Raw genomic sequence first — 288,358 nt, 5'->3', positions numbered from 1 at the left:
TTCTATTTTCCCCGCCTACCTAAGTTCTGCCTTATCAAAAGGCCAAGGCAGTTTATTTATTCATTACCCAATGAAGACAACACATAGACAGAAGGAACTCTTACACCAGTTCTTTCACAGGTTCACTCTTGCCTTCATCAATTCCTGCCAATTTAATGGAAGCATTCTCTCCACAAGTTTTCTCACTTTCCTAGACCTAGGTGTCATATTATTAATCTGGGGTCTTGGTGTAAATTGAAAACTGTAAACCTAAAGGTTCACAATGATATTATAGTATAAACCACATGCTGCTACCTGTATTCCAGGTTGGTCATTTGTTACTATAATAAATACATAAAAGAAGAGAGAAGGAAGTATTTTGGCTCTCAGTTTCAGAGATTTCAGTCCATGGTCTTTGCTTTCACAGATTCTGGACCCATGGTGAGGTAGAACATCATGACACACAGTACAGAGCAAAATAGCTCACCTGATGACAGTCTGGAAGCAAAGACGGAGAGGACTTAGAACGGTTTAGATGCAAGACAGACCTCTCAAACATACATCCTCTTCTTCAACTTGCCTCCTTCAACCAGTTCCAACTTCTACCCACCTCTTAACATTGTAATCAGGTTAGAAACACTTCAATGGATTAAGCCACTGATGAAGAGGAAGTCTTATAGTGCAATCAATTCTCAATCATTAGATCCACAGATGAAGACAAACTGTTCAACAAAAGGCCTTTTGGAGGTGTTAAACTTTGTACCAGAACCACAACACATGTTAATCAGTGAAAATACTAATAGAGATGGAATTATGAAAATAAGAGACAGCAATCAGACTAAAGAAAGAGAAAAGGATTGTGTTCTGAAAAGTTTTCCTATTTTCTATTGAGACTTACAACCAGCCCCCACTTGTGATTTCTGTACAATTTTAATTAGGTTTCCAACCTTCTTCCCCAACTTTAAATAATTTTGAGTGAGCTTCTAATATTTGCTACTAAAACATCTGTATCTAAAATGATTTGTCCTAGTCTTTGACACATTGATGGTTCTTATTTTCTCTCTTAAGATGGTTTACTGTATAAAACTCAACACATTATCTGGTTCACAGTTAAACTTCAGTCAGTGCTAACATTACTATTCAGGAAGTGTTTGTATAGTCTCTGCACCCTGTGTCCAATAAATAGGAGAATAGCATTGCTTTGTAAATTGCTCAGGGAATGGGAGACACACAAAATCATAACACAGGACATTTTCACAGTGAAGTCTTAGTCTGTTTTCTGCTTTTATAATTAAATAACACAGACTTTGAGATTATATAATACAGGACTTATTTAGTTCATGGTTCTGGAGATTGGGGACTCTGAGAGTAAAGTGCCTCCTGAGGACTTGCTGATTCTTAAAATGGCAGAAGAGAGCTTATCAAAACTTACCCCAAATGAGTCAGAGTGAGCCTCCTTTTATAAGAAAGCCATGCCTTCAATAAATCATTAATCTATGAATGGAATCTGCTCATAAACTTCAGGCCTTCATCATTCAGTCACTTTGGAAATATCTCCTTTCCAAACACCAGTAATAATTTGGGGATTAAGTTTCCAACACATGACACTAGGGTACACATTTAAATCACAGCAGAAGACAACAAGGGGAAGTTGAAAAATACTGACTGTAACTTGGCACAAAGATTTGGGACAAGGGGACCATCTGTTTGGATAGTCATCTCTCCTGGGAGGTCGCACTCTCCCTAGTTCTCACCCTGTTGACTCGAGTACATATACCACTAAGCAATCCTATCTCTTTTAGCCAGAAATAAACAATACATCCTTGATGAAGGAAAGGCGCAGAGCTGTGGGTAGCCCTCGTGTTTTAGTATTTAGTATCTCAACAATAAGCAGAAGCTGAATTGAGGGCTATTAAAGTAAATTGATAAAAGAGTTAAATTATTTTCATATTAGGAACCCCTATGAATTTTTCAGGATGGCCTCATTATAATTGATTAGGTTCCCTCGAGTTCTTCATCAAGGTTCTTTATTATGTGTGTTTATTTTCAAACCTCCCTGGGAAACCATGATGCAAGTAATAAGAAAAATATTAATATACCTTTGAGTAAACAAACACTAAGCATCTATTTATTGATGAAGCCTCTTCTGTTATTAAAACTGAAGACAAAGAACCTGGAAATGAGAATGTATTTCCCCAGAATTTTGCAGAGGAAGGAGAATTATTAAAAAAAAAAAAAAACACTTCAACAATTCCAAATGCCTCAAAGCAGCAAACAGAACATACTTGAATTATAATGCATGGTGAATGTAACAAGTCTAGGAACATACTGCATGATGCTCCTTATTAGGACACTACGTGGGTGAAGCTGGTGCCTCCCAATCATGCTACTGTATCATCCTGTTATTGCCTTCACTCAGAAATGTTTACTAACTCAAAGCTCCTAAGTACGTCATGTTTATGCTCAAGTCTACCACCCTTTGTGCAGTTATAAGATCTGTATTGTATTTACTTATCGATGCTTAGATGTCTATAGATGCATAACCTACATGGAGATTTATCCCCTTTTAAGAGGAATGCTAAAATGTTGAAGTGAATTGCAAAGCAAGGGCATGGCACAAACTATTGATTTTTCTCAAAACTTCCCTTTGCCAGGGGATTAGTATTGGGATTCTAGATCTCTAGGCAATGTAGTTTATACTCTGAAATTCTGGTCTCTTCCCAAGCCCTCTTCCTCTTCCCTGCCTACTTTTGGTTTTGCCTCTGATGACCCACAGAAACTTTGCACCTTGCAGAAACATTTCCTAAAGGGGACTTTCAGTTTGTACTACCATTCATGTCCTGGAATATGCTGCGGGGAAGGTATAGCTAACAACTATCTGCCTACTGGGGCGTGGCCTCATAGACTATTTACCTGGATGCGGAAACACATTTGGCCCCTTCCTGTCCGCTTTTCTCCCTGGACCCCAGTTTTGCTGTTTTGGTTTGTGTGGATCTCGTCTTTATCCATCGTTTATGTAGAGAATCCTGATTTTTAAATTTTATCTATTAATAAATACCTGTATATATGTTCTGAGCTAGTGTGGGATTCCTCTTTTTAAGCGCCCTATCTCTCCACCTTCGGCAATATCCGACTGTCTACTACTCTCTAGTTTCTGGGATTCCTTTGCTTTTTCTTTTTCTTCTCTGTGACTCATTTGCCAACTAAAGGCCCACTCCAAATGCAGTTATAAATTATCAGTAACATCAAACTTCTGCATGATCTCTGTCTTACACTTAACATCTCCGTTAAAACTCACCAATATCTCATGCTCAAAGCTGAATGAGAAGAGAAAATATAGATGCACAGTTCAAAAGTATAATGAAGATATAAAATCAACTGCTTGATTATATGAAGAAGCCTGAACTGCCTAGGCAAAATTTATGCAAGTATTTTAATCTTGATGAAAATACATGTCAAGAAATCTGAACAGTTTTACTCCAAGATCTGTGAATCCTTGTAATTTCAGAATTAAAATTTCTTTAAGATTTGATCTTTCAGCATGCTGTGATTTATAGATCATTATAGTATGGGGCAGTGAGTAAGTGGTTGGCTTACATTCACTAGGTAATGGCACTGGAGTCATATGTAAGGCATGGAGACTGTGTAGGTGAATCCAGAAAGAGTTGCTGACAGAGATTTGTAAAGACAAGTTGAATAAAGCTGAGATTTAAGACTACATTTTTTTAACTTTAATCTTAAAGGGAAACATTCTCCCACATAATATGAGATAACATCTCGGTCAGAGACTATATTCCTTAGACTTGTTGTTGTATAATCTGAATAAAAATAACATCCCATTTGTAACTGCTGATTTTCAGCACAAATATGCACATTAAATATATTCAGTGACTCTAACAGTCATGCAAAATATAAACTTATGTTATCACTTATATCATTTTATTGTTTATATCCTCTGAATTTTATATTTCTCAGGATAATCATGTGAGTTTTTAATAAGTACTGATACCTTCAAAGATATTCAGATATAACAAATTATAAAATTGGAGTATTATATAGTCAATTAAACTCAATGAACACTTATTTATTTATTTATCTATCTAAGTTTTGTGAGACAGCATTTCCTCTCTATAATTATCCATCTTTTTATTTTTTTCATTGATTTTTATTGAGCCCTACATTTTTCTCTACTCCCCTTCCTGCCTCTCCAATCCTTAATTTTTAAGACAGGCTTTCTCAATGAGCCTGCAGTTATTAACTCACTGGCTGGACAGTGAGTTCCATTGTCCACCTGTCCCTGACCCTCCCATGCTGAGGTCACAGGAGCAGGTCCTAGGGCTTAGATTTTTGATATGGATTCTGGAGATCCAAATTCAGGTCCTCACATTTTGCCAACTGAGTCATCTCCCCCGGCCCGATGAAAACAAGTTTTGAAATAAGAAAGATGGACCTGTAACGATTACACTCTATGATTTTTCTGGTAATTTTGTTTGACATTTGTTTGACTTCGATGTGAAAGTTTAAAAACTGTTCTGTATTTCCGATGCAAAACATGGCTGCTCGTCTCTTCCTACATGAGTCAGCAAGTGGCTAACTAAGTGTCACCAAAGAAGAAGCTACCCTGGCAAAAACTTGACTTCTAACCACTTTTCACAGACTTGAAGCCTGAAAATGTCTCTCTGGAACAAAGGACTTTCTGGGTTAAAAAATAGCAATAAATTTTGGGAAGAAGTGGAAACAGTGAAGCTCTGAGCTACATACGTCTGTTCACAGAACGTCTTCTCATTACACTGGGCCAGTTTCCTATAACTGTTCTCCAAAATCAATTAATTCACCAATTTCTGCTATGAAAAAAAGAAGAAAAAGAAAAGATAGCAGAGACCTATCCTCAATCCTGTTTGTTATATAAAAGCTTGGAGGGCAGAAACAGGCTATTAATAAAGGTTGCAGCTAACAGTGAGTAATTGCAATTAATTAATTAGTTGCACTAAAATGATCCAATATCCACAAACTCCATTCAAAATGATCTTTGTTGATTGATTCTTAGAGGAATGTCATTTAATGAAATGGTTAGATTGCCAGTCAGCATGCTTCTCATAGAAATCCCAGGCAATGTGAGATTGAGAGAGAATCAGCCTCCAAGGTTTTAGGGTATGGACATCAAAGCCTTCCATTTGGCCACTTCATTGTGTGTTTAGAGCTAAAGAACAGGGATGTGTGGCTACAATAAGACATATTAAAATTGGTCAGTTCAAATAAAGCAAAAATTTACCTTGGGTTTCAATGAGCTCTAAGGATCAAAAATGTCGAGGTGCAATGGACACTAACTACACTGGTGTTCAGATGACAGTATCTCCATGGCCGCTGCTAGGAGTCAAAAATATGCTTCCATTTCTGACTGATAAGGAAGAGAGACCTCTAGGTCCACCAGACCACAAGAGCATATGAAAAAGAGAATGAGGTAAACAGTGATAGTAGTGGTGGAAATTTTGGTGAAAGATATCTAACTAGAAAAACAAATTACCAAGAAAAGACAGGATGAACAAGATGCTGATATGGCTAGTCGGCAGTTGGTAGCAATAGTAGCTAGGTGTGGCTGCTGGAAACTCAGATTTGCTCTGTGGTATCATTGTCTCCACCCCCGGATTGTAAGGAGGGATAGCTTCCTCACTGGGTCAAACAAGGAATGAAGATTAAAAAGGGGGACTGGAACACTAAGTAAGTAGTACTTTGTTTCTGTTTTTTAAATCAGGTGAGAATTATATTCTGTGAACAGTTGCAACATCCAAATGATCACTCTGAGTCGTTTTACAGTTAGGCAAATGCTGTAACACACAGAGCCCACATTCAAATCTGAAATCTTACCATGAAAATTGCAAAGACATTGTACAACCATGACTACAGACAGTTACTAAATTCTTTCAGAGCCACAGAATTTCTGATTTCCTTTCAAATACTGTTTGTAGTCCTTACAAACTGAAGGGTCAGTGTCATATGCTCTGTCAGAACATAACAGGGAGTTGAAGGGAGGACACAAGGTTGTGTTCCACCTAGAGTTGCTGCCAATTTACAGAGAAGACTTTGGAATCCTCCCACTTATCCTTTAGATCTCATCTTTTCTGACTCATTTCTTCTTCCCATTTTTATTATTACAATTTGAAACCATTTATGAAACATTTGTGTGGATATAAACTAATAATTTTGATGTCTAGAGTATGTAATCCTCTTCTTCTGGGGAAATTTTGTTACTGAAAAAGTTTGTGGTAATTAAATGAAAATGATTTATGGAACTGCATCATACACATCAATATATAAAGTATGTAATATTACATACTATTTTTTAAAAATATTTTCTTTTTCTTTTTTTAAGATGTATTTATTTATGTATACAACACTCGGCCTCCATGTATGCACACCAGAAGAGGGTGCCAGGTCTTATTACAGATGGTTGTAAGCCACCATGTGGTTGCTGGGAATTGAACTCGGGACCTTTGGAAGAGCAACCAGTGCTCTTAACCACTGAGCCATCTCTCCAGCCCCCCTACATACTATATTTTAAAGAATTATATGGACTATTAAAGTTCAAAGTGTCTATCACTGGGTCACAGCATTGTGGATTCTTCTAAAATGATTTCGCATATCTATATTTTTACTTCTCTTTAAGAAGTATGAATTTTCAGTCCGGTGCTCCAATGTGGGTCTCTGTCTCCTTTCATCGCCTGATGAAGGTTAATATCCAGGAGGATAACTATATGTTTTTCTTTGGGTTCACCTTCTTATTTAGCTTCTCTAGGATCACGAATTATAGGCTCAATGTCCTTTATTTATGGCTAGAAACCAATTATGAGTGAGTACATCCCAAGGTCCAAATGAGGAGCCGAAGGAGAGAGAACACGAGCAAGGAACTCGGGACCACGAGGGGTGCACCCACACACTGAGACAATGGGGATGTTCTATCAGGAACTCACCAAGGCCAGCTGGACTGGGTCTGAAAAAGCATGGGATAAAACCGGACTCACTGAACATAGTGGACAATGAGGGCTGCTGAGAAGTCAAGAACAATGGCACTGGGTTTTGATCCTACTGCATGTACTGGCTTTGTGGGAGCCTAGGCTGTTTGGATGCTCACCTTACTAGACCTGGAAGGAGGTGGGAGGTCCTTGGACTTTCCACAGGGCAGGGAATCCTGACTGCTCTTAGGGCTGCTGAGGGAGGGGGAGTTGATTGGGGGATGGGGAGGGAAATGGGAGGAGGTGGAGGGGAGGAGGCAGAAATCTTAAATAAATAAATAAATAAATAGAAATATGAATTTTATATAATGTATTTAATTATTTATTTTTACAATAAATAAGACATTAGTCAATATTTCTCAAGATAACTTAGAACAGAAAATAAGCATTTGTTTCTATAAATAAACATGACATTATCTACACATAGTTTATATTACTATATTGCATAAAAATAGGCCAATCATTCTAAAACATTAGCAGGTTTTGACCAACTCTTGTTCTCTCTCCACAACCCACAGTAGGTCATGCATTCTTCCACTCTCTGCCTCCTAGCCTCCTTATTTTACTCATCCAAAGCACATTCCAAGTTAACAATCTTTAATTCTTCAACATTTTTACCCATGATTATCTGTTCAGCTAAATATTCACACATTGACAGGCATTGTTTAACACAATAGAATCAATTATATATAGGTCTCTTCATCTTGCTTTTTCCCAGTGAAAAATAAATTGACTGCTACAACTCTGATTTATTATTTTAATTGCCATGTGATATCTCATATTATAATAATATGATCATAATTACAAATGAGCACAGCGTATGGATCATGATTAGTTCAGTTATTCTCCTCTGAAACATCTAGATTGTGTTGCCATTATGAAAAATGTTGGAATCAAATACTTATATGTGAGCCATTACTCATGATTTTCTTTGCTTAGGAAAATGTCCCAGGAATGTAACATTAAATCAAAGGAAATAGGCATTTAAAATTTTAGAATACTAGATTACTTTCCAAAGAAGCAATAACAATTAAGAATGTAATCAATCATTTCTGAAAGTGCCCTCTTTTTGAATTACTTATATCAAAAAACTTTATTCTTTTCATATTTGGTGTAATAATTAAATATGATTTCATATCTGAGAGTCCCACAACTACAAAAACATATTTCATTATTAACTTAATTTTATTTCCAGATTAAATAATTTTAAGATCTTTTCAAGTGCCTATCAGTTATTGCTTCTCAAATGAGTTGCATTTTCTGAGTACTTATTGTTCCTCTCTATCTATGGAGTACTTGCATCTTCTTTTGCAATTTTAAATTATTCTTTGCACACTTTGTATATTAATTTTTTCATTGTTGCTAGTTTACTACAATCTATCATTTGTTTTCCCATTGTATATAATAACTATATAGAAATATATATTTACTGCATAAAAATATATACTACTGTATATATTCTATATAGTTAGCAATTTTTGCAGAAATTTTCATTTTGTTTTAGAAGATTACTAAGGGTTATGTATTGTGAGTATTTTTGATAGTTCCAGTATTAGTCCCCAAGAGAGAACAACAATTAACAGAATCATTTATGCAAGTTGATATTATGCAAGTTTATGCAAGCTGGGAAAAGAAGCATCCTAAGTTATAGAAACACTACTAAGTTATAGTAGTTAACGTAGGGTAGAAGTTGGTCCTCGGGAGAAAGATGGCTGACCCAAGGTCCTAGGCAAACTTTTCTCTGTACAGTATCAAAGCGCAGGGAGAAATAACAACCATCTCATGGAATCATTGAAGTAAAGTATTGGAGCAGTGGGAATGTACGGATATATAGCAGAACACAAAGATACATGGGAGCCTTGTAAAGGAACTGAGATTATAAGGTTTACCTCTGACTTTGTAGTATCAATCTTAAGTGAAGAGATGTTTTATTGAACTGGTTGGGTGCACTTCCCATCTCCTTAAAAAGATCACAGAAAGCTTATCTGCAGGACTGGATTGCTCAACTATTTCTTGTTGCATCTTTTGTGCACTGACAGATGCACTATCTTGAGTACTGGTGGGGAAAGGACTTCTGGTGCAAAGAGACAGCTTGACAAAGTATCTAGTGAACTATCCCAAACAATACCAGATATCCAACTCTTTGAATAAACCAGGAACCACTGCCCACCATCTCTCTACTTATTAAATAATTATATTGGAAACCTAATTTGAGAGAATCATGTTGCCCAGACCTTCAGACAATAGGATGATGGCCCTGTCCACTTCCTGTTGTTCCTTACCTCAGAAGAGCTCATGCCTACTCCCTATCGTATGACCTTCATCCCAGGAAAAAGAGCAGCCATAAACAGATAATACAAGGAAGCAGATACATAGTTATCCAAGATATAATTCAGTTGCCCACTTTGAGCAGTTTAAGTGGCAAAGGCTCAGGAAAGCACAGTATTGGGATTGTCTCCATACCCACAGCTTGGAAAGTAGCTGAGTAACCAATCCTAAGTGGTTTAGCCCTCTACAAAATGTAACCAGGTATCCCTGCTGATCTTTTTAGAATTCCTAGAAGTGATTAGGCAACCTACTCCCAGTAGCTCAGCTTCCTGATGTTCTGAGAAGCAGGGGAAAACAGCTGAAAAACCATGCATCCATCAGTGAAACCCTTAAACGCTGACCTGACAGATGACATATGTTGATCTCTTGGCATACCTACCTTCCATACAACCCTCCCCTCCAGAAGCAGTAGACATGCGGTACTGTACCCAGCTTAGCCAACCAAGATGGTCCCATCCCCTATGAGCCACAGAAACTGACCTGATCCCACAGAAACAAGTGGACGTACCACACAGAATCCAGGGATCTCACTCTGCCTAGAGAATCTTTATTTCAGGTATTGGTGCGATTCAATATTATCTGCCTCTGTGGTCAATAAGGCAAACATTGCCAAATAGCTTATTAATTTCTAGGGATATGCCACTAAATCTCTCATCTGGACTCAAGGCCAACACAGCATATATAAACAAATGCCTAGTCACATAACCTGCAGAAAGTCTCACTAAGAAAGCCACCTTGAAAATTAGGCAAGACAACTCACTCACTAGATGCACAGATACCAACAGGGCAATAAAAGAAGCTTAAATAAGAACACGAGCCTCTGAAGTAGGACATATTCTATTAACTGACACCAAAAGACAAAAGAAGTTGACAAATGTCCTAATGAAGAATTCCAAAGAATGATTTTAAGGAAGCTTAATGAAATATAAGAATATAAATAATTCCTGGTGTGAATGAGAGAATCAACAAAAAAGAGATGATGAAATCACACCATTAAAAATATTTGAGACAAAGAACTTAATACATGTATGTAATTTAAAGTAGAAATGAGAGCTTCTACAGTAAATTAATCGGATGAAAATGAAAGAATTTTGGCATATGTATTATGTAAGGATGAATTCAGAACTTTATGCAGGTAAACAAAGAACTTTATTATTGAACTAAACTCCAGGTCAGAAGAATAACTTCCTGGGTTTGAGATTTGAAATAGGCCTTTGAAATAATCTAGGTAAATTTTTGTCTTTGTGTCTATGCATATATGTGAGTGAGTGAGTGAGTGAGTGAGTGAGTGATGGTGTGTGTGTGTATGTGAGTGTATGTGTGTGTGCAAGTAAGTGTGAGTTCACTTTCCACATTATTCATTAGGTTTAACTCTAAGACTGAGATTGGTAGTAGGCAACAAGCCAGTAAGCCCCTAATTCTGCCCTTAACAGCACAGGGTTAAAAGCTCATTTAAGATGCTGCCTGACTTATAACCTGAGAGCTGAATGAAATATTTTCCTAAGTGGACTAAAAGGTATAATGTCTATGGGATACTTCTCTGACCAGTAAAGACACAAACAGACTGTTAGTGAAAGGATCGAGAAAGATGTACCATGGAAATGGAAGTACGAACAGCGGGTGCAGGAGACTAGTACTCTCAATACTAACTGGAGTTCCCAGCTAGCAGCAAGCCTTCATCCACTCGTTCTTTGTGTCAGATTGCAGCAAAACAGGCTACTCTTTCCAAGGTTAGACAGTGTTTGCTGAGATCAGAAACATCCAAATAAGCGTTGGTATTCCACACCATTAACACGCAACTTTCCCAACATCTGGGTTTGTTTGTAGTTTTGCTGACTGAGCCTCCACTCGCCTCTTCCGTTTTAACACTAGATAGCACTCTGAGGCCGGGCTTGCATCAATTCTTCTGTTGACTTAAACACATATAAAACAGGAGTTTGGTAACCCCAAGTTGGTGATTTGGGGAACACAGTTATAGTCATACACCGTTTCAAATCAGGATCTAATAAAACCTTTTTACTCATTAAGATGAATGCGTGCCCATCATTACTTGGATTGTTTGTTCTGACTCACTTCAAATGTAGATGCTCCTCTCACATTACTTCTGGAGAGCCGTACAACAGCAGGAGTGGCTATGATGATATCAGATAAAACAGACTTTAAATAAAGACTGAGAAGAGGGATTAAGAATGTCAATGTACAATGACAAAGGTTTCAATTTAACGTGAGAAAATGATTGTTAGTATATGTTCACTTAAAGTTGCGGTTTGTATTTATATAAAGCAAGCATTATTAGATTTAAAAAGACAAACTCTAATATAGTAATAGTTTGGTACTTCAATATCTAACTTTCATCTAGACAGATCATTCAGACAAAGAGCAACAAAGGAATAATGAGGTTAAACTATGCTAGAGATCGAATAAACTTAACAGGTATTTGAGAAACATTGAATCCAAAAATAGCTTAAATATATATTATTATCATGAGCATTTGAAGCAGTTGACACCGGAAGCTGACAGAGGAAGACTATGGGTTCAAGACCAATCTAGGCTTCCCAGAAATCCAGTCACAGAAGCATAAACACTTGAAAGCAACCTTCCATTCACTATCAAGAAATAAATTTGGACAGCATACTCTATGTATAATCATAAGGTTTTGTTTTAATCCTTACACTTTAACTATATAAAATGGGCAAATAATATGAAATAAATTATATATTTCTGTCTGTTAATCTTTGGACACAACTATACTCAAGGTTATGAACAATGAAATGTTAGTGTAGAATTGCATGGGGTTGGAAGGTACAATCAAGACCCTATATTATATTTGTGAAAAATAGCCTCAAAGCCACAAGACACTACTATTGCCTCTGTTCACCCATCTTTCACCTTCTAGGGAGCCTTCTCTGCCACCTTATTTAAGAGTAGCATCTTCTGGGTGTGGGAAGAGAGCTCAAGCAGTGTAGTGTTTGCCGAGGAACTCCAGGCATTAGCAACCTGCAGGATGGAAAAGGTATTTCAGTGTCTGTCTTCAGACTTCCTTCCTTCACCACACTTTTTGCCCTGTAACCAGTGTCTCCTATGCTGCCTTGGCTACAGTTTCTGTAGCCTTTCAGAACTCACACCTCTGTTCCCCTCTGTCATTGTTAAAGTATAGCTCCCTGGCTTTGATTACTCAAAGACCTGGCACATTTACTTCTATGCTGATAAAAGCATTGAAGCCCAGATCGCAGTGACTAGCAATAGCTGTACCTCCAGGAAAACAATTTGCATTTAAACAACTTTTGCTGTCTGAGTGCAAGGTGTAAGAGAGGGGCGAATCCTAAGCAGATTCCAGGCTTGATACATTTATAGAGAGCTCCCTCAGGCCAACTCAAGTTGTAGCCATCAGTATTAGTAAAGGACAAAAATTAACAAAAGTTGGCAAGGATGTGAAGAAAGAGAAACTGTGTACTGTAGACAGAAATATAAATTAGTAATCAGAAAGTATTATGAAGTTTCCTCATAAAAACTGCAGATAGAGCAACTGTAAGATCCAGAAAGGTCACTACTTGGTACATATTCAAAAGAGAAGAAATCTGCACTACTATTTCTTATGGTACTGTTCACATTAGTACAACTAATCTCAACAGACTCCATCAATGAATAAACGAATAAAATATGTCTGGCGTCTGGCATATGTATACAACAAACATTATACCTTTTTGTTCAGCCATAAAGGAGTCATAAATCCTGCCATTGCACAGACCTGGAGGACACGAAGAGAAACAAGGCAGATATAGAAAGACAAACCACATGATCTTACTCCCTGGTGGAAACTAGCACTTAATCTCACAGACATTTAAAATGCATTTATGGTGACCATAAACTGGGGAGAGTGAGGGACAAGAAGGAAAAGTCAGTCAACAAGAAGAAGAAGAACCTTATTGAAGGACACTTAAAAGAAATACCACACTAGCTCAGAATTGAGAATAATAGTTTATTTAGGAGTAGACTCACAAATCAATATCCTCTGTTGGAAAGGAGAACAGCAATCAAATCCCACAGCCAGAAAAGAGGCCAGACACATGATTTACATTGGTATAAATAGTATAAAAGGCCACACCTCAGAAAGCAGGTAAGTTACAGACTACTGGCTGTCGGATTTCCTACAGCTCCTTATCCCTATATAGAAGACAGGGTGTGTTCTGCAGTTCTGTGGTGCAAAGGCACGAACATGATGAACAATAATTCACAAATAGAATAAATTAATTTCAATGTATTTGTGTAATCTGGGAGAAATTGAAGCAGTGAATTGATGTTCTAAAGGAATGTGTGTTTTAAGGAGAAGGAATGGTCCCCATAGGTTCATATATTTGGATGATTAGGCTCTAGAGAGTGGTACTATGTGAAAGGAATAGAAGGAATGGGAGGTTTGACATTGTTGGAGTGTGTCACTGGGAGTAGGCTTTGGGCTCTCTCTCTCTCTCTCTCTCTCTCTCTCTCTCTCTCTCTTTCTCTCTCCCTCCCTCCCTTCCTATGGATAAGGATGTAGTTATCAGCTACTGTTTCAGAGACTACCTGCATACTTCCATGCTCTCCATCATGATAATAATGGGTCAAACCTGTGCGATTGTAAGCAAGTTCCCAATTAGGTGCTTTCTCTGATAATAGTTACCAGAGGCTTATGGAGGAGCACAGAGAAAATGAAGCAGTCTGGCCATTATCATCAGGGTTAGGAAGCAGGATGTGGAAAACTCTTGGGTTATGGTAACATATTGCAGGTTATAAGGGCAAGAAACTGAGGGGAAGGAATCTTGTGAACTGGAACAGTCTGGAAGTTTAGAGTAGAGACAGAGTTGAGAAGGGACAAACGCTTAGGAGACTTTGAAATGCATATAGGCACATGTGAATAGGGACCCCAGGAGTCTGTAGGTTGGCATGGGTTTTGATGCATAACCACAGGTACACACCTAGGGAAGTGACACTTCTAGCAGGCAGAAACCAGTTTCAGGGGTCTCTGAGAGCAAACTTTGATCTCTCTGCCAGCAACCCTTCAGGGTGACCCTCCCCCAGCTCCAGCTGGACATAGTCAGTGGGCCTTTCCTTTCGGGGTATTTGGGATTTTTATTTGGATCAAAATGATAGTGTGCAAACAGGCTTGTTAGAATGGGTAGGGAAATTTTTGCTCCTCTAGCAAAATTAAACTCTTGGTATGTTGAGACTATTTCTTTTAGGACATTTTATTTATTTTTTTGCTAAGATTACTGCCAATTAGACCTTATTCCCTTGTCAATGAGATGGCACTGGGTAACAGGATCTTAGCTCATTAAGTCCTGGTCCAACATTAAGTCCTAGTTCTTATTAAGAAAAATCGTAATTCTGTCAGGCAGCATGACCCTGGGTAACAACTACTGGAAAAGATCCCACTCGCCTAATTCAAACATAACTGTGACATTATCTTGGCTGTGTAAACCTCCCACTTGACCAAAACAGCCAAGTATACAGGCTCCTGTCACTGTTTAAACTGTTCCAAGTGTGTCTTGGGGTTATGACCTTAAAGAGATTTAAAGATGATGGAGTGTGTCACATTTAAAGCCTAAGGCCTGCCTGCACAACCAGATTTAAAAAAAAAAAATCTGTTCTGGGCATTTTTGGGGGGTGTTGACCAGAATACAATGCATGCCATTGAAAAGCTTTTCCTTTGTTGCCAAAGTGTTTGGGGTGAATTGTTGGTTGTAGTGAGTGATCCCTTTTGCACCAACCACAAAGAAATGATAAAAATTTGGGGTAATGTTAACACAAGTTCAAGACATACTAATCTAAACTTAAATCATGAGGTAATATATTTAAAATGCTTTTAAAAAGCCTTTGCTTTCTTTGATTAAACTATTTCTGTAAGAAAATCACTATATGTACAATAAAGCACTGAAGTTCATAGCATACAACAATCTTAAATCAGAGCCAAGGTATGTTGGGCAGAGTTGGTATTGGGTGATATAACAGTGTGGACAGTGAGATGAGCACACTCTCAGTATCCAATGTATACATAAACCAAAATAACATTATACTTCATAAATATATACAAATACAATTCACTAACCAAAATATGAATAAACAAGTAAATATCACAGTCCACCAGAAACTGTCCAGTCTGCTTGTATAGTCCAAATCCAACCATATCTATGTGTCTGTCATCTATCTATCTATCTATCTATCTATCTATCTATCTATCTATCTATCTATCATCTATCTATCATCTATCTATCTATCTATCTATCTATCTATCTATCTATCTATCTAATCACAGCATGTCTTCCACATCCTAGCATTCTGTCGTTAGAAATGCCTGAGAATATAAACTTGTCACTTGTGGAATATATATGCACTTAAAATACTATTGATTGCTTCTCTTGGTGCTTTGACCATACCGCTTTTAGTTCAAGCTTCTTTATTTTCCCACCTAACCATAGATATGTATAATGTACAAAAAAGAATCAAGCACTTGCTAATAATAAAATAATAAAGTATTTTATTTTAAAACATTTCTTTGGTATGCACACAACTTTACCATATAGTAAAATTTAAAGCCTATTTCTATACTAACATATATGCTTGCCTAATTTACATGAAAAATTAAGTCTTGAGTCTGTAATACTTTAGCATAAATAACCTCTTCAACTTTTTCAGAATGGATTGATATTTTGTTTTTATATAACTGTCAGTAGTATTTTGAATAACTACATAAAATAAGATGTTAATGGACATTTCAGAAATTGTTGGAAATTCTGCCTTAATCCTAAGCCAAAATTGACTTAACTTTTTCATGAAATCAATTAATTCAGTGTTTCAAACAGAAAATTCTAAATTTAAGCATTTTAACACAAGTTCAAGACATACTAATCTAAACTTAAATCATGAGATAATATATTTAAATTGCATTTAAAAAGTCTTTGCTTTCTTTGATTAAACCATTTCCGTAAGAGAATCACTATACATACAATAAAGCACTGAAGTTCATAGCATACAACAATCTTAAATCAGAGCCAAGGTATGTTGGGCAGGGTTGGTGTTGGGTGATATAAAAGTATGGACAGTGAGATGAGCACATTTTATATGTTTGTAACCAAGGCTTCAGTGAAGTCTGATGCAATACAGGTAAAGGTTGCCAGACACACATGGATTCATTACATGTTGGATTTTGGACTAAGTTTTGTTTGGTTGTTGCATATCAGTAAACCTTTTAGGGGTGACTTTTTTTTTTGAAGCCCCACATTCAATTACATGACCTACTATGAGGTCATGACACACAGTCAAGGAATCATGGATTTAGTTCACAATACCACTTTTCATGGGAGAAGAGGAGAAACTGGTTAAGCACAGGATGCTGTTCCCCTAGAGGAACAGACTGTGAGTGAGTAGGGATGTACTGAAATATGAATCACAAGTGAATCCCATGGACTCTCTAATTCCTCACTATTCTCCATGTACCACAAGGAGTTTAAGGGTAGAAAGAAGAAAAAGATTTTGAAGTATGAACTTTTGACTTGGAAATTACTTCCCAGTATGCTTTGTTCATAGACTTTGTGCTGTAGGAAGAAACAGTTCCATCAGACATTGTAGTACTGTCAACCAAAATTTAGAGACCACTGTAACCACTGATGAAGAGCAATTTATCAGCAAGTGATCCTCAGTAGTAAGTAATGCATGTGTAGAGTTTCAGTGCTCAGAAGGAACAGGACTCTGCTGGCCTTCTGAGGGCAGATGAGGACTAGGACTGTATGGTCGTAGACTCTCACATGCTCCAGGTCTTACAGCCCCTAAGGCTGATGATAATGACCAAATATTTTTCTTGAGTTATGATTACACAGTATGACTTCTTTCTCCCCTACTCCATATAGGCCTATGAAACTCCTAAACCCACCATCTGAATAAATGGACATTACTAATCCTAAAGACACACAGAGAAATATTCCCTAAAGATACATTAGGTTGACCTGGGAGTAGCATAGCTTTTCAATTTAAATATACACATTTCAGAATATGGACATTTTCAAGGCAAGTTAAAGGAAGGGAAATTTTCAAGACAAGATTGTATTCACATAAATATATTAAAATTACTCGAGATATGAGGATCAATAAGGATGGCATCAGTTCAACAGTGAACTGATGAAGGCTGGTGGAATCCTGTCTAAGAAGCTCCCAGGTGCCACGACTGCCACCAGTCTAGGTGCCATGCTTGAGAACAACCTCTCAAGTTAAGTTGTGTCTTAACTTGCTCTTTGGACACTATGGTTCATCAATGTGCAGTTGGTGGGCAGAGGGAGACATCTCAGCTCCTGTAGAAGCAGTTGAGATGGCAGGTGAGGCCACCAAGCCCTTGGTGCTTTTCAGTACAAATGAGGGATTAAAGTGACATGAAGCCACCAACATTTTTCCTGATTCCAGATATGTAGGAGTATCATCTGGCAGCATAGTATCCAGTTTTTGTTCACAGTGACGGCCTGATGAATTGGTTTATCCTGGGCATTGTCTCAGTATTAGTGAGAGAATTGGCAGATGTATCCAAAGAGATCATAGAAGAATTATCTTTATGAGGACCAGGTATTAAATAGTTTTGCATAAGTGAACATATCAGGCCAGGAAAAGGCGTAGCCAGGCAACTGTGATATAGACAGGGATCAGAGTCCTAGTAGCTGTAATGGTTATTGTTGTTGAGAACACAGATAAAACACGACTATCTATTCAAGTGTCAGGTGATGCATTATAGATGAAGATCAGATTCTTTCTGTACATAAGCCCTGAAGAGGAGCTATAGTGAAATGAAAAGTTGCCAAGGATTATGACTGAGAAAGACTAGACAGTGAAGAGTGGTTTGAATCACTGGAAGATGTTTGCAATTGAAAAGTTAGAAGGAAATAGTTGCTCGTATATTTTGGAAATCAGACTGTCTGATATGGAGTTGGTGAAAATCTTTTCTCATTCAGTAGGCTATTTTATCTTGTTGACCATGTCCTTTGCTTTACAGAAGATTTTCAGTTCCAGGAGGTACCGTTTACTAATCATTTCAATGTCTGTGCTACTGGGGTTATATTTAGGAAATGCTCTCCTGTCCAATGCATTCAAGTGTACTTCCCACTTTCTCTTCTGTGAGGTTCAATGTGGTTGGTTTTATATTGAGGTTTTTGATCCATTTGGACTTGAGTTTTGTGCATGGTGATATTGATATTGTTGGAGCAAGGTTGCTTGTTTGTTTCTGACTGCTCAGCCCTCAAATAATCACACAGTAACCATATTATTTAAATCACTGCTTGGCCCATTGGCTCTAGATTTTCATTTGCTAACTCTTACATCTTAATTTAACTCATCTCTTTTAATCTGTCATCACCATGTAGTTGTGGCCTACCAGTAAAGTTTCAGTACATCTGTCTCTGACAGTGGCTTTATGTCCTCTCTCTGACTCTGCCTTCTTCTTCCCAGCATTTAGTTTAGTTTTCCCCATGTAGCTAAGTTCTGCCCTGCTATAGGTCCAAAGCAGTTTCTTTATTTATTAATGGTGATCAGACCATACAGAGGGACATCCCATATCACCTCCCCTTTTCTGTTTAAATAAAAAAGGTTTTAACTTTAACCCAATAAAATTACATATAACAAAACAAGTATCAAGCAAGAATTATAATTATGATATTAATATCTACTTTGTCTTTTATTATAACTAAGGAAAACTATTTTATTATTATCTTCTCTTTTAACTTCATCAAAGACTCCAGAAGGATATAATATTACCGAAGCAAACAGGAAGTGCATTGTAAGCAACTTCCAAAACTCTAGAATTGACACAGATATTTCACTGCCTGGACAGTCACCCAAATTTCTTCTGTAGCATTGGGGCATCCATCTTAAGTCTACAGGCCCATAGTCTCCAGCAGACTTTTCCATAAAGCAGGAAATTTCAAAGACAGTTCCACCTATATTGGCAGTTTGTCAGTTACTTTTTTCTGTGTACTGCAGAATGTCTAGCAGACTCATTATCAGGAAGTCTGAAGGGCCATCTCACCTTTTAGCAAGTTTAGCAGTCTTTTCTCTGTGGGCCCTGCATGTCCAGTTCATTAAGCAGTCCAGGCAAGAGCAGTTTCTTGCCCAAATGGCTAGCAAACTCCGTGAGGAGCCTCTTTGATGTCCATCTTCCTTTTGAAGTAGATTGATGCTGTCTGGAGCGGATGTGTCTCACTGTCATGAAATGTCTTAAGTTCTTAAAACATTTTAAATGACATATTCTGTAGTCTTTGAAAGGTTTGAAGAATACTTATCCATCTGAAATACATCTCTGTTCATCTAGAAAATTTAACTAACATAACTACAAGTTTGATTATAATAGATGACTATCTATTAACCCACATTTTTAATTATACATTACATTTTTAATGACTTGGACAAACAGAATACCTTAATCAAGAGCAGAAATACAAATATAACAAAATTGACCTAAAATTTGTGTCCATAGACCAAGATCCATACCAATGCCAATCTCTATAGCATATCCCCTTTTAAATGTAAAGAAACAATTCTAAACAATATTTGGGAATTTGGGCATAGTTCTCTCCAAATTTCAAAAGATAAACACACTGTATTACAAGAAGTAGAGACCTCCCCATGTCCAATCACACCATACGAGATGACAGAGAAAGGGCATCTAAAGGCACAGCAGATGCAAAACACATTCATGTGTCTCTAGTTCCGTGGCATTGCCTAAATGAGATGGATTCATCAGAGGATGCCCTTCTGGTGTGTCGACACCTAGAACTTCAATTGCATCTCGTTGCTTCTCTGGCTTGGCCCACAGCATGTATACATTTTAAAAATCATATGCAGGACACAAACACTGAGACAGATTACCAGAAAATGGTGATTTTGTTTCTGGATGGTATTACTGCAATGGGTGTTTGTGAAGACATATCCTAGGTCACTAGTATGGCATGGTACTGTGAAAATAAAACTTCTGAAGCAGATGTGAGAAAACCAACATTGGGGAGCGGAGGAGGGAAACTGGTCCAGAGGATGTGCACTCCTCAGAGGAGCTACAGGGGACTGGGTTTTTGGCCAGTTCATTGCTCACTAGAAAGTTAAAAGTGGCTGGAGTAAGACCTTTGCTTCAAGATGAAGGATCTGACTTTGGTGACACAGCCACACTCTGGCTTGGAGCCACAGTTTACAGCCCCCTTTCCAAACACCTGCACTCAAACACAGCATGGAGGTCTGCACCAGGCTCCTGAAACACTGCTGGGAGAGGCTCCTGGATCTTTAACTCACTGCTAAGGGCTGTTGGCCACAGAACCTGTTCCACTCTGCATCCCATTCTAAGGCATTCCCCACGCCTGGACTATTTGCTTGCTTTTCCCGGAGCAGAGAATGAAATCATTAATCAACTCATTAAGCCTGAAGAAAGAGAATGGACTGGAGGTCTTTAGATTGCTAGAGAGGAGTCCGCGAGATGCTTACAGTTGAGGCCCACAGAGTGCGCATGCTCTGTCTTTGTCATCCCGGTTCTGCTAGTAACCACCTCTATATGGCAGGCCGGGATGTGGACCTTGGTGACCGCACTGCTATTAAGTTCTCTATGCAGCGGTGAGTGGCTCTGATCTCAAAGTTGAGGGTTGTGGGCTGCTCTCTGCCAGCCTCAGATGGTAGTTTTTGCCCAGAGTGCAGACCTCAGAGGTCTCAACCTGGATTGGTCGCCCTCTGCCTCCTCCTTCACCGAGATGAGAGAAGGGATAGAGCTCCTATGCTGTCCACACCTCACTCCAGTGGTAACTGCACATCTGCAAACCTGAACTGGCCAGGGCGAGGGGTGACACTGGGCATACAGGGTGCAAAGGATGCAAGTGCAAAGAACCCCACCCCCAGGACCTTCACATGGCTTTAAAGGTTGAAGGACAAGAGTTTCTGGAAAGGTCCTGGATTCTTGTGATGAAGGGAGTGAAGAATTTAGTGAAGTCCCTCAAAAGAGGACTTTGTACTACCCACTACAGCGTCAGCATTGGGGATAAGAAAGTTTAAGGTAGGCTTGTCAAACCTCACTCAGGAAGCCACTTTTACTAGAGAGCAATTAAAAAGAACAGAAAATTTTATTCCGTGTGAGTATATTAGGAAAAGGTATAAAAACTGATTTCCTATAATCCTTCTCCCCAGCCGCTCTTCCTGATACTGACAGGAGGGTCTGGTTTATGTACAGGGCAAGGAGTATGCACAACTAAATAATCCCTGTCAAAGTCGAGGTGTGTTCCAGCCCATCACCTGTCATGTCAGCTCTGGAGCCACTCCTGCAAGGTGGCAACACACTTCAGCCTTTTTTCTCCCCCAGTATGAGAGATTTTGGGGAAGATTTCAGTTTCTTGTGGCCCTTTGTATTGAGAATCTGATATCCAACTTGAGGGGGGCAACAATCTTTTCATAAAATATCTTTATTAGTATTAGTCTTGTTACATTTCAGGAGAACATCTTGTGACTTCACCACTCCAATAGCCACTTTTAATAACACACAAATTGTTCACTGAAACCTTCCTAGTTCACTTGGAAGGAGCAGTGTAAGTTGTACACATTATCATTAAATATTAATATATTAACTTGAGTTAAAACACACATGCAGCCCTGGGATTTGGGTGGTTTTGCCTCCTCGTGGGAGTTGCCTCCTGCTGTGGTTTGGATGTGGTTAGTCTTCCAAGGGTTTCTGTGACGAAAGATTGTCCTCCAATATGGCAATATTATGAGTTGGTCAAACTTTTCAGAAATTAGGCCTATTGGGAAGTTGGGTGATGCCAGAACACCTTTTGTTGGGCTGTCTCTCTTGAATTTATGTGTACACACACACACACACACACACACACACACACACCCCTAAACCGTGGTCTGGCTGTGCTGCCAAAGTTGTGGGCCAGGCTGTTATAGAAGTTCTTCTATGGCAGTGGCTTGTTTTATGTCTTCATAAGTTTTTAACTGTGACATTTTAATCAAGATTGCATTTTTAAATGAAAACTGGGCTTTGCTATTCATTTGTATGTCTTTATATTCTCTGCATGTTATATATATATATCGTTTTTTACCAAAAGACATGAAAGAACTCTAAGAATCTAAAGAAAATAAAAGATTAGTCACTGAGATCAAGTACCCGATCCCAGAGAATAATATTTTAAACAAATTAGTTTCTAATTCATGGAACTTTGGGTTTAAGAATTGTTGATATACTTTTAATTCAATTAAAGCAAACATATAATCGATATTGCTAGCATTAAGGGGAACTGGAGTACTTTTAGTTATGTCTGTTGGATCCTGAAGATCGTAAGATTGCAAGTTTCCTTGAGGTGAGAGAGCACAACACTGTCTGCAGGTTTCTCCATTCCAGACACATCTATTTGTCTTTTAAGGTTTTTGAAAACAAAGAATGTGAAGGCCATCTTTATCTGATAATAAAATTAGAAATGGCAATCTTGGAATAGTTGTGAAAATAAATAAATTAGGTAACTGTATGGAATAAGCATTTTTAAATACGCTTTTCATGTAACTTAAAGTTTTAAAGCTATAAAAGGTAAATGAGCTTCATAATGTTCGAGTGTTTGCTAAGTAAGTGAAATTCAAATTTGCCCTTGATTTCATGAAGGTCATTTTACAAATTTCGACCTCATCTTTTCCCTGTTTGAAGTACGTCCTGCTAAGTTCATTAGTGTTTGTCATATGTATATATCACATGGTCGGTTAGGACTCTGGACGTTGGATAGTCTATCAGTAAGCTTGTCCCTGGAGAAGAGCATGCTTCCTTCCTTTCTTGCAGCCGTTTATCTGTAGATACTCATCCAGGGTTGGGGCCTTCTGAGATTTCCCCCTTCCATCTTGGGATGGCACGTTATGTTATTATTGTGTAGGTCTTGTTTAGGTGGCCATGCTCTTGAGATTCCTTGGCTTGCACTCCCTGTCATATATGAAAGACTCTGTTTGTAGCTATTTCACTAGCTCTTACTTTCCCCATCCCCATCTTCAATGTTCACTAAGACTTAGGTGTAGGGATTGCTTACAGATTTTTCAGTGGAGATGATTAGCTGCTCCATATGCTCCTATTTTTTTGAAAAATAATTATGTACCTTTATATTTTTGAATCATGGAAGGGAGAAACATTGTCAAGGTCAGATCTTGGTTTCTCACCATAAACTCTGGTCTACTAAAAATGCAAAGAAACCCACAGCTGATTTAATAACCTATACTATCTTATAAAATTATGATTATAACATTATAAACAGATCGGTTATTATTAATTAATGTTATCACTGTGATAACTGATCTACTTGTAACTGCAATGATAGACTTTGACTGTTGTACAGGGTCAAACATTGAGAAGCATAAATTCAGATTCTCCATTTCACTTTAACTATACCTAAAGCCTATGAAAATAAAGTAAAACGAAGAATTTGAAGTTAAGATTTCTATGTGAGATTTGACAGCTCACAAACTTAAAACGCAAATTAAATTATTTGTGATCTCTAAGAATCTAATAAATAGTCTAATAATAAAAAGGGGCCATGTTATTGGTCATATCTCCTAACAGGAAACTACAAATGTGTATGGCATCATATGTGAAATCATCTGCTACATCACAATGGAATGTTTTTATTTGGAGGCGTGTATCAGCTGATCACATACTTAGGCAGCATAATGACACAATTAGTAAAATAAATAAATGCATAAAGGTCCAGTGCAGTTTGTTATATTTCTGGATCCAGTCTAAACATTGGTTGGTGCCTCTTACACTGGATCATTACAATCAAAGAAATTGGAGTCAGAGCAGTAAATTGCACAGTATAGGCTCAATCATTAGGTTTTTCACTCTTTCATAGTGATTATCAGCTTCACATAATCGTCAGAAGTGTATCCCTAGTCATTTGATATCTAAATGCCTCCATAGCTAACCCACCATAGCCCAACAAGCTTCCCTAGATTGTACAATTAGATTCAGGTAGCCCAAGAGCTCTAGAGTGCTTATCAGCTAATCAAAGCAACATTTTGTTAGCTGCTGACAAAAAAAAATCTTAAAATAAAAACCAAAATGAATTGATAATGAAAACCAAACCCCACAGCACCAAGGAGTCTCACAATGTGTATCTGGAATTTGTGCTGCATAAAGCCAAGTGCTTTCAAGGTTAGGTTTGTAGCCTAGTGATCACCAGTCTGCATTTTTGGTACTGTTGCAGATTATATTTTATACTATGATCTTCAAGGTGTTTCTTGTTATCTGTCTAATCTTTATAAAGCCAACTGAACCTTTTTAAAGAATGTTAGCTCAGAGCTATGAAGTGGATACTGCCCGTGAGAACGGTAAAATATTTATACCACAGACCTGTTCAGACAAAGCATTTCTTCCTGTTTCTTTATTGTTCAAATGTGGCCTTGCCCAAGCTATTGGCACTCATCCTGTTCCCATCATGTGAGGCCAGAACAAACAAAACCAGGTCGGTTTGATAGTAAGGGATAACCAAAACACAGCCAAAAACTGTTTGATCAGCAACACATTTGAAGAAAAATTTTGATCTGTGGAGGAAAATGTCAAAATCTTTATGCCAGTCATACCACAAGTATTGCTTAACAATGAACACCAGAATGTGCCTGGCAGGGGACTTGTGCTTTTGTTTTCTTGAACACAGTCCAGAATGTATTCCACTGTAGATCTTATACTCAACTCATGGGCACAAATCTTCAACTTGATGGGCATTTATTAGTAGTTATCCCCTTAGAGTAACATCTTATGCCCTTGAAACAGTTTTAGTATTTATAGAAAAAGGAATTATTAGGAATTGGTAAAGTTGATGTCTTATATTCATTAGCACTTTTTTGTGTGAGAAAGATCAGCAAACTATTTATCTGAAAGTCTTGAAAAATGAATGACATGAAAGACAACAGGTTTCTCCACATCCCTGTCATTTGAGTCAAATGGTGAGCCTTGTATAAGGTAGGGCAGTCAGGGATGGCTTATACCATTAAGAAGATCCTATTAGCAGCATCTGCTCTTCTTTCTTCTTTTGGAGTCTTTTGAGTAGCTAATGGTTAACTGGAGGAAGAAAGTCATTTATTTTTCTACCTACCATGCAAGCTAACTTTTCAAGTACTTGACACTGTTTTTCACCTTCATGGTGTCTACCATTGTTATGTTGTTTTCTTCCATTAATAATTAAAGCACTGTTACTTAAGTGTTTGTAATAGACCTAAGATTTAGTACTACAGAAGTGCAGAATTATATTATTTGTATTACTCCTTCCCTGGTTCAGCTCAGATATTATTTCAAAATATTAAATCTGCGACGGTCACAGATTGTGAAAATGATGTTGTCATTCCATGCCATGCAATAAATTTGATGCCAGAAGGCCTTGGTGACTTGTACTTGATATGGTTCTTTGGAAATACATTTATTTTGTCCTTTAATGGACCTGAAAACAAATACAATAAAATTCCTGCATTTCAAAGTGGACGGATTTCAACCTCAGCCTTTTTAAAAGGAGACGCTTCTTTGACGCTGGATAAGAATGAGGCGAAAGCGGGAAACTACACCTGTGTAGTCACGGAATTAAGCAGAGAGGGTAAACAGACGGTGGAACTAAAATACAACTGCAGTAAGTGACACACTTTACATATGGTTTATCTCTATGCATATACATCTGGAATCCGGATGGACCTTGTGACCATGCTTGGGGGTAGAGTCTTTAGAGACACCTTGTTGCTGCTATTTTGAGGAGTGGTTTAATTCATAAAGGACTTGGTTAATATCTCCAGTGAAGGTTATTATAAGGCAGATTTACCCCTTTTGCTTTTTATCTGTGGAACATGCCATTTTTTCTTTGAGTTAATGCCATGTAATATATGAGGACCCATGGGTAATGTCATCAGAACATAGGATGTTGGCCTAGGAAGGCTGATAAGTTCAGAAGTATCCACAGTAGAGGAATGAGGACTTCTGTTCAGACATGAAGTGCACAAATGAAGGAATCTTTAACACATACGTGTATCTTCAGAGCCAGTCCCGGAGTCAGGACAGAGACAGTCCTAGCACTAGATCTTGTAGCCAGGTAGTTCAGTCTATTCTGTGGAGGGAGGCTTACTGAAAATCCTGCTGTCAAAAAAATAAGTTGAAATCTAATGGAGAAAGACACACAACATTAACTCATAGTTTATACACATGTGCATACATATAGATATGCACTCACACACTGGACACACACATGCAAATAAACAAGAGAAAAAGGAAGGAGAAGACTGTTCAGCAGCTAAGAGGGCACCAATGCAATGATTGTGCTTTTTTCTATTTTTATGACCATGTATGAAACCAGAGTTAGGTGCTTTATAAACCCTCTTGTCTCAGTTATTCTATTACAGCTATGGGAAACATACTACAAAAACTGGATTTTTATAAACGCTTCCTTTGTCTTTGTCCTGTACACAGATCTTACTGGAGAGATGACAAATGAGCTGAGAAACTGCACTTAAGAAATAATCACCTGCTACTACCAAGTATTAATAGAATGTCTGTGGTGCTTCAGTGTGAAATGACACCAAAATGCTCATGTATTTGACCATGTAGTCCCCCGCTGGTATAATTTAGTTGGTTGAAGAACCTCTGAGAAGTATAGCCTAACTAGTAAAGAAGGGGAGGTCTCTAAAGTTGTAGCTGTCTTTGGTTCTGGCCATGCACTCTACATTCTGGTTTGCTGCCATCTAAAGCCCCACCTCCACCTGTTCCAAGCTCTGCTGACTGAGCTGCTCCACTACCTCAACTGCCTTCCCATGAAACTGAACCAAAGGAAAACCCCCGTCCCTTAAGTTGTTTCTGCCAGTTAAATTGTCAGAGGAAAATGTATATATGCAACGTTTTCATCATTAAGACAATTGTTTTATCTGATTTTCTTTTATTTTTTTCACATTGAAATTCACTCTGTGTATTTGTTTTGTGGTTGACAGAATTTGGGCTATAGGTCCCAGGTTCACAGTCTTTGTGTTTTGTTTTGCAGCCATCAAAATGACTTTCGTTCATATGCTTTACTTTTGATCTTTCTTTTCCCCATTTTTTCTTTTACTTTTCTCCTTTTATGATTTTTTTTATAATAATTTAAGTATTTTAAACAATCTTTAAAACTAAACAAATTTTGATCACATTCTTTCCTTCCTATAGGTACTTCCATAACTTCTTTCTTCTCCCTACCCAGCAATTTTAAGTTTTTTCTTAAAAAGCAAACAAACACCCAATAAACAAAACACTCAAAACTAGGAAAACAAAATAAAACCATAACCCTAGAAGAAAATCAACACACCAAACTGTAACCAAATGCAACCTTATACACACACACACACAATAAAACAAAAAACAAAAGAACAAACTGTGGAATTTATTATAAGTTGATCAATTACTCCTGAAAATAAGGCTGTCCTGGGTTGATATACGCAGTGTCACTCTATTGGAAAACTTGATTTTTCCCGCACGACAGGTATAAATGACCGTGCAGTTATTAACTTTACCCTACTGGCTAGGTTTCTGTTTATTGTATTTTTTAAATATCACAAGATAAAATATAAAACCGAATCCATCACATCAAATTGGACAAGACAAACGAACAAGGAAAAGAGGCTAAAAGAAGGCAAAGAATCAGAGACCCACTAATTTAGTCGAGAATCCCATGAAAGCACTAGCCTGGGAGCCACTGCATATACACAGAGAGCCAACTGCAGATCTGTGCAGCTCCTGTGGCTGTAGCTTTGCCCTGTGAGTTGCTATGAACTTTTCTCAAATTGATTTTGAGGGCCTTGCTTTTGTGGGTTCCTCAGTCCCCCTGACTCTTACACCTTTTCTGCCTCTTTTTCTGTGGGATTCAATAAACTCTGAGGGAGGGATTTGTTGAAGACATTACACTTAGTACTGAGTGTTCTAGTTCTTTTACTCTTGGCAAAATTTCTGGCTTTAGGGTCTCTATATTTGTTCCCATCTACTGCACAAGTAAGCTTTTTTTGATGATAGCTTAACAAGGCGCTGATCTATGCATAAAATATAGCAAAATATGATTAGTAGTGATTTTTGTCTTATAAAAGTATTATTTTGTTGTCACCAGGTGATGGTGATGCATACCAATAATCCAGCACTCGGGAGGTAGAAATAAGGAGGAGCTCTGTTAGTGTGAGACCAGCTGGGCCTTAGGAGCTAGTTCCAGGACAAGTTCCAGAGCGACAGAGAAATCCTGTATTGAAAATCAAAAAAAAAAAAAAAAAAAAAAAAAAAAAAAAAAAAGAAAAGTATTATTTGTGTTTTATCCTACATCCCTTGACTATCTCAACCCAGGTCTTTTGTCACCCTAGAAGTCTTGGGTATGGGTTCCATCTTGTAGAGTGAAACTTAAGTTAAATCAGTTATTGGTTGGTTACTCCTACAAGGTTTGTACAACCATTGCCCTAGGATATCTTGCAGATGGGACACAGTGTAAATAAAGGGTTTGTAGCTGGCTTGGTGTTTATGTTTCTCTTTTGGGAGTGTGCTCCTCTACCAAAGACAATAGAACATGAAAGTCAAGCTCTATGTAGGCACCAGCTCAACATCTCCATCTTCAATGGGTTATGTAGGAATTGTCCTCAGCAATGGGACCTTAATGTTAGCAACCTATAGTCTTGGCAACAACCTGAGTTGTTAGGAAATTCCATGGGACCCCTTTAGCCAACAGTTCATTTATAACTCAGTCCCAGTATGGGAAGACTTATTTGATGACAAGAGATGGCCAGTTGGGACTGTATCTTCCATTATTGAGCAGTTTCATTTAGTCTGCCTCAATATATATATAATATATATATATTATATATATATACACACATATATATTATACATATAATGTGTGTATTAGGCTGCCTATTATTATATATGTATAGATACATATGAAGTTTTTACTGCATTAAAATCCTATACTACCCTTCAAATTCCTCTTAGTTTTTACTGTCTCTCCTTGTATTTCCTCCTACAATCCCCTTTTCCCTTTCTACTTGATTTTCCCACTCTAGCCCACCATTCATCCATATCTATCTATCCCATTTCTCTTTCCTAAAAATTTCTGGTCCCTCTAGTCCCTTTCTTATATCTAGCCTCTATGGGTCTATGAATTGTAAATTGGCTGCCATTGGCTTGACAGCTAATATCCATATATAAACAAATAATGCTGTATTTGTCTTTCAGAGACTGGAATACCTCACTCAGTATGATTTATTTTCTAGTTCCATCCATTTGTCTCCAAATTTCATGGTGCATTATTTGTTTTATTTAGCTATATTTTTTTCTCCCCTCCTCTCAGTTTCTCCCCATCCCCTTCTAACCTATTCTGTGATCCTTACTCTCCCAATTTATTCAGGATATCTTGTCTCTTTCTACTTCCCATGTAGATTAGATCCATGTATCTCTCTCTTAGGATCCTCTTTATTGTCTAGGCTCTCTGAGTTTGTGAATTATAGGCTGGTTTTTCTTTGCCTTATGTCTAAAAATCACTTACGAGTGAGTAAATATTTTATTTTTCTTTTTGTGTCTGGGATACCTCACTCAATATGATGTTTTCTACATTTATTCATCTGCCTGTAAATTTCAAATGTTATCATTTTTCCCCACTGTGTAGGACTCTATGTGTAAATGTAACACATTTTCTTTATCCATTCTCAGACATCATTTTTAATGGCTGAGTACTACTATTCAATTGTTAACTGTACTGTATTTTATTTATCCATTCTTCTGTTGAGGGAAATGTAGGGGAATGTGGTACAGTAGTGGTATTGGGACATCCTGACTTATCGGGAAGCCAGGATATATTTAGAGCTGCAATAGGACATCTCTGGAGGGGGTAGAGTTGCAATGGGACAGCTCAGCCCTAGAGGAAAGGTGCCCTGACTATTGGGAAGCCAGGATACCTAAAGCTGGGGAGTGGTGATGGATGGTCTCCCTGCAGGATATAGGGATCCTGCTCCTCTCCTGGACAGCTGCTACAGCTGAGCTCTGCTCTGTTCCCTTATGGGAGCATCCTAGCAGAGCTATCTGCTTCTTTTCAGGTCCAAGATGTTTCTTCTGCTAACACTCTGCTAAGGGAAACTCCCTGCAGAAATGTAGCAATATCCTCTGACACCTTGGAAATGTTACTTTTCCTCTGCTGGCCTTGCTCACCCTTTTAAGGAGCATCCCAGCCAGGTTCTTCTGCTCTGTGCTGGAAAATGAAGGTCATCACCCAAGACTCTTTGGAGAAAGAGATTGATTTGGGAAGGAGGAGTCCAAGAGAGATTCTGCCAATGCTACTTAAGGGCAGCTCTCCCCTGAAGGGGTGGAGAGGCTTATATAGAGTTTCTGAGGAGTGGAGTTTTCGCAGGGACATGAGGAATTTTTTTTTTTTTTTTTTTTCCCTGTTCAGGGATTGGTCAGTTTAGCTGATAACAGTCAGAGATGGCTCTAACTTCATGGCCAAACTGTTTTTTTTTCACTGATCTTTTCACTTTTAACTTTTTGACTCTAATCTTAGGACGAGGGCATATTTATCTCACTGGCTCTAATTCTAGGGACAAAGTGTGTTTCTTTGACACTAGTTTCAGAGCCAGGGCATATGTCTTTAATCCTGGATTCAGGGATAAAGATGTTTCTCTCCCTGGCCCAAGCCTCAAACACAGGGTGTGTTTCTTTCACTGACTCTGGGTTCAGAGTCAGGGTGCTCAGTGATTGGTCAGTTTCCTGTCCCAGTTGTCCCTTTTTCACTACAGGAAATCTATTTTTTTTTATTTCTGGCTATTACGAATATAGTAACAATGAACATGTTTGAGCAAGTAAATGTTTCTAGGGCAGAATGAAGAATTCTTGGGTATATGCCCAAAGGTTGTATGGCTGAATCTTGAGACAGATCGAGTTCTGATCTTACTGAGGGAATGTCATACTGCTTTCCATAGCAACTGTATGAGTTGGCAACTCTGTCTCACAATGCAAGAGTGTTCTTTTAGTCTACTTCCTCACCAGCATGTGATGTCACTTGCTAAGTTGCCCTTCACTATTCTGACAGTAGAAAATGTAAGAAAAAGTAAACCAAGTCACTGCCATATAAGAGCTTCTAAAAATGCCCACAAATTTGGTATCATAGCCAGACTATGGTTCAAGTGTGTGTGTGTGTGTGTGTTTGTGTGTGTATGTGTGCGTGTGTGTACATAAACTCAAGAGAGGCACCCTACTTGATAGAAGTGGGGTGCTAGCATCACCCAACTTTCCAATGGGCTTTATCTCTGAAAAGTTTCACCAACACTGTCACATTGCAGGACAATTTTCCATCACATAATCACCTCTTAACACTGCCACATTGGGGGACAATCTTCCATCACAGAAACCCTTGCAAGACTAACCACATTCAAGCCACAATGGGATGCAAAGTCTATTAAAAGTGAAAAGACCCCAAATCCTAGTACTGCAAGTGTATTTTGACTAAAGTAAATGTATTAATATTTGATGAAATGTGAAGACGGATGCTAAGAAGAAATCCCACACTAGCTCAGAATAGAGTATAATAAAGGGTTATTTATTTAGGGATAGACTCACCAATCAACAGTCCTCTGTATGAGTGGAGAACAGGAATAGAATCCAGCAGCTGGAAGAAAGTGCGAAGGCATGGCTTACATGGGCATTTATAGTATAAGAGGCCACGCCCAAGTGGGGAGGTAACTTAAAGGCTACTGGCTGTAGGATATCCTACAGCAGAAATGTGTATGACTTAAATTGCCCCCTTCAAAGTGAACTAGGAAGGTTTCAGTGAACAACGTGTAATTCATTAAAAGTGGCTATTGGGGTGGTGAAGTCACAAGATGCTTTCCAGATTATTTTTAATGTCAAGTCATTGCCACAAAAATAAAAGTGACCAAATTAACAAGCCTGACAGGAATAAAGATATTTGAAGAGATATTGCTTGCCATCCCCTCCCAATTTGGATATCAGATTCTCAAAATAATGGGGCACCCCAAAACTGAAATTTCCCCCTAAATCTCTCATAATAGGGGAAAGAAAAGACCGAAGTTTGTTGCCACCTTGCAGGAGTGGCTCCAGAACTGACATGACAGGTGATGGGCTGGAACACACCTCAACTTTGACAGAGATTATTTAGTTTTGCACACTCTTTGCCCTTTACATAAACTGAATCCTTCTGTCAGTATCAGCAAGATGGACTGGCAATAAGGATTATAGAAATTCGGTATTTATTATTTGTGTTGCCTATACTTCTTGCCTGGCTACAGGCCAATCAGTGTTTATTTAAAATATAATTGACAGAATACAGAATTGTCCCACACCAGTTATAGAAATCAGCTGGCACAACAAGAAACAAAAACATGGAGAACACTTCAGCTAGGGCAACTGCTTTACACAGCTCACCAACCCATTTGTGGATAACCTGGTCACTGTTATAAAGCCTGAATTCAGGTCAGTTAAAGCAGATCCCTACTTTTTCCAGACTCCTGAAATAACCACACAGAAATTGTATTAATTAAATCACTGCATGGCACATTAGTTATAACTTTTTATTGGTTAACTCTTACATATTAATTTAACCTATCTCCATTAATTTGTATATTGCCACATGGCAGTGGCTTAGCAGCAAAGTTTCTGTGTGTGTCTCCCATGGGACTACATAGCTTCTCCCTGACTCTGCCCTTCATTCTCCTAGCATTCAGTTTATATTTCCCCACCTAACTCTGTTCCCCTATAGCTCTGCTATAGACCCAAAGCATTTCTTTTATTAACCAACAATATTCACAGCATACAGAGGGGAATGTCATATCACCTCCCCTTTTCTATTTAAATGAAAAGGAAGATTTAACTTTACCATAGTAAAATTACATATAAGAAAACATACCAAACAAGAATTACAGTTACAATATTTATATTTACTTTATCTTTTATCATAACTAAGGAAAACTAATTATAACTATAAATTCTTTATCTTCATCAAAGACTCCAAAAGGATATACTATTACCTATATAAACAGGAAGTACATTGCAAGCAGCTTCAAAAACTCTAGAAAATGACAGAGACATCTCGTTGCCTTTACAGTCACTCAAAGTTCTTCTATACCGTTGGGGCATCCATCTTCAGCCTACAGGCCCTTAATATCCAGTAGACTTTTCTATGATGCAGGAAATTTCAAAGACAGTTCCGCCTGTATTGGCATTTTGTCAGTCACTTTCTTCTGCATCCTGTAGAATGTCTAGCAAACTCATGAAGCAGAAACCCTGAAGGATGGTCTCACCTTTAGGCAAGTTCAGCAGTCATTTCTCTGTGGGTCTTGCATGTCAAGTTCATCAAGCACTCCAGGCAAGAGCAGTTTCATGCCCAAATGACTAGCAAACTCCACAAGAAGCCTCTTCAATGCCCTTCTTTCTCTTGAAGTAATTGGTGCTCCCAGGAGCAGATGTGTCTCACTGTCATGAAAAATCCTAAGTTCTTATACATTTTAAATGCAATATTCTGTAGTGTTTGAAAGGTTTGAAGAATCCCTATCTGTCTGAAACATCTTTGTACATCTAGAAAATTTAACTAACATGACCACAAGCTTGACTATTATAGATGACTATTAAGCTATATTTTAAATTATACATTACTTTTTAAAATGAGCTGGGCAAACACAGTACCTTAATCAAGAGCAGAAATATACAAATAACAAGATTGGCCTTTAATTTGCATCAATAGACTAAGATCCATACCAAAGCAAATCTTTATAGTGTATCCCCCTTTATTTGTAAGCAAACATTTACAAACAATATTTGGGAATATGGCTGTAGTTTTCTCCAACAGCTTCCTGCTGTTTATTGGGTGAAGTAATTTTTGAGGGGTGTTCAAAGTGATCTTTCAGGGGGGTCTTGGTTCAACAAACCACGTTAGTCTGGAAGCAATTCACAGGTTCTCATCCTCTGTAGAAACAAAAAAGAACCTCTTTTCCAAAGCAACATATCCTTTGACTCAAATTTTGAAGTCAAGATATCTTTAAAGTATATATGTTGGCTACTTAACTTTTTCAGGGTCAAAAAATTTAAAGAAAACACAATAATATACATAATCTAGACACTCTTTGTATATTTCATTTTTAAGTGGCTTATTTTTATTTACTCCTTTTAATCTTTGACTATCTGTATGCTGTCTCTTTAAAGACTTTACCTTTTTTTAAAAACAAGTTACTTTTTTTTATAACTGTCTATCTTCTTTTTCTTCTCTCTCCCATGCCTACGTACATTTATCCAGCATTGTGACCAATGTAGAGGTCTTTTATGTCTGAATTTGTCTTATTGTGTATCTGTAATTCCTCACTGTCCAGGAACATTTTTTAAAATGCTAAGCATGTCTTAAAAACTTAAGCTGCAGCATCACTAGGGTATATACAGCACTGCCTCCTTGCCTGCCAAGTCCAGCATGGTGGAAGCTGTCTGTTCACTACCTCTGAGCCATGCACACTGTCCCAGTTCCAGGTATGCAGTGGGTCTATGTCAAGCCATTAAGCAGTTGTAGCAGTCTGCTCATAAATAGCATTTAAATGCTCGATAGCTGGTCCTCATCACGGTTCATACTGGCAGCATGGCTTAGGAAGCCACAGCCATTTCAAAATGGCACTTTTTTGTTTTGCTTTTTTCTGCTACCACTGAATCAGGAAACCCTTTCTTAAAGGAGCTATGGCATGTAGCCAAGCGAAATGCTGGCTACTAAGAAGCAATGCTTATCTCTGTTCTCTTGTAGTTCTAGAATTCCTGTATAAACTCTTTTGGGTTTTAAGTGGATTTTAGTTGGCTACTTGGGTGTCAATTTGTTGTCACAGGGGTTTGAGAACTTCTGCTTTAGGTGGGTGATGGAGGAGGGTCATCTTTCTATCTGCTGCTTCCATTGGTTAATTAATAAAGAAACTGCCTTGGCCCTTTTGATAGGCCAACCCTTAGGTGGGTGGAGTAGACAGAACAGAATGCTGGGAGAAAGAAGCTGAGTCAGGCAATCGCCATGATTCTCCCACTCCAGACAGACGCAGGTCAAGATCTTTCCTGGTAAGCCACCTTGTGGTGTTACACAGATTATTAGAAATGGGTTAGATCAATATGTAAGAGCTAGCCAATAAGAGGCTAGAACTAATGGGCCAGGCAGTGTTTAAAAGAATAGAGTTTCCATGTAATTATTTTGGGGCATAAGCTAGCTGGCGGCCAGGAGCCGGGCAGCAGGAACGCGGCCCGCAGCTCCTACTACAGGTGGGAACAGAACAATTAAATTATATCAGCTAGTTCTTTTTCTAGCTTTTTATTCTTTACTGGTTCAAAAGGTCTACTATTATATTGGGATCAGGGGCTTCATTTGACAATACATTTTTAAAATTATTTACAATAGGGAATCAGATCCTCCCAGTTCTGCTAGTAGCCATCTCCATATGGCAGGTTAGGATGTGGACCTTGTTGGTGGTGCTACTACTGAATTCTCTACATTGCCATAAGAGGCTCTGATCTCACATTTGAGGGTGGTTGAGCTGCTCCCTGCCAGCCCCAGATTATGGTTCCTTCCCAGAGTGCAGACTTCAGAGGTCTCCACCTGGATTGGCGACCCTCTGCTTCCTCATTCATCAAGATGAAAGAAGGGCTAGAGCATCTTACCCTGTCCACACCCCCACTCCAGTGGTAACTGCATTTCTGCAAAACTGAACTGGCTGAAGGAAGGGGAATGACTCAGGGTATGCAGGGTGCAAAGGATGCAAGTGCAAAGAACACCACCCCCAGGACCTTCACATGGTTTTAAGGGCTGAAGAACAAGTGTAGGGGGGCATGGCCTCTTGTGATAAAGTAAGTGCAGATTTTATTGAAGTCCCTAAAAACAGGACTTTGCTCTATTCTCTACAGTGTTAGGGTTGGGGATAAGAAAGTTTAAGGTAGGCTTGCCAGACCTCAATCAAGAAGCCACTTTTACCAGAGAGCAATTAACATTGAAAAGCAGAGAAAATGTATTCTGTGTGAGTATATTAGGAAAAGGGATTAAAAACTGATTTTCTATAATCCTTATAACCAACCTATCTTCCTGATACTGACAAGAGGGTCAGGTTTTTTTTGTTTGTTTGTTTGTTTTTATTTATTTTATTCTTTTTTAATTAATATTTCCACCTCCTCCCCGTTTCCCATTTCCCTCCCCCTCCTCCCACACATTGCCCCCTCCCCCCACTCCCCTCCCCCTCTCCCCATTCCTCTCCCCCTCCCCCCATTCCATTCCCCTTCCCTCTCAATACTTAAGAGCAGTCCAAATTCCCTGCCCTGCGGGAAGTCCAAGGTCCTCCCACTTCTATCTAGGTCCAGGAAAGTGAACATCCAAATAGGCTAGGTTCCCACAAAGCCAGTTCATGTATTAGGGTCGAAAGCTAGTGCCATTGTCCTTGGCTTCTCATCAGCCTTCATTGTCCGCCATGTTGAGAGAGTCCGGTTTCATCCCATGATTATTCAGTCCCAGTCCAGCTGGCCTTGGTGGGCTCCCAATAGATCAGTTCCACTGTCACAGTGGGTGGGTGCACAGCTTGTGGTCCTTACTTCCTTGCTCATGTTCTCCCTCCTTCTGCTCCTCATTTGGACCTTAAGAGCTCAGTCCGTTGCTCCAAACTGGGTCTCTGTCTCTATCTCGATCCATCGCCAGATGAAGGTTCTAAGGTGATATGTAAGATATTCATCAGTATAGGATAGGGTCATTTCAGGTTCCCTCTCCTCAGTTTCCCAAGGTACCAGCCGGGGACATCTCCCTGGACACCTGCGAGCCCCTCTAGAGTCAAGCCTCTTGCCAACCCTAAGATGGCTCCCTTAATTAGGATATATATTTCTCTGCTCCCGTATCCACCCTTCCTATATCCCAACCATGCCATTCCCCCAAGCTCCCCCCATCCTCCCCTTCTCACGTTTCTCACCCCATTTCCCTTTAGCCCCATGCCACCTCACCCGCAAGTTCCCAGTTTTTGCCTGGCAATCTTGTCTACTTCCAAGAGGGTCAGGTTTATGTAAAAGGCAAAGAATATTCTTAACTAAATAATCCCTGTCAAAGTCGAGGTGTGTTCCAGCCCATCACCAGTTATTGTCAGTTCTGTAGCCACTCCTGCAAGGTGGCAACACACTTCAGCCTTTTCTCTCCCCCAGTATCACAGATTTGGGGGAAATTTAAGTCTCTTGGACCCCATTGTTTTGTGAATCTTATATCCAACCTAGGGGGGATCAAAATCATCTCTTCAAATATCTTCGTTACTGTCAGGCTTGTTAGATTTGGTTATTTTATTTTTTGTGGCAATGACTTAACACAAAAAATAATCTACAAAACTTCTTGTGACTTTACTACCCCCAAATCCACTTTTAATAAATGTCAAATTGTTCATTGAAACCTTCCTCATTTACTCAGAGGGGGAAGTTTAAGTCATACACATGTCATCAAATATTAATACATTAACTTTAGTCCATACACAAATGTACAGTACTGGGACTGGGAGTTTTTGCCTCCTCAGGGGTTTTGCCTCTTGCTGTTGTTTGCATGTGGTTAGTCTTCCAAGCATTTCTGTGATGGAAGAGTGTCCTCCAATGTGACAGTATTAAGTTTATGTACACACACACACACACACACACACACACACACTTAAATCATGGTCTTGCTGAGTTGCCAAAGTTGTGGGCATATTTTAGAAGTTCTTATATGACAGTGGCTTGGCTTAGTTTCTCATAAATTTTCTACTTCTAGATTTTACTCAGGATTGCATTTTAAAATGGAAATTGGGTTTTGCTATTTATTTGTTTGTGTTTATATTTTCTGCATGTTATATGATATTTTCCATGAAAAGACATGAAAGAGCTCTAAAATAATAAAATAAAAGATTAGTCACTAAAATCAAGTATCTGATCACAGAGTATAATAGTTAATCCAAATTGGCCTTTTTCCATGAGACTTTGGGTTTAAGAATTGTTGATATACTTTTAGTCCAATTAAAGCAAGCATATAATTGATATTGTTATGTTAAGAAAAACTCAATTATTTTACTTACATTGGTTGGATCCTGAAGATCATAATATTGCAAATTTCCCTGAGGTGAGAGAAAAACATGTCTGCATTTTTTTCCATCCCAGACACTTCTATTTGTCTTTTAATTTTTTTGAAGAGAAAGAATGTGAAGGCCATCTTTATCTGGTAATAAAATTGGAAATGAGGATCTTGGAATAGTTGTTAAAAATAAGTAAATTAGGTAAATGTAAATGGGATAAACATTTCTAAATAAGCTTTACATTTAAAACTTTACTCAAAGTTTTAAAGCTATTTAAAAATAAATGAGCTTCATAATGCCTTAGTATTTTCCTTTTTAAATTTTTTTATTACTTTATAAATAATACCAATCAAAATTCACACTTCCTCCAGCTTTCCACTTCCTTCCCACTACTCCATACACCCTCTCCCACAACCTCTCCAATACTAAAAGAGGGCAAGGCACCTTGCCTTGTGAGAAGTCCACAGGGCCCTCCCTCCTATATCCAGGCTTAGAAAGGTATAATCTAAAGAGAATAGGATCTCAAAAAGCAAGTACATATAGTAGAGACAAATCCCAGTGCCATTATCATTGGCCCCTCAGTCTGACCCAACTGTCAACCACTTTCAGAGGGTTCAATTTGATCCCATGCTTGTTCATTCCCAGCCCAGCTTGAGCTGATGAGCTCCCATTAGCTCAAGCATACTTTCTCAGTGGATGAACCAACTCCTCGTGGTCCTGACTTCCTTGCTCATATTCTCCCTCCTCTGCTCTTCAACTGGACCTTGGGAACTCAGTTCAGTGCTCCAATGTGGGTCTCTCTCTGTCTCCGTCTATTGCCAGATGAAGATTTTATGGTAATATTCAAGATAATCATCAGTCTGACTATGGGGCAATGCCAGTTCAGGCACCTCTACGCCACTGCCCAGGGTCCTAGCTGGGGTCATCCCCGTGGACTCCTGGGAAACCATCCAGAGCCAAGCCTCTTGCCAACTACAAAATGGCTCCCTCAATAAAGATATCATCTTCCCTGCTCTCAAATCTGTCATTTCTCCATCTCAACCATCCCACTCACCCAAGCTCTTCCCAACCCTCCCCTTCTCCCCTCTCTCTCCCCTTCTAAACTTCCCTCTACTCCCTACACCCCCATGCTCCCAATTTTTGCCTGATGATCTTGTTTGCTTCCAATTTCCAGGAGGATCTATATATGATTTTCTTTGGTTCACCTTATTACTTAACTTCTCTGGGATCATGAACTAAAGGCTTGATGCCCATTGTTTATGGCTAGAATTCACTAATGAGTGAGTACATACCACATTCATATTTTTGTGTCTGGGTTATCTCACTCAGGATAGTGTTTTCTACTTCCATCCATTTGCATGCAAAATTCAAAATGTCATTGTTTCTTACCACTGAGTAGTACTCTAATGTTTAGATGTACCATACTTTCTTTATCCGTTCTTCAGTTAAGGGACATCGAGGTTGTTTTCAGGTTCTGGATATTACAAATAATGCTGCTATTAACATAGTTGAACAAATGCTTTTGCAGTATGATTGGGTATCTTTTACATATATTCCCAAGAGTGGTATTGTTGGATCCTGAGGTAGGTTGACTCCCAATTTTGTGAGAAACTGCCACACTGATTTCCAAAGTGGTTGCACAAGTTTGCATTCCCACCAGCAATGGATGAGTGTTCCCCTTACTCCACATCCTCTCCAGCATAAGCTATTGTTGGTGTTTTTTATTTTAGCCATTTTGACAGGTGTTAGATGGTATCTCAAGATGGTAAGTTGTTCTGATTTGCATTTCCCTGATAGCTAAGGAAGTTGAGCATGACCTTAAGTATCTTTTGGCCATTTGAAATTCTTCTGTTGAGAATTCTCTGTTTAGTTCAGTACCCCATTTTTAAATTGGGTTATTTGGAATTTTAATGTCTAGTTTTTTGAGTTCTTTATATATTTTGAAGATCAGTCCCTTGTCTGATCTTGGGTTGGTGAAGATCTCCCATCAGTAGGTTGCCTTTTTGTCTTAATGACTGTGTCCTTTGCTTTACAGAAGCTTCTCAGTATCAGGAGGTCCCAATTATTTGTTGCTGCTCTTATTGTCTTTGCTACTGGGGTTATATATAGGAAGTGGTGTCCTGTGCTCATGTATTGCAAGTTACTTCCCAATTTCTCATCTATCAGGGTCAGTATGGTTGTAATTATATTGAGGTCCTTAATCTATTTGGACTACAGTTTTGTGCATGGTGATAGTTGTGGATCTATTTTCATTCTTCCACAGGTTGACATCCAGTTATGCCAGCACCATTTGTTAAAGATGTTTTCTCTCTTCCATTGTATAATTTTAGCTTCTTTGTCAAAAACCAGGTGTTCATGGCCTGTGGATTAATATCTGGTCTTCAATTCAATTCCATTGGTCAACGTCTCTGTTTTTATGCCAATATGCCAAGCTGTTTTCATTGCTGTAGCTCTGTAATAGAGCTTGATGTCAGGTATAGTAATGCCTCTAGAAGTTCTTTTATTGTATAGGATTGTTCTGACTATCCTGGGGTTTCTTGTTTTTCTACATAAAGTTGATTATGGTTCTCTCAAAGTCTATGAAGAATTTTGTTTGGATTTTGATGGGGATTGCATTGAATCTCTAGATTACCTTTGGTAGGTTTGCCATTTTTACTATGTTGATCCTACCAATCCAAGTGCATGGGAAATCTTTCCATTTTCTGGTATCCTCTTCAATTTCTTCAAAGTCTTTAAGTTCTTGTCAAATAGGTCTTTCACTTCCTTGGTTAGTGTTACCCCCAAGATACTTTATGCTATTTGTGGATATTGTGAAAGTTGATGTTTCTCTAATTTTCCTCTCAGCTTCTTTATCCTTTGTGTATAGGAGGGCTACTGATTTTTTTTTTAGTTGATCTTGTATTCTGTCATATCACTGAAGGTATTTATCAGTTGTAGAAGTTCTCTGGTAGAGTTTTTGGGGTCACTTATGTACACTAACATATCATTTAAAAAAAAACAAAAGTTTGATTTCTTTCCAATTGGAATCTCCTTGATCTCCTTATGTTCTTCAAGCACTGTGTTGAAGAGATATGGAGAGAGTGAACAGCCTTGTCTTGTTCCTCATTTTAATGGAATCACTGTGAGTTTCTCTCCATTTAATTTGATGTTGGTTTGCTGTATATTGCTTTTGTTATATTTAGGTATGATTCCGTATCCCTAATCTCTCCAATATCTTCATCATAAAGGGGCATTAAATTTTGTCAAATGCTTTTTCAGCATCTAGTGAAATGATCATATGTTTTTTCTTTTAGTTTATTTATATGATGGATTACATGGATAGATTTTCATATGTTGAAGAGCCTGCATCTCTGGGATGAAGCCTACTTGATCATAATGGGTAACGTTTTTTGATGTGTTCTTAGATCTGGTTTTCATTATTTTATTGAGAATTTTTGCATCGATGTCCATGAGTGAGATTGGTCTGTAATTCTCTGTCTTGGTTGAGTCTTTGTGCGGTTTTGGTATCAGGGTAACTGTAGCTTCATAAAAAGAGTTTGGCAATGGCCCTTTTGTTTCTATTATGTGGAACACATTGAGAAGTATAGGTATTAGCTCTTCTTGGAAGTATGGCAGAATTCTGCACTAAAACCATCCAGCCCTGGGCTTTTATTGGTTGGGAGGTTTTTGATGACAGCTTTTATTTCCTCACAACTTATAGGTCTACTTAAATTGATCACCTGTTCTTGATTTAATTTTGGTATATGGTATCTATCTAAAAAGAACCTGTCCATTTCTTTTACATTTTCCAATTTTGTGGAGTACAGGCTTTTGTGGTAAGACCTAATGATTCTCTGAATTTCCTCAGTGTCTGTTGTTATGTCCCTCTTTTCATTTCTGATTTTCTTAATTTGGCTGTTCTCTCTCTGCCTTTTGATTAGGTTGGATATGGGTTTGTTTAATTGAAAAACATTTTCCCAATCCTTTACTCTGAAGTTGTGTCTATCTTTGAGGTTGAGGTGTGTTTCTTGTAAACAGCAGGATGCTGGATCCTGTTTTTGTATCTGTTCTCTTAACCTGTACCTTTTTATAGGTGAGTGGAGTCCATTGATATTAAGCAATGAAAATCATGTTTGCCATTGATTTCATGATGCCCAAGTCACACATTTTGACCTCACCTTTACTCTGTTTGAATTCTTCCTATGTCTCCAATTCATGATCTATTTTTATTATTTTTACATACAAACATACATACACATGCACACATGACTGCACATACACACACACACACATCCTGCTGAATTCATTAGTCTTTCTCCTATGTATATGTCAAATGGTCAACTAGGACTAATCTCTGGACATTTGATAGTCTATCTGGATGCTTACTTCCTTCCTTTCTTGCAACCATTTATCTGTAGCTCTTCATTCAGTGCTGGGGCCTTCTGAGATATCCCCCATCCACCTTGGTATGGCAAGTTGTTTTGTCATTGAAGAGGTCTTGTTTAGGTGAACATGTTCTTGAGATTTCATGGCTGCCACTCCTTGTCATATACAAAGTACTCAGTTTGTAGAATATTTCTGTGACTATAATGATCCCCACCCCATCTTCTGCAATGTTGCATAAGTCTTAGGTGTAGGGGTTGCTTTGCAGATTTTTCAGTGAAGATGGGTGCTCCATGATCAGTTGCTCTCTTATATTTCTGTATTTTCTTAGAAAGATAATTATTTCCTTTATAGTTTTTCTATCACGAAAGAGAAAAACCTTGTGAAGATCTAGATCTGGGTTTTTCATCAAAATTTCTGGTCTATGAAAAATGCAAAGAAACCCACAATTAACCAAATAACCTATATCACCTTATAAGGTTATGATTATATAACCTTATAAATAAACCATTTATTATTAATTATTATTTATTATTAATTAATATTATTGATGTACTGCTTGTAACAGCAATGATAGACTTGCACCAAGAATTGAGACCCATTAATTCAGAAATACCATTTAAGCAGAACTATACATAAAGACTTCAAAATAAAACAAAGAATTTACAGTTAAATTAAGATTTCTATGTGAGATTTCACGGCTCACAAATTTATGTTGATGATCTCTAAGAATCTAGTAAATAGTCTAATAATAAAATGAGGCCGTGTTACTGATCATATCTCCTTACAGAAAACTACAAATGAGTATGGTATCATATATGAAATCATCAGCTACTTCAGCACTTACTTGTTGGACTTTCTTCCTGTACCAGAGTTTCATTTATGTGTTTTAGGCAAGTGCATAACTGTCTTTGCTTAAGGCTGTGTGTAGAAATCAAAGGTTAACATTTGGTTGGCTGAGAAGGTAGGGAACTGAGAACAATGAACAATGGAAATCCCCAAGGTTTCTGAGGATAGCACAGTTCCAGGAGCATGAAGAAAGTTCTAGCTCATTATACTAGATACCACATTGTCCAGATTTCCAGGATCACCTGTTGCTCTAAACCTCCTTATTAAACCATACTATATAGAAAAGAAAATTTCTTAAGAAATAACATCAGAGTGTGCCAGGCAGGGGACTTGTACTTGAGTTTCCTTGAACACAGCCTAGAATGTATTCCAGTGTAGATCTTTATATTCAACTCCTGGGCACTTATCTTTAACTTGATGGTCATTTATTAGTAATTATACTCAGAGTAACATCTTATGCCCTTGATTTTATGTTTAGTTTATATAGAAGCAGGAATTATCAAAGATTAGCAAATTTGATGTTTTATATTCATTATCACATTTTTGTGGGGTGGGGGAAAGATCAGCAAACTATTTAGTTGAAAGTCTTCATAAATGAATGATATGGAAGAAAACGGGTTTCTCCACATCCCTGCCATTTGAGTCAAATGGTGAGACTTGTATATGGTAGGGCAGTCAAAGGTGGCTTATGACATTGAGAAGAACCAAGGGTTAGTCCCTACTCATTAACAACATCTGCTCTTGGTTTCTTCTTTCTTAGCCATTTGAGTAGTCGGTGGATAACTGGAGGAAGAGATACCAGTAATCTGCATTTACCAATTGCTCTATAGCTTACCAGTATATTAAAGTACAGTAGAACGGGCCACTTGTTTAATTTTCAGTTTAAACAGTTTCCAGTTGTGATGACAATGTATTTGTTACTTGAAAGAAATAATTACATTCAAGTCTCTGAAGATATTGCTATACCTGTATGTTCCAATACAGTTGTGGGATTTATTACTGAGATATATAGTGATGTATTTGTGATATAGCTAGGAATGAATGAATAAAAATTGTTGGTTTTCCTACCCACCATGCAAGTTAACTTTGAAAATATTTGATACATTTTTTCACCTTTATAGTCTCTACCATTGTTTTGCTGTTTACTTCCATTAATAATTATAGTACTGTAACTTAAGTATTAATTGACCTAAGATTTGGTACTTCAGAATTGTAACATTATATCAAATTATTTTCATTATCCCTAACCAGGCAAAGCACAGATATTATTTGAAAATATTAAATCTGTGACGGTCACAGATTGTGTAAAGGATGTTACCATTCCATGTAATGTTATCAATTTAAATGCAAAAGACATCAAGGAGTTGTCCTTGAAGTGGACTTTTGAAAAAACTGTTATTCTAACCTTTGAAGGGCATTCAGACACATACTATAAAATTCCTACGTTTAGAAGCGCACAGATTTCCACCTCTGCCTTTTTAAAAGGAGATGCATCTTTAACACTGGATAAGAATGAGACAAAAGAAGGAAACTACACCTGTGAAGTCAAGGAACTAAACAGAGAAGGCAGACATACCGTGGAACTAAAATACCACTGCAGTAAGTGACATACTTTAAATATGGTTTGTCTCTTTGCATATACATCTGGAATCTTGATGGAGCTGATGACCATGCTTGGGGGTAGTCTTCAAGAGACACCTCAATGCTATTTTGAGGAGTGGGCTAATCCCTAAAGTAGTGCATTATTAATTCTGATGCCAGCACCCCATTTGTATCAGGTAGGGTGCCTTTCTTGAGTTTATGTACATGTACACGTTCACACTGGAACCACGGTCTAGCTTTGCTGTCAAAGTTGTGGCCTCTTATAGAAGTTATTATATGGCAGTGACTTTGTTTATGTCTTCATAAGTGTTCTACTGTTACATTTTACTCAAGACTTCATTTTTAAATGATAATCAGGTTTTGCTATTCATTTGTATGTCTTTATGTTCTTGGCATGTTATAAGATATTTTCACCAAAAGATGTGATAGAGCTCTAAGTACCTAAAGAGAATAAAAGATTAGTCACTAAAATCAAGCATCTGATCTCAGAATATAATAATTAATCCAAATTAGTTTTAAATTCATGGGATTTTTTCAATTTAAGATTTGTTGATATAAAATTAGTCCAATTAAAGCAAGCATATAATCGATATTGCTAGTATTAAGAAGAACTTGAGTACTTTCACTTATATTGTTGGATCCTGAAGATCATAAAATTGCAAATTTCCTTGATGAGAGAGAACACAACACTGCAGGTTTCTCTGTTCTAGATACATCTATTTGTCTTTTAAGTTTTCTAAGTAAATGAAAATCAATTTTGCCCTTGTTTTCATGAAGGCTGATTAATATATTTCAACCTCACCTTTTCCCTGTTTGAATTCCTTCTGTATCTCCCCAACTCAAAATCATGTCTTTTTTATTATATTTTTCATACACACACAGACACACACACGCACACACAGACATGCATGCATGCATGCATCCATGCACACTCACACATAAAGCTGAGTTCATTAGTGTTTCTCATATGTATATATCACATGGTCAGTTAGGACTCTGGACATTAGATAGTCTATCAGGAAGCTTGTCCACGGACAAGAGCATCCTTCCTTCCTCTCTTGCAGCCATTTACTTGTAGATCCTCATCCAGGGTTGGATTTTTCTGAGATTTCCCACTTCCACCTCAGGATTTCAAGTTGTATTGTCACCATATTCTTGAGAATTCTTAGGTGCCACTCTCTGTCATATATAAAAGACTTCATTTGTAACCATTCCACTTCCTCTAACAATCCCCAACCTCCTTTTCTGCCATGTTTTCTAAGCCATAGGTGTAGGTGTTGCTTTGCAGAATTTTAATGGAGGTGGGTGCTCCATGTTTCCTACTTTTTTCTGGTTTGCCACTCCAATGGGATTGGCTGGCCTCACATTCATTCCACCATGAATTCCCTGACATGAAAGACTGTGCCACTCTGGAACAGAAAGCCAAAATAAACTTTTCCTCCATTAACTTGCTTTTTCGGGATATTTTATCACAGAAACATGAAAAAAAGTCTTGTGGTATAGCCTCATCTATTCTTATAAAGACAGTTTTTTTATTTATGTTGTAAAACAATAATGAAGAGGAGTTAGTATTCCCAGCTACAGTACAGACAGTGCAACTCTGACATCATAGATAGCCTTCTTCTCACTTTAGAAGAACCCTGCTCACTTGCTCAACAGAATACCAGACTGTCTACCGCCTTTTTTACATCCTTCATCTCAGACACTTGTTCCAGTGCCTTATTGCTCAGTCCTGTATCCTAGATCTTACCTCATCATTGAATCCTTCCCTTTAGCTTGTAGTCATTATTAAAATATTCATAATAAAAGAGAAAAAAGACGTCTAAAATGATTTTTAAAAAATATTGTGCCTCTGTCCCTACTTCAGCTCCTACTTGTTGGAATTTATTACTGTGCCAAAGTTTCATTCATGTGTCCTCTGCAAATGCATATCTTCGTTTGCTTAACACTGTGTGTAGAGGTCAGAGGTTAACCTCACTTTGGCTATTGTTCCTTAGATACTATCCACTTTTTCTCTTCATTTTTTTATTTAAATTTTTTGATTACTTTTGTGTTTTTCTCTAATGAAAAACTCACAGCTTGAAGGGTTTGGGGAATGTAGATGGATATCTATGTTTTTTCCTGGGATTTCCTAACATTGGGGTGGCTGAAAAGCTAGAGAACTGGGAACAGTGAGCAATGGAAATCCCCAAGGTACTGAGGATAGCACAATTCTAGGAGCATGAAGAAGTTCCAGCTCATTATACTAGATGCCACACTGTACAGATTTCTGGTGTGGCTTAGGGAGCCGTTCTTAGATGTTTTCAACTGTTATTTTCTCCTCCGCAATCTCAAAAGGTCACCCACACTTTGCTCCCATCCTCCTCATTTAAACCATGTTATACAGAAAAGCAAATTGCTTAAGAATAAACACCAGATTATGCCAGACAGGGAACTTGTACTTGTATTTTCTCGAACAAAGTCCAGAATGTATTCCAGTGTAAATCCTTACACTCAAATAAAGGGTACTTGTCTTTAACTTGATGGTCATTTATTAGTAATTGTACTCTTAGAGTAACATTGTATGCCCTTGATTTTGTTTTTAGTTTATATAGGAGGAGGAATTATCAAGAATTAGCAAAGTTGATGTCTTATACTCATTAGCACTTTTTTGTGTGGTAGGGGAAAGATTAGCAAACTATTTAGTTGAAAGTCTTGATAAATGAATAATATAGAAGACAACTGGTTTCTCCACATCCCTGCCATTTGAGTCAAATAGTGGGCCTTTTTATATGGTAGTGCAGTCAGGTATGGCTTATGCAATTAAGAAGAACCAAGCGCACGATTGAGCATTCCTTGGATATATACCCAAAAGTAGTATTATTGGGTCTTGAGGAAGGCTGTTTCCTGATTTTCTAAGAAATCACCACAATGACATCCAAAGGAGCTGTAGCAGCTTGCAAGGACATGTGCTCAACTATGTTCATAGCAGCATTGCTTGTCATAACCAGAACCTGGAAACAACCTAAATGCCCCTCAACCAAAGAATGGATAATGAAAATGTGGTACATTTACATAATGTAAATACTACTACACAGTACTACGCAGCAGAAAAAATAACAACATCTTGAATTTTGCAGGCAAATGGATGGAGCTAGAAAACATCATTTGTAGTGAGGTAACCCAGACACAGAAAGACAAGTATCACATGTACTCACTCATAAGTGGTTTTTAAACATAAAGCAAAGAAAACCAGCCCACAAATCGCAATCCCAGAGAATGTAGACAACAATGAGGACACTAAGAGAGACATACATAGATCTAATCTACATGGGAAGTAGAAAAAGACAAGATCTCCTGAATAAATTGGGAGCATGGGGACCTTGGGGGAGGGTTGAACGGGGGAGAGGAGAGGCAGGGAGGGGAGCAGAGAAAAATGTAGAACTCAATACAAAGAAGAAGAAGAAGAAGAAGAAGAAGAAGAAGAAGAAGAAGAAGAAGAAGAAGAAGAAGAAGAAGAAGAAGAAGAAGAAGAAGAACAACAACAACAACAACAACAACAACAACAACAACAACAACCACCACCACCAAGGGGTTGTCTGTACTCATTAGCAGCATCTGCTCTTGGTTTCTTCTTTCTTAGACTTTTGAGTAGTTAGTGGATTATTGGAGGAATAAATAATAGTAATCTACATTTGGCTATTGTTCTGTGGCTTTAAAGAAATATCAAAGTAGGAAAATGCCAGTCAACTGTATGTAATCCTTTTGAGACTTGCATACAAATTGTCTTCTGCTTTCTTTTTGCAATGGGAAATAGCTACGGAGAATACTTTTCCTTGATATACTTTAAACTATTTCATCCAAGTAAGAAGATAGGACGTTATTGATCAGACTTACCAGTATATTAAAGTACAGTTGACCTGGTCACTTATTTAATTTCCAGTTAAAAAATTTTCCAATCATGATGACAATGTATTATTACTTGACAGAAATAGTTACATTTAAGTCTCCAAAGATATTGCTAAACTACTATATTCAAAAACAGTTGTTGTCTTTATTACTAAGATATATAGTGATGTATTCATAATATTGCCAGGAATGAATAAAAAGTTGCTGTATTTTTCTACCCACAGTGACAATTAACTTTGAAAATATTTGATACTGTTTTTCACCTTCATGGTCTTTTACATTGTTATGTTATTTGCTTCCATTAATAACAACAGCACTGTTACTTAAGTATTCGTAATAGAACTAAGATTTGGTATTACAGAATTGCAGATTTATATTAAACTATTTGTATTATCTTTTCTCAGTTTCAGTACAGCTATTATTTAAAAATATTAAATCTGTGATGATCAGAGATTGTGAAAAGGTTGTTACCATTCCATGCTACGTTTCCAATATAAAGGCAAAGGACACCAAAGAGTTATCCTTGAAGTGGAGCTTTGAAAAAACAAGTATTTTAACTTTTGGAGGAGATTCAAACAAATACTCTAAAACTTTTAAGTTTAGAAGCGCACGGATTTCCATACCAGCCCTTTTAAAAGGAAATGCTTCTTTGACGCTGAATAGGAAGGAAGTAAAACTGGGAAGATACACATGTGAAGTCAAGCAGTTAAACAGAGAAGGTAGACACACCGTACAACTAAAAAAGCACCGTGGTAAGTGACACACTCTAAATATGGTTTGTCTCTTTGCACATCCATCTGGAATCTTGAGGAAGCTTGTAACCATGCTTGGGTGCAGAGTCTTCAGGAGACACCTTGATGCTATTTTGAGGAGCGGGTTAAGCCTTGAAAGACTGGATTAATTGTCACCAGTGAAGGTAACTGTAAGGCAGATTCACACCCCTTTATGCTTTTTATCTGTGGAATGTGCATTTCCTCTTTGAGCTAATGTCATGTAATACATGAGGGCCAATAGGTGATGTCATCAGAACAGGTGTGGACACTGGGCTGGGAAGGCAGGTTTGAAGAAGTATCCATGGCAACAGTATGAGGACTTGTGTTTAGATCTCTAGTGCCCAATTAAAAGACAGAATCTGTAACGTATGTGTATTTTCAGAGGCAGTCTAGAAGTCAAGATGGAGAAAGTCTTAGCTTGTAGCCAGGTAGTCCAGTCCATGGGCGGGGAGGGAGGCTTACTGAAAAACCTGGATTTTAGTTGAAAACTAATTGAGAAAGACACACAACATTAACTCATAGTTTATACACATGAGCATACACATAGATATGCACTTACACACTGGACACACACATGCAAATAAACAAGAGGAAAAGGAAGGAGAAGACTGTAAATCAGCTAAGAAGGTACCAGTGCCATGATTGTGGTTTTCTCTGTTTTCATGACCATGTATGAAACCAGAGTTAGGTGCTTTATAAACCCTCTTGCCTCGGTTATTCTGTTATAACAATGGGAAAAAGACTAAGAAAATTGGATTTTTGTAAACACTTCCTTTGTCTATGTCCTGTACACAGATCTTACTGGAGAGATGACAAATGGGCTGAGAAACTACACTTAAGAAATAATCACCTGCTACTACCAAGAATTAATATAATGCCTGTGGTGGTTTAGTGCAAAATGACCATGAGATGCTCATGTATTTGTAGTCCCCCGCTGGTATAATTTAGTTGGTTGCAGAACCTCTGAGAAGTACAGCCTAACTAGTAAAGAAGGGGAGGTCTCTAACATTGTAGCTGTCTTTGGTTCTGGCCATACACTCTGCATTCTGCTTTGCTGCCATCTAAAACCGCACCTCCACCTGCTCCAAGCTCTGCTGACTGAGCTGCTCCACTACCTCAACTGCCTTCCCATGAAACTGAACCAAAGGAAAACCCCCGTCCCTTAAGTTGTTTCTGCCAGTTAAATTGTCAGGAAAATGTATATATGCAACATTTTCATCATTATCTGATTTTCTCTTTTAGTTATTTTCACATTGAAATTCACTCTGTGCATTTGTTTTGTGGTTGTCTGAATTTGGGCTATAGGTCCCAGGCTCATAGACTTTGCATTTTATTTTACCACCATAAAAAAGACTTTCTTTCATACATATGCTTTCCTTTTGCTCTTTCTTTTTTCCCCATTTTTATTCTTATTTTTCTCTCCTTTTTTTAATTTTTACTATATATTTTAGTATTTAAAGTAATATTTAAATCTAAAAATTTTGATCATATTTGTCCCTTCCTCTAGGTCCTTCCAAATCCTCTTCCTAATCCCGACCCAAAAAATTTTAAGTTCTTTCAAAAAAAGAAAAAAAAAACAAAAGCCCAATAAACAAAACACTCAAAACCAAGAAAACAAAACCATAACCAAATGAAAAAATCAAACAAAATACCACCAAACTGTAACAAAATACCTGCTTGTATGCACCCACATACATACATACACCCCTCAAAAAAAAAAAAAGAAAAGAAAAGAACAAACTGTGGAGCCATTATATGTTGGTCAACTACTCCTGAGCATAAGACCTTTCCTGGGTTGATAGACCCAGCATCACTCCATTGGAATACATTGATTTTTTTTCCCACAAGGCAGGCATAAACGACAGTACAGTTATTAACTTCACTCTAGTGGCTGAGTTTTCGTTTATTTTTTCAAAATCACAAAATAAAATATAGTAAGTTAAAACCAAATCTATCACATTGAAGTTGGAGAAGATGAATCACACAGAGGTTTACATTAGTTAACTGTTTGGCCTATTAGCTCAGAATTCTTATTAACTCTTATAACTTATATTAACCCATTATTCTTGTCTATGTTAGTCACATGGCTCAGTACCTTATTTGGCGAGGCAGTCACATCTGTTTCTTCTGTGACTGGGTCACAACTGCTGACCAAGTTTTCCTCTTCCCAGAATTCTCCTGTTCTTATTTCCCTGCCTCTACTTCTTGCATGGTTGTCCCACCTATACTTCCTGTCTGGCTACTGGCCAATCAGCATTTATTTCAAATATAATTAACAGGGAAAGTACAGACCATTGTCTCACAGCAAGAATCTATTTTCAATAATAGAAGGGCCAACTTTGATGTCAATATTTTAGGTATATTATCTATTTTAACAGTCAGTCATCTGCTAAGGGGTAGGTATAGCCAGTATCTTTCCTGGCAGCAGTTAAGAATAGTGACAAGCAGAGGTGCTCCAATGCTCTGGTTACACAAACTGTGAGTCAAAATGGATGTGTGTGGTGAGAGCATGTTTTCTGCAGTTGGTCTACTCTTCTACAGAAAGAGGGTCATGAGAATTGGAAAATAAACTCAAGTTACCAGCTCATTGGACATCCTAAATAAATATGTTATTACATGAGCAAATTATATTTTAAATTTATTTTGCATATAAATGTATATAAATGGTGGCTATAGTTTTTAAATATTTTAATCTTCTATCTGTATAATAAAAATGTATCTGAGACTGTTAATGTCTTTAATTGTAGTAATATTAACTATGATTTTTGTTTCTTTCTCCTTAGGGGCTTCATGGTTCCCTTTAAGAGAATATATTCCCATTATTATTTTTCCATTTCTGACTTCCCTTCTCTTCTGGTCACAATTTGCTATTTTAAGTAAGTATTTATATCTAGTTATCATTTATATTTTAGTAATAAAACTGCTATTTCTACAAGTACCAAAGTGAAGTACTGTGTACTTCAGCTGCATTAGGAAAAGTCAAGTTCTGATAAATAAAAATATGTACATGGTTTGAATAGTAAGATTCTTCATGAATTATATACTGTCTCTGACATATTGCTACTGTTGACTTTGTAAGAAAATATTTTGTTGTGTTTTTTAAAAATTGTTTTTAAGAGAATGCTGTAAATACTGTTTAGACCATCTAAAACTCCTGTAGTACTGGCATATTAACAAATGTAATTTTATTTGGTAAACAGATATTCACAAGCAAAGTTATGTGAAGACAGAATCCAAAGCTCTGGGGCCCAAGAATTCCCCTCATTTCTAGAGTTTGTTATTGGTACTATCATGCCGTGTTGTATCTCCTGAAGCATCCGAGGGGAGCTGTGCTTTGTGATCTTGCTTTGTCAGTCATGGAACTAAATCTATGAGGGTCCAACTCGATGCTCTATTGTGTGTGTGTGTGTGTGTGTGTGTGTGTGTGTAGTTTAGAATTGTCAACACAAGGTGATATAGTGTGAATGTGAATTGTGCCCCATAGACTCATGTATTTGAACTCTTGGTTACCAGTTAAGGCTATTTTTTTGTAGGTTGTGGCACATTTGTTTGGAATGTGGAGCTTACCTGGACAAAGAGGGCTAGGGTCACTGTGATAAGCCAGTCCAACCAACTTACTGGTTCATCTTTGCTCCAGCTCTGTCTAGATGTGAAGAAGTGGTCTCGTGCTCCACTCCCAGTCAATGAGAGCTGTCCCCATAGCCCCCTTTCCCTGACAGGGTGGAGTGTCTCCTCTGTCCACGAGCCAAAATGAGTCTTCCCTCCTGTAAGTTGCTTCATGTCAGGCATAGATAGAAATTTAAACTGTGTTTTTTTTTTTTCTAGGACATACTCATTTTATATGATGAGCTCTAGTTGTATCTATTGACTTTTCTGAAGATGACATAATTCCATTCCTCCTTATGGTTGCATAAGAACTTTATCATATACATAGGTCCCATTTCCCTGTCCATTCATCTGCTAATGGACATGACCTTTGTGACACTGTGATAAACACAGACATGTAAGCACCTCTGTGAAAACTTGATGTAAGGTCTACTAGGTGACCCTACATTTAAGAGAGATGCAGTCGGACTTCCTTGTATGGTGTAGGCTGCTACCTCTATGAGGATCCCCCAAACTCATTTGCCTCCTGGCTGAACTAAGTTACAATCTACTACATTTTTCTCTGCTCCCCTCCCTGCCTCTCCCATCCCCTTCAACCCTTCCCCAAGGTCTCCATGCTCCCAATATACTCAAGAGATGTTGTCTTTTCCTACTTCCCATGTAGATTATATGTATGTATATCTCTCTTAGAGTCCTCATTGTTGTCTAAGTTCTCTGGGATTGTGATTTTGGGGCAGGCTTTCTTTGCTTTATGTTTAAAAACCACTTATGAGTGAGTACATGTGATACTTGTCTTTCTGTGTCTGGGTTACCTCTCTCAAAATGATGTTTTCTAGTTCCATCCATTTTTTCCTGCAAAATTCAGTTGTGTTATTTGGAATTTTGATGTCTAATTTCTTGAGTTCTTTATATATTTTGGAGATCATTCCTTTGTCTTATATGGTGTCGATGAAGATCTTTTCCCATTCAGAAGGCTGCCTTTGTCTTATTGACTGTGTCTTTTGCATTACTGAAAGAAACTTCTCAGTTTCAGGCAATCCCATTTATTTATTGTTGCTCTTAGTGTCTGTATTATATGTAGGAAGTGATCTCCTGTGCTCATAAATTGAAGGTTATTTTCTACTTTCTCTTCTATTGGGTTCAGTGTGATCGGATTTATATTGAGGTCTTTAATCCATTTGGAATTGAGTTTTGTGCGTGGGGATAGATATGGATCTATCTTCATTCTTCTACATTTTGACATCCAGTTATGCCAGCACTACTTGTTGAAGATAATTTTTTCCATTGTATAATTTTAGCTTCTTTGTCAAAAATCAGGTGTTCATAAATGTGTGGATCTGAGTCTTTGATTTGACTCTATTCATCAACCTCTCTGCTTTTATACTACTAACAAGTTGTTCTTCTTACTGTTGCTCTGGAATAGAGCTTGATGTCAGAGATGGTGATGTCTCTGGAAGTTCTTTTATTGTAAAGGATCATTTTGGATATCTTGAAGTTTTTTTGTTTTTCCATATGAAGTTTATTATTTTTCTTTCAAGGTTTTGAAAATTGTGTTGGCATTTTGATGGAGATTGCATTGAATCTATAGATTGCTTTTGGTAGGTTTGTCATTTTTATTATATTGATCCCATCTATCCAAGAACATGGAAGATCTTTCAATTTTCTAGTATCTTCTTCAATTTCTTTCTTTGAAGACTTAAAATTCTTTTTTTTTTTTTGTTTTTTTTGTTTTTTTTTTTTGTTTTTTTTTGTTTTTTTTTTATTATATATTTTTTTTATTCTTTTTTAATTAAAATTTCCAACTGCTCCCCGTTTCCCATTTCCCTCCCCTCCTCCCACACATTGCCCCCTCCCCCCTCTCCCCTCCCCTATCCCCACTCCTCTTCTCCTCCCCCCAGTCCATTCCCCCTCCCTCTCGCTACTGAAGAGCAGTCCAAATTCCCTGCCCTACAGGAAGACCAAGGTCCTCCCACTTCCATCCAGGCCCAGGAAGGTGAGCATCAAAACAGGCTAAGCTCCCACAAAGCCAGTTCATGTATTAGGATCGAAACCTAGTGCCATTGTCCTTGGCTTCTCATCAGCCTTCATTGTCCGCCATGTTCAGAGAGTCCAGTTTCAACCCATGCTTATTCAGTCCCAGTCCAGCTGGCCTTGGAGAGCTCCCAATAGATCAGTTCCACTGTCACTGTGGGTGGGTGCACGCCTCGTGGTCCTGATTTCCTTGCTCATGTTCTCCCTCCTTCTGCTCTTCATTTGGACCTTAAGAGCTCAGACGGTTGATCCAAATTGGGTCTCTGTCTCTCTCTCGATCCATCGCCAGATGAAAGTTCCTGTGCCATTCTCCTTGGCCTCTCGTCAGCTCTCATTGTCCGCCACATTCCGAGAGTCCGGTTTTATCCCATGTTTTTTTCAGTAGCAGTCCAGCTGACCTTGGTGAGCTCCCAATAGATCGGCCCCACTGTCTCAGTGGTTGGGTGCACCCCTCATGGTCCTGACTTCCTTGTTCATGTTCTCTCTCCTTCTGCTCCTCATTATAACCTTGGGAGCTCAATCCGGTGCTCCAGTGTGGGTCTCTGGCTCTATCTCCATCCATCGCTAGATGAAGGTTCTATGGCGATATGCAAGATATTCATCAGTAAGATTATAGGATAGGTTCATTTCAGGTTCCCTATCCTCAGGTGCCCCAATGAACTAACTGGGGACATTGCCCTGGGCATCTGGTAGTCATTCCAAGTTCAAGTCTCTTGTCACCCCTTAGGTGGCTCCCTTACCTAAGGTATGAGTTTCCCTGCTCCCCTATCCAACCTTTCTTTATCCCCATTCACCCCGATTCCCCCAGTTCCCCTCATCCTCTCCTTCACACTTTTCTCTCCCCATCACCCCTCATCCCCATCCCACCCCACCCCCAAGATTCCAATTTTTTGCCCATCAGTCATGACTATTTCCCATAGCTGGGAGGATATCTATATGTTTTCCCTTGGGTTTACCCTCTTGTTTAGCTTCTTTAGGATCACAAATTATAGACTCAGTGGCCCCTATCTATGGCTAGAAACCAATTATGAGTGAGTACATCCCATGTTCTTCTTTTTGGGTCTGGGTTACCTCACTAAGGATCGTATTTTCTATTTCCATCCATTTGCATGCAAAATTCGAGAAGTCATTGTTTTTTACCGCAGAGTAGTACTCTAATGTGTATATATTCCACACTTTCTTCATCCATTCTTCCATTGAAGGGCATCTAGGTTGCTTCCAGGTTCTGGCTATTATAGATTCAATGCAATCCCCATTAAAATCCCATCAAAATTCTTCACAGATCTTGAAAGGACAATAATCAACTTTATATGGAGAAACAAAAAACCCAGGATAGCCAAAACAATCTTATACAATAAAGGAACTTCTGGAGGCATTACCATCCCTGACTTCAAACTCTATTACAGAGCTACAGTAATGAAAACAGCGTGGTACTGGCATAAAAACAGAGAAGTCGACCAATGGAATCGTATAGAAGACCCGGATTTTAACCCACAAACCTATGAACAACTGATTTTTGATAAAGGAGCTAAAAGTATACAATGGAAGAAAGAAAGCATCTTCAACAAATGGTGCTGGCACAATTGGATGTCAACCTGTAGAAGAATGAAAATAGACCCATATCTATCACCATGCACAAAACTCAAGTCCAAATGGATCAAAGACCTCAATATCAATCTGAACACACTGAACCTGATAGAAGAGAAAATGGGAAGTACCCTACAACATATGGGCACTGGAGATCGCTTCCTATGTATAACCCCAGCAGCACAGACATTAAGGACAACATTGAATAAATGGGACCTCCTGAAACTGAGAAGCTTCTGTAAAGCAAAGGACACTGTCATTAAGACAAAAAGGCAGCCTACTGACTGGGAGAAGATCTTCACCAACCCCGCAACAGACAAAGGTCTGATCTCCAAAATATATAAAGAACTCAAGAAACTAGACTTTAAAAGGATAATTAACCCAATTAATAAATGGGGCACTGAACTGAACAGAGAATTCTCAACAGAAGAAGTTAAAATGGCCAAAAGATACTTAAGGTCATGCTCAACCTCCTTAGCGATCAGAGAAATGCAAATCAAAACAACTTTGAGATATCATCTTACACCTGTCAGAATGGCTAAAATCAAAAACACCAAGGATAGCCTTTGCTGGAGAGGTTGTGGAGAAAGGGGTACCCTCATCCATTGCTGGTGGGACTGCAAACTTGTGCAACCACTTTGGAAATCAGTGTGGCGGTTTCTCAGAAAAATTGGGATCAACCTACCCCTGGACCCAGCAATACCACTCTTGGGAATATACCCAAGAGATGCCCTATCATATGACAAAAGCATTTGTCCAACTATGTTCATAGCAGCATTATTTGTAATAGCCAGAACCTGAAGACTTAAAATTCTTGCCAAACAGGTCTTTCACTTCTTTGGTTAGTGTTACCCCCAGATATTTTGTTATTTGTGGCTCTTGTGAAAGTTGATATTTCTCTGATTTCTTCTCAGCTTCTTTATCATTTGTTTATAGGAGGGCTACTGATTTTTTTGAGTTGATCTTTACCCTGCCATATTACTGAAGGTATTCTCATCAGCTGTTGGAGTTCCCTGATAGAGTTTTTGGGGTCACTTATATATACTGTTGTTTCCTCTACAAGTAATGAAAGTTTGACTTCTTCATTTCCATTTTGAATCCCATTGATGTCCTTTTGTTGTCTTATTGCTATAGCCAGAATTTTAAGAACTATGTTGAATTGATATGGAGAGTGGACAGCCTTGTCTTCTGATTTTAGTAGAATCATTTTGAATTTCTCTCCATTTAATTTGATGTTGGCTGTTGGGTTGCTGTATACTGCTTTCATTATCTTTAGATATGTCCCTTGTATCCATGATCTCTCCAAGACCCATGAAGGGTTGTTGGATTTTGTCAAATGCTTTTTCAGCATCTAATGAGATGATTGTATGTTTTTTTTTCAGTATAGTTACATGGTGGATTACATTGATAGATTTTCATATGTTGAACCATCCCTACATCTCTGGGATGAAGTCAACTTGATCATGGTGGATGATGTTTTTGATGTGTTCTTGGATATGGTTTGTAAGTATTTTATTGAGTATTATTGCATCTATGTTCATGAATGAGATTGGTCTGTAATTCTCCTTCTTGGTTAAATAATTGTATAGTTTTAGTATCAGGGAAACTGTAGTCTCATAAAAAGTGTTTGGCCATGTTTCTTCTATTTTTATTATGTGGAACAATTTAAGGAGTATAGATATTAGTTCTTCCTGGAAGTTCTGGTAGAACTCTGCACTGAACCCATCTAACCCTGAGCTTTTTTTTTGTTGAGAGTCTTTTGATGACAGCTTCTATTTCCCTGCAGTTTATAGGTCTATTCAAATTGTTCCCCTGGTCTTGATTTAATTTTGGTATATGGCATCTATACAGAAAAATTTCCATCTCTTTTACACTTTCCAATTTTGTGGAGTACAGGTTTTTGTAATATGACCTAACGATTCTCTGGATTTTCTCAGTGTCTGTTGTTTTGTCCCCCTTTTCATTTCTGATTTCATTAATTTGGATGTTGTCTCTCTGCCTTTTGATTAGTTTGGATAAGGGTTTGTCTATCTTGATGACTTTCTCAAAGAACCAGCTCTTTATCTCATTGATTCATAATATTGTTTTATTTGCTTCTATTTTATTGATTTCATTCCTCAATTTAATTATTTCCCATCTTCTACTCCTCCTGGGTGAGTCTACTTCTTTTTGTTCTAGGGCTTTCAGGTGTGCTGTTAAGTCACTAGTGTGAGCTTTCTCCATTTTCTTTATGTAGGCACTTAGTGCTATAAACTTTCCTCTTAAGCACTGTTTTCAAATTTTCCATACGTCTGGGTATGTTGTGCCTTCATTTTTGTTTTGTCTTTAATTTCTTCCTTTCTTTCTTTCTTTCTTTCTTTCTTTCTTTCTTTCTTTCTTTCTTGACACGGGTGGTTCAATAGTTCACAGTTCAATTTTTATGAGTTTGTGAACTTTCTGAGAGTAGTGTTGTTGTTAAATTCCAATTTTAAATCATGATAATAAGATAAGATACAGAGAGTTTCTCCATTTTTTTGTATTTGTTGAAGTTTGTCTTATTATTGAGTGTCTGGTCAATTTTAGAGAAGGTTCCATGAGGTGCTGAAAAGAAGGTATATTGTGTTGTGTTTGGGTGGAATGTTCTATAGATGTTTGTTAAGTCCATTTGAGTCATGACATCTGTTAGTTCTCTTATTTCTCTGTTAAGTTTCTGTCTGGTTGACCTGTCTATTGGTGAAAGTGGAGTTTTGAAGTCTTATCCTATTAGTGTGTGGAGTTTGATATGAGATTTAAGCTTTAGTAATATTTCTTTTACATATGTGAGGGGACTTTTTGTTTTATCTAGTCGATTTGGTGTTCTGTAAGCTTCTTGTACCTCCATATGGATATCCTTCTTCAGGTTGGGAAAGTTTTCTTCTATGATTTTGTTAAATATATTTTCTCTGTTTTTGAGCTGTAGTTATTCTCCTTCTTCTATACCTATTGTTCTTACGGTTGGTCTTTTTATGGTGTCCAAGTTTTCTGGATGTCTGTGTTAAAAATTTGTTGAATTTAATATTTTCTTTGGCCAATGAATCAATTTCCTCTATAGTATATTCAAACCCTGATATTCTCTCTCCTATCTCTTTTTTTGTTGTTTTATTTTTTATTTTATTCTTTTTTAATTAAAATTTCCTCCTGTCCCTGTTTCCCATTTCCTCCCCCTCCTCCCACACATTGCCCCCTCCCCCCACTCCCCTCCCCCTATCCCCACTCCTTTTCTCCTCCCCCCACTCCATTCCCCCTCCCTCTCTATACTGAAGAGCAGTCCAAATTCCCTGCCCTGCGGGAAGACCAAGGTCCTCCCACTTCTATCTAGGTCCAGGAAGGTGAGCATCCAAACAGGCTACGCTCCCACAAAGCCAGTTCATGTATTAAGATCGAAACCTAGTGCCATTGTCCTTGGCTTCTCATCAGCCTTCATTGTCCGCCATGTTCAGAGAGTCCAGTTTCAACCCATGCTTATTCAGTCCCAGTCCCGCTGGCCTTGATGGGCTCCCAATAGATCAATTCCACTGTCACAGTGGGTGGGTGCACCCCTCGTGGTCCTGACTTCCTTGCTCATGTTCTCCCTCCTTCTGCTCCTCATTTGGACCTTAAGAGTTCAGACCGTTGCTCCAAACTGGGTCTCTGTCTCTATCTCGATCCATCGCCAGATGAAGGTTCTAAGGTGATATGTAAGATATTCATCAGTATAGGATAGGGTCATTTCAGGTTCCCTCTCCTCAGTTGCCCAAGGTACTAGCTGGGGACTTGTCCCTGGACACCTGCGAGCCCCTCTAGAGTCAAGTCTCTTGCCAACCCTAAGATGGCTCCCTTAGTTAGGATATATATTTCTCTGCTCCCGTATCCACCCTTCCTATATCCCAACCATCCCATTCCCCCAAGCTCCTCCCATCCTCCCCTTCTCACGTTTCTCACCCCATTTCCCCTTAGCCCCATGCCACCTCACCCTCAAGTTCCCAGTTTTTGCCCTGCAATCTTGTCTTTCTATACATGCTGATTTTTGTACTGAATGTGAGATACAGATTTTGTTTTGTACTTCTATACATGAGTATCGGGTCCCCCAGAACCATTCAGTGTAGAGTGTCTTTTCTCCAATGTATGTTTCTGTCATAGATGTCAAAAATCAGGTCACTGTGGCTGTGTGTTGTTATTGCCGAATCCTGTATTCTATTTCATTCATCTACAAGTCAGTTTTATTTAACTGCCATGCTATTTTGTTTTACATTGAATCTGAAGTGCAAGTTGAAATCAGCATTGTTCTTTTTGGTGAAGGTTTTTTTTTTTAACTCTCTGATTTCTTTTGTGTTTCTTGTGAATTTAAAAAATATTTTTCTACTACCATGCAGGGGGAAATTATTGGAATTTTGGTGAGAATTGCATTGAATCTGTAGGTTGCCTGTTTTGCAATTAACAAATTTTTCTGTTTAATGTGCATGGAGGCCTTTCCATCACATCACTTCTTTAGTTTCTGTCTTGAGTATCTTAACACTTTCACTATAGGGGTATTTTACATCCCCTGTTAGGTTTGTTCTCGAGGATTCTTTAAGCTGGTAATGGTGAATTTGTTTCCTTTTTTATCAGGAAGTTATTTATTGGCATTCATGCAGGCTACTGATTTTTATGTGATGGTTTTCCATCTTGTTATTTTGTTCAAAGTGTTTATAGGCTCTAACTATATTCTATAGGACGTTGTCTATCATATGTACAGAATTGTGTCACCTGCAAACCGACAGCTTGATTTCTTTCTTTCCTATCTGAAACCTTTTACTTCATTTCTCTTGTCCTCTTTCTCTTGCTAAGACTTCAAGACTAATTCTAGCTAACTAAATAAGAGTGGAGAAAGCAGCCACCCATACCTTGCTCCTGACTTTATGAAAAATGCTTTGAGTTCTCCAGTTAATATAATATTGGCTATATATATATATATATATATATATATATATATAGAGAGAGAGAGAGAGAGAGAGAGAGGCCTATATTATGATGATGTATACTACTTTTAGATTCTCCTTTTTGTTTTGTGTTTCCCTTTTTTATGAAGGGATGTTGGACTTTTACCAAAGTTTTTCTGAATCTATTGGTATATTTACGTAACATAGTCTATGACTCTGTTGATTGACTTGTGCTTGTTAAAGCATAATTGTAACCCTAGAGATTTTGAGATTTGATCATGGTGAATAAACACATTTTTGATGTGCTGTTGAGTTTGTTTTGCTAAAACCAATAATGTAGAAAATTTTGCAGTTTTGTTCATCACTGAGATTGACCTATAAATGTGTCCTTAACTTGTTTTCGTATCAGAATAAACCTGACTCTACAAACTGAGTTTAGTATTCCCCTTCCCTGTCTATTTGATGGGATAATGTAAGTAGTACTGCTGTTATTTCTTTGAAGGTCTATTAGACTCCAAGAGGGAATGTTTTTTGTTGTTTCTCTATGTAAACCTTCCTGGCCTGATACTATATAAACCAGGTTGTCTTTGAACTCACAGAGATCATCAGCCTCTGACTCCAGAGGTTTGAGTTTAAAAGCATATGCCAACACACCCAATTAGCTATAGATCTGTTTAATCTGTTCAAAACATCTTTCAAAAACCTTTTCCTTTTTATCACTAGTTCTCATTTACATCCTGTTGATTTAATTTTGGTAAGTCATGTGTGTCTAGAGATTTACCCATTTCTTTTTGAGATTTTATATTTTTTGAGATATAGATTTCAAAGCACACTTCTGAATTTCATTCATATCTGTAATGTTCCCCTTTCATTTCTAATTTTATGAAATTTCATCTTCTTGCTTTCTTTTCATTAGTTTTACCAAGACTGTCTCAATTTAATTTTTTTCAAAAGCAGCTGATTGTTCAAATGATTTTTCGTTTTTTATTTTCCATTGTATTGGGTTCTTTACATCTTCTAATTTGGGCTGAGCTTGCTCTTATTTTTCTAAGACCCCAAAGTAAATCCATTAGTATTTACTTATATTTTCCCTGCTCTAAGATTTTTGTGCTAATATGGCTCCCTCTTAGAACTGCTTTTGTTGTATTCTCCAGGCTCTAATATGCTGCACTTTCATTACCATTCATTTCTAAGAACTTTGGAATTTCTCCCCTTAAATCCCTCAGTAGTTTAGTCATTATTCAATTCTGTATTATTCTGTCTCCATGAGTTTTTACATCTTCTATAATTCTCCTTGCTGATGATTTCTTGTTTTACTACACTGCTATTAGATAGAATATAAGACATTCAATTTTCTTGTATTAGTTAAGAGCTGCTTTGTGTCCTAAAATAAGGCCTATTTTATAGAGCATTACCTTCTGAACTTCTGAGAACAATGAGTATTCTACAGTCTTTGGGGAGCAAATTCTGTAGATATTTGATTAGTTCATTTGATCTATAATGTCATTTAAGTATGATGTTTCTTAGATGATGTTTGTCTGATGATGGCCAATCTGCTGAGAAAAGTGGGTTACTGTCATCATCCATTATTATCTGTACTTTCCAGCACTGTTAGCTTTATGTAACCAAGCATGTGGGTGTTTAGCACACAAACTTAGAATTGTACTATTTCCCTGATGAACTGTCCCTGTACCGCATGAAGTTGCCTTCTTTATCTATTTTGACTATTTAGCTTAAAGCCTACTTGTCAAATTTTATAATAGGTAAATGTGATTTAATTGGTTTATCTTCCTACTTGTGTATTTGCATTGGTACTTACATGTCTTAGATTAGGTCACTGATTGAATTTAAAAATAAAATAACACATTGCTTTTCAGTATCGAAGTATTTGCAAGATTTAAGTTTTGCTAGGTCCTATTGGAGTTGAGTTTAGTCCCAGGATTTAGTTAGTAGACAGAATCTTTGGGTACTAAATACAGCCTCCAGAACCTCATTGGAAGTATGATATTTAATTTCAGAATCAACTATAATTTCTAATAAACCTTCTAAGAAAATACAATAATAGTAAATTAAAAACAATCACTTCCTTCAACTCCAGTAACTTTTAGAGAATAAGAAACAGAATAGTAAGGGGGTATTGCTAGGATATTATTACTAGATGCAAGACTAGACAGAAAATAACCTGATTAACACTGTGAATTATTATAAAAATAGTAGCAATAAAAATAGATAATGGAAAAGTTAATAGGAGGAGGGGATATCCTAGTTTGCTTTCTACTGCTATGATAAAGCACTCTCACGAAAAGAAACTTGAATAGGAAAAGTTTAATTTCAGCTTACAGCTTACAGTCTATCAGGAAAAATAGGACAAGAACTCAAAGCAGGATCCTGGAGGAAAGAACTGTAGAAGTGTTACCTGCTGGCTTGCTCCCGAAGTTTTTTTTTTTTTTTTTTTTTTTTCTGACTGCTTTCTTATACAGTCCAGGACCACTCCCTTCAGAGAGCTGAGCCATCACAAGTTAATCATTAATTTAAAAAAAAAAAAATCTACGCATAGACTTGCCCACAAGCTTATCTGATGGAGGCATTTTCTCAAGTAAAGATTCCTCTTTCTAGATAATAGCTTGTGTCAAATTGAAAGAAAAGTAACCAGCACAGAGAAGTTGAGATATTGTGAGGTGAGTTGAGTTTAAGATTATTAAATATAACAGTAAGTCATAATCAAGAAGTATGTGAAGAGAGTATGAGAAAGAAAGAAAAAGAGAAGGAGGCAGAAGAGACAAAGTATATGTGTTGTAGATGAAAATATAGGAGAGAGAACACAATAGAATAGACCCAAAAGCAGAATCATCATAAAACCTGACTAAGCAATACTTTTAAAAAACAGAAGCAAAATGAAAATGTATGTATGTATGTTAGATAGTTTTTGTCAATTCTATATAGTCCAGCATCATCTGGGAAGAAAATTTTTGAGTTGAGAAAATGCCTCTGTCAGATTGGGAGGCAAACAAGTCTGTGTGGCATTTTATGACTAGTGATTGATGTGGAAGGGCATAGTCAATTGGGGATGGTAGCGCCCCTGGACAGCTCATCCTGGGTTTCATAAAAAATCAGGTTAATCAAACCATGAAGAGCAAGCCAGTAAGCAACATTCTATCACGGCCTCTGTTTGAGTTGCTTACTGCCTTGGAGTCCTGCCCTAACCTCTCTTCATGATGAACCAGAAGTTATACCTAAACCAATCCCTTTCCTTTCCACGTTGCTTGTGATCATGGAGTTTATTCTAGCAATAGAAAGCAAACTAAGACAGCATACAATCAGGAAGGTTTAAAAGAATATCTACAGGAAATAAAAACACAAATATTGTAACATTAGTTAATATCTATTCTCCTCCATGAGTTGTCTTAGATTCAACACTGGTGGTGTGAGAGTAGGCCACCTACGTCTCTGATTCAAACTTGTTTGGCCAGTATGCAGTGTCTCAGTGGTGTTTGCAAAGTTATCTCTTAGTTTGAGTCATTATCAAAGTATCAAGAGGGGTAAAAGCTCACTTGAGAGTTTACCAACCTTCAGTATGGGGCATCACTTCAAACCCTTGTCGTCCAGCTATCTCCCCTCTTCAACTTGTTCTATGTGTTCCAACTTTTTCTCATGTCTATCCCAACACTTGAGCTACTGATGTGGCCAAACCCAAGCATGTATTTCTTGTGCCAAGTAGATATTCTCAATTCACCAGGACTTGGGATGCATGTGTCAGTGATTTGGGCTTAAGAACACTTGTTCTCCTGAGGTCCACTTCAGACTAGCACGGCCAGTTGTTCACATGACTCTGTTGTTCTCTTAGGCTTCAACTCTTAGTGGACTGAAAGGGTGCTTTGGATTTTGGAACAGAAGCTGCTCACTTTTTTAGTCCTCACAGAGTAGGATATTTATCTGTTCCCTTCCTTTCCCAGACTGATTGGTAGTGGCACAGAGAGACTGGGTGTTTGTCCTAGATAACTGCTTCATGAAACTTGTGAGAATGTAGTCTAGAATTTTGTTGTTGCTGTCTTCTGTAAATGTTTATTTTTCCTTTTAATCACAGGATGACTGAGAGGGGTGGATTCTCCCTCTTCCACAAAACCTTTGTTCAGTGCTCTCAGTAACAATCAGCTATTTCCTCTATAAGTCTATTTTTAAAGTTTTTTTTAATCTGTGAGTGTGTGTGGGAGTCCAAGTCCTGTAAATGGACATAGAAGAATAAGTCCAGTCATCAGTATTCTAGGTCCTCACAAATGGGTACCACATTTGATCCACATCATGAAAAGAAGCTTGACAAGGCGAGTGACGTTCACACAAAAGGAAAGGTAAAAAGAAGTTAGAGAATATACAGAAATATTGACGTTTATGAAGAAGGATGTGAGAAAAGGCTCAACAGTGAAGAACACTTGCAGATCTGCTTCCAGAACTCACATGCTGGCTCACAACCATCTGTAACTCCAGTTCCAGGAAAGGCAATATCCTCTTCTGGACTTTCTGGACTCCTGCATGCATTTAGTGCATATATGCTCAGGCAAGGGTGTGTGTGTGTATGTCTGTGTGTGTGTCTGTGTGTGTGTAATTAATTCATATTTATAAAAAGAAGTCCAATAAAGAGTAAAAGAAAGTGCTGTTAAGCCTGTTGTCTTAGGGAGGGTAGAGGCTCAGAAGTATTAGCCTGTGTTAGGAGAACTCTTTTCTGTGATGAATCCTCTTGAATTCTGGCAGTGTTTATTTCAATATCTTAGTTGTAAGTTCTGGGCATTTTCCTCTATGAGGATTTCACCAGGATATGATTAGCACAATATTTAGTGTTCTTTTTCAAAACGTATTTCCAAAATTTCTCGGTGCTTTACTAATTTTATATTGGATGGGACTTGCTTCTCTGTTTTTTTTTTTTTATATTGCTAAGTAATTAGCTACTGCCATGAGTCTTGTGTGAATCACTACACACTACTGTGTGGTCAATCTGGAATGACTTTGCTTGTTGGGAAACACTAACAATATCAAAAGGCACTTACAGTGGCCTCTAACTGGGGGATATTACTATGTGGAATTTAGGGATTCTGATCAAAGTTCTAATGTAATCATGCATAGAGACACTCCCACAAAAAAGATTAATAGGCTTAATAAACTTAAAAATGCTCCAGTTAAGAAAACTGTTGCAACTTCCTCTATAATAGATAAGAACTAACTTCATCTTCACATTCAATTTGCTATACATATGTACTGTCATGACCCTATCTATCCATTCCTTATGAAAGGTGTGAGTAATCTGATAGGAGCCTTATTCAAGGGTTGCCAATTTCACTGTTTTATCAGTTTGTCTTTGCACCTTATTTACTGCAGAAATACCTTCGTTTCTGATTAAGTTCATGTAATTATTTCTGTCTTTTTTTCAAGTGCAAAAATATAAATCCAACCTTATTAACAAGAAAACGATTGTTTTAGCTACTTCTGGACTATTGCTCACCTTGGTTGTCATTGTTGGAGCCTCTCTGTTTATCCCAGGTAAGATGCACAGGGACTGGGCTGGAATGTGTGCAGCTGATGTGAGGAACATCCCAAAGGGGAGCAAATTGATCCCAAGAGCTGTTAGAACAGATTGTGGAAAATGATGTGGCCTCAAAGAACAGAAGATTTCTCAGGATCTGGACCCCTTATCCTATAATTGCTCTGTGCTCAGCATCATGCTGCCTCATGAAGCTGTGGTGGGAGTGTGGGGCGTGTTCTACTTCCTGCCTCTTGTAACTTCCGGTGTTTGCAGGCAATGCTCAGCTTAGCTTGTGGCAGAGTAGTTCCCTTCTCTATTCTTCCATCATCTGCCTCACCAGATTCTTTGTGTTCAGTTTGTGCTCTCTTCCTCCCTCACAAGGACAGTGCCATAGAAACTGAAGACAATTGCTTAACTCTGTTTAAGATTCTTCCTACCTCTTGTCATAGTTTTGGTGACAGGAAGTTAAGAATGTGTATACGACCACACCATTCAAGCCTCTGTGGAGGCAGGCAGTCTTCACTGGCTGAGATGTGTAAATGGGCATGCCCGTGGGAGTCATGTCTCTCTGAAGTGGTCATTGAGCTGAGAGACAGAAGTGTGAATGGTATATAACAGCAGAGGGCATGTTCCAGGGAGCAAAGGCTAGTACTAAAAGGCAGACCACATAACACCACTGCCTTCTCTTAGGGAGCCTGAGGCACAGGCAGATCTTTAGAACACAGATTTGGCAGCTGTGTTTTCATCCAGGGCTGGTGAGGGCCTGAGGAGCTGATGAACTCAGAAGACGATGTGAAAGAGCAGGTGATTTGGCTTGGGGACAGGCTGAATACTAAGAATGAATGGACAGTGGACATCTAGGGCAAGTTCATCATCTGGAAGATTTAAGTCAGCTAAAGAGTTAAAACTAAATAAAGGCTCTCACATGATGAGACTCTAACATTAAAATTTGTATCAATCATTTGAGTCTGAAGTAATTGAAAAATGTTGACTCACTGTAGATTTAGAAAAAAATATGTTAAACATTTCATACTTTATGACTGCAGAATTCAGGGTAATTCACTTAATAAATTCATTACATTAACTTCCCAAATAGCAGCAACACATAGAAAAATAAATTTTTGTTTGTTAACAGGTAATTATTCAGAAAAGAAAAGCAATGGACTTATTTTCTTGGTTATTCCTTTAGTGATACCTGTATTTCTTCAGTACCATAAGTTTATGCCAGGTAAGCATTTGATGTTTTAGCATGATTTTAACTACCATTTTACTTAAAAGAAAGTCTTTGGGGAAAACCTTCTTTAAAACCTAATTTAAAAATTATGTTCCTTATTTTGAGAATTTACCCACAGGTACAATAAAGTGTGGTTATAACCACCCCCGATTCCTCCTCTAACTGCTCCAATATCCCTCCAGTGTGTCCCCATCTCAGCTTCATGTCTTTTAATTTTAATATGCTAGGACACTAAATCCAGTTAGTGTTACCCATGTATTCATGAATGTGAGGCCATCTACTGGAGTGTGGGAAACCCAGCATTGGCCATATTCTCAAAAAAGAATGGTTCCCCGTTCCCCCAGCAGTAATCAGTGGCCAGCGCACTCCTTAGTAAGGAGTGTAACCTAGAGAACACCACCATCTGTGCCAGAATCTTGACAAGTGTGATCTTCTGCTGGTCTTGCTCAGACGACCAGAGCAGCTGTGAGTTCATGAAAGCAATAGAAGTAGCATGTGCAGTAGACAGCAATTCATGGCGCCCCTTCCTATCACCAGGTTCCAACACTGTTTCAAGCTCTTCCAAAATGTTCTATGACCCTAGTTGATGGTGGTGGTAAGATATTAAGACACCCAATTTAGGGCTGAGTAACCAGTTCTTTACTCTCACCTGACTGTTCCTCAAGGAAGAAAGAAACTTCCTCACAAAGGTAGCAAGCAACACAGATCTACTGGGTATAAAAATGAATCTTTAGAAGGCAATTTGGCAATATGATCATTTAGCAAAATAGCACTAACAGTTTCTACCCTAAGGTCTATGAATTCCAAGGAAGCTTTTGACCAGGATTATACTCCTGCTGAGCAAATCTCAAATCCTATCAGAAAGTGGTTACCCCGTAAAAGCTGTGCCACTATTGCCCAGTAGGTACATGTTGACATTTAAGGTTGGAACTGTAGCGTCTAACTTGTTAAAATCATTGATGACTTTCATACCCTAGACACCTATTTAGCACCTTTTGTTACTATGAAAAGTAGCCAGCGAAGTGAATGTTTTCCATTTATTTTTAATACTGATTTTCATACAATTTCATACAAATACTTTTTAAACTATTTCCAGCCTGGCGGTGGTGGTGCACACTTTTAATTCCAGCATGTGAGAGGCTGAGGCAGGCAGATGTCTGTGAGTTGGAGGCCAGTCACGTCTACAGAGCTAGTTCCAGCACAGGCTCCAAAGCTACAGAGAAACTCTGTCGTGGAAAAACATTCCAAAGCTATTCCTAATGACATCTTCCCATAATGACAGATTCTAACATCTGAGATCTTGAAGGGAGTTTTTGAAAAAAGTGATTTTTATATATGCAGCTAAAGTACCTCCCATGTGACATAATTGAGACCAGAAGTATTTTGAATTACTGTATTTCCAAGTTTAAGATATTTGCATAAAATGTACTGCTTGAACAACTCTACTTAGGGGAACCAACATCGAATAAGCTCCAAAATGGGAAAATTTTTACTATCAGATTTCAAGATTTCATGTCTGGAATATTTGGCCTGCAAAATAACTCAAGATTGCTTTCACATTCTGAACCTCAGGATAGTGAAGTTATAAGCAGATTACAAGTCCACCCCTTTCACACAATTCTCTTCATTAATAAGACTGTTTCTGCAAGATGAGTTTACGAATCAGGACACTAAACAAGGACCTATTTGTGTGTGTGTGTGTGTGTGTGTGTGTGTGTGTGTGTGTGTGTGTGGTGTTTTGAGTTTCATTTGGTTTGGTTTGGTTGTCATTAATGCTGTTGGAAAAATATATCTTAATATGTGTATACAAAACAAACAGTATTTGCTTTTTATAGTTTAAAAGTAAACCATTAACATCTTTTTGATATTATTATTAAAAAGTCACATCTGGGCCAATGAGATGTCACAGCAGGTAAAAGTGTTTGCCACCAAGCCTGACAATCTGAGTTTCATTCCCAGAAATTACATAGTAGAAATAGAGGAGCGATTTCCACATATTGTCCTCTGACTTCCACACACATACCTGCTTCCCCCAACACAAAATAAGTAAATGCTTGTTTTAAAAGTCAGTTTGTGGGTCATAAGGTCTCTCTGGGATTGTTATGCACAAGAAAGGTTCCATTTCACAACCATAGATCCCTGAAAAACATAACAAACAATGTTATATGTGTAATCACCAAGGCTTCCCCAAAGGAATTTTATGTCCGTGTGAAGAAGCCATGCATAATAGTCATTTATAATGTAAGATACACAAATATAGTTTAAGCAGTGCTGTTGTCAAATTTAGAGTTAAAGCTTTTAGTCCTCTTTAGAAGACAATGATAGTCAAAGTCTGCTGAGTGGTGATCTGAAGTCAACACTTATTGTAAAGTGTGACCTCACTGGGAAAATGTTTGCCATATGCAAACTTATACAGCCAGTCCTTGCTTATAGTGCCTTGTTGTTGACTGTACCAAATGCAAGCAGATCATACTGTTTTATCATCATTCTCACCGTGCTTCTGCTTTGCCATTTTCTTTCTTGTAGCTATTGGGAGGACCCTTCATGCCATGATCATATTAACAGTCGTTCAGGCATTGGGCTTTGCACTCGCTCTGTTAGGACTATATTTTTCTGTAAATGGTAAGAGTCATATTTTTCTGAAACTTAATTTAAATTTCTCTTGGACAGAGATCTTAATTTTCTTTTTCTTTATATTAAACTCTGTCTTTTTAAAGATGCCTTGGGCTCACAACAAGGCTCAGTGGGCACTGCAGAGTCTCCATGAATTGTGTCATATACTTTTCATGTATTTCCATATGTAATTCATGCCACATCATCCCCCACTCACCTCAACCAGACTACGTATTTGTTCTAATGGATGAACCACTGCTTAAAGACTATCACCCACAGATTGCACTATGGTTCCCTCTTCCTCTGTGGCCAACACATACGAGATGTATTACTCACTGTGTTTGTCATATAGAACACCTTCACTGATCCAAATCCCTTGTCCCTGCCTATTTCTCTGTACTCACAAATCTCTATAATTTTTCATTATTAAGATTTTTTTTATTTAGAAGCATATCGTGTGTAATCTTTTTCTATATGTTTCTTTCCCCCATGCCTTTTCACAGTTTCATAGTTCACTATTTTTGAGTACAGAACATTTGTGAGGACACACAATATTTTTAATACATTCACCTAAGGAAGATATCTTGCTTTTAGTTTTGTTGTGACTATAATTAGAATTTCTGTAGACAAACATACATATTTTCCTGTGGATGTATAATAGTAACTCCATTTGAATAAATCCTGGATTGTACACTAAGGGAATATTTCATTTTGTAATTGTCTGTATCAAACACCCACAGCATTTTACATCACTGGCACCAATGACATTTCTTCAAATGTTTAGCACTTGTTGGTCAATTATTTTCTTTCTTTTACTATTATATTTCTTCCAGTGGGGATCATGCTTTCAATACCAGTACTAGAATATTGTTGACATGTACCTCATGGCTCTTTGCTAGCTATCCAAATTATCATGACTCAATTCACAGAACTTTAAAAGAAACAAGACTCACACTGTCTGGAGACAGAATTTTCCATGCGTCCTGACTTGCATGTTATGAAAATATAAGTGTTTTTCCTTAACACAATTCAGAATCATTTTATTGGTTGACTTAATGATAGTCAGCACATATACTTAATTTTTATCTCCAACAATAATTTCTATCCTTAAAACTTGATATTATGTATTTCTTTAAGCAGTCCGTATGCATTTATACTAAATAATTTCTTTGTTTTTACAGAGTGTCCACCAAAATATGGTCCCCTTCTAGTCACAGGTTTGTTCATAGTAACTCTGGTAGAATTACTTGGATTAATTTACATGAAATGGTTAGGTAAGTCAACCTTGTTTTGTTATCCACTGTCATAAATTAGAGCTATATAACTTGAGAATACCTTTGTTGCTTTCTCCAATTATAGAGACTAAGGAATGTATTATAGATGTCACGACTATAGGAATTGTTGCAGTGAACATGTAGGTACAGATGTGTTATCACACAACTGTTGCAACTTCAGCTCCTTAAGTAGTAGGATTGCTGAGTCAAAGCATATGATATTTTTACTTATTAACTTGTTGAGATGCCTATGTCTGTTATCATGCAGACTGAAACTGTATGGTGTTATAACATATTTTGACATGAGTTATTGTAAAACTCAATGTTACTTGGGTTATTTGAGATATTATGTGGTTCAGAATGGAATTTGGTGATATTTTTTTCTACATGTAGGAAGAAATTGGAATTTTGATGGGAATGTATTAAATTTATTTATTATTTTGTGTAATATGGACATTTTATAATAAAGATTGTTTCAATTTATGAACATGGAATGTCTTCCCATTTGTTTATGGGGTATTCACTGTTTTTAACTAGGGTATTATTATTTTCATTGAAGAGGTCTTTCACTTCCTGATTTATATTGATTTCTAAACATTTTATTTTCTGGAGATACTTTCTGGAAATGCATTACTTTCTACTCTGGTTGGTTGGTTTTTATTTTCTTTTGTTTTTATTTTGTTTAGAGCAATGCTGTTACTCTATAAAATGATTACAGGGTTTCATATGTGGGTTTTGCATCCTGCAAAATTACAGAGTTTGTTTATTCTAGCAAGTTTTACTGGTATTTGGGTTTTATTTTAAAAAGCTCATCATTTGTTTTTTTCAGAAATAATTTGGTAGCAAGAGTGTGAACCCAATGAGGATGTAGACAAAGGACATGGTTGTAGAGACATATTCCTAGAATTAGAAGCATGTCCCTGCAGAAAGCTTTGAATAAGAGCCACGGAAGAAAGAGAAACAGGGGGCACATCTATTAGTGAATTAGGGAATATCAAAAACTAATCATAACTACAAATGAACTAAGAACTTCAGCTCAACTGGAGACTGGAAAGGGAGATGGTAGAACTTTCAATAGAGGGTACCAAGCTGGAGTCATTATGAGAGGGGGAAATTGAAAGTAAGGTGTCCCAGTTTGGGAAAATGGAAACAGGATGTTATGATGTTACATTTAAACATCATGAATTTGTTAATTTTTTCCTTGTGGTGCTTAAGTTTTAATGTTTGTTCAATGACTTTCAAAAGTGAAAGTGTTTTTTATATTGGCCTACTGATAGAGTGAAAACAAAGTTAGGAATGTCTGAAGTCTTCAGAAATAATCAATGTGGCTTCTATCCTTACATATACATGTGTAAATATATGTATAAGTATGCATGAAGACCTTATTTTGAAAAGAAGTACTGTTTTACACTTTCTCCCTTACCAAAGATAACGGGGTCTGTCGGGGGAAGTACTAGGACGATGACTTTGTCCAGCTGCATACATTCGTCTTTTTGTTTTATTTTCATATTGGAGGCTTTAAATTATTTCTAGTTTTTAAGTAAGTGTATCTATAACAGAAAATGTACACTCATGTTAATAAGATCTTCCTCCAAGGTTGTATATTTAATCATTTCAGTCACATTTTCTAATATTTAAACTGTAAAAATGAAACAATCAATGATTAACCTATTAAGTTTTATTTTGAAAGAATAAATTTAAAAATCTGATATTGTTTTTGAGGATAGTGTTAATCATTCCACAGATTTAGAATATATTCCAGTAACAGCATTTCTCCAAATTTGTTCCCTATAAGTTTTCTTTAGAGCATTTCAATGTATTATAACCATTCCTTTAAAGGAACTCTTTCTTAAAAAGTGAAAACTATAATCTCAACCTAAAGAAAGACAGATACACATTAAACACACTCATGATACTGTGTGTGCAGGAATTTTGTTATCCATATTTACCACTTCCTTGAGTGTTGAAAAGTTCTTTGAAAACTGTGATCTTAACGGCTACCTTTTTTGTACTATATTGGACACTTAGACTATATTTTATGAATAGTGATTATAATGAAAGCCATAATTAATATCATTAGTACATGAAATAGCTTTAACATATTTTACTAAAAAGGCAACATATGTCATGCGTAGCAAACATTCTAAACAAGAAAGCTATGATTTGGAGAAACATTGTGTAATCAATACCAAGTGTATATTCATTAGCAGCCATTTCTAGAGGCTGTCATACAGTGTGTGCTGCTCCAGATGTGAGGCCTGCCCTCAAAGTCGACATTCTAGTGTACATATAATGATGGACCTGTCAAGGCTCTTATGTGCCAAAGTATGTGTGCTTTAAAAGAAAGATCATGGAATTTAAAAGTTCCATTATAGTCTAATTTTTTCCATGACATATTAAGAATTCCCATACTGCTGTACTGTGGTGGCATCGGGTTTAATGTTTTGTGAGAGAAATATTATTTGTACAAAAGTACAATAATTTAATCTCCTCAAATCAAACACTACACTAACTTCTAATTTCTTTACACATTTAAAATTCACAGCATGTCTTTTTTGCTTCTCTTTGACAGACACACTAAGAGATTTGAATGAGACATGAAGGCACGGCACTGGCAGCATTCTTTCTTCCTCATTTTCACATTGTCTCATGGGTCTCAAGGTAATTTCATTGCATATTACTTTTAAATGAAATAGAAAGGATTTTCTTGTGTACATTTATGTGTCTGTATATGAGTAGTTACATGTTCTGATGTCCGTGCATCCCTAAGAGAGGGTCAGAACCCCTTAGAGCTGAGTTACAGGCGGCCCATCTGATGAGGGTGTTCTTGTCAGTGCTCTGGGATCCTCTACAAGAACAGATTTCTAAGGTATCTCTCTAGCTCTGACACTGTATTGTAGGGGAAGCATATGCCGCATCACCATATTTTAAAATTAAAATAAGGGTTGTTTTGGAGAGATAGCTCAGCAGTCAAGAGCACTTAACTATTTTTCCAGAGGACTCAAGTTTAGTCCACATGGTGGCTCAAAGTCATCTATAACTATAATCACAGTTGTGTGGGAAGGTGCTGTCTGATGCTCTGTTCTCTCCTCCTTGGGTACTGTACAAATATGACACATATGCACACATATTCAGGCAAACACTCATATACATAAAAATAATAAAATGTTGCCAAAAATATCAGGGGAAAACATGAAGGCCGCTCCCAATACCCTATGCATTACAACAGCATAGAGGAGCAAAATGCACAGGGTCTATACTAGATGGCAGAAAGGGGTGTTATTAGAAAGAGATATTAACACAAAGATGTATGAGAGGGTTCAGTAAAGAATTTGTTGACATGATCACTCCAGAGTATGGTTAAGGGAAAGGGTCTACTACAGATATATGAAGGAGAATAGAGAGGCATCCGGAAGAGTCAGGAACAAAGACAGAAAGTAGACTGAACATGGCAAAAATACTGGACATTGGATATTGCCAGGGTTATCTGTAATAAAGAGACTATCCAGAAAATGGAGAACAGAATGAAAAGAAAGAATTGTGAGTCTAGCAATGGCAGGCAGAAATCCTTGCCTTTACAAAGAGAACAAATGGATATCTGGGATGAGGGAAACCTTGGGAGGTGAGAAGTCATTATCCTAGGTGGAGACTTTAAGATGTACAATAGGTGCTTGTGATGCTGAGGAAGTCTGGATGCTAGGATGGGTTTTAATATGCAGCCAAGGTATATGTCAGTGAAGAGCCATATGTCCCCTTCTGTCACAGGTAAGGGAAATGACTCCCTTTTGGCAGATGGTAAGTGGTTTCACAAGTTCCTGAGGAATGTTGACTTTTACCTAACTACCAGAAATCCTCCTGAAGTCCAGGTTAAGCTCATTTATGTATATTTGGAATGCCTTTTGGATTTGAGGAACCGAATTGTCTTTTGGACCTGACAGAAGAGGGCAAAATCAGATGGCATCCAACATCTTCCTAAGCAAACTGAGGCAAGGAGAGTAATTTGCAGCACAGAACATGAAGGGCAGGTGGCAATGTCAGAGGAGCATCAGATGGCAATTGACTTGATGACACTGGCCCACCAGGAAACAAAGCCTTGATGGTTAAAACTCAGATAGGCAAGGCCACAAGACCACAGACCCAGAGTGTCTTTTGCTTCTGGTGCGCCATCTTCCTCTGGTATCTGGCATGTTGTGAATGAGCTTGGGGAGATCCCCACTACCCTTAATGCAGCAGTATCATCTTATGGAAATGTCACATACTATTTGGCATTTTTACCTGTGGATTATTATGAAGATGATGTCCTCTTCAGTTGTACTATTTAACTGAAGCAATAATTTTATACAATAAGAGTGTTCATTTAAATAGGATTTTGTTGCTTGTGAGTCTTTAATAAATACAGCAAGGGATGATGATAGAAGTTAGTTTAGTGGAAAATTAACATAGGTAAGGGTAGGATAAAATGTTGCCCCTGCCTCTGATAAAAACAGAGACTATAGAGGAAAAAAAAAACAAGCAAGTGTCACACGTCACACAACTAGAAATCCTTAGTTTCCATTGAGGAGGCACATAGACTGTTGCTTAGGTTAGTGAAAAAAAAAAAAAAAAAAAAAAAAAAAAAAAAAAAAACAGTTGAGACCAAGTAGCCCAGCTAGTCTAAATTCTTTAAATATCAATGTTGGGAGATGTGTTCACAGGTTTTGGAGTACATCACAGCAGAAACAAAAGCTTTGAAAATGACTTAAGATTGAGATGTTTTTGTCAAGTAACTTTGAGGTGAAAACCCCAAGAAAACAATCTAAAGTTTTAGAAAGGCATAGAGTTGAGTGAGAAACTCTTTAAGGTCAGGAAACCACATCCCAATTATTATCAGCTGTTGTGCCTTTTGTGCTAGGATGGTAACCATAGTCACTGATTAATTCCTTGTGCCCATATCTTTCTAATATAAAAAAAATCTGCAGATGTGTGGGTATGCACTCTGAGTATTTAAATAGAGCTTACTGGTTCTTTTTCATATACTAAAGTTTAGATTCGTGATTCTTCTAAGCTTTTTGATACTATTACCTTCTGAGATAAATAATAAAATAATTGTTCCTTTCTTTGTAACCACAATATGCAACCTGCCAACAAAAAGACTGGCTGAGAAAAATACCTTGTTTGCTTACACCCTGTTAATCTATAATAATAAGTCACTTAGATGTAAATTATGTGGGTTCTTTGGTGACAAACATGTTTTTACCTATATTCATTATAATCATTCACTTGGAAAACAGAATGTAACCACATTGTAATTTCTATATTGCCTGAAAGACTTTTGTTGGGGTAAATAAGCCTTAGAGGAAGGATCAAGTCAGAGAATAGAGAATACATAAGAAGAATAAAGAAAAACTCCGAAGGAAACCATCAAGAAGGTAAGTGTCTTTTCTGTTAACTTGTCACATGAAAAAACAAAAATCTTAGTACAGGGACTCCATGGATTCCCTTTGAGCCTTGTACTGATGGAGACTGCCCCCCCCCCAGGCAGCAGTAATAAAGGGCAGGTGAACCTGGAGAACTGAGTGAAATAAATGAAGACACAGATGCCTATAGGTATGAGTTGAGAAGAAAGTTTTTTATGAATATGAGGTAGAGCACATCCAGGGGCACATGAAGGAGTCCAGACTGAACATAGCCAGCATCCTAACCAGGCTGTTTGAGGAGGGGGTGGAGACGAAGAGAGGAGAGAGGAGAGAAGAGAAGAGAACAGGAAAGATCCAGGAGCAGAGCCAGCCGGCAGCCAAGAGAAACAAGAGAGCAAGAGAAAACATAGCCAGAAAGGATGAGATTTTGTGGAAAATCAAAGAAGTTGTGGGGAGGGCACATGAAGCTCAGGGGCAGGGGTTTCAGAGTAGGGGGCAGAGGAGCCAGGACTCTATGAACACGTTTTGGAGCACTATATGACTGCTTTCATATGTTAAATGGGCACCTCAGGCAGAGATTAATAGATGAGACATATGTTCCTTTATGCCAGAGATAAGGAAAATGATTCTTTTTAGCAAGGAAGTGCCAGCTTTTGCCTATATGCCAGACTTTGTGGAAAGGAATTTCTTAAGACATAAGAAGAACAAGCTGAGGATACCCTACAGAGGCCATCCTTTGAAAGACTAAGTCCAACAGGATTTTCTGCACACAAATGATACAATTTGCATGCAAGAAGAAAAATTTGTCTAAGTAGATAGACAAGTACAACTACTTCTCCATACAAGAAAGAGACCACTGGGGAACAGGCAGAATAACAAGAAGGGGATCCCCAAGAAACACCACTGTCTGAGGTCAGCTAATGACCACTGAGCCAAGCACAATGTGCATTCCGTTAATCCCAGCACTCGAGAGTCAGTAACAGGCAAATCTTTATGAGATTGAGGCCAGCCTGGTCTAAAGGGTGAGTTCTAGACCATTCAGGGCTTTATAGTAAGACCCTGACTCAAACACACACACACACACACACACACACACACAGAAGCCCACTGAGTTACAAGGCTCCCACTTGTGAGCTAGCACAATGAATAAAGGCAATTACTATCAAACATGAGTACCTGGATTCAATTTCCAGGTTCCACATGGTTGAAGGAAAGACCAATTTTTACAAGTTGTCCTCTCCTGTCCACACACATGCTGTGGCATGTACATGCATGCATGAGTGGGCACATATACATATAAAACAAAGAAATATAATTTTTTAAAAGCTAATAAGAGTTTATAATAATAAAAACATCATGAAGAAACTTTGGTGAAGGTGATTCCATCTCCTAACCAGAGAACTAAGCCTCAGTTCTCATCAGACAAAGAGAAAGGTTTTTCCATAGCCTCCCATGCCAGTACAGCTTAGGAGGGTTTTCCCACACCCTCCAAGAAGAAGCCTGTAGCCGGAACACCTGAATAACTAGCATGCTTCTATCTTAGGCTTGAAAACCATCTTATAGTAAAGAAAAACTAGGTTCATTCCTGTTTATGATTAAATCTATTTCTCAACAATATGGCTATGCCCCACATGCAACCTTAACTAAAAAAGGTCCCATACTGCCTGATCCAGGAAATGATGCCTTTGTTTCAAATGGTTGTTATGACTACTTGTCTGCTTATGTTCTGCCTCTGTAACCCTACCTATTTGCCTGCCAAATCCCCCATTTGGAAAACCTCTTACCCTTGAGCTATAAACACCTTGTGTTCCCCATAGCCAATGCTGAACTCTTAAGCCCCACATTAGGTGGAGGCAGACCATGTACACAAATAAAAAAGTGTGCTTCAATTAATCTAGCCATGATTTGGGACAGTCAACTTTCTCCTAAAATTTTTGGAATTAATACATCCAACAGTTCAGAGACCAGGGTGAGTAGCCTAGAGGCTAGAGATCTGCTCAACCAAAGTGGTGGCACACTAGGTGGACTAAATAATACTTCCCTTTCTTGGGGATATTGCTTAGTATGAAGGAAAACTGAGAAGCAGCAGTAATCTCGCAAGGCTTTTGTTTCCCTAGGGAGAAAGGTATGAAAGCTGTAGAAACCCAATGTAACAACTTAAATACTCCTTTACAAGAGTATAGAATTGCAGAATTATTCTAAAAGATAAACAGATTAAAACAGAGTGGGCCCTTTTGTTTGTCCTGGCCATTTGGCTAGCTTACACCCGAAGTAACCACATAGAAATTTTATTAATTTAATCACTGCCTGGCCCATTATTTCTAGCCTCTTATTGGCTAACTCTCACATCTTAATTTAACCCATTTCTAATAAGCTGTGTTCACCATGAGGTCATGGCTTATTGGGATAGATTAGCATGTCTGACCTGGCATCTCCATGGTGGCTCTCTGATTCTGCTTTCTTCTTCCCAGAATTCAGTTCTGTCTTCTCTGCCTACCTAAGTTCTGCCCTATCAGGCCAAGCAGATTCTTTATTGATTAACCAATGAAAGCAACACATAAACAGAAGTACCTCCTACACCATTTCCCCTTTTCTTTTTAAACAAGAAGGAAGGCTTTAACTTTAACATAGTAAAATTAATTATAACAAAACAATTATCAAGGAAGAACTACAATTGCTATATTTATATTTACTTTATCTTTTATCATAACTAAGGAAAACTATAATAATAACTACCCATTCTTCAACTTCATCAAAGACTCCAGAAGGATATACTATCACCTAAGTAAACAGGAAGTACATTGTAAGCAACTTCCAAAATTCTAGAAATGACAAAGACATTTCACCACCTGGACAGTCACCCAAAGTTCTTCTGTACCGTTGGGGCAACCATCTTCAGCCTATAGGCCCATAGTATCCAGCAGAATTTTTCATGAAGCTTTAAATTTTAAAGACAGTTCAGTCACTTTCTTCTGTGTCCTGCAGAATGTCTCACAGACTCTTTCAAGAATCAGGAATCCCGAAGGACCATCTCACCTTTAGGCAAGTTCAGCAGTCATCTCTCAGTGGTTTCTTCATGTTCAGTTTATGTAACAGTCCAGGCGAGAGCAGTTTCTTGCACAAATGGCTAACCAACTCCATAAGGAGCCTCCATCTTTCTCAGAAAGTAACTTGGTACTGCCAGAAGCAAACGTGTCTCATTTTCACGAAAAGTCTTAAGTTATTAAAACATTTTAAATGCCATATTCTTTAGTCTTTGAAAGATATGAAGAATGCCTATCTGAAATATGTAGAAGGAACGGCTGGCTGCATCCTGCCACCCAGCTCCTGCACGGATAGCTTATGCCCCAAAATAACCTCACACAAATTGTATTCTTTTAAACACTGCTTGGCCCATTAGCTCTACCTCTTACTGGCTAATTCTCACATATTGATTAACCCATTTCTAATAATCTGTGTAGCACCACAAGATGGTGGCTTATGAAGAAGGATCTTAGTCTTCATCCGTCTTGGAGAGGAGAGCTATAGTGTCTGCCTCACTTCCCTTCTTCCCAGCATTCTGCTCTGTCTACTCTGCCTATCTAAGCTGCTGTCCTATCAAAGGCCAAGGCAGTTTCCTTATTAACCAATGAAAATAACACATAGACAGATGACCTGTCTACATCAGAAATACATCTATGCACATCTAGAAAATCTAACTAACATGACTACAAACTTGACTATTATAGATGATTATCTATTAACCTATATTTCTTAATTATACATTACATTTTAAAATGAGCCACACAATCACAATACCTTAATCAAGATCAGAAATACCTATACACAGGATTACAAAATTGACCTTAAATTTGTTACCATAAATCAAGATTTATGCCAATATAAATTATTAATATCTATATCATATCCCCCTTTAAATGTAGAAGAACATTTACAAACAATAATTGGGAATATGGCCATAGTTTTTTCTCTCCAAACTGCTTTGTGCTGTATGAGCCGCTATTAATCAGATGGAGACACTCATTTTAAAGACTACCCTGGAAACAGGTTTTTATCCTGAATTAGCTCTGGTTTGTACTTCTTACTAATTGTAGAACACAGATCACAAGATGAGTTAAGGTGGTCTTTATTAATTCAGAATCTCCAAATTTCTACCATTTAGGAACCCTAAATTCAACAACTCTCGTCCAGACCAGGATGTTAGATGCTTTCACTCTTCCAAGTGCCATTGGGTCGTCTGCTGTTTTTCTCATCACTGGAATCACCTTATTGTTCTCCGAAGACACTGTTTTCTCCAAGCTAGTGTGGACTTAGGAATTCTTTCAAGTTCCAACTAGGATGCTGGACCAAGGCTAGTTTGCAGCCTTAATTATTACTTTGTAAAAGGTCTAATTCCTTGATTGTAACAGAAAACAATAGAAACTTAAAATCTGCAATAATCTCATTGCATCTCTTTTCCCTCCTGACCTGCACCTTAACCCAGAATCCAGATCATTATTTACAGTCTATAGGTTTCTCAAAACAGAGACACTGATACAGGAAGACATTTATGTGTAAAACAAAGATTCTGTACAGCATAGACTTTTGGCTTATGGTAGAAAGGCCTTTCCATTATGGAAAGTGGGAGCTTTATTTTATTTTGATTTATTTTGCTTTTTTGAATTCTGCTATCCATTTGGAAAACAAAAATAACTAAGTCTTTCTTATGCTTTTTACAATTCACAGATTCTCTTTTTTACAGAACCAAAACAATATATATAACTTCCTGTTTTGTGGGGGAGTTTTTGTTGTTGCTTTTTTTCCTAGTTAGGGTGACTTTACAGATTTGACCTTTCTGCATTTAAGGATAAACTTTCCCTTTAAACTGAGAAGATACGCCGGGCGGTGGTGGCGAACGCCTTTAATCCTAGCACTCGGGAGGCAGAGGCAGGCGGATCTCTGGGAGTTCGAGGCCAACCTGGTTTACAAGAGCTAGTTCTGGGACAGGCACCAAAAGCTACAGAGAAACCTTGTCTCGAAAAACAAAAAAATAAAAAATAAAAGTAAAATTAAATTAAAAAAAAAAAACAAAAAAAACTGAAAAGATACAACAAGGTTCATGTGATTAATACAGAGTGTGGGCTTTATTCCAGGGTACACCATGTCCTCTGTATTAAAGCACCTGCTAGCCCTTCTCCAAGCTCAGTTTGTTTGGTGCTGCTGAAAGTTGCAGTATCTTTGTGAGTTATTTTATTCCAACCACCCATAATTAAAATAAATTAAATTACTTGTTAGGAAATTTTACTAACAAATAAAGGAATACCTTGAAATGCTATAGTCATGAGTCAACTTGAAAGACTTTTGACTTTAAGAACAGAATTGGAACTGAAAGTGAGGCGTACAAAACTGAGATCTAGTTCACTGAAGACACAGGAATCTAAGTGCCAGGTGGCTCAAATGCTAGTAGGCCCTTGACGATCTGTGCAGAGCTCCCAATCAGAGCAGGTGGCCTGGTGTCAGCAGCTCTGCCCCCAGGACCTTGTCCTCATTCCATCATTTCCTTGAGAAGTTCTGGGGTTAACCTGCATTCCATGCCCCTTCCATGGGTTTCTTTGTTGATCTTCACCTGTCACCAACAATTGTCTACCCCAACCCCCAGGAATAGGATTATGGCTAGAGTGGCCCCTGGAGGAGGCATTTCCCCAGTTCTGACCCTGTGGTTTGCACAGTAGGAAGCCTAGTCCACTTGCTTGTTACTGGGCAAAGCAGTAAGAGATAGATGCTCTTTTGTAGTCTAACTTGTTTCAATATGAAACCCCTTGCCTCATTCAGAGATATGTGATATCATAGGCAGTTTAAGAAGGTTAGGTAATTAGAAGTCTGTGTAACAGGGGCCAACAGGAAACACACAAATCATTCAACTACAGTATGAGATCAGAAGGCAGAGCATTCATCTCTTCAACAGACCAGAGGACCCGAACCAGGGGCAAACTGAAACCTGGTTCTCTGTGACCTAATCAAGATTTTAATTGTGTAGTTGATGAGAGAAAAAGCAAACCCAGAAATGTGAGGTGATTGCCAGCTAGTCCAATTCTTTTCTCCCAAATGAGTTTTAGAGTCTCAAACTTTGTACCTGGTTTGTTCGTTCTTAAGTGTTTATACTACAGTGTGTGACAAGAGTTCATAAACGGCAAAATCAAAAAAAAAAAAAAACAAAAAAAACTAAAGCCCCTGTGTAAAGGAAAACCCCAGTGAGATAATGTTTACATTTCTTAGTAATCTTGGCTCCTTTTTCTTACATTTTTTTCTCAAATGAGAGAGATTTTAATAAATGAATGGTTAACAGCAAATTGAACTTGGATGTCTTTGAGACTGGAGAGACGAAGCAGCAGTGAAAGCACTTCCGCTCTTCTCGAGGACTGCAGTCTGGTCCCCAGCACCCACGTTAGACCCAACGACCTCCTCTGGAGTCCGCAGGCTCTCGCATGTGTGCCATACACTCACAGACAAACAGAAGCACACAGAAGAGTAAATCTTTTTTTAAAAGATTTAAAAAAAAATGGATGCACGGTCTCTAGCTGAAGACTCTGATACTATGATTTCCCTGAATAATGTGTAAAGTGTGGGAAGACATTTTCCCGAATGGTGTGTAAAGTGTGGGAAGACATTTTCCCGAATGGTGTGTAAAGTGTGGGAAGACATTTTCCTGAATGGTGTGTTAAGTGTGGAAGATATTTTCCTGAATGGTGTGTAAGGTATAGAGAAACACTTTCCCAAATGGTGTGTAAAGGGTGGAGAAACAGTAAGTTATCAGATTTTTAGGACTGACAGGGTGAAAACAGAAAATCTCTACTGTCAGATTTAAGACATGGACATGTTTCTTAAAAGGAATATTAGCTTATTACAATATATTCCAAAATTTATTTTTACATAAACATTTAAAATTATTCCAGAATATTGCTGTCACATGTTACCTGGTTAGCATTTTCTGACAGGGTTGTGATCAACAGTGAGCTCACTGTTTTAGATTTAGCACAATAGGCTTACTAGCAGCTCACCCAATGACTCCTCAGACCCCTCTCCCTCACATCTCAACACTCTAATTTGGAGTACCATGCTTCTCATGGCGTTGACATTCAGAAGGATCAGCCAACCAGGACCATTGACCCCCTGCCACCTCAAATACAGATTGCATCTCAGATGGAATGAGAAGTCTGATCGATTGAATAGGAGGAAGTGTTCCTGGGGGATTCAGGAAGAATGCTGATTTCAAAAGCACATAGGACAGAAGTGAAGAGAGAGTTCTGAGAACTACTGAGATTTTCTCTAAACCCTGAGAGTCAAATATAAACGTCAAGGCCCATATGCTGAGGATGCCACACAAGACCAGGCCTTGCTCCCTTGGCAGCACTGGAACTCAGAACTGATCTTAAAGCATCCCATGTGAGTGTAGCTGGGTAGAAAGGAAGAACCACCGAGGATGACAGAAAATAGTATTTGTTGTCAGGAGTCACTGTTACACACAGCTGTGAGTTGATGGGTCTGACATGGCTGTAGTGAGATGTACAGGAATGTCAATAGTAGGGGACAAATTGTTTCCAAACTGTCTTCATCCTTGACTTCTATGGCAAGGCTGGGTGTCCCACAGGTGAAGCTGGTGCTGGTCACCTTAAAACCACCCACATGCCTGCAAAGTTGAAGGAGACTGGCAGGAGGTAGGAGGGGAAAAGGTCCAGGGTAGCTGATTACTGATAGCTTGCCTTGGGCCTAGGGTAATATTTTTGAGACTATATATTTACTTTATGCACATAAAATAGAAACTACTCCATTTTTACCCACTTAATCTGTTACAGACTTTTCTTGTGCCCAACTTTAGGCTAGAATCATCCAAAGAACGACATCCTGGAGCGTGCCCCTCCTGCTTAGCTCCACAGCCACAACCCGAAATCAAACAACCTGTCTCACAGACATGGAACACTGCTGTTGTGGTTATAGTGTAGAGTCTACACAGGCAGGTAGCCTACAGGTTCAAAGGGTCTTACTATGGCAATGCCTGCTTCACAGTGCTAGGAGATGTCAATTGTCATCAAGGTATAGGGATGACTCAACCAAAGTAAGATAACTTCAAAAATCATTCTTTATCATGTACCACACTCCATGGATTATAGTCTAAGGGTTTCTTCTATGAGTCCTGTGCATGAAGATACAGAAGAAAGAGTAAACATGCCTTCTTTTCTAGTAATCAAAATTGAATCTTACATCCAATTAGACTTTTTGTGTGAAAGTTTAGAGGAAAGGTCTCGTGACACTGAGAATCAAAAATCCATCCATCATCCAAGGAGCAATGCTATTCCCTTGGATCAGTACATTTTGCTCATCATCTTTTTAGCTGGCTTTTCATGCCACGTAAATATTTGTTTCTTAAGGACTTTCTTCCAGTTGTTGTTTTAGAAAAGAAACTCCTTAGTCTTCTCGAATCTGCAAAACAGAATGGATGTCAGTGTGTTCTATGCAATTCCTGTTACTGAGAAGTTGAACATATGCACATCAGACCCATGTGAGCTCCTTTCAGAGGGACACTGATCTTATTAGCTCTCCTTGGGCTTCCAAGCGAGGCAAGAAATTGAGACAATTATCTGTCTTGCAGAGCTGGTCCTGGTGACTCACCCCAAGGACATGCTCTGTCCCTCTCCATCTCTGCCCCCCCCCCCACATGGGGAAAAGATTCTGCAATCTTCAACAGTTTGCTCCTGACACAATTGCACCAGGAAACCCATTCCCTGCATTGATGGCAGTTGAAGGATTTTAGGCTTTTCTTCTGTGAATGGGGAGCAATTAGTCATCACACTGCCCAGCAAGGTTTTCCTGTTCAGCTCCTGCCAGAAGCAATTTCTACCTCACTTGTTTTATTCATTCTTGGAAACAACCATGACAAGGTTAAAATGCATGGGTGTATTTTGGAGGCCCTGTGACCTCCTGCAGCTGAGTACAATTGGAGCACATAGGAGGTGCCTCCTTAAGCAAATCCTTTATATGGACTTGCTGGGCAGGCTCTGCCCAAGAGACCCTGAATCAGTGGGGTAACACTTCAACTGAGGCCAGCATTCAAGCCACTCTCCTACAGTCATCGAATTGGACCTTAACCTTGAGACAGCTGTTCAGCCATCATTGAGAAATCTCTGATGCTGTCAATGACTCAAGTTTCCCATACTTACATTTGAGCATCTTCCGAGTAGCCAACTTTTAGCCTTTTTCAACAAGGCCGATATATATTATTGGCAATTCTATCTGCTTACCTCGAGGGACTACTAGTAATTCATTTACCAGGATTGAGAAGGCCAGGCATGCACCAATTGTTAGAAATGAATGGAGGGCGCCATCTGTGCTAACTGCTTTTCAGACATTTTAGAAAAGGTAGTTACTATATTATCCAATTTCTTTTAATTCCCTTCAGGAGGTACCATTTATTAATTGTTTCTCTCAGTGTCTGTGCTACTGGGGTTATATTCAAGAAATGGTCTCCTGTGCCAGTGCATTCAAGTGTACTTCCTACTTTCTCTTCTACGAGGTTCAGTGTGGCTGGCTTTTATGTTGAGGTCTTTGATCCATTTGGACTTGAGTTTTATGCATTGTGAAAGATATGTATCTATTTTCATTCTTCTACATGTTGATATCCAGTTTCGCCAGTACCATCTGTTAAAAAAAAAAAAAAAAAAAAAAAAAAAAAAAAAAAAAAAAAAAAAAAAAAACCATGCTTTCCTTTCTTTCCATTTTATATTTTTGGCTTCTTTGTCAAAAATCAGGTTTTGGAGGTGTGTGGATTAATATTCGAGTCTTCAATTCAGTTCCATTGGTCCTCCTGTCTGTTTTTATGCCAATACCAGGCTGTTTTCAGTACTGTAGCTCTGTAGTAGAATTTGAAGTCAGGGATTTTGATGCCTCCGGAAGTTTTTTTATTGTACAGGATTGTTTTGGCTATCCTGAGCTTTTTGCCTTTTCATATGAAGTTGAGTACCATTCTTTCGAGGTCTATGAAGAATTTTGCTGGGATTTTGATAGACATTGCATTGAATCGGTAGATTGCTTTTGGAAATATTGCCATTTTTACTATGTTAATTCTACCTACCCAAAGCATGGGAGATCTTTTCACTTTTGGGTGTCTTCTTCAATTTCTTTCTTCAAAGATTTAAAGTTCTTGTCAGACAAGTCTTCCACTTGTTTGGTTAGAGTTACTCTGAGACATTTTATGCTATTTGTGGCTATTGTGGAGGGTGATGTTTCTCTGATTTTTTTCTCAGCCCATTTATCATCTGTGTAAAAAAGGGCTACTAATTTTTTTGAGTTAATCTTGCATCCTGCTACACTACTGAAAGTTTTATAAGTTGTAGAAACTCCTTGGTAGAATTTTTGGGGTCACTTATATAAACCATCATATCATCAGCAAATAGTGAGAGTTTGACTTTTCTTTTTTGATTTGTATTCTCTTGATCTTTTTTGCTGTCTTATTGGTCTACGTAGGACCTCAAGAACTATAATGAGTAGATATGGAGAAAGTAGGCAGCCTTGTCTTATTCCTGTTTTCTGTGGGATCACTGGTATTTTCTCTCTATTTAGTGTGATATTGGCTGTTGACTTGCTGTATACTGCTGTTATTATGTATAGGTATGTTCCTTGTATCCCTGCTCTCTCCAAGACCTTTATCATGAAGGGATGTTGTATTTTGTTGAAAGCTTTTCAGCATCTAATGAGATGATCATGTGGCTTTTATTTTTCAGTTTGTTTATAAGGTGAATTGTAGTGATGAGACTTTTCATCCCACTCAGCTCCCACATGGCTAGCTTTACACCTGAAATAACAACACACAAATTATATTCATTTAAGCACTGCTTGGCCCATTATATCTAGCCTCTTCTTGACTAACTCTCATATCTTGCTTTAACCCATATTTAGTAATCTGTGTAGCACCACGAGGTGGTGGCTTACCAGAAACATTGTAACCTGTGTCCATCTCAGAGAGGAGAGGCATCTGCCTCACTTCCTTCTTTCTCCCAGCATTCTGTTCAGTCTACTCGGCCTATCTAAATTCTGCCCTATCTAAAGGCCAAGGCAGTTTCTTTATTAACCAATGAAATTAACACATAGACAGAAGACCCACCTACATCAGTGAATTATGTTGATAGATTTTCATATTTTGAATCATCCCCGCATCCCTGGGATGAAGCCAACTTGGTCATACAAATAATGGTTCTGATGTGCCAGTATTTTATTTATTATTTTTTCATCAATGTTCATGAGTGAGATTGGTCTGTAATTCTCTTTCTTAGTAATGTCTTTATGTGGTTTGACTATCAGGGTAATTGTAGCCTAAAAAAAGAGTTTGGCAATATTCCTTCTGTTTCTACTGTGTGGAACAATTTGAGGAGTATTGGTATTAGTTCTTCTATGAAAATCTTGTAGAATTCTGAGCTTAATCCAACTTGCCCAGGGCTTTTATTTTTTTTCCATTGGGAGAATTTTGATGACTATTCCTATTTCTTTAGCAGTTATAGTAAATATATATATATATATGCATATATATATGTATGTATGTATGTAAATTGCTTATCTGGTCTTGATTAAATTTTGGTAAGTGATATTTGTCCTGAAAGTTGCCCATTTCCTTTAAGTTTTCCAATTTTGTGCAGTGCAGGTTTTTGAAATATGACCTGATGATTCTATGGATTCCCTCCATAGCTGTTGTTATGTTCCCCTTTTCATTTCTGATTTTGAAAATTTGAAATTCTGTCTCTGCCTTTTGGCTAGGCTGAATAAAGGTTTGTCTATTTTGTTAATTTTCTTGAAGAACCAACTCTTTTTCTCATTGATTCTTTGTTTTATTTTCTTTGTATCTAATTTGTTGATTTCAGTTCTCAATTTGATTATTTCCTGCCATCTAGTTCTCTTAGGTGAGTTTGCTTCTTTTTGTTCTAAAGTTTTCAAATGTTCTGTTAATGTGGAATTCTGGTAGTATGGGATTTTTCCAGCTTCTTTATATAGGCATTTAGTGCTATGAACTTTCCTCTTAACACTGTTATTATTCTGCCCCATTAATATGTTGTGCAGTCATTTTCATCGAATTTTAGGAAGTCTTTAATTTCTCCCTTTATTTCTTCCGTTACCTATTGATGAATCAGGTGAGCATTGTTTAATTTCCATGTGTTTGTGGGCTTTCTGGAATTAGTACTGCTGTTGAATTCTAGTTTTAAGCCATGGTGGTCTGATAAGGTACTTGGAATTATTCCCATCTTTTTGTTACTGTTGAGGTTTGTTTTGTTACCAAGCATGTGGTCAATTTTTGAGAAGGCTCCATGAGGTGCTAAGAAGAAGTTATATTCTTTTATGTTTGGATGGAATATGCTAGAGTGGTGAGAGGGGAGTGTTGAAGTCTCCCTCTATTAGTGTGTGTGGTTTAATGTATGATTTAAGCTTTAGAAATGTTTCTTGTACATATGAGAGTGCCCTTGTATTTGGGGCATAGATGTTCAGTATTGAGATTTTCTCTTGATGAATTTTTCCTGTGACTAATATGAAATGTCCTACTTTGTTACTATTGAATGATTATAGTTTGAAGTCTATTTTGTTAGATATTAGGACAGCTACTCCAGATTGTTTCTTAGGTCCATTTGCTTGGAAGATTTTTTTTTCTCAACCCTTTACTCTGAGGTGTTGTCTGTTTGAGGGTTGAGGTTTGTTTCTTGCATTCAGCAGAAGAATGGATTCTATTTTCATACACATTCTGTTAGCCTGTGTCATTTTATGAGTGAGTTGATTCCGTTTATATTAAGAGATATTAATGACCTGTGATTGCTTTTCCTGTTAATTTAGTTTTTGTTTTTTGTGATATTAATTTGTGTGTTTTTCCCTTCTTTGGTATTTTCTGCTATGAGACTATCAATTGTCTGTGTTTTTGTTGTTGTAGCCAACATCCTTGGGTTGGAGTTTTCCTTCTAGTACTTTGTGTAGGGCTGGATTTATGGCTAGGTATTGGTTAAATCTGATTTTGTCATGGAGTATCTTGTTTTTTTCCTTCTATGGTGACTGAAAGGTTTGCTGGGTATAGTAGTCTGGGCTGGCATCCATGGTTTCTTAAAGTCTGCATAATGCTTGATCAGGACCTTCTGACTTTCATTGCCTCCATTGAGAAGTCAGGTGTAATTCTGATAGGCCTGCCTTTTTATGTTACTTGACTTTTTTCCTTTGCAGCTCTTAATATTCTTTCCTTATTCTGTATGTTTAGTGTTTTGATTATTGTGTTCCAAGGGTATTTTTTTACCCAGTCTATTTGGTGTTCTATAAGCTTCTTGTATCTTCATATGCATATCTTTCTTTAGGTTGGGAAAGTTTTCTTCTATGATTTTGTTAAATATATTTTCTGAGTTGAACTTCTTCTTCTTCCATACCTATTATTCTTAGGTTTGATATTTTCATGGTATTCCATATTTCCTGGATATTTTGTATTAAGCTTTTGTTATATTTAATGTTCTCTTTGACTGATAATTCTATTTCCTCTATTGTATTTTCAGCGCTTGTGATTCTCTCTTCCATCTCTTATATTCTGCCATTTATGCTTGTATTTGTGGTTCCTGATAGTTTTCTCATGATTTCTTTTTCTATAATTCCCTAGGCTTGTGTTTTCTTTATTGTATCTATTTCAGTTTTCAAGTCTTGAATAGTTTTTTTCATATGTTTGATTGCTTTTTTGTAATTCCTTTAAGAATTTGTTGATATCTTCCAATTTTTAGTTTGTCTTTTCCTCCATTTCTTTGAGATAATTTCTCATTTCCTCCTTAAGGGCCTCAAACATTCTCCTAAAGTTATTTTTAGTTAATTTTCTTCTGCTGCATCTATATTTGTTTGTCCAAGTCTTGCTGTTGTAGGGTATCTAGATTTCATTGTTGTCATGTTGCTCTTTGTGGTGTTGCATGTGTTCTTACTTTTCTACCCATATTTTCCTCTAATTAAGCAGTTTGTGATTCTGGTGATCGATCTTCCAGGTGCCAGTGGATCCAAGGCTCTGATTGTAGCAACAATCAGTGTCACAGTTAGAGTTACCCCATTAATCACTCTATGTTCATGGAGGTCACTCATCACTCTCAGGTTTGCTCTGCTCCTATTTATTTAGTTTACTGTCACAGGCCTGCTCTGGCCTAGGTGGCCGGCCCAGTCCTGCTTCCACAATTGTCCCTGGTCTGGATGATGCTCCTGTTCCCATGAAGTTCACCATCCCAGGACCACTCCAGCCCAGGTAACTGGTTCAATTCTGTTTCTGTGTAATTCTCTGTCTCAGGCCTACTCCAGCCCCAGTCGCTGGCTCAGTCCTGTTCCTGTAGAGTTTACCATCCCAGCGAAATATTTTTTTAAAGTGGACTGAAAGGTATGATTCCTATGGGATACTTAACTCACTAGTAAAGACATAAACAGACTTTTAGTGAAATAATGGAGAAAGATGTACCATGGAAATGGAATGTACAATAGCAGGTGTTAGAGACTATTCTTCTGAATACTTACTGGCATCCCCACCTAGCAGAAAACATTCATTGAATGGTTCTTTGTGCCAGACTGCAGCAAAACAGGCTACTCATTCTAAGGTTAGACAGTGTTTGCTGAGATCAGAAATGTCCCAATAAACATTAGTATGGAACACGATTAACATGCAACTTTCCCAACATCTGAGTTTGTCAGCACTTTAGGCTGACTGAGCCTCCACTCGCCTCTTTTGCTTTAACACTAGATACACTCTGAGCCCAGGTTTCATCAATTTTTCTGTTGACTCAAATACATATAAAACAGGAGTTTGTTAACCAGAACTTGGTGATTTGGGGGAATGCAGGAAAAGTCATTCACCATTTCAAATTAGCATCAAACAAAACATTTTTACTCATTAAGATGAATGCGTGCCCATCATTCTTTGGATTGTCTGTGCTACCTCACTTCAAAGGTAGATGTTCCCCTTACATTGCTTCTGGAGATCTGTACAACAGCAGGAGTGGCTATGATGATATCAGATAAAGAAGACTTTAAGTAAAGACCTAGACAAAGGTATCAATTAAATGTGAGAAAATGACTGTCAGTATATGTTCACTTAAAGTTATACAAAGCAAGCATTATTAGATTGAAAAAGACAAACTCTAATACAGTAATAGTTTGGTACTTCAATATCTTACTTCCATCTAGACAGATCATTCAAACAAAAAGCAACAAAAGAATAATGAGGTTAAACTATGCTAGAGATCAAATAAACTTAATAGGTATTTGTGAAACATTGGATCCAACAATAGCTTAAATATACACTCTTATCACCAGCATTTGGAGCAGTTGACACCAGACGCTGACACAGGAAGACCATGGGTTCAAGGCCAGTCTAGGCTTCCCAGAAATCCAGTCACAGAAGCATAAACACTTGAAAGCAACCTTCCATTCACTATTATAAAATAAAATCGGACAGCGTACTCTATTTATAATCATAAGGTTTTGTTTTAATCCTTATACTTTAACTATATAAAAAAGGGCAAATAATATAAAATAAACTATTTATGTCTGTTAATCTTTGGACATAACTATACTCAGGTTATAAACAATGAAATATTTGCCTAGAATTGCATGGGGTTGGCAGGTACAATCAAGACCCCGTATTATCTTTGTGAAAAAACAGCCTCAAAGCCACGATACACTACTATTGCTTCTGCTCACTGGTCTATCATCTTCTAGGTAGCCTTCTCTGCCACCTTATTTAAGAGTGATGGCTTCAGGGTGAGGGGGGAGAGCTCAGGCAGAGTAGTGTTTGCCTAGGAACTCCAGGCATTAGCAAACTGAGAGTGGAAAAGGTATTTTAGTGTCTGCCTTCAGACTTTCTTCCTTCACCACAATTTTTACCCTTTAACCAGGGTCTTCTGCCCTGCCTTGGCTACAGTTTCTGTAGCCTTTCAGAACCCACACCTCTCTTCCCCCTCTGTCATTGTTAAAGCATAGCAACCTGGCTTTGATTAATCAAAGACCTGGAACATTCACTTTGATGCTGATAAAAGCATTGAAGCCCAGATAGCAGTGACTAGCAATAGCTGTACCTGCAGGAAAACGATTTGCATTTAAACAATTTTTGCTCTCTGAGTGCAAAGGGGTAAGAGAGGGGGAATCTTAAGCAGGCCCTAGGCCTGGGACATTTATAGAGAGCTACCTCAGGCAAACTCAAGTTATAACTATGAGTATTAGCAAAGGACAAAAAATAAACAAAGCTGGAAAGGATTTAAAGAAAGAGGAACTCATGTATTGTAGATAGCAATATAAATTAGTAATCAGAAAGTATTATGAAGTTTCCTCAAAAAAAAAAAAAACTGCAGATAGATCACCTGTATCATGTAGCAAGGTCACTACTTGGTATATATCCAAAAGAGAAAAAAAATGTGAACTCCTATTTATTATGGTATTGTTCACAGTAGTACCACTAATCTCAACAGGATATGAAAGCAAACTCAATTTCCATCAATGCAGAAATGGATAAAAGATGTCTGGCATATATATACAAGGAACGTTGTATATTTTATTCAGTCATAAAAAAGCATAAATCCTGCCACTGGATGGACCTGGAGGACATTAAATGAATTACGTCAGAGATGGAAGATAAATAACATGATCTTACACCCTGGTAGAAACTAGCACTCACAAAGTGGGGAGAGACATTCAAAGTGCAATATGGTGATCACAAAGTGGGGAGAGTAGAGGATCACAAAGGGGGAAATGCTAGTCAACAGGAAGAAGAGCCTTACCCCTATATAGTAGGCAGAGTGTGTTCTGCAGTTCTTGTGGTGCTATGACATGAATATGATTAACAATAATAATTCACAAATAGGATAAATTGATTTCAATGTGCAATACAGGATAAACTGAAAGAGTGAATTGATGTTCTAAAAGAATGAGGGTTTTAAGCAGAAGGAATGGTCCCAATAGGTTCATATATTTGGATGATTAGCCTCTAGAGAGTAGCACTATTTGAAAGGATTAGAAGGATTAGGAGGTTGACAATGTTGGAGGAAGTGTGTCACTGGGAGTAGTAGGCTTTGAGTTTTGAAAGCCTATGTCAAGTCCACTCTCTGTGTCTCTCTCTGTCTGTCTGTCTCTCTCTGCCAATGAATAAAGATGTAGCTATCAGCTACTGTTTCACTGCTTGGCTGCAAACTGCCAGGCTCCCCATCATGATAACAATGGACCAAGCCTATGAAACTGTAAGCAAGTTCCCAATTAGGTGCTTTCTCTGATAATAGTTGCCAGAGGCTTATGGAAGAGTAAAGAGCACAGAGAAAATGAAGCAGTCTCACTATCATCAGGGCTAGAAAGCAGGATGTGGAAAAATCTTGGGTTATGCAAACATATTGCAGGTTATAAGGGCAAGAAGCTGAGGGGAAGGAAGCCTGTGAACTGGAACAGTCTGAAAGTTTAGAGTAGAGGCAGAGGTGAGAAGGGACAAGAGCTTAGGAGACTTTGAAATGTATATAGGCACATGTGAATAGGCATGGGTTTTGATATGTAACCACAGGTACACACCTAGGGAAGTGGCCTTTCTGGCAGGCAGAAACCAGTTTCAGGGGTCTCTGAGAGCAAGCTTTGACCTCTCTGCCCACAATCCCTCCGGGTGATCCTTTCCCATCGATGTCTAGCTGGAGCTGAGCCCAGGCTGTCATTTTGGACATAGTCAGTGGGTCTTCCCTTTTGGAGTATTTGAGATTTTTATCTGGATCAAAATATAGCGTGCAAACAGGCTTGTTAGAATGGGTAGAAAAATTTTTGTTTCTCTAAAAATAAACTCTTGGCATGTTGAGAGTATTTCTGTCATGATATTTTATTTTTCTGCTAAAATTACTGCCAATTAGGCCTTCTTCCCATATCAAAGCGATGGCACTGGGTAACAGGGTCTTAGCACATTAAGTCCTGGTCCACCATTAAGTCCTAGTTCTTATTAAGGAAAATTGTAATTCTGTCAGGCAGCATGACCCTGGGTAACAACTACTGGAAAAGAGCAACACTCGCCTAATTCGAACATAACTGTGACATTATCTTGGCTGTGTAAACCTCCCACTCGACCTAAACAGCCAAGTATGCAGGATCCTGTTGCTGTTTAAACTGTTCCAAGTGTGTCTTGGGGACTAGGACCTAAATGAAATTTAAAGATGATGGTGTGAGTCACATTTAAAGTCTAAGGCCTGCCTGTACTATGTGGTTAAAAAATAAAATCTGTTCTGGGCATGTTTTCTTTGGGGTTGACCAGAAGACAATGCATGCCATTGCAGAGGTTTTCCTTAGTTCCCAAAGTGTTTGCAGTGAATTGTTAGGGGTAGAGAGTAGTCACCTTTTGCACCATCTAAAAAGAAATGATAAAATTTTGGGGTAATGTTACACTCTCAGTACCCACTGTATACATAAACCAAAATAGCATTGTACTTCATAAATATGTACAAATGCAATGCACCAACTAAAATATGAATAAATAAACAACTATTACAGACCACCAGAAGCTGTCCACTTAGCCTGTATAAACCAAATCCAACTGTATCTATGTGTCTGTCCTCTCTTCTCTCTCTCTCTCTCTCTCTCTCTCTCTCTCTCTCCCTCCATTCCCCACAGAATGTCCTCCACACCCTAGCATGCTGCTGTTAGAAGTGCCTAGAAATATAAACCTGTCACTTGTGGAATATATATGCACTTAAAATACTATGGATTCCTTCTCTTGGTGTTCTGATCATATCTTGTTTATCTCAGGGCTTTTTTTTCCCACCTAACCCTGGATATGTATAATGTGCAAAAAAATATAGCATTTACTAATAATAAAATAATAAAATATTTTATATCAAAACATTTCTTTTGTATGCACACAAGTTTACCAGATAGTAAAATTGAAAGCCAATTTATATACTAACATACATGCTTGCTTAATTTGTATGAAAAATTATGTCTTAAGACAGGTAATGGTGGTGCATGCCTTTAATCCCAACACTCAGGAGGCAGAGGCAGGCATATCTCTCTGAGTTTGAGGCCAACCTGGTCTACAAGAGCTAGTTACATCACAGGCTCCAAAGCAACATAGAGAAACTCTACAAAAAAAATAAAGAGTAAAAATTAAGTCTTGATTGAATATGTAAGACTGTAGGATGAATAACCTTTTCAACATTTTTCAGAATAGAATGATATTTTGATTTTACATCTGTCAGTAGTATTTTGAATAAATATATAAAATAAGATGTTAATGGACATTTCAGAAATTGTTGGGAATTCTGTCCTAATCCCAAGCCAAAACACTGAAGTTAATTATTTCAGTGTTGCAAACAGAAAATTCTAAATTTAAACATTTTAACACAAGTTCAAGACCTACTAATCTGAACTTAAATGAACTTTAAATGATGCGGTAGTATATTCAAAATGCTTTAAAAAGCCTTTGCTTTCTGTGGTTAAACCATTTCTGTGAGAGAATCACTGTACATATAATAAAACATTGAAGTTCAAAGCATACAAGAGTCTTAAATCGGAGTCAAGGTATGTTGGGCAGGGTTGGTGTTAGGTGATGTAACAGTATGGACAGTGAGATGAGCACATTTTGTATGTTCATAACCAAGGCTTCAGTGAAGTTACCTGATGCAATACAGGTGAAGGCTGCCAGACACACATGGATGCATTCTATTATATGTTGGATTTTGAGCTAAGTTTTGGTTGGTTGTTGCATATCAGTTACCATTTAGAGTTGATCTCTCTCTCTCTCATTCTCTTTTTTGTGCAAACCCACATTAAATTACATGACTTCTAAAGAACTAGGGATTTAGTTCACAATACCACTGTTAGAAAAATTTTGTGGGAGAAGAGGAGAAACTGGTTAAGCACAGGATGCTGTTCCCCCAGAGGAACAGACTGTGAGTGAGTAGGGATGTACTGAAATATGAATCACAAGTGAATCCCATGGACTCTCTAATTCCTCACTATTCTCCATGTACCACAAGGAGTTTAGGGGTGGAAAGAAGAAAAAGATTTTGAAGTATGAATTTTTGACTTGGAAATTACTTCCCAGTATGCCTTTCATAGACTTTGTGCTGTAGGAAGAAACAGTTCCATCAGATATTGTAGAACTATCAACCAAAATTTAGAGACCACTGTAACCACTGATGAAGAGCAATTTATCAATTTATCAGCAAGTAATCCTCAGTAGTAAGTAATCCATGTGTAGAGTTTCAGTGCTCAGAAGGAACAGGACGCTCCTGGCCTTCTGAGGGAAGATGAGGACTAGGACTGTATGCTCGTAGACTCTCACATGCTCCAGGTCTTCCAGCCCCTATGGCTGATGATAATGACCAAATATTTTTCTTGAGTTATGACGACACAGTATGACTTCTCTCTCCCCTACTCCATATAGTCCCATGAAAGGCCTGAACCCACCATCTGGAAAAATGGACGTTACTAATCCTAAAGACACACAGAAAAATATTCCCTAAAGATAAATTAGGTTTATCTGGGAATGGCATAGCTTTTCAATTTAAATATACACATTTCAGACATGGACATTTTCAAGGCAAGTTAAAGGAAGGGAAATTTTCAAGACAAGATTGTGTTCACGTAAATATATTAAAATTACTCGAGATATGAGGATCAATAAGGATGGCATCAGTTCAAGTGTGAACTGATGGAGGCTGGTGGAATCCTGTCTAAGAAGCTCCCAGGTGCCATGACTGCCACCAGTCTAGGTGCCATGCTTGAGAACAACCTCTCAAGTTAAGTTGTGTCTTAACTTGCTCTTTGGACACTATAGTTCATCAATGTGCAGTTGGTGGGTAGAGGGAGACATCTCAGCTCCTGAAGCAGCAGTTGAGAAGGCAGGTGAGGCCACCAAGCCCTTGTTGCTTTTCAGTACAAACAAGAGGGATTAAAGTGACATGAAGCCACCAACCTTTTTCCTGATTCCAGATATGTAGGAGCGTCATCTGGCAGCATGGTCATAGTTCATTCTTGTTACTTTCCCAGTGACAGCCTGATGAATTGGTTTTCACCGGGCATTGGCACAGTGTTAGAGAGCAGATTGAAAGGCATACCCAAAGAGATCACAGGAGAGTTATCTTTATGAGGTTCAGGTTTTCAATAGTTTTGCACAAGTGAACACAGCAGGCCAGGAAAGGCATCCCCAGACAACTGTGACATGGACAGGGATCAGAGTCCTAGTAGCTGTAATGGTTATTGCTGTTGAGAACCCAGGTGAAACCCGACTATCTATTCAAGTGTCAGGTGATGCATTATAGATGACCTGAGAGGCCCAACAATGAAGGTTCAAATTAAAGAATGAAAGTGAAACACTTCATCTGGGAGTAGCTTGGCCAAGAGAAAATCCAAATTTGAGTTCTCCACTTCTCTTTCTGAATCTTCTGTCTGTCTGTACTTTGTGGTTTTGGATCCTATCCATGTCTGTGCCTGCCTGTCCCTGTTGTCTGTCTGAATGCTGTCCCTAACAAAGGGCTTTGCTGTGTACTTATTGAATAGTGCAGAAAGTGTGGTGTGGGGGAAAGAATGAGGGATTTTTATGGAAATCTTTAGCATAGTTTTACAGAGAACAAAGTTGTTTGCCTGATCCCAACTGTTCCAGAACAGCAAATAGACACTATCAAGCTGTATCTATCTATGTGTATATTGTTTCCAATACTTATGGTGAATATTTGTTGTATATGGTTGTTCCCGAACTGTTGGTTGTTTGCAGCAGATTATTACAACACACACAGACACAGTATCCTGGGTCAGGGGCATGAAAGAGGGAACATACTTTATGATTAAAGATATGCAAGGGCTTAAGCTGTAAAATCTGATTGCATGGGAAATCAATGGGGAGGGAAGTTGACTTTATTGTCTTAAAGGTATAAACAGGCTGAGTACACAGTAGGATATTTGGCTAAGTATACTGTTTTAAATGAGCCCAAGGTAGATTACTAACTTGTCTGTGGGGTCCAGAAAAAGTTAAGTCCCTCTGAACGCAAAATATCTTTTCATAAAATTATATCACTACAAGTTGCGATTGCAAATGGCTACTCTGCAAAGAATTTCAAAGAGCACTTGTGCTGCTTATCCTGGAGTGCACGACCCTCTAAGGGTACAAAAAGCAGTCAAAAGGATCAGATTCTTTCTGTACCTAAGCCCTGAAGAGGAGCTATAGTGAACTGAAAAGTTGCCAAGGGTTATGACTGAGGGGGGGACTTGACAGTGAAGAGTGGTTTTGAATCACTGGAAGATGTCCCTGAGTGAGAAGGTAGAGGGAGGGAGTTGCATGCAGCCAGGGACTTTCTATGAAAGGCAAGACTATGGTTGACTACTCCTCATCGTATCAGGAAAGATGACATGTTTATTTCTATTCTTGTATTTTTTTTTTCCTTTTGGGGGGTCTTTTCTGACAATTTTGAGATTATATTTTAATTGCAATCCTTCTTACTTACCTTTCCTCTCTGAAAACTCTTCTATATTCCCTCCCTGCCTTGAATTCATGGCCTCTTTTCCATCAACTGTTATAGTGCACACATGTGTGAACACACACACATGAATGTGTAAATATAACCTATTAAGTCCATATAATGTTTTTGTATGTACGATTTCAGGACTGACCACTGAGCACTAAACAACCCCTTGGGGTCACCTTCTCTGGGGAGCACTACCCCTCCCATTCCCAGCTTTATTCAGTTTTCTGCAGTGCTGTGTGTAGGATTAAGGCCTCATGAACTTTTCCTCTTCCATTCTTGCTTGTTTTTGATGTCTTCCTTGGTCAGCTCATGTTTGTGCAGTCACAGTGGAAAAACTATACAGGCAGAGCTTCTGATATTACTAGGAGATACAATCTCACAGCAAAGTTCCAGATCTTCTGGCACTTAAAATCTTTCTGACTCCTCTTTTGCAAAATTCCTTGAATCTTAGGTGTGGAAGTGTTAAGCAGATGTATTCATTGTAACTGGGTTCCACACCTCTGTTTAATAAACCAGCATAGTCATTAACAACAATTCACCAACATCTGTCCTTAGTACTCACAGACAAATGCAGTCTTAACCCCTTGTCAAACGATCATCTGCTTCCAATAGACTGAGACCACTACAGAAAGCAACAACCAATCTTATATTTCTTTTTCATGTCAGCTGGGATTTCAACTTTTGCTTCACCTTCATTTCAGGACCCAGACTGAGGGTTTCTCAAGGTTTGGCTAGTTACCATGGCAGAGGGAAAGAGAAAGAGGAGCTGATGGGAAGCATTTGCAGACAGGAACAGAGACTGGAACACTGCAGCTCAGTCAGGAAAAGCTAAAGCTGCCAGGACCCAACAGAAGCTGGGATGAAGCTAGAAGTCCCTGAAAGAAGAGAGCTGATAACCCAGATGGCCTTTCAGATGCTTGACTTAAGCCCATTCCTTTTTTTATTTTTTTGCACAGAAAGACATTAATCACACTGCCCCGCCCCTGTAGCTCCCAGCATAATCCAGGATCACTGGCTCTCCAACACTGCATGCTGTGCACTGTCCTTTCCAGTCACTTCAGTTTTAGGGAGGTGGCTGCTTTCCTGACCATTGACAGACTTAGGCAACCAGCTGCTCTCCGATCCCTATCTCCGAAGCTCAAAATCTAGTGCTGAGGTGTCTTTTGCTTCCACCATGGCAGCAGGTGGGGGAGACTCCATCAGTTCTTTGATAGCCTTGTCAAGGATGCCATTCAAGTCATTACAACTGTTGTCTGGCAGAACAGCCTCCAGTCACACAGGGCTTTGGCAGGAATCCACAGAGTCAGTGAGGCTAAACCTTTCTATTTGAGAGGGGCTAGAAAAAAAATCACTCACAAACTCTCCTGACATTTTCATTCTTTATTCTAATTCTCCTTCATTCTCATTATTCTCTCCTTCTCATATTGTTTTACAGCTTTTATACTCCAAAAGAATCTTCTAGGCAGTACAAAACAGTTGCATTCCATTTCTCAAGAGAATAATTACAAGTAAAAACGTGTTTTCATCTCCCTCACATGATTAAACATTTTAAGTATTACAGATGTAAAACACATTACCTCAAGAACCCACATACATTCACATACATCCTCGCAACTTGATATAGATGAACCATGTGGCAAGTGAAGTCTCTTTGTCAGGTTTTTTACTGACAGGCTGCATTTTGCAGTTACACAGAAAGGATCAATTACTGTATCACTTATCTTGATAGGTAATCTCACAAGGAATCTTAAAGAAATCACAAACCTAAACTTTTATATATGAAAAATAATCACTCAGCTCTACTTTAAATCTTTAGGGTACCTATCCATTCATTAATAAATTTTTATATCAGAAGACTGAGGATATAAACATGTATAAGGAATTAATCATCAAGCAAACCTAGCCAGGAAAGTACATCAGCCAGTAACAATTTGCGGGGGAGGGGAGGCTTTGTTCTTGTTCCTTGACCTTAAAGAGCTCTGCATTCAACTATGTGACTTCTTAAAACTTTAGATTGTCTTCTTGGGTTTTTCACCTCAAAGTTATTTAACAAAAACATCTTAGTCTAACTTTGTTATTTTCAAAACTTTGTTTCAGCTATGATGTATTCCAAGACCTGTGAACACATCTCCCAACATTAAGGTTAAAAGAATTTACACTAGATGGGCTATTGGAACTCAGTTGTTAGTCATTAACTTGAACTACAATTCATGTAACTCCTTAGATGAGACTCACAGACTGGGGCTGTGAAACATATTTTGTATTTATTTTCATTCATCAAAACTCTGTATAGGCTATCATTATTGTCAAATTTGACAAAACAGTATGGGCGCGGGAAATCATCTTCTTAACAAACCACAGTTAAAATGCCCAGTAGAATGGAATGTTTCCAAGAGAAAAACACACTGTATTACAGGCAGTGGAGATCTCCCCACATCCACTCACACCATGCTAGACAACAGAGAAAGTGAGTCGCAGCAAATATATAAAGGCACAACAGAAGCAAAAGACATCCCAGGGTCTCCAGTCCCGTAGCCTTCCCTAAATGAGATGGACCAATCAGAGGATGCCCTTATGCTGGGCTGACACCTGAAACTTCAATTGCAACTCGCTGCTACTCTGGCTTGGCCCATGGCATATTACCACCATGACAATTAATTGTTTCCTTCGTGAGATGGCTGCTAGACACAATCAAATCTTACAAAGCAATACTATCCTCTGATCACATCCAGACACTTATTAAAATTCCTTCTATGATGGTTAATCTCAATAGTCACCTTGATGAGGTCTGGGGTCGCCGGAGAGATAGACTTCTATGTATGCCTGTGTGGTGGGGGTGATAGTCTTGATTAGGCTGGTTAAGGTGGGGAAACCCACCCACTGTGGTGACAGTTTCTTGAAGTAGGATCCTGGACTGTAGAAAAAGAAAGTGAGTTGACATTTATCATCCTGATTCTTAACTCTGGAACAGCTCCTGTTGCTATGGCCCCCTTACCATCATGACTGTCCCTTGCACTAAGATAATCCCCATATTTTATTTTATTTTATTTTTCATTTGTTGAGACAGGGTTTCTCTGTGTAACAGTCCTGGCTGTTCTGGAACTCACTCTGCAGACCAGGCTGGCCTGGAACTCCCATAGATCTGCCTGCCTGCATTCTGTCTTCCGAGTGTTGGGATTAAATGCCTGAGCCCCCTTTCCCAACAAATAAATCCTTCTTTAAGGGGCTTTTGTCAGGCTATTTTCTCAGCACAACCGAAAAGGAATTATCTATCTCACCTTCTATTTGCCCAGTTCTGTGAAAGATCTTGAAGAAATGATATTGTGCCCATGTTGTTTTACACAATGATAATCCTGTAAAAGAGAGATTCATATTTTTTAAAAACCAAATGCAGGACACAATACACTGAGACAGAGATCAACAGAAAATGATGATTTTGTTTCTGGATGGTATTACTGCAATGGGTGTTTGTGAAGACATATCCAAGGTCACTAGTATGGCATGGTACTGTGAAAAATGAAACTTCTGAAGCAGATGTGAGAAAAGCAACATTGGGGAGCGGAGGAGGGAAACTGGTCCAGAGGATGTGCACTCCTAAGAAGAGGTACAGGGGACTGGGTTTTTGGCAAGTTCATTGCTCACTAGAAAGTTAAAAGTGGCTGGAGTAAGACCTTTGCTTCAAGATGAAGGATCTGACTTTGGTGACACAGCCACACTCTGGCTTGGAGCCACAGTTTACAGCCCCCTTTCCAAACACCTGCACTCAAACACAGCATGGAGGTCTGCACCAGGCTCCTGAAACACTGCTGGGAGAGGCTCCTGGATCTTTAACTCACTGCTAAGGGCTGTCGGCCACAGAACCTGTTCCTCTCTGCATCTCATTCTAAACCATTCCCCATGCGTGGACTGTTTGCTTGCTTTGCCTAGAGCAGAGAATGAAATCATTAACCAACTACATAAGGTGCAAGAAAGAGAATGGGCTGGAGGCCTCGAGGTTGTTAAAGAGGAGTTCGCGAGATGTTAACAGTTGAGGCCCACAGAGTGCGCATGCTCTGTCTTTGTCATCCCGGTTCTGCTAGTAACCACCTCTATATGGCAGGCCGGGATGTGGACCTTGGTGACCGCACTGCTATTAAGTTCTCTATGCAGCGGTGAGTGGCTCTGATCTCAAAGTTGAGGGTCGTGGGCTGCTCTCTGCCAGCCTCAGATGGTAGTTTTTGCCCAGAGTACAGACCTCAGAGGTCTCAACCTGGATTGGTCGCACTCTGCCTCCTCCTTCACCGAGATGAGAGAAGGGATAGAGCTCCTATGCTGTCCACACCCCACTCCAGTGGTAACTGCACATCTGCAAACCTGAATTGGCCAGGGGGAAGGGGTGACACTGGGCATACAGGGTGCAAAGGATGCAAGTGCAAAGAACCCCACCCCCATGACCTTCACATGGCTTTAGAGGTTGAAGAACAAGAGTTTCTGGAAAGGTCCTTGATTCTTGTGATGACGTGAGCGCAGAATTTAGTGAAGTCCCTCAAAAAGGGACTTTGTACTACCCACTAAAGCGTCAGCATTGGGGATAAGAAAGTTTAAGGTAGGCTTGCCAAACCTCAGTCAGGAAGCCACTTTTACTAGAGAGCAATTAAAAAGAACAGAAAATTTTATTCTGTGTGAGTATATTAGGAAAAGGTATAAAAACTGATTTCCTATAATCCTTCTCCCCAGCCTCTCTTCCTGATACTGACAGGAGGGTCTGGTTTATGTACAGGGCAAGGAGTATGCACAACTAAATAATCCCTGTCAAAGTCGAGGTGTGTTCCAGCCCATCACCTGTCATGTCAGCTCTGGAGCCACTCCTGCAAGGTGGCAACACACTTCAGCCTTTTCTCTCCCCCAGTATGAGAGATTTCTTGTGGGGGGTAATTTCAGTTTCTTGGGGCCCTTTGTATTAAGAATCTGATATCTAATATGGGGGAGGCAAAAATCATGGCATTAAATATTTTTATTACTGTCATACTTGTTACATTTGGTAACTTTTATTTTGTGACAATGACTTAACAGTAAACGTCATCTAGAAAACATCTTGTGACTTCACTACCCCAATAGCCACTTTTAATAACACACAAATTGTTCACTGAAACCTTCCTAGTTGACTTGGATAATGTGTAAGTTGTACACATTACCATTAAATATTAATACATTACCTTGATTCCAAACACACATGGAGCACTGGGATTTGGGTTTCTTTGCCTTCTCATGGGTTTTGCCTCCTGCTGTGGTTTGGATGTGGTTAGTCTTCCAAGGGTTTCTGTGATGGAAGAGTGTCCTCCAATGTGACAGTGTTAAGAGGATGTCAAAGTTTTCAGAAATGAGGCCTATTGGGAAGTCAGGTGATGCCAGCACACATCTTAAATCAAGTAGGGGTGCCTCTCTTGAGTTTATGTACACAGACACACACCCCTAAACCATGGTCTGGCTGTGCTGCCAAAGTTGTGGGCCAGGCTCTTATAGAAGTTCTTATATGGCAGTGGCTTGTTTAATGTCTTCATAAGTTTTCCACTGTGACATTTTAATCAAGACTGCATTTTTAAGTGAAAACTGGGTTTTGCTATTTATTTGTATGTATGTGTTTATATTCTATGCATGATATATATATATATATATATCTTACCGAAAGACGTGAAAAAACTCTAAGAACCTAAAGAAAATAAAAGATTAGTCACTGAAATAAAGTATCTGATCACAGAGTATAATAATTTATCCAAATTACTTTTTTAATTCATGGGATTTGGAGTTTAAGAATTGTTAATATACTTTTAATCCAATTAAAGCAAACATATAATCGATATTGCTAGCATTAAGGGGAACTCAAGTACTTTTAGTTATGTCTGTTGGATCCTGAAGATCATAAGATTGCAAGTTTCCTTGAGGTGAGAGAGCACAACGCTATCTGCAGGTTTCTCCATTCCAGACACATCTATTTGTCTTTTAAGTTTTTTGAAAACAAAGAATGTGAAGGCCATCTTTATCTGATAATAAAATTAGAAATGACAATCTTGGAATAGTTGTGAAAATAAATAAATTAGGTAAATGTGTGGGATAAGCGTTTCTAAATAAGCTTTTCATGTAACTTAAAGTTTTAAATCCATAAAAAGTAAATGAGCTTCATAATGTTTGAGTGTTTGCTAAGTAATTGAAATTCACATTTGCCCTTGATTGCATGAAGGCCGTTTTACAAATTCCGACTTCATCTTTTTCCTGTTTGAAGTACATCCTGCTGAGTTTATTAGTGTTTCTCATATGTATATGTCACATGGTCAGTTAGAACTCTGGACTTTGGATAGGCTATCAGTAAGCTTGTCCCTGGAGAAGAGCATTCTTTCCACCTCTCTTATAGCCACTTACCTGTAGATCCTCATCCAGGGTTGGGGCCTTCTGAGATTTCCCCCTTCCACCTTAGAATGGCAAGTTATGCTGCTGTTGTGTTGGTCTTATTTAGTTGCCCATGCTCTTGAGATTCGTTGACTTTCACTCTGTGACATATATGAAAGACTCTGTTTTTAGCTATTTCACTGCTCTTACTATTCCCACCCCCATCTTCTACAATGTTCCCGAAGCCTTTGGAGTAAGGTTTGCTTGCATATTTCTTAATGAAGATGGGTACGCTATGATCTGCTGCTCTATCTGCTTCTAATTTCTTGAAAAATAATTACTTACCTTCATATTTTTGAATCACCACAGGGAGAAACATTGTCAAGATGTAGATCTTGGTTTTTCACCATAATCTCTCATTTATAAAAAGTGTAAGGAAACCCACATCTAACCAAATAACTTACATAGGCTTATAAAGTCATGACTATATAACTTCATAAATAGATCAGTTATTATTAATTATCAATGTAATAACTGATCTACTTGTAACTGCAATGATAGACTTTGACTTTTGTACAGGGTCAGACAATGAGATGCACAAATTCAGATTCTCCATTTCACAGTAACTATACATAAATCTATGAATATAGAATAAAAGAAAGAATTTGCAGTTAAATTAAGATTTCTATGTGAGGTCTGATAGTTCACAAACTTAAAACACAGGTCCATAAATAATTGGTGATCTCTAAGAATCTAATAATAGTCTAATAATAAAAAGGGGCCATGTTATTAGTCATATCTCCTTACAGGTAACTACAAATGTGTATGACATCATATATGAAATCATCTGTTACTTCACAATGGAATGTTTTTATTTGGAGGCGTGTATCAACTGATCACATACTTAGGCAGCATAATGACACAATTAGTAAAATAAATAAATGCATAAAGGTCCAGTGCAGTTTGTTATATTTCTGGATCCAGTCTAAACATTGGTTGGCACCTCGTACATTGCATCATTACAATCAAAGAAATTGTAGTCAGAGAATTAAATTGCACAGTATAGGCTCAGTCATTAGATTTTTCACACTTTCATAGTGATTATCAGCTTTACATAATCGTCAGAAGTGTATCCCTAGTCATTTGATATCTAAATGCCTCCATAGCTAAACCACCATAGCCAAACAAGCTTCCCTAGATTGTACAATTAGATCCAGGTAGCCCAAGAGCTCTAGAGTGTTTATCAGCAATCAAAGCAACATTTGGATAACTGTTAGCTGCTCCTGAAACAAAAAATCAAAATTAATGGAAAATGAAAACAAAACCCACAGCACCAAGAAGCCTTACAATGTGTATCTAGAATTTGTGCTGCATAAAGCCAAGTGCTTTCAAGGTTAGGTTTGTAGCCTAGTGATCACCAGTCTGCATTTTTGGTACTGTTGCAAATTATATTTGCTACTATGATCTTCAAAGTGTTTCCTGTTGTCTGTCTAATATTTATAAAACCAACTGACCCTTTTTAAAGAATGTTAGTTTAGAGCTATGAAGTGGATACTGCCTGTGAGAACAGTAAAATATTTATACCACAGACCTGCTCAAAGCATTTCTTCCTGCCTCTTTATTGCTCAAATGTGGCCTTGCCCATGCTATTGACACCATCCTGTTCCCATCATGTGAGGCCAGAACAAACAAACCAGGCTCAGTTTGACACTAAACGATACCCAAAACACAGACAAAAACTGGTTGGTCAGCAACACAGTTGGAGAAAAATTTTGACCTATGGGGGAAAATGTCAAATAATTTATGCCAATCATACAAGTATTGCTTAACAATGAACACCAGAATGTGTCTAGCAGGGGACTTATGCTTTTGTTTTCTTGAACACAGTCCAGAATGTGTTACACTGTAATTCTTATATTTAACTTATGGGCACAAATCTTGAACTTGATGGGCATTTATTAGTAATTATCCTCCTAGAGAAACATCTTATGCCCTTGATTGCATTTTTAGTATATATAGAAGGAATTACTAGGGATTAGTAAAGTTGATGTCTTATATTCATTAGCACTTTCTTGTGTGGTGCGGGAAAGATCAGCAAACTATTAATTGAAAGTCTTGATAAATGAATGATATGGAAGACAACAGTTTTCTCTACATCCCTGTCATTTGAGTCAAATGGTAAGCCTTGTATATGGTAGGGTAGTCAGGGATAACTTATGCCATTAAGAAGAACCTATTAGCAGCATTTTCTCTAGTTTCTTCCTTTGGAGTCTTTTGAGTAGCTAGTGGTTTACTGGAGGAAGACATAATTTATTTTTCTACCTACCATGCAAGCTAATTCTCAGGTACTTGATCCTGTTTTTCTTACTTAAGTGTTTGTAATAGACCTAAGATTTAGCACTACAGAATTGCAGAATTATATCAAATTATTTGTATTATCCCTTCCCAGGTTCAGCTCAGATCTTATTTAAAAATATTGAATCTGTAACAGTCAGAGACTGTGAAAAGGATGTTGTCATTCCATGCCATGCTACAAATATGGAGCCAGAAAGCCTCGAAGACTTGTACTTGATGTGGTTCTTTGGAAAAACACATATTTTCTCCTTTAATGGACCTGAAAACAAATACAATAAAATTCCTGCATTTCAAAGTGGACGGATTTCAACCTCAGCCTTTTTAAAAGGAGACGCTTCTTTGACACTGGATAAGAATGAGGCAAAAGCGGGAAACTACACCTGTGTAGTCACAGAATTAAACAGAGAGGGTAAACAGACGGTGGAACTAAAATACAACTGCAGTAAGTGACACACTTTACATATGGTTTATCTCTATGCATATACATCTGGAATCCGGATGGACCTTGTGACCATGCTTGGGGGTAGAGTCTTCAAGAGACACCTTGCTTTTGTTGCTATTTTGAGGAGTTGTTTAATCCATAAAGGACTTGGTTATTATCACCAGTGAAGGTTATTGTAAGACATATTCACCCCCTTTATGCTTTTTATCTGTGGAACATGACATTTTTTCTTTGAGTTAATGCCATGTAATATATGAGGGCCCATAGGTAATGTCATCAGAACATAGGATGTTGGCCTAGGAAGGCTGATAAGTTCAGAAGTATCCACAGTAGAAGAATGAGGACTTCTGTTCAGACATCTAGTGCCCAAATGAAAGATACAATCTGTAACGCATATATGTATCTTCAGAGCCAGTCCATAAGTCATGGCAGAGACAGTCGTAGCACTAGATCTTGTAGCCAGGTAGTTCAGTTCATTCTGGGGAGGGAGGCTTAATGAAAATCCTGGTGTCAAAAAAATAAGTTGAATTCTAACTGAGAAAGACAGACAACATTAACTCATAGTTTATACACATGAGCATACATATAGATATGCACTCACACACTGGACACACACATGCAAATAAGCAAGAGGAAAAGGAAAGAGAAGACTGTTCAGCAGCTAAGAGGGTACCAATGCAATGATTGCGCTTTTCTCTGTTTTCATGACCATGTATGAAACCAGAGCTAGGTTCTTTATAAACCCTCTTGCCTCAGTTATTCTATTACAGCTATGGGAAACAGACTACAAAAACTGGATTTTTATAAACGCTTCCTTTGTCTATGTACACAGATCTTACTGGAGAGATGACAAATGAGCTGAGAAACTGCACTTAAGAAATAATCACCTGCTACTACCAAGTATTAATAGAATGTCTGTGGTGCGTCAGTGTGAAATGACACCAAAATGCTCATGTATTTGACCATGTAGTCCCCCACTGGTATAATTTAGTTGGTTGCAGAACCTCTGAGAAGTACAGCCTAACTAGTAAAGAAGGGGAGGTTTCTAAAGTTGTAGCTGTCTTTGGTTCTGGCCATGCACTCTACATTCTGGTTTGCTGCCATCTAAAGCCCCACCTCCACCTGCTCCAAGCTCTGCTGACTGAGCTGCTCCACTACCTCAACTGCCTTCCCACAAAACTGAATCAAAGTAAAACCCCCAATCCCTTAAGTTGTTTCTGCCAGTTAAATTGTCAGAGGAAAATGTATATATGCAACGTTTTCATCATTAAGACGATTGTTTTATCTGATTTTCTTTTACTTTTTTCACATTGAAATTCACTCTGTGTATTTGTTTTGCGGTTGACAGAATTTGGGTAGGTCCCAGGTTCATAGTCTCTGTGTTTTGTTTTGCCACCATCAAAATGACTTTCTTTCATATGCTTTTACTTTTGTTCTTCTTTCCCCCTTTTTCCTTTTATTTTTCTCTTTTTTTTATTTTTTTCTCTTTTTTTTGATTTTTTATTATATTTTAAACAATCGTTAAAACTAAACAAATTTTGATCATATTCTCCCTTCCTGTAGGTCCTTCCATATCTTCTTCCTACTCTCTACCCAAGCAATTTTAAGTTTTTTCTTAAAAACAAACAAAAGCCCAATAAACAAAACACTCAAAACTAGGAAAACAAAATAAAACCATAATCAAAGAAGTAAATCAACACACCAAACTGTAACCAAATACAACCTTGTACACACACACAATCAAACAAAAAAACAAAAGAACAAACTGTGGAATTTATTATAAGTTGATTAATTACTCCTGAACATAGGGCTGTCCTGGGTTGATATACGCGGTGTCACTCTATTGCAAGACTTGATTTTTCCTGCACGGCAGGTATAAATGACCGTGCAGTTATTAACTTTACCCTACTGGCTAGGTTTCTGTTTATTGTTTTTTAAATGTCACAAAATAAAATATAAAACCAAATCCATCACATCAAATTGGACAAGACAAACCAACAAGAAAAAGAGACCAACGGAAGGCAAAGAATCAGAGACCCACTAATTTAGTCGAGAATCCCATGAAAGCACTAGCCTGGAAGCCACTGCACATACACAGAGAGCCACCTGCAGATCTGTGCAGCTCCTATGGCTTTAGTTTTGCCCTGTGAGTTGCTATGAACTTTTCTCAAATTGATTTCGAGGGCCTTGCTTTCTTGGGTTCCTCAGTCCCCCTAACTCTTACACTTTTTCCCACCTCCTTTTCTGTGGGATTCCATGAACTCTGAGGGAGGGATTTGGTGAAGACATTCCACTTAAGACTGGGTGTTCTAAGATCTCTCACTCTTGGCTTAATGTCTGGCTGTGAATCTCTGTATTTTTTCCTATCTAGTGCAGAAGGATTCTTCTTTGAAGACAGCTCAACAAGGCACTGATATATGCATGAGTATAGCAAAATATGATTAGGAGGGTTTTTTCTTATAAAAGCATTATTTTATTGTCACTGGGGGATGGTGGTGCTTGTGTTTAATCCAGCACTTGGGAGGCAGAAATGAGGAGGAGCTCTGTGAGGTTGAGGCCAGCTGGTACTAAGGAGCTAGTTCCAGGACAGGTTCCAAAGCTATGAAGAAATCCTGTCTTGAAAATAAAAAATAAAAAAGAAAAGTATTACTTTTGTTCAATCCTAGATCCTTGGGCTATCTAGACCCAGGTCTTTAGTTACCTTAACAGTGTTAGGTATGGGTTCCATCTTGTAGAGTGGAACTTAAGTCAAATAAGTTATTGGTTGGTTACTCCTACAAGGTTTGTACCACTATTGCCCTAGAAGATCTTGCAGATGGGACACCGCATAGATAAAGGATTTGTAGATGGCTTGGTGTTTATGTTTATCTTTGGGGTGTGTTCAGAGCCTGTTCCTGTACCAAAGACAATAGCACATAAATTCAAGCTCTATGTAGGCATAAGCTCAACATCTATCTTAAATGGGTTATGTAGGAGTTGTCCTCAGCAATGAGACCTTAATGTCAGCAACCTATAGTCTTGGCAACAACATAGGTTGTTAGGAAATTCCATAGGACAGCTTTAGCCAACAGTTCAATTATTTATAACCAATACCAGTACCAGAAGCTTTATTTGATGACTAGAGATGTCCAGTTGGGACTGTCTTCCCCATTACTGGGCAGTTTCATTAAGACTGCCTCAATAGATAGATACATAGATAGGTAGATATAGATATGTATGTTTGTATATATTTATATTAGATTGCCTACATTTTTATATAAGTATATATAAATATATATAAAGCTTTTACTGCATTAAGTTTCCATACTACCCTTCAAATTTCTCTTAGTTTTGACTGTCTCCCCCTGTACTTCCTCCTACAATACCCTTTTCCCTTTCCACTTGATTTTCCCACTCGAGCCCACCATCCATATCTATCTATCCCATTTCTTTTTCCTAACAAGATCTGGTCCCTCTAGTCTCTTTGTTTAATCTAGCCTCCATGGGTCTATGAAATGTAAATTGGCTTCCGTTGGTTTAATGGCTAATAGCCACATATAAACAAATAAATACTGTATTTGTATTTCAGAGACTGGGATACCTCATGCAGTATGATTTATTTTCTAGTTCCATCCATTTCTCTCCAAATTTTTGCATTTTTATTGTTTTATTGAGCTATATGTTTTTCCTCTTCTCTCACTTTCTTCCCCATCTCCTTCTATCCTCTGCCATGATTCCTAGCCTCCCAATATACTCAGGAGATCTCACCTTTTTTGACTTCTCAGGTAGATTAGATCAATGTATGTCTCTCTAAGGATCTTCTTTGTGGTCTAGGCTCTCTGAGTTTGTGAATTTTTTCTTGCCTTATTTCTAAAAGCCACTTATGAGTGAGTACATATATTTTCTTTCTGTGTCTGGGATACCTCACTCAATATGATGTTTTCTACATCTATTCATCTGCCTGTAAATTTCAAATGTCATCATTTTTTCCACTCTGTAGGACTCCATTGCTTGAATGTACTATATTTTATTTATCCATTCTCCTGTTAAGGGAAATATAGTTTTTTTTTAATTTCTGAATATTATGAATATAGCAGCAATGAACATATTTGAGAAAGTAAGTGTTTCTGGGTCAAAGAGGAAAATACTTGGGTATATGCCCAAGAGTGGTATGGCTGAATCTTGAGACAGATCAAGTTCTGTTCTTACTGAGGAAATGCCATACTACTTTCCATAGCAACTGTATGAGTTGCAACACCCCCACTGCAATGCAAGAGTCTTCCTTTTAGTACTTTCACTTGCTATGCTGCCCTTTGCTACTCTGATAGTAAAGAACTTAAAAGAACATAAGCTAAGTCACTGTCATATAAGAACTTCTAAAAACTGCACACAAATTTGGCAGTTCAGCAAGACCATGGTTAAAGTGAGTGTGTGTGTGTACATAAACTCAAGAAAGGCATCCTACTTGATAGAAGTGGGGTGCTGGTGTCACCCAACTTCACAATGTGCTTTATCTCTGAAAAGTTTCACCAATTAACACTGCCACATTGGGGAACAATCTTCCATCACAGAAACCCTTGGAAGACTAATCACATTCAAACCACAGCAGGATGCAAAACCTATTAGGAATCAAAAGACGCCAAATCCCAGTGTGTTTTGACTAAAGTTAATGTATTAATATTTGCTGAAATGTGTGAACTTAAACTGCCCCCTTCAAAGTGAACTAGGAAAGTTTCAATAAACACTTTGTAATGTATTGAAAGTGGCTACTGGGGTGGTGAATACACAAGACCATTTCCAGATTACTTTTAGTGTCAAGTCATTGCCACAAAAATAAAAGTGACCAAATGTAACCAGACTGATGGGAATGAAGATATTTGAAGAGATGATTTTTCTATCCCCCCTCCAAGTTGGATGTCAGATTCTCAAAACAATGGGACCCAAGAAACTGAAATTTCCCCCAAAACTCTCATACTGGGGAAGGAGGCTGAAGCTGAAGTGTGTTGCCACGTTGCAGGAGTGGCTCTGGAGCTGACAATAACAGGTGATGGGCTGGAACACACCTCAACTTTGACAAGGATTAGTTAGTCAAGAATACTCCTGGCCCTTTACATAAACCGAAACCCCTGTTAGTATCAGGAAAATAGGTTGGGGATAAGGATTATAGGAAATCGGCATTTATCCCCTTTCCTAATGTAACCACACAGAATAAAATTTCCTCTGCTTTTCATTTTTAATTGCTCTCTAGTAAAAGTGGCTTCCTGATTGAGGTCTGGCAAGCCTACCTTAAACTTTTTTATCCCCAATGCTGACTTTATAGAGGGTAAAGCAAAGTTAGAGGGACTTCACTAAAATCTGCCTGTATTTTATCACAAGAGGCCAGGATCTTGCTACTCATGGGCTTCAACCCATAAAACCATGTGAAGTTAGAGGGGTGGTGTTCATTGCACTTGCATACTTTGCACCCTGCAAGCCCTCTCCAACCTCTCTTCTCCATCCAGTTCAGATTTGCAGATCTGCAGTTACCACTGGAGTGGGGTGTGGACAGGGCAAGACACTCTAGCCCTTTTCTCATCTTGATGAGGAAGGAGGCAGAAGACGACCAATCCATGAAGTATGCACTCTGGGAAGGAGCCATCTTCTGGGGATGGCAGGGAGCAAGCCCACCATCTTCAATTGTGAGATCAGAGTCACTCACAGCCTGGAGGATTCAACAGCACCAGTACTAGAAAGGCCTACATCCGAGCATGCCATGTGGAGGTTTTTACTAGCAGAACCGGGAGGATTTGATTCCCAATCGTAAATGACTTTGAAAATGCGTCATCAAATGAAGCCCCCTATCCCAATATGATAGTAGACATTTTGAAACAGTAAAGGATAAAAAGCTAGAAAAATAACTAGTTGATAAATTGGAGCTGTTCTGTTCCCACCTAGAGCAGAAGTTCTCAAACCCCTGTCAACTCTCACATTAGCATTATGACTGGAGATTTTCAGTAGAGCTATAAAAGACACTAAGGTCAGAAGTCTTTTCTATGTGGTTATAGAAATCAGCTTGTATAACAAGAAATAAGAACAAGAAGACCACTTTAGCTAGGGCAACTGCTTTACACAGCTCACCAACCCATTTGTGGATAACCTAGTCACTATAACAAAGCCTGAATTCAGTTCAGTTAAAGCGGATCCCTACTTTTCCCATAGTTTGGCAAAGGGGAAGAACAGTGACAACGACAAGAAAACCAATTGCCCCACAATTAAAATCACCTGGTTCTTTTTCTTCTCTTGGCACAGGGAGCATGGTTAGGACTTGCCAAGCCTTTGTAAAAATGAGTACTAACAAAATACTAATTTCCATAGCAACTGTATGAGTTTGCACCCCACCCCCAGCAATGCAAGAGTGTTCCTTTTAGTCCACATCCTCACCAGCATGTGCTGTCACTTGTTATTTGCCCTTTGCTATTCTAACAGGCATAAGATGAAATTTCAAAACAATTTTGATTTTCATTTCCCTGATGGCTAAGAATGTTGAACATGATGTTAGGGGTTTCTCAGCCGTTTTAATTTCCTCTGTTTAGAAATGTACCATATTTTTTTATATTAGGTAATTTGCTTTCTTGATGTCTTGTTTCTTGAGTTTCTTATATATTTTGGATATTATCCATCTCTCAAATGTATAGTTCATGAAAATCCTTTCCTATTCTTTAGGCTGCTGCCTTGTCCAAATGACAGTATCATTTGCCATATAGAAGCTACTCAGTGACATGAGGTCTCATTTGTCAATTGCTTATCTTAGTTATCTTAGTGTCTGTGTTAATGGTGTTATGTTCAGAAAGTCTTTTCCTGTGGCAATGGGCTCACAGCTATTCCCATCTTTTTCTAATTCTTTAGCCTTTTTGTATTTTGTTTTGTTAGTGCCCATTTCTACATCTGTTTTTTGTAATACCTAAGGTCATGCCCTAAATGGTCCAGCATCTCAAAGGCCATTGGAACTTTGAAGGAGTTCCCCCAGCACAAAGACATTTCCAAACCTAATCAATATAGTACTTGAAGTTTTAGCTAGAACAGTAAGACAACCAAAGAAGATCAAAGGGAAGATGTCAAAGTATCATTATTTGTAGATGATATTATAAGTATATATAATTGACCATACAATTTCCACCAGGGAATTCCTATGGCTGATAAACACTTTTCCAGTGAAGAGGCTAGATATGTTTAACAACAAGAAAAAAACCATAATAACCCTTTTATATACAAATAACAACAAGAAATGGACTGAGAAGAAATCAAGGAAACAACACATTGCATAAACAGCTTCAAATAATATAAAACATCTTGAAGTAACTCTAGCCAAGCAAGTGAAAGACTTGCACGATTAAAAACTTCAAGTCTCGGAAGAAAGAAATTGAAGAATATAGCAAAAAAATGGAAAGATCTCTCATGCTCATGGATCACTAGGATCAAAGTAGTAAAAATTGTCATTTTAACAAAAGCAATCTACTGTTTCAATGCAATCCCTCATCAAAATTTCAACACAGTAATTCACATACATTGAGAGGGTCTTGAAATTTCATATAGAAAAAAACCTAGGATCTTTAAATATTCCTGAACAATAAAAGAATGCTAGAGATATCACCATCCCAGATTTTAAGTTCTAATACAGATGTATGCTAATAAAAACTGAATAGTATTGACATAAAAACAGACATGTTGATCAGTATAATAGATTGAAGACAAATACGTAAATCCAAACTCACATGCAAGGGATTTTTATTAAGAAATCAGAAATACATACTGGGAAAAAGGCAGCATCTTCAACAAATGGTGCTGATCAAACTGGATGTTCACATGTAGAAGAATGCAAATGGATCTGTATTTATCACCCTGCACAAATCTCAAGTCTAAGTGGATCAAAGACCTCAGCATAAAACCAGATACACTAAACCTGATAGAAGAGAAAGTGGGGAATAACCTTGAATGTATTGGCACAGGAGGCAACTTTCTGAACAGAAAACCAGTAGTGCGGGAACTAACATCATCCATAAAGCTTCTATTTGGCAATAGAAAATATATAACAAAATGGCAGCCTACAGAAGAAGGATTTTTTTACCCTTTCCTCAATATCCAATAGAGGACTAATATCCAAACTATATAAAGACCTCAAGATACTAGATATCAAAAAATCCCAAATAATCCAGTTAAAAATGTGGTACAGATCTAAACAGAGATTTCACAATAGAAGAATCTCAAATGAGTGAGAAACATTTAAAGAAATATTCAACATCCTTAGTTGTCAGGGGAATGCAAATCAAAACTAGTTTGAGATTCTATCTTGTACTTATCTGAATAGCTAAGATTTATGATAATACAAGTAATAGCTCATATTGATGAGGATGTGGAGCAAGCGAAACACTCATTCATTTCTTGTAGAAGTACAAACTTGCACAGCCACTGTGGAAATTAATATGGCAGTTACTCAGGAAATTGGGAATCGATCTAACTCAAGAGCCAGCTATACCACTCTTGGGCATATGTCCAAAGGACGCTCCATTCTACCACAAGGAAATTTGCTCAACCATGTTCATGAATAGCTTTATTCATAATAATAGTTCATAATATTATTTTATTTATAATAATATTCATAATAGTTGGAAACTCAAGACAACCTAGATGTTCCTCAATAGAAGAATGGATAAAGAAACTATGACTGTATAAATGATACATTTATACAATGAAGTATTACTCAGTTAATAACAGTTAAAAAACTGTCATGAAATTTGCAGGCAAATGGATGGAACTAGAAAAATATCATTCTGAGTGAGGTAACCGAGACCCAGAAAGACAAATACAGTATGTATTAACTTATAAGTGGATATTACCTGTTAAGTAAATGATAACCAGGCTTAAATCTGTAGACACAGAGAAGTTAGGCAAGAGGAAGAGTCTAAGCACACATGCATCTTTCTGGAAATGGGGAATATAGTAGATTTTACACGTGGACTGGGGACAGTTGGGAACTGGAGCAGGAAGGATCCAGTGAGAGTTGGGGAGATAGGAGTGAGGGAAAGAGTGCAGGGAGAGACAATTAGAATTTGGGACATTTAGTAGGTGATAAAGAAACCTAGTGTAGTGGAAACTTCCTGAATCTATGAAGGTGATCCTAATGAGGACCCCTAGAAATGGGGGACGCGGAGCATCATCTGGCCATCTCTTATAGTCAGACAAGGCTTTCAGTGGCAGGTCTAAGTTGCATTCAGCTTAAGTTGCTGGCCAAGAGGCATTCCGTTGAAATCTATAAATACACCAGTTTGATTCTAAGATGAAGTGTGGTTCTCTGCGAACTGACAGTGGGGCCCCATTGCCAAGCACAGCCTCCAATCAACTCATTAAGTCAAACTGGTGCCTACTTGGAGCCTTCATTCCTATGTTCTAGTCTCTTTGGTATGGGAATGTATTCTGCAGGTTATCAAAAGAGAAACATAAACACCAACCCAACCACAGAAACTTTGACCTCACTATGTCCAGCCTGTAAAATTTGCTAGGGCAATGATGTCTCAAATTTGAGGGAGTAACTAGCAAATGTCTTATTTGACTTAAGGCTCACACTATGAGAAGAAACCCATACCCAATACTGCATGGGTAACTAAGAGCTAGAAATCTCAAAGACCCAGTCAAAACCAAACACAACAGTCAAAACAACAACAATAAACAAAAAAAACCCAAAATGATTCCTAATGGTATTCTGCTACACTCATAAATCAGAGCCTTGCCTAGCATCATCAGAGAGACTTTCTTCAGCAACAGAGGAGAATTAGAGTCCTACCACTCAATACTATGTGAAAAGAATCTAAATTGAAGGTCTCTACAAAATCCCTCTCCTCAGAGCTCAGCAAATTTTATGGAAGAGAAGGCAGAAAAATTGTGAGATCCAGAGGGGATAGAGAATATCAGGAGAACACAGTCCTCTGTATCAACTACACAAGGCACATATGAACTCATAGAGACAGAGATCACTAGGTCAGGGCCTACAAAGGTCTTCACCAGGTCTTCTGTGTGTATACTATAGCTTCCTTTTTAATATTTTTACGGGACTCCTGACCATGAAAATGAGTGGTTCTCTGACTCTTTTGTCTGCTCTTGGGACTCTTTCCCTCCTGTTTGATTTCCACGTTCAACCTTACTATGAAAGTTTTTGCTTCATCTTATATTTTATTTTGTCAGCTTTGAATATTATCTCTTAGAAGCCTGGTATTTCCTATTGAGAGACAGAAAGGGAGTGGGTCTGAAGAGAAGGGGAGAAGAGGAAGAACTGGGAAGAGTAAAGGAAAAGGAAACTCTAATCAGGATATATTGCAGGAAAAAAAAGAATATGTTTTCAATAATAGAAAGAAGCGCCAAACTTTGTTGTCAACCCTTTAGGTATATTATCTATATTAACAGTCAGAGACATCACAGACTGTGAGTCAAAATAGGTTGCCAGGCCTGGAAGTGTGGGGAGAGCATGTTCTCTGCAGTTGGACTGCCCTTCTACACATTGAGGATGGGGAGATATACTCAATTAACCAATCGTTGGACATCCTAAATAAATTTGTTATTACATGAGCACATCATATGTTAAATTTGTTTTGCATATAAATATATATAAATGGTGGCTACAGTTTTTAATATTTGAATCTTCCATCTGTATAATAAAAATATACTTAAGACTGTTAATGTCTATAATTGCACTAATACTAACTCTGATTTTTGTGTTTTTTCTCCTTAGGGGCTTCATGGTTTCCTTTAAGAGAATATATTCTCATTACTATTTTCCCATTTCTGACTTCCCTTCTCTTCTGGGCACAGTTTGCTATTTTAAGTAAGTGTTTGCTTGTAATTTTCATTTATATTTTAGTGGTTAAACATGTTATTTTTATGAGTCCTAAAGTGAAATACTACACAATTCAGCTGCATTGGAAAAAGTCAAGTTTTGATAAATAAGAATATGTACATAGTTTGAATAGTGAGATTCTTCATGAATTATATACTATCCATATTAGTACTGTTGATTTCATAAGAAAATATTTTGTTGTGTTTTTAAGAAAATCTTTTTTAAGAGAATTCTGTAAATACTGTTTAGGCCATCTAAAACTTTTATAGTACTGTCATATTAACAAATGTAATTTTATTTGGTGAACAGAAAGTCACAGGCAAAGTTATGTGATGACAGAATACAAAGATATGAGGCCCAGGAAAGCCCCTTGTTTCTCGAGTTTGCTATTGGTACCATCATGCAGTGTTTTATCTCCTGAAGAATTCAAGGGGAGCTGTGCTTTGTGATCTTGCTTTGGAAGCCATGTAACTAAATCTGTGAGGGTGAAAATTGATGCTGTATCATGTCTGTGTGTGTGTGTGTGTGTGTGTGTGTATTTTTAAATTGTCAACATAAGGTGATATAGTTTGAATGTGAAATGTGAGCCATAGATTTTTTTTTATTTTATTTTATTTATTTATTTATTTATTTATTTATTTATTTATTTTTGATTTTCGAGACAGGGTTTCTCCGTAGCTTTTTGGTTCCTGTCCTGGCACTAGCTCTTGTAGACCAGGCTGCCCTCAAACTCACAGAGATCCTCCTGCCTCTGCCTCCCAAGTGCTGGGATTAAAGGCGTGCGCCACCACCGCCCGGCTGAGCCATAGATTCATATATTTGAACACTTGGTTCCCAGTTTCGGTGATTTTTTTTGTAGGTTGTGGCACATCTATTGGGGATGTGGCATTTACTTGGACAAAGTGGACTGGGGCCAATGTTAAAAGCCAGTCCAACTTACTGGTTCATCTTTGCTCCAGCTATGTCTAGATGTGAAAAAGTGGTCTCATGTTCCACACACAATCAATGAGAGCTGTCCCCACAGTCACCTTTCCCTTACAGGATGGAGTGTCCCCTCTGTCCACGAGCCAAAATGAGTCCTCTATCCTGTAAGTTGCTTTGTGTCAGGCATAGATAGAAATTGAAATTTTTTTTTCTAAGACATACTCATTTTATATGATGAACTCTAGTTTTATCTATCTACTTTTCTGAAGATGACATAATTCCATTCCTCTTTATGGCTGCATAAGAGCTCTATCATATACATAGGCCCCATTCCCCTATCCATTTATCTGCTAATGGACATAACTTTTGTAACACTGTGATAACATAGACATGCAAGCACCTCTGTAATATGTTGATGCAGGGTCCACTAGATATGTATTTAGGAAAGACGCAGTGGGACTTGCTTGTATGGTGTATGCTGCTACTTCTGGGAGGATCCTCCAAAGTCATATATATCGTGGCTGAACTAAGTTATAATCCACCAGCAGCATTCTGTCTTGTGTCCTCCCAGCTTGTTTTCTTAGCAACATCCATTGGAACTGGGATAAAATTGAGTCTCAATGTTGATTTCATTTGAGTTTCTCAACATCTCATTCTCTTAAGATGTTGAAGGTCATGCCATATGTTTCTAGTCATTTATATTTTATCTTTAGAGAACTGTATATTTTATCAGCCCCTTTAGTGATTGGGATGCTTGATTTCTTCTTATTCCATGATTGAGTTTCTCATATATTATATATATCACTTAAAAAAGTCTCTCTCCCATACTATAGACTGCCTTCTAATTTGGTTGTTTTGTTTGCTATGTAAAAGGAACTTTGATTTTTTTTAATTTATTTTATTTTTTATTAAAAGAAAACAATTTCTCATTATCATACCAATCCAGGTTCCCACACCCTTCCCTCCAACCATTCCCTCCACCTACCACACCCCCACCCAATTGTCATCCACTCTACAGAAAGGATAAGGTCCATTGCCTTGGGGAAGGTCCAAAGACTTCCCTACTATATCTAGGCTGTGCAAGGTATCCATTCAAAGAGAATAAATTCCTAAAATGTCAATACAAGCAGGAGGGACAAATTCTGGTGCCACTACCAGTGGTCCCTCAGTCTGCCCCAGGCACACAACTGTGAACTACATTAAGAGCAACAAGATTGGACCTATGCTTGTTTCTTCCCTGTCCAGCTGGAGTTGGTGAGCTCCCATTAGCTCAGGTAGACTGTTTCAGTGTGTACATGGCCTTGACCTCTTTGCTCATATTCCCACTTCTCACACTCTTCAAACGGACTTTGAGAGCTCAATCCAGTGCTCCAAGGCAGGTCTCTGCCTTTGTTTACATCGTTTGCTAGATGAAGATTCTATGCTGATATTTAAGATACTCATCATCTGACTACAGGGCAAGGCCAATTCGGGCATCCTCTCTTCTATTGTTTAGGGTTTAAGCTGGGGTCATCCTTGGGGATTACTGGGAATTTCTCTAGAGCCAGGCTTTTTGCTAGCTCTATAATGGCTCTCTCAATCAAAATATCTCTTTCCTTGCTCTTATCTCTGTCTGTTGTAAGGAAGGTTGCCACTTGTTTGTCCTGGCAGCCCGGCTACCTTAGCCCTGAAATAACCACACAGAAACTGTATTCATTAAATTACTACTTGGCCCATTAGCTCTAACTTCTTATTGACTAACTCTTACATCTTAGTTTAACCCATTTGTACTAATCTGTGTATTGCCACATGATAGTGGCTTACTGGCTTAAGCTTCTGCAGTATGTCTTACTCTGGCAGCAGATCCATGGCGTCTTTCTGACCCTGCTTTCATCCTCCCAGAATTCAGTTCTGTCTTCCCTGCCTACCTATGTTCTGCCCTAAAAACAGGCCCAAAGCAGTTTCTTAATTAGCCAATGAAAGCAACACAAAGACAGAAGGACCTCCTACACCATTTCCCCTTTTCTGTTTAAACAAAAAGGAAGGCTTTAACTTTAACCTAGTAAAATTACATATAACAAAGCAGTTATCAGGCAAGCAAGAATTACAATTACAATATGTATATCTACTTTATCTTTTATCATAACTAAGAAAAACTATAACTATAAATTCTTCAACTCCATCCAAGACTCCAGAAGGATATAATATTACCTATGTAAACAGGAAGTACATTGTAAACAGCTTCCAAAACTCTAGAAATTACAGAGAAATTTCACTGCCTGAACTGTCACCCAAAGTTTCTCTGTACCGTTGGGACATCCATCTTCAGCCTACAGGCCCATAGTATCAAGCAGACTCTTCCATTAAGCAGGAATTTTTAAAGAAATTGGTTAAATTAATATGAGTTAGCCAATAAGAAGCTAGAGCTAATGGGCCTAGCAATGATTTAATTAATACAGTTTCTGTGTGGTTATTTTGGGGCTAAGGTAGCCTAGTGACAAGAACGAACAAGTGGCACTTCCTTCTACAATGATCGTTGATTCTGCTGATTAACTTGGGTTTGTTAAACCATAGTTGTAATCCTGGAGATTTGGAGATTTGATTATGGTGAATAATCTTTTTGATGTTTTGTTGACTTTGTTTTGCTAAAACATTATTGAGCAACTTTTGTGGTTTTTTTTAATCAATGAAATTGATCTATAAATATGTTCTTAACTTGTTTTGGTGTCAGAATAAACCTGACTCCACAAACTGAGTTTAGTATCCTCCTTCCACATATATTTGATGGAATGATGTAAGGAGCACTGCTCTTATTTCTTTGAAGGTCTATTAGACATCAAAGTAATCCATTAATTATTTATTTATATTTCCCTTGCTCTAAGATTTTTATACTAATATGGCTCCCTCTTAGAACTGCTTTTGTTGTATTCTACAGGCTCTAATATGCTTCATTAGCATTACTATTCATTTTCTAAGAACTTTGGAATTTCTCCCCCTATTTTCTCAGTAGCTTATCATTGTTCAATTGCATATTATTCTGTCTCTATGAGTTTTTACATCTTCTGTAATTCTTTTTGCTGATGATTTCTTGTTTTACTACACTATGATTAGATAGAATACAAGAAATCCAATTTTCTTATATTAGTTAAGAGCTGCTTTGTGTTCTAAAATATGGTCTATTTTATAGAACATTACCTAAAATTCTGAGAACAATGAGTATTCTACGGTCTTTTGGTAGCATATTCTGTAGATATCCGATAAGTCCATTTGCTCTATAATATCATTTAAGTATGATGTTTCTTTTATGATGTTTGTTTGATGATGACCAATCTGTTGAGAAAACTGGGTTATTGTCATCATCCATTATTACCTGTACTTTCCAGCAGTGTTAGCTTTATGTAACCAAGCATATGGGTACCTGCTTCATGCAACTTGTGAGTCTGTAGTCCAGAATTTCATTGTTTCTGCCTTCCAGAAATGTTCATTTATCCTTTTACTCACAGACTGACTGAGAGCATGGAGGTGGATTCTCTCTCTTCCACAAAACCTTTGTTCAGTGCTCTCAGTTACAATCAGTAACTTCCTCTATAAGTATAGTTAAGGTTTTTTTTTTTTTTAATTTGTGTGTATGGGGGAGTCCAAGTCCTAGGAATGGACATAGAAGAATAGGTCCAGTCATCACTATCTAGGTCCTCACAAATGGGTACCACATTTGAACCACAATCATGAAAAGGAAAGAAGCTTGAAAAGGCAAGTGATGTTCACACTAAGGGAAAGGTTGAAAGAGGTTAGAGAATATACAGAAATATAGGAGCAGGCCACTTATTCATTCCAGCTGCCCAGAACTGAAATAATTACACAGAAAATTGTATTAATTAAATCACTGCTTGGCTTATTAGCTCTACCTTCTTATTAGCTAACTCTTACATATTATTTTAACCTATTTCTATTCATCTGTATATCACCATGAGGCTGTAGCTTACCGGGAAAAGTTCTAGCATCTATCCCCAGCGGGGCTACATGGCATCCCTCTCTCTACCTTCCTTCTCTCAGCATTGTGTCCCTGCCTATGTAAGTTCTGCCCTATCAACAGGCTAAGGCAGTTTTCTTTAATTATTAATCAATAAAAGCATCACATAGACAGAAGGACCTCCCACACTATTTAACCTTTTCTGTTTAAGTAAAAAAGGAAGGTTTTAGATTTAACATAGTAAATCACATATAACAAAACAGGTATCAAGCAAGAATTAGTTACAATATTTGTATCTACTTTCTATCTATTCTTCAACTCAATCAAAGACTCCAGAAGGACATAATGTTACCTAAGTAAACAGAAATGACAGAGACATCTAGTTACCTGGACAGTCACCCAAATTTCTTCTGTACCGTTGGGGCATCCATCTTCAGCTTACAGGCCCATAGTATCCAGCAGAATGTTCCAAAAAGCAGGAAATTTCAAAGACAGTTCTACCTATACTGGCAGTTTGTCTGTCACATTTTTCTTTGTCCTGCAGAATTTCTGTGTCTTGAAAACTCTTTCATGAAGCAGGAACACCGAAGAATCATCTCACCTTTAGCTGTGGGTCTTACATGTCCAGTTTATCAAACAGTCTAGGCAAGAACAATTTCTTGCCAAATGTTCAGTCAACTCTATAAAGAGCCTTTCAATGCCCATCATCCTCTTGAAATAGCTTGGTGCTTCCAGGAGCAGATGTGTCTCACAATTATAAAAAGTCTTAAGTACTTAAACATTTAAAATGACATATACTGAAGGTCTCTGAAAGATCTGAAGAATGCCTAGCCACCTGAAATACATCTCTGTACATCTAGAAAATCTAACTAACAGGACTACAAGCTTGACTATTGTAGATGATTCTCTATTAAGCTATATTTCTTAATTATACATTACATTTTTAAATGAGTACACAAACACAATACCTTAATCAAGAGCAGAAATATACATATCACAAAATTGACATTAAGTTTTTATCAATAAACCAAGATCCATACCAATGCAAATCTCTATAGCTTATCCCCCTTTAAATGTAAACAAACATTTATAAACAATATTTAGGAATATGGGCATAATTTTTCTCCAAACTGCTTCCTGCTAATTATTGGGTGAAATATTTTTTGTGGGGGTGTTCACAGCAACCTTTCAGGGGGTCTTATTCTATCAAACCATATTGGTATAGAAGTAATCCACAGGGTCTCATCTTCTGTGGAAATAAAATAAGAACCTCTTTTCCAAAGCAACATATCCTTAGACTCAAATTTTGGAATCAAGATACCTTTATGTTGGTTTAACTTGGCAGTGCATACAATGAAATGTCTCTCTGTACTTAGCTCCTTCACAGTCAAAAAATTCAAAGAAAAAAACAATAATATACATAACCCAGACACTCTGTGAATTTTCCGTCTTTAAGTAGCTTATTTTTCTTTACTCCTTTTAATCTATAACTGTCTGTACTCTGTCTTTTTGCTTTATTTTTTTTAATTATTTAACTCTCTATACTCTTTTTCTTCTCTCTCCCAAGCTATGTACATTTATCCAACACTGTAACGTGCTTAGAGTTCTTCTATGTCTGAATCTGTCCTTATTGTGCTATCTGTAATTCTTTACTGTCTTGAAGAGCTTTTAAAATGGTAAGCAGCTTGGTTGCAGCTGCTCTGGATGCTGGCTCTGCCTCTCTCCCCTTTCAAAATATGGATGTACCATTACTACCAGCTCCGGGGCAGCCAGGTAGGAGCTGTGCTCAGCACTTTAACTCTGAGGGAGCATGCAGCACATAGACTCTTTTTATCTGAGTAATAGCTAGATATGCCATGTAGAGCATTGTGCAGGCTGAAAGTATCTCTGTGTATGGTTGCAGGAATCTGCTATGCTCTCCTGCCAGTGCAGTCCTAGCAGTCTTGATCCTGCTGCCTGCCCAGGTAGGGAGCACTGAGCCATGGGCATGGTCACAGCTACTTTTCTCCCGACCCCAAGTGGGCACACAAACACCTGGGCCAACATATGCCACTAAAATGCTCCATAGCTGAAGTGTGCACTGGCAGCGAGGCCCAGGAAGTCACATTTTAAAATCCCCATGGCTGTTTTTCTGCTATAGCTGAATCAGGAAATCCTCTCTTAAGGGAGCCATACCTCTGCTTGCTTCTAGCAAACAAAGCCCACCCAAGCAAATGCCTCTACCAAACCATGTTTAACTCTGTTCTTTTGTGTCTCAGGTTTCTTTTTAAGCTTTTGCAGGTTTTAAGTGGATTTTAGTTGGCCACATAAATGCAAATCTGTAGGAGGCCACTTGTTCATCCCAGATGCCAAGAAATTAAATAATCACACAGAAAACTATATTAATTAAATTGCTACTTTGACCCTTAGCTCTAACTTCTTTTTGCCTAACCCATTTCTTTTCATCTGTTTATCACCATGAGGCTGTGCCTTATCAGGAAATGTTCCAGTGTCTATCTCCAACGGGGCTACATGGTGTCTCTCTCTCCACCTTCCTTCTCCCAGCATTCAGTCAAGTTTTCCCTACATACCTAAGTTCTGCCCTATCAATGGGCCAAGGTAGTTTTTTTATTAATTAACCAATAAAAGCAATTCATAGACAGAAGGACCTCCCTCAACACAGAAATATTAACATTTATGAAGAAGGATGTGAGAAAAGGCTCAACAGTGAAGAGCACTTGCAGATCTGCTTCCAAAACCCACATGCTGGCTCACAATCATCAGTAACTCCAGTTCCAGGAAATGTAATGCTTTCTTCTGTCCTTTCTGGACTCCTGCATGATTTAGTGCTTGTATGCTCAGGCAAGCATGTATGTGTGTGTGTGTATGTATGTACGTATGTAATTCATATTTATCAAAGAAAGTCCAATATAAAGAGAAAGTGCTGTAAAGCCTATTGTCTTAGGGAAGGTAGAGGCTCAGAAGTATTAGCCTGTGTTAGCATCAGTCATTTCTATGGTGAATCGCTTGAACCATGGCAGTGTGTTTTTATTTCAATAACATAGCTGTAAGTTCATTTTCCTCAATTAGAATTTCAACAGGATATGATTTGCTTAATATTTAGTCTTCTTTTTCAAAACAAATATTCAAAATTTCTAGGTGCTTTACTAATTTTATATTGGATGAGGCTTGTTTCTCTATTTTTTATATTGTTAAGTAACTAGCAACTGCCTGTGAGTCTTCTGTAAATCACTAGACCAGATTACTGTGTTATCAGTCTGGAACAACATTGCTTGTTGGGAAACACTAACAATATTGAAAGACACCTGGCCTATAACTGGGAGATATTACAGTGTGGAATTTAGGGATTTTGATCAAAGTTCTAATGTAATTATGCATAGATTCACTCCCACAAAAAGATTAATATAGAAACTGAAAAATTCTCCCAGTTTAGAATACAGTTGCAACTAACTCTATAATAGGTAAGAACTAACTTCATCTTCACATTCAATTTGCTATACATATGTACTGTCATGATCCTTATGAAAGGTGTGAGTAATCTGATAGGAGCCTTATTCAAGGGTTGCCAATTTCACTGTATTGTCAGTTTGTCTTTGCACCTTATTTATTGCAGAAATGCCTTCATTTATGAATAAGTTCATGTAATTATTTCTGTCTTTTTTTTAAGTGCAAAAATATAAATCCAACCTTATTAACAAGAAAACGATTGTTTTATCTACTTCTGGATTATTGTTCACCATTGTTTTCATTGTTGGAGCCTCTCTTTTTATCCCAGGTAAGATGCACAGGTACTAGGCTGGAATGTGTGCAGCTGATGTGAGGAATATCCCTAAGGGGAGCATATTGATCCCGAGAGCTATTGGGACAGATGTGGGAAATGATGTGGCCTCAAAGAACAGACGATTTCTCAAAGATCTGGAACTTTTATGCCTATAATTGCTCTGTGCTCAACATCGTGCTGCCTCATGAAGCTCTGGTGGGAGTGTGGGGTGTGTTCTACTTCCTGCCTCTTGTAACTTCCAGTGTTTGCAGGCAATGCTCAGCTTAGCTTGTGGCAGAGTATCCCCCTTCTCTATTCTTCCATCATCTTACTCACCAGGTTCTTTGTGTTCAGTTTGTGCTCTCTTCCTCCCTCACAAGGACAGTGCCATAGAAACTGAAGACAATTGCTTAACTCTGTTTAAGATTCCTCCTACCTCTTGTCATAGTTTTGGTGACAGGAAGTTAAGAATGTGTATACGACCACCATTCAAGCCTCTATGGAGGCAGGCAGTCTTCACTGGCTGAGATGTGTAAATGGGCATGCCCATGGGAGTCATGTCTCTCTGAAGTGATCATTGAGCTGAGAGATAGAAGTGTGAATGGTATATAACAGCAGAGGGCATGTTCCAGGGAGCAAAGGCTAGGACTAAAAGGCAGACCACATAACACCACTGCCTTCTCTTAGGGAGCCTGAGGCACAGGCAGATCTTTAGAGCACAGATTTGGCATCCAGGGCTGGTGTTTGCATCCAGGGCTGGTGAGGGCCTGAGGAGCTGATGAACTCAGAAGACAATGTGAAAGAGCAGGTAATTTGACTTGGGGACAGGATGAATACTGAGAATGAATGGATGGACAGTGAGAGAAAGTTTATTATCTGGAATATTTAAGGCAACTAAATACTTAAAACAAAATAAAGGTTTTCATGTGATGAGACTCAAGCATTAAAATTTGTATCATTCAGTTGAGTCTGAAGTAATTGAAAAATGTTGACTCACTGTAAATTTAGGAAAAAAATATGTCAAAAATTTCATACTTTATGATTGCAGAATTCAGGGTAATTCACTTAATAAATTCATTACATTAACTTCCCAAATAGCAGCAACATATAGAAAAATAAATTTTTGTTTGTTAACAGGTAATTATTCAGAAAAGAAAAGCTATGGACTTATTTTATTGGTTACTCCTTCAGTGATACCTGTATTTCTTCAGTACCATAAGTTTATGCCAGGTAAGCATTTGATGCTTTAGCATGATTTTAACTATCTTTTCATTTAAAAGACAGAACTTTGGGGAAAACCTTCTATCCTGTTTTAAAAATTACCTTTCTTATTTTGAGAATTCACCCACAGGTATAATGAAGTGTGGTTATAACCACCCCCAATTCTTCCTCTCACTGCTCCAATATCCCACCAGCAATTCCCCATCTCAACTTCATGTCTTTTTATTTTAATATGCTAGAACACTAAATCCAGTTAGTGTTAACCATGTATTCATGAATGTGAGGCCATCTACTGGAGTGAGGGAAACCCAACATTGGCCATATCCTCAAAAGAGAATGGTTCCCCTTCCCCCAGCAGTAATCAGTGGCCAGCACACTCGTTAGTAAGGAGTGTAACCTAGAGAACACCGCAATCTGTGCCAGAATCTTGACGGGTTTAATCTTCTGCTGGTCTTGCTCAGATGAGCAGAGCAGCTGTGAGTTCATGATAGCAATAGAAGTAGCATGTGCAGTAGACAGCAATTCATGGCAGCCCTTCCTAGCACCAGGTTCCAACAGTGTTTCCACCTCTTCCAAAATGTTCTATGACCCTAGTTGTTGGTGGTGGTAGGTTATTAAGACACCCAATTTAGGGCTAAAGTATTTAGTTTCTTAATCTCACCTGAATGTTTTTCATGGCAGAAAAAAACTTCTTGACAAAGGTAGCAAGCAACACAGATCTACTGGGCATAAAAAATGAATCTTTAGAAGGCAATTTGGCAATATGATCATTTAGCAAAATAGCACTAACAGTTTTTACCCTAACGTCTATGAATTCCAAGGCAGCTTTTGACCAGGATTATACTCCTGCTGAGCAAATCTCAAATCTTATCAGAAAGTGGTTAGCCCATAAAATTGTGCCACTGTTGCCCAGTAGGTACACATTGACAAGCTAAGGTTGGTACTGTAGCATGAGGGTCTATCTTAGTAAAATCATTGAGGACTTTCATACCCTAGACACCTATATAACACCTTCTTTCACTATGAAAACTGCCAGCAGAGTGGATGTTTACCATTCATTTTAATACTGATTTTCATAAAATTTGGTCTATTTAAAATATTTCCAGCATGGGAGTGATATGCATGCCTTTAATCCCAGCACTTGGGAGGCAGAGGCAGTCAGATCTCTGTCAGTTGAGGCCAGCCTGGTCTACGGAGCTAGTTCCAGGATAGGCTCCAAAACTACAAAGAAACTCAGTTTTGGAAAAAAATTTCCAATACTATTCCTAATGACATCTCATAAGGATGAATTCTAACATCTTCGATCTTGAAGGTACTTTTATTTTTGTAAAAAAAAAAAAGTGAATTTTATACATGCAGCTTTTTTGCAGGAGAGGCCACTTGTGGGCTCCCAGACACCAGCCAGCTTAGACCCAAAATAATGACAAAGAAACTGTGTTAATTAAATCACTGTTTGACCTATTAGATCTAGTTTCTTATTGGATAACTTACATCTTAATATAACCCATCTCTAGTAATTTGTGTATTCCCATGAGTTATTGGCTTACTAGCAAAGTTTTGGCATGTCTGACTCTGGTCTTGACTCCATGGTGTGTCTCTGAATCACCTCCTTTCTCCAGCATACAACCTAGCTTTCCTCGTCTAGTTCTGTTCTTCCCTGCCATAAGCTCAAAGCAGTTCTTTATTAATTAACCAATAAAAGCAACACAGAGACAGAAGGACCTCCTACATCACAGCTTAAGTACCTCTCTTTTCCTTTTGATATACTTGATACCAGAAGTATTTTGAATTTCTGTATTTCAGAATTTGAGACATTTGCATAAAATGTACTGCTTGAACAGCTCTACTTAGGGGATCCAACATTGAATAAGCTCCAAAATGGGGAAATTTTTACTATCAGATATCAGGATTTGGTGTTTGGAGTGTTTGGTCTGCAATAACTCAAGCTTACACTCACATTCTGAACTTCATGATAGTGAAGTTATAAGGGTATTACAAGTCTGAAATTTTCCCGCCATGTTCTTCATTAATAAGACTGGTTTTACAAGATGAGTTTACAGATAAGGACACTAAATGCAGGATCTATTTGTTTATGTGTGTGCGTGTGTGTGCGTGTGTGTGTGTGTTTGGGAATTTTGTTTGATTTTATTTTCATTTGCTTTTATTTTTATTATTTTTGTTGAAAAAGCCTAATATATCTTAATGTATATACAAAATATAGTCAGTATTTATTTTTTACCGTTTAAAAGTAAACCACCAACATCCTTTTGTTGTTCTTATTAAAAAGTCACATAGACCGCCATGAAAAAAAAAAAAAAAGTCACATCGAGGCCAACAAGATGACTCAGCAGGTAGAAGTGTTTGCCACCAAGCCTGACAATCTGAGTTTAATTCCCAGAACATACAGAGTGAAAGAGAGGAGCAATTTCTACGTATTGTCCTCTCACCTCCACACACATACCTGCTTCCCCCAACACAAAATAAGTAAACACTTGTTTTAAATTAGCTTTATGGATTGTCAAGTCTCTCTTGGATGGCTGTTTTTAAAAATGGAAAGGCTCCATTTTAAAACCGTAGATCCTTGAAAAACATAACAGAGAATATTATATGTGTAATCACCAAGGATCCCCCAAAGAAATTTTATGTCTGTGTGAAGAAGTTATGCTTAACTATCATTTATAATGTAAGATACACAAATACAGTCAAAGCAGTGCTGTTGTCAGGTTTAGAGTTAAAACTTTCAGTCCTGTTCAGAAGACAATGACAGTGAAAGTCTGCTGAGTGGTGATCTGAAGTCAACACTTATTGGAAAGGATGACCTCACTGGGAAAATATTTGCCATATGCAAACTTGTACAGTCAGTCCTTGCTTATAGTGCCTTGTTGTTGACTGTACCAAATATAAGCAGATTTTGCTTGTTTATCATCATTCTCACCATGCTTCTGCTTTGCCCTCTTCTTTCTTGTAGCTATTGGGAGGACCCTTCATGCCATGATCATATTAACAGTCATTCAGGCATTGGGCTTTGCACTTGTTATGGTAGGAGTATATCTCACTGTAAATGGTAAGAGTCATGTTTATCTGGAGTCTTGATTTAGATTTCTCTTGGAAAGAGATCTTAATTTTCTTCTAATAAACTGTTTTTTTAAAGATGCCTTAGGTTTACAAGGTTCATTGGGCACTGCAGAGTTTCCATGAATGTGTCATATACTCTTCATGTACTTTCATATTCATTTCATGCCATATCGTCCCCCACTAACCTCAACCAGACCACACATTTGTTCTAATGGATGAAACACTGTTTAAAGACTATCACCCACAGATTACACTATGGTTCCCTCTTCCTCTGTGGTCAACACATGCTCACTGTATTTGTCAAATAGAACACCTTCACTGATCCAAATCCCTTGTCCCTACCTGTTTATTTCTCTGTCCCTACAAATCCCTTGCAACTGAAAAATTTTCATTTTTAAGAATGTCTTTTATTTAGAAACATTTTGTATGTAACCTTTTTTTATATAGTCTTCTTTCCCCCATGCCTTTTTTATGATTTCATAGTTCACTATTTTTGAGTGCAGAACATTTGTGAAGACACACAACAGTATTTTTAATGCATTCATCTAATAAAGGATATCCTGGTTGCATTGATATTTGTTATGAGAATAATTAGAATTTCTGTAGACATACATATTTTCCTATGGATGTGTACTATCAAGCTCATTTGAGGAAAACCTGGATTGTACACTAAGGGCATATTTTGTTGATGGAGGAGGGTCATCCTTCTATCTGTTGCTTTCATTGATTAATTAATAAAGAAACTGCTTGGCCTCTGATAGGGTAGAATTTAGATAGGTGGAGTAAACAGAACAGAATGCTGGGAGAAAGAAGTCGAGTCAGGAGTCGCCATGATTCTCCCACCCAACACAGAAGCAGATTAGGATCTTACCGGTAAGCTACCACATCGTGGTAGTAGTACACAGATTATTAGAAATGGGTTAATCTAGACGTGAGAGCTAGCCAATAAGAGGCTGGAACTAATGGGCAAGGCAGTGTTTAAAAGAATACAGTTTCCGTGTAATTATTCCGGGTAAAGCTAGCCAGGTGGCAGGACGCAGCCCGCCGCTCCACACAACATTTTGTTTTATAATTATCTGTATCACAATAACTGCAGCATTTTGCATCACTGGCACCAATGACATTTCTTTACATGTTTAGCACTTGTTTGTTCCAAGTTGTTCAGCCCCAAAATAACCATACAGAAACTGTATTAAATAAATCATTGCTTGACCAATTATTTAAATGTATTGCTAGCTAGCTCTTACATTTAGAATGAACCCATTTCCATTATTTTATATCTTACCATGAGGCTCATTGCATACTGGCAAGATTCCAGCTGACAGCTCTTGTCTTTCCCCTCTGGTGGCTCCATGATGTCTTCTGACTCTGCCTTCTTTTTCCCAGCATTAAGTTTAGTTTTCCCTGCCTACCTCTATTCAGCCCTGAGCAGGCACAAGACAGTTTCTTTATTCATTAAGCAATAAAAGCAACACATAAACAGAAGGACTTCCCACACCATTTCCTCTTTTCTGTTTAAATAAAAAGGAAGGTATTTTAGGATTTTATTTAATTTTATTTTTTTAATTTATTTATTTATTAAAGATTTCTGCCTCCCCCCATTTCCCCCCCTCCCCCAATCAAGTCCCCTTCCCTCGTCAGCCCTAAGAGCAATCAGGGTTCCCTGCCCTGTGGGAAGTCCCAGGACCACCCACCTCCATTCCGGTCTAGTAAGGTGAGCATCCAAACTGCCTAGGCTCCCACAAAGCCAGTACGTGCAGTAGGATCAAAAACCCATTGCCATTGTTCTTGAGTTCTCAGTAGTCCTCATTGTCTGCTATGTTCAGAGAGTCCGGTTTTATCCCATGCTTTTTCAGACCCAGGCCAGCTGGCCTTGGTGAGTTCCCGATAGAACATCCCCATTGTCTCAGTGTGTGGGTGCCACCCCTCCTGGTCCTAAGTTTCTTGCTCGTGCTCTCTCTCCTTCTGCTCCTGATTTGGACCTTGAGATTTCAGTCCGGTGCTCTAATGTGGGTCTCTGTCTCTGTCTCCTTTCATCGCCTGATGAAGTTTAATATTCAGGAGGATGCCTATATGGATTTTTTTCTTTTCTTTTTTCATTAGATTTTTTTTTTAAAAAAAATACCAATTCAATTTCCCACTATCTCCCCTCCTCCCATACCCTCCACACACGCTCCTATGCTACCCCTCCAATCCTAAGAGAGGGTAGGGCACTTTGCCCTGTGAAAGGTCCAAGGCCCTCCCTACTACATCTAGACTGAGCAATGCATACATCCAATATATAGGATCCCCAACAGCCAGTACATGCAGCAGAGACAAATTCCAATGCCACTTCCAGTGGCCCCTCAGTCTGCCCCAGCCATACAAATGTCAATTACATTCAAAGGGACTAGCTTGGTCCTATGCTTGTTCAAAAAGGTAGGATTTAACTTTAACATACTAGAATTACATATAACAAAACAAGTATCAAGCAAGAATTACAGTTACAGTATTTATATCTACTTTATCTTTTATCATAACTATGAAAAACTATAATAATTATCAATTCTTCAACTCCATCAAAGACTCCAGAAGGATATAATATTACATAAGCTAACAGGAAGTGCATTGTCAACAACTTTCAAAACTTTAGAATTGACAGAGACATCTCAATGCCTGGGAAGTCACCCAAAGTTCTACTGTACATTGTGGGCACTCATATTCAGCCTACTGGCCCATAGTGTCTGGCAGACTTTTTCATGAAGCAGAAAATTTCAAAGACAGTTACACCTATATTAGCATTCTGTCAGTCATTTTCTTCTGTGTCCTGCAGAATGTCTTGTAGATGCTTTCATGAAGCAAGAACCCTGAAGGACCATCTCATCTTAAAACAAGTTCAGTAGTCATTTCTCCATGGGTCCCACATGTCCAGCTCACACAGAATAACATCAAGCAGTCCAGGCAAGAGCAGTCTCTTGTCCAAGTGGCTATCAAACTCTATAAGGAGCCTCTTGATGCCCATATTCCTTTTGAAGTAATTGGTGCTGCCAGAAGCAGATGTGTCTCATTGAAATGAAAAGTCCTAAATTCTTAAACATTTTAAATGCCATATTCTATAGTCTTTGAAAGGTATGAAGAATATCTATCCATCTGCAGTACATCTCTGTACATCTAGAAAATCTAACTATCATGACTACAAGCTTGACTATTATAGATGATTATTTATTAACCTATAGTTATTCATTATATATTACATTTTTAAATGAGCTGAACAAATACAATACCTTAATCAAGATCAGGAATACATATACACAGGATTGCAAAATTGATCTTAAATTTGTATCAATAAATCAAGAGCCATACCAATGCAAATCTCTATAGCATATTCCTTTTGAATGTAAATAAACACAATTTTTGGGCATTTGGGCATAGTTCTCTAAACTGCTTCCTCTTTTTATTGGGTGAAGTATTTTTGGGTGGTGATCATGGTAACCTTTGAGGGAGTCATGGCCCATCAAATCACATTAGTCTGGAATTAATCCACATGTTCTGATTTTCTGTGGAAGCAAAAGAACCTCTTTTCCAAAGCAACATATCCTAATGCTCAAATTCTGAAGTCAAGATACCTTTTATGTTGGTTTATCTTAGCAGCCCATACAATGAAATTCCTCTCTGTACAAGCTCCTTCAAAGTCAAAAAATTCAAAGAAAACAATAATATACATAGTCCGGGCTCTCTGTGTATTTTCCATCTTTATGTGACTTATTTTTATTCTATTACTTTTTCTATAAGTTTAATAGTTTTCTTTATCTTTTCTCCTTTAATTTATGACTGTCTGTACTCTTTTATATTACATTTACTGTCTTCTTACTCTTTTCTCTCCCAAGCCTACGCACATTTTTTTAAAGACACTGTTACCCGTTTAGAATTCGGTTATGTCCGAATCTGTCCAATTGTGTATCCTTAATTACTTTTTTTTTTTTTTTTTTGGTTTTTCGAGACAGGGTTTCTCTGTGGTTTTGGAGCCTGTCCTGGAACTAGCTCTTGTAGACCAGGCTGGTCTCGAACTCACAGAGATCTGCCTGCCTCTGCCTCCAAAGTGCTGGGATTAAAGGCGTGCGCCACCACCGCCCGGCTCCTTAATTACTTTCTGACAAGGAGTGTCTTTTTTTGAAATTCTAAGCAGGCATGAATAGGGCCACCACAGTCCTGCATGCTTGCTCTGCCCAGTCTAACATGGCTGAGCCATGTTCACTATTTCTGAAAGCAATATACATTGCCCCATTTTTAGGCACACAGAGGGTCTAAGTTGCCATTAAGTATGTTGTAGCACTCTGTTCACAGACTGCATTTAAATGCTTTTTAGCCAGGCCTCCCAAATTTAGAGCCAGTCGTGCTGGTGAACCAGGAAGTTGATGGAGGAGGGTCATCTGTCTATCTGTTGTTTCATTGGTTAATTAATAAAGAAAACTGCTTGGCCTGATAGGTCAGAACATAGGTAGGCAGGGAAGACAGAACAGAATGCTGGGAGGAAGAAAGCGGAGTGAGACAGTCGCCAAGCCTCTCCTCTCTGAGACAGATGCTGGTTAAGATCTTTCCCAGTAAGGCACCACCTCATGGTGCTACACAGATTATTAAATATGGGTTCAAGCAAGATGTGAGAATTAACCAATAGGAGGTTACAGATAACAAGCCAGGCAGTGTTTAAAAGAATACAGTTTCCATGTAATTATTTGGGGGCATAAGCTAGCCAGGAGACTGTGAGCTGGGTGGCAGGAACACAGCCCACAGCTCCTCTCCAGAGAGTGGTATCCAACGTGGCCAATTAAATCCACTTAAAAGCTTGAGAGAGCTTAAATTTAAATACAAAAGGACAGAGCTTAACACAGCTTTTTGCTGTTTCCTAGGGCGTGCTGTAGAGAAATTTCCCTGACTCAGCAGCCGCAACAGGAAAAAAAAGCTGTGGTTTTAAAACACCACTTCCTGGGCTATGCTGCCATTGCAATTTCTGTCTGGCTCCTGCAGAAGACAGAGCTTTTGAATGGAGCATTTGGAGTAAAGTGCTATGGCTTGCTTGATGGCAATGTGGACTGCTATGTGCCTGGAACTGTGTAAGGCTCAGGGGCACCAAATGGCTCTGAGGCAGGAGCGGCTAGGCTCCACCATGCTGAACTGTGCTGATCTCAGACAGGAACTATCACAATTACCATAATAACAGCACAGTTAAGGTTTAGACTGGGCAGGAAACAGGCAGTACGTATTACCTCTACATGGTGCAACTTACGTTTTTAATAAGTGCTTAACATTTTAAGAAATGCTCCTGGATAATAAAGAATTACAGATTCTCAATAGGACAGATTCAGACATAAAAAAAACCTTTAAATGGATCATGGTGTTAGACATACGTAGGCTTGGGAGAGATAAAAAAAAAGGTAAAGTCTTTAAAGAGACAGAGTACAGATAGTTATAGATTAAAAGAACTAAAGGAAAATAAGCCACATAAAAATGGAAAATTCACAAAGAGTTTGGATTCTTTATATTATTGTGTTTTCTTTGAATCTTTTGACTGTAAAGGAGCTAAATACAGAGAGACATTTCATTATATGGGCTGCCAAGCTAAACCAGAATGGATATTATAGGGGAATTATGACTGCAAAATTTGGATCTAAGGTTATGATCCTTTAGAAAAGTCCTTCTTTTGTTTTCACAGAGGGTGAGACCTTGTGGATTGTTTCTATCCCAGTATGGTATGATAGAACATGCCCTCCTGAAAGGTTGCTGTGAACACCCTCAAAAAATTACTTCACTTAACTGATGACTGAGTTGTACCTAGCAGACAGAAATACCTAAAAAACAGTGCCCCCCGTACAGCAGGAAGCAGTTTGGAGAGAAAAAAACTGCACCCATATTCCCAAATATTGTTTATAAATGTTCTTTACATTTAAAGGGGGAAATGATATAGATATGAATAATTTACATTGGTATAAATTTTACTTTATTGATATAAATTTAAGGTCAATTTTGTTATATATATGTATTTCTAATATTGATTAAGGTATTATAATTGTGTAGTTCATTTAAAAATGTAATGTATAATTAGGAAATATAGGTTGTTAATGGATAATCATCAATAATAGTCAAGCTTGTAGTCATGTTAGTTAGATTTTCTCGATATGCATGCATTTCAGATAGGCATTCTTCATGTCTTTCAAAGACTACAAAATATGGCATTTAATGTTTTAATAACTTAGGACTTTTCATTACAATGAGACACATCTGCTCCTGGCAGCACCAATCTACTTTAAAAGGAAGATGGGCATTGAAGAGTCTCCTTATGGAGTTGGTTAGCCATTTGGGCAAGAAACTGCTCTTGCCTGGACTGTTGCATAAACTGGACACAGAGAACCCACAGAGAGAGGACTGCTGAACTTGCCTAAAGGGAGATAGTCTTTCAGGGTTCCTGATTCATGAAAGAGTCTGCGAGACATTCTGCAGGACACAGCAGAAAGTGACTGAACTGCCTTTTAAATTTCCTGTAGGGCAGGGAATTTGGACTGCTCTTCAGTATCGAGAGGGAGGGGGAATGGACTGTGGGGAGGAGAAGAGGAGTCGGGATAGGGGGAGGGGAGCGGGGGGAGTGGGCAATATGTGGGAGGAGGAGAAGGGAAATGGGAAACTGGGAGCAGTTGGAAATTTTAATTAAAAAAGAATAAAAAAAAAATTTCCTGCTTCATGGAAAAGTCTGCTGGATACTATGGGCCTGAAGACTGAAGATGGATGCCCCAATGGTACAGAGGAACTTTGGGTGACTGTACAGGCAGCGAGATGTCTCTGTCATTTCTAGAGTTTGGAAGTTGCTTATTTCTTGTTTGCTTAGGTAATATTATATCCTTCTGGAGTCTTTGATGGAGTTGAATAATGGTTAGTCATAGTTTTCCTTAGTTATGATAAAAGATAAAATAGATCTAAATATTGTAATTGTAATGATTGCTTGATAACTGTTTTGTTATACAATGTAATTTTACTATGTTAAAATGAAAACCTTCCTTTTTGTTTAAAAAGAAAAAGGGGAAATGATGGAGGAGGGTCATCTATCTGTTGTTTCATTGGTTAATTAATAAAGAAAACTGCTCGGTCTGACAGGTCAGAACATAGTTAGGTGGGGAAGACAGAACAGAATGCTGGGAGGAAAAAAGCAGAGTGAGACAGTCGCCATGCCTCTCCTCTCTGAGACAGACACAAGTAAAGATCTTTCCCGGTAAGCCACCACCTCGTGGTGCTACACAGATTACTAAATATGGGTTAAAGCAAGATGTGAGAATTAGCCAATAAGAGGCTACAGATAATGGGCAAGGCAGTGTTTAAAAGAATACAGTTTCTGTGTAATTATTTCTGGGCATAAGCTAGCCAGGAGACTGGGAGCTGGGTGACAGGAACACAGCCCACAGCTCCTCTTTTCAAGAAGTCATCATTTTAAAACCATGTGGTTTTGGGGGGGGGTGTTTATTTTTATTTTATTTTATTTTATTTTGCTGCTGCTGAATCAGGAAGGCCTTGCTTTAAAAAGCCGTGGCATTAAGTCATGCTTAACTCTGTACATTTGTGTCTAGAATTCCTTTTTAAGCTTTGTCAGGTTTTTGATGGATATAGTCAGCAGCATTGGAGCACCAGTCTGTTGTAGGGAGGCTACTTGTTTGTTCCTAGATGCCCAGACTCCTGAAATAACCACTCAGAAACTGTATTAATTAAATCACTCCTTGGTTTATTACCTCTAGCTTCTTATTGGCTAGCTCTTACATCTTAATTTAACCCATTTCTATTAATCTGTGTATAACCACGTGGCTGTGACTTACTGGCAGGGTTCCACCTCATCTGTTCCTGGAAAAGGGTACGTAGTGTCTTCTGACTCCACCTTCTTTCTGCCAGCATTCAGTTTAATTTTCCCCAGCGACTTCTATTAGTCCCTGCACAGGCCCAAGATGATTTCTTTATTCATCAACCAATAAAAGCAATGTAGACAGAAGAACTTCACATACCACTTGCTAGTTAACAGGTTTTTTTTTTTACTATGATATTTCTTCCACTAGGGATTATGCTTTCAATGCCAGTACAAGAATATTGTCTACATGTACTTCATGGCTCCTTTCCCGCTATCCAAATTATCATGGCTTAATTCACAGGCCTTTAAAAACAGCCAGACTCAAACTGTTTGGGGACAGTATTTTCCATCAATCCTGACATGTATGTTATAAAAACATAAGTGTTTTTTTTTCTTAAAACAATTCAGGATCATTTTATTGACTGACTTAATGATACTCAGCACATATACTTTATTTTTATCTCTAACAACAATTACTATCCTTAAAACTTGATATTATGTATTTCTTTAAGTGGTTTGTATGCATTTATACTAAGCAATTTCTTTGTTTTTACAGAGCGTCCGCCAAAATATGGCTCCCTTCTAATCTCAGGTTTGATCATAGTAACTCTGGTAGAATTACTTGGATTAATTTACATGAAATGGCTAGGTAAGTCAGCCTTGTTTTACTATCCTCTATCAGAATTAGAGCTATATAACTTGGAGCATACCTTAGTTGCTTCCTCCAATTTTAGAGACAAAGGAATGTATTATAGATGTCATGACTATAGGAATAGTTGCAATGAACATGTAGGTACAGATGTGTTATTGCACGTCTGTTGCAACTTCAGATCCTTAAGTAGTAGGATTGCTGAGTCAAAGGGTATACTAATTTTCCTTGTTAACTATTTGAGGTGCCTATGTCTGTTATCATGCAGACTGAAACTATATGGTGTTTTAACATATTTTGACATGAGTTATTGTAATACTCAGTGTTGCTTGGGTTATTTGAGATATTCTGTGGTTCAGAATGGAATTTGGTGACATTCTTTTCTATGTATAGGAAGAGACTTTGGAATTCTGATGGGAATGTATTAAATTTAATTATTATTTTGTGTAATATGGACATTTTATAATAATGATTGTTTCAATTCATGAAAATGGAGCGTTTTCCCATTTGTGTATGGGCCTTCACTATTTTTCACTAGTGTATTTTAATTTTATTGAAGAGGTCTTTCACTTCCTGATTTATATGGATCTCTAAACATTTTATTTTCTGCAGATACTTTCTGGAATGCATTACTTTCTTCTCTGTTTGGTTGGTTTTTATTTGTTTTGTTTTGAGCAATGCTGTTGCTATATACAGGGTTTCATATATATGTTTTACATCCTGTAACATTACTGAGTTTGTTTATTCTAACAACTTTTAGTGGTATTGGGTTCTTATTTTAAAAACTTCATCTTTGTTCTTAAGGAAATAATTTGGTAACAAGAGACTGAACACAATGAAGATGTAGAGAAAAAAATATGGTTGTAGAGATATGTTCCTTGAATTAGAAGAGTGCACCTGCAGAAAGTATTGGATAAGAGCCACAGAAGAAAAAGAAACAGGGGATACATTTATTAGTGAATTAGGGAATATCAAAAACTAATCATAACTACAGATGAAATAAGAACCTCAACTCATCTGGAGACTGGAAAGGGAGATGACAGAGCTTTCAGTAGAGGGTACCAAGCTGGAGTCATTATGAGAATGGGAAGTTGATAGTAAGGTGTTGCAATTTGGGAAAATAGAAATAGGATGTCATGAATCCTATTTAAACACTTAAACATCATGAATTTGTTATTTTTTTCTCTTGTGGTGCTTAAGTTTTAAGGTTTGTTCAATGACCTACAAAAGCAAAAGTGTTTTTTATATTGGCCTACTGTTAGAGTGAAAACAAAGTTAGGAATGTCTGAAGTCTTCAAAAATGATCAATGTGGCATCTATCCTTACATATACATGTAAATATATGTATAAGTACACATGAAGACCTTATTTTGAAAACAAGTACTATTTTACAACATGTTTTTCCTTTACTAAAAATAACAGAGGTCTATCTGGGAAACTATTAGGGCAGTAACTTTGTCAAGCTGAACACATTTTCTCTTTTGTTTATTTTCATATGGGAGGCTTTAAATTATTTCTAGTTTTTATGTAGGTGTATCTATAACAGAAAATATACAGTCATGTTAAGAAGATCCTCCTCCAAGGTTGTATATTCAATAATTTCAATCATATTTTCTAATATTTAACCTGTAAAAATAAAACAATCAATGACAAACCTATAAAGTTTTATTTTGAAAGAATAAATTATCTCAAAGTTGTTTTGATTTTCATTTCCCTGGTAGCTAAGGAAGTTGAACATATCCTTAAGCATCTTTTGGCCATTTGAAATTCTTCTGTTGAAAATTCTCTGTTCAATTCAATACCCCATTTTTAATTGGGTTATTTAGAATTTTTATGTCTAGTTTCTTGAGTTCTTTATATATTTTGGAGATCAGACCTTTGTCTGATGTGGGGTTGGTGAAGACCACATGGGAGCACTGAGCTGAGCTCCCAAGGTCCAGTTGAAGAGCAGAAGGAGAGAAAATATGAGCAAGGAAGTCAAGACCACGAGGGGTTGGTCCAACCACTGAGACAGTGTGCTTGAGCTAATGGGAGCTCACCAACTCCAGCTGGACTGGGACTGAACGAACATGGGATCAAACTGGACTCTCTGAATGTGGCTCAAAATTGAGGCTGACTGAGAAGCCAATGATAATGGCACTGGGATTTGTCTCTACTGCATGTACTGGCTTTTTGGGATCCTATTCTATTTGGATGCATACCTTCCTAAGCCTGGATGGAGGGGAGAGGGCCGTGGACTTCCCACAGGGCAAGGTACCCTGTTCTCTCTTTAGGACTGGAGGAAGGGGCGGTAAGAGTGAGTGGGGGAGTGGGAGGGAAGTGGGAGGAGGGGAGGAAGTGGAAATTTTGAATGGTATTATTTATAGTATAAAAATGTTAGAAAAATAAAGAAAAAAATAAAAATCATAAAAAGTTAATAGTCATGATAAAGAAGAATAAATTTAAAGATCTGATATTGCTGTTAAGGATAGTGTTAATCATTCTAAACTCTCCTGTCCCACCACAGATTTAGAATATATTCAGGTAACAGCATATTTCCAGACTTGTTCCCTATAAGTTTTCTTTAGAGCATTTCAACGTATTATAACCATTCCTTTAAAGGAACTCTTTCTTAAAGAGTGAAAACTATAATCTCAGCCTAAAGAAAGACAGATACATATTACATACACTCACGATACTGTATTGCAGAAATTTTGTCATCCATATTTATCACTTCCTTGAGTGTTGAAAAGTTCTTTGAAAACTGTGATCCTAACAGCCTTTGTTTTGTACTATAATGTACCCTTAGACTATATTTTATGAATAGTGATTATAATTAAAGCCGTAATTAATGTCATCAGTACATGAATTAGCTTTAGCATATTTTACTAAAAGTGCAATATGAGACTTGTGTAGCAAGTTTCTAAACAAGAAAGCTATGATTTGGAGAAGCATTGTGTAATCAATACCAAGTGTTTATTCATTAGCAGCCATTTCTAGAGGCTGTCATACAGTGTGTGCTGCTCCAGATGTGAGGCCTGCCCTCAAAGTCGACATTCTAGTGTACATGTAGTGGTGAACCCGTCAAGGGTCTTATTGTCAAAGTATGAGGGCTTTAAAAGAAAGACAATGGAATTTAACAGTTGTATTTTAATCTAATTTTTCTTCCATGACATATTAAGAATTCCCATGCTATTGTACTGTGACAGCTTCAGGTTTAATGTTTATAAGAGAAATTATTTGTACGAAAGTACAATAATTTAATCTCCTCTAATCAGACACTACACTAACTTCTAATTCCTTTAGAATTCACAGCATGCCTGTTTTGCTTCTCTTTGACAGACCCACTAAGAGATTTGAATGAGACATGAAGGCACGGCACTGGCAGCATTCTTTCTTCCTCGTTTTCACACTTTGTCTCAAGGTAATTTCATTGCATATTACTTTTAAATGAAATAGAAAAGATTTTCTTGTGTACATTTATGTGTCTGTATATGAATAATTATATGTTCTGATGTCCATGCATCCCTAAGAGAGGGTCAGAACCCCTTAGAGCTGAGTTACAGGCGGCCCATCTGATGAGGGTGTTCCTGTCGGTGCTCTGGGATCCTCTACGAGAACAGATTTCTAAGGTATCTCTCCAGCCCTGACACTGTATTGTAAAAATCAAAATAAGGATGGGTTTGGAAAGATAGCTTAGCAGTCAAGAGCACTTAACTGTATTTCTAGAGGACCCAGGTTTAATCCACATGGTGGCTCAAAGCCATCTATAACTATAGTCACAGGTGTGTGGGAAGGTGCTGTCTCATACTCTCTTCTGTCCTCCTTGGGCATGTATAAATGTGACGCATATGCACACATATTCCGGCAAACACTCATATACATAAAAATAAATAAAATGTTGCCAAAAATATCAGGGGAAAACATTAAGGCCGCTCCCAATACCCTATGCATTACAATAGCATAGAGGAGCAAAATGCACAGGGTCTATACTAGATGGCAGAAAGGGGTGTTATTAGAAAGAGATATTAACACAAAGATGTATGAGAGAGTTCAGTAAAGAATTTGTTGACATGATCACTCCAGAGTATGGTTAAGGGAAAGGGTCTACTACAGATATATGAAGGAGAATAGAGAGGCATCTGGAAGAGTCAGGAACAAAGACAGAAAGTAGACTGAACATGGCAAAAATATTGGACATTGGATATTGCCAGGGTTATCTGTAATAAAGAGACTATCCAGAAAATGGAGAACAAAATGAAAAGAAAGAATTGTGAGTCTAGCAATGGCAGGCAGAAATCCTTGCCTTTACAAAGAGAACAAACGGATATCTGGGATGAGGGAAGCCTTGGGAGGTGAGAAGTCATTATCCTAGGTGGAGACTTTAAGATGTATAATAGGTGCTTGTGATGCTGAGGAAGTCTGGATGCTAGGATGGGTTTTAATATGCAGCCAAGGTATATGTCAGTGAAGAGCCATATGTCCCCTTCTGTCACAGGTAAGAGAAATGACTCCCTTTTGGCAGATGGTAAGTGGTTTCACAAGTTCCTGAGGAATGTTGACTTTTACCTAACTACCAGAAATCCTCCTGAAGTTCAGGTTAAGCTCATTTCTGTATATTTGGAATGTCTTTTGGAATTTGGAAAACTGGAGTGTCCTTTGGACCTGACAGAAGAAGGCAAAATCAGATGGCATCCAACATCTTCCTAAGCAAACTGAGCCAAGGGGAGTAATTTGCAGCACAGAACATGAAGGGCAGGTGGCAATGTTAGAGGAGCATCAGACGGCAATTGACTTGATGGCACTGGCCCACCAGGAAACAAAGCCTTGATAGTTAAAGCTCAGATAGGCAAGGTCCGAAGACCGCAGACCCAGAGTGTCTTTTGCTTCTGGTGCGCCATCTTCCTCTGGTATCTGGCATGTTGTGAATGAACTCGGGGAGATCCCCACTACCCTCAATGCAGCATTATCATCTCATGAAAATGTCACATACTATTTGGCATTTTTTACCTGTGGATTATTATGAAGATGATGTCCTCTTAAGCTGTACTGCTTAACTGAAGAAATGATCTTATATAATAAGAGTGTTTGTTTAAATGGGATTTTGATGCTTGAGGACTTTTAATAAATACAGTAAGGGATGATGATAGAGGTGAGTTTAGTGGAAAAAATAGCATAGGTAAAGGTAGGATAAAATGTTGCCCCTGCCTCTGATAAAACAGAAGCTGAAGAGGAAAGAAAAAAAAAAAACAGTCAATCAAATGCCATGCCTCACACAACTAGAACACATGAGTTTCTATTGAGGAGCCATATAAACTGTGGCTTAGGTTAATGATTAAGAAAAACAATTGAGCCCAGTAACCCTGCTAGATTAAATTCTTCTAATTTCAGTGTTGGGAGTGTGTTCACAGGTTTTGGAGTACATCACAGCAAAAACAAAGCTTTGAAAATGACATAAAATTGAGATGTTTTTGTTAAGTAATTTTGAGGCGAAAACCACAAGAAGAAATCTAAAATTTTAGAATGGCATAGAGTTGTTTGAGGAACTCTTTAAGGTCAGGAAACAAGAACCCAGTTATTATTAGCTGTTGTGCCTTTCTAGCCAGGATGGGTTTGTGACCAAAGGCAATGATTAATTCCTTGTGCCCCTTTCTCCCTCATTTTTCTAATATAAAAAAACTGTTGATGAGTGGGTATGCACTCTGAGGGTTTGAAATAGAGATGCCAGTTTCTTTTTCCTATATTTAAGTATAGACTTGGGATTTTTGTAAGATTGTTGATAAGATTACCTTTTGAGATAAATAATTAATTAATTGGTCCTTTCTTTGTAACCATAATATGCAGCCTGTCAGCAATAGAACTGCCTAAGAAAAATACCTTGCTTGCTTAAACCCTGTAAGTCTATAATAATAAGTTACTTAGATGAAAATCTATGAAGGTTCTTGGGTGACTTTCTTTTAATTATGTAAGAAGTATGACAAACATGTTTTGCCTGTATACATTATAATCATTCACTTGAAAATACAGTGCAACCACACTGTAATTTCTATATTACCTGAAAGATTTTATAGGGATATACAAGCAATAGAAGAAAAAAACAGTCAGGGAATATAGAATACAGAAGAAGAATAAAGAAAAAATTTGAAGGAAACCATCAAGAAGGTAAGTGTCTTTTTCCTTACATCCTCAGGGTTAAAAAAAAATTAAGACAAAGACTCCATGGATTACCTTTAAGCCTTGCACAGCCAGAGACACATGGAGGAATCCAGACTGAACATAGCCAGCAGACTAACCAGGCTATTTGAGGAGGGGGTGGAGAACAGGAGAGAAGAGATGAGAGAAGAGGAGTGAGGGCCAGAGAGGAGACCAGGAGAGATCCTGGAGCAGAGCTAGCCAGCAGTAAAGAGAACCAAGAGAGCAAGAGGTAACACAGTCAAAAGGATGAGATTTTGTGGGAATCAACGAAGTTGTGGGGAGGGCACATGAAGCGCAGGGGCAGGGGTTTCAGAGTAGGGGGCAGAGGAGCCAGGGCTCTATGAACAGGTTTTGGAGCACTATATGTCTGCTTTCATATGTTAAATGGGCACCTCAGGCAGAGGTTAATAGATGAGACATATGTTCCTTTACGCCACAGATAAGGAAAATGATTCTTTTTTAGCAAGGAAATGACAACTTTTGCCTACATGCCAGACTTTGGGGAAAGGAATTTATTGAGACATAAGAAGAACAAGCTGAGAATACCCTACAGAATCCATCCTGTGAAAGACCAAGTCCAACAGGACTGTCTACACACAAATGATGCAATTCTTGTGCAAGAAGAGAATTTGTCTAAGTAGATAGACAAGTAGTTGAGTCCATACAAGAAAGAGACCACTGGGGAATAGGCAGAATAACAAGAAAGGGATCCTCGAGGAACATGGCCATCTGAGGTCAGCTAATGACCACTGAGCCCAGAACAATGTGCATTCCTTTAATCCCAGCACTCCAGAGGTAGTAACTGGTGAATCTTTATGGGTTTGAGGCTAGCCTGGTCTAAAGGGTGAGTTCCAGACCAGGCAGGGCTTCATAGTGAGACCCTGTCTCAAACTCACACACACACACACACACACACACACAAACACACAGAGGCCCACTGAGTTACAAGTTACTTAATGAGCTAGCACAATAAGTAAAGGCAATTACTACCAAACCTGAGTACTTGAATTCAATTTCCAAGCTCCACATGGTCAAAGGAAAGACCAGTTTTTACAAATTGTCCTCTCATGTCCACACATGTGCTACATGTGCTGTGGCATGTACATGCATACACATAAAAAACAAAGAAATATAATTTTTTAAAAACTAATAAGCATTTATAATACAAGAAGTATCATGAGACAACTTTGGTGAAGGTCATCCCCTCTACTGGCTAGCTAGAGACCTAAGCCTCAGTTCTCATTGAGCAAAGAAAAAGGTTTTTCCACAGCCTCTCATTATCAAATGAACCCATTCCAGTACAGTTTAGGAGGGTCGTCCCACAGTCTCCAGGAAGAAGCCTGTAGCAGGAACATCCTGAAGAACCAGCCTGTGCTCTCTTAGGCTTGAAAACCATCTTATAGAAAAGAAAAACTAGGTTCATTCCTGTTTATGATTAAATCTATTTCTCAAGAATATGGCTATGCCCCACATGTAACCTTAACTAAAAAAGGTCCCATACTGCCTGTTCCAGGAAATGATGCCTTTGTTTCAAATGGTTGTTATGACTACCTCTTGTTATGATCACCTATTGTTAAGACTTCCTTATGACTGCAAACATGTCTTTGTTTTAGAAGATAGTTATGACTAACTTGTTCTGCTTATGTTCTGCCTCTATAACCCTAACTATTTGCCTTCCAAGTCCCCCATTTGGAAAGCCCTTTACCCTTGAGCTATAAAAACCTTGTCTTCCCCATATTCAATGCTGAACTCTTCAGCCCCACATTAGGAAGAGGCAGACCATATACACAAATTTAAAAAAAAAAAAAGTGCTTCAATTAATCTAGCCATGATTTGGACCATTGCTCTTTCTCCCAAAATTTTTGGGTTTAATAGATCCAGCAGTACAGAGACCATAGCCTAGAGGCTAGAGATCTGCTCAACCAAAGTGGTGGCACACTAGGTGGACTAAATGATACTTTCCCTTTCTTGGGGATATTTCTTAGTATGAAGGAAAACTGAGAAGCAGCAGTAATCTTGCCAGGCTTTTGCTTCCCTAAAGAGAAAGGTATGCGAGCTTTAGAAAGCAAGCATAACATCTTAAATACTTCTTTATAAGAGTATAGAATTCCAGAATGAGTCCGAAAAGTAAACAGACTAATCTTTCATTGCATATGAAATAGTAGTAGTAGTAGTAATTTTTTTAAAAAAAGACAGAGTTTCTCTGTACAACAGTCCTAGCTGTCCTGAAATTAGCTCAGTAGGTTAGAATGGCCTCGAACTCGTAGATATCTGCCTGCCTCTGCCTCTAGGGTACTGGGATTAAAGGCGTGCACCACCGCCACCTGACTGCATATGAAAAACTGTTATAATATTATTAATATTATTATATGAAATACTGCTTTATAAGTAATAAGATTATGTTCATAAAGCTGATATCTTTATGCAGATGGAGACAATCATTTTAAAGACTATCCCAGAAACGGGTTTTTATCCTGAATTAGCCCTGTGCTTTGTACTTCTTACCACTTGCCTGAACATAGATCAGAGAAGGAGTTAAACTGGTCTTTCATAACTCAGGATCTCTAAATTTCTACCATTTAGGAACCCTAAATCCAACAACTCTCGTCCAGACCAGGATGTAAGATGCTTGCACTCTTCCAAGTGCCATTGGGTTGTCTGCTGTTTTTCTCATCACTGGAATCACCTTATTGTTCTCCGAAGACACTGTTTTCTCCAAGCCAGTGTGGACTTTGGAGTTCCTTCAAGTTCTAACTAGGATGCTGGACCAAGGCTAGTTTGCAGCCTTAATTATTGCTTTGTAAAAGTTTTAATTCCTTGACTGTAACAGAAAACAATAGAAACTTTAAAATCTGCAGTAACCTCGTTGCATCTCTTTTCCCTCCTGACCTTCACCTTAACCCAGAATCCAGTTGGTTACTTACAGTCTTTAGGTTTCCCAAAGCAGAGACACTGATACAGGAAGACATTTATGTCTAAAACAAAGACTTCTGTACAGCCTGGATGTTTGGCTTTATTGTATAAGGGCCTTTTCATTATGGAAAGTGGGAGTTTTATTTTATTTTGATTTATTTTGCTTTTTTGAATTCTGCCATCGATTTGGAAAACAAAAATAACTAAGTCTAAAAATGTAGTACCCAAACTCCCCACCCACACCTTCTCTTTCTTATACTTTCTTCCAATTCACAGATTCTATTTTTCACAGAACCAAGACAATATACCATTTCCTGTTTTGTGGGGGAGTTTTTGTTGTTGCTTTTTTTCCTAGCTAGGGTAACTTTACTGATTTGGCCTTTCTGCTTTTAAGGATAAACTTTCCCTTTAAACTGAGAAGATACAACAAGGTTCATGTGATTAATACAGAGTATGGGCTTTATTCCAGGATGCACCATGTCCTCTGTATTAAAGATGGCATGAGACAACACACATGAGACTTCTGGGTACACAGATAAGCTTGAATCCAGAAAAGTTATCTGTAAACTTTGTCAAATCTTTTCAGATGTCCTACATTTCCATCTAACCAACCTCCAAAACCTGCTCAGGAATGAGAGATCAGATGTTCTAAGCCATGTGCAAGTCTTTGAAGCACAAACTCCTATTTATAGCTTTCATACTATAGCCAAAGAGCAACAGTAAGTGGTGTGTGTTTAAAAAAAAACACATGTGCTGTTGCCACAAAAATTATTAGTGATCATAATGAGTAGCAGGAGTGTCCAATCCCTCCTTGCTAACAAAGAGCTGGAAAGCAATGCGACTCGAGACAGCTGCTTCTGGACGGCCACAGGCTCCCCTCTACCTCACACCTGCTGGTCCTTCTCCAGCTCAGTCTGTTTGGTGCTGCTGAAAGCTGCAGATCTTTGTGAGTTATTTTATTCCAACCACCATAATTAAAGTAAATTGAATTGCTTGTTAGGAAAGTTTACTAACAAAGGGATACCTTGAAATGCTATAGTCATGAGTCAATGAGTCAACTTGAACACTTTTGACTTTAGGAACAGAATTGGAACTGGAAGTGACTCATACAAAACTGAGATCTAATTCGCTTAGGACAAAGGAATCTAAGTGTCAGGTGGCTCAAATGCTAGTAGGCCCTTGAAGAGCTCACAGTAAATGCAGGTGGCCTGGTGTCAGCAGCTCTGCCTCCAGGAGCTTGTCCTCATTCCATCATTTCCTTGAGAAGGCCTGAGGTGTACTGGGGTTAACCTACATTCCATGCCCCTTCCATGGGTTTCTTTGTTGATCTTCACCTGTCACCAACAATTGCCCACTCCAACCCCCCCGAGGAATGGGATTATGGCTAGAGTGGCTTCTAGAGGAGCTATTTCACTAGTTCTTACCCTGTAGTTTGCACAATAGGGAGCCTAGTCCCCTTGCTTGTTACTGGGCAAAGCAGTAAGAGATAGATGCCCCCTTGTAGTCTAACTTGTCTTCAAATGAAACCTCTTGCCAAATTCAATGATATGCGGTATCATATGCAGTTTAAGAAGGTTAGGTAATTAGAAGTTTGTGTAACAGGGGCCAACAGGAAACACACGGATCATTCAACTACAGTATGAGACCAGAAGGCAGAGCATTCATCTCTTCAACAGACCAGAGGACCCGAACCAGGGGCAAGCTGAAACTTAAAGTCACAGGACATCACAAGCAGTTCCCAAAATATACAATGAGGGGTCAAATAAAAGTCACTGCCTGCTAGGTCAATGGCCTTCAGTGTGAGGAATCAACCAGACCAAGGTGACCTTAAAGGGAAAGAACTGGAAGAAGAAATATCTATTGGAACTCCAGGCTGAGGGCAAACAACAGATGCCTTGATGGAGTCCAATGCAGTAAGACTCTCTGTCAGTTGGGAGACTGGGTTCTGGTTCTGGGGAGCAGTCTGAAGACACAGGGTAAAAAATGCGGAAGAGTATTTCCCAGAAAATAACAATGTTTACCATTATTAATGATTTAATAATTATTATTAATCAATCGATATTTTATACTTCTGAAGTTAGATGGGCTGACTATATTTGGTACTCTTTTTCTAAATCCCACAAAGTGTAGCCTACTGGCGACCCTGGTTGTAGTTTCTGATGCAATGTTTTGTGTGCTTTGTGGTTTTCTTTTTCCTTTTTGTTCCTTTTCTATCATCCTAGTTTTAAAAGCCCTCAACTTTGAGAGTGTACAAGGAGCCACATCTCAAGGAGAAAAAGCAGAGCTTCCCTTGAGAAGAGATGTCAAGGTTTCGACCAGGAACCTAGAAGAAATACGTTGCTATGAACTGATTCAAAATCCAACTATTGGTGAGAACAAGTGGAAGTCACATCAGGGAAAAAGTGATGGACCATAGCCCAAGACTGAAAAGGCTGATGTAATAGGATATTTTGCTCTTCCTGTATATCCATGGTTACTTCAGCTTAGCCAAGTAGATTTAGCATGGTTAGTTAGTACTGGGGCTCTCAGATAGTAGAAATGTCAGCATCTGTAAGAAGCTCTGGGAATAGCCTTATCATCTCAAGGGCTGACTCATCTGGAATTGAGCAATACCTGGAAACACCAGGCCAGCAAATCTGGTGCTGCTGGCCATGATAAATGCTTATCTTATGGAAATATTGGTAATTAGCCCTCTTATGGGCTTAGATTTGCATACACATTTTATGTAGGGAGAGAAGATAGTCCAGCTTCTGGTGATGTTCGAAAGTCCCTTAAATTTTATATTTTTCTTTTTTTGAAATTATAATATGATTACAACATTTCTCACTTCCCTTTTCTCCCTCAAATCCTCTTTTATAACTCTGCTTTCTCTCTTTAAATTCATGGCCTCTTTTTCATTAATTGATGTTGCATGGATACATTGTGTGTGTGTGTGTGTGTGTGTGTGTGTGCGCGCGCGCGCGCGTGTGTGTACATGATTTGAGTGAAAACAAGTGTCTAATGTGAATGGCTATTAAGTCACCACTGAAACCAGGCTATCTGTGATCTAGTCAAGATTTTAAGTGTGTAGTTGATGAGAGAAAAAGCAAACTCTGAAATGTGAGGTGATTGCCAGATGGTCCAATTGTTTTTCTATCAACAGACATGAGATTTAGAGTCTCATACTTTGTACCTGGTTTGTTCAATCTTAAGTGTTTATACTGCAGTGTGTGACAGTGTTCATAAACAGCAAAATAAAAATTAAAAAAAATACTAAAGCCCCTGTGTAAAAAAAAAGCTCCGGTGAGATAATGTTTAAATTTCTTAGTAATCTTGGCTCCTTTTACTTACATTTTTTTCTCAAATGAGAGAGATTTTAATAAATGAATGATTAATAGCAAATTGAACTTGGATGACTTTGAAACTGGAGAGGCGAAGCAGCAGTGAAAGCACTTCCGCTCTTCTCGAGGACTGCAGTCTGGTCCCCAGCACCCACGTTAGACCCAACGACCTCCTCTGGAGTCCGCAGGCTCTCGCATGTGTGCCATACACTCATAGACAAACAGAAGCACACAGAAGAGTAAATCTTTTTTTAAAAAAAAAAAAATGGATGCACAGTCTCTAGCTGAAGACTCTGATACTCTGATTTTCCTGAATGGTGTGTAAAGTGTGGAAGACTTTGTCCCGAATGGTGTGTAAGTTTAGAGAAACAGTAAGTTGTCAGAGTTTTAGGACTGGCAGGGTGAAACACAAAACCTCTACTTTCAGCTTTAAGCCACAGACATATTTCTTAAAAGGGAATGTAAGCTTAGTACTTCATAATTCAAAATTTATTTTTATATAAGCATTTAAAAATTACTTCAGAATATTTCTGTTACATGTTACCTGGTTAGCATTTTCTTATAGGGTTGTAATCAACAGTAAGATCACTGTTTTAGACTCAGAACAATAGGCTTACTGACACCTCACCCAATGACTCCTCAGACCCCTCTCCTTAACATCTCAACACTCTAATTTGGTGTACCGTGCTTCGCATGACCTTGACATTCAGAAGAATCAACCAACCAGGACCACTGACATCCTGCCACCTCAAACACAGGGTGCATGTCAGATGGAATGAGAAGTCTGATTGGATAGGAGGAAATGTTCCTAGGGATTCATGAAGAATGCTGATTTCAAAAGGACATAGGACAAAAGTGAAGAGAGAGTTCTGAGAACTACTGAGATTTTCTCTAAACCATGAAAGTCAAATTTAAACACCAAAGTACAAGTGCAGAGGATGCCACATAAGACCAGGCCTTGCTCCCTTGTCAGCACTGGAAACCAGAATTGATCTTAAAGCATCCCATGTGAGTGTGGTTGGGTAGAGAGGAAGAACCACCGAGGATGACAGAGAAAAGTATTTATTGTCAGGAGTAACCTTTATTCACGGCTGTGAGTTGTTGGCTCTGACATGGCTGTAGTGAGATGCACAAGGATGTAAGGGTCTAACTGTTTCCAAACTGTCTTCATTCTTGGCTTCTATGGCAAGGCTGGGTGTCTCACAGGTGAAGCTGGTGCTGGTCACCTTAGAACCACCCACATGCTTACAAAGTTGAAGGAGACTGGCAGGAGGTAGGAGGGGAAAAAGGTCCAGGGTAGTTGATTACTGATAGCTTGCCTTGGGCCTAGGGTAATATTTTTGAGAGTATATATTGACCTAACGCATATATAATAGAAACTACTCCATTTTTACCTACTTGATCTGTTACAGACTTTTCTTGTACCCAACTTTAGGCTAGAATCATCCAAGGAACAACATCCTGGAGCGTGCCCCTCCTGCTTAGCTCCACAGCCACAACCCGGAATCACACAACCTGTCTCACAGACATGGAACACTGCTGTTGTGGTTACAGTGTAGAGTCTACACAGGCAGGTAGCCTACATGTGTCTTGATTTACAGGTTCAAAGGGTCCTACTATGGCAATGCTTGCTTCACAGTGCTAAGAGATATCAGTTGTCATCAAGATATAGGGATGACTCAACCAAAGTAAGATAACTTCAAAAATCATTCTTTATCATGTACCACACTCCATGGATTATAGTCTAAGGGTTTCTTCTATGAGTCCTGTGTATGAAGATACAAAAGTAAGAGTAAACATGCCTTCTTTTCTAGTAATCAAAATTGATTCTTACATCCATTTAGTTTTTTGGGGGAAAATTTTAAATGAAAAGTCTCATGACATTAAAATCAAAAATCCATCCATCATCGAAGGAGCAATGCTATTCCCTTGAATCGCTTTTTAGCTGGCTTTTCATGCCACGTAAATATTTGTTTCTTAAGGACTTTCCTCCAGTTGTCGTTTTAGAAAAAGTAACTCCTTAGTCTTCTCGAACCTGCAAAATAGAATGGATGTCAGTGTGTTCTATGCAATGCCTGTGACTGAGAAGTTGAACATATGCAGACCAGACCCACGTGAGCTCCTTCCAGAGGGAAACTGACCTTAGTAGCTCTCTTGGGATTCCAAGGGAGGCAGGGAATTGAGGCAATTATCTGACTTGCAGAGCTGGTCCTGGTGACTCACCCCAAGGACATGCTCTGTCCCTCTCCATCTCTGCCCCCGCCACACATGGGGAAAAGATTCTGCAATCTTCACCAGTTTGCTCCTGACACAATTGCACCAGGAAACCCATTCCCTGCATTGATGGCAGTTGAAGGATTTTAGGCTTTGCTTCTGTGAATGGGGAGCAATTAGTCATCATACTGCCCAGCAAGGTTTTCCTGTTCAGCTCCCGCCAGAAACAATTTCTTACCTCGCTTATTTTATTCATTCTTGGACACAACTACGATAAGGTGAAATTGGTGGGTGTATTTTGGAGGCCCTGTGACCTCTTGCAGCAGAGTACAATTGGAGCACACGGGAGGTGCATCCCTAAACAAATGCTTTGTATGGCCTTGCTGGGCAGGCTCTGACCAGGAGCCCCTGAATCAGTGGGGTAACACTTCTCCAACTGAGGCCAGCATTCAAGCATTCCCCTATAGTCCTCCAATTGGACCTTAACCTTGAGACAGCTGTTCAGCCATCATTGAGAAATCACTGATGCTGTCAATGACTCAAGTTTCTCATATTTACATTTGAGCATCTTCCGTGTAGCCAACTTTTAGACTTCATCAACAAGGCCGATATATATTATTGACAATCCTATCAGCTTACCTCGAGGGACTACTAGTTATTCATTTACCAGGATTGAGAAGGCTAGGCATGCACCAATTGTTGAAAATGGAGGGCGCCATCTGTGCACGAGACTGTGCTAACTGCTTTTCAGACATTTTAGAAAAGGTAGCTACTATATTATCCAATTTCTTTTAATTCCCTTCTCCTAAAGCCAGATATAATGTAAAAGTGGTGTTTCACGGAAAACCACAGCAAGGAAGCAGAGACTCCTTGGCCCTGCCCAGCATCCATTTCTGAGTTCTTTCAGTTTCTCATTACAGTGAAGCACTGGCCGCCACTTCAGTATTCCAGTGGCTATTCAGCTAACCACAGGGACATGGGAAGATATTTCTGTGCTTTGGGAAAGAACCAGAAGTTGAATGACTGAGACCTTGAAAACAAGACTCCACAATTCATTGTCATTTCCTGGCTCACTACTGACCACCTTCCTTCCCTCTAACGTCTCAGTTTTGACCTGATACAGAGACATGAGCTTGTCTACTGTGAAAATAATTTACTCAGAACTTCGGGGTCCATTTGTGCTTTTGAAATCACCTTTGCTGTGTGAATTCATGAGTATTCTGCATAAATAAAGGTTGAAGTCTTAGAGCTTACTAGTTAACCTGGGATGAAACATTTGAAAAATAAATAGAATGTCTTTCCAACTTAAATGTTTAGCAGTACTATATTATCTCGACAAGTAGAATTTAATAAATAGGGAAAGAATTTTTATTTTAACTTGTTTTGCTGTTTTTATAAAAAATATTTGAAGAAAAAAGTCAAGGTTATTTCTTGTTATACTAATCCATGCAATGTTGTGAGCCCTAAAGCAACAGGGTGTAAGATTTTTCAGAGTAGATCATACCTTTTTTTCAAACTCCTTTGCTTTAGCTTTGAGTTTATTGACCTGAGATTCTGCTACCTCTGCTCTCTCTTTGACTTCATTCAGCTCATATTGCTGCTTCCTATACTTGGAAAGGTATTGATTAGCTTGAGCCTCCTGCAAAAATGGAAAACACAGAAAGTTAGGATGCTGCTATTCCATCATCATATTCTCTGCTTTGAAATGAGAGACTTGCAAATGGAAGGGACACAAACTCAGTCCTAAATGGAATATGTTGTTTCAGTGTAAGACACACAGGTAGGACTTAAGAGTAGGACCGGAGGCTGCAGAGTTGACTCTGAATTAAGAGCCCTTACAACTCTTCCTGAAGACCTGGGTCTGTTTGCTTGTTTCTTTCTTTCTTTTGATATTTTTGACAGTTTATATATACTGGTGTTTTGTAGGTTGTATCGCCAAAATATGAGGTGTGGTGATTCTTCTGTGGTAGACAAAAGTTTTACCCCCTTCCAACTCTCAACCATAGTTCGTACCTCATATGGTCAAATGTTGCTCTTGACTCCTGATTAAAATTCAGAAGCTTAACCAGAGATGAAGTGCTAGTAAGGTATTAATATCTGCTGAAATACTCGGTAAAAGTTAAAATGTGAATTAACTACCTTTAAAATAGTGTGTGAGAAGCATTCTTTTGGATATGAGGATTGTCTCACAGAGTGTTTGAACTTCCAGTGAGTGAAATGTTTTGAAACAACTTGAGGCAATAAATATTAATTAATTCCCACAAGAACAAACATGTGTTTAGATAAAGAAAATGGGAGAACAAATCTTTTTGGACTTTTGACCATTCAAATGAAAACATCTCACTGTTCCACCAAAATAATAGTATTAAATAAAATGACAGTGATTGTAAGTGGTTCTGTTTGTCTTTATTTTATTGCTTGATGGTCAGGGTATATGCTGGAATCCAAATCAGAACTCTGTTTGTTCGTTAGCCACATCTTCCCAATGTCTCAAGCTTTCTTGTTGGCATTTAGGCTCTGTGGGTTTTTGAGGTTTGAAGATTGACTCTTGTTTACCTTATTAGGAAGTGGTCAGCCCGTGAAGACAGATCTAACCTGATTATCACTTAGGAAGGACCCCTGAAGATTTTGTTACCGGTGTCTCAAGAAATAGGAAGCCATCTTAAGGTTGTTGTTACCAAAATGTCGAGCAGTGGGAAAGGTGAGGATGCCTTTCTGGGTTGGGGATGCCCAGACAAAAGGGCAGCTTGTGCACAAATGAGTTAACATGGAGGACAGCTGCAACTGGGTATTTCTGAATACATGCATGGTAGCTCACAACTACCTCTAATACAGTTTCAGAGGATCTGATGCCCTCTTCTGGCTTATGTAGGCACCAGAAAAGTCATATAAAGATTTACATAAAATCTTTATATAAAAATACATGCAAGCAAAATGCTCATACATTTAAAGAAAAATGAAACCAGGAACTTCTTTTTAAGAGTGAAAACTGAGACCCATTTTACAGCTGTTATCCCCTGGAAATTCAAAATTGGTGTTCCTTTCCACCACCAAGTACAGGTAGTATAACTTTCACATTCTTGTATACTAAAGCAATCACAATTAATTGGTTTAAAGTCAGAGTCAAATCCTAACCTACCCCTGGGTATAAGTGGCTGTCCTTTCAAATTATGAACCAATGAGTAATTTTTGGGCATAGCACCAAATCAATAGATTCAGACCCCTCAAAATATTAGTAGGTATAAACTGACACCTTCATGCAGTACCTAGGCTTTAATATATTACTTTAAGGGCTCTGTGGAATATGGAAAAGGTAAGCTGAGACCAGTAAAAAGAGATAGCAAAGGAAGATAAGAACATGTCAATGGTAGTGGTTTTCTTTATGTCTTGTCCAGATTCATCAGAAAAATATATGACATATTGTGTTGATTGTGTTCACCCAAAGTCTAGAGCTTTAGGAGTCCATGATGAAACCTTGCAAAATTTCCCAGCGCTGCATGACACATTGATATTATTTGGCTCATTTCTGGTCCTACATAGGCTTGAGTATAGCCACCAGGTAAAGGGAGAGAAGTACGGTTTCTGGAAAGGAAAAGCAACACAATTTTCCTTCCCCACCCCCTCCTATAAGCCACAGTGCTAACTTACATAAAAGCAGAGGAAGGGCAGATGTGATGTCCAGATGGCTGTCTCTGCTGAGCTGTTTCCCAAGCTCAGAGCATTAACCAAAAGCAATGGCTGGGAAATCCATGATGCTGCAACTGGCACTTACCGCTGCTTCCATTTGCTGTTTGTAACTCTGCACTTTCAGCTGAAGTTTCTCAGACAGAGCCTGCATCCTATTCAGATTTTTCTTATCTTCTTCTGCCTAAAATGGATAGGCATGCATGGGAAAGTCATTTGAAGGATCCAGCCATGCACATTGAATGTATTCTCACATGAGGAAGTAAAGGTTGGGAATTTTTTGTAAGTATTATCTGACAACGGTGTTTTTAAAACTACATTAATCTCTATTCATCCTAAGTTTTGAAAAAGTAATGAATGGCTCTGCGAAATGGCAACGACTTGTCTCGTGATCTTTACAGCATCCTGCCAGCCTTTATTTAAATGGAAGTCAAGACCATTAGGTTTGATATATCCTTCAACATTTTCATTCCAGATAAGCTAAACTTGCCCGATATTGCTTTCTAGGAATAAAATTTAGTATTACACAAGCTATTTATGTAAAATGGAAAGCCAACTCTGTCAATCCAAGCAATTCAACACCTGAACTTCTGAATTGGTCCTTGGCTTCATGTAATAAACTATAAAAGCCAAGTTCCTCGGAATTTTGTCATGGGCTTCAGCAAAGATGGTGAGGGAAGGTCTATAAGCTGTGTGGATCTCTGTGTGGCCATCATCCTCAACTCTGTCATTGTCTAGACTTGAGCTGGAGAAAGGAGGCATAGGGGTGTGGGTTTCCTCAATAGTTCTTCAGGGAGCCTTTTACATTCTAAAAAAGAACATGTTGAAGGGACTCTTCATGCTCCTGGTCCTCTTCCCACACCCCTGGTAACACTGGAGTATTTTCATTTCAAAGCTGTTAAACGTTCAAAGAAATAAAGTACCTCAACGGTCTTGTACCCTATAAAGATTTGTCACTTGTATTGGTTTAATAAATACTGATTGACCAGTAGCCAGGTAGGAAGTATAGGCAGGGTGACCAGAACAGGAGGATTCTGTAAAGAGGAAAGGCTCAGTCTGCAGTCATCACTCAGATGCAGAGGACACAAGATGAGAACACCTCATTGATAAAAGGAACCAAGCCACATAGCTAACACAGACTAATTAAGATGTAAGAATTAGTTAATAAGAAGCCATAGAGCCACCAGAGGAGAAAGACGCAAACCACCAGCCAGAACCTTGTTGGTAACCCACAAGTCTATCGTAAAATATAAAATGATAGAAAGGGGTTAAGATATAAGAGTGAGCTAGAAATATGCATAAGCTATTGGCCTAACAGTATAGCAAATAATATAGTTTCTGTGTGATTATTTCAGAATCTGGGTGGCCAGGAAATGACTCCCCCGACAAATGGTGCCAATGTGGACAGCTATATCCACATAAAACCTGAGAGAGCTTGGGAAGTAATTCTAGACATAAAAGAGCAGATTTAAGCATGGCTTCTTGGTAGTTGCCTTTTCTCGGGTGGGCTCTGTTTGCTAGAGGCAAGCACGTCTCATTTAAGAGGGGCTTTCTGATTCAGCTTTAGCTGCAAATACCTTGTAGCTCTTTTAAGAGCTTAAATGGTGTTTATAAATAGCTAACAGCATGCTTCTTGGTGGTGGCAGGGACCTTGAACTCCATAGAGTTCTCGCAATAAACATGGCTCCTGCCAGTACTTCTGCCATGAAGCTAGACTCTCAGAAAGCTAAGGAATGGGGTGGATTCACCTATCAAAGTCACGGCTTTAATCCTAGCCATATTGCTTAGCAAATTAAAGACTCATGTGGTCAGAAAAAGAGAGATATACAGTAAAGATAGATTCAGATAAAAAAAAATTCTAAATGCTTTACAGTGTGTTTAAAAATATATGAATGCTTGGGAGATAAAATAAAAAGGATAAAGTCCTTAAACAAAAGGAAAAAAGAAAGTAGTAGCGGAATACACCTTTAATCCTAGGACTTGAGAGGCAGAGGCAGGGGGATCTCTATGAGTTCAAGGACAGCCTGGTCGACAGAGTAAGTTCCAGGACAGACAAAAAGACAAAAATACATAAAGAAACCCTGACTCAAAAAAAAAAAAAGAAAAAGAAATACAGCTTAAAATAGAGGCACGTAAAGATTGAAAATGCACAGAGAATCTGGATACTGTGTATTATTGTGTTGTCTTCAAATTGTTTGATGGTGAGGAAGGAGCAACAGCTGATAAAAGACATTTGATTATAAATGCTGCTAGATTAATCCAACATATATATTTTGAAAATGCCTTGACTTCAAATTTTAAGTCAAAAGATATGTTACTTTGGAGACAAGGTTTTGTTTTGTTTCTGCAGGAAATGAGAGGTGGTAGATTCATTCTGAGTTAAGAAAAATCAGGTTTGATCAAGGCAGACCACCTGAAAAATCTTCAATAGGAGTAGATGGCTGAGATGATCTAACATTTCAAAGGACCTCTGTTGGAGTTTCCTCTGAGTTCTACATTCAGAATAGCTTCAAGAGTGCTGGGTGAGATGATCAAGCCTCACAGAATATTCCATTCAGGACCTGACCATAATCTTAAATTTTCTTTAGGTCCCCATAAGATTATCAGCACCCCCCAATCAGCAGGAAGTAGCCTAGAAAACTATGCCCACATTCTAAAAATGGATTGTGAGTGTTTGTCTTTGTTTAGAGTGTTGGTTACAAGTTGTTATGTATAATGGTTAAGAAAAAAAAAAGCTAAACAAAGGAGATTAGATTCAGAGTTCTTGTATTGAAAAGAAAAAAAGGGGAAGTGTGCTGTGAGACAATCTTCTTATACCCTGTAAAGAATTGTCACTTGTATTAGTTTAATAAATGCTGATTGGCCAGTAGCCACACAGGAAGTTTAGGTGGGGCAACCAGAACAGGAGAACTTTGGGAAGAGGAAAGGCTCAGTCTGCATTCATTACCCAGATGTAGAGGACGTAAGATGAGAATGCCTCACTGACAAAAGGTACCAAGCCATGTGACTAACAGACAAAAATTGTGAACTAATTAAGATGTAAGAATTAGTTAATAAGAAGCTTGAGATAATAGGCCAACCAGTTTATAATTAGTGTAGGTCTCTGTGTGTTTCTTTGGGACTGAATGGCTGCAGAACTAGGCATGACAGAAACCTCTGTCAACATGAGACAGATTTAATCAAGTTGCACTCTGTGCCCATCTTTTTACTAGCTCCAGTTTACCTCTGCTATCAGCTATTTCCTCCAGAGACATTAAAGCCAAGTGTCGGGCTCAGTCACAGGTTGGTATACAATAGTGGTAAGACTTCTTAAAGATGGGGTCTAAAAGAACATCTTGGGATCACTGGAGGTGTAATCGGCAAAGGAGAAAGTGGATCCCAAACTCCTTCCTCTTACTTTTTCTGGCTATAAGATTAGTAAATTTGTTGCCCTATATCCCCCAAAGCAACATAAATGAAATCATGGCCAAAACTATGGCTATGGTAAACCTTTTTTAGTTACATGTAGATTAACTAAGGTTCTTTGGCATGATGATAAAAAATGACTTTACAGTGTGACATTGGTCCTTCTATACCTAATAAAAATTCCAGTGTAAACAGGATCATCCCCCCCTGTATCCCATAGCATTCTGCCTGCTTCCCCTTATATCGGTTTAGCTAAGCTACTTATAACACCTGTAAGTAGCCTCCGTACCAAAGTACCATCTGATGCTATACAATTTACTACTAATCTTAAGATTACTCAGTCCTAGTCAGTGGGCTGGCTTCTGACTGGGAGAAGATCTTTACCAACCCCACAACTGACAAAGGTCTGATCTCCAAAATACATGAAGAACTCAAGAAACTAGACGCTAAAATGATAATTAACCCAATTAAAAAATGGGGCACTGAACTGAACAGAGAATTCTCAACAGAAGAAGTTCAAATGGCCAAAAGACACTTAAGGTCATGCTCAACCTCCTTAGCGATCAGAGAAATGCAAATCAAAACAACTTTGAGATATCATCTTACACCTGTCAGAATGGCTAAAATCAAAAATACCAATGATAGCCTTTGCTGGAGAGGTTGTGGAGAAAGGGGTACCCTCATCCATTGCTGGTGGGACTGCAAACTTGTGCAACCACTTTGGAAATCAGTGTGGCGGTTTCTCAGGAAATTTGGGATCAACCTACCTCTGGACCCAGCAATACCACTCTTGGGAATATACCCAAGAGATGCCCTATCATATGACAAAAGCATTTGTTCAACTATGTTCATAGCAGCATTGTTTGTAATAGCCAGAACCTGGAAGCAACCTAGATGTCCTTCAATGGAAGAATGGATGAAGAAAGTGTGGAATATATACATATTAGAGTACTACTCTGTGGTAAAAAACAATGACTTCTCAAATTTTGCATGCAAATGGATGGAAATAGAAAATACTATGCTGGGTGAGGTAACCCAGACCCAAAAAGAAGATCATGGGATGTACTCACTCATAATTGGTTTCTAGCCATGGATAGGGGCCACTGAGCCTATAATTTGTGATCCTAAAGATGCTAAATAAGAGGGTGAACCCAAGGAAAAACATATAGTTATCCTCCTGGCTATGGGAAGTAGACAAGATTGCCGGGCAAAAAATTGGAATCTTGGGGGTGGGGTGGAATGGGGGTGAGGGGAGATGGGGAGAGAAAAGTGTGAAGGAGAGGATGGGGTGAACTTGGGGAAACGGGATGATTGGGGATAAAGGAAGGTTGGATAGGGGAGCAGGGAAGCACATATCTTAGTTAAGGGAGACACCTAAGGGTTGTCAAGAGACTTGAACCTGGAGTGGCTACCAGGTGCCCAGGGCAATGTCCCTAGTTAGTTCCTTGGGCACCTGAGGATAGGGAACCTGAAATGACCCTATCCGATAGCCATACTGATGAATATCTTGCATATCACCATAGAACCTTCATCTAGCGATGGATGGAGATAGAGACAGAGACCCACACTGGAGCACCGGACTGAGCTCCCAAGGTCCTAATGAGGAGCAGAAGGAGGGAGAACATGAGCAAGGAAGTCAGGACCACGAGGGGTGCACCCACCCACTGAGACAGTGGGTCTGATCTATTGGGAGCTCACCAAGACCAGCTGGACTGTGACTGAAAAAGCATGGGATAAAACCAGACTCACTGAACATGGCGGACAATGAGAGCTGATGAGAGGCCAAGGACAATGGCACGGGGTTTTGATCCTACTTCATGTTCTGGCTTTGTGGGAGCCTAGACAGTTTGGATGTTCACCTTTCTAGACCTGGATGGAGGGGGGAGGACCTTGGACTTTCCACAGGGCAGGGAACCCTGACTGCTCTTCAGACTGGAGAGGGAGGAGAAGAGGAGTGGGGGGAGGGGGAGAGGGGCGGGAGGAGGGGGAGGGAAATGGGAGGCGGGGAGGAGGCGGAAAATTTTTTTTTCAATATGTAAAAAAAAAAAAAGCCAGGCGGTGGTGGCGCACGCCTTTAATCCCAGCACTTGGGAGGCAGAGGCAGGAGGATCTCTGTGAGTTCGAGATCAGCCTGGTCTACAAGAGCTAGTTCCAGGACAGGCTCCAAAACCACAGAGAAACCCTGTCTCGAAAAACCAAAAAAAAAAAAAAAAAAAAAAAAAAAAAAAAAGATTACTCAGTCCTGTATGATGAACATATAGGGCTCAAACAAGTTGGGGAGCTGAGCTAGCCTGGATTTTAAATCAAGTCCTTCCTGTGCTTTCATCCATTTATCCTAATTTAGAAGACTTATGAAATTCAGAATTCTATAACACTGTTTCCAGTGAATTCTAAAACTAATACAGAGCCAACTGCTAAGCAGAGAGACATAACAGAGGAGACTAATCAGATGACAGCTGAAAGAAATAGCTACAAGTAAGTGGGTGTTGATGCCAATGATGCTCATCCCACTGGAAGGGTAAACCCTTAGATGCGAGGCCTGAGTTCACATCTCCCCTTTCAGACTTTAACTGTAGTAGCCATGAATGTGTGTTGGAAGTCTCTTCTAGAAAAGAACTTCAGCTGTGAGAAGTGCAGTCACATGACAGCTTTTACTAGTAGGGATTTTTGGTCTCTGTCATAGCATTAGCACCAAGGCCAAACAGTTCTAGGCAATAATTGGACTAAGAAAATCTGGACTAAGTGCGACTACTGTTCTGGTCTTTTTGGCCCTACAGGATGCTCCTATTTAGGCAGTTTCAGCGCTAGAGAGTTTCTTAGCATTTACCCAGACCTCCCATAGCTACCTGAGGCTCTTTCTATCCCACCACTCGTTTCACACTTTGTCAGCCTGCAGTTGGGGTCCTATCTGTCACAATCTTCTTGGAGTTCATCTTGCTTTTCAGAGTTGTAACTGTCAGTGAACCATTTGTACTTGCAACACCAGTCTGACATCTGGGTCCTGAATAGAAGGCCCTACATGGTTATTTTACAAACTTCTGCTTCCCTGTCCCTAAAAATGATCATGCTACATTTTCACTAACTTGTGAAGTGTGAATAATGTCCATACCCAGATTCCTGAATACAGGAGGTCTTCAAGGCAAAGTGAAGGAGTTGAATGAAGGGTAGAGGACATATTGGGACAATCTTTACTTTCTAGACAATGAAGAGCTGCTGATCTTACATCTTGCATTTCTGGAACAGTTTTGTAGGCACTTACATTTCTAAATCCCAAAGACATAAAGAAGACAAATGGACAGTGAAGACAATCCATAAAATTATTTTAGAGTAAGATCAAGCTTGATTGCTTTTCCAGTGCATAATTATAGAATCTTTCCAGAGGAGTTTACTAGGAAAAGAGAACCATAGTTGTGTTCTTCTAAAAATGGCAATTTTTTTTTCAAATGACACCTGAAAATCTGAAAATGGTCTATCACAAATATACTGCCTGATAAGCCAAAGAGTATCTTGATGTTAGAGAGAAATGGACTAAATTGATTCAGAATCAACTTTGAATATTACTAAAATAGGTACTAATATCAAACAATGTAGGAAGCTTTTTAGAGCCTTTTTCAACTTACAGGGTCCTAAACTAACACACAGGGTACTGTTCAGGGGGAATCATCTGACTTGTAATGGAATGGGAACTATCAATGTACCATAGAGGCACTTGGAAAACAATAAGAAATGCACCCCTTTGAATCCCTGGGACCCTACCTTTAGCCAAAGGGTGTGTGCGAATAGAACAGCCTGAAAGCCACCTCACAAGAACACAAGTCAAAAAAAAAAAGAAAAAAAAAGAAAAAAAAAGCTCTACTCAAAACTAGGACATGAGAAATTTCAACATTGTTGAGGAAGAAACAAAATTAAACCACAGTGGATCAAAAATGAAATCTTCACGGCAGTGAAAATAAGAAAATTATAGGTTTGGTGCTTAAATCTATATTGAAACTGTTTATAGAAGAATGCAATAGGAACCATCCATGAACAAATAAAAAATACATTATCAGTAAATGATATTATAACTTCCCAAATGTAGTATAGGGTACCAAATGCCATTTCTCTAAGATAGTTACTTTTTTTTTAGCTACATCAACTATGACTTCCAGAGCTCATTGTTTAAAAGAAATGTCAAGCTCACATTAGAAAAAGAACCAGGTATTTAGTCAGAAAACAACTGTCTAAGGGTCTGGAGAGATGGCTCAGCAGTTAGGAATACTCTTTGCTCTTACAGAGGACCTGGGTTCAGTTCCTGGCACCTACTCAGTGGTTCACAACCATCCAGAGTTCTAGTTCCAAGGATCCAGAATCCTATTCACAAATCTTCAGGTATCAGGCATACATGGTACATATACATACATGTAGACACAACATTCAAAACACATAAAGTAAAAATAAATGTTTTAAGCAAGTGTCCACGTAGTCCATTATAGCTAAATTAGCTCCATTTGATACAACCATGATGCCCTGCTTTCTTACCAACACTGTGTTTCCTGCTGTAGGGAAAAGGTGTTGACATTTCTAATGACTTCTAGAATTAGAGTCAGGACCCAAGTCCCTGCATTAGCAATGTCAAAGGAGCTATACCAATGTGCCTAAAATGGGTTTGCCTTTTACCAGAGTAAGTTATATTATGCAATGTGAGAAGGCTAAAAGAAAATTTGGGAAATATGTACTCAACACTGTATGCAACAGTCAAGCACAAAAGAACCATTTGTTCAGCCGGGTAGTGGTGGTGCACACCTTTAATCCCAGCACTTGGGAGGCAGAGACAGGTGGATCTCCATGAGCTCCAGTCTGGTGAGTTCTAGGACAGGCTTCAAAACTACACAGAGAAATACTGTCTTGAAAAACAAAAACAAACAAATGAAAATCCTATTTGATCACTGACACACGGGTATGTTGGTGGTCAATGGAGTAAAAAAAAGAGCTATTTTTTTTCCACTGGGTGTGTGGCTGGAGAAAAGACAGACAAATGACCATTGCAAAAGAACCCTAAGATAATTAGCAGGCCATTGAAAATTTAGCAAAAGCTTTTGAGACCTCAACAAGCTCCTTAGAAAGTTTGAAACACTAAAGGGTTTACATTAACACAAAAGAACGTTCATGAGCATGATCTGCATATAAGCAAATCTATGAAAAAAAGAAACCAAGAAAATCACCATGGACAGGTTCATAAAAAGAGTTATCTCTCTTCAAGAGCAGAATCAGAAAGATCCCTCATGAGAGTATTCCAGAAGGATTCATTGTCATATGAGATGAAACTCCGTATATGTCATCTCTAAAGGAATTAGAGTAAGAGAAGATATACAAGCAGAAAGTACAGTAAGATACTTAACAAGCCTGACCCTGACCCTGTATGGGCCTAGGTCAATATGTATGTCCCTTCTCTTCCCGCCTCTCTCATACCATTTGTTTATGTTTTATGTTTGTTGGTGTTTTGCCTGCATGTATGTCTGAGTAAGGATATCAGAAGCCTTGGAACTGGTGTTAAAGATAGGTGTGAACTGCCAAGTGGGTACTGGGAATGTTTTTTCTGTTTGTTTGCTTGTTTTTTTTGCTTGCTTGTTTGTTTGTTTGTTTGTTCGAGACAGGGTTTCTCAGTTTAACAGTCCTAGCTGTCCTGGAACTAGCTTTTGTAGACCAGGCTGGCCTCGAACTCACAGAGATTCACCTCCCTCTGCCTTCCGAGTGCTGGGATTAAAGGCATGCACCACCATCGCCCGGTGGGTACTGGGAATTGAACCCAGGTCCTCTGGAAGAGCAGCCAATGCTCTTAACCACTGAGCCATCTCTCCAGTCCTTAATGTGTGTGTCCTAAACAACAAAATAATTTTAGAGAAAAAACCCTTTATAGACATGTATGAAAATATCATGAGACCTATTACTCTGTATAATTAATATATGTTCATAAAAGCAACAATAAAAATAGAAAAGGCTTTGTAAAACAAGAACAAAAATAATGGATCATAAAAATATAGTGCATATTTATAGTGTAATTGTATTCAGATATAAAGAAAATAAAACTTGCAGGAAGATGAATGGAGCTGGCAGTGTTACATGAGTAAGGAAACTCAGGCTCAGAAAGACAAACAACATATGTTCCCTCATATGCTTCTAACTGAGATACATATATTATATTCTATCAATCTGTGTGGATTGTGTGGAAGTCAAGTGTAGCTAAAAACCAGAAGAGTAGGATCGGGAACAAAGAGGCATTAAGAGAACAGGTGGAGAGGGTAATAGAACATGTCTGATATGAGAGGAAAGGGGAACAGGCAGAGTTGAAGGGCTGAGTGGAGTAGGAGCTGGTAGGTGTGTGGTGAAGAAGGAGGTAGGGAGAACCAACCACAACTATGTATGAAAATGCCATAACGGAACTGGTTATTGTGTATGATAACTAAAAATAAACTTAAAAAGAATATAAAAGGGAAAATATACAACTATACAATTGCTTAAAGATTGGGAATTACTGTGAGTCAAAATGAGTTAAAGTAATACATTACACTGATCTAAAGTTAAGCAAGAAAAATTAAAAATAATGTTTCATAAATTTATGGTAACCAAGATTCAGTATCTACAACACAGTATAACCAATATACTATAGTAATCAACATACTGATAAAATCTACAGCACTGTATAATTATATCCTGAACTTATGCATTCTCTCACCTAAGTAACTTCTGATTTATTAAGAGCCATAAATAATAGTGCCCTACTTATAAGGTATACCATTTTCAAGGTGTATCAATTTGAAACCCTTTCTTTTACCTTTTCTAGGTTTAGACATGTTTATAAACAAACATTTGACTCTATGAAACACTCTCTGCAGAACTACGTACAGAGATATGCTGCACAGGGTTTAGCTGAGAGCAGCTTCCCTGTGTATAGGCTGCAGTATCTGGGTTTGCAGTACACCGTTGATATTCACATCACCACTAAACTGTTATGTTTCCTTATGGAGCATCTCAGAATAGAGTCATGCCTTTAGGCAATGCATCAATATGCACATCCCAACTGTGTACTGGGAAGATGCTGTGCACTGGAAGGGAGAGCCGACAATGACCTGTGCTATCAGGGACTCTGTTCCACTAAAAAGAAAAAGCAAGAGCCGAATGTAGTGACACAGCCCCATAGTCCCAGCTCTTGGGAGGCTGAGGCAGGATGACTGCTGGGTACACAAGTTACAGGCCAGCCTTGTTAGCATAGCAAGTTGCCAACTCCACTGCAGAGACTGCAGGAAAGAGGAAAGCAAGCGTGTAGATGATGAGATATGTCATTCATTTAGCTGCACATTGCTCATGTGTAGGAACTTGTGCACCTTCTTTCAGTTATTGACTTCAAGTCAATGTTAAAGTTAGATTACAGATAAGCTCCAGAAAACTTTCTCAAAGAAAACCACATTTTAGTATCGATGTTCTCATCTGGGCCCAGAAACAAACTTTTCAAAGGAGTGGACACGTCTCCAACCCAGTCCATGCAGGCAGTGGGGAGGTGACCACCCCTAGTGTGTAGCGGTCACTTCTCTTTCATGTTCTCACTCTGGCTTTCACATGAAAACCTCTTTCTCAAAGTAGTACTAACACTAAGCATGGAAAAACAAAGATGGCATAGTTTTCACTTCAATCGTTCCTTTCTGGCTCTCACTATGAGCTCTGGAGATGGATAGAGCCAAGCCCTGGATAGCTCAGACAATGCAAGAAAATATCCACTGCTCAGAGACAGCTGCAGTGTCCAAGAAGACCACTTCTGGCTGGAAGGTACACACTGCTGCAGGAGAAACCTAACCAGATCCCATAAGAGTGTTTTCCTGGAGTACCTGATAGGTCAGCTCTTTGATGCCTCGCTCCAGTCTGCGAACTTCCCGCTGGGCCTCTGCACTGCGCCTGGCTTCGCCTTCCAGTTCCCCTTCCAGGTCCCGCACCTGTAACAAACCATGACCTCAGCCTGCATTCTGGTAACATACATTCTGGTAACAAGGTTGCCATACAGTTACCCAATGGAGAATTTACTGAAGGAGTGAAATAGTCAAGGGAAGATAGGCCCACTTTTTTTTTCTGGTAGTGAATAAATAGGACAATCTTTCTGGAAAAGAACCATCAACCAAACTGGGGCTGTTAACCTATGTGAACTCATAAAGAATGGTTAAAATTCTTGGCAATGTGAGAGACTAATTTAAAGAGAGAATGTGAGCCTCTCGTCTTTCACTGCAACATAGCAAAATCGTGTGTGTGTGTGCACACACACGCATGCATCTATGTGTCCTGTGTGTGTATGTCTGTTCTATGTGTGTGTGTGTTGTGTGTGTTCTCTCTGTGTGTATATGTGTCTGCGTGTGTGTGTCTACATGGTATTCATGTTTGTGTGTCTGTGTGTGTGCCTGTGTATCTCTGTGTCTGTGTGCTCTGTATGTGTGCTCTGTGTGTGTTGTATGTGCTCTGTGTGTTTGTATATGTATGTGTAGCACAGCTGTCTGTCACACAGCAGTGTTGAAGATCCTGTACCACACACCCTGATCTCAAGCTCTTTTCTCCATGTTCCCCTCAGACTCTGGATCGTACCCTGAGTCTGTCATGTACATGTCACATGCAGACCTGAAGCCCTGCTTGGCAGAGAAGTACAATAGGGAACATCCTGTGCATAGAGTCATGCAAGTAAAATGACCATAATATTCACTGAGAGGCGTGCCTACTGTTCACCATACCCCGGTGCCAGAACAATGGAGAAAACACACCCACAGCTCTCCTGTGAACAAGTGTACTTTCTCATGATGGGAAGCAAACTAGAGCGAGTGAAACAGAGCGTGTGGAAAGATTTCAACTACTATGGAGAGAAGTGGGCAAAGAGGGGCCACAGTCTTGGTTTGGGAGGCTGTAAGTGGCTGCTTCCGCTGATGGGACATTCTCCCAGATATCCCTATGCAGCATTCCATGCCTTCTTGACCAAAATGCCCCCTCTCCATGACCATTTTAAAACTGAGGGCTGGCACCCTGAGGCATGGGTGGGCTTCTTCAACTTGATCTCCCAGGCTGTCATCATCTCCTGCAGCTTCCTAAGCTAAACTTCTACCCTCTTTGTTCCTCCACAGGAAGGTGCAACAGGGCAGGTAGGTTAGCAGGTGTGCAGCTTCCTCATGGATGAACCATCACTACATCTCTCTGGGCATTCTGGACATGCATCCATGAGGGACTCACACAGGCCGACAGAACTCTATTTTTAAAAGGATGTGTTTAAGGTGTTCTGTTTTGTTTGTTTTGAAATGTAATTAGAGCACCTCACAGTAAAAGGTGCCTGACCAAAAGGAATCCCAGTTGCCATGTGTTTCCACTTGGTCTGACCTTGCAATGTAGTTCTAAAGAGTAATGATTACTCTGTGGGCATGTCCTTCCCAAAGTCCATGAGTCTGAAACCTAAACTCCCAATTTTCATGTGTATTTGGATGGAAAGCCTTTTGAAGGTAACTAAGATTAGATGTGGTCACAAAGGTCTGACACCACCTCCACCCCCAGCGTGATTAATGACTTTAGTAAGAGTCCTGTTTGCTGTTTCTTGCCATGTGATGCCCACTTCTATGTGACACTGTAGCAAGAAGGCCAAGGTTAGAAGCTTGATGTTATTGGACACTAAGCATCTGAGCCAAATAAAATTTTATTCTTTATAGATTATCTCAGAGACTGTGCTATAGTACAAAAAGTTGTTGAAAACAAGGATATGCTAATTATACTTTTAAGCCTTTAATTTCTCAGTATCATCTGGTATCAGCTCACTGCTAGTTATGAGTATGATGGTTTGACTTATAATGATCCCCATAGGCTCATAAGGAGTGGCACTATTAGGGAGCGTGGCTTTGTTGAAGGAAATGTGTCACTGGGATCAGATTATAAGGTTTCAAATGTTCAAACCAGGAGCAGTGTCACTGGCTCTTCCTGTTGCCTGCCAATCTAGATGGAAAACTCTTTGCTCAAGCACCATGTCCGCTCACTGCCATGCTTCCCACCATGACAATAATGGACTAAACCTCTGAAGTTGTAAGCCAGCCCCAGAGAAATGTTTTCCTTTGTAAGAGTTGCCCTGGTGGTCATGGCATCTCTTCACAGCAATAAAGCCCTAAGACAATGAGATAAGATAAATATCCTGCACTATTAAATGGGTGATCGAAGTACCATTATAATTTTTTACTTTTTAAAGGGAATAACACGTTTAAGTGCCTTTCCTCTTAGAGTAAACTCTTGGTTCTTACCTAAGTTATTGAATAAATATCATATTCATCTTATTACTATTTGAAATTGTTATTTTGTTTCTTCCAGGATGCAGATCCTGAAAAGTTAACCATGCTCCAAAGCATGGCCCACACTCATGGACATTTAAGCAGCACTAAATGGATTCAGTGAGCATTTAAAAGAAGGAGAGAGAATACCCATATGAAGTTGGAAAGAGAAAATGGAGGACAGATAGAGGAGTAATTGGAAAGAAGGAGACGGGGTGGATTTGATGAAAATACACTATTATATGCATGCATGAATATTAAATGAAAAAAATTTAAAGTTTTTATTTTGGGACAAAACATGCAGTTTGTTTTTTTTTTTTGCCTTATTTTGGCTTGTGAGTTTTGCTTGTTTGTTATTAAGACATATTCCACAGGAGTTGTATTAAAAGGCATTATGGTAAAGGTCATTGGGAATAATTCTTTGTATATGTTTTATGCATGATATATATCTAGCTGTTTTTCTATTAGTATTAAGATTTTAAGGGTGGATGGGGTTTGTCTACTTGAATCAAACTTTGCTTTTCTTTGATTTGAAACATATAAAAAGTTATATGATTTTTTCATCAAAACATCAAAAAAAGTACATTGCAAAGGTCTAACTTCCATCTCTTTGTTTTCTTCCTTGGGCTAATAATTTTTTTACTAGTCTTTATCCTCCTATTTTTTGAAAAATTAATCTTTCATGAGCAGAAGATTATAAATAGTTCATAACAGTTTTACTTGCATTATCTTTATATTATTACTCATGATCTCCAGAACATATTTATGAGACCTTCCTCATTTCTTTTTAATCAACACAATTGTTTGGGTAGATCATGTGTCTGGATTAATATTTCATTGCATGGATGTATGGAAATGAGCAAAAGAGTGCACACCACTTTTCAGAGGCCCTTGAGAACCAGTAAATCCCAGCAGAATGTTCTTCCAACTTTTGTGAAGTTTACTATATGCATATACATATGCACATACATATACATATATACTATAGGCATATACATAGTCACTGAAATTGATTCAGGAAGTTTAAAAAGCCCATTTTAATAAATGCTGTTAAGTTCCCGGAAGGTAGATTCCACATCATTTGTGCCAGGCTTTGTTGTTTCTGCGCTGAGTCTTCCTGGATCATGGATATGTTTCATCTCTCCTTTCTTTAGCTGTGAAACAGGCATTCTCTTTAAAGAAAATGACAGGAACACTGGCACAGAAACAAGACTGCAAGGATGTGTTTGGATAGAGTGAGCTGCCCTGCCCTGTCTGCATAGAGCCTAGAACTGGTGTGGTGAGTGGGAGAAGATGCTTCTCATCCATCAGTAAGAGGGAAGACAACTTTCATCCAGACCCAGAAAAGTGCTATTGGCTGACCCAAGGTCAAACAATAATGTATTCAGAGCAGACACTCAGAATCTGCAAGTGCCATTAAACAAAGTGATGAGGTGTGATGTTCCAGGACATTAAGGCCTTGAATGGAGATTGTTAGGCCCCCACAATTACCCAAGCAAACTCCTACCCTGGATTCCAATTTCTGGATTGCCTTTTTGCTCCCCAGCACAGCTGTCTGTTCCACTTCATCCAGCCTTTTTTGCAAGTCTTTAATTGTCTGCTCCATATTCTTCCTCATCTTCTCCAAGTGAGCATTAGTGTCTTGTTCTTTCTTCAGTTCTTCTGACGTGTTGGCTGCCTAAGAAAGAGACAAGAGGGACTGATGAGATGGCTCAGTGGTTAGGGAACTCGCTGCTCTTGATCTAGCCCAGGCACTATTCCTGGAAGTCATGCTGGAGCTCCAGCTTCAGTGCATTCAGTGCCTTCTTCTGACTTCTGTGAGCACCAGACACACATGTGCTTCACACATGTGTAGGCAAGAATCATATGCATAGAATAAAGATTTGCAAATCCTTTCAAAAGAAGAAGAAAGGTGGAAGGAAAGTGGCTTAGATGATCCTATAGGTAGCTCATATTCCAGTGAGCTTTAGCTTCTGATCTCATGGGGGAAGGGGACGTATGCTTGGCCTCTGCACATTTAATCTCTTTCCACCCAACTCTCTCTAATCCCTGATTCCCTAGGGTTTTGATCAAATCTGCCAGTAGACACTGAAGCAGCCATGTGAAAGAATGGAGTAAGAATTGTTAGGGAAAAGCCTAAAAGGACATGTCATGTATATAAGATAGAACACATCTTGAAAGCAAGATGACTAAGTAAAGCTATGGCTTTTAACTAAATAAAGTATGAGAGGATATCTGTAACTAAGTAGAGTTAGCTGCTGTCATATAAGGTACCAGGAAAAATGCAATAAAATACCTATGAAAGTATGTATCTTCTGATTTGCTGCTGTAAACACTTTCAAGTTCAAAGAATTTGATAGCAACAGACATTCTCTGTACAAATAATCTGACACAAAGAAGGTTAGCTGTGAATCCTGCTTTGGGCTTTAGCTCTATGTACAATGTCTTAGCTTCTCAATATGATTCAAATTGTTTCCTCTTTTGTGTGCTTAAGTCAGGAATAAATCTTTCTGTCTATCTGGTTACCACTGCATATGGTTTCGGTACAGTAACATCAGGAGCTAATATCCTTAAAGATTGGCACCAAATGGGAGGGTTAGATAACTAGAAATGTTTCAGCAGGAATTGTTGGATCTCAGGCACTCTGACTTTCTGATGACATTATAGTTTCTTCCCACTCGTGTTCTGTCCAGTGCAGTGACATTCACCATGAAGCCCTCACCATTCCGTGGTTAGCACCATGCCTTTGAAACTCACAGAACCACAAGCTAAATCAACCTTTATTCTTTATAAAGTTACCTGATTTCAGAAGTTTTCTATAATAACAAAAATTCATGACTAAAACAGCGAATTAACATATGTTTAGATAATTTCTTGTTGCTATGAATATTTGACAGAAACAGTTGTTACGGGATGATAGATGTATCATGGCTCATGGCTCAGAGGAAACAGGGCCACATGGTGGAAAGACATGGTGCCAGGAACAGCTTGCAGCTGTGACATTGTTAGACTGGTGGAAAACCTCTTCTGGTCAAGAAAATAGACTCTCTGACCTGGGAGGAGGCTTAATGCTCCATGTAGGTGGAGGCATCAGTCACTTAGCCAAAGGAAGAACCCTGGGAGGGGAGGGTTTACCTTAAACTATGATAAAGAGATGGGCAGGAGAACTTCCCTTTAATTAGATACTATGTTTTTTCTTCTCAGACTCCCTGCTCCAAGGCAGTAGCTAACCACACGATAGACATGTAACTTCATACATCTGCTCATTTTTCTGAATTACCCAGAGAAGCATCATTTCCCCTTTTCTATTTTTTTCCTAAGCATGCTTTCCTTCAAATTTTGGGTTTCCCCAAAATTTAGGGCATTCTCATTCTTTCTCTAATGCCTTCCCCACTGTTATGTGGCTACTTGTCTGTCTTGTGTCTGACCTCCATGCCAGCTTAAATGGCATATTTTTTTCCACTCACCCTCAACTCCTCTCCTCTAGATGACAGAATTTATAGCTAGCCTGCCCTGCAGGTTTTCTTTCAAACTCCAATAAAATTGTGCTTGAGCATCATGTGAGTCTATTTTAAACTTATTTTAATTAATGATGCTAAGAACCTCCAAAGTGGAAAAAGAGATAGATGCCCACTGTGTCAGCTGCAGCAACTTAAGAGGCTGGTTACATCACTTCAGCAGTCAGGAAGCAAGAAGATTGCCCAGGATGCACACCTTCCAATGATCTCTTATTACAGCTAGACCGCAGTAGCTAAAGTCTCCCAGCATCCCAAAACAACACCATCAATTGTGCACCCATTGTTCACATGCATAAGTGAAACTGAGACACTCACCATTCAAGCAATCACTTCCCTGAAAAGTAGGATCACTCTTTATGTAAAATCTAGTTGAAAGTTCTGTCTCCTCAGTTCTCACAACTTTTTGTTGTTGTTGTTGTTGTTGTTGTTTTATTTTGGTTTTTCAACACAGGGTTTCTCTATGTAACTTTGGTGCCTGTTCTGAAACTAACTCTTATAGACCAGGCAGGCCTCAAACTCACAGAGATCAGCCTGCCTCTGCCTCTGCCTCCCAAGTGTTGGGACTAAAGGCATGTGCCACTACCACCTGGCTTATCACAACTTCTTAAGAAAGAGAAGGACCTTCCTTTCCTAAAGCAGGAATGTGGTGGTGCTGCATGTAACCACACTTTTGGTAGACTAAGGTAAGCAGAGGCTGAAATCATGCTCAGGTCCATGTAATATGCCACAAAATTTCTAGTCCGTGGCCCTGAACATATAAAAATCACTTCCTCCCCTCCAATAACTCTTTCTCAATAGCACTGTTCACTTGCTATCTTTTTGATGGAAGCATAACACCTGCCCATAGCGGGTGTATGACACTGGCAACTTCTTGAGATCAGCAACTAACCCTGAATTTAGTGCCATCTAGGAAAATACCATCAACAACAATTTTAGTTTACACGTGAATAAGGTACACAGCCACAAACACTGCCTTTCTCATCTGCTTTTGCTACCTCAGTAGTAGTACATATTGGTTTAACCATCCTTCTCACCATCATAAAACCATTGCATACCCAAGAAAAATGAAAATCTGTAAGGAAGCATTGGGAGAATTCTTTCTAGACACCAGATATATTGACTCACAGCTGAAAATAGCTAACATAAAGAGAAAGACTCTTGTTTTTCACAGGATTTTACTTTTAGTCATTCATTCACTCCTTCTCATTGCCAATGCGGTTTAGAAGACAACAGCCAACTGGCTTAAGTGTTCTGTCTAAGGGGGAAGCCACAAGATCAGCTAACCTCTTCCTGACTGCATGGGGAATCAATGCACTCCACCTGGGCTGCAGCAGGTTCTGTCTCTGATCTATAGATCTAGTGAACTCTGGAGGACAGAAATGAGTAGTCAACGGGCCCACCTCAGCAGCTGCCTTCCTGGCATTTTCTTCTGCCTTTTGACACCTCTGCAGCATCTCTTCAGCTTCCTTCTGCATCTGAGCAACATCAGCCTGCAGTTTCTTCTTCTGGCTGAGGAGACCTGTGTTCTAAGGAAGGACAACATTCCAGTTAGAAAACCTGAGACCATCAATGCACAAGCAAGCAGCTCTGGGTGGGAGAAATTTATCATGGTCAATCATATGCAGCCCCAGGTGGTAGTTTGGGTGCAAAAGGCATAGCAGATGAAAGTGTTTCATTTAGAACAGCTATTCTCTACCTGTGGATCTCAACCCCTTTGAGGACAAAGGACCCTTTCACAAGAGTCACCTAACACCATCCTACATGTCAGATATATACATCATAATTTTAACAGTAGCAGCAATGGGTATCATCTATGGTTGGGGTCACCACAACACGAGGAACTGTATTCAAGGGGCACAGCATTAGGAAGGTTGAGAACCACTGCCAGGAGAGAAGAAATGGAATCCTGAATCAGAAGGAGGTGACTCCAAATAATCCAAAGGCCAAATCGGGGTTTAGTTCTTAACTTATCAAAGAATGCTTTTTCAGTGTGATAGAAAGAAGTATCCTGGAGCAGAAATTGGAGTTGCCTGCAGCCACCTGGAGGATTCCAGCATGCTCCTGCAGGAACACCAATTCCCCTCTTGTCTACCTGCAGAGAGGAGGAGATGGGAAAGCAGATGACATAAAGTTCAGCCCCTAGGATGACATTAAAGGGAGAACTTTGTGCTCTGCGGCCACGCTGCTCCAGTTGCTTCCTGATTGTCACACTGGAGGCCAAGGCCTCTTTGTTTCGTCTGCCCTGTGTTTGAAGTACAGCTTTTGTGAGCATGTGAAACCTTAGCACAAAGAGCGGGTGTAAAAAGCATGGGCTTCCCACTTTCCCTTTCTCCTTTCATTTCATCCTTTCCCATCGTCCTGCCACTGTCTGCTAGTTATTGCCTTTCTTGGAGCAGATAAAGCCTTGGACAGAGAAAGAAGGTATCCCAGGCTCACAGCATCATCAAAAACACCTCTCTCCATTCTGTAGAGGGGCAGGCCTGGGCTCTGGAGGATTTCCAGTGCCTTCAGTGTGGCCTGGGGGGATTAAGTCTATTTTCCTAAAGTGTCTTACGGGTGCTCATTGCACATAACTTCATAGGAGCTCTCTCAGTCTGAAGGATGGTACAAGTCTAAACACCGGTTTGATTGTGTAGCAATCACTTCAGCTTTCTCAGGGAGATGACCATGAACACTCCTGCAGGCTAATGCCTTCCGGTCTCCCTGCTCCCATTCTCAGAAGGACAAGAGGTAACGTATCATGTGCAGAGGATCATTTGTGTAAGTTATACTCTAGTGTCTAAGAGAAGCCCATGTCTCCTGGATGGATGCTGGACATGGCATCTTGGGTCTAGGGGAAGCACCTAAGAGTTGGTCGAGCCTCCAACTGCTGCAGAGATAAAGATCTCGTAGGTCAGTGTGAGATCCAAGGACTGGAACTCTCATGTTAAAGTTTCAGAAACTGCCCTGCAGACCAAGGCCTCATCACCAGAGTGTCGTCGTTTGCTTCCCTGCTGCTGTGACACAACACTGACCAGAACCAACTTGGGGAGGGAAGGTTTTATTTCAGCTTATACCATCAATCACTGAAAAAAGTCCAGGCAACCTAGAGGCAGGAACTGGCACAGAGGCAAGTCATGAGTGCTGTTTATAGGCTATGGCTTGTTCAGTCTGCTTTCTTATTCAACCAGTACATACAGCGGGATGTGCCCTACTTTATCAGTTATTAATCAAGAATGTGCTCCCACACACTTGCCTATAGGCCAGTCTAATGGAGGCAATTTCTTTTTTATTGATATATATTTTTTCTCTACTTCCCTCCCTTCCTCCCCACTTCTCCTTCTACCCTCTCCCGTGATTCCTATACTCCCAATTTACTCAGGAGATCTTGTCTTTTTCTACTTCCCATGTAGATTAGATCCACATATGTCTCTCTTAGGGTCCTTTTTGTTGTCTAGGTTCCCTAGGGTTGTGAATTGTAGGCTGGTTTTTCTTTGTTTTATGTTTAAAAACAAATTACAAGTGAGTACATATTATATTTGCCCTCCTGGGTCTGGGATACCTCACTCAATATAATGTTTTCTAGATCCACCCATTTGCCTACAAATTTCAAGATGTCATTATTTTTTACCGCTGAGTAGTACTCCATTGTATAAATGTACCACATTTTCTTTATCCATTATTCGGATGAGGGACATTAAGGTTGTTTCCAGGTTCTGGCTATTACAAATATTGCTGCTATGAGCATAGTTGAGTCCTTGTGGTATGATTGAGCACCCTTTGGGTATATATCCAAAAGTGGTATTGCTGAGTCTTGAGGTTGTTTCCTAATTTTCTGAGAAAATGCCATATTGATTTTCAAAAGTGACTGTACCAGTTTGTACTCCCACCAACAATGCAGGAGTGTTCCCTTTACCCTACATCCTCTCCAGCATAAGTTGCATTAGTTGTCATCACTGATTTTTGTCTTGGCCATTCTGACAGGTGTAAGATGGAATCTCAGAGTTGTTATGATTTGCATTTCTCTTATGGGTAAGAATGTTGAACATTTTCTCAAGTGTCTTTCAGCTATTTTAGATTCATCTGTTGAGAGTTCTCTGTTTAGGTCTGTACCCCATTTTTTTATTGAATGAAAAAACAATACTCAAATTAATATAAAAAAGCAAAAAACTCAGGACAGCCAAAACAATTCTGTACAATAAATGAACTTCTGGAGGTATCATAATCCCTAACTTCAAACTCTATTACAGAGCTACAGTACTGAAAACAGCCTGGTTCTGGCATAAGAACAGACAAGAGAACCAATGGAATTGAATCAAAGACCCGATATCAATCCATGCAACTAGGAACTAGGATTTTTGACAAAGAAGCAAAAAATATAAAATGAAAAAAAGAAAGCATATTCAACAAATGGTGCTGGCATAACTGGATATCAACATAGAATCAAAATAGATCCATATCTATCACCATGCACAAAACTCAAGTCCAAATGCATCAAAGACCTCAACATAAAGCCAATCACACTGAACCTCATAGAAAAGAAAGTGTGAAGTATACTTGAATCCACTGGCACACGGGAGACCATTTCCTAAATATAACCCCAGTAGCATAGACACTAATAGCAACAATTAATAAATGGGACCTTCTGAAACTGAAAAGCTTCTATAAAGCAACGGACATGGTCAACAAGACAAAATGGCAACCTACAGAATGGGAAAAGATCTTTACCATTCCCACATCAGACAAAGGGCTGATCTCCAAAATATATAAAGAACTCAAGAAACTAAAGAAGAAATAATCCAATAAAAAAAATGGGTACAGACCTAAACAGAGAACTCTCAACAGACGAATCTAAAATGGCTGCAGGCAATTTCTTAACTGAGGTTTCCTCTTTCCAGGTGACTTTAGTTTGAGTCATATTGACAAAAGTTAAGCAGCTCTCTCTCTCTCTCTCTCTCTCTCTCTCTCTCCCTCTCTTTATCCCTCTCTTCCTCTTTTTCCCACCTCCCACGTCACATTGAGACACAGTACATTCTCAGTTATGACATGTATAACAAGTGACTTGTCACCAGTAGTTGGTAGATAATAGGTAATATGTTTGAAAATTAATGATTCAGTATGCCATATTTTCTTAAGATAAATCTTAATGGAAAAAGAACATGTTACAAATTTTGTTTCTCTCTTCTCTGTTGCAGTTGGATTGAACTCAAGGCTTCATGCATGCAAGACATGTATGTGCTCTACCACTGATCAATATGCGCAAAGTCAAATGTTGAAATGAGTTAACTTGTTAAGAATTATGCACACCCTACAGCATATTTGTTCCTGATCCATGGCACTCAGAGAGATGATGTCATTGCATGAACTTACTGTAGACACAGAGTAATTGTAACACCTTGTGGTAGGTACAGCTATGACTTATTTATTTACCGCTGAGGGAACTCCTGACGTTCTGGGAACAGCAATTCTTTTGTGACATGAAATCATATGGTACTTCAAAGGAGGTCTTTGGACCCTGATTACAAAATGCCAGTGGCATCTCTCAGTCACTGTGGCAACTAAAATGGCCCAAGAATTTCCAACACTCCCAAGAGTGACAGTCTGTCCTACTCAACAGTCACTGGAGCAAACTTTCCAAAGAGTGCATCTGCTAACTCACCCCCAGCTGCTCACAGTTCTTCAGCAGCTTCCATTATCTGCCAGTCTTAGACTCAAGGTTCTAGAATCTTGAGCCTACCTGTCTCCTGACATTATTTCTCCTCATCTCTTCTGACTGTACTGTCTTCTACTATGTAAATTTACCTGAAATTCTAAATTCTTCATCTTCATCCACTTCCTTCATTTTTCTTTCTGCCACCTTATCCCATTTTTTTGCATGTCTTTCATGACTAGGAAGAAAACTATTATGTCCCTGCCTGACCTCATGAGGATTATTTGGACATTCTGTAGAGCATTATGTCCTCTATGGTACTCTTAATAGTACTGTGTTGTTTACTTGTGTCTTCACTGTTTGGGGACAGTGAGGAGGTTATTTGTCATACTGGGTATACTTATCTAAATTATACCATGTGCCCTAAAAATGCTCAGTGCTTGACACACTGCTATAGGCATTTGTCTCTGTCACTGTGGCTTCTTCTGCCTTCAGGAAAATGATCTAGAAATCTTGCTAACCCCCCACTTATATGGCCTTACAGGAGAATCTAGGAAAGTGAGAGAAGCCAATCAGGATGCGAGAGATTCCCGGGATGCTGGGAATCAAGTCACTGAGAGAGAACAAGGGGACAGGACAACAAGCAAATAATTTTAGATCAATATGAAATGTTTATGGCTCCTCCACTATCATGGCTGAGAATGCCCTGACAGTCCATTCTTCAAGCAGAAACCTCGGTGTCCCAGCTGCACTATACTCCCCACCATGCCCACAGAAGCACACATTGAGCCCCAAAGCCCTAGTTCTGCAGAATATAACCTTATTTGGAAATAGAGCTTTAAATAAGTTAAACAATTTAATATTGGGTCGTTAAGGTGAGCCATAATTTCCACATAATACATCCTTATAAAAAGGAGAAAGCTGGACAGAGACACACTCACAGGATAAAAAGGCAAAAGAAGAATGCATGTGAGAGCAGGGAATGGAAACAGGGCATCGACAGAAAAAGTGCCAGGAAACCACCAGAAGCCGAGAGAAGCTGGGCTTTTTGTGAGTGTCAGTGAAAGCATGGTTCTTACAATATCTTAATTTGGATGACTAGCACCCAGGACTGTGAAAGTTGTCTAAAGATATCATTTGGTGGTGCTTGGTTACAACTGCTCTGGGAACCTAATGCTTGTAAGGAAAGGTGTGACGGGCTTAGCTCCATATTTTTTTGTGCATCTTGTACCACACCAAAAACTTGACGTGGCCACCATACAAATCCTTAGCTGACTCAGTAATGGGAACGCCTTCCTCCAGCCAACTGACCCAGCAGATAGAGAGAATGAACGTGTCCTACCTGGGTATGGAAAAGATTGATTTTTTCTGTGGCTTCTAGGAGCTCTTTTTCTGCCAGCTTGTACCCTCGCTCTGTCTGTTCTTGCAAGGACCTCAGTTCTTCTAGTTCGGACTGAAGAAGAGTGTTGCGCTGCTCAGCCAGAGACACCTGTTCCTTCAGGTCCTTGTTCTGGTACATGCTGTCATCCAGTTGTTGTTGGAGCTCCTGCAAAAGAAAAAAACAAACAAACATGGGCCTGGGGCATGTATCTCTCTGAGAACTGTTAGCAGGGGAAGCAGGGAGCAACGCCACACAGAGACAAGTTTCCAAGTTCTTGATCTCATAGATAAAAGGCTTTGCAATCAGACCCCAAGAGGTAGCTCCAGGACAGTTTACTGAAGTCAAAGAGAGAAAGTGTCTTGAGCAAAAGGGCAGAGAGTTGTTGATCTTGGCAGGTGCCAGGAGGTAGGGGACAGAGAGAAAGCCAGAAAGTTAAACTTTCTGCTTTAGAAATGAGACAGCAGCAGGAACAGCAATTGTCCAAAGGGCTAAGCAGTGATGGGACTAAGGAGTCAGTTATTTCTCCTCTTTCCTTCCCTTGTTCTTAGTTTCTGCCATATTTCTTCCAGCCTGTTGGCTAAGGCTGGACTTGAGGTTATAAAACACAATTTTCTTCAGAGCAGAAGAAAATTTACTTCCAAGGACAAGAAAATCCCTACTGTTGGCTTCAAGTAATGGTGCCCATCCTACCATTTGCATCTAGAGGAGGCTATGAATGGAACTGTCATTCTGACATACTGATCGAAACATGCCCCCAATAGTGTCTTAAAAACAGATGGCTGCCCAGGACTCTGTCTATTCCTTCTTCCTGCCTAATAACACATCACAAGATGAGTTATGTCCCTGAGCATGGATGATTCTAACAGAGTTTCACCTGTTTTTAAGATAAACATCTTTCAGCCTTCTTGAAGAATGAGATTTGTGGTTTCCTTCTTTACTGCCCAACAGACATGGTTTATGTTATGTTATGTTATGTTGTTATGTTATGTTATGTTATGTTATGTTATGTTATGTTATATTATGTTATGTTATGTTATGGTTTGAGAGTACCTTCATTTGACCCTGAAGCTGGCCCAAGGCTCTGGTTGTCTGTGACACCTGCCGGTTGGCAGCACAAAGCTGAATCTCCATCTCCTTAAGGTCGCCTTCCATCTTCTTCCTCATTTGGGTGGTCTCAATTCTACCCAAAGCTTCAGAGTCCAGACCTGACTGCAGGGAAGTCAAGGCCTGCTGATGCTTCTCCCTGATTTCAGAGTAACATTTGGGAAGAACATGATACACTCAAATTAAAAATTGTTACCTCTTATTTTCTTTTTTCTTTTTATTTTTTTCCATTCAAAAATTTACACTTCCTTTCCTCCTTCCATTTCCCTCCTGCTCCCCCACTAGCTACCTCTTATTTTCAAGTTATGGAAAACATATTAAAATAAAAATATTTTCAGATATTAACAAAATGTGTCTAAAGAGTGTCCATTTTATAAACAGAGGAAGCTTGGCCTTGAATTAATGAGTCTTTTGTCATTATAACAGTCTAAGAAAGGCTTTTCATGGAACTATAAATTCATCATAGAACCATAAAGACACATGAACTATGCCAAGGTTCCTGTGCTAGCTTTGCCTAAGACTCATTAAAGGATTGTTCTGTAGTTTTATGTCAACATCACAAAGCTAGAATCATTTTGGAAGTGAAAATCTCAGTTGAGAAAATGCCCCCACCAAATTGGCCTGTGGGTAAAAGTGTAAGACATTATTATTATATTGATTACAGAAGAGGGCGGAGCTTACTGTTGGTGGTGTCATCCCTGGACTGGGGGTTCTGGGTGGTATAAGAGAGCAGGTTGAGCAAGCCACGAGAAGAACGTCCCTAAGTAGTGTTCCTCCATAGCTTCAGCTCCAATCCCTGTTCCCAGTACCTGTCTTGAGTTCCTGCTGAGGCTTCCCTCAGTGATGGGACTTACAAGTTGTAAGGTGAAATGAATCCTTTCTCCCCAGGATTCTTTTGGTCATGGTGTTCTAGCACATCCTAACCAAGACAAGGATGATAAACTCTAGATTTCCTAGAGTGTTTACAGATGAAGAATGGATGTTCTTTTAGACAATCATAGTTGAAAAAAAAAAAAACAAGTCTGAATACAGTAGGAAAGAGATACTGAGATCCAGCTATACTGTTCTAACGGTCTGCAGTCTTCAATAATAACGTGAGTTTGATTTTTGTTTTGTTTGTTGTGTATGTGTGTGTGTTGCCTTGTCTCTCTAGGAGTTTAAAGGACAATGACTAGTTGAGAAAACTCAATACTATATAGTATGTAAATACTTTAATATTCTCTGATAAGAACAAAAGCTCTGAGCAAAACCATAATTATAAAGTGCTGCCAACTTGGTTAATATCCTAGTATTCAGGAACTGCAAAAAAGAATTTGAGAAAATCATGGGAATTTTTACTTGGCAATACTTGAAAATACTTGGGCACCATGGGACTAACTACGAATTTGTTATTTGGGACTGCAGTGCAATGGGCCATTAATAACCTCTCCCATATGATAAGGAATCAGACAGATTGTGTGAATCTCCAACCTCTTTTCCTTGCTTGTGCTATCAAAATGTAGGAAAACTTTGATTTCTGGAACAACTTTGAGTAGTGACTTATTTTCCATTCTATCTGAGTTCAGACTCTGATTTCAGAGAAAAACAAAGCAAAACAAAACTTCTCTTTTAACTCTTCAGTATTTGGTGGTTACTCATCAAGAAACTTTAAGTGATATCAAAAACACATATCCTCTTAAACTCGTTGCAACAGAGCCTTAGACCTAAGCAGATAAGTAGAAGAAAGATTTCATTTTTTTTCTTTTTTATCCTAATAGAGGCTATACAACAAACATCAAAAGTGTACTTGTCATGGGTCAGAATTAGATTCCACACTGAATTGCCATAGAGTGTGTCTTGACCTCTCACGCTGATCAGAGGTGCACCTTTAACTGTTAGTAGGATTGTGGCTGGAGTTTGCTATTGGTTCACAGGTAGGGGCCTCCACTTTTCATGACCACATTTTATTATGGGTAGAAGGGCCACAAAGAAGGTATAGAAGAATATGGAAAGTATCTTTTTTATTTTATAGTAACTATTACTTTACACTTACTTCTAACCTAGCATTAAAACTGGTCTTCTGTATTACATTTAGTGCCTATCCCCAGGCACTGTGCATTTGTCTCCCAGATTAGAATCCTATAGGCTTTCAGGCATATAAAGATAATGAGAATGTTATAAATCAAATTATGCTGCTTCCAAATGCTGAAGCCTTAGGCTCCAGAAACACAGTATTGTGCTTTCATGAAGATGGAACTTTAAAGATCTGTACATGCAAACGTCTCTAAAGAAGCAAGGAAGATAAAAATGAAGGTCTTGGGGAAGGGCCTTAATCTAATAGCAGAGCCTTCCGAAGAAGACGACAGCAGAAATAGATCCTCACAATAGAAAACTCACATAGAAATGGAGAGAGGGAGCAGCCATCTGACTTCAAGATGAGGACAGAGGCCTTAGGAAAACCTGCTTGCCCACACGATGATCTCAGATCTACAGTGCCCAGGCTCTGAAAATGTGAATTTGTATTGTCTAAGCCATCCAGCCTTTGGGTTTATTTATTTCTTTTGTTTGAAAGCATCCCTTGCAAACTAGTAAGGGAACCGGCACACTCTGCAGCAGCTACATTCTGAAAAGCCTGTCCTGATTTCCAATGGGGAACTTCCTGGTTTTCCTCAGGTAGCTCTCTCTACCAGGAACAGTGGAGTCATCGTGGTCTGCCACCAACTGTCCATCTACAAATACATTCTGTTTCAGCAAACTGAATGTCTCGAATGTTAGCTTTCCTATAGCTATCTGAGAAACTTCATAAATGTTAAGTAAAGACTATGATAATGCCCTGAGTGATGACTGCAACACCCATTCATACGGAATCAAAAATCTTTAAAATCAAAGCACCCTCAAGCACATCTTTTAAAGGAAAATGAAACACTGAAGGCTGCACAGATGGCCCAGTGGTTTGCCTGCATTTGTTTCTCTTGCAGAGCACCCAAGTTTGGTTCCCAGAACCCAACATCAGGAAACATCCTCCAGCTCCAAAGTATCCAATACCCTCCTCGGCAATAGTAATAATAACAACAACAACAACAACGAGGAAGAAGAGGGGGAAAAAGTGGTGGTGGTCATGAATATAAGAAGGAGCTTGGGGTAAACTGATAGAATCGGAAGGGAGAGGGGAGAGATGTTATGTGAATCCAGCACTCATATGAAATTCTTGAAAGAATTTTTAATTTAAACATAAATAAAAAGTAGTATCTTTGAAGAAAACCAGTGTTTTTAATATCTTGGCTGCTCCTTCGCTGTTCAGATTGTCATAGATTTCTTATAAGCTATCTATTCTGATAATGTTACCAAGCAAATGGAACTTTTTTTTAAAAGTGAGTTATCTCTACCTTAAAAACTAGACAGAAATGATCCAAACCATCTCTGAGCTTAGAAGTCCCAGCTACTCCAACAGTGCACAGAGCATCTGCCAACACTGAGAACTCACATGGTTAGGAGGTAAATATCTCTCGTGCCAGCTGCTTGGACTTTTCCTCACCAATGGGGTCTCTCCTGGGCTCACTCAGCATTCTTCACCAGACTAACAGAATGCTCAGCAGAGGAGAATACATGGAGAGCGTTCCACAAGTGCTAAGCTATAAAAGTTTGACCTCTGCTGCCTCTTGGCCCCTTCAACTCTCCAGGGACTGCACTAATAGACAACTTCAGTTTCTGTGGCAATGCACATGGTTTATATGAACACAGAGTCTTCAACCTCATCCTGCCCTCAGGTGATATTTCTTTTTTGAGGTCTATAATTTACCTCATCATTTTTGATGGCTTGGACTTTCTCGCTCATATATACTTTTCCCTGAAATTCTACTCCATTTCCTCCTAGCCCTAGACTCAGACTGAACCACCAGATTAGAGCAAGGCATTTGCTACAATCTGCGCTCACACAAAGCACAGAGGGTCTGGGACAGTGGGTGCCATGTCTGGTGAGATGTTCGTCTGTCCTTTCTGGATGCACCGATTACAGATACTGTGAGTCATCAGCTAAAGCTTACACTGAGCTCCTGTGGGAGCCTCAGCCGCCCGTTTCTTTTCCAGCCCGTCGCAGTTCATGTTCCCTCCAGCTTTCTCCTCTTAACCTTAGCTGTTTGGATCTCTGACTTCCTTTGCACTGATGATTATAATTGGAGAACTGTTCTCCGACATTCAGATGTACCTGACACGACAGAGACTCTCTGAGGGTTCATTTTCCTCACCGCATTTATTTATAGCTGAGGTTTGACGTTACCTGAGATCAAGCTTTTTTTTTTTACTACAAAAGGAGATGCTCATTTTTGTTCTTTGTGTACAGAAATAGTGCAAATATTAGGGTTTTATATGTTTGCCCTTTATCAATGAATTATATCAGATGCTAGTAAGTACACCAGATTTCTTCACCAGAGCCAGCTCCATGAAAATACTTGTGAATAAGGGCTGAGTTAACTCAGAGCACAGAAGGATAAGTTTGGCTTGGAATCCTCACTAAATATTGACCATCTGGAAGTTTGGATAGAAAACAATCTATGGGAAAAAGCCTAGTTAAACAGAATGTGTTAACATGGCATTGGCTTGTTTTGTTTGTTTAACAAAAACATTGAGAACAAGTTGCCAGTTGAACCTCAGACTACTATATGATCTTCTTTGCAGACCTGGGGCTTTGGTTAAGGCCCAGTTCTCAACCTTGGGTCAAGACCCCTTGGGGGATTGAACAGCCCTTTCACAGGGGTCAACTAAGACATCAGAAAACACAGATACTTACATTACGATTCATAACAGTAGCAAAATTAGTTATAAAGTAGCAAAAATAGTTTTATGGTTGGGGATCACTACACATGAGGAACTGTGTTAAAAAGTGGTAGCCTTAGGAAGGCTGAGAACCACTGGTTAAGGGAAGAGCAAATAGCCAGAGAGGTAACTTAGTCATCCCTACCTCTAAATGCCAGGATCAGCTTCCTGATCACCCTCACTACCTTCTGTGGCCCTTAGGTCTCCTTTGTCCCTCCCCTGAGAATCTAAGCAATTAAGTGTCTATAGTCACCAGCTTGTTACAAGGAAGTAAAGAAAGGGTCCAGAGACTGGGAATCCAGTTTCACACAGTAGCCGGGCAGGTCAGCCCCCACTGTTTCAAAAGTCTTGTTCCTGGCCCCACTTTCTCACATGGGACAGGCAGGGGCTAAGGAATCCTTCTCTCTGATCTAACCTTAGCTTCTACATGACACCAAATGTTTTGTCCTTTCTTCCTGACTACCCCTGAATGGGACTCCGTAGAAGAAGCAGACTCACACACACACCCAATGCAGCCCTCCCCATGCTGAAGAGTATGATCTGTATAGGAAGGACTTGTGTGTAGAAGTGGTCTTCTACAACAGTGATGCACTTAACGGGCAATCCTAGAGTTGAGTCAGACCAAGCATCTTTGGCCATGTTCTGACAGGGATCATGAAGGCAGCCCCACAGGGAGGTCTGCTCATTCTGGGACTCTGACATTCATGGCTGTTGTTCAACAGCATAATCCTGAGTACCTCAACTTCTCTGTTTCTTCCTCTTTCTCCAACAACTTTCTTTCCAGCTCTGCCTTAGCTTCCGAGAGTTCAAGCTGGAAATGGAGGATCTTGCTTTCATTGCGCTCCAGGGCTCCCTAGAACGAAAAGCACCCAATGAAGTTTCTTTTTAAACAACAATTGTATTTTCTTCCCTCAATGCCTGTATCATGAATGTAGTTCTCTTTAGGGCTGCTGGCTGAGATCTAGGTTCAAGGCAGGACCCTGAAGCTAGACTAGGACAAGAGACCGCTTTTATTCATCACTTCACATCTAGCTCTGAGATCCTTTGCTCCTTGAATAGTAGCCTAAGGCTAGACCGAGATACAGCTCAATCTTAGAGCTCTTGCCTAGCTTGGATGAAGGCCTGTGTTCAATTCTCAATACCAATAAAGAAAAAGTATATATATATATATACATATCTAAAATTCTAAAGCATTTTTAAATAGAAAATCTCAGCCTAGTCTATCACTGTATTTAATATTTAATTACTGACATCTAATACTCTTAAATATTTCCAACTCATTCCACCTTTGGGGTGAGTTAATAAAAGCATCAAGACTATGCGGAAGGTGCTAACATTTATTGGCATCTTTATTTTGGGCATTTAGGAAGTGCTTAGCATGTAATACTCTCAAGGTGAGTCACTTGATTATCACTACTAAAAAGTGGGGATTTAATGGGTAGGGTATCTCCTGGGACTGGGTGTTCATATAATATTTCCACGGATTCTCTTATAGGATCATTCAATTTTAAAAGTAGAAATTTGGTAAAGAGTAAATAAAATATTTAAAGCCTTTTCTAAGGAGAAAATGTGTGTAAAAAAATTCCAGACAAGCAAATGGCAAAATACTTGAAGAGTATGAATAATTTAACAACATGCATGTGCCATGCAAGTTGGCCAGCTAACTCTGGACAGTCCTGAGAGTAGGGATAACTCCTTATCTTCTCTGAGGAGAGTTTTTATCTACCGAAAAGAGTAAAACCACGTAGAAATAGTCAAACAATGAGAACAGCAAAACTAAGTTGCCATGAATTTTAAGAAGTCCTCCTTAGTTTTTGGCTCAATCCTGACAGGCATAAATCAAAAGCAAATGTTCAGATAGCAATCTCCTCAGGGAATGGTAGTTTCTTTGAGGGAAAACTCACCGTCTAGAATATACTAAGAAAAGGAATCTTTAGAGGTGACCTGAAATCATTTCAGTCTTATGGATTCAGAGATCTGATTAAATTTTTCATAAAGCCACACCCCCAAAAGGAATAACTCCAAGTTACAAACACATGTGCAAAGTGATAAAGCATTTTTGAGGCTGAATTTGCAACTCAGTGTATGCTGCCATCTTGTGGTGGGATGTGGTATGGCCTTCGTGCATTTTGATGTACTTGCTAGTTCACTTAAGAGATTACTATCCCAATATACAATACTAAACTAAAGCTGGCCCTAAAATCATATTTTATTGCTAAAACGTTTAAATATACAATAAAATGTACTTCTTTTATTGAATATGGTGATTTTAGAAAGTATCCAACTAGAGTGGTCAGAGATCCAAAGATGAGTAAATTAAACAAAATTCATCAACTTTGCACAAACAAGACTTCCTAAGGGGTACTCTACCAGTTGATGGGATTTTTCAATAATATGTATGCAGGAAAGAGCAGTGACTGAAATGGAAGCACTTCAGAGTGAGGGGCACATCTACGTTGCCAGTTTCCTACAGAGCTGCAGGGGAGACACAGCTCCCACAGACAGTGCTTGGACAGAGAAGGGTTTGCAGCATCAATCTCCTACTGCCGCACTTCCCAGGAGGCTCTGTCCAGTGCTCTACAACATCTTTCTAAACCCACTTCCTCTGCTGGAAGGGTGTGTGTACTCCAGCGTGTCCAGGTAGATGTTCAGGAGCTGCTTCAAGATGAAACTCAGCTGGGAGCAGAGTCCCTGTCGAGCTAATGGCTAATCAACCACCTGGCAACACTGGACGGGTAACTTCCTCTTCGAGACATCATCTTCTTTGGCATCAGATCTTCACAGGGGTCCTGTCAACTTCTTCCCTGTCCACATCCAGTGATGAAACAGGAGTTTTTTCCAGAACACCTAAAACACCACCGTCAAAGACTGCACACCTTTCCAGCGTGAGTGTCTGAGAATTTCACTGGGAATCTCTTCCCACCAACAGATTTGGGTATGGGTAGTTAACAGACTGTTTTAAAGGGGGATATATACAAATCTATGTATACCTCCAACTTTGGGTAACTATTAACTGAGTTCCCTATTGGCCAGCAGTGTTCCAGCAAGTGCATCTCCATGGTGACACCCCAGGAAGCCCCAAAGGACCTAGTTTAAGTGCAGATTCTGATTCGATAAAGTGGGGAACAGGATGAATATCCTGAAAGTGTAACAAAATTCTCGATATCCGTGCATATGGTCTGCAAGGGTCTAGGCTGGGGATAAAGTAAATAAACACATCATGGTTGTTTTTAGTAAGATCGGGGAACTTGCATTTACTAGTAACTACCTTGCTCCCTGAGCCTCAGTTTCCTCGATAAAATGGAGACAAGAGTTTGCTGGGGTGATTAAAGCATCTGGCATGGCACATAGCATATAGCAAACACCTGCATAAGTGCCTCGGTGTTGTAACTGTTGTTTCTAATGGTAGCAGACATGATTTGCCCTCTAAGAATGTCTCCCTCCCTGGTGATCTACCTCTGTCTCTTCCAGCATCATTTGGGCTTCATTCTTCTCTTGTTCAATCAATTTCTTGGCCTTTTCCACTTCAGTTAAATTCTTGATCCCTTCTCTCACCTGGTTTGCGAGACTGTAAATCTGTTCTGAAAGAAAGAAGATCAGGTATGTTAGTGGAAAAAATAAAGTTTTCCAGGGACCATGTTGTTCTCAACAACTTCATAGAAAAGCTAACCCTTACCCACAGAGAATCTTATTTGGAATTAGGGGGGAAAAGGAATTCCTTCTTCCATGTATTACTTTGACATCTGCTAGAAGATGGCCTCAACAATTAGAGAGATGGAACTTCTTGGGGTGCATTGGACAGCCTGTGTAACTTCACACGGCAGTTCTGCTGGCTGGGGCCATGGTAGATTCCACCTGGAGATCATCAGGAATCCCTCATTCCACTTCAGCGGACAAGTTTTAATGTAAACACCATTGTTTGCCATTGTGCCAGGCACCACTCAACACTGGGACAGAAATCTCTAGCATAAGCCAGGTTATCATCTGCTAGCGGTCAAAGAATGACCCTAGATGGGTTAGGAAAGCAGAGGGGACTCTGGAAAGACAATGCCTCTCACTCAAGCATGTGACCGTACTGGCTAGCCTTTCATGAAGGCAAAGCCTTTGACAGAGTGAGGCCAGAAGTGAGTGGCATGACATTCTATTGTTGTGGAGTGTCTGACACTTCCTGAAGGAGGCTCTAGTGCTGGACAGCCGAGAAACTTGGGGAATTACCTAGCACAGTGAAAAAGAGAACTCAACAGCTCACCCATTCCTTTGGTTCTCAAGCTCTGGTCTAAGGTAAAAATTGGTCAACCTCAGTGACAGATGTGGGCTATATCCCTATGAGTTGTTATTGAAGAGACCCTAGTGCCCCCCACAAAATACAGACTATTGACATACGCCTTGGTTAACTACCATAACTGAATGGTAAGACCGTATTTCTAGAGACACTACATACTTTGGTAGCAGGAACTGGAGAAAACAAGCTAGAACTGAGCTGGAGGAAGCTTCCAGAAGGTACTTTATCTACTGCTGGGGGAAAATTATATCAAGTTCTCACTGTGGATCCTGCGTGATACAATACTGACTTGCCAGGCAAGAAACACAAGTACAACAGAGTCACGACTGTTATGGGGGTAACCGGCCATTTTCTGGTTTATTTAAGGCCCACTCCACAATACGAAATTCATGCCTGATACTATAAACCTGGACAAATATCCACTTCTGGGAAATCACAGGCCCCAGTGAGGAACCATTACGTCTGCTCTGCTGAAAGGACACACTGTCAAATTGCCTTATTGATATTTATGTTTAAACTCGCACAGTAGGGCTGCTCACAGCCTTGGCCAGGGCAGCCTCTCTTTGCAGCAGAGAGCGGTTAGTATAGACATCGACTGTTCTAAACTGGAGGAAGTGACTTTTGAGGGCTCTGTCCTGTACTAGGTAACTATATTATTACCTCCGAGTGTCAGGGAATATAGCAAAAGAGGGTACAGAAACAAGATAACAGCCTGAGGATGGGTGGGGGTGTAAATACTGTCTCTTGGACACACATAGAAATCACACTCATGAAATCACATGCTCTCCACCTCAGATCCACCGATCAGAGACTCTGTGGTGGGTGTGGCTGTCTGTTCCCAGGTGATGCATAGCTGAGCCCTGTGGCCACTGATGGAATTCATCTCCCTATCTAGTCAGTGAGTTTGTCACGGACTGACAGAGCCACAGACAAGACACCCATGCCTCCAAAAGTAATAGTCTCACTTCCAGGACACTTTGGAGATTTCATGCGTATCACTGTAGGCTCTGGAATAACTTGGCAGCCTCTTTTAGTTGCTCTTTGGCAGTAAAACAAGAATTTTAAGTCTGTTTCTTTAACTCAGCCATTTCATTTCTAGGGATTTATGCTACTGAGATATTTTACATATGCAAAATACATGTGTGTAGATGTATAGTATATAATTACTCAGAATTGGGTATAATCAGGTTTAAAATTAATGAGATCTAGTTAGATAGCTGCTAGTTATACTTTTTATGATGTATTATGTAGTTTCTTTTTAAAGAATGTCACTTGTCTCCATGGCTTGGCATACTAAGAACCACAAGGTACATAGGATTAGGATAGTAGCATAGCTCAGTAAAGCTTGCACAGACAGAAGCCCAGATGGTTGGGCTCAAATCCCAGATCTATAACTTATCAACTGTAAATTCAGACAAGTCACCTAACCTTGTTTTTTGCAAACTAAGGCATTAACATGAAGGCTAAGCCACGTGGCTCAGGGTAAGTCACAAATTGATGAATATAGAAGAGTGTCTAATATATAGCATGGGTTACTGAGATTTTTTTATATAAAAAAATAAATGATACAGAGCAACATATAATTTGAGTAATATATATATATATGAATATGTATGTGGAAAATCTAAATAAGGCTGTGGAAATCATTGCTTCCTTATAGTATGGAATCAGACCAAATATTTGGTTCTAATCTTACCTTTAGAATTAATTCAATACAAATAACATCTGCAATAAATATTTTCAGAATGAAGTATTAAAACTTTGAAAGTCAAACATGGATAGGAACTTGAAAACACCAAGGCTCTTCACTCAGAGAAGATAGCCTTGCCCAAACCTGGCTCTCCCCATGCCCTTTGGTTTGCTTTGGTTGCAAGCCCAGCTGACAGTACCCTGAAGGTCTTGGTTCTGCCTCCTCAGCGTATCCTGGGCCTCAGTGCTTTCCTCACAGGCATGCCTGAGTGTGAGGACCTCGGTGCTGAGAGCCCTAGCCTCCTTCTGAGAGGCCTGCAGCAGCGCCTGAACCTCCTCCTGCTTCTGCTTCCAGGCAGCCAGGGCCTTGTCTGACTGCTGCTGCTTCTTCTCCAGTGTAGCTGCCAAGGAACGGGCCTTCCCCAGGTCAGAGAGGGCATCCCCCAGTTCCAGCTGAAGCCTGTGCCTGGCTCTCTCCAGGAAGGCATTCCTGGCATTGGCCACCACCATTGCTTCCGCAGCCTCCTGCAATCTGATTGCCAGCTTCTTCCTGAGGAGAAAGCCAAAGAGTACAGTGATTGAGACAAGGCAGCCTGTGAGGCTGGCTTAACCACCAAAGCAAAGGCAGCACCTTGTCCTCAGAGCTGGCTGCCTGCTAACCCCTGGCCTCTGGCTCCTGTGTCCACATGAATTTTATGCACCGCCAACACACAAACACACATGTAACATGAAGGGGGTCCTGCTAGTTGGGGATTTTGTCCTGCCCAGTTTCCCACAGCTGTTTAGCCCCAAAGAAAATCACACATAGGTCTCCATAAATTATAAGCTGATTGGCCCATTAGCTCTAGCCTCTAACTGGCTACCTCTCACATCTTGATTAACCCATTTTTCTGATCTATGTTAGCCATGTGGCTCAGTACCTTTTTTCAGTGGGGCAGATCACATCCTGATGCTTTGGTGAACTGGACAGGAGTGGGAGGAATCAACTTCCTCCTTCCCAGAATTCTCCTGTTCTCATTACATCATTTCTACTTCCTGTCTGGTTTTCCCACCTATATTTCCTGCCTGGCCAATCAGTGTTAATTTAAAACATGATTGACAGAATACAGACAATTCTCCCGCGTGCGCACACATGCGCACACACACACACACACCATTGCCTTTACCAGTCTGGATCTGGAACTCACTGAATTCCAATAAATAAATAAATAAATAAATAAATAAATAAATAAATACTTATCCTAATACTTCCACAACAGTTCATAAGAAATAGGGGAAACAAGCTTGTTTTGAACATTTTACCAACAATAAGCTGCTTAAAAGTACTTTGGCATGCTGGCATAGTCCCAAGGAGTTCTTTGATATGACTTCTGTTAGCATTCAGGCATTATGCTTGCCTGCCCCCTGCCACCTGGCAGGACTCTGACCTGTTCAGAGTCCTATCAACAGCATCAGCTACATTGCTAGAGCTACAACCCCCTTTAAAAAGCAGGGACTGTCTGCCTCCTCTTTCTCTGCCTCTCTCTCTCTCTCTGCCTCTCTGCTTCTCTCTCTGTCTCTCAGCCTCTCTATCTGTCTGTCTTTCCCTCTGTTTCTTTCTCTCTCTCCTACCATTTTGCAAATTATTACATTGGTGTCATGACCTTGGCAGGTTCTTCTGGCACGTCCTTCTGCCCACTGGCTGTCCAAGGCATGCCAGGATCTGATGTGGGAGTCCCCTCTGTGTGCTGTGATTACCATGAATGAATAAAGAAACTTCCTTGGCCTAATCATAGGACAGAAGTTAGGTAGGCAGGGAAGATGGAGCTGAATGCTGGGAGAAAGAAGGGCAGAGTCAAAGAGAAGCGACAGAGCCGCAGCCAGAGTCAGACATACCAAAACTTTGCTGGTAGGCCACAACCTCATGGTGATGCACAGATTAATGGAGATGGGTTAAATTAAGATGGAAGAGTTAGCCAATAAGAAGTTAGAGCTAATAGGGCAAGAAGTGATTTAATTTCATATAGTTTCTGTGTGATTATTTTGCGTCTAAGATAGTGAGGTGGCGGGGAAGAACAAGCAGCTCTCTCCCCCAACAAGGACCCTAGAACTCAGACCATATGCAATAATCTCACTTTTCCCACTAAGGGAATCACTGTACCAACCACACAACACCAGCAGAATCAGTAAGTTCCCTTCTCCTGGTAGGCATAAATGCTTCCCTGGATCCAGGGGAGTAACCCTTGAATACTGAACACCCCTTGGTGTCCTTGAAAATGGAGGAACCCCCAACCATAGTCTTTAGGGCTATAGATGACCCTCTTCACTGACTCTCACCTCTGGCCACTGCCCACAAGTGAGGAAGAGGCCTACTCTCTTGAGCATGGTTTCTCACCTCTTGGCCATGCCCATAAGTCCTGGTACCAAGCAAACTCAGGCAAAAACAGGGCTCTGAGCTCTTCGTCCCTGTTCTTTGTGTGATTAGACATGGAACAACCTGTGCCTACTTATCTGGTCCTCTCTAACTTCCTAGAACATTAAGAATTGCAGACCCTTGGATCATATTTCTCTACCTCACTCATAAGAACTGTGTCCACTTTTGCAATCAGATCTGGCCCAAATACTCCTTCAATATCAATCCAAATGGCTGCTTCCCAGTATCCGATATCCCAGTATTTTATGGGACCTTTGCAACATTCTGCTAGTGATCCCATAGTTAGAAGGGGATACCTTATTTTCAACCTTTACCTCATCTTTGCTCCAAACTCTCTCTATTCTTTCTATCTCTGCTTCTTTCATTAAAAAATTTCAAAGTTATTTTCCACAGCAACAACCTGCCCCTGCCGCCAAAGCAGTTACATGTCACCAGGTCCCTTTCTGCCAGCAGCTATGTGACATGTGCCCCCTTTAAAAGTGCCCAACAAGCAGAGCTCATTCTCTTTGCCTCATCTTCTGCCTTTTATTCCTTTTTTTGTCTCTAATTTTCTCTTGCACTAACTTTTCTGCTTGTGATATGTTTGTTTAGTGGCATACTTGGCAGGGTCTTCCAAAGGCACCCACTTCATGCAAAGATCGTACCTGCCTACTTCTACCTGCAACAAATCTGCTTTCTTGTTCACTGGTGGCTTCACTTTGCATTCAATACTGACAATTGGGTCTCTGGTGGGGTTATCTGTCTCTGACCATTCCCCTGGATGTGAGGCTCCTTTTCTTGAGCACAGTCCTCTCCTCACCTTCTGGCTTTTCTCAAAGTCCTAGTGCCAGGCAACTGTGTCTCTCTTAGGCTCAGAGCCCTTGGCCCCTGTTCTTGCGTGACAACATACAGAACAACTTGTGCCCACTCAATCTGATCCTCCCTGGATCCCTGAGATGTCAGCATATTCAGACCTTTGGATCTTCTTTCTCTACCTCACTCAGTCTTCCTCTGCTTCTTCCTTGGGAACTGTGTCATACATCCCCTTACTCCCATTGGGATGTCTTTTGGAGACCCCCAGCCACTCCTTTCAAATGAAATCTGGCCTCAGTATTCCTTGGACTATACAAAGAAATCTTCTTTCTCTTCCTTCCTTCATTCCTTCCTTTCTTTCCTTCTTCCTTCCTTCCTTTCTCTAGTCTTATGAAAGCTGCTAATACTGTAGACTGTTAAGAAATACAAGTAGTCATTCTTATAAATGATCAAGTTCTTTAATTGTATTCATGCTAAGTACTGATATAATTTTTTAAAATATTTATTTATTTGTTATGCATACAATATTCTATCTGTGTGTATGCCTGCAGGCCAGAAGAGGGCACCAGACCTCATTACAGATGGTTGTGAGCCACCATGTGGTTGCTGGGAATTGAACTCAGGACCTTTGGAAGAGCAAACAATGCTCTTAACCGCTGAGCCATCTCTCCAGCCCAGTACTGATATAATTAATTAATTACAGGGATAAATCTTACCTAGTCCCCTGTTTATTTTTTTAGAGTTAAGCTTAAAACAAGTAACTAGAAATAAAGTTTGTCTACTCAGATATACGTAATAGACACACAGTCCTCAAATGTTCAGAGATCTGCAGAGTATAGCTATTAAAATGTTTAATTTAAAAGCTTTTTGTAACAGATAGCCATGCCAGCACCTGGAAGCATCCCTATTTCCTCCAAAGAAGATGGCTGGGAAAAGAAGGACCTCTACCCTGAACTTGCTTCAAATACAGCAGGGCCAGCTGCTGAGCAAACATTGCCTTTCACTTTAACTGCTGCAAAGACCCTCTTCAGACCATGGACAATAGGATATTGGGGAGTCGACTGCCTCACAGTTGCCTAGACAAAAAAAGTCTGTCAGATTTTCTGGGCCAGACAGTCAACTGTCCTGAGACCTCTGCCTTCAATGACGATGAAGGACCCTGGGTAGGTGTCTATGTAGGCAGCAAGTAAGTCTGCCATTTCTCATTTTAAGTGCCAACTCAGGTAAAAATTATCCTTCTCAGAAATCTGATACTGTTTGATGACTAGGCTAGAGGTAACTTTGTCAATTTAACAGCAGTAACCAAGGCTTTAGCTGCCTTCTGCATTCTCTATGTAAAATTCAGGTCACAGGCCTCATTCTTCTAGAACTAATACTAAATCTAGACACAATTTACCTTGTGTCCACACTCAGAAAAGAGATAAACTCACAAAACAGATTTCAGGGCAACTTCTTACCATTCCCTTGTTTAAAGGAATTTACATTGTAATGACTCCCCATAATAATCAGTCACCTGTATCTCCTGGTAAATCAGATAAAAGAAAGGTGTTTTAAGGTGTTAAGTTTATGTGAGAATATGAAAACTTTAGATGAGAGGATCTAAAAATGTTTTAGGTTCTAAGAAAGTGACTTAAGGGATACAAATAGAAGTAATTAAGGTGTGTAAATACAAGTTACAAAGGACTAAAGATAGGAAAGCTGAAGTGGTGATAAGGAGAAAGTAATCTGAGATTTATTAAAGAATAAAATGTTTCAGATTTCTTTCCGTCTTTATGCTACTCTTATACTAAAACTCTCAAAGGTCATAATCTTTACAATAATAGAATTCTGATAGGATATTAATCTAGCTCTGGCAGAGTACTAAACACCATGCTACCACTATATGATCAGAGCCACAAACTCAGGAGTTTAAGTTCCCTTAGGTTGTTCTCTAACTGTAGATTTAAAAGGTGCTTTTCATTGTGCAAAAAAACATCTGTCACAGTTTTCTGGATAGAAGAAAGAGTGTTAATGTTTATGGTATGAGTATATTGCCGTTTCTATAATATAAATTTCAATATAGGCTATAAACAGTGGTAATGCTAATATGTCTAAAACTTATCTTTTCAGAAACTCAAAGAATTCTTGTGAGCTCCAAGGAGTCAACTTAGACTCCCTTGAACAAATCAGAGGCACCCCTCAATTAGGTACTGTTAATCAACAACAACCTAAGACTCCCCAACTTTCCCTGGTCTTGGGACTCCCCTTCCTCAATTTTCCATGTTATCTGTTCACATGATGACCTCTCCCCCTCCCCACTGGCATGGATTTTTAAAATTATAACAACTTCCACTCTTCTGTGCTCTCCTTCTCATCCTTTTCCTGTTATTGTGCTTTCCAATTCTGACAGTTCTTTCTTTGCAGTGTCTTTTCCTCCCCAGCTCCAACCCCCAGATTTGCACTCATCCAAGACCCACCCACCACCATGCTCCATTAGCGGGCCTCACTGGTTTAGCCTCTGTGTCACCCAGGATCTTCTGTGTTAGAGAGATAACTCAGCGTACTCCTCTGTCATGCAGTACAGAACTCTTGGGAATCGCAATGCATGAAGTGTGTTTTCCTGCCTATACGTCCTGCAGAAACGCAGCTGCGCCATTTGTACTCCTTCATTAAAATGAACACGTTTTCTTCCATGAAATGAACTGTACAGTACCACAGTTTTGCTCTGCTGTGACTGTATGAGAAAGGAAGTGAGTAATTCACAAGTGCTACACAAGTAGCCCCCAAAGCGGTGTGATAAGGCTCACTGTGCTTGGGATTCTAGAACAATCCAATACATGCTTGTTATCTGAAAGGCCCTTGGTTCTCCTTCTTCCTGTCTCACTGACTTTCTAATGTCACACTTCGATGCACTTCCTTAGCAGGAGATTCTTGCACTTACACCAGTCTCAAAGAGCAGGCAACTAAATCATCACATGTATTTTAACTACGCCTATGGTGATTGGCATCAGAAAATCACTCTGGTTTGGGTAACTAACTGGGCTGGTTTTCTCAGGACTGAGGGTTTCCACTAAGACTGGAGACTTTTAATATGTAATTGGGAAATTCCGTAGCCAACTGTACACACTTATCCCTTTCACGTTATTGATGCCTTTTTTTCATTTAATACAACTACTACTTTTTACATTTAACTTGCCAACAGCACGTATTCACTCAACTGCCTAGCTTATAAAGAGAGATATAAGAGGTTAAGAAGCTAAAAATATTATCCTCCCAGCAGAAGCAGTAAATAGGCCCAGAGGAAAGGATCTTTCATGCTATCTAACTGGGAATCACAGGACCTACCACTTCTGTATAGCTGCTTGGCTTCCCAGGGTGAACAGGAGAAAATGTGTGAGACAGTAAAAGCTTGTTTGTATAATATTCAAATCATATAAAAACAAAACCATTCAAATATTACCATGCTATGCAGTATTTGTCTTTGGCAATCACCTACTACAGAACCAATTATAACAAATACATGTGATCATAATGCACGCTCTACATTCTTTCTGTCCATTCTATCCAAAGAATCAGCTATCAAATGGAATGGTAAATAGAGGTCTTCACTTGAAATCTTCAACCCTTAGACAGAAAACAAACAAACCAAAAGTTTATTTAGAAGTGAATGACAGATTTGATATAAAGAGGCATTTTTGGTCAATGCTCCACTTTTCTGGGGTCCAGGGTTTTGCAAACACTCGCTGCAGTTATTTTTAGTAAGTATCATTCCTAAGCTCTTCATGAGCTACTGTGGATACAGATGGATTACTTGGTTGCCTTCTGGGACACAGTACAGCAGATGTTCTGCAAGGGCAGAGCAACCACACTTACAATTCAGGTGAGGATCTGAAACAACATTATTTCTGATTGAAGGCAAAAAGAATTGTATTGATCTTTCTTGGATCTATGTCAAGCTGTCAAATCATATTCTTTTAGGTGAACCTTTAATGGTTGTAAGCTAGAGAATTAGTTTTATGTTTTCTCTCATAAATGCACAACCACTCAATCTGTAAGCAGATAAGCACTTTAGTTCTACTTTTGGTGCTGGATCTTCAATGAGCTAGTCTCACAACTCCTAAAATTGCTTTAGAATAGCTTTCAAACTATTGTTTATCATTAGCTGTTGACCTGATATTCTAACTTTAGGAGTAACCCAAAGATGAGGTCTTTAAAATGAGCTTTTGTCCCCATAAGACATGACAATAATAATGTGTTTCTGACTGTCCCATCTTTACAGTATGCTTGATAGCCTCCAGGTTCTACACTAAAGACCCAGTGACTCTAATGATAGACACACATACATATATGAAATCAATTATTTGTTGTACTAAATAAAATGTAGGATTTCAAGAGCCAGTGGCCCAATTCTTAAAGCATAACCCAACACCCTATCTTCTAGAAAGATTATCATGTCTGTAGAACGAGCCTTTTCCCTCCTCTTTTAAGACCATCTCATAGTCTCAATCACCCACATTCTAATATTTTAGCCCCTCCAGAGTATGTGCTTCTTGCCAGTAGTAATGGGTTCAGTTTTCATCTCGGGCTTATTAAAAAAAAAACTCAGGAAAGATTTGTTAAGCACACACCACCAGGAGACACTGTCATTACACTCATCCTTCTTCATGGTGCCAACTCCAGGTAGAGAATAGCCTTGATCTACTCACTTGGCTTCCTCCAAGTCTTCAGTTCTCTGGATAGCATCATGCTCATACTTCATTCTCCACTGCACTGTTTCCTTGTTGCCTTTGGAGAGAACCCGGTGCAGCTCAGTCTTGACCTCTTGTTCTTCCTTATATTGCTCCCTTAGAAGGTCATAGTCATGCTTGGCCGATTGCAAGGCATGGGCCAGGGCACTCTGAGACTGTAAATGACATACTTTTATATATACATAAAAGAAAAAATAATGCATATTTTGCCATGAACAATGACATTCGTGGAACTGACATACTTTTCAAGTAAAACTAAAACGACTTATAAAACTCAAGTTGAACTTAAACCCAGTCAGGTAATACTAAAGAAAGACTTTGGTAAGTGACAAAAAAAACAGAGTGTCTAAACTGTCATTAAAACAGAAAAGAAGGGTCTGAGAGATGACTCAGGGGTTAAGAGCATTGACTGTTCTTCTAGAGGTCTTGAGTTCAATTCCCAGCAACCACATGGTGGCTGACAAGCATCTATAATAAGATCTGGTGACCTCTTCTGGCCTTCAGGGATTCATGTAGGCAGATGCTGTATACATAATTAATAAATAAACCTTAAAAAAACAGAAAAGAAACATATATTTAAGAAAATGGCAATCTGACTGCATGAATTTCAATATCATAAAAGCTTGACATATAAAGATAGTGGGAAACATGAAAGTAGCCTTCATTATCAGTTAGGTTCTATGATTTATGTTTAACACTATATCAGTCAAATTTTGTTTAAACAAGAAAGAGGAAGATTTAATCCTTCTATTTCACTTTATTCATCAGAAAAATTAAGTCCCTATGTTTACAGTTAGATAACTATAGTGTTATAGTACTTTTTATATTTGTTGGACAATAGAGCTTATTTTATTGAACCTGTCACCCAAATGGTGATCTGGCTAACCAAATGACATCATCTCCAAAAGATTAACTCATGAAGAGACCAAGGTTTCCATACGTGTCCATAGTTCTTTTTGACAAAGTTGAAAATAATACAAAAAAGCACCATCTTAGGCAGGTACTTGTCTGTGAGCAGATGGCTGAGCTAATAGCATCCTCAGTCACATATTCCCAGATGGCAAGTGAGGAGTAGCGATACCCAGTGGTGTTGAAAGAATAAGGATAGAAGTAGAAAGGAAATGCCTGAGATTTATGAGGTATCACTAAATAAATATATTCAAATTTGGAAAATTTTCTAAACATCAGGGGGTGGGGATATGCAACCAGATTATTTGTGGAATCTCAACAGTCTTAGAAAAGACAACAGGCACCGGGTTCTAAGAGTTCTGAAAAGACCCCCAAATACTTTTGACCAATTGAAGTCCACACCATGATATTATGTACAACTAAGTTAGAAATCCAAGTCAAAGAGAGAATTATAAAACTAGAAAAACTGTACTAATTCACATGTAAGAGAACTCCAATAAGACTAACAGTAGACTCCCAGAAGAAACTTTACAAGCCAGGAGGAAGTGGAAGGATATAATAAGATTCCGAGGGGAAGATATCCTTGAACAATGAAAGAGAAATTAAGGCAATCCAGGGTAATGCAAAGGGGAGAGGACTCATCATTGTGAGACTGGTTTCAGAAGAGAACTAAAGGAGAAATGCAACTCCACACAAACGAATGGTTAAGTACCATCATAGAAGCACCCACACACTGTTGGACACTGTTTGGTCTGGATAAAATGACTCTTGCCGTCTCAGAACAGAGCAGCTAGGGTGTCTTTCAGGAGTTCTCCCAAAGACTTGGACTTTTAACATTGGGTTGTAGAGGGAGCAGAAAGACCCATGGACTCCCAAGGTTTAAGAGACTGACAAGGCTCACAAATCTCTCTGTGATAGTCTAACAAGGGCCCTCTCCTTCTCAAGTGTAAAGAAGATGGAAAGTTGACGAGGGGTGGGGGATTTGGGGTAGTGTAGCTGCCAGTATGTCAGCCAGAAAGACTTCTCAATGATGCAGCTTTTGGTGAGTGCCTCATGCCATGGGACTCCTCTGGTGTGGCTGCCCAGGAGTCTCCCAGGGGTCTTCCTGGTACTATCTTCCACTCACCCCTGTTTCTTTAGGTAACCCTAATAAACTCATTACTCCACCATACTGGACCTGGAAGAAATCTTCACTTTAATATGCTGATACCTTCTCTATCTGTGGTGAATAGTTGTTTTTTTTCTTCTCCCCAATGGAAAAAAAAGTGATGTGGTACATGTGTGTATTAAAATTCAATGGTAATGCAAGTATATAAATAATAAAAAGCATCAAACTTCATCACAATAGAAAATCACAAAAGTCAACCTAAGAAGAAACTGAAAGGAACAAAGAACAAAAAACAACCAGAAAACAACAGGAGTAAATCTTACACATCCATGCAGTAAAACTTACTGTTAAATACACTACTTCTTGGTGGATGATTACATGATTGGCTTTGATGACCTTCAGGTCAAGCAAGAAGCATGGCAGAAACATTTCTTGCCCTAAATCTGACAAAGTGCAGATGGAATTTTAATAATAAAATTCCTTAGTTATCAGAGTTCTTTATGGTACAAGCAAGTGACTTCCCCTCTTGAGTGCTTCCTTCTTCTCTTTTTCAGGAGAGGATCCTGAGGCTTACCGCCAAGCACTGTTTTTATGTTTTTAAAACATATACCATGTGACTGGTGAGAAATGATTGACACATTACCTTGGTCTCCTCCTCTAGTTGTCCTCTCAGTTCTTCAATTTGCCGAGTAAAGTTGTTCTTTTCCCTGGAAAGTTGACTTATCAGGGCCTCCTTCTCTTCCAGTCTTTTTAAGAACTCACCTGGGAAATGGTTTCATAAAAATAAATTAATTATGATTCTTCTCAGTGATTGCCATTCTAAATCCTGTTTTATATTTAGAGAAGGCCTGCACAGTTCCATACTGGCAAAACTAGGGCAATAAGCCTTTCCAGACATAGAAAGGAACCCTAAAAGAACCAATTTTTAGCAGTGAGTATGAGTTGATAACAGATCATGTCAGTTGCTTTATTTAGAACCTTCAGTGCTCTAGATACAGATAAACTACTAATATAGATAGAAAAGGAGGTTAACTTTCATAGTTCAGTACTGGATTTTATGTCACTCCTTCTGCAAAGGAAAAATCAGGTCAATATATCAGGACTTAGCCCCAACTGTCTCCTTTCTAGATGCCAGTCATCTGGATGTCCCATGCACATGACAATCTTAAACTGTCACATATACATTCTGACACACCTACTACAAGTCAGAATTCCTACAGCATTGTCCTTGATGTCACTTAAGTGACACGGTTTATCTATTTACTACAAAGGACATTATAAAGAACCAGGAACCTCCATTTCTTCAGGAATGAAGTCCTGGATTCTAGTCATTGGCAATAGCTTATTTGATTATGGATTTATGCTATTTTGAGGCTTCTTTATACAGATATGTCAATTAAATCATTTTTCATTGCTGGTCAATTAAGCCCTTACCCCTTCTCTTCTCCAGAAAAATTAGGGTAGATCTAAAAGTACACCATTCTGTGAATGTCTTGGTCTTTCTAGAGATCAGACCCTTTCCTGAAGTTGTCTAGGAGACCCTGACATCAGCCTCCTCATTAGCATGCCAGTCTCCTAAGTAGCATGTCAGCCCTCATTAGCATAAAAATCACTCAGCACACCAGAGATCCTAAGCATATTAAGAGCCATGTACTGAGAAACCCAGGAAGAAGGAATATATCTACATACATACATGTGTAATGAGTCCCAACATCACAAAGCAAAACTCATATTTGCAGAAATATCTCTAACTGAAAGCTTTTAAGGTTGTAATGCCATACACATATTTCCTAAAATATCAGCTTGAAGTGGCAAGTTTACGTTGCTAATTTTGGAGGAAATATCTGCCAAATATATTGATCTGAATAAGCATAGTTTTATCCTCAATTGTCCTTTCAAGTTAAGACACCATTCCCTTAAAAAGCCACTGGTAATTGGATGGCACACACTGAAATTCCAGTACTCGGGGACCTCAAATTCAAGGTTAGCCTGGATGCACAGCAAAACCATGTGTTAAAAAATTTAAGACACTAGCTCAGGTTGGAACTTGAGACAATCAATCAGTTTCAGCATGAAATAGTTCTTTATATATATTTCTTGTTTTATCACACAAAACATTAAAGATGCATACTTAGAGTTGAGATTATGATACAGTTTTATTCTTTTGCTTTATTATGGATATTCTTAAGTGAAACATTTAAACTGTGAGTACATATTAGTGAATGTGACCACTAGTGTATCGTAATGCTACTGGCTGGGCTTGGGGTGGGGGGTTCCAGTTCTTTGCATTGTCATTGCTTGTACACTATCAGTGAGAATGGAAACAGAATTCAAAGAGAAAGCAGGTTTTATATATCCTCGTGAGGTTATGTTAATCTTATAGACATCTCCCCAAAAAGTCTTCAGGCTTACTTGGGATCTGTGAGCCAAACCGCAATAACCATCAGGTAAACCATTGTTTTCAAAAGATCTTTGAAACTCAAATCAATTAGGGGTGGAGGCTAAGAAATCACTTTCATCACAGAAGCCATGCCCACTGGTGGCAAAGTTGAATGTGTACAGTATGGGTCTCTTCTGAAAGCAGACACAAAATGTTCACGGAAGAGGCATGAGGAACTTGAATAGTAGCAGCAGAAAGGAATAATAATAATAATAATAATAATAATAATAATAATAATAATAATAAAAACAGCAGAAGGTCTGGAGTCTCAGCCCCGAAAGGGTGGGGAGGGAGGGGAGACTGAAGTGAAATTCAGGAGAGAAATGGTAATTTCTAAAAGGAATTATTAAACAGCAGGATGCATAACAAGGCCCACAGGTACATGCCCATGGAAAGGGATCCTACTTGGTATCCTTATAAGAATAAAAAATGATTCCCTCTTCTAGATTTTTAGACTTTCCATTTTTCCAACTCATTTTCTTTTAGTTATTGATCTTTTTGTTTGTTTGGTTGATTGGTTGGTTGGGTGGGTTTCGTTTTTGGTTTTTCGAGACAGGGTTTATCTGTGTAATTTTGGTACCTGTTCTGAAACTAGCTCTTGTAGACCAGGCTGGTTTTGAACTCACATAGATCCACCTGCCTCTGCCTCCCAAGTTCTGGGATTAAAAGCATATGCTACCACCGCCAACCTTTATCCATTATTTTTGATTAAAAAAAAAATTGAAATATTCTAAATTTAAACTCATGTGGGAGAATGAAAGAGAATAAAGGAGAGGTTTAGTTTAACTGACAACTTCTGTCTAAGCCTATGAGTGTGTGTGTGTGTGTGTGTATATATATATAATAAACACTGTTCTGTATTTTTTTTCTGTATGTGTAGCATTGGTCATGGAGACAGCACCTTGTAGAACTGATCAGGAAGTGCAAGAGGTCACTCTCATAGACTATCCTCACTGTCCAATACTTTATTTTCTTCTTTGCTGTTAGCCTACCCCTATTATCCAACCCGGTGTAAGCAGTAGTACTTCAGTATAAGCAATCTATGCCATTTTCTCCATGAATTTGCAATGTGTGTGTGTGTGTGTGTGTGTGTGTGTGTGTGTGTGTGTGTGTGTGTGTATATATATATATATATATCCTGCCTTGAGATCTTGTAGACATTATTTCAAGTATAATCTGGCCATATTGCTGGTAGTGTAAGGATTTTATCCCAGGATCTATGTCCTTTTAGTTTTGGTTAGTATCTGCAACATCTCAACAAACATCTCTTGATCTGTAAATTTTTATTTTAATACTTTGGATCTGGAATATAAAAGAAGCATATTTATAGAATAGTCTCATAAAGCCTATGACCTTCAGTATTTAAAACTGTTCACCTCTGGACATCACAAATACATTGTACTAAAAGTAATTAAAATAATAGTCAGATATCTATTGACTATCTCATGTGCTAATTGCAGTAAAAAAAGAAATGTAAGGCTAATTAGATTGCTGTCCATTTCTTTAAAGGATTATGAACAGCCGTTGCAAATGACTGAGCATATGAGACACAAAAAAACTTTATGTTACATTTTAAAAACCCCAAATAGATTACAATATAAAAATTTACAAATTTAAATAACCGGTAATGTTTGGTTGTAACAACCATGGAACACTTTTCTACAGTTAATTTTGATCAAATATTTATAGAACACCAACAACCAGACAGTGTTCTAAGTGACCGACATATGTCAGTGAACAAAACAGAATCCCTTGCCGTCTTTGAACTCATATTCTGACAGATGAGGACAGTTACTATGTCAAATAGGAAGTCTGTGTGAAGGAAAAAGTAGTACAGAAGGACATTGAGGGAGTGGGTTGACAGAGTCCAAACACCATGTTATCTAAGCAGTGTCTTAAATTGCCCACCATAGCCACTTGGTTAACCATCATCTCTGAGCCTCCATGGAATGAATAATTTTTCGAGGGCAGGGATGTTCCTGGAGTTTATAATGCACCATAGAGGTCTGTGCTGCTAAAGCAGACTGGGAGAAGCAACAGGTAGAAGATGCCAGACATGACGGAAGAAAAAGCATGTTATTGCATCAGTTACGGATTTTGTTGAGTATAAATGTGGCATAGGCTCCTTATTAAAAGTGATCCAGGGAGATAGAAGTCATACAAAGGATCATGTCTAATGGGCAGTGTGGACAGTCTGTCCTGCTGTCTTCTGATCGTGAGACTTACTCTGCCAATTTCACATTGCTTTTCTTCTCAGCAGGACATCCTAAAGCAGCAGAGTGTTGACCTTTTCCAACCAAGAAGCATGCCATTCAGACATGTTCAGTCTCCCTCAGGATAGGTATAAATATGGCTCAACACAAAATTATAAACTTAAACTGCTGAGTAAGATTTTTTTGCGGGATAATATATTTTGTGTCTAGACTGTACAGTTCTTGAGCATGACCTTGGAAAATCACTATTGTGCCATAATGCCAAAAGATTGGACACATCTGCAAGGTAATCCCCAGGCTTTAACCATCAACCAAGAACCTGTGGGTGCCCACTGGTGTATGAGTACTTACCACCTCCACTGTACCTCATGAGGCTCTGGGATTACTCACAGGGGAGGCTCACACCTACTCACCATTCTCACCCTGTAACTTCGTCTTCTGTGTTGTCAGGTCATTTGCTAACTGAGTCACCTCATCCAGTTTTGTGTTTGCTTCATTCAGGCGCCTTTCGTACCCACTACAGAGTTTCTCAGCATTTGCCTGTCAGTTTCAAAAGAAGATTAGGGTTGGCAGAAAAAGTCCACAATAAATTAACTACTTGTGAAGGTGGTGATGGTTTGCTCTGGGACCTGTATGAGTTCTGCTTCTGGAGTAAAGGCCACGAGCATATGTCTTTCTTTCTTTCTTTCTTTCTTTCTTTCTTTCTTTCTTTCTTTCTTTCTTTCTTCCTTCCTTCCTTCCTTCCTTCTTTCCTTCCTTCTTTTCTTTCTTTCATGTGTTTTTTTTTTTTTTTGAGACTGGATTTCTCTGTAGCTTTAGAGCCTGTCCTGAAACTAGCTCTTGTGGACCAGGCTGGCCTTGAACACATAGAGATCCACCTGCCTCTCCCTCCCGAGTGCTGGGATTAAAACCGTATGCCACCAGCTCCCAGCCCCCAAAATATATCTTTTAAATTAAGCAAGCATAACAAATTCTAAGGCTAACACCTTGAAAAGAAAAAATCAGTCTTTCAGACTGAAATCCAACTCCCTGACTCTTAGGAACCTCTCTAGAACTCTACAGTCTGCTAGAGAAGGAAGCATATTAAATACCAATGTAGTGTCAGATATAATAATTTCATAATACTATATTAAATATTTAGCTTTTCCTTCCACTAAAATGTTTCTTGGTGGTAAATGTTCTGCTTAATCTCAGATTCATGGTGCCTAGAATAAAGTTTAAAAATATATTAAAGAAAGAAAAACAAAAAACGATGGGTAGAGAAGGGAAAGAAATCTACAAGAATGAGCAGGGTTAACAGGAGAAACTACACAGATCTGGTCAGGAGGGTTGAGGCTCAAAACAATCCTGCTAACATTTTGGTTTCAATCTTTAGCTTCTCTGAGTCGGCTTTTCATGCTTGTTGAAGGGGATATATTAGCCTTCTTCTTCCTGATTTCAGCAGCCAGTCTAATCACTAGATTCTTGACACACTCTGGAAACTCATGTGAGTAATTTGACTTTCAAGGTTCTCAGAGAGGCGGAAACACAAAATACACGTGGATGACTACCTAAAAATTAATTGTACTTTTCACTCTCATTATTTATATGAACAGAAATGATAAATTACGGGTGTGTTCTGTGATTCTATACACTCTAAACTGTGGTTTTTGTGAAAATCATCTATAAACTGTCTTTGGGTGCCTTCTCTTTTCCCTACTAATGACAGTGATTGTAAAAATAACCACAGCAGAAGCTAATGAACCTTTCCTGGGCTCTTTATATTATGTGTTAAATTTCAATTTCTGAAAAAAAAGCCACATAAATGCATTATCTCTCTAAAGAGAGGACACTGTAGAAATTTAATAAGGAGATGCAAGAGCATACACTCTGGCATTTGAGGAAACACTAAGAGCTGGTGAAAAGGTGAAAGACAGTGGTGAATCTGATAATTACAATGTTAGCTTAATTGTGGTAAAACACTAATGGTAGAGGTCAGGCAAATTTAGAGGCATTCCGGGATAAGACCAGTGAGAAGCATCTGAGCCATTTCTGGTTGGAGCATGTGCTGTGTTGAGGATTGTTGTATTGGAGCTCTCTAAGTTTATGCAAGTGAGTATTCTAAACTTCCCACAACCAATTGCTAACTTGCATCCTCTTAATCCCCAAATGAATATCCAGCATGCAATGGGCACTTAATAAATACATGTAGCATTCAAATTATTGTAGAATTTAGTAAAAAGTTGGCTGAAGTAGAGACTAACATCATACTCAAATTTTCTCCCTAAAATACAACCCAAGTATTTGTCTTATTATTTGGATAGGATATCACCCAAAGATTAGCAAAGAAGGAGAACCAATTCCAGCACATGTCTCTTGGGAGGCTGACAAAAAACACCATGAAGTTCCAGCTTACAGATGCTCTACAGTACACACAAGCTTGTTGGTAGTTGAGAAGCCAAAGCTGGCAGAAAATTAACCACCAGCTTGTCATACAATACCACTATTGTAATGGTGACCATCGTGTTAATGTTAACTGCCAGGTGTGTTTAATTAACAAACGTCCTTTACAATGAAAGATACAACCATGATCCACGTAGGTTACCCACAATTGCAAACCACACTTTGAATGTTGAATATGCTTGGTCACCTATCCAACAACGATTCTGACCATTGCAGCTGGCACATTTGTTTCTTTTCTCACACTAGTTTTCAGAAGTTGAAGGTGGCTTTGTTTTCTAAAAGAAACCAGTATCCAAGAGACTTATTATCCTGACTACATAAGACAGACAGTAAGTGTCAGATATGAAATTTGAGCTGAAATTGCCTATGTGGATATAATTAGAAAGGAAAAAATATGAAAGAAAACATAAAATATTACATCTTAGACATCTATCACATGAAGGAGTGAACACAAAGGAGATGCTAAAGATTACCTGACAGACGCACTGGCTGACACACACTGTTCAAGTCCTGGACCACTTAGAAGCCTGGAGAATGTACTACTATATTATATTACTATATAAACTATCATATTTTAAATCTATGATGAGAAATGACACTAACCCATGGACTTATTGGATGTCTCTGCTAAAAATGAAGAACCAGAAAAAAGTAGATGCCAGGGATAGGGATGCTAAAGGAAACACCTCTTTCAAGAGGAGGTGGTGGGTTTGAATTTATGTGTACTGGTTTGTAGAAAGTGAGATACTACTGAGCTTGCTTTTAAGAATTGCATAGAGGGCTGTTAAGATGCACTTATGTTCATAACTTGGGGTGTACTGTGTTACATATTTGTCTGAAAAGAATGAAAAATGATGGGTATCTATAAAGCCTCTCACTGGAAAAAAAAGGGAGAAAATGAGCCACAAAGTAGCAGGAATTTAGGAGTCTTCCATGTGATGACAGCTTGCTGAGCTGCACATACTTGCAAGTTATCAACCTACCTGGGGAGACAGAAAAGTAATGTTTCCTTTAGGCATCGTTTCACATGGTGTGTGTCTACAAGTGCTTCCAACTGTAGAGTATTTCTATCAATAAAGCACTTCATAAACAGGACATGTGGATATTTATCTAAAAGTTGCCTATATAGGAATATAGCTTGCAAAAGAACTGTAACTTCAAAAGAACTTCAATTTAAGCCTAATGATAAATATTAAATTTTGATATGGGAGAAAAGGAAATTAATGAGACACACATTCATCTTAATTCTCTTTCTTAAGATGACTAAATATGACATATTTCAAAAAATGCAAAAAACAACTGTGAGAATTTCTGTCACTTCTAAATCAAAATACTTTTCATTTGAAAATGCCTTAACTTTCATTGAACACTGACATTCTTACCATTATAAATTGCAAAAAGGTAAAATTACCAACCCAAATAAAAGCTCAGTATATTTATGCTTTTAAGAATGAGAGCACAATTTAAGTTTTTCTTGCATGTGTGTGTATGTGTGTGTGTGTGCATGTACATACACATGCACACAGGCATGTTGAGCACACACAGACACAAGTGCCACAGAGGTCACGTGGAGATCAGAAGACAACTTGTTGAAGTCAGTTCTCTTCTGCCTGTGTGTGTCAACTGGCAGAGAGATTGAACTTGGGTCATCAGGCAGCAAGCAACTTTACCTACTGAGCTATTTTCTCAGTTCACAGAGTCAATTTATATTATTAAAGCTATTTAAAGCAGCAAAAAAAAAAAGGTCATTATTGTGTACACACATGCATATAATTAGGAGATGAACCTAGTCTCTGCTGTCTAAATGTGATGTTTTGGGCAAAAGGCATATGCCGGCAACCTTACAGGTTGCACAAGGCACTGCAAATATAAGCAAAATAAGCTTCAGTTTCTGCTTTAGAGACACTTTTTTTCAAGTTAAAAGACTATGAAATGCAAGAATAAATATCTCAAAAGTGCTACAATAATTCTAGAGCAGGTAAAATTTTAATACAGAAAAAAACAAATATTTCAGAGAAGAGAATTAGCATAGAAAAACCTAATAGATAGTGGGTGTAGTGGCACACATGTTTTGTCCCAGTAGGTGGGAGGCCGATGCAAGTGGATCTGTGAGTTCAAGGCCAACATGGGGGTCTACATGGTGAATTAATGAGTTTCAGGCTAGCCAAAGTTACATGATGAGACCCTGTCTCAAAAAAACTAGCAAGAAATGAATAAACAAATGAAAGAAGGACAGGTGTGTGTGTGTGTGTGTGTGTGTGTGTGTGTGTGAGAGAGAGAGAGAGAGAGAGAGAGAGAGAGAGAACTGATGGAAAAGTCGATATTTGGTGAAAGACATTTTAATTTGTGTGAAAATGAACTAAAGGAATGGAATCTAGAACTGGTGGCAACAGAATCTGAACCTGATGGTGGGTTATCTTGAAGGCAGACATTTGGGGTTCATAATTCCATAAATTCATACCTTAGAGAAGTATAATATAGGTAATATAATATAGGGATGTATTGGATTAATGAAAGATTAGAAACAAAAAAAAAGATAATTTAGGAAATCACTTAGCAGTCCAGTTGCTAAGTGATAAGAGACCAATTAGAAAATAGGGGAGGAAATCAGAAAGACAATGAAGAATTGACCTGCTTCGATAAGGAAATGGAAAACAAAGAACAGGAAAAAAGCAAGTGATGGAGGCTTAGAGCCTGACTGGTTGGAAGAACTGGTGCCAGGGACAGGAATGCACAAAGGGAATAACGTACTGCAGGTGACCATGGTGGCTTTGCTTTTATATACGCTACTTGTTGAAAGTGAGGTCTTACTGATTTCTGCAATAATAACTTAAGTGAACACTTTCAGGAAAGTCTGGGGAAGTAAAGACAGGTTGCTGGGATGAAAAGAAAGAGCAAGAGATAAGCTTTATACAAACCCCCATGGGGGTGAGGGGGAGGATAGCATAAATGCTTTATTGCAAGGTGAGTTTTCAAAATAGTTAATTTCTCAGCAGCTTCCAAAGACAAAGAAATTTTTTGTTTACTTATTTGCTATTTTCAGTAACCATCTGTGCTCATGAATGTAAGCATATTTCACTGTTTAACCAACTGGAACAGCTAGTACATGAGCCTCGCACTTGGTACTCCATCTAGCACAAGGTCAGAATATGAAGGCCTCAAGTGTCAAGAAGTTCAAAGAAGAGGCCTGTGACGTTTGGTGGACTTCAAGACTCACTGCACAAAGATATTCCAAGTGTCTGCTGCCTACATGGCAATGCTCGTCTCGCCTGCCGACCCATACGTGGCTCAAACCAACATTTCAACAGGCTTTCCTTGATGACATCCACATATTATTAACTATGTAGGTCCATAAAGTACAGGGAGTATGAGGATGTAGTTATATCTACCTTAAATTTAAAGTATGTTTTGAAGAGCTTTGAAGTTCAGACAGAACTACAGATGATCTGTCGTATTAGCGAATTTCAATTCTCCACTATTGTAATGCACAGGAGTCACCAGGCAGGGCAACCACCATGACTTCAAACTTGTTGCAATTTCAAAGCCCTTCTTAGCTAGAGTTTGTTCAGTCCACCCTGGGCAACTTAATGAGACCCTGTCTTAAAATTTAGAAAATGCCACGATGACTGGGGTTATAACTCAGTAGTACAGTACTTGCATCACACATGAAAGGCAAGGTTCAGTCACTGTAATATTACACAGGAAACACTTGCTCCTTCCATTAGCAAACATTTCTAGTTATCCTTCTGAATTTTCTGTGCCTTCCCCTCCCCTGACACTTCCATGTTCAGATATCTATAAGGAAATTTGGAAATGTCTACCTTTGTTCTGGCCATCTGCTCAACACGAGTCAGGAGGTCATCCACTTGTAGCTGCAGACCACTCTTTTCTTGCTCTAGCACCTGCCTCACCTTCTGTAAATGTTCTACCTGGCCTGTAAGCTCAGCAAGGTTCTCTGCATGTCTCTTTTTCAAAGAGGCAGAGGTTGCTTCAAAGTGTCTCGTGGTCTCTTCCATGTCATGGCAAAGCTTCTGAAATCTTGCTTCCTGTTGCTTGGTTATCTCCAACTGAGCCAAACTGGTCCCCCCGGCCTCTTCCAGCCTCTCCTTCAAATCTTCTAAGTCTTGGGTGAGGTCAAGTCTCTCTCTTTCTACTTTGGCTCTGGTGGTCCTTTCATTTTCCAGTTCCTCTTTCAAATTTAATATGTGAGCCTGGAGGAATAAATAATTTCAACTTGTAATAATTACATATGATATACTTCCATATGCAACAAAGTGATTACATTAATTTTGTCTCAACTTAGAAAGCAAAGATTATGTTTTCCATTCCTATTTTATAACTAAAGGAAATTGAACACCAAGAAATTAATCAATTTTTCTCCAAAGCAATACCAAGAAACATAAGTGCAATTTTCAATTCTTCCAGATCCCCAGTCCTACATTATAGAGAGTATCGTTAAATTACACAAAGAGAAAGATTCTTACTAGTGTTTCCTCCTTTCAAAAAGAGGACCTCTTTCATATGCTAAGAACAATTTTTATAGGGAGCTTATAAAAATATAGCATAGTGACATATATACAATATCTTTGGGGGACTTGTTAACTATCTCAATACTTACAGACTCTAAAAAACTGACGATAGAATCAATACCCATTCAAGCAACTTGCACTTAAGAGGTAAAATCTATTCGTCCAACAACAGATGCAAACAGAGGCAGAGAACCACATCGGAGCATTGGACTGAGCTCCCAAGGTCCAGTTGAAGAGTGGAAGGAGTGAGAATATGAGCAAGGAGGTCAAGACCATGAGGGGTTCACCCCCTGAGACAGTTTGCCTGAGCTAATGGGAGCTCACCAGCTCCAACTGGACTGCGAGTGAATGAGCATGAAATCAAACTAGTCCCTCTGAATGTCGTTGACAGTTGGGGCAGACTGAGGCGCCACTGACAGTGGCACTGGGATTTGTCTCTACTGCATGTACTGGCTTTTTGGGATCCTATTCTCTTTGGATATATACCTTGCTCAACCTAGATGTAGTAGGGAGGGCCTTGGAACTGTCACAGGTCAAGCTGCCTTGTCCTCTTTTAGGATTGGAAGGGGGGGTTGTGGGGAGGGAGTGGGAGGAGGGAAGGGCGTGGGAATTTGGATTGGTATTTTTTTAAAGTAAAAAAGAAAAGAAAAAAAGAAATGACATCTACTCAACTCTACACACATGGCAAGCAAAGTTGGTCAGCTGCTTTCTTAGTCTTCAGATTCCAAGTAGTAGGTTTGCAGCAGTGAATTAGAATTGGTGCAAGAATGGGAACTACTGAAGTGAATAGTCATCCGGGATACCATTACAGGAAGGGGTATTAGCAAAGGGGAAGTATTGATGGAACACTTAGAGCTTCAGACACTCCAGTGAAGAGGCAACAAGCCCTGGAAACCTCTAGAGAGTCACTGTATTCAGTGCTGCCAGGCCAGAGATATTCACTAATCTTGTAGAGAAATAGACACAGGTTAGAAGAGAAGGGAAGAAAAGGAAAGACTGCTTAGAAAATGTTTACCTTTACATTAAATAAAATGGCTTAGAGAAAGCTATTTCTCTAGGCCATGCCAGCTAAGTAGTCCACCAGTTTTGTTTGCAAGGTATCCCAGGGCAAGTGCTTCTAAAATTTAATTTTTATCCAAAGTAAATGTTGTATCTGACAACTAATTATTGAATCTGAAATATTTACCATTTCTCAAATAATACTATGTTTGCCTCAAAATCCTCAAAAGCATTTCTTCACAAATAATCCTTACAGTCATTAGGCACATTTTTTGGATAAATTGAGTGTTTTATTTTATTTTGGGTAAAGTCAAGTGTCATATGACGATATACCTAGAAAATATAATGCTTGGTGTTTAATATTGTTTCTGAAAATAAAGCACATTGACAAGAAATGAGATGCTTTCCTTATTGGGCTTAAAATATCCCAGAAGATAAACACCAAAAGGAGGGATTATTGAGATGTTAGTGTGACATAAAAGACATCTATAAAAACACATCACATATGTGTTTGCATATGTGTATAGCCATAACTACTTTTAATTGCTTATAACATGGAGATGTAGTGTAAAATAACCACTTAGTCTGAAACTTTGATATTGCTCTCCATTATCAAATAATGCTTTGGGTTTATGAATAGCTATAGAATCTGTTGAATTTTAAATTAATTGCTTTCCAACCATAAAAGTTAAACACTAAACTAATGACCCAGCGGGTCATGTACTGTTCTTCCCACATAAACATCTCGTTGAATTTAATAATTTGAGCTCAAAGCTGTCAAGATTAATGTGTTAAAAATTATGTGCTCAGGATTTAGTAAAAAGCCTAATCCATAGCAAAAGTTCAAAGAACAAGCTACTTGGTATTATTCTCATGAGAAGGAAATTTAAGCTTAAGAGGTAATTATCCCTCCAGGCTCACAAAGTTGTGGGAGGTCATTTACCTTCTTAACTGCTGTATTTTACTCCCGCTGTCTACAGCTGGCTAAGGGTATGGTTTATGGGAGTGCCAACCATTATTCATGGGTCTAAACACTGGTACACAGAGTTATCTGAAAACTGAATACCTGAAGCTCCTTCACCGTCTTCTGAAGCTGAGATACCTGATTCTTCTCAGTCTCCACTTTTGAGTTCATCTGACCTATTTCTAATTCTTTCCTGTTTAGGAAAATGTGACAAGGATAAGGTGTCAGAATAATAACATATATTCAAATACTTTAAAATTGTAGAATAGCATATGAATTCTCACTGTAAAAATATAACCATTACATTTGTATCTGATGACTATTACATAATCCCTGACATCTTTCTATAAATCAAAATCACATGTTTGGTATGCATCCTTCTACTTCTAAACTTTTTTCTAAGTATTCACAAATGTCTTGTGTGTGTGAGGGGATATGTAAAATAGTAGGGATAGTTTCATTTTTTTACTGTAGAATCTATCATATTGTAGAAATAGATGTGTGTATAGATATATAACATAACTTGACCCATATAGTAATAAAAGGGACGTGCTTATACATGGTCCCACATAGAGTTGACTTTAGACTCAGCCTGTGACACACACTCAGTATTTTCTAACTCTAGCATATAGCCTGCAAAGGTGTGGAGTATAATCTTCACTTTGACAAACTGACTACAAAGGGAGCCTTGCCAGCAGTTTCTAATATTCTTTTTTTTTTTTTTTTATTTGGTTTTTCGAGACAGGGTTTCTCTGTGGCTTTGGAGCCTGTCCTGGAACTAGCTCTGTAGACCAGGCTGGTCTCGAACTCACAGAGATCCGCCTGCCTCTGCCTCCCAAGTGCTGGGATTAAAGGCGTGCGCCACCGACCATAGACACATGTGAAGTGTAACAAATTAGGAATAGTAAATTCATCAACCATTGTCAAGAGCACATTTTAGGCCAACATGCTCATGCAAGCAAAGCCAAAAACCCAAAGCTGTTCACTTGACAAACCAGGAACCCAAACTTTGATATGTTCTCAGTTTTGGCCTTGTTTTGGATCTTACTTTTATTTCACTTATTTTATAGAAGTGTTATTTTTAAAAAAAACTCTAGAATATAAAGGATATAAACTGTTAAAATGCATCTCATCAGCCAGCAGAATTAGACAGAAAGCCATTTTCCAGTCAGTTCCATACGGTACAGAGAATTAAGGGAACTGATGGAAATTTTCCATAATTTTTATCATTTAATATATTATGATTTTAAGAATTAATGTTTATATAGTCTGCAAAGATACACAACATAAATACTAATGCACTTGTACCTGACAAAGAAAACATTAAGTGATCAAGTTTCCCAGGCTTCATATCACAGTCAGATTTTTGCTATGTTCATCTTTCCATTGGTCTTATAACAAGTAAAAGAAGTAGACTACTTTTCGTAGACTCAGATTTTCATAATTCACCTCTCCTATGCCTTACTACTTCCAAAATTTTCACTTTCTAGGTAGAAGCTTTCTGCTATACCCTCAAGATTGTGTCTTTATTTTTTTCAACTGTGTAATAGAGTCCATCAAATTGACAATATCTCTTTCCCAAGCTTCTAGTCACTGTCTTGCATCTTGAACTATCTAGCTCTGGCCTAGGAATCTGATGCTAAATAAAACAAGAACACTGCTCCTCCCAGTCTTAAAATTTTCTTAGAATCCTCTTGTGCCTGTTCCTCAGACACTTTTCCTTCTGTTGGATTGCCTGGTCCGGCCTCAAAGTGATGGTTTTTGTCTTATCTTATTAAACAGAATAATTTGTATAAAATAAGAATCAATCTTCAATAATAAAATAAAATAAAATCTTTACTCTAAAAAAAAATTCCCAGAATCCCTTGGCCACTGAAAAGCGCTTACTTCCTCAGCTGTTCTGCCAGCTGCCATCGGCTGCTCTCCAGGTTCTCTGTACACTCCTGGTTCATCTTTAACTCCCCCTCCAGCTTGAGCTTCTCCCTCTCACACTTCATTCTGACTTTCCTCTCCCTTTCAAGTGCGCCTTCCAACTGGAAAAAAAAAAAAGAAAGACTGTTTACCCAAAGAAAAGTCAGAGTTTATACCTTATTGAAGATATCAACATTAAATACTTTCTGGGAAAAAAAAAAAGTCTGCGAACATTTGGTAAATGGTACATAGAAGCATTTTAGGGCCCACAATAGAACTCAGCAGGCAAAGGTACTTGCCAACAAGTCTGAAGACCTGAGTTGGAGCCCCAGGATTCATGTCCTGGAAGGAAAGAATCAACTTCCATTAAGTTGTAATCTGACTTCTCCATGATTGAAATGTATACCCCCCCATGCACTCACTAAACAAATCAAACACTGAACATCATTTTAAAGTTTAAAGAGTCAAATAAAAATTACATGCATCAGTAGGTTACCAAAATAATCTAGAAATCAATGATGGGCAAATGTTTTACGGATTATAAATGATAAGATCTGTCTTAGAGTGGCAAAGAATAGCGAGTGGCCAGTTGTCCATTTGATCATTTCCTGGGAAAGTTTCTCACCTTACACTCATACTGTTGTGGTCTTTATGTATGTTAAGAATAAAACGCCTCTACTGGTGCATAATAAAGGGAGTTCACTCTGTTACTGAGCTATCATGGACATGTTAGGTTAATTAACTAAAATTGAGAGACATGTCTAACGACAGACTGCCAACTGGTCGGCCCACTGCTGCTCACCGCATCAACTTGTTGGCCCAGCTTCAGGCTCGTTTTACTCATGTTGCTGAGTTTCTCCTCCTCTATGTGCAGATGATCCTGGGTCTGCTGCTGGGCCTCCTGCGCAGCCCTCACTGCTCTGGTAAGTTTGCTGACTTCCTCATTTAAAGAGTGCACTTCCTCAGTCAGGATCCTGACCTGTGAGAAGATGACAGAAGAGTCACCCCTGGAAAGTTGGCTATAACACCAAGGACACTTCCCTTTCATAGTCCAAAATATTCATCAGGCATCTAATGTCATCAAGAGCCATTTTCTCTAAATTCAATCTGTCCCACAAAAGGGGATCCTTAATCTACCATGGCCACCAAACCCAATGTGCAAACTATTTTCCAATCTTATTCTGTATAATAACAATATCACTGGGATCTGGGGGAACATGTGCTACCATGATGCCTCAGTGTCCCCACAGAGTGTCAGTTTCAAGATGGGATGCAACAAACAACAATTGTAAAGGTGGAAGCTGCTGTCTGTCCCACTGGAAAGCACCCATTGTTGAATCATCTGTTAAGTACAGTTTCATCTTGGAAATTAAGGCTTGTCAAAGGTTTCACTTCAACCTCTTACTAGTCAACCCACATGTAGAAGCACAAATTAAAGACCACTGCTAAAGGAAAAAATCAACGTATTTAACTGGAATTAAGGAGATGACTTCAAGTTCAGACTCATAATCGTTGCTAAATCTGGGGATATAGGCATATCCCAAATTACCTTTTAGCAAAGGTCATCATGTTCATTCTCATTTCAAAAGGGATGCTTAAAGGCCCAATGAAACCATTTTGCTCTATTAGATTTTAGGAGCAATAATAGTTTATTTGGTACATTAAAAGGGTCCTATAAATTCAAACTAGAAATCTAAGGAGGAAAAATATAGTTCATCAGACCCTTATATTTTTGCTGATTCTAGCATTTATCACTGAATTTGCAGGCCACTGTGTTAATTAACAGAGCTCTTCTGGTACCCAAGAGTCAAGTTTTCCTAACACCACAGGAAAATGACCTTGTGCTCTGCTGCACACTTTTCCTTCTCTGACTTGGCCAAGGTTGTTTCCAGGTCATAGATTTCCTTCTTCAACTCAGAACATTCATCTTCCAGTTTCTGCCCCTTGGCAGTCAGCTCAGAATTTATCTCTTCTTCTTCTTCCACCCGCCCAGACAGCTCCTTGACTCTGGCCTCCAGCTGCATCTTGGATTTAATCAGTGACTCACACTGCTCCTCAGCCTTTGCTAGGGTCTCTTGTTCCTGCCATAAGAAGAAGGTGAATATTATTGCCAACAACTGGAAGTAATTTTTCAGCTGGGCGATGAGCCTGTTTAACACATAGTAAGGAGATAATTACCTGCCCTCTGCCCAGGACTTTTGTCTACCTTTCATAGGCAGCTGAAATAGCATTTCCAGGTTCCTAACCCTGTTATTGGGAAGTAAAGATGTTGCTTGTGTTTGGAAGAGCCTTCTATATTTCAAGCCCATTTAGTATATTAAGTGACCTCATCTAATAGGGCACTTAATAGAAGCCCAGGGGCCTAAGAGAATGAGCGTGCTTCCAAAAGCAACAAAGTGCACCATATATAAATCAAAGCACCTAGAAGAACTGATAGGGGCATATAGACTGACAACTGCTTAGAATATTATTTAATAGAGTTCTTTTGTTTAACATAATATTTATAACATTGCTATAAATGTCCTGATGTATTTTGTTAAGTATATATTTCTATAAACTGAGCTGAGCAGTACATTTTATTCACAGGCTGATTTTAGAACTCACAAATTTATGAATCATTAACTTTCACTATTAATTCCAGTTTTTGCTTCAATGATTCTGCCAGCAGCAAACTCCACAAGTTATGCATATAAAGCATAAGTCCTGGTTATATTTACTCTCTAAAATGTACTCTCTCCAGATATCACTGTTCCCATTGTTCTCATGTTGTAGATCAAGTAAAATGTAGATGAAGAAATGCTAGAACTTCCTATGGATGCTACTAGGGGGAGAAGTCATCAACAGTCTTGTCCAGCTGTAACCACTAAAAGCTACAATAATGACTGGTCTGGAGAGCTATGTCCAAATGGTACAATAGTGGCATAAATGTTATGGGAATAACCAACTTCTAAAACTGTGACCTAAAAGAAACCTTTTCTATTTATAAGTTAATTATCTCGGGTATTTCTTTATAGTGAAAGTAAACCCACTATTACTATCTTCATCTTTCATCTTCAGACCTCACTATCATCCTAAAATGACAGTTTGGGAAATTTATTAACTATCCTTTTATAATATTTAAGTTGTGTCAGTAAAGAAAATACAGAGTAGCATAAAGGTAAAATTCTAGGATTCATGGATTCTGTATAACTCCTATCTAAAGAACTCCAACTAAACAAACAGGGCTCAAAAGGCCCACATGAAGAATGATAAAACAGTAAATCTGAAACTTTGCTGAAGAATCAAAATATAAGGTCAATTTAGAAAAAAAATGAAAAGTCAAAGCAAATCATGGAAACTCTCTATATTAAGGAAACACTGAGAACATCTGGTCTTCTCACCACAGGCTGGCATGAAGAACAGCTGTTTTCTGCAGCCCTCTCAGCGTGTGAACAGGACCTATACCTGTCACCCAGCACGGAAGAAGGAGATCAACTGGCCACTTCATTAAACACACCAGTGACTGGAGAAAGGGGCACCTTGGCAACTTGGTGAGGTTTAACAGTCAGGAGAGCTTACCTTTTGTGCCTATGCTCTCACATAAACAGTCCACTTAATTCTGACTTTGTTGTGTTTCTTGACTACTGACTGCTTAGGATGCCTTTCCCACCCAAGTGGTAACATTTACAATATATTTTCAACATCACCCATGACGGCCTTTTAAAATGTTTCTCGCTCTTTTGCTTACTCCTCCCTTGCCCAAGTTGAGCTCTTCTGTCTCTCACATTTCTTCAGCTTCCACAGACCAATCTCCCCTCGAAGAGAGGAACTAAAAGGTCATGTATGTGGTTTGGAAGAATATTTCCCATAGATAGCCTCATTCATTTGAACACTTGGTTCCCAGTTAGTTGTATTATTTGGAAAGATTACAGGACCTTTAGTTTGAGACTTTGGGTTTTGGTGTACGTCCCCACTTTCTGCCTTCTCCTTCTGCTTACCTAGTGTGTGGATGAAATGAGATCAGCCAGCTCCCAAGGGCTAGAATCTCCTCATGGCTCACACTGTCTTTCCCTGAGGTGATGGACTTTATCCCCTCTGGAACTATAAGCCAAAAACAAACCTTTTCTCCCCAAAGTTGTTCTTGGTCAGAGTATTCTGTGACAGCAAGAGGAAAGTAACTAATCCAGCAGTCATCTAGAACTGCTGCACAATGTGTTTTTTTCTTAACAGTATGGATCTTCAAGTCGAATCCAAACAGGGTTTAATAACTGTGGCTGGTATGCACTAAAGTTCTCTGCTGAATGCTCTGCTAAACCCAGCTCAGAAATGTCAGCTTTGGTCCAAAGTGTTCTTTACGACACAGCCTATGAGTATGCTGGCAAATCACTTCCCAAACCAAACTAATAAATTCTCTCTTCCTAAAAGTAATAACTTACATTTGTTTTCAGTGAGGTTTCGCTTTTGGTAGACTTAATAGCAAGAACATCAAAGCCAATTACAAATAATTGTATTTGAACCCAGCATTATCCAACCTAGCACTGTGCTTTGTAAGGAGTTTAATAAAGATAAAATTGCATCCCTGCCCTTTCGGGTATTTGAGGTCATGATAATTTAGGGGACTATAGAGAAAGAATCTGAGAGGGAATTGGAAATGGTATATGGGCATCAGATAGGAAGTGAAGACTGATGGCATGGTGTGGGATTTTAGAGTATAACATGTGCATGCTACAGGGACTGAAGGAGCTTTAGCAGGGAAGTAGCACGGCTCCTTTAAAATAGTGGTGCTTAGCCTTGGCACAAGCAAGGTCATAGATGCAGACTCTTTAGATCCACATATCCTCTTCTTAGTCAAAACATCTGAGAGTAAGCTCTCTTGCCATCTCATCTTTTGTTAATTCACTCTTCACAGCTGTGTTTGCTACAATACCAAAGGTGAGAAAGGATCTTTCGAAAAAATTTCACTAATTAGAATGGACTTAGACTATAGGAGAGGAAGGAGGAAGACAAAATTGAGAAACTGTGAGTTGTTCCTACAGAAAGAAAGCTTTGAAGATCTGTCAATCATATGTGAGACCTACTAAAATACCATCTTCTGGCTTGCTACTGAGTCGTAGTCAGTTAAGATCCAGAGCTTCACTCAGGTGTGGTGGCTCACATCTGTATTCCCTGGACTCGGGAGATTGACATAAGAGGACTTCCATGAGTTCAAGTTCAGCTTGTATCACATAGTAAATTCCAGGCCAACATGGGCTGTAGAGTAACACTTTGTCTCAAAACAATAGATCTACATATTCCTGGCCTCATAATAGCTTATGATGATATTATACAGTTTTTATTATGATATTATACAGTATTTCAGTTCCTGTCTGTGAGAGTCTGATGATATCATACACTGAACACCCAGTAGTAATTTGTCTTTTTTTTCTTTTCCACCTCATCCTTCTTCTTGTCTTTCATGTACATGTGTGTATAATAGACACCCATGTATTCATGTACATGTATGCACATGTGTGTGGAGGTCCGTTGATAGCATGTGTCTTCCTGGATGGATCTCCATTTTATCAGTTTAGACAGGGTCTCTCAGTTGAACCCAGAGATCACGGATCCACTAAACTAACTAGCCTGTGTGTCCCAGAGATTTCCCATCTCAGTGTTCTGAATGCTGGGGTTATTCCACTTGCCAGGCTTTTTCACGGGTTGTGGGTCTGTAAACCCACAGTTGCCAAGGCAAGTGCTTTATCTACTGAGTGTCTCTCTAGCTCAGGCTTACGTTTCTTTCAAAGACAACCTGCCAATGAAATTACTTCATTTTCATGCAAGGTTTCTTTTTACGTGTTTCCACAGTCTCACCTTAACAAAAGTACAGTGTTTTTAAAAAGCTAGTGCATGTTTCTCTTACTCCAGTCAGCAATGTCTTTGGAACGGGTCAAATTTAAAGCTAGCTATAGAGAACAGGTGGCGGGAGCACTCACAGCCTGCAGCTTTACAAGTAGATCATTCTTTTCTTGAACAAGGGAGACTTGCTTTGTTTTCAGTTCCTCCCTCTGAGATTCCAAATTCTCCAAAGCTTTCTGTAGTTGTGCACATTCCTCCTTCAGTCCAGCTATCTTCTCTCCACCTCCCACAGACTTAGCAAGGAGCTTGATCTTGAAGAAGAGCCTCATCCAGGGCCAGTTCTTCACAGCCATAAAAGCTCTTATGTTCTCTTGGATTAAAACAAGAGCATCCCTAAAATATGAGTGAAAAAGGAGAAAGACATTAAGGCATACTATTAAAAACAGGAAGAAGAAGCCGGGCTGTGGTGGTACACGCCTTTAATCCCAGCACTCAGGAGGCAGAGGCAGGCAGATCTCTGTCAGTTCAAGGCCAGCCTGGTCTACGAGAGCTAGTTCCGGGACAGGCTCCAAAGCTACAGAGAAACCCTGTCTTGAAAAAAAAAAACAAACAAAAAAGCCCATGAAAAAGGATGGCAATACAATTATAAATAAGACCACCACAAAAGATTCCAAAGAACCATAAAGGGTTATAAAAGACACAGAGGAAATTCAGAGAATCATCAGACCTGTTAGTCGCGAAGAATTAGAAACTGTTATCAAAAATCTCCCTTCCAAAAAAAGCCCAGGACCAGATGGTTTCAATGCAGAATTCTACCAGAACTTCCAAGAAGAGTTAATACCTATATCCTTAATGTATTTCACAATATAGAAACTACAGTTTTATGAAACTTTTATGAAGCTACAGTTACCCTGATACCAAAACCACACAAAGACCCAACCAAGAAAGAGAATTACAGGCCTATATCACTCATGAACATCGACAAAAAAATTCTCAATAAAATACTGGCAAACCGAATCCAAGAACACATTAGAATAATTATCCATTATGATCAAGTAGGCTTCATCCCAGAGATGCAGGACTGGTTCAACATACACAAATCTATCAATGTAATCCACCATATAAATAAACTGAGAGAAAAAAAACCATATGATCATTTCATTAGATGCTGATAAAGCATTCGACAAAATTCAACACCCCTTTATGATAAAGGTCTTGGAGAGATTAGGGATACAAGGGTCATACCTAAATATAATAAAAGCTATTTACAGTAAGCCAACAGCTAACATTAAATTAAACGGAGAAAAACTCAAAGCCATCCCACTAAAATCAGGAACATGACAAGGATGTCCACTCTCTCCATACCTCTTCAATATTGTGCTTGAAGTTCTAGCAATAGCAATAAGACAACATAAGAGGATCAAGGGGATTCGTATTGGAAAGAAAGAAGTTAAGCTTTCATTATTTGCAGATGATATAATACTATACATAAGCGACCCCAAAAACTCTACCAAAGAACTCCTACAGCTGATAAACACCTTTGGTAATGTGGCAGGATACAAGATCAACTCCAAAAAATCAGTTGCCTTCTTATACACTAAGGATAAGGAAGCAGAGAGGGAAATCAGAGAAGCATCACCTTTCATGATAGCCACAAATAGCATAAAACATCTTGGGGTAACTCTGACCAAGGAAGTGAAAGATTTATTTGGCAAGAACTTTAAGTCTTTGAAGAAAGAAATTAAAGAGGACACCAAAAAATGGAAGGATCTCCCTTGCTCTTGGATTGGGAGGATCAACATAGTAAAAATGGCAATTCTACCAAAAGCAATCTATAGATTCAATGCAATCCCCATCAATATCCCATCAAAATTCTTCACAGATCTGGAGAAGACAATAACCAACTTTATATGGAAAAACAAAAATCCCAGGATAGCCTAAACAATCTTATACAATAAAGGGATGTCTGGAGGCATTACCATCCCTGACTTCAAACTCTATTACAGAGCTACAGTATTGAAAACAGCTTGGTACTGGCATAAAAACAGAGAACTCGACCAATGGAATCTAATAGAAGACCCTGACTTTACCCCACAAACATATGAACACCTGATTTTTGATAAAGGAGCTAAAAGTATACAATGGAAAAAAGAGAGCATTTTTAACAAATTGTGCTGGCAAAACTGGATGTCAATCTGTAGAAGAATGAAAATAGATCCATATCTATCACCATGCACAAAAATCAAGTCCAAATGGATTAAAGACCTCAATATTAGTCCGAACACACTGAACCTGATAGAAGAGAAAGTGGGAAGTACTCTACAACACATGGGCACAGGAGACCACTACGTATAACCCCAGCAGTACAGACACTAAGGGCAACATTGAATAGATGGGACCTCCTGAGACTGAGAAGCTTCTGTAAAGCAAAGGACACTGTCACTAAGACAAAAAGGCAACCCACTGACTGGGAGAAGATCTTCACCAACCCCGCAACTGACAAAGGTCTGATCTCCAAAATATATAAAGAACTCAAGAAAAATATATATAAAGAAAATATATAAAGAACTCTAGACCGTAAAAGGCTAATCAACCCAATTATAAAATGGGGCACTGAGCTGAACAGAAAATTCTCAACAGAAGAAGTTCAAATGGCCAAAAGACACTTAAGATCATGCTCAGCTTCCTTAGCGATCAGGGAAATGCAAATCAAGACAACTTTAAGATACCTTATTATACCTGTCAGAATGGCTAAAATCAAAAACACCAATGATAGCCTCTGCTGGAGAGGTTGTGGAGAAAGGGGTACACTCATCCATTGCTGCTGGGAATGCAAACTTGTACAACCACTTTGGAAAGCAATACGGTGGTTTCTCAGGAAATTCGGGATCAACCTACCCCTGGACCCAGCAATACCACTCTCGGAGGATACCCAAGAGATGCCCTATCATACAACAAAAGTTTATGCTCAACTATGTTCATAGCAGCATTGTTTGTAATAGCCAGAACCTGGAAACAACCTAGATGCCCTTCAATGGAAGAATGGATGAAGAAAGTATGGAGTATATACATATTAGAGTACTACTCAGCAGTAAAAAACAATGACTTCTTGAATTTTGCATACAAATGGATGGAAATAGAAAACACTATCCTGAGTGAGGTAAGCCAGACCCAAAAAGAGGAACATGGGATGTACTCACTCATATTTGGCTTCTAGCCATAAATAAAGGACATTGAGCCTTTAATTCATGATCCTAGAGAAGCTAAATAAGAAGGTGAACCCAAAGAAAAACATATAAACATTCTCCTGAATATTAACCTTCATGAGGCGATGAAAGGAGACAGAGACAGAGACCCACATTGGAGCACCGGACTGAAATCCCAAGGTCCAAATCAAGAGCAGAAGGAAAGAGAGCACGAGCAAGGAACTCAAGACCGGGAGGGGTGCACCCACACACTGAGACAATGGGATGTTCTATCGGGAACTCAACAAGGCCAGCTGGCCCGGGTCTGAAAAAGCATGGGATAAAACCGGACTCGCTGAACATAGCGGACAATGAGGACTACTGAGGACTCAAGAACAATGGTAATGGGTTTTTGATCCTACTGCACGTACTGGCTTTGTGGGAGCCTAGGCAGTTTGGATGCTCACCTTACTAGACCTGGATGGAAGTGGGTGGTCCTTGGTCTTCGCACAGGGCAGGGAACCCTGATTGCTCTTAGGGCTGATGAGGGAGGGGGACTTGATCGGGGGAGGGAGAGGGAAATGGGAGGCGGTGGCGGGGAGGAGGCAGAAATCTTTAATAAATAAATAAATTTTTAAAAAATGAAAGGAAATGAAGAAGAGCCAAATACATGGAGAAAAATTCATGCTTGTAAATTTAAAAACTATTGCAGCATCATTTTTGATTGGGTATTTATAGTCCATAGCAATGGAAGGCGAAAGCAGAACTGTGAGCTGGGTGGGTGGTGATGTCTTTGCAGGCAGGAAAAAGAGGGTCTAGGGCTTTGGCACCTGTGGTACCATTCATGCTGAATCTTCTCTCCTCAGTTAAATCTTCTCTCCTCTCTTTAAAAAACAAGCCCAAACAGACCCTTTCCTTCATTAAACTGATTTTTTTCTCAGATATTTAATCACAACAATAAGAAAAGTAACAAATGTGCCGACTTCTGAGAATATATGTGGGTATGTATATATGGATATATATTTATATATAAGTATGTATATGTACTTTATGTATATATATGTTATATATATAATACATACAGTATATATTGTAATCTAGACAGTTTTGAATTCCTAATCCTTCTGCCTCCATTTCCCAAGTATTAGATTACAGGCATGCAACACCATACCTCGTTAAATATAGTTGATCTTAAACGCTCTCAACACACACAAAATACATCTATATAAGGTGATAAAGTAATTACCCTGATTGCAGCAATCATTACACAAAATGCGTATATATGAAAACTCAGATTGTATACCATAAACATAATTTTGTCAATTAAACTTCAAAAACACGGGGAAAATGTAAGAATAAGCCAAAAACAAATTGAAAAAACATAAATGAGATAACAAATTAATAAAGTTGAGGGGGAAAAGAAAATGTAATAAAAATTATCCAGCTCATACACTAAATAAATATGCACATAACATAAAAGAGAGAAAGCAAAATAAACAATACTAGGTATAATGGCCTAGGAATTAATAAGGATTATTTTCTGTGAGTAAACTTGTAGACATAGTAAATGCTTAGCATTTACAATTAAGTAATACATAATGTAAACAAATAATTTGTAATATTAAATAATACATATTTAGTAAATAATTCATAAACTGACTCCAGAATAAAAATATAATTTGTCTAGACACATTAAATTTATGAAATCCATCAAAAAATATCAAATTCAGGCTATTATATAGGGAAATGTACCAAAGAGTCATTGGCTAGATAATTGGAGTAAAATATTTCATGTATGCAAAGAGAAAACAGTCAATAATTCTTTTACAAGGTTAAAATGGTATTTGTCTAAAACTAGATAGCAGAAATTAAATGAAATTTTAGACCAATCAATTTATTTTTTAAAATCTCATTGTAATATTATTACAAAATGCATCAGTATCAATAAAAGTAGGTTCTGTGTTTCAAAGATCTACCATTTAATGCATTTATAGGTTAAGTTAGAAATATTATATATTAATAGATACAAATAAAAAAATTAATAGGTTCATTATTTTAAATAAAAGCTTTCCAAAATAAAATGGAAGAAGTGGGAATACTCTCTAAAGAATACATCAAAAACTTTAGACTACAAAAAGTATCATCCTTTAAATGAAAATGATAGCTTTTGCCAATGTCAGAAATATATCAAAATTTAAAGTACCACATTTTCATGAAAGTATTCAACAAGAGGAATCTCATGGACCACTGGTGAGTAGTAAATCAGAAAACAATATCCTGCAAAGTTAAAATTGTGTGCAGCATAAAATTCTGAGGAACCACCCATGCCTGTGCTTTGACACTAACTTATCAGAGAATGGAACATTTGGAGTTATGTCATCTTCAAGAAACTCTTACATATAAGAATGAGGGAAATATCATTAAAATGTGTAGGGATATAGCCCCACCCATTGGGGGCGTGTTCGCCTCGGGCTAATGTTTACGGATAAATCTGCCGGCCGATCCCAGCAGCCTTTTTTCTTTTGCTCCACTTTTCCTGTTCTCCGCGGGAACCTGTGGTCCTGTAAGTCTATTTCCTTATTAAAGCTGTGTATATCTATATAATCTGTCTGCATTCATTTACGCCACCACAAAAATGTCACTAGAAAACTATAACATACTGGAACAGTACATGATATTTTAAGTAGCACAAATTTAGTTTACGAGGAAAAGAAATACGTAGTGTTATATGTAAGCAATGGTCTACTGTACAACAATTAAACTCAGTGATCTAGCCCTATACTCATCAATACTGATATACTTTAAAAAGATGTTTAAACGTCATAAAGAATATTATTCACATGAAGTAAGCATGAAAAACCATCAAACATTTAAAGACACATATATATCACCTAAGACTATACAGAGAAAAATCTTTATTAGTACAGGCATAGTGGTGCACTATGGGAGCCCACAGATGTGATTCCTATTCCACCTTAACTAAAGATCAGAGACTCTGTGCTTATTTTTACTCTTTCAAAATTGTTGACAACAGGTATGGCTACAAACAAGAAATTCTGACCTAGGGTGTCACTTGGTGTTTTGGACATTAAGATGGCCCATAGAGGTGGATCTTCTTCACCCTGACCAAAGATCGGAGAATTCAAGCATATTCCTGCTCCTTCATTTTTTATTATTGTTAAATTTACTTTTTAAACAATCTTTTCTCATTTTACATATTTATCCCAGTTCCTACTCCCTTTCCTCCTCCCACTCTCCCCCATCCACTCCTCAGAAAGGATAAGACCGTCCGAGGGCAGTCAACAAAATCTGACACGTCACTTTGAGGGAGGACCAAGTCGTCCCCCCATACCTAGGCTGAGCAAGGTATCCTTCCAAAAAGAATGAGCTCAAAAATGACAGTTGAAGCACTAGGGATAAGTCCTGGTCCCACTGCCAGTGGCCCCACAGACTGCCCAAGTCACACAACTGTCACCCACATTCAATGGGCATAGTTTGGTCCCATGAGGGTTCCCCCCCAACTATTCTAAAACCAGAGGTTTGACATAGGGAGTACCTGACGACAGGATACTTGGTCTAAGATATATTCACTGCATATCCTGCCCAAAACATCAAATGATTAACTCAGAAAATAGTGGCTTGATATTTCCGGTATTAAAGCAGGTAATGGTTCTGGTTGTCCTTGGTATCGTATTAAAGCAATCTTTTGCCTTCTTCCCGTCCCTTTTGTTTAGGGTATATAAACATATGAAAAATAAACGCAGGCGGATTCAGTATTCAGTATTCACTGAGTTGCCCTCCTGATACTATCCTACATGTCTGTATTTCTTTTGTATCTCTGTCTACTCTGTTTAACATTTCTAATCCACACACACCTACCCTAGAATGTACAAATTTGTTGAGGCTGGACCCCGACAGTGCACACCTTTATTTCCAGCATTTGTGAGACAGAGGCGGGTAAATCTCTGGGTTTGAGGCCAGCCTGGTCCACAGAGCAAGTTCCAGGATGGACAGCTGAGGGCTATATAGAGAAAGCTTCTCTCAAAAAAAAAATAATAATAAACAAACAAAACAACAAAAAGAGATCTGTATATCTAGTAAAGGATGAGAACATATTTTTATATTATTTACACATTTACACACGTGACAAAAATAATTAACACCAATTTAGGATCTGGAGAAAATTAGATTTGTATCAAGGGAAAAGTACAAAGGACTTCAGTGGTGTTAATAATTTTTAAATTGTCAGCAATTACATAAAAATGTTAGGAATTAATATTCCTTGATTATGGTGCCATGAGAATTCACTATATTAGTATCTACATTTTATGAAGTTTATATAATTTACAGTAACATTTGATAAATGATTTAGAAAATATATTTTAATGGCCTCATTTTAGAAATAAAGGAAGTAAATATAAAAAAAGTAACAGTTTTATATAAGTATATATAACTGGAACCAGGGGTGGTAGTACACATCTGAAAGCCCAACATTCTCAAGATGTAGAGCAGATCATTGCAAGTTCAAGGTCAGCCTGGTCTACAGAATGAAGTCTAGACCAGCCTGGGCTAATAGCATCCTCTCTCAAACAAAAATAACAGAAAACAAACAAACAAAACCCAGAAGACATGTCTTTTACTAACTAATCTCCTGTGCTACACTGATTGCTATAAAAGAGTCACAAAAGCTCCTCAAGAGTTAACATTTCTCTTTTTATTTTTTCGTGGTCTTGATCATTTTCTGACAAACAGAATTAACAAAATGTCACTCAAGGAACCTATACCAAACCTTGTGGGTTTTCCTCTAGAAGTTAAACTATGCTAAGAAAAATTATTACCAATACAAAATTTCTTGTTCCTGGTCTGTTTATTTAAAGATTTTATTAGCGCCAGGTGGTAATGGCTCATGTCTTTATCCAGCACTCAGAAGGCAGAGGCAGGCAGATCTCTCTGTACTCGAGAACAACCTGGTCTACAGAACAAGTTCCAGGACAGACTCCAAAGCTGTACAGAGAAACTCTTTATTGAAAACATAAAATCAAAAACAAACAAACAAAAAGGACTTTATTACCTTGCTTTCCATGGTTCAACAAAAACTTTAGAAAAAAATAACAAGTTGCCTAAATGTAGTTATAAATGTTTGTATTGAACTTACCTGAAATGCAATAAGAAAATAAAATAAGGGAGGTATAATTATAAGTCATTAGGACCCACAGTTGTTCAGCCAGAGGAAGAAACAGTGGCCAGAGCACACATGCATGCATGCATATACACCCACACAATATGACTATACCTCTTCAAAGTTAGCTTTAGGATATGTGTCACGATCTTTTTTAAATATATTTTTAATTAAAATATAATTGCATCACTTCTCACCTTCTTTTTCCTCCCTCCAACCCCTCTCATATCCTCCCTCATTCTCTCTCAAGCTGAATATCTCTTTTTCTTTGGTTTTACATATACATATACACAAATATATAAATGAAGCCTGCTCCATCCATTTGTATACATAGAACTTCAGAGCTGACTACTTTGTATTGGATATCCAATTAGAGGGATTATCTCTGGGAAAGACTCTCTCTCTCTCTCTCTCTCTCTCTCTCTCTCTCTCTCTCTCTCCCATAATTTGTTGCCTGTAGTTCTTTAAGTAGGGTGGGACCTCAGGAGACTACCCCTTTTCCATGTCAACATGTCTGTCAACATTACCATTGTTCAAGTCTTATTTAGATGTGTGTTGATCTTTTCAGGTGTGCTACTGACATAATTGTCAAATACATCACCTTTCAATGTCATAATTCTAAATTGTAATTCTTCCCAAAGAGAAGATGAGAAGAAATAGGAAGGCCCTTTATATTGCCTTTTCTGTATGCAGATATTAAGAAATTGTCAAGACTCAGACTAAGGAAGCTAGTCTCTATTCCACAGACTATTGTGGGGTAAGGAAATAAAATCATATTGGTCAAGGTATAAATTTCTCTTGAGGTGGGAGAGTACCATAGAGAGTTAGTACCTTTCTTCTAGAATCTTCTGGAATGTAATACGCATCAGCTTTCCCCGTGCTCTGGCTTGAAATAAGGTGAAGAGTTTAGAGATTTTTTCATCTCTCCTTTCTTCCAACTGGTCCAGAATGCTAAGCTTTAAAAACACCTAAAGGAAGTAAGCCAGGTACAGTTTCACACATCAGATAAATCCAGTAGTATCTGGATGATGCCATGCACAACTGAAGCATCTATGGGACAACTTTATCAATCCTACGTCTTTGTACAGGTTTTATTCATTGTGTAAAATTTACATCCTATGGAAGTTAACTTTATAAATCTAAAGGTTATAAAGGACATTTTATATTGGACATATTGGCAGCCTGATCATTTGTTCTCTATTCCCTTTTGATTAATAATATTGTTTAAGGAACATGATGTAAGTTTTACAGGTACACGGCATTGCAAAGGACTTGGCAGGGTTTACAGCTATCTCTGTGAAGGATAAGGTCAGAAACATTTTAGGTAAGGTGGGTCATAAATGGTTGTGTTGAATATTTATTTGCTTTTTAAATAATTTTTAAATATAAAATGACTTTAGCTAGCTGCCTACAGTTTTATTTTATTTTCAATATGTTTTTAATAGAAGTAAAATGAAAACACTTCTCCCTTTCCTTCCAGCTTCTGTCCTTTGAATCCTTGCCACATTCCCTCTCCAAGTCAATAGCATATTTTTCTTTTGTTATACTCTCTGTGGGGGGCGTCTGTCTCTATCTCCCTCTTCTTTCTGTGTGTGTGTATTCATGTGTGTGCCACATGCATGCACACACACAAATATATATAAACACAACTTCCTGAGTCCATTTTTCTTATTTGTGTATATGTTGTTTCAAAGTACACCTCAATCTACATTGGACAACCAATAAGGGTGCTCATCCCTAAGAGAGGTTAATTCCCCTTCTGTTCTAGCAATCTTTAGCTGCCTGTGGTTCTTTGGGTAGGAGTGGAAACCCACAAAATTGTCCCGTCGATGTTAACATGTCCATTGATAATTCCATTCCCAGGAATGGAATAGTAACTTCCTTCAACAGATGAGGAAACAGTGAAAGTGTGGTACCTATACACAATGGAATACTATTCTGCTATCACAAAATAAATGAAATCATGAAATTTGTAGGTAAATGGGTGGAGCTAGTAAAGACTATATTGAGTGAGGTAACCCAGACCAGAAAGACAAAAGCTGAATGTCCTCTCTTATCTGTGATTCCTGGCTCCATAGTCTCAGATGTGAATTTACAACATGGAGTAACCACAGAAACCATGAAATCATAAAGGGACCCTGGGAATAGGTGGAAGAGAAATAACAGGACACTGGAAGTAATTTTTAAATACCCCATGTTGTAGGTGGAGGCCACTCATTTATTCCCGGCTGCCCAGACCTGAAATAATCACTCAGAAACTATATCATTTGAATCACTGCTTGGCCAATAGCCTAAGCATTTTTTTAGCTAGCTCCTATATCCTGAACTAATCCATCTCCATTTATCTGTGTATCACCACATGGCTGTGGTTTACCAGGTAAAGTTCCGTACAGCATCTGGTGTCTGTCTCTGGTGGGGCTACATGGCTTCTCCCTGATTCTGCCAACTCTCTCCCTATATATCTCTTCCAGCCTGGCTAAACTCTGTTGAGCCATTAGTTGAAAGCAGCTGCTTTACTCACTAACCAATAAAAGCAACATATATGCAGAAGGACCTCCCACACCACCATAGGGTTGTTGCATCTTAGTTTACTGACCCACGCACTAGAAGATAATTTTGTTCTACATATAAGAAACTTGGCATTTCCTAAGAATAATCAGTAAGAACCAAAATGAGGTGATAAGCTGCCTAAGATGCAACTTTCATTGAGGAATGCATATGGCTATTCTTAAAGGCACCTCGAACAACTGTGAAGGCGTATCTCTGCTCAAAATATGCCCAGTCTTGTCATGAGTCCCTCGCACTTTCATTTTCCCATTCACAAGCAAAAGCCTCCTTAATATATGTGACTTGGGATTCTCACTAGCTCACATGAGTTTGAGCCCTGATGAGTGGCATATGGCAAAAACAATGAGATAGAAGGGGAAAAAACACAAATGATAAATATTAATTTCTAAGTACTCAAGATATAAGAATAAAGAAACATTCACAAAACTATATTGCAATATTAGGCTGGTTGCAGACACTTATAATCCTAGCAACTCAAAAGGCTGAGTCAGAAGAATAATGAGGCAAGCTCAGGAAGGATGGATAGACAGAAAGTAGACAGACAGATCTTCGCCCTGTCTCCTCACACTCTCTTTCAAAATGTCAGCCTCACGCGGATGTCATTAAGAAAAACTACCAGAAAAGATCTAGCCTAGTAACCAGAAATTTCCAGAAATATGTGGTTTTCTTGGGTAAAGTAGAATTTAATCATATTTAAGAAAATTGGTTGTGGTTTCTAATTGAAATTTAAATTACTATATTATTCAAGTAATAATTATTTTCCAATTCAGCACACTGCATAAAGCATTTCACATGTGCAAGCAGTTATCTCTGGGAGCCTGGTTCACATGCTCTTACTCTGTTTTCTAGCACAGAAAGGTCAATTCAGTATTTTACATACTGGCCTGAATTTGGCTAGGTGATTAGCTATAAAAATTTATATGCAAGATGGAGGACGTGTTTGACTAGACTGTCCAAGGCTTTAGACTTAACCCTCAATACTGAAATAAATTATGTAAATAAAATCTAGACTTGTTTAAGTAACAATGGATTTTCTTTCTCAAGCAGAATTCAAGTTTCCATGATGAATTGGCCTCTATTTGTATTATTTCCGGTCACAAAAAGTGAAGAACTTATTTAACAATTAAGCATTTACCAATATTTTAAAATGTATGCTTTTCTCTCCCACTTCCCTCCCAAATGCATTGACGTTTCTGGGTTACCTTGGTGACTCCACACTGGTACTGGGAATGGTCTATTGCCAAGATGCCAAGTATTTCTTCAGCTGCTTTCCTGCCGCTCAGAAACTCACTCTTTGAAAATATCTTTGGGTTTAGAATGCAGTACCTATTTTAAAATGGGACCAGAGGATCATATGACACAAACAAAGAGTACTCTGAAGGGAAAGCTAGAGCAGATCTCTAGCTCCCCTTCCGATCTGCTCGACTCAAACACAACTCCTGGCAGCAACAGTGAAGATGCTATCAGCAATCAGTCCAATGGGTCAGATTATATTCTCTAGTTATAGTTATCAAGTTAATTTTACTGGGAAAGTGGGGACTGAGGAGGAAAAAGGGGAACGTGTGAGTAACTCTAGTATGTGGACAGGGAAATTGAGAGGTTAAATTGACTTTGCCAAAGCTTTTCACCCTGATGGTGAACTGTAGACACATGCCTTTCAGTTCCTAGACAGGTGCTCTTCTTGCTCTTTCACATTTTTCTTGAATTGTCTTGATAAACTATAATTTTCACTTTTCAAATTCAGGATGTGGAAAGCAAAGATGCCTCCCCTGCCTCCTACCACCTACACATTACTGAATCCTTTTTTCACTGTTGGTAAAAATGCAACAGCTTCTTTGGGTGACAGGTACCATGAAGCACACAGATTTCAGAGATGCACTCCAGGCTTTCCAACTTCCTTCCATATATGTTTCTTCTGTATGTTGGTCTAATATCCACTGATGGAGACTTAAGGACACTATATAGCTATTGAATTTAAGAATAAATAATATGGAGCTCTTTCAGCACGTGTCTCATCACCACAAAAACATATCAACTTATGGAATGGAATACACCAAGCAAATAAATAGTACATGCATAAACACTCAATACAGAGGAAACAGAAGAGACTGCTTCAGACTTTCTGAACTTCGAATGCATGTCTACCTTTGCTTAAAGTCATCATATAGCATCCGACTTGGAAACCCTTCACGGCATGCTCTAATCCCTTCCAAGACACCATTACTACGTAGCTGCTGGAGAACCAAGAAAGGGTCCAATACACCTGAAAGAGAGGGACATAAGGACTCAACATTCTCAAACATCACAGCAGATACTATCTTTATTGTTGCACCTTGGTAATAAAAGAAAGTTTGAATTCAGTGTGAAACACATGTGTTCATAGGTGCTCACTAACTTCTCCTACTAGAAAGGATTCTATAGATATGATTTACCTAGAATCCTTTTTTAATGTAGGACAAACTGGTAGATAAGACTTTGTAGGCACATTCTCCTGGAAAATGAAAAAAATCATGTATTTTGCTTTGTGCAAATGACTGACATCAGATACATTTGCCAACTAAAAGCAGCAAGAGAAACTGATAAGGGCTGAAGTGGGCTGCCATTTCCAGTAGGAGATGGAGAGACTACAAAATGGGAAAGGTAGTAGAAAGAAAGAAGGTGGATCAACCACGAAATTCTGTTTACATTATGCCTAGAGTGGATTTGCCCACATTCAGGCCTTCTTTCTTCCCTTTTCTGCTATAGAGTGGAGGATAGCAAGCAAACAAACAGTACGTACATAAACTCAACACAGAGGAACACATCAGGCTGCTTCAGACCTTCTGAACCTCAAACGATGTCTACCTTGCTTAAAGTCATCATATAGCATTCGACCTGTAAACCCTTCACTCTAAACCCTTCCAAGACACCATTACAACACAACTGCTGGAGAAGCAATTCTGTTGTCAATTCAATTCCTATTCTAATGTCAATATCTACATTCATTCTATAGTGCAGTATTCTTCTGTCACCACTTTGTTCAACAAAAGCAGCCCTTCTATAGCTGTCAGCTGGAATCTCTGGTGGAAGCCTTTGAAAAGCCACCCAAAAAGTCAGTGTATCTGACCTTCATCAAGTACTCTGGACAAGGCCAAGGACCACCCCTTTCACAAAGGCTTGCTGTGTCTCTAACTATGTCTCAGATCACAGACATAAGCTAAACCCTATGTCTATACTCTGATCCTTCTATGTACAGGACCAGATCTTTTATAACAAGAGGGATTAGAAGATTCTGACACTTTACGATGAAATCCACTCATTCCCTTCATTACATATTAAAGATTGTTTTAAAGCATGAAGCTTTTGTTTTGAAAACTTGCTGAAATCTGCATTGATTCCATTGAAGTCATCTTATAATAGGATAAGTGTTCCAAAAGTCAGAGGTGACTAATTGTGTTCTTTGCTAGACTGAAGCAGGACACTTAGATGCATTCAGAATCCTAGTCAAGGTCTGGGAATGTAGCAAAGATAGCATCTTTGACTAGCTTGCATAAAGTCTTGTGTTATTCTAGTCCTAATAACATGACATATACACACACAAATAGAAACAAAGAACTCAATTTATAAGAAAAAATGAAGTTATATATGTGTGTATATACACAAATAAACATGAAATGTTGAAATGTCTCCCTTATAAAACTTCCAATAACAACATTACTTGGCATCACAGTCTCCTTAATTAGGTCACAGTCTGTCGAGATTGGGTTTGTAATTACAGTAAATTATTAAGAGCAAAAAATAGTACAGATCATAATCAGCAAAATTAGGGTATGAATTCCAAGGGTGCTTGATGGTCTGAAGACATAGTACTTGTCATATGGGTTCCTGTAAGTCTGCACAACTCGAACTAAAGCTCTTGGAGTACTGATATTCCAAAGAGTTACTGAAACCTTTGAACTGTGATCTAGGGAATGGGATCCAGAGAATTAAATTTGGCAGAGTAGTTATGAGAATGGGAAAATGAGCATTGTCCTCTTATCAGCTTCTTGATGTCATTAATTCATTGCAAGAGTGTCTACCATCAAGATGTACAGAACTAAGGAAATGGGCATACAAGGGGAAGATACTAATTTTGGAAAGATTACTAGAGAAAATGTTTCACATTTTCTGAAATGATCTTCATGGTCAATTTAGATTATGAAAACCAAATAATATTCATGTGCCAAAATATCATCCCGACTGATTATTCAATCTATTTAAGATTATTTTCTCTTTTTAATGAATGTAATAGAAGTGTAGCACCCATATTTTAACCTAAAATTCAAAGATCAATTTATTTGGAGCCGACTTTAGGAAGTCTTTCTGTGTGGCCACCTAAAACGAAATTCACAGCAGCCTGGGGAAGGTTCCAGAGACCTCGAATTTGACTTCCTTTCATTTTTCTATTTGGAAATCTACTTTTCTATAGAGTAAATAGGAAATAATTCTTTAAAGTACATTCAATAAGGCTGAATGAACTAAGATATATTTCCTACTGCAAATTGTAAAAATGTCTAGTTCTTACCTGGCATTTTGTTCATATTTGGAATTATACATCTCACAAAATGAGGTGTTGTTGATTTCAAATCTGTCATCAATTTATTTATGTTTTCCTAAAATAAAAGCCATAATAAACACAAAATCACTTTGCAAGCTGCAAAAGAACTTCAGAAAGTCTAAATCTGTCAGCTGAATCTGATATTTGATGAGAGCACCAACAGGGAGACAATGAATTCAACATTTTTACATGCTTACCAAACACATTATTTTCTTTCCTATGGCAAGTCAATACTTACCCGATAGTCACAGTGCTGTTTTGAGTCATTTCCACCTACTTTGAACTTGAATTCAGTAACTTTTGAAGCCAAGTGAAAAAGGTTGCTTATCATTTCTTCAGTTTTCTATCTTTAAAGCCTTTATTTTAGATCAAATTGTACAGAATCACAATCTGAGATGATTTAAAACATTTAAGAGTAAAGGGAACAGGATAGAGAACAGAAGAAAAGGCAATGGTGTGGATTCAGCCTCAGGTTTGACTCTACACACTCAGTGTACCACAGTGGTCCTCTCTAGGAGCAGAGCAGAGCCAAAGTCTGGAGAGGTGGACAATGATGTGCCTTAGCTTCTTATTGCCTGAGGGCAGTTCTATGCACTGGAAGCCTTTATGAGCCAACAGTCACACCAGCCAGAGGATTAGTACAGGCTGACAAATGGAACCTAGTCAGGGCACCACTAGTGACTTCTAAAGCCATTCACAATAACAAGATGGCTTTATCCACACGTTAGTGGCTTTACGTAAAGCTGAAGAAGTGGCTCTCTGTGTAAACATACTTGCCCTGGAAGTCTAGTTACCTGAATTTGATGCCCAGGGCCCACATAAAGGTGGAAGGGGGCTGAGCTCACAAAGTTGCTCTCTGACTTCCCATGACTGCTATGAAATGCATGAACACAGATCACATACATACACACTAGTAAGGATTAATTAATTTTAAAATGTAAGTTACTTTATGCAGAGATGAAATCAATTGGAATGATGCTCCTTTCCTGAAGGCCTTCTCACCAAACTGTGTAGCTTAAAAAGAAAAAGAAAAAATAGTTTAAAAATTTCATTTTCCATAATATATAGTGTTGTCATCATGCTGATAAAAACAAATTCATCCAAGTTTTAAAACATGATAGTATGTACCAAAAAGCTTTGAGAATACATACATCCTTCAAAAAATGCCTAAAGTGCTTCACCCTAAAGAAATAATCAGAAAGCTATATAATGATACTTGCTCAAACATTATCTAGTCACTGTGGAAAAATTTGAGCAAAAGAGAAATTAAGGAAAGTCTATTAAGAAACATGAACTTATGAATAAATATGCATACAGTAGAATGAATACTCCAGCTTTAAAATGATTTATGTCGCTCATATAACAAATATGGAAGCATTTTAGTTTTATTTTAAGAGAAGAAGTTACAGAACGTCTATTTTGAATATCATTATCTTGAGTGTGTATGCCTAGGTTTAAGCACAGTTAGGTTATAAGTGATTGTAATGAAGAATCTTGGGAGACATGCAAACGAAATATTACTAGTAGTCACCCCTGTATGATATGATAGGCCTTTTTATCTTTATCTTTTTAGTTTACCTGTGTTGACTGTATATGGCAACATCCACATGCTTTGCTTTCAAGAATTATGAAAAAGGTAAATCTATTCCCCATTCTTTATTATTGAAGCAAAAGAATCTACACTAAGTCAAATATCCTGTAAACAGCTGTGCAGTCCTGATTCACTCAGATGTATAACAGCAGAAAGGACAAAAGCCATGGGTATTTCGAAGACTGCAGGATACATATCAGTACAGAAAATTAAAACACATATTTTCTGAACCTGAATAGTAACTTTATAGAGGCACATGTCATGAAATTTAATCTTTTTGGGAGGCTCAGGTCCTCTAAGTGGATTACGTGATGTCTGTGTAATTCCCCACCTTTGAATAGGGAATACAATTACCTGACATTTCATTTTTAAGCTACAACTCTGATCTAAAAATCTATCAGTTTGCAAAGAGAAAGTATAGCTATTGTGGACTACTTAATGTGAGAATGAGTTAGAATTTTAGAAGGAATTATCTATAAGAAGTGCTAGAGTAAATTTTTTTAAACATAGTTCTTTCCTTCTGTGTGCTAAGAATGCAGTACACCTTGAAGAGAGAAACTCCAAATCCCTTCCCAACTGTCTGGCCATCCCCTGCTCTGATTCTCCTATGTGTGGTCAGAAAACCACTTCCTAAATATAACCCAAGTAGCACAGACACTGAGAGAAACAATTAGTAAATGTGACCTCCTGAAACTGAAAAGTTTCTGTAAAGCAAAGGAAACGGTCAACAAGACAAAATGGCAGCCTACAGAATGGGAAAAGATCTTCACCAACCCCACATCACACAGAGGTCTGATCTCCAAAATATACAAAGAACTCAAGAAATTGGTCATCAAAAGAACAAATAATCTAATAAAAATGGAGTACAGACCTAAACAGAGAACTCTCAACAGAGGAATCTAAAATGGCTGAAAGACACTTAAGGAAATGCTCATCGTGCTTAGTCATCAGAGAAATGCAAATCAAAACAACTCTGAGATTCCATCTTACACCTGTAAGAATGACCAAGATCAAAAAAACTTATGCTGGAGAGGTTGTCGGGTAAAGGGAACACTCCTGCATTGCTGGTGGGAGTGCAAGCTGATACAGCCCCTTTGGATGTCAGTGTGGTGATTTCTCAGAAAATTAGGAAAAAAACCTTCTTCCAAATCCAGCAATAGCACTTTTGGGTATATATACAAAAGATGCTCAATTGTACCACAAGGACATATGCTCAATTATGTGAATACCAGCATTGTTTGTCATAGCCAGAACCTGTAAACAATTTAATGCTCCTCGACCTAACAATGGATAAGGAAAATGTGGTGCATTTACACAATGGAGTACCCCACAGCAGAAAAAAAAATGATGTCATCTTGAATTTTGTAGGCAAATGGAAGGAGCTAGAAAACATCATATTGAGTGAGGTAACCCAGACCCAGAAAGACAAATATCATATCTACTCACTCCTAAGTTGTTAAGTTTTTTTAACGCAAAACAAAGAAAACCAGCCTACAATTCACAACCCTAGAGAACCTAGACAACAATGAGCACCCTAAGAGAGACATATATGGATCTAATCTACACAGGAAATAGAAAAAGACAAGATCTCCTGAGTAAATTGGGAGCATGGGGACCATGGGAGAGGTTGAAGGATAGGGGAGCAGCAGGGAGGGGAGGAAAGAAAAATGTATAGCTCAACAAAATAAGAAAAAAAGAACTGTAAATTATATGGTCACTGCCTCACCAACTCAGAGGCACAGTAGAAGACACAGACCAAAGGGGGACACAGTACTTGTGCCAGTTGTAAGAGTCTGGGATCAGTCACTGTCAAGACACAGTCTTGAAAAAAAAAATACTAAAAGTAGAATCAGGCAACTGTATTGTTCCCAAATTACAAAACAAAACACGATCACTTTCATTTCTCTCTCCTCTGCACAGGCCCAGAGTATGCTATGTCATGCACTGAAAAAGGCAGGAAATGCTAAATTCTACATCTATTTCTTGACCATGTTATCAGGAGACCTAAAACAAGCTAGGAGAGACCAGGAATTAAAGTGAAGCTGGGTATAAAATAACAGAAAGGAGAGAATGTTAGGAAGCGAGAGTGCACACAATACTGAAAGAATAGCTGGTACACTCCAACCCGTGTGTGCTGAGGGAATCTGAACTAGACAGATTTAATATTTACCTACAGTTCCCATTTTGCAATAAATAAATAAAGTTCATAGACCCAGTGGGAATATTGTGCTTTTTCAACCTGTATGAACAACAAAATAAGATGATAGATAGACAGATAGATAGATAGATAGATACATACATACATACATACATATATACATACATACATAGTCAGATAGATAGACAGATAGTAGACAGAGAGACAGATAGAAAAACTTTGGCCTGGGGCTGGAGAGATGGCTCAGAGGTTAAGAGCACTGGCTGCTCTTCCAGAGGACCTGAGTTCAATTCCCAGCAACCACATGGTGGCTCACAATCATCTATACTGAGATCTGGCGCCCTCCTCTGGTGTGCGGGCATACATCGAGGCAGAAAGTTGTATACATAATAAATAAATCTTAAAAAAAAAAAAAAAAAGAAAGAAAAACTTTGGCCCAAAGCTGCCTTAGGACTTCTTAAATTGATCTCAAATGTTTCTCTGGTTGGCAAATTACAGCCAACCTTGAGCAAGTTGCCAGGTCCTAATCTGTTGGGAGAGGCTCCTTGTTCATTTCCGGCTGCCCAGACCACGAAATAATCACTCCAAAACTATATTCTTTAAAGTAACTGCTTGGTAAAAAGCTTAAGCATAATTTTGGCTAACTAATATCCTAAACTAACCCATCTCCATTAATCTGTGAATCACCACAAAGCAGTGGCTTGCCAAGAAACTTCTCCGGTGGGGCTACATGGCTTCTCTCTGATTCCACCTTCTTTCTCATAGCATTCAGTTTAGTTTTCCACACCTAGCTCTAGTTTGTCCTATCACAGGCCAAGGCAGATTCTTTATTCATTAACCAATAAAGCAACACATATACAGAAGGACTTCCCACACTAGTCAAAAATAGTCAGCCAACTATTCAAACCATATTCACCTAAGATAAATGTGAGCTCTAATCAACAATGTTGTCTCAAGAACTTCTAGTTTTATGCATCATTTTCTTGTCTCTAGATATGAAGAGCACCTCTTACTCATGTGGTGGCATGGTGTAATATGAATCTGGTTTTTTTATTTTGTTGTTTCAGATTGTCAACCAATTTAGAATTGCAAATAAAGTCAATTTAGATTTGCAAAACTTAGATTAGTCTCTTGATATATATTTGAGGATTATTATTGTCCCCAAACATTTCATCAAACTGTGTTGTTGGTTTTTTCTTTGTAGGTAAGTCTAAACAAAAGCAGGAATTGGCCATGAACCCTCTATGACAGGAAGGACTTCACAGAAAGCAGAAGTTTTTATCACAGAAAGTAGAAAAGACTGTTGTAAGTCACCTCACCCGCCAATTCTCAGGTGGAGGTAAAACTTCAATGGAGACCAACTCACCACTGCCAGAATGGAAGTTGTTTGTAAAGAGACTGGCCAGGACTTTATTGGAGGACTTCTGAAGGAGAGCTACCACTGTCTCGTTAAGAATGTCTTTGTTCTTCTCAAGCCAACCACTGATATTATAAGGGACCTTTGGGAAGACATGTGTTTCAGGTAACAAAATGAGAAAAGGTATACATCCACACACTGAAAAAGGAAATGTATGCATTGTTTGAAAAAACCCACAAGTTGTTTTATTTAGTATTAGTTTAGTAACAATACTGAGTAGCATTCCAGAAGGCCATCTTGTAGCCCAGTGAGATTTTTAAATTTCACATTTTCAAAGGAAAGTAAAATTAAAGAGAGTTGACAGAGAAAGAAGGGTGAGAAAAAAAAAGCTTAAGGGAAAGGACAGAGAAAGGGACAGGGAGGATGGGATTTTATCTCTGTCAGAAACAATTCACATCGACACGTTTTCATTGGTGGCACTAGAAAAAAAATCTATTCTCTTGACACATACCGAGTACTCAGAAAAAAATTAACAAACACAACAATATTTTAGATGTAGTTATTACTATATTCTGTGACATCAAGAAGAAGACTATATCTGAGGACACATAGGAGGTCATTTTTAGGTTGAGGGATATTGTTATCATCCATTAGTTATATATCCACCCTCTTGCAATCACTGGCTACAAAAAGGAAAAAAAAACATACGTGTCAACGTAGAGGCAATAAGAATCATTAGAAAAATTTTGACCAAAATTTAGAGACCACCACTCCACATCATGTCTTTTAAAAGGGTGCTTTGAAATCACTTACACAATTTAAAAAAAAAAAAAAGACAAACGTGGGAGGTATCCCCTGACATGGATAATCTCTAGGCCTTTCAGAGCAGCCCTGTTTTGAGGCTGAGTGCGATTTCTGGCCTCTGTGCCTAAGCCACTGTAGTGTGGATGTTTCATTTCATAAGCACCAAATGATATCTCTACTTCTCCACTGGCATGGAGATGTATTTGTTCATCTCATCATTTAACATATACAGCACTGAAATATTAGCTGAGGGTTTGGGACAAGTCCATTTGATGTAGAGTCCAGAAAGTATGGACCTGGGAATCTAGGACTAACTCACCCCTCCAGCATAATGAGCGAGCTCAAAGTGAACTTCGTATTTCTTCTCAGCAGATAAGGGTTTCTGGAAGTAGGGCGACTTTCCAAAATGGTTATCAAAGAGCTTGGTCTCAAAAGTCTTGTCAGTAGCTTTAGAAAACATACATTCCTCTTCAAGGATGGAAAGAATGCCCATGGGCTGTGGGAGAGGGATGAAAGTGAGTTCTAAAAACACGAGAAACCGAGTATTTCCAGTAACACATCATAAACTTTCATCATAAACTTAGTTGCTCTAAGAGATGCTCTTCCCTGCACAGAACACACCTGTCCTATTAACTATTTATTACCTGCATTGTCATACTGACACCGGCAGGGGCGGAAGTCAGCTGCACACTGTAATGACAGGCAGGTGGGGCAGGGGTAACAGTGAAATAAACAGATAACTGGAAAAATTAAGTTAGTTCCACATAAGCACTCTGAAGAAACTGTATAGAGTACAAAGATTGGGAAAGAAGGGGCAGGGACCTCTTTGCCCCGGACGAAAACAACCCAGAAACATCTGGTTAAAGTATTCTGGCACAGAAAGAGGAAAATGAAGATAGCAGAGACCCCAAGGTAGAAGACTCTTATGAGACTAAGATCCTGCCCAAAGCAAGTGTGATCCAAGCAAAGCCAGCCAGAACATAAGGTGGGGCGGGGGGGGGAGGGGCGGAGTTGGGCATCACAAAGATAATGCAGCTGGATCCCAAAGAATTTACCGGCTGTGGTAAGATGGCTGGATTTTGAATGTAATAAAAAGCCTTTTGGGAGACATTAAACATGCAGTAATGTGAACTGATTTGTTTTTGAAGGGAAAATGGTTTAAGGTAGGAGTCAGCATATTGGAAATTTATGAGATAACAATGTTTTATTTATATGTTAAAGGGCTTTAGGAATATCCAAGGAGATGGGACAGAATATGTTATTATTTCCTTAAGCAGATTTTTCCTAAGTAGTCCTGGCATCTTGTTTGCTACCCGCTCATTTCCTGAAGCACATGGAAACAAAACAAGTAGCAATGTTTCAGTAATACCAGAGTGCAGGCTAGATTCGGCCCATACCATCAGAGTTGTCTGGCCCCTAGTCTGCCTAGAGATGGTGTCAGAGCTTGTGAGAAGTCATTTGAAATGTGATGTAGCTGCAAGTACAACTATGTCACAACTTCCTAATGAAGAAAATAAGGGATGTAAGACAAGTTTTCATTCTGAACAATTTCTAATGGATTCTTTCACTAAACCATATGCACAGGGAAAACATACTTGGCAAACAAGGAAAAATCTCAGATGTTTGTGATATTGATATATTTCTTTTATATTAACATTATTTACCTATCCACTCTATAAATAACTTTGAAATGTTTTCTAAGATCAACTCCCTATTTCAGGTAAAGTTATGACAATATTATTTAGACATTGGCTCCAATTATAAAATATGTAGCCAAAAAAGACATGCAATGCATAGTCAGAGAAACAGGTGAAAGGAGTTCAAAGTATAACAATTAAGAGAACACAATTGCTTGTTGCAAGAACACAGGCCTTATAATTGTCTCCAACCTTTTTCATTCTTGAATCTGGAGGAGACACTGAAGATTGTCTTAGTTAGAGTTTCTATTGCTGTGAAGAGACACCATGACTACGGCAGCTCTTATAAAGGAAAACATTTAATTGGATGGCTTGCAGAGGTTTAGCCCATTACTGTCATGGTGGGACATGGTGGAGTGCAGACAGACATGGTGGCATACAGACATGGTGCTGGAGAAGGAGCTGAGAGTGAAAAAGGAGATACATCCTAATCCCACAGACAACAGGAAGTGGTCTGAGAAGCTGGGAATGTCTTGAGAATATAAGAGAGCTCAAAGCCCACCTCCAACAAAGCCACACCTTCTGATAGTGCTATTCCCTATGAGATTATGGGGCAATTACCTTCAAACTACTACATATATGTACTTTAGCTTTCTTAATAGATCCTTGAATTTCCATCAGAACTGCTTTCTGGGGGCAGTTGCTTATGTTTCCATGCATAGAGATCATACCAGATCAAGGCACTGGATTATTATTAAAACAAAATTTATTTTTACTTAAAATTCCTTGTTCTGAATATCTCACTGGAACCACATAAATGAGTCTTATTCCACATAATTCATCAGCTATTTGAAGATAAAGGTTTCAATTATTCGCAACTCTAATATTATACACACACACACACATATATATATACATATATATAATTATCATTGTGCATGGGTGAGATGGGAAGGTGTATACACACCTGACACAATGCATGTGCAGAGGCCATAGAATGGCAACTTTTTAGAGTGAATTCTTACTTCCAGGTTTAGATGGGTTCTGTGGATCAAGCTCAGGTTGTCAGGCTTCTGTCAAGCACTTTTACCATCCAGGTTCAGGAAGGTGCGCATCTAAACAGACTAGGCTCCCTCAAAGCCAGTACATGCAGTAGTATCAAAACCCAGTGCCATTGTCCTTGTCTTCTCAGTCAGCCCTCATTGTCCGTCATGTTCAGAGAGTCCGATTTGATCCCATACTTTTTCAGTTCCAGTCGAGCTGGCCTTGGTGAGCTCCCATTAGATCAGCCCCAGGCAAAAATTGGGATCTTCGGGGTGGGGGTAAGGGAAGATGGGGAGAGGGGGAGAGAAAAGTGAGGAGGGGAGGATGGGGAGACCCTGGGGGAATGGGATGGTTGGGATGGAGGAAGGGTGAATATGGGAGCAGGGAAGAAGATATCTTAATTAAGGGAGCCATTTTAGGGTTGGCAAGAGACTTGACTCTAGAGGGGTTCCCAGATATCAAGGGAGATATCCCAAGCTAGTTCCTTGGGCAGCTGAGGAGAGAGAGCCTGAAATGGCCCTTTCCTATAGCCATACTGATGAATATCTTGCATATCATCATAGAACCTTCATCTGGCGATGGATGGAGATAGAGACAGAGACCCACATTGGAGAGCTGGACTGAGCTCCCAATGCCCAAATGAGGAGCTGAAGGAGGGAGAACATGAGCAAGGAAGTCAGGACTGCGAGGGGTGCACCCACCTACTGAGATGGTGGGGTTGCCCAATCTTCTTAAGCTTCCCCTGGTATGAGTATGCTCATTGTTAATAAGACAGGTGCTGCAGAATTCACATTTTCAATTCTACTTTTCCTCTGAGAAAGACAGAGGTTGGCCATTTGATTTCACCAAGTGCCTTTGCATTTTAACAGTAAAGATAGTGCACGAGCTGCAAATGTGCAGTCAGACTGTATTACACAAGATGGAGTAGGGCAGTTGACGGCAGAGTTTAGCTGGCATGTCACAGATCCTGTACACAAAGACCATTAGGAGAAGATGGACGGAGCCTTTCAGACCCATCCCCCATCTGCTGACAGAGGCCACTTCCTGAGATGGATTAGCATGGTAAGCTTTGATAGTTTATAAAGAAAAATGGATGAGGAGGACAAGTACATATACGGTACCTTCTCGATGAGATCTATGCAGGCTTGAAAATCCAGACCATAGTCAATGGCTATCCACTCAAGGCCTTCTTTCTTGTATTCATCTTGCTCCAGAATAAACATGTGCTGATTGAAGAACTGTTGCAACTTTTCATTGGTAAGATTGATGCAGAGTTGCTCAAGACTATTGTACTAAGAATAAAAGGAAGAGAATTAAAAATAAGATAGAAGTCCACTTGCAAGTATACATATTAATGAGAAATCGTAACCACCATTGCACAATGACAAATGTACCCAAGCAGTAACAGTGCTCAGCTAAATTCCTGTCTCCTCCAGATAAATCTACAAACTAATGATTATTGTAATAAAACAATACTCAATGGAATTATGATTCAAAAAATCACAAAGGACTTTATTTACTTTTATTTAAATTTGGATTAAGAAATTAAATACTTAACACTAAGTGTAGTAATGATAATTATTACTGCTGATGATAGCTCTTTTTTAATCAAAGTAGCCCTTAAGGTTTAGGTAAAATGAGTCTATTTATTTGTTTGTTTTTATTTTCTTTTCAAAACTGAAATAGAATTATTATAAACTTACCCCACCTTTTCCTCCCTCTAACCCTTCCCATGTACCCCTCCTCTCAAGTTGATAACCTCTTTTTCTTTGTTATTAATACACACATATGTTGAGTATATGTATTCACAAATATATAAATACAACCTGCTGAGTTTATTTTTGTTGTTTGTGTACTCATTAGATGTCTGTAGTTCATTGTCCATAAATGGGACCCTACAAGATATTTCCCACTATATATCCATTGATATTAGACATAATGATCCTTAGCATGCTTTGATCTTGTTTTCCCATGGTGCCATTTCACAAATTTTCTTGAAATACTCGTTGATTTTACTCTTACCACATATACTTACATCAAGTATTTCAAAACCAGTGATGTCAAGAATAGCAATGAAGAAGTGACTTGGCAGCTTGGCATCCAGGAGCTGGTTCATGCGTGCCACTAGCCACTTAAACATCCTTTCATATATTGACTTAGACAGAGCACCAACAGCATAGGTTACCTAGAAATCATATTTACATGTTTTCTTCATAACTATGTAGTGAGAACTTGCTGCTCCCTTCCATTACTCAGGTCAGGCAGCTTACAACTGCTTATAACTCCAATTCCAGAAGATTCAATGCTCTGTTCTGGTCTCACACATGCTCACACCCACATACAGACTCATACACACAAACAATAAAAGTAAATCTTTAAAGTGTTCCATTTCTAAAATTTGTTTTAAAAAATTTAAAACAATTTTTGTTTTAATCCTAGTCATTGTCTATCTGCAAACACCTAATCAAACCAGCATGTGATTATTCGTCTTCTATGGTTTTGAAATTATGCTGAATATAATGAGGAAAAAAGAAAAAAAAGAAGCAAGAAAGGGTTGGGGGAAAGGAGGAAAGAAGAGGAGAAGAAAGTTAGCACAGTGCTTCATTATCAGAAGTATAAGAGATAAATCATGTTCCTATTAATGTCCTAGGATATGGTTTGATGCCTAACTCTGGAGCCTTGTTCTGATTGTGGTGGTCCAAAGACCTGTTATCAGTATCAGCATCATCGGAAACTTTTAAAAGATGTCAGGACTCAAGCCAAGCCACAGATGTACAAAGTCTGTATAGTAAAACTATTCTCATCTACCCAGACCAGTTGCCAGAAAAGTCCTCTTATGTCATTTTATGAAGACTTCCTGCCCTTGATACCTGATGATGTATCTCATTCTCCATTTCATGTATAAATTCTTTACCTGTCTATATCAAAAAGCCTATTAATCCAGTTCACCAGCGGTCCCTTTTTCTTGATTTCCTCTTAGAAATATACAATCACTCACTTCCTTTGTCTATTCTTGGCCTATAAATTCCTACTCACTATGGCTATATGTGGAGTTGATTACAAAGTCTCCTTTCTACTGCAATATCTCCATGACAACAGTTTTGAATAAAGTCTTACTCACCATTTAATGTCAGAATATTTTTTCTTTTAATACACCATAGCCAATAACATTTTTAAACTATTAATATTAAAATCTATAATCCCTAGAACTTGCTTTGCTATTGCTGAAGCTGTTGATTGATAAGCTGCAAGATTCTTAGCAGCTGACTCCCCTTCCCTGGGATACAGTAGTTCTATTTCATTAGTGTTCTTGGAGTCTGTCTAATCTTGACTTCCAATTTTTTATTATTTTGTTGTCAGTGTGGTCCTTGCCTTCCTGAATGAAGGCCTTAGGGAAAATCATTCTGATACAAATTACTCTGTCAGAGTGTGTTGCAAGGAAAGGGCTGCTTGTTCGTCCCGGCTGCCCAGACCCCCGAAATAATCACAGAGAAACTATATTAATTAAAACACAGCTTGGCCCATTAGCTCTAGCCTCTTATTGGCTAACTCTCACATCTTGATTTAACCCACTTCTATTAATTTTTGTATCACCATGAGGCAGTGACTTACTGGATAAAATTCCCAGCATCTGTCTATGGTGGATCCATGGTGTCTCTCTGACTCTGCCTTCTTCCTGCCAGCATTCCCTTTAATTTTTCCTACCTACATAAGTTCTGCCCTATCAACAGGCCCAAAGCAGTTTCTTTATTAACCAATGAAAATAACCCAAAGACAGAATGACCTCCTACACCAAGAGTGAGGCTAAGAAATTTCCTTTTTACTGTTTCCAAGAGGATGAGGTGGTTTGTTTTTTAATGTTGAAAAAATAACACGTTTGCTTTCTTAACTACCTCTGTTAAAGGCTAGAGTTACAACTTAATCCCCTGTAAAACACTAATTTAAGAGGTGGATTTCAATTACCTTCTTCTCTCAGGCTCATTGGTTTTATAAGAAGAAAGATGCTATCTAAGTCACAGAATATCATACATCCATGTTATGGTGACTGTCTAAGAAATGGTGACACTGAAAAATAATTACGATGTGACTTGACTTCCACCAAACTGTACTGTTTTAATACCTAATCACCTGCTGGTTGCAGAGCAGTGTGCTAGATGCTGGTGTCCCAGAATGACTCAGGCATAATCCATGGCCTTAAAGGTCACCAAGGTTACCTTAAATGTTTCCTCAGATAATACATTATAAATACTCCTGCTCCACTTACTTCTGACTACTGTAAGACAAGAATGAGATAAGCATTTCTAGTATATATGTGTCTGTCTCTCTGTGTGTGTATGTGTGTGTGCACATGTATGTGTGTGTGTGTTGGAATTGACAAATCTATGCTAGACAAAGTGTTCTACCACTGAGAAACATCCCCAGGTGCACAAGCTAAACAGACATTTAAAAAACTATCATTTTCAATACTAGACTTATGCTTAAAGAAGGCATTGGTAGCTTAAAGTAGATGACTATGTCAATGTTTTAATTTTCTCAATGAGGCTTAAGGTAACTCCATGATGGTCAGGCTTTCATATATCCAGTCCATCAATTATGTGTAGTGGGGTTTTGTTTTTGTTTTTCTTTTGGGGGAAAAGAGCAGAGTCCAGAGTTTCATATAGTCCAGGCTAGCCTCAAACTCACTCATCCAAAGATGACCTTGAATCCTGATTCCCCATTCCCTGCCACTTGGATGCCTCCCATGAGTCACCAATACCTAGTCCTAGGCGCGCGCACACGCGCGCGCGTGTGTGTGTGTGTTATGGATGATAGAGGCAATGTTATGACTTCACTGTACTATTTTCTTTCTCGAGAAAAACCATATTCATCACCTTTCCCATAGTGAAGAGAAAATATGAGAAATTCTCATCATTGGATATAAATGAAAGTTCTAACACCACTGTCCCACGTGGAGGGTGGGAAACCTCCCTTTAACTGACTTTTTCTCCTTGTCCACAATGTCACAGGCTGTGTCCTAGGTAGCATGAGCACACTATGCAAGAATGCTGTGCATTAAATACTGGATTTTGTTTGAGTAAGAGAACAAATTTTTAGTTACCTCTGAGATTTTGGTGTATATCTAATACAGTAATATGGCTTGCGTTACACTGATTAATATATTTAGCAGACATAAATTATTCTAGAATTTACTGCTATACTTAAATTATCTTAGTACCCAACAACCCTAGACATATTGGCTGCATAAGGAAAAGTCTGAAGCTCAGCCATCCCAAACATTTGCCATTTATATTAATCTAAATCAACATAGCTTTCTGTATTTTATGTCTCTTCTCAATTTTTTGTGCCTTTAAATCCTATCTTCGACATACAGACTAAAACCTACTCTTCACTAATGTAACCATGTGTCGATTACACTAAGGGAGCTAGTATGTAAAGGGATGTCAGTCCTCCAATATATCTCACTTCAATCCTCTAAAGTTCTAAAAGTTTCTTAGCTGAACAACCAAGGTGTAGCTCACAAGTGAAGTGTTACCTAAGGGAGAATTGTCAAAATATTCAGCATAGTCCCTCACTACTATAATGTCTTTAATTAGAACATTTAAATACTTACCACACTAGATCTCTTTACTACTTTCATAGAAAATTATTATTAACATTGCCAGATGTTGAAAATATGTAAATATGATGTGTATAAAATAATTCATGATCACACAATTACAGTGCCCTCAAATGTTACATTACCTGTTGGACATTTTGACTTCTGGTAACATACTCATTATTAACTTTGATCCTGGGGTAGATCAGGCCCTTTACCAGCTCAGAAGAGTGAATGCCCATGAGAGAAGCAGCTTTGTCAGCATCTGATCACACAAGAAAAGAAGAATGTCAAGAACAGAGGGAGAAGAGTGAAAGAGAATGGAAAATACTGTGGAAATCATTTCATTGTAGCCAAACACACTGCCTAGAGGGTAAAAGGACTGTGTGTTTAGATCAGTGTAAAAACATAGATTGCAGCTTTGCAATAAATGGCTGAATGCTAAATGAAGAAATCTACTTCTTATAGATACAAATCAAGCCACACTGAAGCACCACTTAATGATCTCTTAGAATGGCTTCATTGAAAGCAAGTAACAGGTGTTGGTGCAGATGTGGACATTCACATGTGGCATGGCCATTACAGAAAACGGTCTGACAATTTCCAAGAGATTAAACACAGAATTATTGTAGGACCCAGAAATTTCACTCTTGCATAAGAATCTAAGAGAAATAAATATATTTATACAAAAATGTATAGAGTATTTTCAGTAATTTATTATAGTACTCAAAATGTAAAAAAAAAGCCCATCAGCTGATAAAAAGTAAGATAAGATATGCTTATATAATGGAAATTAAATAAAGAAATGAAGATTGGCATAGTCTATGATGGGGCTTCATTAACTAGGACTTGAGGAAGATAACTGGGAGTCATAAGAACATTATAAACCTACCATGGAAAATGGTGATTTTTTTTTTACCAATAATACTATGTTTACAGAATTTTATGAATATCATATGGCCACTTATTCATAGAAGTATGTTTTTTTATTTTTATTTAAAATTGTAATACAAGTGAAATAATTTATATTTTGATATATATTACTGTTGTATTTTCTTTTTACTCTCTACTCTTTCTTTCCACTCAAAAAATGAAGTATACATGTGATATATAGTGTAAATTTTTAGGATAAATCCAGTGTGCATCTTTGAATACACAGTGCTCTCTGAAATGGTTAAGAAGTAACCCTAGAATATTGAATGTTATTTTGTTTTTAAGTTTTAATGTAAGATGACATCCTGAGAACTTGAACTAACCTTGCTTGTGGATAATACTAGATTTAGAGATAGTCTTTAACACTGGAGAAAACATGCACAAAGCTTGTCTTGATACAGAAAGCACTTAGCTAAGGTACAGGTGAGGAAGATGAAGAACTTAAAAATGTATCACCAGAAAGAGTATATGGGATTAGGTATTTCCAATAGCACTACTTTCTGATTTATTAGTGAATATGCCTGACTTTATAACAAAAACAACTCTTCAAAAACATGAAAATTTCATAATAAAACCTACAATCTTATTAATTTATATATGTTGATAAACAAAGATGTTTAAAATAAAACAAAATAATAGAGACAAAAGCGGCCTTTCCCTTACTAGACTCTGTGGCACACAGTCCCAATTACTTGGAAGACTCAACTAGGAGGACACTTGAGCCATGAGTTAAAGTTTAACCATAGTTATGTGGTAAGAGCCCAATCTCAGAAACTAATAAGAGAAAAACCATAGCTATAACAACCCCGTTATCTCAAAACACGGAAAAAGCAACAGAGCAGAAGGAGTTGACATAAAATTATATGAACTATAATATATAAAGATAACAGGTCTTCATATTATTCTCCCTCTTTCATCCATACCTGTGTTCAAAAACTGTCATTTCTAAAGGGACCACCTGATCAGTAAATCTACACCAAACCCACCCATAATCTCATAAAACTTATTCTTTCATTCTGTTGTACTTTCACTGAATTACCAGTTGATACATAATTGTTTTACCTTTATCTCTCACAAAGATACCTTGATGATACCTTGTTTAAATGTATCTCAAGAATAAAAATATCCCTGGTACTGGGTTAAACAATTTCAGGTCACACAACCTAGTCACAGAATGAGAAGTGATCCTTAACAGACATTTATAAGAAAAAGACATACAAATTTTAAATATACATGCAAAATGATGCTTGACATCACTAATCGGGAAGGAAATGTAATGAGACATAACTATAAGTCTATCAGAGAATAGTTACTATAAAAACAAAAGCAAGTCAAGAGTTTGCACACATTTGAATGAGAACTTTTATGTATTCTGTTGGCACTATAAAATGGTAAGGCACTGTGGAAGCAATTTGACTGCTCCTCAAAATTACAGCATAGAATTAGCATTTAATCCAGTAATTCCAGTTATGAAAAGACACACAGAAGAGGTAAATGCAGGGAGTAAAATTGATACTCTTACACTAGCATTCATTCAGAACAAATAGCGGAAGTCACCCAGCTGTACATAAACTGATGAATGGATAAACAAGACAATATAAATACATATAACTAAATATTAATAAAGTGGTTAAAAGGATGAAATTCTGAATCATACTATAATACAGATATCACATAATATGATATGCTGTTTAGTGAAATAAACCAGATACAAACATATAAATATTGGGTAGTTTCATTTACATGAAGTACCTAGGCTAATCAAATTCATGGAGCTAGAAAATATAGCTATGGTTTTCAGGATAAAGAAAGAAAAAGCTTAACATGATTCAGTTTTCAATAATGAAGAAAAAACTGGAAAAAGACAGAAACAATGTAAATGTACTTAATTTCACAGAGCACTTAATTTTTGTACTTCATTTTTGCACACTTATGCTAAAGTGATCAATTTTGTCATGTAAACATTATCAAAATTTAAATATAAAACTAAAACAATTGTCCATTGAAAAATTTAAATGCATATAGTTCTTCTTTTAAATTGAATTTTTAAGTTAAATGTCATTACTGCAATAGCTGTGCTATCTTTTTTATAATTGTGACTTTTTTCCACTTTTATAGAGAGATGACTGATTGTAATAATGTCTGAGATGTTTTTGTAATCAATTAAGAACATAGTATCCACAGTACTCTTATTTACTCTTTGGAATTTTTATATATGTATATATTTGATCTTATCAATCTCCTTCCAAGTCCCTTGAGACTCAACAACCCATTTTCTTCTTTTTTATTTTTATTATTATTAAAATACCCCAAGTCCACTTACTACTGACTAGGAGCCACATCCCAAATGAAAAGTTAGTCTCTCTCCCTCCCTCAGCAACCATCAACTGCCAATGGCCCTCACTAAGGGAAGGGCCTCAGGAGCTCCTTTCTCCTTCATTCTGGAGGGCTGATTTTTTATTTTAGTGAAAATAAAAGAAACAGAACTTTAAGCCTCAGAGTTTTGAAAGGATGGAGTCAGTTTGACTTTGGAATTTCAAGGGTCTTTTCTTAGATGATCCCCACTAATACCACTTAAGATATTTTATGAAAATTTGTTCCATCCATTTTCTTAATAGTCCATGAGCACAAAAGCCCATAAGCTCTGCAGGCATTACCAGTAATTAACTGAGAAATGCTTCTTATTCTGTGAGAAGGTACACTAGGATGATGATTGACATAAAGCCTAGCAACAATAATAATGGGCTGGTTACAGGGGGTTTGTTTAGTAGGAATGAAGCCTTATGTTCAACCCCCAGCAACACAACATGAAAAAAATCAAATAAATAACAGTAATTAAGGAAAATGGTACTGATTATTTTCCATATTCTCTAAAAAATGAAAAACAAAAAGAAGACATCAAAAAGAAGAGACAGGCCTGGAAAAGCAGATGTCTGAACAGAATTATAAGTTGCATCTTTGTAAAGTAAGCCTTACTTTCTGTGCCATCAACCTCCAGTTGCTCTTCTCTGGGATTCTGTCTAAATTTCAGGTTTCCAATGTGCATGATGGCTCCAATAATCTTATAGCACTCAAACTTCTCTTCAGGAAGAAATCCCAAGATGTGTATGGCTTTCTGTAGGAGGAGAAACAGAGGGCTAGCTTTGTCCTCTTTTTCCTGATGGCTCCAGTAGACACCTCACAATGTTGTATGCCACACATCAATCCAGATTGTGGGCTTCAGCAATAAGACAATAGCGCTGTGGGCCTAGAGTGACTACTTGGTTCAAAGAAATACAAATAGGCCTATTGATACTTGGTCACCAGCAGTCTGCTCAGTCATTTAGAAGGGGATTAGGGTGGTGGTAACATGAGTTGTTTAGTGCCCAGTGACTTAAGTTTTCTTTCACACCCTGCTCCTCTTTTTACCCTTCCAGCAACAGGTCCACTTATTGGCTACAGGAGGTTCATTATTTTGTCTTTCATGGCTATAAAACTTATCAATGAATCTGCTGGGTGATATGTCTCACATGTTCAGCTCTTTTTGTTTTGTTTATTTTTCCAGAGTCTGCTCATTTGGAATTTGGTGAAAGGGGTTGTTAAGAAAAAAACATCATGTCACTAGGGAACACTCCATTTTGTGCTAAGGATCCATTTCAGTAACTGTTTGTCTCTGACCTGATTTCCTAAAAAGGTTAATTTTGCAGCCCTAATTCCTTGCTCCCTCTCCAGAATTGTGCCACTGTTGTGAAATGATTAACCACAACTCTGGCTTATGTAAACTTAATTATCTCTCTGTGACAGGGGAGGGGAGGCAGTTTCTTGCATATCTGTAAATTCTGAAGAAATGAAGTATCTGTGACTTTTGCCTTTAAAAGCCCTCCTCCCCTTAAAGCTGGGCCTCAGTCTCAAATACAACCAAGGGAACTGAAGAGAGCTGCAGTTTAAATGAAATTCAGCTAATTAAAGCTGGATAGGGTTCCGGTGGTCTCTAGGTGTTTTCGCATGCTGTAAGAATGTCACCACATCACTGCATCCTAAGAAGACACCGTATGTGGTCCCAGAAGAGTGTAGTTATTATAGTAACTAATTTAGAATGCCTATAAAGACAAGAGTGGAGGAATCCATATTCTTTTCCAATAACGTTATTTATAGGAATGCAAGACTGAGTGATTATAATATGCAAAAAAAAAGTATTAGCCTTCTAAGTCATTCACAGGGTGAAGAGAGACAAAAGTCTTGGGATTCAACAACAGGAGAATGGTTCAATAAATGATAGGACAAATGCCTGACAAAAGAAAAATTTTTGAGTATTCACCTAAAATGCTCATAAAATGAAACTGAAAATCGAACTCTATGGACCACGTGATCTTGCAGTATAATTATAAATAAACAACAACACCAAAGCAACTCCATATAGATGAAAATAGAATAAAGACTTTAGAGACATACACCAGCTAAAAGACTTTGCTATTAAGTTGAAAATTTTGTCTACATTTTTATAGCTATAATACCCCTATATTGGAAATATGTGCTTCTACTGCTAGTAAATTTTGGGGAGAAGCAGCCTCCACCATCAAGAGGAGCAAGGCCAGGTCTCCAGACCTCAAGATAAGGTGTTATGATGCTGATTTTCTTTACTCACCAAACTAAACTTCTACAACTACCAAGCCTTACTTCTGTGGCCAGAAATCCTTCAGTGTCTTCCAAGCTCTCCACAGCAACCTCTCCACAGGAGCAAATGTGAAAGTTGGAGGGATTTGTGGACACCAGGAGCATGTCTATAATGGAAAACTTTTGGTTAACTAGCTTAGAGAAATGCATAATTCCTGAGAAAGCAGTTGGTGAAAATTGAGGTTAGTCTTACAGCTGATGGGTTATGTGCAAACAAGACATAATCAATTCAATATTTTAGACCCAAACCTCTGTAATCAATATTTTCCCCCTGTTAACTTGTCAGTCATGTGTCAAGGCCTCCCAAGAGAACACCAGGTTGGCCAAATCAAAAGTAGATTCAATTGCAGCGATACAAAGTGGTGGTAGTTGGCAGGGGATTGTAGATAATGTTTGTTTGCAAAACTTTGATAACAGGCACTTGGCCTAGATTCATGACAGAGGGTCAGAGGGTAAACATGCTCTGTAAAAATTTAAGTATAACACACCCGAGTTTCATGGCTAGGAAACAGGCAGTTCTCTTGAGGTCAGCACCCAGAGAACATTAGCCATGTATTCCTGTCACTTCACATCCTCACTCACAGGAGGCTGAGGTCTTCATTCAAGGGATCTATAAATCAGATGCAGTATAACCACTGTACTGCTGGTGGGTTTATGAGTCTGACATGTTTTATTTCATCAGGAAACATAATGCAGGACAAACCTAAGACAGCTGTCAACAGGTCAGTTGGTCTGGCAGAATGCTGCCTAACACTTGATCTCAGTCACCTTTATATATTTTTATTTTTTTTAATTTGAACTTATCTTTCTGTTTATTACCCATTGAAATGAAGATCTGCTTTATGGAAATACAAATCTCAGAGACAAAGAAATTGGCTTATGGGAATTCTCACAATAACTCTACTTAGAAGCATGCTGAATATTGAATGTGTTAATGAAACTACTGTTTACCCATAGAATAAGTCATTATTCATCAAGTAAAGAAATAAATTGAAACCTTAAAGAATTTCAAAATAACTATGCTGACTGAATTCAGCCAAATAAAAAGAACATGCAGTGTACAATGATTACATATTATAAAATTCTAGAAAATGCAACCAAATTATCATGTTTACATATGGATGAAGGAGAAGAGTTCTAACAATAAAAAAGGAAAGGAAAGAGGAATTGTAAAAGACTCTGGGGAATATTTTTTAAAGGATGTCTGTGGTGCTTGTGGCAATGGCTTCTTGCATACATATATAAGTGTGTGTGTATGTGTGTGTACATATATATATATACATAGGTATATATGTATGTATATATATATACATACATATATATGCCAGTATCATCTGTGTATTTCAAACATTTAATTAACTGTAGGTCCATGATTCTCCTTTAAAGCTATTTTGGTTATAAGCCTAGCCAGATGTGGGATGTCCTTCTGTATAGATGATGCTTTTATTGGTTGATGAATAAAGCTGTTTTGGTCAATGGACAGGCAAAATATAGGTAGGTGGAAAGTCCAACAAAGATACAGAAAGAGAGAAGGCATAGTCAGGAAGACATCATGTAGCCACCCAAGAAGAGAGATGCCTAGAGCAGCCTAAGGAGAAAGATGCCAGAATAGAGGTAACACTATGGTCATGTGGTGATACACAGATCAATAGAAATGGGTTAATATATATATATATATATATATATATATATATATATATATATATATATATATATATATGAGAGAACAAGTCAATAAGAAGCCTAAGCCATTAGTCAAACAATTGTAACTGATATAAAGTCTCTGAGTGTTGCCTTCATAAAGTGTTCAGGGTACCAGCAGGAGGAGAGAGAAACTGGTCCAGGCGGACCAGTGGGACAGAGACTACTTCTAACTACACTGTCTTTTACAGCTGAGTCATCTCTCCAGCCCTCATTAAAGCTATTTTATATAAAAAAAAATAAATAAAACACAAGTTTTATATTTTAAAACTTTATAAAATAGCTCAAAGCAAGGCATCTTCCTCCTCAGGCCACTCAACTTCCAATTTCCCACCAGGCTTTCTAGGGCTGTATGCCTCTGTGTAAACACTTCCTACTCTATCTAAAGTCACCCAGCAGTCCTCCTACCTTTGACAGACTCCACACCAGCTGCCATGCCAGGTAGAACCCCCACTTCAAGCTTCCTAGGCTGCCTAACACCTTCCAGATTTTCCCAGGAACCAGCTCTGAAGTTGCTGCTAGGTAAGGCTTCTTCTTTACATCTAGGCCATCCAAAACCCTGCCTGCTTCCTCCTACACTGGCATAGGCAACGGTCCCACATAGGGCACTCTCCTCCATAGGGTCCCCAAAATCTGACTTGCCCTGTCTCAGATTCTCCAGACTCTCCAGGTGGCATGAATTCTACCTGTGGTAAGGCATTGGTAACTGACCCAACTCATTTTCACCCTAGACTTTGCTCCTTCTATCTGGATCTCTCTGGAGGAACCCAGACTATACTTCTGGTCAGACTCCAGAAGAGAACTATCCCCTTCAGAACCACTCCTCACCATTCTCCCAAGCTGTCCAAACTGTTCTCCTTCTTCAGGATACTCTCCAATGGCTCACAACACCCAGCAAGAGACTGACTACCATTGGTTCTATCCCTCAGGACTAGTCTAAGTCTTCCATTCCACCAGAAGACTTCAACCTGGTAAACAAAAAACTCATCAGTAGACACAACTAATAATAACCTAACCAAAAATATTTAGTTTCCATCACAGAAACACAGCAATAATAATTTTTGAAAATTATCTTTCCCAATGTATCTCTTTCCCAAACTATAAATACAGTAATAATTGTCCCTAATGAGAAAAACTTAGACAAAATTTCAGATACAAAATTTGAAAAAACAATTACAAACATTTTCAAAGAGCTCAAAGAATCCAAAGAAGACATCAGTAAACAACTAAATTAAATAAAAAAGGACATAAACTCCTGCTGAGTTCAAGTAAATACAAGAGATAGAAATACTAAAGATAATGAAGAAAGCACAAACTAAAATTAATCCGGAAATAAAATCATGAAGAAGTCTAAAAAATTTCAGCAGAATCACTATCAACAGAATAGATGACATAGAAGATAAAATATTAAAACTTGAAAACAGGGTAAAGAAGTTGTATAATCCCATCAAGGGAAATAATAAGTTTCTAAATTTTATAAATAGAGCATTCAGAATCTTTAGAACACAATAAAATAGAGAAATGAATGTATAGGCATGAACAAAAATAAATTCCAATAAATTGGATAATTCAGTAAACTCAGCCACAAAGTAAGTCCCAAAAGTTACAAAAAAACTGAAATAGCTCCTTGTACCTTATCAGACCACCGTGGGTTAAAGCTGGAGTTCAACAACAGAAAGACTACAAACTCATCTGAGTTACCACTGGGTCAAGGCAGAAAAAAAGAAATTAAAGACTTCCTAGAATTCAATAAAAATGAATGCACAGCATCCCCAAACTTATGGAACACAATGAAAGCAGCGCTAAGAGGAAAGTTACAAACACTAAGGGTCTTCATGAATAATTTGGAGAGCTCTCATACTAGCAACTTAGTGGCAAACCTGAAAGCCCTAGAATAAAAAGCAGACACACCTAAGAGGAGTAGACAGCAGGAAATAATCAAACTGAGGACTGAAATCAATAAAATAGAAATAGACAAAGAATCAACAAAACAAAGAGTTGGTTCTTCAAAAAAAATCAACAAATGAAGAAAACTTTATCCACACTAACTAAAGGGTGGAGAGAATATCCCAATCAACAAAATCAGAAACAAAAAGGGGTTTATAACAACAGACTCAAAGAAATCCAGAGAAGCATTAGGTTATATTTCAAAAACCTGTTCTCCACAAAGTTAGAATATCTAAAAGAAGTGGACAAATGTCTTGATAGATACCACTTACCAAAGTTAAATCAATATCATATAAGAAGTTCAAACAGACTAATAACCTCTAAGGAAATAGAAGCAAACATTAAAATCCTCCCAGCCTTCTTTAGGAATTGCTGCTGTGAGATCATCTATTGTTGGTGTTTTTGTGGATATAACTAACTTTGTTGGGTTGGAATTTTACTTCTAGTACTTTGTGTAGGACTGAGTTTGTGGTTAGGTATTGGTTAAATCTGGTTCTGTCATGGAATACCTTTTTTGGTCTGTCTATGTGATTGAAACTTTTGCTGGGCATAGTAGCCTGGGCTAGCATCCCTAGTCTCTTAGTGTCTTCATAATGCTTTACCAGGACCTTCTGGCTTTCATTGTTTCAAGATACCACAAGAAAACTCACAGAATCAACTAACATGGGTTCATAGGGGCTCACAGAGACTAAACTGATAACCAGGCAGCCTACATGGGCGTGATCTAGGCACTCTGCATATATGTTAGAGTTGTGCAGCTTGGTTCTTTTGTGAGACTTCTAAGACTGAAAATAGGGACTGTCTCTGATTCTATTACAGGCTTTTGGGACTCTGCTTCCTTTCTTGCCTAGCCTTAATACACAGGAAAGTGCTTAGTTTTACTGCAACTTGATATACTCATGGGAGACCTGCCCTTTCCTGAACTAAACAGAGGGAGAGTGAAGTGGATTGGTGGTGGGAACAGAGGAGAAAGAGGAGGTGGGAAGGGGAGAGGGAGGGAAAACTGTCACCATGTTGTAAAATTAATATACAGGGTTTTTTTCAAAAAAAAAAAAGAAAGAAAAGAATCTCCAGATCAAAGGCACAGACTGTATCTTCAATGGAGTCATAGATGAAACTTCCCAAATCTAAGGAAAGAGATGCCAATTCAGAAATAAGACAGAGAGACTATCAGACAGAACCACAAAAGAAAGTTTCATGTCATATTAAAACTTTAAGAACAAAGAAAGATTATTGAAAGCTTCAAGAGAAATGATACAAGCCATATATAAAGGCATGTCCATCAGAATAATAGTTGATTTCTTAATGGAAAATTTGAAAGACAGAAGAGATCATAGTAACAAAGTCACGTTTGGAAAGAACAAAGATATTAACCAAGATTACTACTACTACCAAAACTATTCAACATAATTGAAGGAGAAAGAAAATTTTCCATGATATAAGCAGGCTAAAGAAGTTTCTGACCACAAGGTCAGCTCTACAGAGAAGAGTAGAAGAATATCTCAGACTAAAGACAGTAAGCACATTCAAGACGTTACCAGGATAAAATTTTTGCAAAGTATGACTTAGTATAACTAAGAAAACAAATACTACAAAATCAAAAAAAAATAATGGCAATTGAAGTACATATTTCAATATTAACTCTGACTATTAATGTCCTCAATTACACAATGAAAAGACAGAAGATAGCAATCAGATTTAAAAAAAACAGGATCCATCTCTTTGCTATTTATAAGAAAAATACCTCATCTTCAAAGATAAAGACTACCTTAGAATGAAAAGATGGAAATTCTAAGCAAATGGGACCAAGAAACCAACAGACATCACTATTCTAATATCTTACAAAATAGACTTCAGCCCAAATCAAATAAGAAGAGGTAAAGAAGGTCACCTAGTTCTGATCAAAGGAACAATCCACTGAGAAGACATTACAATTCTAAGCCTATGCCATCCAACTTAAGTGAACTCAATTTAATAAAAAAAGAAAGAACCCACACTAGTAGGCATTAAGTCACAAATTAACCCTAACACAGTAATAGTAAATTTAGTACCCAACTTTCACCAATGGACAGGTCATCAAAACAAAAATAAATAAGCATCAGAGTTAAATTATGTTATAGAGCAAATAAAACTAACAGGTATTTACAGAATATCCTACCCTATCACGAAAAAATATACATTTTCCTTCAGCATCCCATAAAAGTTTCTCTAAAATGAAAACATAATAGAACACAAATAAAATCTTAATAAATTTAGGAAAATTTAAATAAATCTATATGTTCTTACTGATTATAATGGAATAAAGTTTGTAATCAATACCAAAGGAAACACCAGAAAATGCACAAACTTATGGAGATTAAATAAAATACAACTGAATGATATATAGATCATTCAAAAATTATATATAGATCAAGAAGGAAACCTTAAAAATTCTTGGAATTTAATGAAAATGAAAACACTATATATTAAAATCCCTTGACTACAAAGAACCAGTCTTAGCCAGGAAATGTATAGCTTTAAGTATATACAAAAAACATTAAAAAATATAAAATCACAAATAAATAAGTTGAAGATGTACCTCAAAAATTTGGTAAAGCAATAAACACTAAAACTCAAAACTAGTAGATGGGGAGACATAAACAAAACCAGGGCAAAATTAATGAAATTGAAAGAAATAAAAACAATACAAAAAAGTCAATGAGATAAAGAGTTGATTCTTTGAAAGCATAAGCAAGATTGACAAATTTTTAGCTGTATTAGCTAAGAAACAGAAAGAAAAGACCCAAATAAATAGAATTATATATGAGTAGTGATCCATTACAAAAGATACCAAAGAAATTCAGAAAGTCATAAGAACATTTTAAAGGGTGCTCTGGCATCAGTGAAGTGCAAATTAAAACCACTTTGAGTATTGATCTTACCATAGTTGGAGTGGCTGACTATATAATTAAGGAAAGAAATGACAGTATATACTGGTGAGGATGTGAGAATAAGGGAACCTTCATCCACTGCGGGTAGGAGTGCAAACATATTCACACTATAGAAATTAGTGTGGAGATCTTTAGAAAGGTGAAGATAGATCTACTGCATGACTCAGCTCTATCACACTTGGGCATATACCAAAGGAATGGATAAACATATTGCAGAGACACTTGGTTTTCTCTGTTCACTGTTGCTGTATTGACAGTATCTATAAAATGGAATCATTCTAGATGTCCATAAATTAAAGGATGAGTAACGAAAAATGTGATATACATACACAACAGTATTTTGTTCATATCTAATTAAAAATGAAACTTGCTAGTAAGTGGATAGAACTGGGAAAGGTACATAGAGTGAGGTGATTAGGTCACCGAAAAACAAATGTTACATATACTCCTTTATAGGGGATACTAGCTTTGGATGGCTAAGTTTGTATGCTCAAATTGCAGTATAGAGAGAAGTCAGGAAAATAGAAAGAGGCCTTGGGGGTATCTTAATATACAAGTAGAGAGGTACTATGCCAAAGTGGGAGGGGAAGGATCATGAAAGGACTTGGGAGAGAAGAGAGTAGGAAACGGTTAACCTAAAAGAAAGAGCTATGAGAAAAAACACGAAAACCTACTATCTCATAACCAAATTTAAAAACACAGTTTATACTTTTTAAAAATGTTTTGAAGAGAGATGCCTGTATTACCTTAGAACACTATTTACTGTAGCCACAAATTATTAAGCGGAAACCAAAGATCTGCAGTAAGATACCTCCTTAGGAGTTTTAAGTTCTGGTAGCCTCAGGGCTCCCCAAAGTGATACAGGCTCTTGCCATTCCTCTTGGTGACCCCCTAGAACTTGATAATGAGCCCTACTACTGAAGACACAACACACTATAACAGGAAGCAGGGAAGAAGGACTCCATGACTATGTAGATGTAAGATGAGGCTCACCCAAGGCTAATACACTACCTCACTTCCAGGCTCCTTCAGGCTCTGCTGTGAGTTTTCATGCTTGATTTTCGGTAATGCAAGCAAATTCTCAGAATTTAGAAGAGCTATTAAGATGTTCCATCTCATATTAATACTCTGGATGCTCTCAACTTCTGCTTTTGTAAGTATCATATAGAAGAATACTTGGATATTTTCAAAATTCTCCCCAGTGATAGTGGGAGCTAAACCAAGGCAATCAACAATATCCAACTTGGATTACCAAATGTCAACTATTGTACAATAGTCTATCTGAGTGGCCCCCAAAACTCAGCAAGATAATTGAATTCAGGATGAGTATGAGTTTTCCAGAAAAGTCCAAAGACTTCAAGTGGTTCTGCATATTAGTAATCGTAGATGACCCTAAAACATGTGAGGCCATAACTGCTTCCTATATTAGACACTGTGTCAGTGCCTGTCACAGGGCAGGATTTTATGTCCCTTATATCTGGGAATGAAAGTCAGCGGTAAAGCACTTGCCTAGCATGTGTGGGGTCCACATTTGATCCTCAGCAACACACACACATGCACTCTCATACACACACACACATACACACACACAATTCTCTTTCAGATTTAGGTGTGGCAAACAAGTACTTCTTACATATCACCAACAAACACATAGTGAATGTAATTGCCCATTTTGTACACTTTTCCCACATGGTGAAGGCATATAGGACCTGAAAACTAAGCAGTCAAAGCACTGCCAGATTTATGCCATTCTTGATCTAAAATAATAAATGGGGGAACTGTTCCCATAAGTTTGCTGACCTAGATTAGCCTTTTCAACCAATATTCATTCCTATGGGTACATGGCTGTCCTCAATAGCTTCCTCAAATGGCACAAACCCAGTTTGTCATCCTTCTCTTACAATGACTTCCCATAACATTTAAAATAGCATTCATTTTAAGTGAATTCCTATATTCCTACACTCAGTCTATTATAGTCAAGTCCTGCCTTTTGCCACATGATCTAGTCCTGCCAGCCTGCCCTTTATCAGCCTTTCCACTCTCCTACCAACCCTGCCACTTCCTATTGCAATAAGCAAATACAACCAGCCTTCAGGACCTTTGCACTCATCATTCACTCCACTGAGTTGTAGTTTCTGGAAAGCTCTGGATACTCACTCACTCACTCATTTAGATATCTGCAGAAATAGAGCCTTCCCAAGAGATAAATTGTCTAGCTATTTTATCTAAAACCTAGTTAATCACCAACAGATCAATCAAATCTTATTCTCTCGCCCTCCATCAGTCTTTATTTTGCTTTTAAATTTACCACTAATCCTAAATTGTATATTTCTTTGTATGTTGATTTGTGCCCATATCTTAATGTAGAATGTGAGATAAAGAAAACAAAGAATGGTGAGTTCACTCTAGCCTTTGTGATTAAATAGTACTGTCTGTTGACTAGTAGTTATACAATAAATATTAGTGAACTTAATATATGAAATGTGCTTCATTAGCCCATAAATCTGTTTTCCTATTTCTGCTCAGTTATCCACATCAAATCATAAAAACTGAAGATGTTTACTCACTCTCCCTCATTCCTACCTTCAATTTATTTAAGTCAAGACCTATCTTTTCTTACATGAACTCACTCCCCACTTCCCATAGACACTATCTTAGCTAACTGTCTTATCATTTCAGTCTAGTACGGTTGCAATCTCTCCTCTCTAATGTCAGTGCCTCCATAACACCGTACCAGGCTAAACTTTTCTACACACATACCATAGCATCATACTAGGGTAAATCATCCTATACACTGACATCAAAAAAATTAATGTCCTGCTATTATCCCACTTACCCTCTATAGCACCAAACACATTCATGCATATGCTCACCTCCTTGTATGCAGAAACTACCATGATAACTTTGGCACATTCCTCTAAGTAGATCTAATCTAGTCAGATTGTAGTCTACTTCTGGTCTTCATCTGTCCTCTCCTGGCCCTTATATACGGTTCTTGCTTTAGAAAACACCCTTGATTTTTGACTCTATCTGGTTTCCCTATCTGTTTTTCGTATTCAAAGCCATGTACCTTAGTACTTTTTATTTTGATAAAATTCCCATTGGTTACAACAGTGTCTTTCTCTTCTGACCTCTTATCTATAACTCAAAAAAATAAACACTAAAGGCCTTAAATTACCTCTTGCTCTTCCTCTCCTCCTCTCTCATTCTCTCCCCCCCCCACACACACACACTTAACCTTGCCAAGGCATTTTTACTCACTGCAAATTATCTTCTTGCTTTTGACACAAAATTTAAAAAACAATGTTGCCATTTATTCTACCTCATTGGTTATATAAGTACCCAAATTTCCCACTGTAGGATGAATAAACTGTGGTCTAAAACTACTAAGAGACTTACTAGAACAGTACTCTCCATTCCTTGGAATCTCTTTGTCTTTTTCTAGAATAAGTGAGGGCTCCAATCTAAAACTTACCCCGAAGTTCTTGTTTTCCAGACAGAATCTGATAAAAGATATGGTAGTTCCTCTCTCCAGGCTGCTGATAAACTACCCGGGATTTTTCTAGAAAATCTAGGAGGATTGAAAATGAATAAAGACTCATGCTTCAACATTCTTACAAATCTTAAAAGAGAAGCAACCAGAGAGTGCAACGGCTACTTACAAATCTGAATATCTGCAGATGACAGTGTGCCTCTTGTATCAAAATACATCCTGATGAGTCTTCCCTAGGTAGAAACAGAACACAATGTCCCATCTAAACTTGCTGAACAGCTGCAATGGTTTCATTGTGTACAGTATCCTCAAAGCGACTACATACTCCAAAGATTGAAAAATAAAATGCAAGACGGGGTTGAAATGATAAGGATAAGATAATGGCTAGAGCAGAGGTTCTCAACCTGTGGGTCACAACCCTTTGGGGGTGGAACAACCCTTTCACAGAAGTCACATATCAGATAGTCTGTATATCAGATATTTACATTATAATTCATAACATTAGAAAATTACCATTAAGAAGTAGTAGTAAAAATAATTTTGTAGTGGGGGTCATCATAACATAAATAACTGTATTAAAGGATCACAACATTAGGAAGGTTGAGAACCACTCTTCTAGAGAGAGCTACACTGATAAGCAAGACTACAGCAGTGCTGACAGTGTCCAGCGTGTTTTCATGTGCACTGCAGAAACTATGTGACCCCAGCCATCTTCTTTGAAAAGGAGGAATGTAGAATTTCCTCGCATGTTCAGCCATGCACTCAGTAGTCAGTGACTATCTGCTATGGTCTAAGGAACCCATGAGGAACTAGACACCTTATTGAACAAAACTAAACACGGTCCAGAAGATACATGGCTACTCAAGAACTCTAACAAAGGAGCATTTGAAGTATTTTGGAATCAAAAGAAAAGCCACTTTTGTTGTAGTTTAGGGAGTAAGAGAAAAGGGAACATAAACCAAGACTGAGGGATAGACAAAAGGCTAGGGGTTCATTTCATGTGTACTCAGTAGACTGAGGGGTTTTTCTATGGCTTATGTCTCAAAATACACCTTGATTTTTCCACTTTCTTCTTTCTTAATTAAAACCTAAAAGAAGAATACAGCAAGGCATAAAGGATGCCCCATCCTGACAGTATCTAGGTCAGAATGCCAGCTACAGTGACACTCACAGTTTATGGTATGAGAACATGGGAGTGAAAAATGGCTTGTCTGACGTCCTCACATGCCAGGGGGCACCACGGCAAAACATCATTCCAGCTTGAAAGGAAGAATGGCTACAACCGGGGACTGAGCTAGTACATTAAAACACACAACACAATGGCAGCTACACAGGCAACCATATGCATGCATATATGGACACACATATGTGAAAAATCAATATGAATGCATGCACACCAGGTATTAATTTTTAAAACCTATCTTGATTTCTTATTTTTTATTGGATTTTGTCTTTTTCCTTCCATTTATCAAATTTTTTCTTTTGTCTGTTTCTTCCTATCTGTCCTTCCAACCTTATCCTTGTTTTCCTTCTTTTTCATCTGCTTCTTGTTCATTCTTTAATTTCCTTTACTTCCCTCCCTTTCTTTTTCCTTCATTTTATTTCATATTCTCTGTGTGTGTGTCACTCTCTGTCTTTCCCTGTCTATATGTGTGTGTGCTTTCTCTATCTATCTCTCCTGGACTCTCACACATGCCAAGCAAGTGCCCACTGTTTAGCTACATCCCCAAACCTTACTCTTCCTTTAAAGTTTTTCCTCTTTTCTTCTGTATTCTATATTCCTGTCTTTCATATTTCAGAAAACATGCACCAGTATTTAAAAAACCTTCAAATAGCAATTGTTTAATGTACAAGTGTATGCAAATCAATATAAACAAGAATGTTGTATTACTAGTCTTTGGTCAGAAACTAGGCAATTAGCCTGAGTCTATTATATAGTTAGGCTCAGATATTCAAACAGGAAGCTTTCTTCAGTTTTTCTTCATTTATATAGTGGCTTCCTACCACTCATTCTTGGCATAAAATGGTTTTGTAAAACTTGATTTTTAAAACCAAGTGTTTTCTTCCATCATGCAATATCTTGTTATCAAAAAAGCACATTGAAGCACCTTGTTCAATGTTAAAAACTCTCTGGTTAATATGCAGGAAAAGGAGGCTCATAAGCAAGAGCAGAAAGAATAATTAAGAGAGTTATGAAATAGTGACTAAATTGACTTCCATATACAGGAAATTAAGGATAAATAATTTCAAATCTCTAAAATGTAAGAACATATTAAGTGTTATTATATCTTGCTACGTGTGCTTCCCTACAATAAGGGTAAGGAAATGTGTGTTAAGATAACTAGAATGGACTCTTCCAAATAAAAGATACACAGACATGAGTTGTTTTAATTGGCCTTATCTTGAAAAAATAACCTTTTTGAGGAATATCACAACATGATAAAGTTGATTCAAAAGTCTTGTTCTAGAATTCTGTTACCAAGGTACTCAGACACAAATTTTATGATAGTCTAAAAGTTATAGATTTGAGATGTTATCATACTACTTACAAAACGAGAAGAATTGTCGTTTCTCAGAGTTTTGGCATTTCCAAATGCTTCCAAGACAGGATTCATTTGTACAATTAGACCTTCTGAAATCCCCTAAAAAGCATGGAAGACAAGCATAGCTGACTAAGGTTTACCAGGATTCCACACTGAAGCAAACTCCCCAAATGCAAATCTAGCCTCATTTCTGCCACAATGACTAGCAGCCTATAGTTTCCAAACATAATAAAACACTATTTGGAAGCAGATTCAGAAGAATGGAAGCATGAAAGATAGTGGTTTCATATAATTTCTCCTAAGAAAACATTTAGGTGGTTTGTAACATTTTTGTTTGAGTCCAAGTGAATAAAGAAAATGTTTACTAACAAACAGAAAAGAACTAGAAATTTGTCTTAGGATAATACATCTGTTTCTTGGCATTATTAATTCATAGTTTCCTTACATTATTCCTAGGTAAATCTAGAAGGTGTCATCAAGCAATGACTAGTAATGGTATTGATTGTGAATTTGAACTCATGCATATTCAAGAATATGGACTGTCTACACAGGGTGATCGTGAAAGACCAGCTACTTCCACATCAATTCAGAGCTACATTGATTTTATAAATTCCCCTTCAAAGACCTGTTTCACAGGACTAATTATATAGTATATGATGGTCAAGAATATACAATGTATTCATACTATTTCACTCTGAATAATATGTATCTATTGCCTTTCAAAGGATTATAAAAGCCTATATAAGCAAGGGTTTCCATAACCTGCTGTACATGTTATGTTTTGTTTTATGTTACTTTACATCATGTAACATCATAAGACTCAATGTCAAGATAAAACCAACTAATCCATACCAATGACAAGACTAAAATACACACTGAAACAAAGTTTTATGTAGGAAAAAACAGAGTTCACAGATGCTTACAGATATCAAGCGAATTCAGGAATGAGGTGATGGGAAAGGAAATGTTTTATGGTTTAAAATTTGAGCAAAGTCTATATTTTGGTATATTTCTTACTTGTTACAACAAAAAACAGCTGGTGATACCCAACACTGAACTGAAAATGCAAAGTGACAAGGTCAGACATGGTCTGATGAAAAGTGTTAACAGCTCTCATGGTTACAGATGGTTCTGAGTACCACTCAACATCACCTAATTTTACTTGATTTGGAAGAATTACTTCCAAATTATTACTAATGCTCATTTTGAAGCTAGAGGTGAATTTAAAACTACCAAGTGTGATGGCTGATTTTAACTGTTCATCTAATACAACCTAGTTATCTAGAAAGGGAGTCTCAATGAGTGATTGTCTAAATTAGTTTGATTTTTCCAAGCTGGGTTATTCGGGTGGGAAGACACTCTGTGTTCATGAGTAGCTCCATGTCATGGAATGCATGAAAAGGTGGCAGAGAGCAGAGTTAATCCTTCTTCTCCATAACTGGTCAAGGATGAATCTCCATGTCTCAGTAGATGAGGTCACCTCACTGTTCAAGATGTTATGGACACTCACCAACTTTTTCTGGGTCTCACTTATGGCTGCCATGGTGGCAAAATACTGAATAGTCAGTTTGGTGTTGACAGTCTTCCCAGCACCAGATTCTCCTCTGTGAAATTGAAATTGAGAAAAAAAAAATGGTTAACTGGTTCTAATGATCATTGTAATGAAAGTTAGCCAGCTCTGATCATATTCAACCCTTATCTTAGATAATGACCTGCCAATCTTTCACTGGGATGTTACACTTGAGTTCTCTCCTTCCCCTTTGATAATCAAATACGTTTGCTCAAGCCTGCCTTTAGGTACATAAAATCCAGAAGGCAGCCCATGCTATTTACAAAGAACATAGATTTGAATTTGAACTAGCCACTTTGCTCTACAATTCTGAAGCCTATGATCCCCTTAAGGTTACAGAAACCAAAAGAGGGAATTACACAATGTAGTATCATCTTAGCAAAAGATTACAGACTTGAGCATGTCATATTAGTTGGGTCTCATGGTAGTTGGGTCTCAGCCACCTGTTCACCTTACCGTGCCCACACGCTGCTCTTTCCGTCAAAATGAACCTTCAATAAGGTTTCCTGAGGTCCTCTTCACCCTCTTTTGTTATCCTCCAAAGATACACTATGTTTTACCATATGTATTGTACCATGGCTACCCAAAGCAGCAAATTAAGTGTTTCATGGGCATATTCTATGGGCATTAGTAGAGCTTCTCTGATGTGGGATGTCATTCTGTATATGTGTTGATTTTATTGGTTAATGAATAAAGCTGCTTTGGCCTACAGCAGGGTGGAATATAGCCAGACTGAAAGAGATATAGAAAGAGAGTAGGCAGAATCGAAGAGATGCCATGTGGCCACCAAAGGAGACAGACACCCTGGAACCTTACCTGTAAACCATGGAGTCTCATGGTAAAATACAAAATAATAGAAATGAGTTAATTTAAGATGTTAGAGTTAGTTGATAAGAAGCCTGAGCTAATGGGCTGAGCCGTGTTTTAATTAATAGTTTCTGTTTGATTATTTCGGGTCTGGGTGGCCTGGAAATGGACAAATAGCCTCTGCCTACACCTCTCTGCTTAATTAGACAGCATAGAGAAGTTGATCATTTGCCAGACTGGAGGCCCCTTCTCTGAAAGGGAACTAAACCTGTTTGTACAGTATAGTTTTAAGGAGTCTCTTTAAATGATAGAGGCAGATTTCCTTAAACTCTATTTACAGAACTCACTGAAGTGCTATGACTACTTGCAGAGTATCTTTTCCTACCTGGAATGCATTTTGTATCTAAAGATTAAACAAGTCAAAGTTGACAAATTTTACTCTCATTTTACAACAAACATAGAAAAGAAAAATGAGACAAACACTTACGTGAAGAGTATGGACTGATTCTCTCCACCTTCAAAAAAAAAGAAAGAAAATGCTAGGAACTTCTTATCCTTGAAGTTTATGTATTGGAATGAATTTATTCACAATTTTCTTACCTATAGTTTCAACTTAGAAACAGGGAGAAGGATTTGTTTCATCTACACTTGCAAACCCCTCCCTTCAAAGATACAGTATAAAACAGAGATCCTTATTTTTACCAGACACAGCACATATAAATTCTAGGTCTATGTCCTTGCTTAAATATAAAGAATAACCAATAGCTGACTTTTTAGCCTTTTAAGAATCATAGCATAATAATGGTTATAGACTAGCTTTTTTGTGTCAGACAATATAGCAGATGTTTGGTGTAATAAGACCACACATATGCAGGAGACATTTTCTGGGCCAGCCTCCAGTCTCAACACTACAAATGGATTCTTTCACTCTGAAGCACAAATTTATTGCCCTCATTACCACTGGAGGTCCATATTATGTTGTCTGCATTTTATCTTGATGGAAGCAGAGGTTTCAAGTGATGAGATAGCCATGAAGCCATGCTTGCCTCACAATGCCTAAGTGTCCTTTGGTGACATGGAGAAAACGTGGGTTAGAGGTTTTCATTTTTCATTTTGTAGGGCAGCTACTCACTGCGAAGCATATCCTGAAGGGCCCTATCGGCAACAGCAAAGATGTGAGGGGGAGCCTCAGATCGCCTCTTCCTTTGATAGGCAGCCATGACCTCTTTCTGATACACTGGGAGCCACTTGTAAGGGTTTATAGCCACGCAGAAGACACCTGAATATGTCTGAGGATAGATCAGAGTGGATTTTAGAAAACAGACTGGCTGAACTCACAGGTGTGTTAGACTTCCCCTCCGATGTAAGCTTAAGTATTTACTAATAAGGGAAGATGGAAGAGGAGAGATATGAATCCCCGTGAAGGGGCTTCTAAGAGAAGTATACAGATCTGGGTTAGATCTGGGATTACCTCTAGATCTCCTGGAGATACACTAAGAGCTAAAATATTTGACAGATGTAAATTTTAAAGAAAGATTTATTTTTATCTTTATGTACATGAGCACTTGGCTGCATGCATGAATGCATGCGCATGCATATGTGCCTGGTGTCAGCCGAGGTCAGAAAGGACAATGGGCCCCCAAAAGCTGGAGTTATGTAGATGGTTGCAAACCTCCATATTGTTTGTTACTGGGAACGAAACTGGTTCCTCTGGAAAATCTGCAAGTATTCTAAAGCACTGAGCTATTTCTCGAGCACCCACATGTAACTCTTGATGAGACTAAGGTAAGTCATCACAAGGACTACCAGTAGCACTAAGAAATCAGAACAGAGGAGAAAGCCTTTCCTCTAGAGTCTCCACAAGAAGTAAAACCCCACTGGTTTTACTTAATTTGAGACCAATGTCCTTTAGTACTGCACGTGAATGGGTATTCTTTTAAACTACCCACTAAGTGACAATTTTGTTTTGAGACAAATCTTTAGAGGAACTAAAACAATTCCTCTAAATAATTAAAGACTAGGAGAGTTGTGTGTCACAGTCATGATGATAATGGATCCCTACCGCCACTATCTTAGCCTAATCTCAGCCTAATACTGTTTCTAATTGATAGGTTTAGAAGAAAGAGAAGGGGAAACTAACCACAGAAGCATAATGACTAAGGATAAATCAATTTGTTTCTAAAACGCTAGTTTGGTGACAAGCACTGAATTATTACCTGCTCTACTTTTTTTTTATTTTAATCCTCTAATTTATATAGAGAGTCAGACATTACTGTCCCATTTTATAGAAGGGTAACTTCAGGGAGTTCAAACAGACAGGGGAAATGTGGGGCAAGGAGAAAGCCATCTTCATCTGGGACTGCACAAACTGATTCCTCAGCAACTGGACTGGATGTCATAAAAGCAGATAACCCCATTTTCTCCTAGGGGCTTGTTATGCTGCCCTCCAAACAGAGGGATTTCTCTACTATCCTCCACTGTGTCTTACACAGTGTAAGGATCCTTAATGCTACTCTTGGACCTCTATGCATAAAGCAGTAGTTATCTATACACATAGGAACACAAAGTCCATGCTTAGCAATTTCTGTCAGCATCTGGACATAGCAGTGTTCCTTGCCCATAAATAGAGTGTTTTTACCTTTTGTCTGTTTGTTTATTTGTTGAGAAAGGGACTACATACATAGGCCTGTTTGTCTGGGAACTCGCTGTGTATATCATGGTGGCCTCAAACTCACAGAGATCCACCTGCCTTTACCTCCCAAGTGCTAGGATTAAAGGCGTGTACCACCACACCCAGGTTTTTTTTTTTTAATCTTTTTCATTAGATGACTCATTACTTAAGTGTTCATTGAGCATTTGATAGGAAAATCAAGGATTTCTTCAAAGAGCATGCAGTCTAGTGCTAAAATGATACACAAACTATCTGACAATCATGGCAATAATTGTGACCATAAATCACAGACATAAGAGCCTCAGCTTTTCTTTCCTGAAAACACTGATAAAGAATGCTATGGAAATGCCCAACAATTGCTCATCTCTTTACACAGACAGGAATGTGTGCATGTGAATATGTGTTTATCCATTTCTAATGCCAGCCTACTTGTGCATGTGCACTTAAGTGTCGTATAAATGAATACAAGCATGCCCTGGTTTTATCTTTACACAAAATTATCTTGGAAGTGAAACATCTCAAGTTCATTTTCCTCCAGAAATACTTTTAATGAAGATAAGTAATTGAGATGTCATTTGGATTTTTCCATAACAGGTTCTAGGCTTCATACTTTCAATGTAGTATGATATTCTGTGAGAAATGGTATGCATGTTGGCAAGATAAAATTACAAAATTACAGAAATGTTGAGATAGTTACTTCTCAGTGGATATTTATATAAGGATATTTGAACTAATGTAAAATATCACCAGAAAAGGTTGTGCATAGCCAAAATGAGTTCCAGAATGAGATTTTCCTAGTATATACACACGTAGATCATCCACTGGTCATATCGTCTCCTCAGAGTGTGAAGCACAGAGGCTTCATTGAGGTAAAGCAGCATCGACAGATCTTCAACCATTTCCAACTCTACAGGGTTCATCTGTTGGAGTTTGTCTTCTTTAATTCTCAGACTCTGCAAAGAACAGGAAAAGTAAAGGATACATACTTAGCCAAGTTTGGTGGCATATCTTTAATCCCAGCACTAGGAAAGCAAGGATAAATTCAAGATCAGCCTCATCTACATAGGGAGTTCTAGGACAGTCAGTACCACATAGAGAGACCTTCTCTCTCTCTCTCTCTCTCTCTCTCTCTCTCTCTCTCTCTCTCTTTCTCTCTTTCTCTCTCTCTCTCGCACACACACACACACACACACAAATATCCATTTTTCTATTTCCCCTATGTATATCATTTTCATATGCATTTAAAAGATATTTCAAAGTAAACAAACATCCATCCACCTTAGGTGACCCAAGGCTGTTACACTTTTAATCTTTAGCGTTCCCCAAAGGCTCATGTGCCAAAGACCTGATACTACTGAGCGGTTGTAGAACCTTTAAAAATTGGGACCTACAGAGAGGTAGGTCCTTGGATGACTGAGGGCATGGAATTGTGGGGTTGTGAGTATTGAAGCTATTGTGGGGCTCCAGCACCCACTTCACACTTTTTTCCTACAGACCATTAAGGGACAATTTTCTCTGCATGTGTTCCCACCATAATGTGCTCCCTTGTGGCTGTTCACTTAAGAAATAATGACCAGTATAGAATTACATCTTGAACTATGTGACAGATCAAATCATTGGGAGCAGGTAGAGTATGCTACAGCTTGAAATATAATTTGGGAATCTCCCCCTATAGTATCATTGTTGGAAGCTTAATTTCTAGCATGGAAAAATGGAGAGGTGCTGTGGGACATCAAAGAGGTCCAACCTAAAGAGGGTTTGTTTAGGATACTGGGATTGTAGCACTTGGAAGAAAGTAGATGGTTCTCGTCTGGCTCTCCGTTCACATAAAAATGTTGTTGGTCAAGTGCCAGCCTCTTTGCTTTCTGTCTTGCTATGTGATGGCTCTTTTACACATATAGTCCCATCATTTCATTGCCAGCTGAGCTGACACTGGTGCCATACTCTTGAGGTTTCAGAACTGTGAATAAATTAAACTCCTATTATGGTTTACAAGAAAGCTATTTTGAAGAATTGGTCTCTGATTAGCAACACTGTTGAGAGGTGATTAAATCATGAGGGTATCAACTTTATCAACACATTGATCTGTTGATGAGTTTCTAGCTGGTTGGGCCATAGTAGATCCTGCTTAGAAACATGTGAATATGACTTTAAAGCATGAACCTACTCTCTGTGCTATTTGTCTCTTTCTCTCTTTGCTTCCTAGGTACTGCAAGCTTTCCTCTGCCATCTAAGCCTTTAATTCTCTTTCTCTAGATTTTAGCATAAGTTGACATTATCCATCTCTTGCTTGTTATGATATGAAATGATTTCATTTGACTCGCACATCTTTTTCTAGTAGGAAAAAAAAACACTTGAAAGCACTGGAGATCAAGTTTGGGTCTTTGTGCATTGTAGATAAGAACTCTGTCTCCACTCTGGCTTTTTCTTGATCCTACATACAGCTAGTTTCCAAGACAGAGTATCGTTAGCTAGAGATCATCCTAGAAGACATATATTGAGACTGTGTATCAAGGAAAATAAGCAGCAGATGTTGCTGGAAGAAAGGGGGAGAAGGAAAGAAGAGATGGAGAGGGAACAAAAAGGGAAGAACTTGAAACACTGACAAAAGAAGTGGAAAAAACTGTGAAGTTCACAGTTTGTATTTTCCACAATAACCATCTTATTTGGTAGTATTCAATGTCCTTCATTAGGTCTTTGATGGTAAGGGTAGGAAGATAGGAGCACCCTAAACATGAATGAGGCCCTACCCCATGGGCTCAGTGTTAGAGAAAAGGATACACCTTGTAACCTGACTAGATAGAGAATATAGACAACCCCAAAAGGAATAAGGCCCTTTTTACCTCTCCATCACTGGTTTCAACAATTACTTTTCCATCAGCATCACTTTCTTTAACCTCAGCCTCAACATAAGCATTCTTCCAGTCATGAACCCAGCACCTCTTCTTCCCTAGAGAGAAAATATGGGTTATAACTACAGTACTTAAGGGAATCTCCACCAGACATTTTCATGCTGGTGCAGTCTTGTTTCTGCTAAGTCATCAATGTAAGAAGTCAGAAAGTTATATAAAAACATGAATGCTAACCATGGCTGTTTGCCCATGCATGGTTTTAAAGGAATAATAAAATTCTCAGCAAGCAGAGGTCTGCCAGCATATAAGAGAACTGTCTACCAAACTCACCTACACCATCCTAAACTCCACAACACTAGACCCTTGGATATACTCCTGATCATTCCACTCTTTCCCAGGTCCCTGCAAAAGATGCACTCAAAAATGATCTGGTTACATCTATGTAAATTGGTGTGTTAATAGACTTCTACTTCAGGGTTTCTATAGGTCATGTTTTAATCTTTGAATAAAAATTCAGTATAAGAATGGCATGCTAAATTGAAGAAGGGATTGAAGGAGAATATCAGTTACTTCGCTGTATATTAAAATTGACTCATGTTTACCATCATATATTATTTTTCCTTCTCTGTCTCCTCACTCAATGCCTTATCCCTGAATAAAGAAACCTTCCACAAGAGTAATTAATCCTTAAAAATACTTCCGGGTAAAGTAAGTTAGAAGTCGTGTGAATACATGAGAAGCTTCTCTAGATTCATTAAAATTATCTTCCACCCAAGGCAAGTAACCATTTAAGATGAATAGAAAATGTGCTTTTCAAAGAAAATGAGTCTTAGCATGCTACAAGAGTTTCTCAGCCAAATAGGACAAAGGTTGAGGGGAGAAGACTAACAAAAACATCATTCATCTAGGACAGTAATGGGAATGATAACTAGGTTACTATTATCGCTAATATCTGAGTTACAAAAGTGCTGTGGGACAATGGTCTTTTATCCTGTCACTTGTATTATTTTTAATAAAATGCTGATTGGTCAGTAACCATGCAGGAATTATAGGTGGGAAACCAAGCAGGAAGTAGAGGCAGGGCAAGGAGAATTATGGGAAGAGGGAAGTTTCAGTCTGTAGTCGTGACCCGGCCTCAGAGGAAGCAAGATGTGACTGCCTCACTGAAAAGGGTACCAAGTCATGTGGCTAACTTAGACAAGACTTATGGGCTAATGTAAGTTATAAGAATTAGTTAATAAGAAGCCTGAGCTAATGGGCCAATCAGTTTATAACTAATGTAGACCTCTGTGTGATTCTTTAAGACTTAACAGCTGCTGGACCGGGTGGGACAGAAAATCTTGGTCAACACAAAAGTTTTAGATATTTCATTTGTTCAGACATGTGGCCCTCACCAGCTTTCCATAAAGATGGGCTGTGATTCAGGGGATGAATGTTTACAAAGAGAGACAATGAGTTGGATACCATTCTCTTCTCCCACCGTTTTTGTCTCTGCATAGTACTTTGTTGCTCACTATTTTCTTGCTATGACAATCTACAATGTACTGCTTCCTCCTTTTCTCTAATTACAAACAATTTCCCCTGAAAATTGCTTTGTAACTCAGTTTTCATTGCCTTTCTACTTGTTTATGATTTTTAACACTGGTTTTGTGTTGTACTTATTATTTTTGTCCCTTTTATGCAATCACTGATGCTTTTATGTTAGTATATGAAAGTACATTTGATTTTGAAAAGTACCTATTTAGCATATTAAAGACTGTATTTCAAAATATCACTTGAAAGAAATTTGATGATTCTCCCTCCCTCTGTCTGTCTGTCTGTCTCTCTCTCTCTCTTTCTCTCTCTCTCTCTCTCTCTCTCTCTCTCTCTCTCTCTGAATGGGATAAGACTTGCCCACAGTGCCAACAGTGCCATAGGTAATTATTAGCAGCAATTAGAACAATGACTCTAGCAATCAAATTAGCTTCCTCTTAAATTAGCTTTCCTCCATTATCTCATGCTTCTTTTAACAAGTGCTTAGCTACTTTTCTTTCTCTGGTGTTTCTCTCAAGAAGGGTTCACCTTCTGCCCCATGATGAGCTCTTTGTTTTGGCATCCCTGGAAACAGAGGAAGTGGAGAATTTTCAGAAGCCTTTCCCTGAGACCCAGTCCATGAAAGGAACTTTTCTTTAAAAGATAAAATAGATGAAATAAGTCAACCTTTTTATCCTTTTGGTCAGCTGAGATGCAGATAGAAATGCATTTGAATTGGGTCATCTACAATTTAGTACTGTCCTTGTTAGTAATGAGTTAAAAATAATTATTTCATCTTTTTTGGGTCTTGACTTTCAAATGTATAAGTGAAGGATATTTTTCCTACATTATTTCCCCTGGGATAACCAACTCTAATTAAATATATCATATAATATGAAGAAGGTCAACATTTACTAGAAAAAACTTGAGAAGTATAAAAAAATTAAAACCAATAACACACAAGCTTAAAAGTGACCAGGGTTGTTTCTCTGTATCATTTTTTATGAGTCTCTGTTCTATTGTATGAGATAAAATTGGAGCTATACTATATTCAAACTTGTAGACTTATTAAACAGATAATCTCTTCTGGTATAAAATTGTTTATTTGATTCTGGAGTGATTTTTTTTCTTATATTTACCTCTAAAACTACTGGCCTTCCTCCCTGACACTCAGCCATTCTAGGCTTTTTTTCTGGGTATCATTCTACTACACTTAGTTTCAAACTGATAGTATTATTTGGTCCTAACAGCAGTGAAGGCGGGTAGGCATGGCAAGTGATTTCTGTTCATCTAACTTTGGCAGCTGAGAAAAAGAAGACCCATTAAGATGATGCTTTAGTCTAATTATAAAGCAGTAGATGGTCAAGAGCAGGGAATTGGAAGCCAGAACTTCTGGCCATACACTCATTGTCAAACTGTTTCCATTTGGCCTGAGTTCTAAACACAAACTCTACTGTTACCTAGCTCAGGGAGACAGACAACTTTTGGTGATTTTTCAACTTTTTGTTGCCAGTGAATATCCATAAAGAAGAACTGTATGTTAAGAAAATTAATTGAGATTATGTTGATTGCTCTATTTTAAGTAATCACTTATAATGTTGACTCTATTAAATGAATGATCCAATTATCTCTACTGTGTTGGCCCAATTTTGATTTTTCTCCCTGGTAGCACTATCACCATCTTGTCTCAGTTACCTAACTGCCTGTGATAGGCTTCTGCATGGCCACTTCTGACTCTGGGGATTATTCTGTTGTTGTATTTGATTTGAAGGATTATAATTAGCTACTTTGAAATACAATCACACTAATGAAATACAAGGATGGGAAACTGGGAGCTGATCCAGCACTGGTGGATCTGTGATGGAAATGCAATTTCTTTCATAATCGGTTTGAATTATAGTTGGTCACATTGAAGTCTGATGTTGACTAATTCTTAGTTCAGTTTTTATTGTGCACTTGTTAAATAATTCTGGAATTAAGACATGTAGGTGACCTGATGCCAAGCCACACTGTGACTCTGACTTTCAATCTCCAATTAGCTGAAATGCAGAAAGTGGTCATGCAGTCCAGGTATATAAAAAAGAATGGGGGTTAAGGTTATATTTACTTGGAAATTTTAATGTAGAACTTGGTCATTTTTTTTCTCGAAGTTAAATCCTCATTAACCTTTGGACTTGCCTAAGCACAAAGAAATTGTAAATTCCAGTGTGAGCCTCCTGTAAATGATCTTTCTTATAGCTTGGCAGAGAAACCCTGCTGACCTATGACAGAGGCCTAGGTTCCAACAGCAGGAAGAGAGTTGGTCTGAAGACAGCCAGAGACCAACTCTCACCTCCAGCCTCCGGGCCTCCCAACATCATTTCCTATCTTCTTCACGGTGTGCAGAGCCAACCTTCAGCCAAGTCATAGTCCTCTCCCCACTGAAACAAGGATTCACTGATAATTGAGAGGTGTCTAAGAAAGGGTGGACCTATGACATCTCCTAGAAAAGACTACTAGTCTGACAGCTTCATAAATGGGATATGGGACTGGGATTCCTCCCAGCCACCCTCTTTTTTCTTGGGAATTTCTATTCCTGGCCTGAACACTTTGTCCTCTTCAGCTGTTCAAAGATTCATAGCATTTGCTTGCGTACCATTCAAAATAAGTTAGTCTCCAGAACTGCTGGTTCATTGCAATCAAGTAAATAGTTATGCCACCTTGAAGTAATAATATGAACTCAAGCCATCAGTGTCCACAAAAGTCTTACCATCAAAGACTGGAGACTGTAACAGAGGGTCAGCCGTGTTTCTTCTGAGGAAGGCTGCAGCATCTCCAAGCTCAGACAGATTCATCATTCTTAAAATATCCACTGTGCAGAAGGAAAATGTGGGACTATAGGTAATATGAAAGGATTTGTTCTGCAAAAAGATAGAAATGGTGAGAGAAAAGTAGAATTGAGGCACTTGCTCCAAAATGATAAATCATTAATAATAGATAGACCAAAGAATACTTCTTCTATGCCTGTGCCATGGCACAACTGTACTCAAGAACATATAACTTCAGCAAAGCTAGGTCATCCATTAAGCACTGAAGGCTCGGAACCCCTAGGATCAATGGTACTTTCAGAAACCTAGGAAAATGTATCAATTCCTTTAAATATCAGAAGAAAAAAATAAAATATTGATGGCATATAGTAATAACATTAACCCAGATTTTATTTGTCTTTATACCAACATAATTTCAAAACTAAATTTTGATAATTATGTGGAGTAAATGCATCTAAAATGACAAAAGTCTCAGAGGCTGGTAGAAATCAAACTACAACCTGGAGCCACAGAGTTATGACCTTGGCATGTGGCATAATGGGTGAAACCGAAAAATGTCAAATTGCAGACACCAGGCCTCTTGATACAAATGGAGGATAGACTCTTACTGCCTCTAGGTATACCGAAT

General features: G+C 38.4%; 1 protein-coding gene across 1 annotated transcript; it reads right to left on the bottom strand.

The window, feature by feature from the left end:
• Window positions 1-158,063: 158,063 nt before the first annotated feature.
• On the bottom strand, window positions 158,064-287,757 carry Myh15 (myosin heavy chain 15). Its single transcript, XM_057765443.1, has 40 exons — window positions 287,673-287,757; window positions 283,403-283,509; window positions 281,369-281,512; window positions 279,021-279,177; window positions 278,376-278,403; window positions 277,022-277,115; window positions 275,518-275,610; window positions 273,138-273,201; window positions 272,951-273,046; window positions 262,901-263,004; window positions 261,221-261,359; window positions 257,458-257,576; window positions 253,751-253,900; window positions 252,837-253,007; window positions 249,354-249,530; window positions 248,240-248,372; window positions 244,071-244,138; window positions 243,092-243,179; window positions 240,694-240,811; window positions 239,751-239,874; window positions 236,812-236,948; window positions 227,754-228,009; window positions 223,641-223,883; window positions 222,605-222,781; window positions 221,779-221,924; window positions 219,994-220,084; window positions 217,221-217,610; window positions 211,371-211,497; window positions 206,948-207,066; window positions 204,246-204,442; window positions 196,556-196,905; window positions 193,841-193,965; window positions 191,122-191,237; window positions 185,540-185,732; window positions 184,451-184,654; window positions 178,880-179,005; window positions 175,469-175,639; window positions 171,514-171,618; window positions 160,338-160,433; window positions 158,064-158,204 (listed from the first exon to the last, which is right to left on the bottom strand). Exons 1-40 carry the CDS (start codon window positions 287,755-287,757, stop codon window positions 158,064-158,066), a joined length of 5,769 nt encoding a protein of 1,922 aa, XP_057621426.1.
• Window positions 287,758-288,358: the final 601 nt, after the last annotated feature.

This window comes from Chionomys nivalis, chromosome 3, assembly GCF_950005125.1.
Source record: "Chionomys nivalis chromosome 3, mChiNiv1.1, whole genome shotgun sequence".
Lineage (NCBI taxonomy): Eukaryota > Metazoa > Chordata > Mammalia > Rodentia > Cricetidae > Chionomys > Chionomys nivalis.
The sequence above is the reverse complement of the archived record's forward strand: the minus strand, read 5'-3'. Positions and strand labels throughout refer to the sequence as shown.

What these genes read in the sequence shown, in the direction of transcription:
- Myh15 (XM_057765443.1), bottom strand. Translation starts at nt 287,757, where the DNA reads ATGAATCTGTCTGAGCTTGGAGATGCTGCAGCCTTCCTCAGAAGAAAC. An exon ending in CCTTCAGGATATGCTTCGCA is followed by an intron (nt 278,404 to 279,020) that starts GTGAGTAGCTGC and finishes TTTTTTTTGAAG; the next exon opens with GTGGAGAGAATCAGTCCATA. An exon ending in TACTTGTAAAGCTGCAGGCT is followed by an intron (nt 223,884 to 227,753) that starts GTGAGTGCTCCC and finishes TTCTTATGGCAG; the next exon opens with GAACAAGAGACCCTAGCAAA.